The sequence below is a fragment of the Platalea leucorodia genome (assembly GCF_965183815.1).
Source record: "Platalea leucorodia genome assembly, chromosome: Z".
NCBI lineage: Eukaryota > Metazoa > Chordata > Aves > Pelecaniformes > Threskiornithidae > Platalea > Platalea leucorodia.
This window is the reverse complement of record NC_138858.1, coordinates 443,767-732,124: the sequence shown is the minus strand read 5'-3', so window position 1 is coordinate 732,124 and position 288,358 is coordinate 443,767. Positions and strand designations below refer to the sequence as shown.

The 288,358-nt window shown below is 43.1% G+C and overlaps 1 protein-coding gene across 4 annotated transcripts; it reads left to right on the top strand.

The window, feature by feature from the left end:
- Window positions 1–73,603: 73,603 nt before the first annotated feature.
- Window positions 73,604–267,273, top strand: LOC309602376 (E3 ubiquitin-protein ligase NEDD4-like; the record flags this gene model as incomplete). 4 transcript variants are annotated; one of them, XM_082335896.1, is made up of 31 exons in its annotated part: window positions 73,604–73,651; window positions 116,546–116,619; window positions 157,983–158,064; window positions 163,787–163,825; window positions 166,559–166,612; window positions 208,650–208,700; window positions 214,928–214,989; window positions 215,095–215,197; window positions 216,109–216,275; window positions 218,583–218,715; window positions 219,855–220,031; window positions 225,204–225,278; window positions 227,316–227,375; window positions 233,234–233,365; window positions 233,769–233,888; window positions 236,399–236,596; window positions 237,958–238,035; window positions 240,149–240,203; window positions 244,965–245,023; window positions 249,462–249,527; window positions 250,890–251,119; window positions 252,794–252,915; window positions 253,770–253,840; window positions 255,746–255,841; window positions 260,251–260,324; window positions 262,946–263,006; window positions 263,368–263,427; window positions 263,985–264,092; window positions 264,477–264,573; window positions 265,133–265,205; window positions 266,690–267,273. In XM_082335896.1, the coding sequence occupies 31 exons, from the start codon at window positions 73,604–73,606 to the stop codon at window positions 266,790–266,792; spliced, it is 2,928 nt and encodes a 975-aa protein (XP_082192022.1). In that variant the 3' UTR covers window positions 266,793–267,273. The 4 variants fall into 4 exon arrangements, with proteins under 4 accessions (XP_082192022.1, XP_082192023.1, XP_082192024.1 ...); XM_082335897.1 differs by lacking the exons at window positions 227,316–227,375; window positions 233,234–233,365; XM_082335895.1 differs by lacking the exons at window positions 73,604–73,651; window positions 116,546–116,619; window positions 157,983–158,064; window positions 163,787–163,825; window positions 166,559–166,612 and adding an exon at window positions 170,371–171,543.
- Between the last annotated feature and the right edge of the window lie 21,085 nt (window positions 267,274–288,358).

Here is a 288,358-nt window from a genome sequence, read left to right as displayed (position 1 = left end):
AGAACTTTTGAATTTCTGGGTCCTTTCCAGATTTTATTTGCTCTATCAGATAGTGATCATAGAATGAGAACTTTCCATCTGCGTACGTGTTCCAGCTGAAATCCACTTGCTGATAGAAAATGGAAGAGAGAGTTTGGGTTACCTCATGCGCAACTGCTTTGCGCCTACCTGCATCTCTTCATACTTTGGCAAGGGAACACTCCCTGTTCTACAGACCGTGGGGACTTCAGCGCCAGGTCGGACCGACCTACCTCTGGGTGGCTCTGAAGCTGCCCTGCTCCATCCCGGCAGTCTCCTGCAATGCAAGCACCATCAGTTAGAAGGCACAGGACAGAATAACAAAGTTTTTACAACTCATTCAGAAAGTAAAAAAATATATAGAATATCTACTGCAATAGAATAGCTCAGATTTTAAAAAAAGCAAGTTCTTTCACAGCCACAGTACCTTTGTATACTAGTGACACCAAAGCAAATACAAGAAAAAAAAACTGCAGTGGAATTGTCATAAAGCATCCATGTTGGCTTAACACAGCTTTCACGGTCAGAAATTCCTCATCTCTCTTCAGAGGTAGGATGTTTCAAAACCACATGGCATTAGCACGCTGCGTTCTTCGTTGTTTGAACCGACCAAGGAATAGTTTTGGAGCACATACGCTGCGTATTCCAAATATTGAAATCCAGACAAGATTGGAAATGGAAGTAACTAACACCGAAATTAAAAACTGCTGTTCTTATTCAATTTTCTTATTTGTTTCTAGATTAATTTTGTCCCTGAAGCATTTCTACCAAAAGTAAAACATTCTGTAACTTATTCATTTCTGACATTTCTACCGGGAAGTTTCCACTCAGGTCCATCAGTTTCCCCTTTTTAAAGGGGAAAACGGTGGGAAAACGCCAGCAATTCAATTTTACTGGAGCTTTACTCAATGCCAGGGCTAAATCGTGGAAGTTCAGTTGAAACTAAAAAGACGGGTATGCATCTGATTTCAAACAAGCATTAAAATCCCTACTCGTTCATACAGACCGGTCAGAGGCTGCCAGCTGTGCTGTACAGGGACTTGCAGGGTCTTCCCCCCGTGCTCCTGTCACAAATCAGAGCTCCTGTGCTAGCCATGGTTTTCACTACAGGACGCAGCAGCGTGGCACAGACTTACCGTATCTTTGGCCGTTGATGCAACATTTTTTAAACGTCATGATGTTCTGTGTAAGTGTTCCTGTCTTATCAGAGAAGATGTAGTGGATCTGCCCCAGCTGCTCGTTCAGCGTGGTGGTTCTGGCCTTCGCGGCCGTGTCCTTCTCGGGGTAATACATTTGCAGGTCCCAGTTTATAAAATAGCTTTGGCCCAAACGAATCACTTCGACACTAAATGAAATGAAATGAATTTTCTCACTCCCAGCTGCATTGCATATTTCAAAATAATGACATGTTATCAGATCCAGGGGACTCTGACTAGTTTTCAGGACTCAAATTGCTTACATTGCCCAGGAGCTTAAGACAAAGCAATCACATTTACCCGCGCATTACAGAGTGCCATCGCCCCTACACAAGCCACTCAAACTGATGTCGGACCACACAGCTCGGCTTCAACAACACCGCAGTATCTGGGGAAAAGCCTCTACGGCCTTATCAAGGCAAAAGTAACAACAGTGCTGCTCCCATAACAAATAGAAATCCCACTTGGGAATAGCATTTTAAATACAATTTGGAGAAGAGCGAGTAAGAGGCTGGATGACTTCAAATATGTTACAGACAGGTTTGTCAAAGGCAAAATTATTCATACTTCATGGAGCAGTAAGGCCTCTCTTTTGAGAATAAATCTGGAAAAGATGATTTTTCTATTTTAATTTTTTTTCCAAGTAGTTTTCTTCATGCACTGTCACTGCAGAATTGGACTGAGAAGTTAAATACTAGCAGGATCAAGTCTCCAATTTTGTCAGAGATCACTGCTTGGGAGAATTTTTTCCTTAGTCGAAGTATAGAGCAGATATGCTTAATACTGTAAGAAAAGCTTGATATCTGTAAATTCTGAGTCAAAGATCCTTGAGTGATGACTTTACATGAAGGCAATACAGATCACTTTCTTGTAACGTCTCAGTGAAGAGGGTGAGCGTATCCAATGTCTTTTCAGTAAGACAGAGAGTTAATATGCTTTCCCAATCCAATGTGAAGCTGCATTTGTTACCACCAATGGGAAATTAAGTCCATTAACCATTAATCTGTAAGTTAAGTAATTCAACCCTATCACCAGCTCAGCTATTAAAGGCCAAGGTATTTACCTACCTCACATAGAGGGAAATGGGAACCATGGTGTTCAGAACAATGATATATCCCCAAAAGTTAAGAAAGCCTCGATACGGAGGACTGAAGTCTTGTCCATCGTAGAGGTACCAAGAGGAGTTGCCAATCTGCTGCTCCCAGTAAGTGTGTCCAATGGCAAGGCCAGCCGACAGCAGGATGAGGACGACAAAAATCTACAGCGTACACAGAGAGGCCTGTGACACTTCAGAAACATTTCCTCGACTTAAATCCCAACGGTTCATGTTCAGAATAGAATATTATGTGTATTTGTAAGTAAGAAGAAGGGGAGCAAACCTTTCCCACAAAATGGTCTCTTCAAATAATCTGGGTTGTAAGTTTAGTCTATCCCCCAAGCATCATTTTCATGTTTTTACGTTTAATTAAGCAGGCAGCAAACAGGGTATGCGAACATGCTCGGTACAGGGGCAGAACCGCAGTGGTACTGAGTTAAGTGCCTCCGCCTGCCAACAGGCCAGCTCCGCTCTCCTCTTCCCAGGGAATCACACCCACTAGAGTGCGGGTTGCAGCACAGCGAGTGTTCCGCATACCCACACCCCACGGGTGCTGACCAAGGACAAGAACCACGGGTGTTGAACCCTTCAGGCTGAACGGACCTCTGGACCAGGGTCCTCAGGTCTCTGGCCAGCAGTTTAGTGCAGACAAACAGAATCACCTGCAACACCGGGTTTGAAGCATTTTTCTGCATCACGCCGGCTGCCCTACACCTGCAGTTTAGGGTTGCAGATTCCACCAACAGTGAGGCACTGTTTTAGATTCCCTCCTACTTCATCCCAACTCATCAGGTCAAAACAAAGTGGAAACATACTGATTACACCAGAAGAAAAAAAACAAGTTTCCTAAATTTGCATTCACTCTATTCACCTTAAAATGAACTCAAACATCTGAATTTTAAACAAAAAGGCTTACAGTATAAACCATGTAATTCATAAGGGAGTCAATTTTTGTCCTCTTAAATCTCGTCTTTCCACTATTTTTCATTATTTTTGTATCAGCACCTAAAAATAAAGAAAAAAAAAAGAAAGAAAAGATAAAATATGCAAACAAGTGCTAGTATTACTATTTTACAAAACTGGGACATAAAATACAGTTGATGTTTAAAGATGTCATTTCACTCAATAGGGCATGCTTTTAGTCGGTGAGTATTACACATGTTCAATTCATAAATACCTGCAAATATGACCAGTCCATGGCAGAAGTCTGTATTCCTGATTTTACATCCACGTAACAAAATCTTATCAGCATCCAGTGAATAACTCATTTTTCTCCAGAATAATGTTCCTGTAAACTTATCCAGTCGGTTATTAGGTTCTTCACATTCAATTAGACCTAAAAAATTTGGAGAAGAATATGTTTAATATACAACAGTTAAATAAAAATGCATTGATTTGTACCCACCATAGAAGAAGCTTTACTTCATGAGGTTGTTTTTTTGAGAAAACGAGTGCTCTGAATAAACAATATCTTTGGAATTCAGGGTGTAGAAATATTCAGTGCTGTATTGCTGATATTTTAAATATGGTATCTTAGGGTGGTATTTTGCTTTCCAGACAGAAATAGCAGAAAGAATTCATTTCTGCACCAAGACCAGTACACACAGCATTTACTGCCAAATAGGGCACTTTTTGTTCACCTTTTCTTTTAGTGTGTCTCAAGTTTTAACAAATGCCTGCCTACAAGAGCGTGTGTCTCTCTGGATCTTACACTCCAGCATGAACATAGTGTTCAGTTCATTTTGCCATTGAAGTCTTACTAGCAATGATCCCACAAGGGGAAGACAACCTTCAGGCAATATGTCGCTACAGATACACATTGCTACACTGCACAGGTACCTGAATATTACAGCTGAAAAAGTGACATTTTACGTTGACTCGTAGGACTTGCCCTATTCCCACTGCCTACTTTATGACTGGCACTTGATGCTACATATTTGCACCTCCATCCCCAAAACTGAGCTCATCCTAAAATTTTGGTTCATGCTGCAGTTACCATTATCAAATCTGTGTTTCAGAAATAATAAATAAATAAAGGTAAATGTCAGCATAACTGCCGATTGCTACAGAGGAGCACAGAATGGCAGTTTCGGGCCAAAACACTGCTGTCTCTAGCCCTGAACCCTGTCTCTCATCGAGACTGGTGGATGTGCAAGGAAGAGTAAAATTACAGGCGCAGGCCGCTGAAACGCTTTCAGTCTCACAGCAAGTTGCAGCCAACAGATCTCCTGAAGCAGAGCCAATGTCTTTGTGGGCAGGCTCTCCTTCCATATAAATTTGCTCAAGAGATATTCTTTGAAAGCACCAACTTTTTACATCCACAACATCCTTTGGCAAACTGTGAATTTTAGCTTAACTATGTACTGTGTGAAAAAGGTCTCCCTTATGTTTATTTTGAAATTGTCAGTTGCTCATTTCGCTTCGTGTTCCTTAGTTCTCATACGGGAGGAAACCAGGAACAGTCCCTACTTGCTTACTTCTCCATGTCACTCTGTTGTAAGTCTTTTTTTTTTTTTTTTTTTAAGCATTTGCCATTTTAGAATGGCTAAAAAATTCAGCTTGAAAGAAAACTCTGTGCCAGATCTCAGTAAGAGAAGGGATTCCTGCCCTTCACGTTTCCACAACATGCACAGAAAGCAGCTAGATCATAATGAAAAATATGAAAAGGACAATAGAAGATATTTTCCAGATCCAATCCCAACAGCAAACATACTTTTTTCCAAAGAAAACAGGCAGGCAAACACAAATAAAGGGCTCCATCACCTCCACTTAGTATGCCGTAGCTCATTCATGGCCAAGGTCTCATCTTCAGACAGACTGTATTTTGCTCAGCAGCACAGTTTCCTTTGTGCAACTTGCTTACGCTGCCTTGTGACAAAAGCCAGGAAGCCACTCACTCCAGAATCACAACCACCATTGGCAACGCTTCCATCCCCACCCATGTTTCATCTACTTGTACTGTAAACTGCTTGAGCAACGTTTGAATAGTTGTAAGAATATAACTGTACAAACCATTAAAGTCTGCCATCGCGCTTTCTTCTTGAAGACATCTGTGTGTTACCTCAAGTGCCATTTTGAATTTTAAGTTAGTCTCACTAAGAAGAAAGGATAAAAAGGTCAGTTTATTAAAAACACAGATATAGGAAAGGAGTTTGAACAAAACTAAACTAAGCAAATCAATATGCCGTAAGTACCAACCTCCTACTTTGAAGCAATGGCAAAGCCAGGCATTTGCACGGATATGAAGCGTTCATGAACCACGTGACTAGTTCTTACACTGGCTGCTTTTCTTCACAAGGGAAATCTTACCCCTTTACCTCTGCTCACTGTAGATAAGTGAAGCTTCCCAGAATCATTATTTTACTAATGCAATAATCAAGTTTGAAGTAATAGTTATTTGAAAGCAATATTTAATAACTGATACTGTTACAAGCTCCAATAGAGAACGAACCTTTTGCAAATAGATCCTTGTTTTGGATGATGTTGTAAGTCATCATTTTTAAGATTACTAAAGGTTGAGTGAGGAATACACTGCTCATTCAGAAAAACTGACATTTCACCTCATTAAGTGAAGTCTGTATCATTACAGACTTCTCTAAAAGAATTCAGCACTAGCTTTTCTGACAACGTGAACTAAGACAACAATGAGAAAGCAACATGACAGAGACAGTAAGATTTATGCTATCTAAGCAGTTTCTATGAAAAACTTCCACAGAAAAACATGTATTTTTGTTTTCCCACTGACAGGGACTAAGAAAAGTTTAAAATCATAGAAAAGTCCAGGTAGGAAGAGACCTCTGGTAATAAACAGTCCAACCTCCTGTTGGAAGCAGGATGTTCGATGAGGTTATCCAGGGCCCTGTCAAGCCAAGCCTTGACTGTTTCCAGTGAGAGAAATTCTACCACCTCTCTGGCAACCTATTCCAATGGTAAAAATTATCCACCACGAGAACAACTATTCTTGCATGCAGATAGAATTTCCTCTGGAGCTACTTATATCCATTGCTTCTTATCCTGTCAATGTGCATCCTTGTGAACAAGTATCTTCTCTGTAACTCTCTTTGAGACAGTGGAAGACTGATTAAATCACCCTTCTCTTCTCCAGGCTGAATAAGTCCAAGTCCTTCACCCTTTCTTCCTATGTCATGTTCTCCAACACTTCAGACATCTTTGTGGCACTCCAGCGGACCCTCACCAATTTTTAATGATCCTTGAATTGTGGGAATCAAAAACTGGACAGTTTTCTAGGTGCGACTTAACAAGTGCCAAGTAGAGTCTGAAATACACACTTCTTGCTCTTTTACCAGTAAGCCAAAATTAAATCCAAGAAATCCTTAAATAGACCCTTACCCATCTAGTTCAGCTGTCTCTACATAGCAGAGACTGTTTGGTTCTGAGCTGGATAGCAGCAAAATATCAGCCTAGAAACACAAACAAATAAGCATCAAATAAATCTAAGTCAAGATTCGTACAGAATTCTGTAGAAACATCGTATCTAAAGCACTTACAGGAACGAAAGTATTTTTCCTCAGACGAATGATATCACCAACTTTAATATCTTTCCATTTTGTGTTTTTGAACCTAAGATCAAGACAGTTTAATAATTATTACTATTTAGTCTAGAACACTATGCGCTCTATACATCTTGAAATATTGCACTTTCCTTAGTACAAAAACATTACATCTTGGTAAGGTGTGTTTTTTCTTTTCGGAAACTGCAATTTAGTTGGGAGTCTATAACTTAGAAGTCAACCTCCCTGTTCTCTTCCCTCTTCACCTACGTATGAATTTCTATCCTTCACTCCAAAGAAGCTGCTCTTAGCACAGATTTAGTGCCACCGAATTAAGTTTAAATTACTCCTTTGGGCAATTCTCTTCCATTTTAAATTAGGTTTTCACACAGACACGTGGAACAGTAGAGAACAAAAAGCTCAACTTTCCCTATCATCTATGGTTTAACATCTGTAATGAAACTTAGTAACAAGGCAACAAACATTACTTACAAAGTTAGGAAGGGAACAGTACAAACCTTCCATCCCTGATGACTTCGCATGTCCTGTTATTAACCTCGTTGTCCATCCTGTGACGAGCCTGAAAACCAGGAGTAGAGAATGTACTCCCTGCTGTGTATCACAATCAAACAAATGAACAACACTGGGTTTTTTTGCTTTTAATATTAACAAAACATGTTTCTTACAATGTCATCCACTAGGTCTTTGATTGCAGTTATTCCCAGCACCACGAGTAAGGGCACCAGTGTCGTATACCATGACAGGGTAGTTATTTGGGGAATCGACTACAAAAGACAAATAAAATCAGTTCAATACAGGATTATCAATCAAGCTCAATTCAGAGACATTTAACAGTGGTCTGACTATAACATAAGAAAGAAAACCAACACATCAGAAAGAATGTTAAGTCAGGTTGTGAAGATGAACAGAACTCTCGGGGGAGAGTTCGACCGTGCTGCCCTACCTCAGCACCGGCTTCTCTTTAACAATTGTAGTTGCTCATATTTTCTGTTGGAGCTTCTGATTCATGAGTGGAACTTAAGGGCCATCATGTTTTACAGAGCAAAACAAACATCTTTTCCCCATGAAATTCATGAACTCTGCAACTAGCTCATCCTAGCTAATACAAAGCTAGTGTAGGTTTTTCCAGATTTCTGTTAAGATGGGCTTAGTTCCTGTAGTAGTTCAGATACAGTCCCTTATGAAGTACCCTGCCATTGCCTGACAGTATAGCACTGAATTGTATCGTAAGTATTATTCAGCTCAGTAGATTAGCACCTCAAATTCCCTTCACAGTTAGTATTCTTTCTTACCTGCAAAATGAGAAGAACGAGGAAATAAAAGTTGGCTGCTCTTTTAAACTGTTCAAACAGATTCAGTGGTAAAAAAGTGATAGGGTTGTACTTGTATGTCTTAATTGCATTTCCCTGTTGAAGAAAACCAAATGTCATTCACAACAGGAGATTCTTCTTACATTACAAATGTACACTGCACATTTTTAAGTAAAGCATTTTACTAGTGAAATCTTTCTTAAGAACTTTGTTAAGAGACGTACCTTTCCTCAACAGTTTAACATGGGTCACCATCTTAATGAAAAAGGTCTGTTTCACTGACATTAACAGGCCCCAAAAAGCATCTCAGACTGAAGCTTTAGCTACACCGAGGACCACCGGGCACTGCACAGTCAGTGTGGAAAGGTTACAGCCTCTCCCCAGGTAAATGACACAGTGCACATGGCACTGCCAGATGAGCACAGAGAAAGGGAGGAAACTTCAGTGCTCTCCTCCTCCTCGCCAGTCTTCCCTGTAATGCCTTTCAACATTATTTGCTACATACATGATAGTACTATTAGGGATATCATTGGTCTCAGGCATCAAACTACAAATAATGAATCCAGATACAGAGGACTGTTAATTAGACTTACGCAGGAGGGACAATGGCAGATCCAGCAAAGGTTAACTCTCATGAGCATCAGTCCCTACCTAGTCCAAGCATGAACGATTTCCATTTGAATAGCTCCAGTTGTAGCAGTTTTACTATTAAACGTTCATACTCATGCATGAGATAATCCAAACTCCCTCAAGTCCGTAAGGCGGGTACCTCAGCAGGTACAAGGGAACCACATGAGCCAGTGCATCACAGATAAAGCTGGAGAGTCCACGTGTAACCCTGCAGCCCAAGCCTCTGTCACTCACAACCAGCACCACATACAAACACCATAGCTTTATTGCTTAGCAAAGTTAAAAGATCAGGAACGGGATGGGGGGGAATCAACCTGTTGTCTTGATAAATGAGATAAAAATGACTCCTTTATCATCATTAGGTGGATTTAGAATGATACTGTTTAAAAGATCAGACATTCCCAAATGTCTGTTTTTAAGACTGTCCCAGTCTAGGACATTGCTTAATACTACAGAGACTCCTGATACAAAAGATGACACCTGTGCGGATGTTTGCAACAGCCGTAGTTGAGCAGGTAAGAATTTGGACTGAAGACAACTGGCTTCTAATTCTCTATCTCATCTTAAACAAGTCTCTTGATACCTTCATTTTCCATTCACAAACCCAAAACCAGTTATACTTCCCCATCTTCGATGGAAATCCTAAGGAAGTGTTAATAGTGGCTTTTACACTAATCAGCAGTGGTTGGAAAGATCTTACTGAGATTAAGAAAGTATTCACCCTGACAAGTACTATTAGCATATAACTGAGATAAAGAAAACTTACTGCATATTTGCTTTTTTTGAAGCACAGAAATCTTGTTCTTTTAAACTGGGGCTGTTTGTAGAAGCGTTCATCATTTGCTTTAACTTGCCAGCTGCACTCTGGAAGAGACAAGGCAAAATGGGTCAACACCTGGTTGTTACAAACCTGAGGGAACAAATCTGCCAGTTTCAGATTTTCTCTCAAATGCCGCGTTTTAAAGGTACTTTCAATTGAAACAAGACTGGTACCTGCTTTTTACATAGTCTAAAAAAAGGTTTTCAAGAAGTTTCCAGGCTATTTGTCTTTATTAACAATTAAAATATAATCTGAGGTAGGAAGAAGTGGTGATTAACAATTTGGAAGTTCTATGAGAAACAGAAAACCTATCAGAGTAACATTTAGTCATGCTAAATTCCCTTCTTTCCCCTCTTTTGGTTTGCTTTTGTTACACCTGTGAAGCACTAAGCACCCAAAACAGGGTTTCTCAGTCTTTCTAGAAATGAAAACGTCCACTCAACTTTTCAAAACAATTATTTCATATAACCATACTGTGCAATGCTTTTCATTTACAACCATAAAAAAAGCAAAAATCTGAAGCGCTCATTTTATTTCTTCAGCCATCAATTTTGTTTGATTGCTTGAAAGCTCAGGAATATGAATTGCATTTTGCGGTAAAATTTAACAAAACTAAACAAGCCATGTCTGCAACAGTCTTCTGAAGTTCTGGACCATAAGCTGATAAAATTGCTTACAAAGCAGCTGAGCAATCTTGCCTCCTTCTGCCACCTTTGGTACTTAGCATCTAAAACCTGACTTGACGTACAGCCTCCCTAAGGAAAAAGTTTCCAGAGGACCTGCTAACAAACCATCCATCTCTACCTTAAGATCCCTATCGTTAATTTAAGTCCTACAAAGTCCATCTTTAAATGGGGTTCGCCTGGGACCTTCACAGCTTTTGGCTGACCACCAGGTACTATCAGAATGCCTCCTGCTGCCAAGTTATTTTCCATGCCCCCTCTTTCACAGGCTACCTCTTTTCCTCCAAGATCCTTCAGACCCCTTTCCTGCCCTCAAGCCTGCATCACGGATAGCCCTATTAATCCTGCTACCCACACCCACAAGTTCAGGCCCTGCCCACATCAAAGAAACTCCCCGCTGAACTCATTCAGCAAGTTTTTAAGCCATCTGACAGGAGCGCTTTGCCTGCCTGGGAAGGATGAGGCAGACGGTATTCTGAAATCCGCCTTTCCTGACTCATCGGCCAAGTATCTCACCCTTTTTTCCAACCCACAGTAATTGTCCTTAATGGGCGCTCTCTTTGGTTTCAGGGGATTCTCGTGACCTGGGCGCATCCAGCACCGCAGAGCCTGGATGGGGTGAAACTCCCGGAGGCAGAGGCGTGGGGTGGGGTGGGCACAGGCTGCCAGGACCCGCGGGAAGCAGGGAAGCAGAGCCCAGGGTGCTCCTGGGCTGCTGTAAGGGCCGCTGTAAGGTAGCCCTGTCTGATAAGGCTGACTCAGACTTATAAACTCAAATCCAGACACAAAGCCTTTTTTTTTTTCTCCCCATCCAACACATAAAGCAAGTTCTCATTTGACGTATCCAGGATCTTCACTGTGACTATACAGCTTTCATTTCCAGCATATTGGTTGCAAGCTGAGAAGATAGTAGAGACATATTTACCTTGCTGTAGCACTTGTATTTAAGATTGCATAAATGAAAACATACAGCAGATGGTGAAGATACATTGTGCCTCCCCGTCAGGGCTTACATAGAAGTGCTGTGAGTCACAGGGTTTTAGCTGCCTTACATAAAATTTACAAAAAAATTACTGGAGGACCAGGTTTTGGTTTAAAAGAAGATAAGCATTACTGAAATGCATGAATTGAGAAAGTTATTAATGCCAGGACTGAAGAAAATTGTAAACATGCCTACAAGAACATTTCTTCACCGCATTCACAAAAACACTGCAGTGTTGATAAAACCCTACCATCCCAGATGGAAAACTGGCAAATTAGGTCTTACATACAACCTGCAGGAAGGAAGCTCCCCGGAATTACTTTTAACTGCTTGAAAGTGATATTAATACCTAATATTTGGGAAGCTGCATCAGTAATTCATCATCTTTAAAGGAACATAAACGGAAAACCATCTTTGTTGAGGGGAAAAAACAAGAAGCAAAAGGAATGAAGTTTCTGTAGCACTACCTGAATATAATTAGCTACTGAACCAGTTAGCAGACTCTACAAGTTCTGCAACTTATGCCAGAAAATTATCGATTAACCAGAAAAAGCAGGCAAAGAGGATTTAAACAAGCAAACAAAAAACCCCAAAGGATCTAAAGAGGAAAAAAAAAGAAAAATCTGACAAAGTTTGTCAGCTGCTTACAAGCTCTATGATTAGAGTACTGGCCTACCAAGCCTGCATGGTAACATCTCTTAACTCCTTAAAGCTTTTGCCCTAGCTTGGAATTCAAAGGAACTCTGCCATATCCATAGCTCTAGCCCATATTTTGGATAATAATTTGGGTAATGCTAACTGTATAGACAGGAGAGACTTGTGGTTACACTGAACTAGCGGGAGCTTTGAGCCCTTTGGAGGGCAGAATCAAAGCTCATCTCCTTGCTTTCAGATTCTCTCCAATTCACCAGCATAAAGGAAAAGCCATGGTACAGTTCAGAAAAGAAATTGAAGGTACAGGAGGTCCTGTTTTAGTTTTATTTCTCCCTTTTTTCTTTTTCTTGTGCTTATACTAGGCCACAAAGCAAACCTGTGGTTGCTGGTGTACTGTGTCTATGAAACAAAATGTCTGGATAAAATAAGAGGAGGGAGCAGGGTGAGAGAGCAACAGTTATGATGAAAACTCAAGAAAATATGACGGATTATGAGAGGCTAAGAAAACTGAGTTTATTCTATAGACTATGTTACCTCAGTCATCGTAAAAAAAACCCCAAAACTAAACACGTAATAGGTGGTTGTAAAATGAAAACACGTAATAGGTGGTTATAAAATAAGAGGTGATCAACTGTTCCCTATTGCCACACAAACAGGAAGAAATCTATATATATTAAACAGGCAGTGGTTAAATAAAAAGTACTCACATTGCAACACTGAAGAAAAAGGTATTTAGGTGAGTTACAGACTTCCCTTGGACAGAGGTTAAGAACAGGTATGTCTAAAACATGCCAGAGAGGTTCCTACGCTGGCGGCAGCACACACACTGCACTTTACGGGTTTCTTTGAACTCCTACTCACCTTACCTTTCTGTGATTCTGAAACTACTGCAAATAAAGAAAATCATGAGGCTACAAAATTAGCATTGAAGCTGAAATCTCATCTGCGCAAGACTTAGAAAGCAGATATACATGCAAACCAACTGACTAAACACAGCAAATTGTCTTATGGTGGTTCAAGTTTCCAGATGATGAGTACAAGTTTCTGAAGTTCTGTTCGAGCAGTTCTCAGACCAGAGGCTACGTACATCTAGGCCCTGCCTTAATTAAGATGAGGTCATTGTGCGGATCACTAGCTTTACACAACAAGCAGTGGCACAGAACTCTGGTTGCATATTTGAATGAAGCTGATTTTCGTTCTGACATTTGTTAAACTGAACTGACATCAATTACTTCTCCCCAGATTCAGATAAGCCATTCCAAATCCTGCCTAACAAATAAGCACAACAATAAAATTGATCCATGTGTGGCTTAGCCTCTGTATTCAAGATCATTTGCTACCCAAATCAAATTTCTGTTGTAATGTTACCTTTTTTCAACGGCTCTCGGCTCTCCTTGGCATCTTTGTTGATTTGGTTTTGTCCTGGTTCGACCGCAGGCTGCCGACTGTCCAACTCGTCCTCCGTTTCATCGTCACTGTATGGCATCACCTCATCATTAGGCTGGGAATCCTCCTCAAAAGTGGTCTCCAAATCCCTTTCTGAGAACATGCTGCTAGCGCCCTGCGAGCATTTTATAAAAGTTAGGGAAAGGAGTTAACGTAGCAAGTGCTGGAAATGATGTCTCCATAATTTTACTCTGTTGATGCTGGTCACCAAAACCCACACTTGAAACCAGTTTCCCTGGAACAGCGTAGAGCACGGGCTCAGTTTTCAAGCACAGACCAAAGTCATGAGGCAGTTATTTTCACAGCAAATCCCTCATTACTGTTCTGCTATGTGTAATTACATGTGCTCACATGACAGACTAAGGAACGCCCTGTGCTCGTGACGCAGCACACCTTGAGTGGGATGTAGGAATTACGGAGCCCACAAACACCTGAATCCCAGCGGCCATTGCACCATCCCCTGTGGAGCCACAGGAGCCACAGCCCCGCTTGGCCACAGTGGGGCCAGGCATCGGGCACTGAGCACCGGGCCAGCGCGAGTCACGCCATCGAGGGCTGGCGTCACGCAGCTGCTCCTCCATCCCGGTCTGCCCAGTCTCACCCAAACCAGTCCGCACATCCTCTCCCCTCCCCGCAGGCTGAACGTCAGCATTTCTTATTGCAAGATCCCACATCTTGGTGTCCAAATACCCAAGGAAGTTCACAGCTAATTTGTGGTTCAACACACAAGACCAGTCAGTTGAAGCTGTGATGTGTGCATGCATACCTCTGTCTGAAGCTTTTCAGAGAGTGCACGTGCTCCCTAACCCTTGAGAACTATAGCACGTTATGTCCCAAATTGGGATCTCCACTTTCTGTAAAATTTATTTAAATTATAGCTGTCACTTGGGCTGTTGCAGTTGGCTGTGATCTCAGACAGCAGCAAGACACACAATAGGGGATCCCAGCCTCCTCCAGCATTTTTAGATCACTGAGACAGTTTCTACAGCTTAAGCTATCTGCTGCAACAGACAGCATCCGATTAACTGCTTGTAAACAAAATCCAGAAACCATCTACTCGTGTGTAACTCCCCTCCAACCAACACCTACAAGTAACCACCTGCACAATTCCTAGGTGGTCTTCATCTACATTTGGCCAGTTAGTCGCCTTGCTGGGTGTCCTGGCATTTTAATGACTGATGTGGCACAAGGGTTCAGGCCATTCTGACGAGCGCGTCCTGTTCATTTCTAATCATGCAATACCCAAATTTGTTGTACTGAAGCTTAAATTGCACTTGTTTCTGCAGATCAACACTTCCAAACAGGTTCTGTCCTGTCTGTGCTAGGCACCACGACGACTGTAATAAAATTAAAAACCGTGAGGAGAGGAGGGGGCTCCATCACCTCAGCCATTTCTGCCAGGGCCCCGAGGGCACCAGGAAGCCTCTCTGGCTCCGACCAGCCTCGCACCGGCCCCCCACACCCAGGGGACCAGGAGCCACACTTTGGCTCAGCCCGCAGGCCTTGTCTGAGCTGCATCGTAGGAGGGCCGGTCTCCAGCTCAGCTGTGGCCACGTCCATGCCCCCTTCAGCTCTGCCTTGACACTATGGACCTCTCTGGCCATCACTGGGCCTGATCCTAACCCATCAGCTTCCCGGCTTGACCCTGGACCTGCCTCATCACTGTGGCCTTACGGCCTGGACTCTGGTTGGACCTGGCCACCGTCTCGGGGTCTGTCCTGACTGCCTCGAGAGCCCTGGGACCCCCGTCTGCTTGCTTTCCCATGGGGAGCAGCCCTGCTCTTGCTGCTCCCTGGCAACTTCAAAATAAAACCAAGTTAAAGGATCGCTGAAGCCAAGTAACATAACGTGCACACCTGTCTGCTGACCCATCTTGCAAAAGGAGCCTGGTTTTGTGAAGGAGGGCCAGGGCCACCCTATACCCCATATGCTGTTGAAACCAGCAATCATTAGGGCTGACACCAAACCCTGTCAATATCCACGCTAGTTTCTGTTTTTGCAAAGCTGAATTGTCTCCCGTCCTTAATATCTCTTACAAGAGAGACATAAATATTACATGAACACTTAATATGGTACTCAAATGACACGACTGTTGGCCGGGAGCCCAAAGCATGCAACACTCATGAGCCGCAGCACTGCAGTGCTTGCCCAGCACACAGGCTAATGTTTCAAGATTGCCAGTTTACAAAATAAACCAAAACCACCAGGTATTATATGAACACACAGTTTGATGTAATATGAATTAATACAATTTCTCCCAAGACCCACTCAGACTGTTAGAGGCTGCTCGCTGACGCAATTAGCCAGGAATATGACAGCTAGGCTCTAACACAGTTGCGGAACGTGAAACTTTTGTGAAAAGATCACTTGTTTTCCTGAATAGCCTTGGAGTCAGGGAATTCACCTCAAGACGCAGGAGACTCAAGCTCAAACTCAGGCACCTCACTGTGGTATTTTGGTTATATCTCATCTTTTGACCTCTTTTGTTCCTTCTCAGCTACCACCCCATCCCCATAAAATCTCATATTTCACCTGATACAGAAAGGAAGAAAAGTATTAACCAGAAACCTGCACCAAAACTTTATTTCCAAAGCAACCTACTCATTAACGACGTAAGACACGGGGCCAGGACAACTTGCACAGACATCATGACAGGAACCGGTCCGTGATGCAATCCATGCAGCTTCTCGTGGCTGCACAGCCCTGGCTATACAGCTCAGCTGGCTAGACAGCCCTGGCTGAGCGCAGTGCCGCGGCTGCAGGCGGGTGGTTGCCCGACCCATGGCAGGGCGCAGGGGCCCCCAGGTTACATCAAGGTTTCATTCTATCGGCAAGCCAGGCAGACGCTGCTGAACTGGGTATCAGTCTTGCCTCTTAACAATCCTGCAAACTCTGACTGGCTGAGCAATACTTACAGCCAACACAAACACTGACTTCTTCCAATTTTTTTCTGTCCAAACAGGGATATGGACAATCCTGCCCTTAGCCCACAATGCCTTAGCTTTGCAAGCAAGCCAGGGTCAGACTCTTCAACCACATACCTACTTTGGGGTTTACAGACACTTAGGTTTTCTTTGCACTGAGTGTCTCTTCAGGAAGAAGAAATTCCTTGTTTTCAATCCCAATTTGTTTGAATGTTAGACAAAGTCCCTTTAGAGAAGGATGTAATGCCCAGTTCCTCTTTGAAATAGATATAAAATAGACATGACTGCAAGAAGCCCTGCAGTAGTCAAGGATTCTGCCCTGCTAATACCTTACATGGGGACTGCTGGAGGGGAAGACTTGAAGTTCCTTACGTGCACAGTCCTTAAAACAAAAAACACCACCAGGTCTTTGAATCGCTCTCACTCTAAGACAAACAAAATAAGCTCATGCCCCTGGCATGCAGAGATTCAGCCTTCAGTGTATTAATCTTTACTGATTAACTGATTAATGATTAATGAACTAATTAATCATGCAAAGGGTTAGATGAGATGTCAGAAAAAACACTGCATTTGTTTTGTATTATAGATGCATAGCTAAATGGAAATACCTACAATACAAACAGAAGCAGCCTGTGATGCTAGCTGGGAACACCAGTGCAATGGCTTGTTGGGGGGAAGTTCCAATTAATTGGATTCAGTTTACCTCCTCAAAGAACTAAACTGCCAACTGGAAAACCCCGCTAATAGAGGAGATCTCATTAACTGTAACCCTGCAGGCAGCACAACTCTGTCCGCTGAGCTGCTCTGCGCTGCAGGCACTATCACTTCTGCAGAAGGCAATGAAATCGCGCACACATCAGTGATTTCAGGCAGCATTTGCTAACCCTGATACCACGAAATGCAGAGGGCACCGTCTCTGCACCCAAAGACCTCATCGCTAACAACCCCAGTGGCCGGCAGAGTCTCCTGGGAAGCATCGCTGCTTGCCTGCTCTGTACGTACCCTGCCCTCGGGGACCAGCAGCGGCCGAGGGGACGGTGGTCCGACTGATGGGAGCACAGGCAGGGCTATCGGTGAGCGCGTGGCAGCGGAGGAGCCCGGGACTGGCTAGGAGACTGCAGAAAAGCACTCGCAGTCGGAAGAGAGCAGAGAGGTGTTGTGGGGCCGAGGGTGAAGGAGTCCTCCAGTGACAGGGTGACAAACTGGTTTAGAGTTAAGTTTCTTGACACCTAGTCTGCATGAAAAGGGCTAGCTGGGACGTCAAAGCGATGTCAGAAGTTCAGAGGAAGGTGGAGAGTGATCATGATGTGAAAGAGGAGATGGGAGGAACCAAAAGCAGGGAGCAGCAGGGATGCCAACTAAAACTGAGCCAGCAGGGGATGGAAAGAGAGGAGAGCGCACATCCCCCGGCACCTGGATGCAGGATGGACACAACGGAAACCAAACGTGAATTAAACGTGACAAGAAGAGAGGTGGCTGCTACTGATTTTTGCAGCAGTCACTATTTGGAGGAGAAAAAAAGCACCGCAATTAAAAAAAAAAAAAAAATCTAGAAAGGCTACACCATGCAGGAGAAACAAACTATTTATGAACAATGTTGAAATAAAATAAAAGCAATGGTCCATTCTTAACAGAATCTACTCTCAGAAGAAAGACAGACAATTTCTTATGTTTCTGTGCACTGCTTATGCTCAGACTTGAGCTGAAATAACAATCGCTTACAAATTGCTTGTAACAATCGCTTGTCTTTCAAGTAAGGCAAAAGAAGGGCTTGGTTTGCTGGAGCTGAGGGTAAAACTGTTTCAAACAAGATCCCACCTGCTTTTTCCATTTCACAATAATATAACCTGAAATGAACACTGCTTTTACAGATCGTGCATTGACTGGACTAATTAAAAAAGCTACAAATAAATAGGCTTTAGAAATTTCTCTGAAGGCATCATCTCTCACATCGAGCTTAGATTCAACTAATAATTAGTAATGTTTGAACATATGCAGTGGGAAAGAAAAATAATTAGCAAAACAAAATTCCAACACAAGAAAAGCTGCACAGTTCCTCTCAGAGACAGGATGAGCATTTCATAAAAGAAGATCTACTTGACTATGTGTAATGCAAACTACACATTTAAACCCCAAAGGATCCTGCTGCGTGGGGACTCAGCTATGCATTTTCAAGGGCAGCAAACGCCATCCCACCAGCAGTGTTACACACAAGTAACTTTCCTAAATTCTGAATTAACTTCTAATGCTGCCAAAATTTACAAAAAGAGCTTTTGGTGCCTGTGGAAACAGTTCTTGGAGGGCCTGAGATGGAACAACACAGTTGTTACACAGTGCTTGATAAAATACTCAAAGAACACCTAAAACAGCTGGTTGTATGGTCCGTATTTTCTAGTTCCTGACTTGAAGACAGGGGTTTTCACTCCATCTCAGATAAGTCAGAAAAGCAGAAACCCTTATATTAAACAAAACTTCAGTCTAGAGAAAGCTTTATAAGAAATCATGAGGTTTCCCCAACAGCCCAGTAGCCACTGGCTCTGCAACCACCCACCAGTACCAGCCAGCCCCTGGGAGCGGGCATGCCGAGCACCGACAACCTGAACTGCAGCTGCATTAACCTCGCTGGCAGCGAGACGGCCAGTGCGGCAACAAAGACCGTGTCCCTCGGCGAGGCTGGGGTCGGCTCTGAGCCCAGGCGGGCGCTGAGCAGGGCGGCCACGCTTCCTGGGCCGGTGGGAGGGGATGGTTAGCCCCCGCTTCTGGCACGGCAGGCATAAACCAGGCTAACAGTCTCCTTATCGTAGAAAATTAAGCTGATCCAACAGCAGGGTTGATGTATGGGGAGGTAAAGGAGAGGAAAATAGTACTAAACACAAGTTTAATTATACCTGCCTGAGTTTATTTACTAAAAGGGCAGAAAGCTCAGGTGCAATTCCTACAGTGCTTTGGTCACTCAGGTTTTGTGTCTGCTTATGCTTCAGGGCAAGTACCAGCTAATTGGGAATAACTTCAACCTTATAAAAAAAAAAAAAGCATTTACTGCACTTGTTTGAAGGCTGTAAACAACAACAACAAAATCTTACTCTAAATTCTTCTCTGGAGAGCCACTGCATATGTCACTGTTGCAAGAACTTGGGGTCACAAGAATAATGCCACAAATCAGACAGTCACTCAAAGTGGCCCTAAAACAAAGTTACAGATCCATCTAGAACAAGGCATATGTATAGTAAAAGAATTAAAATGCTACTGAATTTGTTATTTTTATTTATTGTGGATATAAAAACCTACAGCGTGAAGCAGAACAAGCCTAACAATTGCATACCTGTCAGTCATCAGTCCCTTCGCAACATGTGCACAGCTTACAACCTGCCGTCGTCTCCTTAGCATGCTGTTCTGCACAACAATCTCACATGTTCATGCAGTGCCTAGTACAACAATTCCTCAAACCTTGCCACGGACTGTTGTTTTAGAACATAACAACATCAATACTTTAAGCAAGAGTTATAAAACAAACTCAAACAGTACAAAAAGCAAGCTCAGAGAGACCTTTCTGAACTACTATAGGTCTCGGGAGTTAAAATAGGACAAAAAAGCTACATCAAGATGTTTCACTGATATTTAACTATGTATTAAAAAAAGTAAATAAATGAAAAGCCTGATCCTCAGATATCTGGGGTTTGTCCCGTATTTCTTCACTCTAGAAAGATTACAAGAGCTACTACATATTTAAAAAAAAAGGGGGGGGGTGGGGGGTGGGACATGGACAGGTAAATGCAAACAAGCTTCCTGCCTCCGTACGCCCCGAGCAAAGTCTTTGTTGGGCACCCGTGGAGAGGATCGCCAGAGGAAATCTAACCAGCAGCTGGCTCATCACTGCCTTGGCAGGCAGAAGGCAAATACTGAAACTTCCATAGCTGCACCAATTCTGCATTTATTGACTCGTGATCACCTGCCGAGCCATTAACAATGTAATCCAAATACAAAGCCGTCAAGCTTCACATCGTTGTGAAACAAGGAAACGCATTTTGCCAAACCAGTAGGGAAAGTCTTCTCCAATACAACAGCAAAGCCATAGTTATAAAACACAGTAACACCAATGTCCTGTTCAGTAAAATGGGAAGGTATTTCAATCTCTTTTGGGAAACTCCATCAAACAGTTTAAAGCCAGTACTCTACTTGGAGCTCCAACAAAGAGCTAGTCAAATGATACTTGTTCTCCTTGTCAGCAGTGTTGCAATAGAGTAACAGTTATAAAAAAAAAAAAAAAAAGTAATTTTGAAATTTCTCCACCCAGGTAGAACTTACATGTTCACCAATTTGCATGTTTTTAAAAGCTTTCCTATAATTATTAGATTTATTTCTTTACTATGTGTTACTGGAGAAAGAAACATTGAAGAAAAAAACCTACTCACAGGAGGACTGAATATGCACTTCCAAACCTACAGCTGGATTGCCATGTCTAACATTAATCTCTGGAGTGAGGGTTCCCCCCCAGGACTTTCTAGCAGATGCACGATTACTCCAATTACGTTTTCCCCTAAGAGACAGAAGTAATTATTCTGCCATCTTCAGCTGTACCACATTGCTCATCTTGCCAATAGCCGAGATTTTAAGCTAAAAAGGGAGCGTGAAACAAAGACAGCCTGTTAGGTGAACAGAGCGGCTGAATGGACGCTTGCAGGACTGCAATTCAAACAACCAAAAAAGAAATCAGAGCCCACAGAGTTCTTTGATGGCTCTATCAAAGCAGACACCTGCATTCAAGAGACTCAAGCCCCCACCCCAGCTTATACCCCAGTTAGGTTTAAGAATGATTTTTCATCCATGGGCAAACGTTTAAAGAACTTCTCTAACAATGTTTGAGTACTGAAGTTTGTAATTGAAAACACAGTTCACGATCCACTCTTGGGTAAGGTTGCAGTTTTGTTTCTTTTAAAATAACCTGGTCACCGATATCAAGTCCTGTGCAAGCAAAACAAAACAACCGCTTCCTAAGGATCAATTTATCCATCCTTTCTGACAATGCAGATATAAAGCAAGGTATTTAATCCACATACATAACCATTTCGTAAACCTGACTGTGGCAAAGGGACTCTGTAACACCTACGTAGTGCATCCCGAGAGACGACTGGGGTAATCCCCACTTCTTCACACCACTAACAAACCCAGCAAATTCAGCAGAACTCCAAGGAACAGAGACTGCTTCGGAAAAAGGAAGCTCTGCGTTGCACAGCAAAGCAGGAGGTACACAGAGGCGCACGTGTTCCGTCTTAAGGCGAGCATTCTCGATCTAAAAAGACAGCAGTGGGCTTCAAACAGAAGGAAAAAAATCACCTTAAAACAGAACAGAGGCAATAAACAGCACAGTTCAAAGCATATGGATGGTTCATGCAGTTGACATGCAAAGATTTTTTTTTTCCACCTGGTGGCAGCAATTCATATGGTTATTATTAGCAATTGCTATTTTTAGGGAATAAGAAGAAGATTCCCATGAGTTATAAGATGAATACATCCAATGCAGTTGCTTAAACGCAAGATGGTTTTATACCATGAAACACAGAGGAAAGAGTAGTAAACCACACCAGGAGCCCAACTTCTCACCACACAAATTCTCAGAGGGTTCTGTAAATATCAGGGAGCCGAGAAAATACTATTTGTTTTATTTGTAAAGTGAAATTCCTACAGCCACAAAAGTAGTTGCCACCCAGCTTTCCACTGGCTGGTACAAACAACAACTGAGGTAACAGCTGTAGGTGAGCATTACCGGACATCCAGAAGAACTGTTACCTTGGGACACTGCAAGGCAGTCCACCTCCCAGCCTGACAATCATCAAATTGGTAACATGGGTTCAGTTAATGCTTCCACAGTTCTTGCTCGCTATTTAATCCTCACACAGCAGCAGTCAGAACTGAAGTCCTTCGATGGCAGGATATTGCATTTCTATTCTCACTTCAGTGATCCCAGCCAAATGCTTTACTAGAGTATCGTCCTTCATTAAAAATGTATTAATCAACTACTCTACCGGTAAAAAGTTTCTACAAGGGAACAGGCAAACATAAAACTAAATTTGCTTCCAAAATATAAGAGACAGAACAGACATGAAATTTTACGGGTAACAAGTGCTTGGACAGGCAGATAGAAGTATCTTCTGAACAACTCAAATCTTCTAGCTAACCTTTATAACATTTTAAGAAAAAAAAGTAGTTACTTGAAATAGCATGAATCAGCACAAATGGGCCAAGGAAATAACCTTCATTCCAAACCCTACTAAGCTTTGGTTAGATTGCCATGCAAATTACATGCTTTAAGCTCATCAATTTATATAGCTACTTCATACATAACAGTTATATTTACTTCATTGAATGACAACTTTAAATAACTGAACACCCCCAAAATTACATCTTCAAGGGGAACAATGTCTATCAGTCATTTGTTCTGAAACACACTGACTTTTGTATGCATCCTTATGGTATGCCATGACTGTGGTAAAGCCCAGCTCTTGAAATGCCTTGGAGAAAGGCAACCTCAGGAGTTTAGATAACTACTTTAAGCCAGCTGTGACTGGAGGCATGCTCTTGCTCATCTGAGGCAGTCTCCATCAAGCACCATCAATGTAGTACATTAGAAGTGGGGGAAACTGAATCCCAAAGCTGAAGCCACAACTCCTCCAAGCCAACCAAGTACACTTTGCACTAGGCAAAAAACCATAGCTTATAATTCAGAACGTATCATAGACAGTGTGTGCCCTTTCGTATCATCCTAAGTGCTCCCAATGACTATTGGAAACGGCATGGCTTGGTGCTTGGTACAACTGACAAGCAGGCTCTGCCCAGACATTGCGGACAATTACGTTGGCTGGCAGCTGACGCAGAGGCACGCCCCAGCGCCCAGGGCTGCTTCAGGAAAACAGAACTCTGAACGCTTCCACCACGCATTGCAAATGGGTCAGCTTACAGCCAAACCGCTCCAACGGAAATACATCCGAGCTGAGGAAACAAGCAGAGGTTTGCTTGTCTGTCAGAGCTCCCACAGCTCAACAATTCCACCTACAGTAAAGACATTCTGGGGCAGGCATGCTTTTCTGAAATAAGTATGCTCAAACCACACTTGAGAGCGTAAGCTAATCAAAACCAAGGTAGTAAGGAAACAAACTCCTGACCCAACACGCCTTCTTCATTGCACTGTGACCCTGGAGAAAGTTCCCACCTTGAAACGGCCAACACATGCCTAACATGAGGTGACTCAGAATTCTCATCAAAAAAGGTTAAAATTCAAGTGATTAAAACATGGCTACAGATAACAGGCTCATGGCGAAGTAGTGCACCTACAAATCCCAGGACACGAGAACATACATCATACCTGACGAGTCCGAGATCTTCACCACACAACAGAACCACAAAAGATTCAAACAGCGCTTTCGGAGGCTCAGCCTATCACTGCAACATCAGAAATCCTTGGGGAACCTGTTTTGTAAGCAACAGGTCTCATATGAGTCAGTCTGGTTGTATTATCTATGGCTGTCCTTCACCCAGCCCCAAGTTTTATACACATTTGCATGTAGAAATACACACACACACAATTTCTAAATATAAAGTATATACATTTTGATTCACAACAGTACCTCATCTCACAGAAAACATTTATAAAAAAGGTCTTTTCAAGCAATTTGTGACCACAAATTGTGCAGAGGCTACTTACAATTTAGTCTGAATAGCAGAGGTTCATCTCACTTTCCGCAAGCATTAGCATCACAAAGTTAACATCTTGTTGTATGTATTGATTAGAAATTATGCATCTTACACAATCTGTACCATACCAGAGAATGAGCAATAACATCAGCATTAATATCCACCAGAGGAAGAAGACCTGAAGATGGTTACACTCTAGTGAATAATTGATTTTTCCTCATCTCCCCTTACCACCAATTTTGAAATTTTAGCGCCAAGATAAAGATCTGGGAATACCGCATTGCAGACAACTGATGGAGAGTTGCATGTACACAGCTATATGCTAAGGCGCCGTAAGCCCACAGTGCCTCGCTCAAAACTTGAACGTTATGTTTATCAACTCACCCATGTTTGAAGTGGGAAAAGAAAAGTGCCATAGCTGCGCAGAATAAGGACACTGGAGAAATAAAGACATAAGAAAACTTGCACTGTTATTTCCCACTATATAAACAAACTGCTTTGGCAAAACACGTGTACTAGAATAAGGCTATTCTGCCAGGAAGAAATGCCTTGGCACAGTACTGAGAGACAGCTACGGCATCTCTTTCAGCTTATACTGCAATCGGAAACACACACACCCAGCCCTGTATGATGTACCGAGGGCAACCACTCATTAAAAAAGGTGTTTCCAAAAAGGTGTTTCAGCTATACCTTTTTAACTGTGAGATCAAGGACTTAACAAACTGGACTACTTCCAGCTCCAAGAGGTTTTTTTATTGGCATCATACACAGCCAACCCTGTAATATCCACAGATCCTTCTTTTACAAGGAATCAACTCCAGTCCCTCTTCAGATGCCATAATGACCCTAATTACCTGCACCATCAGGAGGTAAACACCCGTGTAAAACCGTAACACTTTGGTACCACCAAGCTCTGTGAAATCTTACTTTCTCCAAAAGCTGTTCTTTCCAAACTTGGTTGAAAGGAAGTGACAGTTTCTCCAATGAACATAGTGAAGCCCCAGCCGAACAAGCTGAGGCACCAAAACCCTGAAACCCCCTGCAGAGAGGTGACCGGAAGGAGGGAGTACAGTTTTGTATTGTTGACAGATGTCCAAGTCCAGTCTTGGGGGGGAAGAAAGGAAAAAATCCCACAGCATCAGCAGAAGAAGATGAAAACATGGGGGACACCAGCTTCCAAATGCCTTCACTCCTAACGCTTCCCATCTCAGTTCTGCACGATCGCACCAACTGGAGAAAAGCACCTCATTTGAAAAAACAAAACAACACACCTTCCTCACAGAGGAAGCACTAGAATTAAAGTAGCGGCCATTGTGTACTCACCAATATAACTACCTATTAAAATTTTAAGAATGCTATGTATGAAAATGAATATGAAGGACACTCCAATATAAGTACATTGATCACTATGAGCCAACAGGACTCTACACAAGGATGATATTAACTAGTCACCAACAATTTAACAGAAAATAATAACAACAAAGAGAGGCCCCTAGCCTACAGTCCAAGTTGCCCGAGGCTAAGCAAGGATGGTTGAAGATGGGCCACTTGCAGAAACAAAATAATAATTTTACCCATTATCTGCATTAGGATTTTTCATTAACAGATATGCAGACTTTCCATCACTTAAAGTCCAAGCCAAGCCAAGTTATCTTTGCAGAAGATAATAAAGTTGGTAACCTTTGTTCAAGCTGTAGGTTCAAGTGTACTCTGAAGGGGTTTCAACCTGCCTTTTACAGAGATCATTGTGTTGCCTTTCAAGGTTCATGTTATAAAACAGCATATCTTTGTTTTAATAACGGAAAAAAGAATTCTTTTTGTGCACACATAAACCGTGTCATATGGCGTGGAAGATTTTTTGGAACTTGAAATAGAGTTATTTTCCTAGATACTACCCTCCCCCATCAAAACCAGCAGGTATTTTTAACTGTAAAAAATAAAGGTTACTTCCTGCTAACAAGGTTGGAGATTACACAGTAATACACCTTTTCTGTCAGCATCTAAAATTGACACTAAAGATATTTTCCTAAACTGACCTTTATCCAACGCAGTTTGTCACTGAACCAAGAGGCTGCATTACAGAGGTAGCTTGAAACGCTTGTACCGTCAGCGCACAGAGACCTCCAGCCGCGCAAGAAGAATCCTCTGTATCAGACTTTAAATTAGGCTCCATCTGTAACGAAACAATGTTAGAAAATGGTTTCTAGGCTGACTTGCACCTCACGACACTATGTGCATGCAATAACAAAAGAAAATTTCTTTTGGGCAAATAGTGAAATTAACTTGCCTTGCAAAGCTTTCTTAACAAAAAGAGACATTGCTGGTTAGTTCTCCAAACCCTTCCATACTACCTCCTCTTCCTCCTCTCAGGCAGAAAGTCACTTTGGCAAATGACCTGGTTCTTTCCTTGATTTGTCTCCTGTTTTCTCTACACTGCTTATTCTCCCCCTGCCTTTTTTTTTTCTTTTAGATGTTGCTTTTGCTTTACGTCTCCCTGTGCATAACTGTACACCATTTTGTAAACAAAAGCATCCATGAACTTCCTGAAACTGTCCATCTCTACTATCAAATTAAAAATATATTTCTAATTTATATAAGAACACGTGAGGAAAAAACACACGGCACTGAACACACCACTACGCGTTACAGAATAATTTTGTAAGCTTGCCAAAAAGCAAAGGTGCAGCAGCAGTGCTCTGTCACAGAGCACAGCACCTTCAAAGCAGGGATGAGAGCTCATGCACCGTCAGTCTCTAGGGATATAATGAGAACCATGTTCTTCACCTCTGACAAGTACAGAAACACGCAGAGGTTAAGTGATTTGCCCAAGGCCACACGCTAAGTCACAGACAAACCTAGGGTTAGGTTTCAGAAGCTCCTGGCTAATATCCTGCATTCAATTGCATCTACACAAAGCATCTCATTTAACAGAGGCCAGATAAAGGAAACAGCCAAGGCAGAACATCAAACCCCCTCATAATTAAAAGAAAATCAGTCAAACCCCTCCCCACATTTAAATGCAGGTAGCACATTACACTCAGGCCCAACATGATTACCTAGGCCATCAAAATAAAAGCCACAACAACAAAAGAGCATGGAAAATAAGTTCTAGCTAATTTAAATAGAGGGCTTCAATGCAAACCAAGCAAGTGGCTTTTTGAATTCACTATCACAAACTGCAAAACAAGGGACTAGAACATTCCCAAGTTGTCTCACAAGGGAGAATTAAATGAAGAGAACAGTTTAGAGGTTGCCAAAAGTAATTTTTATGATACCTACAAGTTATCAAAGAGACAAATACAGTTTGGGACAGATACAAAAGCAACCACACTCTAATGTGAACATCAGTAACAGCAATGCAGAAGCTGACAAGGAAAAAAAAATGACCAAATACCACTTGACACCTGAACCAGACTTTGAAGAGAAAGACGAATAAAAAAACAGAACCAAACAGAAAATTGTGAGCAAATCTGAGCCAGTAAAGACACTTATGCAGGGAGTTAAACCCAAGGACTCCAGCAGCAGTGAGGTGGGGACTGTACAAGAACCAGGTCAGCTCTAAGTCCCCCTGACTTGCCCGGGGCCCTCTTCGGCCATTTACATCCAGACCCCCCACCACACGCAAGACAAAAGACACCGCACTGTTACTCATTACCAGAAACTATTTATCGCCAGAAGCTCCCTGTACAGTATGCCTTCTTCAGTTTCAAAACGTTTCTGCTGACATTCAAGCCAGTGATGAAATCCTTCATTAGCTGCTCCATTTAACACAGTTCCATTCAGACTCTAAGAGAAGGGATGCTATTTAAGCTATAGACACAAAGAAGTAGGAAACATGACTGAGATACTGATTTTTTGGGGGGGTCAAAAAATGCTTTTCATCTCCCAAGTGAGTGACTGACCTCAGAAGTAACTTTTCCAGTATTTTCTGTTGCAGAATTACGACGATTCCTTAATACGGACACCTATTACTGCTCTAAAGGCTGTATAACACTGACTAATAAGTAGTCACCCCACAACCATGAAAGCTATTTTCCTCATTTATAGATATGCAGGGAAAAAAAAAAAAAAAAAACCACCTAGAAGCAGCGCAACTAACCCAAGGCCACAAAAGCAAGTCAATAAAACGGCGGTATCTGCCAGTGCTCAGGAAGAAAGCTAAGCTGCATTTGTTCCCCTGTGTCTTACCTCCCAGAAAATACTTATTCTTTCCTTAACCCAAAGTTTCAGACTGGGGAGACTCTGTGGTAAATTTGATGATCAACTGACGCGCATCTTTTTGGGTGGGGGAGAGAGAGAAACTGCAGTCACCGCGAGGGTTTAGATCGACACTGCCGAAACGTGCTGTCCCGTCAGGCACAGGGGTGAGAAGGGCCCCTTGGGCGTGCGGAAGGTGTCGGCAGCCCGGTTGGCACCCGCCGCAGCCCAGGCAGTAGCCACCGCAGCCCGGTTGGCACCCACCGCAGCCCAGGCGGTAGCCACCGCAGCCCCGCGAGCAAAGGCCTCACCTGGCAGAAGGGCCCTCATGCAGACTGCCTCGGCACCAGCCGCCTCACAGCCCCCTGACGAAGCCGCTCTTCTCTGAATTAATATTTAATTGCTGACATATTCACAGCGCGACTGGACCTGCCCAGCCCAAAGGGAAAAGAGCGCCCTGGGGCCCAGCCCCGCCCGAGCAACCGGCGGCTGCGGCGGGAGGCAGAGCCCCCGCCGCCTTCGCACCCCGAGCCCGCGCCCGCAGATCGAGGCGTTTCAGCTCCCAACGAAAACCCATCAGGCTTCAGATTAAGGAGGAGATCTTTTGAGAAAGGAAATCGTTTCAGGTCTGCGCTGGTGTCAGCTCTGACCTCTCCCGTGGTGGCAGGTGCGGGCGGAGGCGGCGGGGCGGCCTCTGACAGAGCTCTGCCCTGGAGCCCCCGCCCCGCCGCCCCGCGCTGCCCGGCGGGGCTGACATACCTGCCGGACGGCGGCCCGCTGGGCGCCCCAAGCCGGCGCGGCCGCTCCAGGGGCTCCCCCAGCGCCCCGGCCCCGCCTGTGCTCCCCGGCACGGCAGCGCGCCTCGCTGGACTTCGCTACCCGCGCGGAAGCGAGAGGACGCGGGGCTGCCCCGCGGGTGTGGCCGGGGACCGGCCCCGCTCCCCTGGTACCGAGGCGCCCGAGCGGCGGCAAGAGCCGCCCGCGCCGCCCCGCGGAGCCGCCGCCGCCCCTCGGGGGTGCAGCCGGCGGAGGCAGCGCCCGGCCCCCGGGAGCGGCGCGGCCCCAGCCCGCCCGCCGGCAGCACCTGTGGGCGCGGGTCCCGGCGCCGCTCGCTCGCTCGGGGCCCTCGCACGCCTCCGACGGCCCCGCTCCCGCCCGGCCTCCCCGCGGCAACCGCCGTCAGACCGGACGAACGGGTTCCCCCAGTTCGCGGGGCCGGCCCCGCCGCGCAGGAGGAGGGGAGGGGCCGCGCCGGCCCCGGACCTGTCCCTGTGCCCGTCCCCGTCCCAGCGCGGCCGCTCCCCCCGGCCGATGCCGCCCCCGCCCCGGCAGGTGAGGGCTGGGAACGCGCCGCCCGCCGTGGCGGGGCCGGGCCGTGAGCGGGCCCCGCGCCCGCCGAGGGCTGCAGACCCCCCGCCTGCGGAGAGCCCCCCGCCTTCGCGGCCTCGGGGAAGGCGGGAGGGGCGCCGTGTCCCACACAGGCGCTGAGAGCAGCGGGGTGGGCCGCAAGGGCAGAAAGGTGCATCGTGAGGGGAAAATGGTGTTAGCGGTAATCAAGGACAAACACAAACCATCACCGAAGACAAAGAGGCGTCTCCCCCCTTTGTCACGGTACGCCGTGCAGCAAGGCCGCCCCCGGCCCTGCCCGCGCCGCGCCGTCAGCCGGCGGAGGTGCTGCGGGCGCTTCGCCAGCAGCGCCCTGCCCCGGGGGAGCGCGGCACTCCAGCGCGGGGCCACTCGGGCGGTGTTGTGGGCCACCTCGCCCCGAGGGCTGGCGAGCAGCGGCTCCTGAGCGGCGGCGGGAGGAAGGGGAGGCAGCCCCAGGCCCCCGTCCCCGCCGAGGAAGGCCCGGCGCTGGTCAAGCAGAGCGCAGCTCTGTCGCTTCAGGCCTGCGCTGAGGGAGCCTGGCCCCAGCGCCGGTGGCGACTGACAGGAAAGGAGCGCCATGCCAATGGCGGCTGGGTGATGGCTGCCGCCGTCTGCTCGTCACCCCGCTGCGTGCGGGAGAAGCGGTCTGTCTGGCACAGGGACCGCATTCGGCGCGTCCCAGGGCGCTGGGCCCTCCGGGGTGCTGCGGCCTGGGGGAACAGATGCCGGGCACCAAGGAGGCACCGGGCCTCCCTCCCGGTGTTGTTTTAAGTGACAGGATTACTTTATCCCATCTTAATTAGTAGGACTGTGCAGCGCTACAGAGAAAACTTTGTAAGAGGTACAGGACTTTAACCTTTTGGCCTTGTAAAAGGTCAAAACGGACTCCTGGTTCCCAAGTCCTTTTAAGGAAGGACTGGAGAGTTGGAGGATGCTCAATCATGATATTGTTAAGACTTGAGACTGATAGTTTTGCTTATTAATTAAGTAACGAATAAAGCTGTTACGTTTAGAGTTGACAGTACTGCAATTCTGCTACATGCTGTATCTATTTGCAATCCTCTTCATTGTATTTTTCTTCTTTCAGGCTGCAGCAAAATACATATAAACATCTCAGGAGCCTTCTGGGAACTCGTCAAAGGAATGTGACAAGATCTGGCTGTAAGTTTTAATTCAGTGAGTTTTCATAAGCCTTAGTATGTGATCCTGGATGCTGCTGTACTTGGCTGCTAGTTCCCCTGACTTGAAATCTGGAGATTGAGAGTTTTTGCTAGTTTGTTTGTATCCTGGGTTTCTTGATCGGGTCACCCTGTCTCAAAGGCCTTCATGCTATTGTTTTGCTGCCGCACACACAGACAGGCACCCACCCTGTATCTGCATTCATGTGGCAGCCCTGGCAACCGTCCTGGCTGCAGCAGGTGCCCCAGAACAAACAGCACCAATGGCCTCATCCTGCTGGTGCTTTGACCTCCATGTACGCTGGTGCACACAGAATAGAGAGTCCCTCACCCAGGAGACTATTTAGAAATGGAGCTTAATGAGAATTTGATCAGGCAGTTCTTCCCCAGACCACCCAGATCCCTCCCTTCTCCACGTGTGGTTTCCCCCCCGACCATCCCACCCCGTGCTATCCCCAGAGGCTCTTCCCTGCATCCTGTAAGGTGTCTCGTGCCCCTGAGGCACTAGCCCCATCAGTCTGTATGGTGATGGTGACCTGCCGTGATGGGTGTCACCCCTGGACCTCGGGGCTGGTAGCTCTGCAGTGACAGCCCCAGCCGGGGCTGTGCAGCAGCTCTGTTTCTCTGGCTGGGTCATTTGGATGCCCCCCTGCCCCATCTCCTGTGCTCCTTTGTGTGTGGGGAGATGAGGTTTTTAGGGCATAACCTGAGTTAATTAACTCCCACCCCACAAATGTCCTGGGCATACCAAGGCCCAAGGGCAATTTTGAAACAGTGCAGAGTGCTGATAGGAGCCAAGAAATTAACGTTTGGACCAGGTATCGGGAATGGTGGTGTTAGGAAGGGCTGTTTGTGAAGCTGCTGATGGTAGCCCGTACCAGTCTTTGTCACAGGAAGAATTGTCTAGACTTTTTATTGTTTTCCAGAAATCTGTTTCCTGGAGTGCCATTATAATTTAAAAGTTTACTATATAGCCCAGCTTAGAGCAAAATGGTCACTAAATGTTCCTAAAGAATAAAGAAATATTTTTTTAATTATTATGAAATTTTTACATGCACTTTTATTCACAAATAATACAATTTATGGCAAGTGAAATGCAGATATGTGTACTGATCTGATTAAATAAAAAAAATGGAAAATATTAGCTGTCTCTTGAAGTAATGATGGGAACTGTAACATAAGCCAAATGCTCTGGTGTGTAATATGCTCCTTCTGCAATAAAGCTTTCCATTTTTCGCTCCGTGGCTGGCCACTTTAAGTTAAACGTGCTTCTATCATGTTTTCTTTCTACACCAGTACAGCTTCTTTATTTTCTTTTAAATGAAACTTTATTTATTTTTTATTTGACCTTATTTGTATAAGTGAAACCTCCAAAACTCCACTGGAAATAGTTTCAATGCATTCTGTTCTTGGTTTTGTTTTCCGACACCTCTCCTGGCAGCTCCGTTTTTAAAGCTGTGTATGCTAATGCAAATGGGGACTAATCTACCAGCATCCACAGTACTATATCTTGTTAAAGACAGCGTAAAAGCTGCTTGTTATGATATCATAATACCTGTTTGTGATGTTTGGATCCGTTCTTGTGCGTGTCTCTCTCTTCTATGCTTTGTGTTGCCACTGTTGATGTGTTCTGCGGTACCTACAGACACTGTGAGAACTCCTGGGCGGAGAACTGAGTTGTATCGCCGGGCGCTGTGACCAGATTGTTGTTTTGTCCTGCTGATGTGATGACCGGGGAGGTTTGGGTGTGTTGGCAGGCTGGGGCTGCTGCCACACAAAGTAGCTGTCTCTGCTCTCGCATCCCAGTTACACTGTACCATCTCCTTACAGTGCCTTGCTTGTCAGTGGCAAAAATCTTGTGCTGTCACAGTAAACTGCATCAAGGGGATTAATGAGGCTGAAAAAATCACTTCTGTTTTTCTGCTGGTTAAAATTTCACCAGGGCTGGTTCCCTGATCCAGGTTGTTCAGATTATCCATGAACTCAAATGTTTCCATTGTATGGAGCAGAGAGCGGTACAGTGGTGGAGGAACACAGTTGGGGAAGTTGCTCAAAATTGGAAAGACATGACATTTGGGCAGCAATACTGGTTTAAATGCACACCAAGTATGGCTTTGGGGTCTTTGCTATGTTGTCAGTTTGCATGGTTTGGGTTAATTTCTCCTCAAGAACCAGCTGCTCTATTCCAACTCCACTTCTTACCCACAGAAGCTAGTGTCAAAGCTGTGGCTAGCGCTTGCAAGAATTTCCAACGTTGTCACCCGTTTTATAACCACCTGCCTCTTGGGCTGAAACTTTCCATATTGATCAAACCTAAGTGGAATGAAAAGCTTCTTCGTCCATCAGAATATTTTAGTAATGCAAAATCCTCTTGTCTTTCAATGAGTGAGGAGGAAACCTAATTCCCTGGAAGGCATCCGGTTTGCTCCCCTTCATGCAGGCCCCCTCCTGAAGAGGACATTACCCATGTTTAAACACGGTGAGGTTCAGGTGAGTGTGTCCAGGAAATAGTTTCCGTGTGGCTGTAGTGATACCAGCATCTGATCTGTTGCACCTTTGTTACTCGAGTCATATTACAAAAACGAATGAGAAGGACCACAGTAGAATTTCTTCTATTCTTGAAATGAGAAATGTACTTTCTACCTTAACATACATTCTTCGTTTGGCATAACACTAGTCTTATCATTGAACAGGTATACAAGCGGGGGGCGGAGGGAAGAAAAAGCATGGTATCTTGCAGTTTTTTAATCAATACACCATCAAACCATCATATCTTTTGATCCCTTGCTGCAGGCTTAGCTAATAAAAGTGTGTTTGATCATTATGTATATGGGAGAACCTGGCTGAGGTTAGCACTGTATAGCTATTCATTTGGGAGTAGCTGTTGCAGAAAAAGAATCTGCCCACTTGTGGATGCTGCTCTATAATAAAAGCGATCTTTGTTTTGGACTGACAGATATGTAAGAGATTGCTTGGTTTATTTTTCAGTAGCAACAATACTCAATTTTCCTGTGCCAGAAAAAGTCTTGTTCAAATAGACTATTTTTTCCTAGACCTAAAATGCGATGCTGGATTCCAAAGTTGTGTCTTTCAGCACCTTTCTCTTTTGCTACCTGCCTCAAATTCCTCACGCAGGAATAAAACCAAAGTTAATTAAAAATCAGTAACATTTTGGCTTAACAAAGCAGCAGAGGTTTACTTATGCCTTTGACAGTTCCATTTTTGTGCAGGAAGTTAATTCATGTCCAGGGCTGAATATTTGGTTTCTACATCAGTTTCCATTAGGTAGCTGTATGCACAGCTAGGTTTGCATGACGCCCTTCCAGGAAGAAGATTATAGAGATAAAAAGGCCCCTTAACAGTGGTTAATTGCTAAGTAGCGATTAATGGCCCAATCCAAGTATTACTTTTTACACTTAACAAAGTACTGGTCCGTGCTTGAAGGAAATGCAGCAGCCGTTCTGTAAATTGTGGGCATGATGAAGGAACTTATGCTGCTGCCGCTCACCTGATCCCGCTTGGTCCCAGCAAATGTCTCTAATTCTGTTTCTGGATTTTTCTCCTATATACTTCCTTCCTCTCCCTTACTCCTCAGTCTCCTCTTTCACTCAGGCCCCTTTGCCCCAAAATAGAAACATGCTCTAGTCAAAAATACACTCATTTCTGCACCATTGCTCCTTCTCTCTTTCCCTCCCTCTACTCCTGTTTGTCCCATTCTGTCAGTGTTTGGGACTTACCACGTCAGGTATGAGATTTCCTGGGAAGCTGGGAGGACTTACGCAGAAATGGTTCTTGCCTACCCTCTCCTTGCTGCCAGTCCAGTGGAAACCCAAGTCCCGCTGCTGTGTCCACGAGTATTTCGGCACACGGTATGTCCCCGTCCCTGCTGTACTCCTGCGTCCTGATCAGCCTCCTGCTCTGCTCTCCGCTGGAGTTTTTAGGAAAGGGAGTACAGGGGACAAGGCAGCATCCTGTGGAAGGATGTAACCCCCCGTAGCAAACCGGTGCGTCCTTCGCCCTGCTGCACAAAGCCTTGCAAAAGGAGCTACTGTCGCCTGAAGAAGTTAACCTTGGCATCTGTTAGTTGCTGGTGGATGGAAAGCAAGTTTGGTTTTAATAAACATAATCACTTAGAGATAAGCAAACTGAAAACAAGCACAGCTACAGTAATGTTTTGAATATAAAGGTGCATGACCTGAGTTTGTTTGGTTTTGTTGTGTTCCTCATCACCAGAATGTTTTAGAACTTCAGGAATTAATTTATTTTTTGAGAAGTGGGAATTACAGCCACATTTCGCGCAGGGAAAAAAAAAAAGACACAAACACTGAATTTCTTTTTCTTGAAATCGTACGAGCAGTTTGTGGCTTAACTTGAAATCGCACCCAACTTTCCGAGTATTGGTCTAGTCTCTCAAAACCAAAAGCTATCTTTTATTTTGATCATCAATACAGTCCTTCTCAGAATGAGCTGTATAAAATAAGTGTATAGTATTACAATAACAGCCCTTGGTTGTCAGTTTTAGTGTTCGGGTTTTTTTAAAGCAATGAGCAGATCTTGGTTTAAGTAACTGAGCACAGTCAAAGCAGGGTTCGCTCTTGCTGATAGCTAATTGTTCAAAAACATTGATGGGCACTTGATGTGTACCTAACACTAATAGTTGTTCCTGTTTATCAAGGGTTATACATATTGGTAATGGTATGTTTAAGCAGTTCCGTAACACATATTTATTCACATTCTTATTTGGATCATTTCCTAATATGCAGAAAACAGGGCATGATGTGGCTTTTCTTTTCTTTCATGTTTTACATATAACCTCATGTTTGAAACCTGCCATTCAACTCGAAAAACTTTTTTGGGGGGGCTGAGAATGGCATTACCGTCAGGGTATTAAACAGATAACAAAGTTACGTCGTCCCGGCATGTTCTCGGTTTACTTTGACTGGGTTTTTGTTAAACAAAGACCAACTGTAAGTTTGTGAAATGACCAATTATTTCTGCGCCAGCCATCATCTTCGGAGACAGATTTCTTAGTGCAGAAGCCATCAGCTGGTAGGACTCTCTCTTGCAGCGCTCCAGGAGAGACGAGGTCCCCAAGCCTCGCAGCCGTCCCGTGGGGCCCCGAGCAGGACGGTCTCCACACCCGGCTATGGTGCCTCTGACAGCGCGGCTCAAAGCCTTTTGCATTTCCAGTTTGAGGCCTCGCTGATTCACAGGCAGTGCTATAAAAGCGATCTTTTCCCTGTTCATCTTTCCATTGGTTTCTCTACCAAATAATCCAAAGGGGGGGGGGGGGGGGGGGGAGTTCTCTATATCTTTTAGCTAATCCGGAGGCTGTAATTTAGACAGCAATTTTGAAAATTATTACTTTGAGGAAAATGTGGATGCTGGAACTTGTATTGTTTGTAAAGACAGAACATAAATAACACTGTGATAACACTGTATGCTAAAGTAGATTGTGTGTGTTCTATGTTGATAAAATTGTGTGAAAGATGCACTGGTCTGCCTGTTTTGAAAATGTATAATTATAGGATCTCTATAATTATTACAATTATACAACTTTATGTTGTAATTTCACAGGCAGCTTTGGACAGGTTGGATTTTTTTTTCCGTATTCATAAAGGTTAATCTAATCTGATTTTAAGTATTTTGATTTAAGGTATTTCTGATTTAGATGAAGATTTGGCTGTGATATTTTTTCAGAAGTACAAGTTTTTATTTGCTGCGACCATTCTTCATAAAAGCTGTGTGGAGATTTTTCTGTGTGCCACAATTACATGCAAGATGCATGTTTTTAGATCTGTTTGTTTGGGATATTTTACTCAGACCTGCTTTGGTAACTTGACTAAGAAATTTCTACTCTTAGATTATCTTTTCCGAACGGCTTACATCCAGCATGGCAGAGATCCAGGCTGAATCACTAGGCACACTTTGCAATGCCATGAGTGAGCACCAGACCCTCCAAAGTGAGGCAGTCATAAACGTAAAAAATAGAATTGTATCCATCCTGTAATAATGATAACTTTATGGCTCTAATGGTTAAGGCTATAAGGAAAAAGAAGGCTTGTACAGAGAGGTAGTATCTTCTTCTAATACCAGCTTTTGTATGTGAGGAACAGTCAGCTGCTGGGGTACATAAGCCCTTCCTCAGTTCCGAAACAAAAACAGAAGACTGCAGGCTAAGTGCAGCTTGGGGACAGTTTGTGGGGCTTAACTGAACTATGTAAATCCTAAATTAGACTGCGGGTGAGTGTTTCTTACCTGTACCTAGTCTGGGGTTTGCTGGTTCTCTTTCAGATCTGAAGACACATTTGAGAGCCCCAAAGTAGTCTGCCTACTTATACTCTGTGGGTTTTTATATAACTATTTTTCTCCTCCTTCTCACTGCATATTGCATTAGTTAATTAGAAGTGGAAGATAGGCAGTGTTTAACCATTTGTTACTTGGAGCTAAAGCTGGAATGAGGCATTTGTAATATTTATGATTTTTTTCCTCTTTCTGTTTTTTTTTCACCATTTAAATTAAAAGCTTTCAGACAAAATTGATAGATTAGAGGTCTTCCTAGGTTAAAGCCCTGTTTCAGTGTCAAAGAGGCTGAGTCCAGATCTTTTACTGCTTCAGCTTTGGAAGATTCAATATCCTAAAGTCAATATTTGAAAGTGAAGGAACCAAAAAAAATCAATAGTAGACAGAACTCTAGAGATAATTCTCAGGGCATAACAATACCCATGCCTTCATGTCTCTTCACATAGTAATGTGACTTCAGATGGAATAGTAGTCATGAGAATCAAGAAAAGGGGGGGTTTCATTTTGTGCCACAACCTTAAAAATTCTTCTAATAACAGAATAGTCTCAAGTTTTGCAAGGCGGTTTTTTGTGGGTTTTTCTTCAAAGCTTGTTACTGTAAAAATGGAAGTGGCATTAACTGGATGGGCAAAGAGACTTTTCTGCAGCAACTTATAATGCAGGGACTCGGTCATCTCGCAAACGATAGCAGCAGGTATTGCTAACCTTTGCTTGCTCACAGGTGACTTGTGTGTTTGTAACACAGGTTTCTTTGTGAAGGTCATCTCTGTGTAGATACGTTTTCCTGCCCGATGTTTTGCACTTGCTAGAGAGAGCTCTGCTTTAAATGAGGTATCCTTTCCAATTTGCTTGTTAATTAGCAGTGTTGGGGTTAGTGCAGCTCAGCAGGGAATTCCACAAAGATGAAGTGCCTGCTAAACTGCACTTAGAGCGTGCCTCATTAATCCCTGTTTTAAGGGATGTTCTCTTATATCATGCTTACACACGTAAAGAAACCCTAATGCAATTTTCGTGGCATAGTCATAGAGATGTGGAGGAAGTTTGACCCCTGCATTCTACACAAATAGAAGGATCATGCTCCATTAATAGACTGGTAGCTGTTGCTTATTTGTTATTTGAAATTAATTTTATTACCCATTTATTAATTGATTTATTAATGTATTAATTGAATGGATTAGGTGTATTTATTAATTGAAATACTCATGGGATATTTGATAACGATATCGTTTTCCCACTCTACCTGCAGGAACGGGACACCTGAAGGTGTCAATTAGATGATGTACAGATCTCTGTTTCCTTTGTGCAGACGTTGTAGTGCGGCTGTGAACCGCTTCGCAGCGGGAATCCTGCGCAGGGTGGACTCCTCCGCGGTGTGGAGTTCACGTTTTGCTCATCTGTGTTACATGCTGTAATAGGTTCGGAGATACCCAAATCCGAGGGTTTTTTCCCTGGTGAGCAGTGTTGATGGAGCTGTGCGAGACCCCGCTGCCTCCTCGGTTTTGCCTTGCTGTACCTGCGCATGCCTGAATTTCTTACTCAAGTATTTGTGTAGTTCCGCTGGCGGTGCCAGTGCGATTCCAGCTTGTACTAGTAACGTATGTGAGCATTAATAACGTGAAGACTCAGTGGTAAGAGGCTGTAGTATAAACTGTAGCAGCTTTGCAAGAGAGCTTAAAATAACAGTGGGCTCAATTTATAACTGTATCCATTACAGAGAATAAAATTAATTTCCAATGCCAACTATTCAAAAAATTTTGTTTCCTTTACATTTGCTTTTCTGACTATGATCCATCAAGTATATACACGTGGATTTTATGGGAGTTCCTGTTTCTGTAAAAAAACCCTCTTTGCAGTCAAGCAAGCTAGTGACATTTCACATGAGGAGAGCAACTTTTGTCCCAAAGTGATCTAGTTGTAAAATCAAGGCTTAACGTTTCTAACAGATACGGAAAGAACCCTTGACTCCATCTGGCTTCTAAATCTACAATGATATTGTTGGCTTTTACAGCAAATAATGTTTAATCTCGTCTCCGAAAACTATACAAAATATTTGAGATTTATTTTTATAAACCACAAATAGAAAGAATAAGTCAGTAGGTGATTTTTGCAGAGAGGAAGAAATGTATCATTCAAAACCACTTGTTTCTGTGCATTTTATGTAGTAATGCTTTTCCTAAAGTGAAGGAGGTTTTTAGGAAAAAAAAAAACAAAACAACAAGAAAAAAGAAAAGACTCAGCATATTATCCGTACATATTGATCGGCCCGAGTAGAGCATTTCCCCGCAGTGGTGCGGTGCCAGCCCTGGACAGCACAGCGCGTCGCCTTCCCTCCGGCACCGGGACCAGCGTTATTCCCCCCCGGCCAACAGATGGAGAGCCGCGCCGCCGACTTCCCCGCCGGCAGCTCCGCAGCGACATCCAAGGCCTGACGCTTCCGTTGGTTCTAGGGTTGCTGCGGCTTGCCAGGGAGCGCGTTTGCTCCAGAGGCAAGGTTACGCGGTATTTCAACAGGCCGTAAATCTGCGGCTTCCTCACCCCGCAGGTCATGCTGTCTTTCCCCCCAGTGTCTGCGAGTTCTGGCCATTTCCTTTATACTGGCAGTAGCGTTTCTGCATCCCTGCGATGCGCTGGATCCGCAAAATGACCAGGCTGAAAACGAATTTGGTCTCCCCACCCCAAGAAAAAAGCTTCATCTTCAGCTGGATCCCTTGCCTAATAGAGCTGATCGCAGGGCTGCCTGAAGGGTGGCCCCGTCGGAAAGAACTGGCAGGAATGGGCAGACACAAGAAGAGGGAAGGTGCGGGCACCCGCTTTAGCAGCAGCCTGGCTTTATGCAGAATAAAATAGATTTTTCTTGAATGAGTGGAATGACAGAGATGGTTCCCTGGAAATTTGGTCCTCTGGAACTGGATTTGCAATATGATCCTATTGTCATGTTAAGTAGCTTTGGAAAATAGTTGTTATTTGCTCAGAAGGTTTTTATGAGCTCACCTTTAAGACACTTAGAAGAAGGCAGACTTTTCAGGGGACAGGTACTGAACCACCTGGAGATTCAGTCTAAGTACAGGCTCGAGCAAAATATCTGAAACTCAAGATGGCTACCTTTGTTGCACACTTTTGAGAATCTTGACCGTGAAGTTTTAAAATAATGCTTTTAAAGCATTAGCTATATTTACTGTCACTTAAGATTAGTTCAGGAAGCAGAAGGGAATGGAAATCCTGCTCGGTTTGGACACATTTGAGACATATGTTCAGCTGTTGCAGTGCTTTGTGAGTTACTGAAGTCTGTGAAATTACAAATGATGTTGGTTTCAATGATAAATTCAGAATAGTAGAATATACTCACGCTCTCACAGAAATATTTGGAGATGAAGGACTCGTGGATAAGACCAAGGAACTGAAAAGCGAGTGCCTGTTTTCATCGTATTTCCTTTCTGAACTGGGGAACTTGCCTGTGACCACCGTTAGGATTTGACTCTGTGACAGCATGCCGGGCGAGAGGATGGTGCAAAGGGAATGGGAAGCAAAGTAGGGGCTTCTCCGTGTGCGCCAGCCAGCATTAAACCGCTCCGGAGATGGACAGGCAGACATTTGCTCCTGCACCTTGGTGGGGACCCAGTTTGGACCTTTGTGGTTTTTGTCATGCAGGTTCGTAATTCAGTCTCTAATACAGTTTTCATGGGAGGTAATTTATTTTTCTCTTTCTTGCCCCCCCCCCAAAAAAAAAAAAGAGCTGAAATGAATTAGTCGTGGAGCCATGCAAGTGTTCAGGCGCTTGGTATTTCAGTGGGAAATGGAGTTTTGCTTACAGATTGGCCAGCATTCGCCATCTGTGTAAAGCAGCGTGGGGACCATTCCGCACACGTGGTCTGCGTGGCCCCTGCCTTGTGCGAGTGCCGCTGTTTGTTTCGCTGGTTGAAAAAGGAAAAGATGTGAAGACTGTCGTCCTGTGTTACAGACTTCAAGTTTTACATTAGGCCTTAGATTTTCTTACAGAACTGGACCCTTTTGAAAACTGAAGTTTTACCATCAGAGTACACTTAGGAATTTTGCCCTTTTTTGTTTTTGTTTAACTGCAGAAGGATTTTTTCTGGTTTTTTCTGCTTGTGAGTCTGTGTTTCCGCAAATCAAAATTCAGTATTTTCTGTCACTTTTCTTTTCTGCAATCTGTATAGCAAGCTGTCTTTTGTGATCTTGATGCGTCTTTCCTGAAGGGAGCCTTATTCTTGTTTAGCTTAGGCGTAATGTATTTCATTGTTCATCTCCGAGCGATTGTTTTTGTATATTGTTGGTTTTGTGACCCGCATGGTTGGATGCACAAAACTCTGCACATTTTGGGTAATTTGCTGCTTTCATACTTTCTGAGAGGAGGTAACGTATGTTGGCTTGACTGCAGCAGCAACAAAAACCTGCTGTTATTTTATGTAGCTTACAAAGGCAATCCGGCTTGTGCTTCCCTGCAGCTACTGCTGGAGGCGCTTCTATGATCAGAAAATACTCTAACATTATTCATAGAGTCCTTTGTGCAGGGTTTACTTAGGACCATTATCCCAGATGGTATGCATTGGTTATTAGTGTACTCCTGACTTGCTGGCCTGCCAGAAAGATGGGAGAAACTAGTCTGCCAGGCAATTTTAGCAATAATTCTATGAAAATTCCCTGTAACAATGGAATCCCCCAGGAGAAAGAAAGGTATTAAAGCAATAATATTACTTACAAATTCAAAGTATTGTACAAACATTAAATAACCCTTAAAGCAATTCCAAGAGGTACCTTCTAGTAAAGTAATTTCAGTGACTTAAATGCTACTGCACACTCTGGCAGGCATTGAATAGGATTACAAAGAAGAAAGTGGAAGAATACCGCGGACAAATGGTTGTGGCTGCAGGCTATGCATCCAGATGCTTTTAATGGATTATTATGTCGTGGACTCGTGCCCTACAATTGCTCTCTTGCCACGCGGTCTGGCACGTCTGGACAAGCTGCCACAGTTTTAAGACATAAAAGTAATAATAGGCTATGTGGATTTTTTTTTTTCTTTCTGTTTCAAGAGTAGTTTGTAAGGAGGACATCCAGCACTGTGTGATAAATCATACCTTCACAGAGATTTCTAGCAAGGGCCCCCTGGACACGTAGCCCTGGGCAACAGGTAAGGAGCCACTGCCGTACGCGGGACCAGCCCGCGTTTGTGCTGCCGCAGGGCAGCACCGGGCGCTGCAGTTGGACCTGCACGGTTCCGCTCTGGACTGGGTCTGCCGTTGTCTCTAGGATTCACAGTGTTTATCCATCACGTAGCAGCATCTCTCTGTTTTACCAGAGGCATGCCATGTGAAAGTGAGTCAGTTTGTTTGTTTTTAAGGGAAGTTACTGCTTTTAGCAACCTCTCAAGAGTCATTTTATGTAACATTTTCATGAGTGGGCTTATATCAACAGCCATGGCTATATATATTTTAGAGGCATCAGAATAAAGTGGCCACATATAGTCTTTCTAAAAAACTTGTCATGGCATCCTTTTTCTTTTCCTGTCTTATAGCTTCTGTGGTACTTTTGCAGGCTGCATATCATTTTTTGTGGGTACTGAGCTTTGTGCATAACTTCAACACACGTACCTACAAGGAGAGTCAGCAGGGCAGCGGAAACTTTCCCGCTGGGTGTTTTGTGCTGTTTAGCAATTAGCCAGCGCAGCACACGCGTCCAGATGAAGAAGGATTTCAAGTAGTAATGGCAAGTTTGCATCCATTTAACCGTAGTCAAAAAATCTGTTCAGTCTTTGCTAAAATATAACAAGACGGGAAGCACTGATGTGATTGACTACACTTCGTGCACAGTGAAAATAAATTATTTTGGTCTTTTTCCTCTTTCTGTGTACCACATCTCTACAGAAAGGTGCTTTATGAAAGTTAAAATGCTGTTCCCTATAGACATGGCTTGAAGCCTGAAACTAAGGGGAAAGTATTCCATAAAAGAAATTACACAGCAGAGCTCATGTTAAGTTCCCTGAGCTGCGAGAAAGGTTGGTGTAAAAAATAACGAGGGGAGGAAGAGGTGGTACCTGCCAACCGGCTGTGCTAGTAATAGTTGGGACCTTGGGGTGCTCTACTCACCAGTGTAACTCTTAGCCCATCTTTTTAGAACTAGAAGAACTTGGACTGTAACATCTGGGCTCGTCACCATTTTCATACGGGGTGAAGGTGGTGTTGGAGCCTTTGTACACAGTGCTGCAGCGTGGCATCTTCTACAGCTGGCTCAGTTTTACGTTCTCTCTGAACAAAGCAGAGAGAATCACATGTTTAGTGCTGTAATAAATGAAAATTCATTCTTATCAGACATCTACACAGTAAAAATGTATCCCCCGTTGATTTTTTTTTTTTTTTAATAGGCATTTGGAGTAAATTCAAGACTTAATATGCAGAGAAGCATGAGCTAACTAGAAATTCATTCACTCATACTACTTTAAGCCCCCATTACTTCTTAAAATGGCTGATTTACGATGTTAGAGGTTGATAGCATTCTCTGCTAAACTGACATGATTAAACTCCCAAAGTAAGCAAAGTAGAAATGCCTAAGCACTAGATTGCTGGTAAATGTGATTTATGCTTTATGTATGGTGTTCTATAAAAATGTCAGCAATTTTAATGTAGACACATCTGCATTAAATTTTTGCAGCTTCTCCAAAAGTGCTGCTATTTGGACCAAAAAATATTCAATAATATATTTATATTACATGTGTGCACCCATGTAAACATGCATTCTCTTTTTCTCTTTGTTGATTTGCTTAGATACAGTGTCTTGGAAATAGACCCTTTTATTCCAAGTTTCACAGAAGGAAGCATGTCATTATTAGATTTGTTGAATTAGCATCTATTGACTTAGCTTGCTTCAAAGGCATATTTATTTTAATTATTTCAGCTATTGCTGCTGCTTAGCTAAACCAGATTGTCTCTGGTATACAGCCCATCAATCTGGGCTGCTTGCGGGGGGATGGTATTTAGAAGTAACATGTGTGGGTCTATCTTGAGTATACTGTGGCTTTCAAACCATAAAGATATGCCCATCAAAGCATGAAGATATGCCCATCAAAGCATAAAAATATGATTGAGGGAAATAACTTACGGAGACAGGGAGTCTGGGAGAGAGAGAGAGAAGTGGAAGAGCTGGGGAAATCTAGTGGGAAAGAGAAAAGAGGGGATGACTCAAGTGGAAAAGACAAGACAGAAGGGAGAGGAGTGGAGAAGGAGAAGGCGTTCGTTCTTACTCCGAGACCAGTGGTCTGGGGAGAAAGAGGGCCTGTGTGTTTGGGGAATGCAGACAGCGATCAGCGGTAGGACGAGGGCTAGGTGAGGATACTGGGAGTGTGGGGGGATCCAGAGGTGGTGGAGGGAATACCAGCTGCAGGCGCTTTCAGCGGGCGCAGGCCGGCAGGCGGGCGGCTGGGAGGGAGCCAGCCTGTCCCACCATCGCCGCTGCCGCCGCGGCACCTGCGCCCTCGCGGCTGCTCGGCCGCCTGCCGCAGCCCCGCTCGCCTGGCTGCGAGCAAGACCCTTCGTCCTGTTCTGCACAGATGCCCTGTAAAAAGCGGGAAGCACACAGAGCAGCTGGGGCCAGCTGGCACGTCTGGGTTTTCCTAGGAGATCTGAGATGGGTGGTATCTCTGCACCAGTGAAATGTGTGGTGTTCCTGGAGGGAGAAACCTGCCTTACCATGGCCTTGGCGGAAGATGATGTCAAGAAAACTTAATTTCATCCCAGAGTTTTTATTTATTTACAATTTTAAAGAAGGATGATGGTTTCTGGAAAATGGGGGGGGGGGGGGGGGGTGTCAGTTTGTTTGCTTTGAAGCCAGAGAGCTTTTGCTGAGGTGCTTGTAATGGGTGGGTAAAACCACAGGTTTTTTAATCTTCTAATTTAAAAAAGCCCAATAATTCTATTTAAGATAATTAAAAAAGAGTTCATATGACGGATTAGCTTTGAGACAGAAAATCATAGGTATACAATAAAGCTATGGCTGATTAAGAATCGGGCAGAACCACGCAGAAATCTATGTTGACTATGTAAAGAAAAAGATGTATAGCCATCTACAGAGTTACGCATACTTAAGTTTTTAACAACACAGAAGACTCAACACGTTAACTAATGTCTTTTTTCTCTCTATACTAATCCTCCTCTCACTCGTCAAGAAAATTAAGTGCAAAGACTTACACAAATGCCACATTATAAGACGACTTATAGAATAATTTAACAGATCTCTGGAGAATTATTCCTGGCTCTTGCTTGGGTAGGTTGAAAATTGGCTTCCTTGTAGTGTTCCACCTGTAGCCTCAGATAAAGAAAAAGTTTAGGTTCCGGTTGACACCGGCCGATTCACGCTGCCTGCAGACAGTGTTTGCCGAACAGAATCCTCCCAGGTCGTGTGTTTCTTCCCCAGAAACTGGAATTCTCAGTTAAGGCCCCACTTCCATAGCAATGCTGCCCAGCTGGTGACCCCGTCATGCTGCTGGAAAGCCTCGGAGCTGCAAGTCATTGGTAATAAACAGTAAGGAAATAATGGCATAAACATTTCATGTATATCGTACTATTTTCTGTCTTTCAGCAGCATGTAAATGGCAACCATCTTGCTCTCAGAATTACTGCAGATTACTGTCTCGGCAGAGAAGCTCTGAAGAGCCTGACTTTAGTGGATTGAGATGTCCTGTCCCCAGCTTCCCTCTGCCAGATGTTACCATCCCTGTAAGTGTCAGCAGAAAAGACTGTGTTCAGAATTTAAAAAATAGACAAACAAAAAATGTTTCTCTGGTACAGAAATGCAAACCTGCTGAACCTTAGGTGGCTTAAGACTTAGTATTTCTAATGGATTTGTAGGTCTCCCTTGCTGATGAAGATTTATCTACAGATCTTTCAGTGTCAGAGAAGGAGTTTGCTCTTCTGAGGGTTGTTTGAGTCAATAGGATATGTGGTCCCCTCCCTGAAGAGCGTGTCCTGCCATTGGCATTATCTGCTATCTGGAGGGTCTTCTGGCAAGAAGAGGTATCACTCACTGTATTCTTCTGGCTCTTCTTCCAAGCACACCAGATGGAGATGAATATAGAAACGCCAGGAGAACAGTCTCCACATGATGTTTAGCCAGTCAGGACTGGATGTCGTCCGGAAAGACCAACATCCTGAGTCATGAACTCCTTCTCAAACAGAGCTGACACCCTGTCTCTCCTGCAGCACACAGTGTTTCACCTTTGAAAATACCAGAGTTGTTTTACTCTTTGTTCGCTTGGGTTTATGGTTCTAGTGCATTAACGTTTGTACCACAGGGAGTGCTAACAAGACTCAAGAATGGGAATTGAATAGATAAGGATACACTGCTACTAATACTTTGTCTTATTTCACAAGAACTTATGCTAAGTTTGTTGCCCCAGCTGTGCTCAGCTTTTGCTTTTTCCTGTGCCCTTGGTGGTGAAAGGAAATAACGGCTTTATCTCAGCCGTGAGCAGCGGTGGAGCTCAGAACAGACACCGATACTCCAAACCCAGGCGCTGAATTGGTTCACACATAGTTTGCATTACGTCTTACCAGCGCCCTGGCTGGGATGTCTGTGGATCCCAAGTGGCTGCACAAGTAAGCTAAAGTTCAGCTCCTCCTAGCAAAGCAATAAAAGCTGGGCTAAGCTTGTTCGTCATTCTCCACAGGTTACAATTGCATAATTAAGCTTCTCGCTTATATCACTAAACTCATATAGGTGATAATTCCGTGCACTGATGAAGACCTTGTTCATCAGTGGATCCTTGTTAGTGTTCCACTGTCCTGCACAGATGTTTTGGGGTGCTGAACATGATATCTTTATGTATCCACTCACCCCTCCGCACACTTGTCCTCCCTCGCGTGCACATCTGAGCGTTCTCTGTATGTGTGGACCTTCCTAGGGAGACCAGCGTGGGTTGTGTGGAGGTAAAGCTGCAGTCTGAAAAGCAGACCTTACATTTCTGGTGAAATACACTGACTGTGAATTCTAAAGAATTTGGGGGAGAGCGCTTCCTTGTATAATCATCTTTTACTATACCTCACTATCCTGTACTTTTAATCTTATCTGTGGAGGAGAATAGGCCATTCAGATCCAGTCTGAAAATATTTACGTACAATCCTGCAAGGCTTTCAGGGTGATTCTGAGCTGCAGAAACATCTCCCCCAGTTTTCCACTGGAAATGTTACGTCCCAAGCTAGCAATGTAAATACCTAGAGCAGCATGAATAAGTAAAAATGACTGGAGATGTTTTATCTGTCAAAGATACCTTCTAGTTCTGTTTTGGTTTGTTTCTGAGCCAGTAGAAAACACTCGTAGAGGGAGCCCCAGTTACTGACCTGTGTTTGGAAGCGGAGAGCTGGGCGGCACAGTCCTTGAATGAAATACCTCTCTGCTCGGGCAGAAAGGCCTGGCTTGCCTCACAGCCGTTCCCAAATGTTTATGAAGAGAAGGACGAGGAGAGGGATTAGTCCTTGCAAGGCAAGGCGTGGTGGAGGTGATTTGGTTTAGCCAAGTGGCCTGTTTGAAATCGCCCCTGGTGAGCTGTGCTTCTTCCACCTCTGCTCTCTTTCCTGGGAGCCACATCAAAGGGGCTTGGCTTTGCAGCCCGTTCTTGTACTTGCTCAGGCACAGAACCTGTCCTTTAGCTCTGCTCCTACCCTCCCCAGCCCTTCCCGCAGTCCTTGCTGGTGTTGGGCCAGCAACATCGCCCTGCCCCTCCTTCCAGCTGCCGCTTGCGGATGCTGCGTTTCCCCAGCGCTGCTGCAGGCAGCGCTCCTTGTGCTACCACAGGTTTTCTGACTGCCAAACACTCGACTTTTGCATGACACCCTTGCAGCTACTGTATTTCTTTAAACTTATATAGCTTATTATTTTAGTAGGCTTGATTATAATCTCAGTCTTATTTTCAGGTAAAATAATGAATATGCTCCAGTAACACTGAAGGAATACTTGCTAGAAGATACTGGCATAAATTTGCAGCATTTCTACTCTTGTCTTTGCAGGATGGATAAAATGTTTCCCCTGCTGCATACACGCAGTACAGAGTCAGCAGGGACACCATCTCCAGTGAATGAGGACCGAGCAGAAGTTAGCTGAGAGGCGTACAATCTCAATCGATATGGCTAATAGCTGCTGCAGCAGATGCTGCCGCTTCCACTGCCAGCAAAAAGCTGCTGCTTTGATGTTGCACGTTGTCAGGTCAAGGATTGAGGGGCCAACACCAGAGGCTGACAGGTTAGGAAAATTAATTCCACTTTTAAAAGTCTTTCAGTCCGAGAAAGTGCTTAGTTATTAATGAGTCCTCCGTGGCTCTGCAACTCTGAAGAAGGATATTGGGAAAATATAAACATGAAGTGAAATCCTGAATTACTTTAATTTCTACACAGGCAATATTCTGAAATGAGAATTGAAATACCCACTAAAGCACCTAACAAAGGAAGTCAAATTTCTCTGTACCAAAATCTGTTTTTGTCTAAAAAATCAGTGATTTTCTTAGCAGCATAGAGGATGAGCAGCTTAGGAACGCTGGACTAGTCCCACGCTGTATTTAATACAGGATTGCATTTTGAAGTGCTCTGGTTTGCAGAGCAGTGGTGGTCTGTGAGTCCAGGGTTAGGTACAGGGAAAGAGCCCACATGAACAGGAAACATAAAAAGGGTAATTACAGATAGGAGTATTGGGTGGTTTAGGAAGAAAATTGACTTGACTGCTGTCCGTGAAGCCAAGAAGTTTAGGAGATGCTGTAAAGAAGTGTAAACTTACAGAAATAAATAGTAAGTGTAGATAAGGTTTTAAGTCAAGAGAAAACATCACAGGTTTCACATAATGTGGTTTTGGCCATTTTTTGTTTGCCAGATTAAGTGTCTTAACTCCCTGTATGGTTGATGAAGAAGGAAATGTCGATGACTGTGAGCGGTTGGGTGGATTGAACTGATTCCTCTTCAGAGCCTAAATTTGCTGTTTGTGGTGAAGAGCTTGTTTTTCAGTGGGCTGACATCCCAGCCTGGTCTTGGCCCGCCCCATCCCTGTGGCCCTGCCTGGCCATCCCGGGCCGTGTCTGTAGGCATGGCCGTCATTTCAAAAGAAAGATCATTTCTATTATTCCCTATTTTGCAGGCATGTTTAGGAGAAAGACATCCCTGCTCCGAGGTACGCAAATACCAGCCTACTGAGGAGGCAAAAACAGGTCCAGAGGAAAGTAATTCTATATTCTGCAGAGTTGATTTCAGTGAAGCGTTAGACCTGTGGGACAGTGGCAAGATCCCGAAAAACCGGACCTGCCTGGCCCGTAAGTATGACCCATGCAAACTCCTCCTTTTTCATGATGAGACTTTTCAAAATAATTTCAGTTTTTATGCTTTGCACAATATTTAATCCCACTCCTTTCCTTCATTGTATTCCGCGCGCATTTTGAACCTATGTAGCCGTACATGCATCAGCTATGTGACTCACTCTTTAAACATTACTTAACCCACAAAGATGAATATTGATTTTGCGTAACATATCTCTGGCAGAGAGTGTTATTTGCAGAAGTTTTTGTGTGAATTAGAAGAATCTGGGATACCCTTTGTAGACTTGTTTCATGCTTCAGTGTTTGACTCACGACTCTGTAATCTGGTATCATCTTCGTGGCTTTATGTACCTCTCACCCGCCTACATCTCAGATTTATTTTCCTCCTACTCACCCTTTTGCTCACTACACTCCTCCCAGTTCTCCTCTAACTAATCCCTTCATTTCATTTTCCTCTTCTCTGTTTTGTTCGTTCCTTCTTCTTCTTCGCTCATCTCTGGTGCTTGGAGTGTCTAGCAGGTAGGATGCTTGGCCGAGGGTCTGGTGTGGACTTCACAACCAAGGGTGAAGTGCCTTTCTGAGCTGCTTGAAACACACTGAGTGCTTCCATGAGTATTTTGGTATATGAATTTTCTTAACTGTTATTCCTTATCCCACGCCAGAACTCTCTTGTAATGTTAATCCTAAGTAGCAAGACTTGTAGATGGCTTTTGTCAGCCTTGTGGATATACTTACAGATCTGTGTAGGTAATAGTGGTTGTTATGACAGCTATCACCAGATATCCCCGTGATGCGTATTCCTGAAGTGCTTATTTCTCATGTGCACAGAATGCTTGGGGTTGAGGAAACCTGCTGTTATGTGAGGTTGTTTAGAGATGGTAGCTCTTGGAAAAGGAGCTGGTAAGTAATCAGTGAGGGCCATCTCCAATTAAGGCTCCTGAAGTACAGTTGCTCTCTCGGAACAAGGAACTGGTGCGATTGCCTTCTGCTTGTGGTACATAAAAAGTCTATTTAGAGTGCACCGCATCTCACGTTTCTTCTTTATTGAGAAACCAGCCTACAAACCCTGGAATTCAACTACTGAGCAAAAGTATCATACTGGCGTCAGAATACAATCCTTGTGAAAGATGAAGCTAAAGTAAAACAATTTTCAGGCAGATAGATCCAAATAAGCGATGTATCAAAACTGGTTGTACCTTATAGTCAAAATGTGGAAAAGCTGAATAAAATAACAAATCAATTGGGTTTTTAAAATGCATTCCATAATTAAATTCCAAATGTAATCTAATATTAAAAAGGGTGTGTAATCTTCTAGCAGCATGCATACTATTCGTTTAAATATGGCATCAAATGTCTTTGTGGCAGGTCTTTATAAAGGATACTAAAAAAAAGGTATTTTCAATTAATTATTAGGAGGTTCTGAATCTGTGTTTTGAAGAGAGACAGTGCTTCTCACAAATCGTCTTCACCTCCAGTGTCTGGGGAAAGACATTTTTTCATAGTAGATTTGCGCCCAGAGCAGCGTTGATGAGGCAGGGATGTTTCAGCTGTCGCTGCGCAGCGCTTGCACAGCCCCAGGGTCGCCTCTGCTCCTCACCCTGCCCCGCCAGCGAGCCGGCTGGGGGCACAAGGGGCGGGAGGGGACGCAGCCGGGACAGCTGGCCCCACTGACCGGGGGGTGTCCAGGCCGTGCGGCATCGCGGCAATAAAAGCTGGGGGAGGAAGGAGGACGGGGACGTCGGGAGCGATGGCGTTTGTCTTCCCCAGTCACCGTCGGGCGGATGGAGCCCCGCCGTCCCGGGGTGGCTGAACGCCTGCCCGCGGTGGGAAGGAGAGGAGGAATGCCTCCTTTTGCTTTGCTTGCGCACGCAGCTTGTGCTGTACCTGATAAACTGCCTTCGCATCAACCCACCCGTTGGGCACGCCTGGTTCTCCCGCGTCCCGCTGGGGGTGAGCGAGCGGCTGCGGGGGCTGCGCTGCCCACCGGGGTTAACCCACCACACACACCTCCTGCTGCAGCACATGCACAGTACTGTATGCTGGCCCAGCTCCACGTTCATTCAGCTATATTTTTGGTGTAATCTCATTAACAGGCAGACATACAGACTGCATTTATGGCTAGTATTATTGATAATCCACAAATGCATTTGCAGCTTGAGTTTAAGTGAGACAAACAGTGTGAGAAAACAGACAGAAAATATTTCAGATCTATTTTACACATCATTAATTTCATGGTATGCATCCCAGTTTCCTCAGTCTGCAAATGAACTGTTTATAAAGATAATTCTACTAACATACAGATGACTGATTAATTTTCATGCTGCAGTCACACTAATGAAAATTCTATCGAAATACTTACAAGCTTCTTTTCCATTCTAAAATATTATTGCTGCAGTATTCATTGCTATAGTAGTGCCACGTTTTAAGATTCTTTGAGAAGTTCATTTAATAAATTGTGCTATTACAATTTTCTTTGGTTGAATGCACAGAAATTCTTAAAAGCAATACGATACTAAGTGGAGCCAAACAGCTCATTAAACACTAATATCTAAATGTCTCTGCTTGAGCTGATGGGATTTATGCCATATCCTGACAATCACTCCATGGGGCTGGAGCCTAATCTTCCATCCCTTTTAGAGTGATGCTGCTGTTTTCTGTGCCTGAGGATCTTCCAGGGTCTGCAGGCTGGCTTTCTGCAGCCGGACAATAGAGAAGGCAGGTGACCTGCTCCTTACAGAACTTTGCTTTGCTATAGCTGGGAGACAAATAAACCCTTTGGCTTCACAAAAAAACCACCCAACATAAGAATAATTGTGCTTCTCTTAATGTAGCATGTTTTATTCAGGAATATGTATTTTCTGAAAGATTTTATTTGGGGACATTATCTGGAGGAAACCACAACGGGTCACTTTTTTCCACATCTTCATAGCCCTGTATTAATAAGCTTGAAACCTTGTTTAGGAGCAGGGTGTTTCCAGTAGAGCATGCCTGGCCACCGTGAGTTTGTCAGCGTTGTTGCTGCTTTTGCTGGAAGTGAGCTGAAGGATGTTGGCTTCCATGAGATTTCCTGGGTTGCTCCGAGCCGTAGCACCACTGGGAGGCAGGGCAGATAACAGCTTTGAGGGAAGAAACAACTATGAGTCCTTCGTTTAAAAAAAAGTAATCCTTTTACTGTTTTCTTGGACTTCAGTAAAATTAGTTCCTGTTTACACCAGTGTGTAATCTGAATGAAGTCCTCAGGCTTTCTCAGATCATTGCCTTCTCTGCAGGCAGCAGCTCAATGTACAAATTCAAGAACTACTCTAAGAGGTGTGTCAGTTGGTCTTAGATGGCTGAGACAGAAGACAGAAAAAAGGCTGGTTTCTCCGTGATGTAGAGAACCAAACATTAGAAACTGTAGGGAACAGTAATACAGATTTGCATTTCTATATCTGAGGCTTTTCATGTGAAGACCTCCCTGTGCCTTGGAAATGCTCCAGAGCCTCTGTTAAGATTGTCTTAATTTACATACACAAAATGAAGGCACAGAAATGGTAAAGTCATTGCTATTGTTGAGAGAGGGAGATAAACCTCTCTCTTTATGATGGGAACAAAGATAGTGGGGGTGAAATTTCTTGACATATCCCCTTGAAGTAGTTTGCATGTTATTAACTGTATGCTTGTCACATTTTAAAGGGTCTAAAAGGTCATGTTTTGGGGATCACTGCGGCTCCTCCTGAAACTTCAGGCATGGTCAAGCGGGGCTGTGACTCTGCCATGAGAATACAGAGAAGGTTGTGGAAAACATCCATTTTGACTGACCTGCCTTGAATTCTACTAGACGCAAATTCCTGAGGTCTTATGAATTTGAGGTAAGCAAACAAATTCTCATTTATAAAGATGACATTAAAAAAGTAGGGAGAGCCCTAATAATGTATCTCGTTATCAATATAAACTGGTGTACACTAGGAGGAGGGTTGGATTATCTAATTAGCCTTCCTAGCTTCAACTTTAATGATTTTCCCCGTCAATTCCTACATTTCTCACAGAAGAAGTTGCAATATATCCTGCATTTCTTAGTAGACTGCCTGCACTAACAAAGTAGGAAACAACACTTCTAATGGGTATTAATGTAATGGTCTTAAAATGGAGTGTGTGTGTCTGTGTGCACATGCATGCAAAATTTCAGCTTGGTCAGAGGCAGTCATAAACAGTTCATCAAAAGAGTGGATGGCAATGGCTGTAGTATTTCTAATTACTGGATCTAGAACAGCTACAACATAAGAAGAAAAATCAGATAAGGGTGCACAAGACTTGTAGAAAATCCCATCAGATAAATCAAGATATATATGACTCCCTGAATATTTACGTTGACCCAACCTGGACTTTTCATAGAAACAGTAGAGCTCAGTATGAGTGAGAACAAAACCGAGTACCACATGAGTGAACAATACAGTCACTAGTATTTGCAAATGATAATTGCTTTGCCCTTCAGGCAGTGATTAGATACAAATGCTTTTAGCAAGTCCCTGTTTGCCTCATGGCTGTTGACCAGGACTTCCCGTCTGTTGCCGTTCGCAGCAGTTTGGTTGCAGCTCCTCTCTGCCTTCATCATCACGATGCAGATCATGGCACTTTCTTGGCAGAGCATATGTGGATGCCCTTTATTAACATGTGGAGTGTTGAATACGCATGCACGTGCTCTGTAATTACCGAACACCGCTTTGTACCGCTTTGGATAAATGAGCTGGCATGCTGCTACAAGCCACTCCTACCATAAGCACCCTTATTCTTTAAGTGTCTGCATGCACCTGGCCCTTACAACATCTCTTCATTTCATTCACGGTGTTAGCAATAAACCTAACTACCTGGTAGTAAGGGGCAGTTCTGCTATAAAAGCTCTTAAAATCAAGAATTTCAGTGGTTGTAAAAGCCCGTTGAATTGATTTTGATCAAGAAAAAAATATCAGATTGTAAAATATATATAAATCTCCTGAGTTATGTCAATAGGATCTCACGTAACAGTACATGAGTGATTGTACTTAGCTTTCGTGTTGGTGTGGTTATAAAGTAGAATTTTTAAGCGTCCCTCTCCTCCTGATTTGCTCTTAATGTTAGTTTATTTTAACAAAATGAAAGAAGTAAGGAAGACAAACCAGATACCTATGTATGGAATGCTTGGAAGAGTCTAGGAGCCTTGGCTCCGTGCTGTAGGTTTGGTCTCCTTTGAGAAGAGTACAGCCTGGGTGCGAGGTGAGGGGCAGGGGTGTGCTGGTTGTCTCCCACTACTGTGTGATATCTTTTCACCTCAGCATAGTGGGCTTTTTTGAAATGTATGCAATAATCATTACCGATGGAGACAAGATAAAGGACTTCAGGAATAAGGCAAAAGAGCAAACGTGAAGGACTGATGTAAATAACATTGCGTGACACCTTAGTTTTGTGTTTATCACACGAGTCATTTAGAGTAGTGAAAATAAGATGCCATAAGATCTGTGTGGGATGGAGGCAAATATGCTCTAAATCGAAAGCAGGCCCTCCTAACACAGAGCAGTTGAGAGGTGTGATCTGTGAGCCCACGGCGCAACAGAGAATCGCCACCCTCTGCCTGATGCTGCAGCCAAGGCCAATCCAAAACACCCCCAAGAGTTCAAACCAAGTGCAGTTTGCACACAAAACCATAGCTGGAACCATATCGGGGAAAAGGTTACTAAAAGCAATGTATTTCTTAATAATTCAAAAGGTAAGAAATAAAAGTTACCGACTCTTAGGATAATTTGTTCATGTTCTCTCACTTGCATCCAGCTTACCTTTTACTTAAACAACAAGCAATGCCATGTGCAGAGGTGCACACTAAACTCCCGTTCTCTTTCACTCCTTTTTTGCCGTTTGTAATTCCTGTTATCTCCAATCTGAAATTTCAGTGGGACTGTTATCACACCTCTCTGCTGTTTTGAAGCGTCCCTCTCCGTGCTGACCAGTTGTCCTGGCTTGGGCTGGGATAGAGTTAATTTTTTTTTCCCTAGTAGCTGGTATAGTGCTGTGTTTTGGATTTAGTATGAGAATAATGTTGATAACACACTGATGGTTTAGTTGTTGCAAAGTAGTGCTTACACTAGTCAAGGACTTTTCAGCCTCTCATGCCCTCCCAGCGAGAAGCTGGGAGGGAGCACAGCCAGGACAGCTGGCCCCAACTGGCCCAAGGGCTATGCCATACCATATGACGTCGTGCCCAGTATAGAAACTGGGGGGAGTTGGTTGGGGGGCAGCGATCGCTGCTCAGGAACTGGCTGGGCATTGGTCGGCGGGTGGTGAGCAATTCACTGTGCATCACTTATTTTGTATATTCTATTATTATTATTATTATTATTATTATTATTATTATTATTACTATTATTATTATTTTCCCTTCCTTTTCTGTCCTGTTAAACTGTCTTTATCTCCACCCACGAATTATAATTTTTTTCCCCAATTCTCTCCCCCGTCCCACTGGGCAGGGGGGGAGTGAGCGAATGGCTGCGTGATGTTTAGCTGCCTGCCAGGGTAAACCGCAACACCAGTTGATACCACAGCCATTGCTGGAAACTGAAAAATATTGAAAGAAAGGTGGGAGATATTAGCATATGTTATATGCTGAGGATAATGATTCCTCCTACAGCAGCTTCTGTGATTTCAAAAAGTAATGCAGAACAGCATACAAAAAAAAATTAGTAAGTGCGTGACCCTTTGATACTCCTATGGCCACACACTATTCTGCGGCAAACTCACTGTGGGTGTGTGTATGCGGAGTAGTGACACCATGGGCCAAACGAGCAACTGGTGCAAACTCCCACGGCTCTGTTTGCTTCGGTGGAACTGTTACTCCTCTGCTCCGGTTGTGTGTTTGTCCTAGGCCTGGTGGATTGCAGGAAAACCCCTCTAGCACAGGCACCCCTCCTCGTTAGACAAGCCCGAGGGACCCTGGTGCACACCACAGCCTGTCCCCCAGCTCCCTGTTCTTCTGGGAAGAAAATTAACCCTATCCCAGCCGAAACCAGGACAGGTGTCAAGACAAGACCCAAGCCCACACTGTTCCTCGTGCTCAGGGCCTGCCTTAGGAAGGATACCCAAGCCTGCGGGATGACAAGTTGCTGCAGCACACATTGGCCTCATCCCTTGATCTGGGCGGTGGTAGGAGCAAAAAACATGAGTACACTTGCTGTGCAATCTAGTTACCAAAAGCTAGAAGCCAAAGAATTAATTAGCCGAGAGAAATAGCTGTCCTTCTGCTTCTAAAACCTCCCAGGAGTAGCAGAAGGACTTGTCATAACTTGGATAAACCCCTCCAAAGCTACTCTGCTGCCACTTTGCACTTAGAATGGGAGAAGCCATTCAGCACCCTACAGACACAGCAGGAGAAATTACTGTCATCTGCGACACAAACACTGATGTTAGAAACCCAAAGTACAGGGAGAGATCTCTGCCCTGAAACAAGTGATATGCATGCCTGATTTGGAATTCAAATGGGACGGGTGGGGTGGTTTTGCTGATTACTGTTTGGGGCAGAAATGATAGAGGAGAGGGGATTTAGATAGGTTGTGCTCCTTCCCAGAGCTTCCCAGCTTGAACACAGTAATGTGTGCTTCTAGAAAGCTCGAGAGTGAGGGATTTTAGACAGTGCTTGCTGAACGAGGCCTGTGAACAGGGAAGCTGTACCTGGTGCCCAACAGTACAAGACTATGCATTTCTGAAAATAAGTAAGTGAATTAGCCCATCTTGACTTCTTCTCATAAATTAAGTAACCTACAATGTAACCTTTTACCATTGGTCAAGTTCAAACAGTGCAAATTTCCTCACTGATAAGCCTGCAGAGAATGAGCAATATAGGCAATGATCAGGAAACTTCCATGAGACCTAAATGCACGCATCCCTCTTCCCATGGGCAGGGCTCCAGAACTCGAGCTGCCCCCTCTCTTCCTCCCTCCTTCCAGTTGGCCAGAGCCCAGAGCTGGTTGTGTTCAGCTGTATAAATGTTGTTTATTGTTGAATTCTTAACAGTGAAAAGCAGCTTTCACTGCAGATAACTTGTGTACGTTGTCCCGAGTGTTGCAGACCAGCTTCAGCCTGGTGGGGGGAAAGGAAGCTACTGCTCAGCTTTTCTGCATTTGCAGAGATACTGCTTAGGGACGTTAAGGCAAGCTGGAATTGCTGAAGTCTTACTGTCTCTGTTAATCAGACATGAGATGCCTAAAATTGAGTGCTGGAGGTTAGTGAACATTGAAAATATTGGCTTGGGATTTTCACTGTGGGTATGCCGGCCAAAAATATCATTGCAGTATCCTGGGCTTGAAATCCTACCCTCGGCAAACATATTTCAAGCTTATACAGAGTGTACCACCATGCCCATGTGTTAGAGTGGCGGTATGCCAGTTCTCAAGGTGGTACACCAGCTTTAATAGGATATATGTGCTAAGAAAAGACATATTTAGTAGGGCAGCCTTCCTAATGCTGTAAGTACCAAATCTTCAGCCAGAAGTCCCTTTTATAGAAAGCTGCAGGCTTGTTGACCCAGGATTGTGTTTGTCAGTGCTCTTACTCCCAAATAGCCAACCTGTAATAGGCTAGGAGGGGATCAAAGAGGTTGTGCTATAGCAAAAAAAAAAAAAAAAAAAAAAAAAAAGAGGACGGGGGGATTAAAGAGGCAGGTGGCCTACAAAATCTATTAATAACACAAGGGACAGCAGAACATGGTTGCACAAAACCATAGCCTTGAGGCACAGCCTATTAAGGCATGACAACGGCAAATAATGACTTTTGGCCAAGATTTATCACAGCAGCTGAATAACTATCTCCCAATATACAAGTTATGCATTTGCCATAAAATGCAGGAGGCCAGCAGAGTTTTTAAATAAATACTGGCTTGAGCATGGTGTATTTTCAGTCTTTAACCATGTGCTCGCCCCCAGGACTTTATCTAGATCCATACTGAACGTAATGTTTGCCATCACTTTTGACTTGGCTATTTAAATTGGCAAAAGCAGGCTTGCCATTTCTCGGTGGTTGATCCTAATGAATGGGTCACCTGCCTCCGTGCTGCACTCCGATGACAAATAAAAGGAAATTGATAAGAAAAAAGCCTGCTGTTACCATGAAACTTGAAGCTGGATTGTTAGCGGGTGCATGGCAATCATTCACAGAAATCCTGCATATTGTCTTTTAAAGGTTTTGGCCAGTGCTGTGCACCTGCCAGTGTAGGTGGGCAGAAATGATGCATATGGGCATTCACGAGCATGTCCTCTGTTCCCAAGTCCTTTCCTGCATGGGGGACAGACGCACCTTCCTGCCTGCAGCAGACCCTGGCAGAGTGGGGGGCTTATCTGGTGAGCTGCTTTTTTCACCTGTTTTCTAAATCGGGCTATGGATCCTCTGCAGCTAAAAATGTAGAAACTAGCTGTCTGGTTTAGGAGCAGAAAAGCCTTTCATGTGGAAATTCAAAAAGGGAGATAGCTGAGCTTCAGGCTCACTGCTCGAAGGGCAATAGCATCAAACAACATCTTCTGATCTTTTTTCAGTCTTATAATGCATTCAGCATGGTAACTGAGTACACAATTGATGACATTGTCCATCTTATACTTGACCTAAAAATCATACGTGATACTTTACAGAGAAATAAAAATGTTCCAGGGTCTAAAACATGAATCCTTCCATCGGCTATGTATGGACAGGATGGAGAAGAGGAGCCTCTTCTTATTTTTAAGTCAAGACCCAACCCAGCACTGCTTAGAACCAAAAATGCTGAAAAGGATTTTTTAAGGGATCACTCTAAAGGTCACACAGTGACTCAGACTGAATACCTTTTTAGATGCAGAAAGAGATCCAGAAAACTGGTAGAAAAGGTAATTAAAAAGAAGAGTCAGAAGGGCAGACTGCATGCAGGCAGGGTGGATATTATTTTAAAAAAACTGTATTAGAATTTAAGGGTATATTTCTGATTTGAAAGAACCTTTGAAAAGAGCAAAGAAGCCTGGATAAACAACAAACTTCTTTAAGTAAAAGGTTGTATCTCCCAAATTTTAGATTGTGCCCAGTTGAGGAAAGGAGAAACATAGATTTGTTGTGTTAAATATAAAATCATAATAAGACAATCAAGACCAGACTGTGAGGTATAAAGCTCATACACGTTTCTCAAACACATCAGAAAGCAAGAAACCTTGCAGCATCACTTGATGGCCGCCATGTAAGAGAGTGCCCCACGATAAGGTCCTGGCACTAAAGCTGGCTGAAGTCTTTGCCTCAGTGGTCACCGGCGGAGAGCTCAAAGAGGTGCCGACGTTGGCAGCCTCCTCCCCAGGGAGAGCTCTGCGGGAGGTGTCTCCCAGTGGCCGGTATCTGCAGAAGCAGCTCTGGAGCAACGCCATGAGAGCAGACAGCAGCGAACTGCTGGAGTCCAGTGGTTGGAGAGACTGAAGTAAGGCCTTGCTGAAGTGCCGAGTGCGATAACAAATCGCTCTTCATGGAGAGGAGTGGTGGGTGACAACGGTTTCACCAGTTTTGGAAGGGCTCCGGGGGGAACCTGGGAACCACCCTCCAACAGGTCCAACTTCGTAGACAAATCAGCAGAAATGGTAACCTCAGTAAACACATGGGCAAATACAAAATAGCAGGAAAGACTTAACAGCGTTTGAAGTGGGAATTTGCCTTCATGTGTCTGCTACATCATTCTGAAAAAGTGACCGAGCACGCGGACAGGAGCGATCTGCCTGACAGAGCTGGGCTTTATGAAAACTTTCAAGATGGTCCTAGGTGGAAAAGGAAGCTCCTTCCATGGGCCAGTAGCTGGTTATAGAATAAGCGCCAGGATGATCAGTTTTCGCAATGCAGAAAGATGACAAGCAGAGTTTCTTAGGGGTCTGTGCTGCAACCTATTATTAGGTATGCTTGTAAATAATTTGTTAAAGATCATGAAGTGAAAAGTTTTACTGGTGATTATTAAATTATTAGAGATAATTTTTAAAAAAGCCAGCTGAGAAGAGTTGCACGATCATTTCATGCTACTGAATGAGTGGGCAGTAGTACAGCAAGATGACATTTCATATGGATGAATGCAAAGTAACACAGAGAGCCAACCCCAATACAAAAATTCAGTGATATGTTCTGCCCTACTTATTCAGGTTCTTAACATTGCTGTAGGCAGGTTTATGGAAACGTCAGCTGAATACCCTGTAGTTGTCAAACACAACCAAAGCAGCCCCTCCCAAGCAGGCTGGTTCACAATAACGAGGAAGGAAATAGCAAACTGAACAGAATACACTAAAATGCTACAGTATAAATCCCTTTGTGCCCTCACCGTGGTCACATCCAGTCTTCAGCTCCCCAAATCCTAGAGACTAAAGCCTAGAAAAGGTGTAACAGGCTTAACAAAAGGTGTGACAGGGCCACAGAGATGAGCAAAGATTAAGAAAATCTTGTGTACTTGGAGGGACTGGGTGTGCCACAGGTCTACAGCCTAGAAAGGAACTGAAAGAACGGGTTATGAGCCAGTAAAAGCATAAACCTCTGGAGAAGCTAAACAGCTGATAATTATTCCCTATTAACCATAATATAAGAAACAGGAGAAATAAAATTAAGTAGTTAAAATTATAGAGAAGCCTGCAGAAGGAGGTAGTTTTTCATACAGTACATTGGAATTTGTTATTCCACGATAATCCCAAAAATTTACATAGGTTCCAAAGGGATTTTGACCAGTTCAGAGAGGAAAAACCTATCAAACTCTACAAAATACAAAGACACGGACTCTGGTTGAGGAAGCCGTTGAGCTGCCAGCTGCTGGAAGCTGGGAGGTTACGCGGTAGAAGTGTCACTGCATGCTTGCCTTGTTTGCTGCTGGCCGCCGGCAGAGACAAGACACCAAACTGGATGAGCCTGAACATTAATGCCACCAGTCTTATGGGTTAGGTGGTTTTTTTTTCCCCGCAAGGGGTGAACAGTACAGAGAGCGTGAGTGAGGCCAGCTCACAGGGAGGGCAGCGGGTAGGGCGCCGAACGGGCAGCAGCCCTGCCTGGTGGCACATGCCCTGACATTGCTCTGTAGACGCCACGGAGATTAGAGGCTATAGCCCTGAATCAGGCAGTGCTACGGTGAGTGTCCTGTATGACTCATTTGAAACAACTGTATTTCTCAGTGAATCTGTTAAATGTCTCTGTGTCGAAATCTATCATCAGATCTCATCTTTTGGTCTGTTGGATGCTCTCCCTCACCTACCACCTACCTGCAGCGGTGAGCGTCGCATGGAGATTAGACTCATACGTTGCTGAGCGAGCCTGACAGGATGTGTACATTTGAGAAATGTTACTTTTCATCACTTTTCCATAAAGGTTTCAGGTTTCTTTTTTTTTTTCCTCCCCAGGGATGTCTGCCTGGGATTATCAGTACCACAGTCATCTGAACCAAACCAAGATTTATTAAACGCAGACAGAACGTGAAATCCAAGTGAAAGAAACAGTTCGCAGAACAAATCTCATGATTATTTGCATTTCTCATAAACTAAGCAAGGTAAGACATTCTCAGCTTAATTACCAAGAGAAACGAAAAGCCTCCGTGACAGCAATACTCTGTCTCTCATCAGCTTGGGGCCTTCTGCCAGCATGACACTGCTCTCTGGGGACATGTATCCTCCATTCACCCAACCTATCAAGTTACCCCACTGACTGGAAAACTGACGTACCAGGAAAGACAGTAAACTGTAAGGATTTCCTGTATTGTCCATAAAACAGGCCACTGACTACATCAAAGACCTTTAAGAATAATTAGCAGCCACTTTTCAAAGCCTTTGTGATACCACACCTCACAGATTAGGCCATACAGTTCTATTAAGACTCTGTAAAATATCCCAAAAATGTGGTGGTTTTTTTTCCTTTCCTGTAAACTCTGAATTACTCATAGAAACACAGACCTTCTCTCAACTTCTTTCATGTTAATTTTGCTTATTGGCTCAAATTTACAAAGAAATAGAGAATTTTGAAATTTGTCATGAAGGTAAAAAACCTGCTACTTCTGAGAAATACTGTTCCAGGAAACATTAGAGACATGCATTTTCAACCCACTCCTTTGGAGATAAATGCACAGAACTATATTGCTAGCACAATAACCAAAATTAGGTTATATATTATATTCCTTGCTCTAAGAGGAAAAGACTACACATGGTAGAGTGATCCTAAGTACAAAATTGGCTTCATGGACTTCAGTATTTGTAAGTTCAGGTCGTAACTAGGAGCATGTAGAAGTACCTAAAAATCATTCTTAAAAACAAAACAAAAAAGCCTCCTTTGGTTGATGAAAATCAAGCAGATCAACTCACTTTTCCTGACTAATCCTACATTCCCTGTAAGCAAAGTAGATTGACATGAATTTTACAAAGTTTCGTTGTCCATTGAAGAAAGTAGTTAATTAGCAAGAAAAGAGACAACTTGAAAAACAAATGCTTTGTTGAAATGAGATAAAAGTGAAGGAAAAAAAAAATAAAATGTTTGATCTTAGGTGACTTATGGTAGATTTTATTAAATATTTATTTAAAAATTATATAATCTTCATAGCGGTCTCAATATGCCACAGTAGCATAAATACTAATTCAGAAGCGGAACAACTTTGTAAAGAAATGCCTGACAAAAATAATTGTCAATGCTTATACTGATTTTCTCCTGGTGGTTTCCCAAGAAAACACATTTTTCCAGTAAATCTGAATGTTCTCAGCTTTGTTTTCCTTAAATCTGTGTTTAATCCATCTTCTTGTCACCCCTGAATAAGGCACTGATTACATGACAGTTCCCTTCTCCCATTAAGAGAAAAGCCATAGGCCTGAGATGGAGGGATCCTCAAGTGCGTTAGCCAGCGCCGGGCCCGGGCAGGATTTAGCAGCGCAGCGTCAGTTGTACCTTGCAGCTAGGGGGGTCTAATGGCTTGCTGCTGCTGCTGCTGCTGTTGGTCTGCTTTCTTTCCGTATGGCATCCCCAGCCACGTGCTTCTGCTGCACCTCCCTTGTTGACACCGGCACTCATCGACATTGTGCTGGATCTTGAGTCGAGAAAGAAAATGATTTGTCTTGCTTTTGAAATTGTTTTGATTATTTTGCATTACCGCTGACATTAGGTGGGAGGTTATGAAAGCAGATCTTTATGTATAATGTATCAGCACTTTCTGCCTGTCCCTGCTTGACGTACATCCAAAATGTTCAAAACCACAGGGAAGTTACAACACAGTAAAATCCTGTCGAAGGAGGGGCAAGCATCTTGCTCATGCCTCAAGTATTATATTGTTACTGGAAACTGAATAACAATTAACCTAGCCAAAAGTCAGGTCAGACCTTTCTACCACTGGAGACAGTTAGAAAAATTCCACTGACTGCAGAGACGGTAAAGCCTAGCACAAAGGTGAGATTAATCCACCCTTTGTGTTTAGTGGATAATACTGATGAAACGGATTGACTTCAAAAGCTGTTTCATACTTTAACATTATCCGCTGATGACATACAGCTAAAGGAAATTTTAGTGTGGGATTTTTAACTGGTTGACACAAATGTTACCGTAACTAGAGGACACTCAGTCCAATCCCAACAACGGGAAGGTTTCTGTCTTTTGAGGTGTTTACCTGGGTGTTTTTACCACACTGGACCACAAACTGCTTAAAAAGGATATCTTGATATAGGCCGGGGGATTACTGTTTCATCTTCCTAAAGTAATGAAACCAGGAAAGAACAGAATTGAGAAAAAACCCTAGTAATAAAATATTAAAAGCTATTTATGTTTTATGGGAGTCTGATTCAACTTGGTTTATAACTTTGATGAGTTTTCTGTGACATTTTCAATAACACATTACAAAATACTAACATGTTTTTAAATAGTTAATCTTTTACATTCAGAACCACTTTCCTGTGTTCAGAATCATATTCAGTCCCTAGACATTTTAATAATGCTTTAAGAAAGATACACACTGAAAATATAGATGCAATGTTGTCATTCAAACATAGACCTGATAAAATATTAAAATTTCTTATGAAATTTTTCCAGAAAAAAGAGAAAAATCATCACTGTTGACAAGCATTACAGTGAGAAAAGCCTTTTTTTTGAGCAAAAGATTGTTCAGGAACAACATTAAATATTGAACTATGTTGAAGTGTGTCTGTAAACAGCCTTCTTTCGGCTCAGTATGATGTAGATTTATTTCCTCCTCTGTGGAAATAATGAAATTCTATTTTAAACTAAGGACTGAAGAGACAGTAGGATAAAATCTGTAACTTTCCATTATTACTTTCATGATTTGTTAAGCTCAGTGGGAGTAGCAATACACTGTGAATAGAACATTTTAAAAATCCCCTTTGGATTCACTAAAGTGCAATAATCATTTAAAAGACAAAGGAACTACAAAAATCAACATGCAGCTAGTACCCCATCCAATGAAACGCAGTCTTGTCTGCGTGATTTTTAACTACTGTTGTCGTACACAGCATCTAAAGACATTAAAGCCGCCGGAGAGGGAGGATGCAGTTTGCCCTATTTTCACACCAGACTATTTGCGGTTTGCATCTAACGAGGCTGGGTAGTCAATCAATCAGTTCCGCAGTTGTCGCTCAATACCTCCATCGTAACAACGCGTGCTTAAAAACAGCCCGATTGCTCATGTAATTAACGAGGTGCCTTCGCGTCGGTGACGGCACTGTCGCCTCGGCGCTCTGCGCGGGGCCGGGTCGGGGACTCGAGGGAGAGCGGGAGCGGAGCGGGCGGTGGGGCCGCGTCCCCGTGGCCCGCGGGAGAGGGAACGCTTCCCCGCTGGCGCTGGGCCTGCGATGGCCTCCGTGGGCTGGTGGCCGGCATGGTGCAGTGCGGCAGGACAGGCCGCGCGGGAAGGGTCCTCCGTGGCCGGCGGCCGGCTTTGGCCTCTGCTCTGCTGCCAAGCCGCACCCCAGTGTCGGGAGGCAAAGCAAAGGCTCAGCCGGGGCTGCCAGCCCCGAGCCTCAGTCGGGCCTGGGAGCCCGGACCCACAGCCGGGGCTGCCAGCCCTGCCTCGCCGCTGCTCCCGTCTCCCATCTCTGGGAGCCGTCGTCCGTCCTGGCTGCGCGCTCTCCCCGCGAGGCACTGACAAGTGCTGACCAACAGCTTTGGTGTCCCGTGCCGGTTCTTGATGTCCGCAGTCCCGCAGCAGCCAGATGAGACAGTAAAGACCTTTGTCGGAGAAAAGCAGTAACTATTTCCTCCAGCAGAAGCAACTGGGGACTTCTAAACCCCGGTGCCTCCGGGCAGTCAGCGCAGCTCAGCAGTTTACAGGCAGGGGAGCCGGGCCGGGGGCGTACGCGCGGTGCGCTCGCTGACTCTCTGGCTGGCGACTTTGTGCTGTCGGCTCTCGTTTCACTGCAGTTGTTTAGAAACCGTTGCCGTGAATTTACAACTCCCAGTAAACAGAATAGCACGTCATTTTGGACAGACGCTGGCAGCAGTTTATTCTCATAATGCTGTTTGGTAAGCCAGTGAAGCATCCATCTGATTTCCTAAAGAGCATTTTCTGCTTAGGTTGTGGCTCTATTAATCTGTTCAAGCCAATTCTATAAAACCCAAACCATCTGTATTTGTGAAGATCATACTGTATTTAGATTTTCTTTGTGTCTGCTGTCGGTGGATGATTAAAAGTACTGGGGATTTACAGTGTAAAGTGTATATATTGGCATGTTACAGGGACATTCTAAGTAGCGTCTCCCAGTATTTGAGTAACAGCTGGTGCAGTTAAGTCCAGCAGGAAAACAAATAACGGCTACAAATAATGGAAATAGCGAAGCTTTTGCAGTGTATAATGACTGTGAATAGTGGAAATAGCGAAGCTTTTGCAGTGTTTCAGCCTATTCACTAGGCTTTTGTTTTATTCATAATTGCTGAAGTTTTCTTGTTAATTACACAGCAACGTTTAGTTAACATTTTTGTATCAAGTATGCATGGTATTTCTAGGCAAATGATGAAGCAGTCACTAAAGGTCTGTCCCATGGTAAAAACTTTTTTCCATATGAAATGAGAATTTCCCATATTCCAACTTGCCCCTGTCACCTCTCGTCTTGTCCCTGTGGGCCTCTGAGAAGAGCCTGCTGCATCTTCTTTACACCCACTTAGTAGTGGTAGTCAGCGGTAAGATGTACCCTGTAGCGGTAGCTGTAGTCAGCGGTAAGAGGTACCCTGAGCCCTGCCCTCTCCAGGCTGAGCACACACGGCTCAGCCCCCCGTGCGCCCCAGCCCCGTATCGTCTCAGCCCCCCGTGCGCCCCAGCCCCGTATCATCTCAGCCCCCCGTGCGCCCCAGCCCCGTATCGTCTCGGCCCCCCGTGCGCCCCAGCCCCGTATCATCTCAGCCCCCCGTGCGCCCCAGCCCCGTATCGTCTCAGCCCCCCGTGCGCCCCAGCCCCGTATCATCTCAGCCCCCCGTGCGCCCCAGCCCCGTATCGTCTCGGCCCCCCGTGCGCCCCAGCCCCGTATCATCTCAGCCCCCCGTGCGCCCCAGCCCCGTTTCATCTCAGCAGCCTCGGCTGGACTTGCTTCAGTACGTCAGCTGGAGAGCCCAGCGCGGGCTGTACGCAAACACACGTCGCCTGTAAATCCAAGCCATGATGCTTGGTTTTCCTTCCACGTGTTCTTCTGAAAACGCTAAAGCGTGACGGATGGGCTGAGGCGGGGAAGATGGTGTCACACGGGTCGGGTCGTGGCTGGGCTGAGCGTAGCGGCTCCGTCCCGAGAGGAGCTGCTGTGTGACAGCCGATGCAAGGAGCCGGGCAGCCAAGAAATGCACGGAGACAAACTTGTCGGTGGTTACCGTTACCTCCCTGCTCTGTGTGAAGTAGCATGCTGCGGCGTTCGTAACTTGCCAGCACAGTGTCACGCACCCTCTGGAAGCGCGAGCCAGAGGGAACGAGCTCTGCACTCACACTGGGGTTACTTGTGCTGAGAAGGGCTTCAGGACGAGCTCTTACAGCAAAGCAGCCTCCCGAAATGTGGAAATTTCAGGAATTATTTTCCACATGACACTGATGTTGACGTTAAGGATTTGCTCAGGCGCTCACGTGTTCTCTAGGTATACTGGCAGCGCAGGACGACTGGCAGAGCTTGGAACATCTTTTTAGTTCTTTTTATGGTGTTCATTATAGTGAACCTGATCGGACTACTAATAGGGGATGTGTTGTTTTAACTTCTTTTAACATGCAATTGATACAGAATAGTTTGTGAACTATTTCCAAGTTAATGTAAAAAAATGTAGGAGTTAATCTTCGGGGCCCTGACGTAGCAAAGAAATACAGCAAGCGCTTCATCTTAAGCACACGCGTAAATCCATTTCAGTTTAGCAAAGCACGTAAGTGTTCGGCTGAACTGCGGCCAAGCAGCTTTGGCAACCGCTTCGTTCTGAGGGAAAGGTTTTCTGTCAAGTGCATTTCCGTGGTGCCTGCTAATGTGACGCAATCTAAGTGACAAGGAGTGAACGTTGTCCGGCAGGCACTGACAGAAGTAAAGGGGTTTACACTCTGCCTCTGGTTTTCTCTGCATGAACTGTTGTTCAGGTACTAGATGGGCTGCTGTTCCACTTGTTAAGAAGTTGAGTTAAAATACTCCCTACTCCATACTCAAATTTCAACACGTTGAAGGGAAATGCGTTCTTAAACTATTGCATTTAGTTTTAAGAAATTACGAAAATTGGGTCGGGTGAATCTAGGCTGCCCGTGAAGGACAGTCCCGTTCCCACCTGCAGCTGGACGCCTGTGACGTGGATGCCTTTACTGGAGCTCGTTGCCTTGGGCTTTCTTACAGTCGATAGAGAGAAAGAGGCACTTTCATGGTAACATTCATTTGACTTTTTTCAGATGTCTGCTTCAGGATGACGAGATGAATTGCATTTCAAAAGCTCCTGATTCTCTCTGTTGGGGATAAAAGGATCCCAGAGTGACAAGGTCAGATGAATTTGGTCCTTGTATCCATAAAAATGGAACTTTAGAAACAAGCAGCAGTAAAACGCAGAGCTGAAGTGATTGAAAAGTAAAATCTGCTTACTTCATTAAATCCGATACAACTATTTGAAAATTGCAGAATGTCATGAACCTCCCATAAATGTTTTCTCAGTAATAAAAAACCTAAAAGCTAAAGGAAAAAATTAATTGTAATTATTGTAATTGTAATAATTGTAATTGGAAATAATTCACTTCAAGTGCAATGGGGCTGTAAGCTTTCTCCCACTGGAGGAGTTCATAGCTCATAGACTGTGATATCAAATATCATCGATTCATTGTGGGAAAAATAGAAAAATTACCTAGGAAGGGATAAGACCAATATTGTTAGAGTACAGTATTATATTTCTATCTGAGCTAAAAAGGAAACAGAAATATATACCTGATATAAACAAATGTTGATGGTGCAATGCAGAAAAAAAGAAAAGTATATTACAAAATTTATGTTCAGAGTATACAGAAAAAAGTAATTGAAAGAGACAGGGAGCAAGTGTGTTCCTTGGTAAATGGGCACTTCGTTTCTGCTCTCATTCCTCTTAATCTGTCACACACATTCTGAGGAAGAGATTTAAAATGCCTGCTTGAGATTGGGAAGAGGTCTAGTACATCGGGATAGAGTGAGCTCCATGAGCAGGGTTTTAAGAATATATTGAACCCAAAGTGGGAAGTTTTCCTGTTTACCAGCTTATTGTCACCTTAATTTCCCCATGATATACATTGGTACCTGATAAAAACATAAAATGCTATTTACGTTTTTCGTCTGCTCCGCAGACCCTGTCTGTCGTCCAGCAGGGGACTGCTGGATTGCAAGAAAGTACCCTGCTGATTCCAGCTAGTCCAGAAGCTGATAGTTCTGATCCTTCCCACTAAAAGACATTTTTTTGTGAAATATGGTCTATCACTTGGCATTGAGAAGCAGAAAAAAAATCCCTGTTGTACTTGGAGGATGTTTGAGCATTTACACTGTAATACCAAGGGGGAAAAAAAGACACATTAACAATAACAATTTCCTGAGCAAATCTCCTCCAAAGAGAACTGATTGGAGGCTAAAAATGGGCACGTGCTCAGCTATTTTTATGACCTTTATTTGCCACGTGAAAGAATTAAAAGCCAATGGACTGTACGTCCATGCAGGAAAGCAGATAAAGTATTTTCCTTTTTCCTACAGAAAAGTACTTACTGGCATTATTCGGCTGTTTAGTCTGAGCAAAAGAATGGGCGGCAAGCACGTGCATGCATTAAAGGGCCGACATTTTTTTATTAATCCGTATAGTCAGCCCAGGGGACGTTGCTGCTGGAGGATATTGCCGAGGAAGTGGTTAGATTTAGAAAAGGATCAGTCATTTCCATGAACAGGAGTAGCGTCTGCTGTCAGCGGTGAGGTTAAAGGAATGAGGAGGGATGTCCCCCTCCGGCCCCAGGCCATAGCTCATCACCAGCTGGACTGGGAAGGAGCCCCCCCCCCCGCCGCCGTTTTGGCCCGTGCTGCACGTTCGGTTGGGGCCGCTGCTGAAGGCTCAAAAGAATCCTCAACCTCGGGCGGCTGCCGGGGCAAGGTGCCTGTTCCGGAGCAGTAACGCCTCCCCTTACCCCTTTCCGTGTGTACCTGCCCGGGAGCGCCGCGGCCTCCTCGCTCCCGAGTGCAGCCCGTCTTACACGGATGTACGAAGCTTAATCTTTCATTCAGAATTGCCATCCATAATATATATTTAATCTATTTTTTCTCTGAGAATTGTAAATAATTAATGGACCTTTGTTATATAAAGAGGCCAGTTATAAATCATCTGAGCTGCACCTAGAGATTTTTGATGTCAGCATTCTCAAATGAATTAGATCTCTCTGGGGCCATCTATTATTCCAAATACAATTCTGAGGAGGAATTATGCATGTAATATGCAGGAGGAAATAAACAAGTAATCTCCATCACGGATTTGATACTAAAGCTTTACAATCCAATAAGGTGATGTGCTAGTGGCAGAGAGTACTCATTTTCGGCTCTGTCATCAGAGATCCTTTCATTCAGCTTATGTACATACATATTTTTCCCTTGGGGAGAACCTGTTGATGGGAGTGCTATCTGATTTTACAAAAACAACAGTGTAGATGCTTTAACGTGGAAGTAAAATCCCATTGCTCTGGTTTCAGGGGCGCAGAGATGGCCTGGCAGCGCGCACGTGGCTAGAGCTCATCCTTCGCGATGGCGCGTTGCAGAAAGGATCCAGACTCAGAGATTTCCGCGATCACCAGCTTTGCAGTGTCTGGATTGCAGTCACCTCTCTCCTTTTCATTCTATGCTTCAGAAATATAAATGTTCCTTGTAGCGCACGCCAGGTTCCCAGCAGTTTCCAGTTACGGCTAATGGTCTCAGCTGCTGACACCTGAAGATACAGGCATGCAAAGAACTGAGATGAGTTTATGAAACTGACCTCAGAAGAAAATCCTTTAAGGACTCCTGAAATCATGCAGTTTGAGACATCCAGGTATCACCTGAACTTCCCAGAGCTAGCCCTTCAGATGCTTGGGACTCGGTTGACCTCTGCCTTGTGGTCAGATCCCCAGTGACGAGGCAGGGCTCGCATAACGGCACACTGGCGCAGGAGACTATTGAAGAAGTGGCCTTTTGAGAAAGCCTGAAGTGACTTGTGCTCCTGCTCAGAGCTCTGGAGCCGTAATACGAAGAGTTAAAGCAAGACAGAGGTAACTGGAGAGAAAGACCCTTGGGGAGGAAACCATCGGAGAATCCTGACGGAGAATCCTGACTTTCCGTGGCATCCAGGGGATGAAAGGTGGTGGAGCTGCTTCTGCTACGGAATCAAAGTAGGTGACTGAAAAGCATGGGAAAAAAGCTGGATCCAGATTTGAGAATGATCTGCTGAGCTCAGGGGAAAGAGTATTAAAACTGAATTTATCTTGACAGGCGAACGGCTGAACGAGCCTGGTGGCCGGGTGCTCCTTTGGACCTGGCCGTTCGAGGGGACGCCTTGACAGATCCCCCGAGGAGGGGGGACGAGCGGTTTCAGAGGACGGTGCTGGGGAAGACCCTGCCTAGACCTGCCCATGATTAACTACATCACATGTAGTTTACGACCAGGAGACGTTCATGTGAGTACAAAGGCTAATGCCTTCATAAGCTGTACTTTAACAGCTTGCCATTTTAGCTCTTGTGCACTGTTGTCTGGGCAGAGGTCAAATCCTTCCTTCCCCAGGAAAAGCTTTCATAAAGGCTGGAAAAAAGCTTTCTGGCTTACGGACTGCTTGTGGAATCTCTCCAGAAAAAGGGATCTCCTATTTCCCTTTCCCCTCGGCCCTGTGGAGCAGAAAACAGGTGTAAGATGATATCTGGACATCGAGGCTGGTATGCCTGCCAAGCAGCTAGCTGAAAGCTCCTCTACTGAGGTTTTGTTGTTAGTGGCCGATTTACCCTGTGCTGTAAAAACACAGTAAGGGGAAAATAGTTACTGGGCCATCATCACCGTTTTGTGTTCGTGGCAGGCCAGGTTCAGGGGCCGCCATCCCCCGGTTACTTGCCATATTCCTCCGACTGGACGCCCCAGTGCTTCCCTTGAGTTTGCCAAACGGGAGACACAGGTAACAGGAGAGGAGCCGAGTTTCTGTGCTGCCTCAGCTCAGAGCCCGAGGCGTTCACGTAAACGGCCGCTGGCTCCCGCTCACCGTACCGAACCAGACCGCGCACCGAACCCGGCCGCGCTCAGCCCCGCTGCGGGCTGGGGAAGCTGAAGCCAGCGAGTGCCGCTGCGCACCTCCTTCTGAAGCACCCAGGACAGCCGCCTTTTGGGGTGCGGGACAGATCTTCCCTGTGTCGTTGGCTCTACGTGGCTTTACTAATGCAGCGCGTGCGTAAAGTAAACGTAGTAGAAATCAGTTGTTGCCCTGTAAAAGCATAAATGGGTTTGATAACAGCTTTCACGTAACCTATTGCTCATTAGCCTCCGCTTAAGTGCCACCATATTGCCGAAAGCTACCAGGGAGGCGATCAAGGAGAGATGAGCGTAGGGTGGGGCGCGGGCCGGGAGGGGACCAGAGCCAACGGAGGAAGGAGCAGAAATCGAGGGAGGAAGTAATTTAGCACTGAAGCGGGGCTTGAGGAGCCTCGCTCCAACGCCCAGAATATTTTGTTTCCTTAAACATCACGACGCCAAGGGATGAGGAAGCTACGGTGAATAATCGCCGCTGCTCCCAGGCCTGCGGGCGGCTTTCGCTTCGCCCTTGCCGGTGCGCGGTGGCCGGGATCTGTCCTAGCGACCCGGCCGCACCCGCGGCCGCAGCCCCGGGGCAGCCGTGTCCCTCGCCCCGCAGCGGGGCAGGCCCGGGGCCGGCGAGCGGGGAACCGGTCGCCCCCGGGAGCGTCCGGCTCGGGTCCGGTACCGTTCGGCGCACGGCTTCGGCCCGCTCCCGCCGGCCGGCGGCAGGGCTGCTCTCCCCGCGGCGGCGCAAACGGGCGAGAGGCACCGCTCCCCGAGCGCCGGTAACGGGCTGGGATGGAGGCGGGCCCCGTCCGCGGGGACGCTCCGAGCGCGGAGCTGCCGCCTCCCCACGCCGCGGCCAGAGGCGGCCCGGCGGCCGGGCCGGGGAGCCCCGCAGCGGGGGCGGAGCACGCCGGAGCCCCGCCGGCAGCGAACCCCCGGGCAGCGTGGCCGGCGCCCTCCCCGCGCAGCTCGGCCGCCCCCGCCCCGCCCCGCCCGCGGGGGGCGGTCCCGCCCGCAGCCCCGGCGCCGCCGCTCCCGCCCGCCGGGGGGCGCCCGCTCCCGCCGCGGCGGCCGGGGCGGGGGCGGGGAGGGGCGGCGGGCGGCGCTCGGTGCCCCCCCCGCCCCGCCGCCGGCCCCCGCTTTGTGCCGCTCCCGCCCGCCCTCACCCTCCCGCGCGGCGGCCGCGGGGGCAGGGCGGCAGCAGATCGGCCCGGCCCGGCGGGGCTTCCCGCCCCCGGCAGCCGCCCCCGCCGCTGGGCCCGCCCGCCGCTCCGCCCGCCCCGCTGGGCCGCCGCCGGGGCTCCCCGCCGCGGGGAGGGCGCGTTCCTGCGGCCGCCGCGAGCCTCAGCCGCCGGCGGGCCCCAGCGCCGCCCCCGAGCGGCGGCCCCGGGCAGCACCGCCCCCGGCCCCTTCCCGCCGGCGCTCGGCTCCCGGCGGCCGCCTTCCGCCGCCCGCGGGCGAGAAGCAGCGGCGGCGGCAGCAGGAGGCGGCGGGCGCCTCAGCTGGGCCGGGCCGGCGGCGCCCCCGCGAAGCCCCCGGGCAGGGCGGGCGGGGAGCGGCGCCCAGCGGGACGCCCCGCGCAGCGGCTCCATGGCGACCGCGGCGGTGGAGCCGGTCTACGGGCTCTCCGAGGACGAGGTGGGTCGGGGCGGGGGGGCGGCCCGGGCGCCCCCGCGGGTGGGGGCCGGGGCCGGGGGCGGTGGCGTGCCCGTGTGTGCCGGGGCGCGGGGAGCCCCGCCCGCCGCGGGGGGACGGGCGCCCTTCGCCCGCCGCCCCATCGCCATTAGCCGCCGCGGCGGAGGGGGGGCTGCGGGCGGCCGGTGCCGGCGGGCAGCCCCCGCCGGCCGGGCGAAGGTCGAGGGTCGGTCCGGGAGGGCGCCCGGCGGGCCCGCCCCGCCCCGCTCCCGCGGCCGCACCGCGGGGCTCCGCGGCCCCGCCCGGCGGCAGCGGCGGGCGGGCGGGGGGAGACGTGGCGGCGGGTCCGCGGGCCGAGCGGGGCGCCCCGGCCCGGTGAGCGCCGGCCGCCGCCCCGGCAGGTGCGCCCGCCCGGCGGCCGCCCGGCCCGCCCCGCCGCCGCCCGTGAGGGGCCGGGGCGGGCGCGGCTGGAGCCCCCCGGCGCCCCGCGGCCCGGCTGCCCGGGCCCACCCCGCGCCGTGCCGCGGGAGCGGGCTGCGGGGCGGGCGGGCGGGCGCTGCCCCGCCGCACAGCGCGGCCCGGGCTGCGGCCGGGTCCCCCCCCGCCGCCCCGCGGGGCGCCTCCGCCGGGGGCTGGTGGCGAACAAAGAGCCGGGGCGGGCGACGGAGCGGCCGTAGGTGGGAGGCAGCCGCTGCCTCGCCGCCGGGCCCGGTGAGCAGGCTCTGCCCCTGTCCCCGGGAGGCGGCGGGGGAGAGGCCGCCCCGCCGGGCCCCCGGCCGCGCCGCGGCGGGAGCCGGTGTCAAACGCAGCCTGGTGCCTAATGCCGATGGAGCTCGGTGAACTCGGTAGGACCGGCGATAACTAATCACCCTATTCCGGCTTTATCAACTGCCGTCTTCTGCAGAACCGTACGCAGCGCGAACAAATCAAATATGCATAAGCAGAACAGTGCACTTTATCTTAAGTGTTAAAAATTGCAGTTAATGCCCTTTTTATTTCATTGCCTTGGTGAGGTACTCCTTTTTCTTAGCAGGCAGCGTGATAAAGCACCAGAAAAGCGACGAGCTATGTTACCGTTCTGTGATTTCAGTGTATCGGCTGTTAGTATCGCGCACATTGCTTGCCCAGGTTGTATTTTTACAAGGGTGAATAATAATAATTATAACAATATTACATCCAGTTTTATGGGACTAAACACGAAGGGCTATCTGTCAGTCTTCCCGTGGTATAGAAGAAACTGGCATAAAAAAAAATAAAATCTTCTGACCGTAGAAGCTGCCAGACGATTTTATTACCTATTATGTTTGAATGGCACCAAATCTGGATGACTGTACCGTTTAATTCCAATTGGAAAGGAGGTTCTTTGGCTGGAGTGGGTGTTGTTATGAAGGGGGGGGATGGTTAGTTCTGCTTTTGTTGATTTATAAAGCTATGAGCGCAGTCTGATTTAAAATGCTCTGTATGTGTGCGAAGGTAGGGGAGAAGAGAGCACACTGCGAGAGCCTTGGGCGCTTAAGGTAGCGAGCACAAAACCGGAGGAGGATCCTTTCGTCCCTGGGTTGTTTTCACGAGCCTTGACGCGAGGGCAGGCCTGGCTGGCAGCAGCCGAGGCCGCCGGAGTCCCCCGGGCAGCTCGCTCCGGCCGGCTCCCCTGTGCAGGAGCGCTTCTGCGCCGCCCGACCCTTCAGGTAGCCCGGGCCCGCTGCCGGGAGGTCTGCGGTGGTCCCGCCTGCTCCCGGGGTGCTGGCGGCCCTGTAGGGCTGAAGGAAGGAGCGGGCCAGCGGGGCTCGCTGTCCCAGTGCGGGCACCCCACAACACTCGTACGGTGGCGGTTACGTGCTCTCGCAGTTCTGAGTGTATTAGGAAGCGTGGTCTGCGAGGGGAAGGGAGAGCTGTGAGCCACCCTGCCGTGTCCCGAATAGGTGCCTGGGAACATAACGCTGGAGTCTGGCTGCTGCTTTTTTTGTTGTGTACTCGCCGGTATCTTTTGTCCCTGCCTCCTTCCTCGACATATGCTGGTACTTGCACGGAATGTTAAAGAGAAACGAATACACGGAGAAATCCACTGGATGGAGAAGCAGGGCTGTTGGCTGTGCTGCTCAGCACCCCGCTCTCCGCTTTGGCTCTGAGGTGGAAGGGATCTCAGGAGAGCAAGGGCAGCTGCCGTAACGGTGCTCGCATCCCCTGCTGATAACGAGGGACCTGGCCTGCTAAAGGGTGGCCATGGCAGTCCAGGTAAGAAGAGGCATCTGTCGCTCACCTCCCGAGGTAAAACCAAGCTGTTTGGAAAAGAAGGGCTTGGAAAAGCGAGCCTTTGGTCTCTGCATAGTGACCCGTGGTGGTCCCACGTCACGGATGCCGTGATGACTGCAGCTGCCCTACGCGTGAGGAGCAGCGGACCGCTTCTTTGTTTTCTGTATTGCTGTAGAGTGTGACCCTGCTGGAGACTTCACAGAACGGAGCAGTGATCATCTGAAAATATGACAGGAGACCGCAAGTGGAAATAGTGTGGAAGAAAGAGGAAAAAGGGACAGGGTGAGGAAGGGCGTGGAGGAGAACGCGGGTGGTATCACGCAGCCTGATGGGCTGTAGTTCCAATACGCCAACAGCCTAAACCGTTGTTGAGTCTGTGGTAAACGTCTGGGCAAAGGCAAGCGCTGAAGGAGGAGTATCTCCCTTGGGAAGGCAGCTGTAAGCTAGCTTCGTTAAAGGTAAACCTAAAGAGTGGTTGAGAAAGGCAGGTATGTTTGCTGTTCCATTGCATGCTGGCTTCTGCGGATAATGACGTCCCATTAGCATTGGCTTGGACTTGTCTGAAAAGCACAATCTCTTTGCTAGTCTTGAGAGGCCGACTCATGTATGCGGACATGCTTAGGCTATTAATTTTTCCTTGTTCCTACCTCAGTTTGAAGTACAGTTTGCAGTTCTGTTGTATACGGTTTTACGTAGGGTTTTAAGTAGGCCTTACGTAGAACCGCCTCTCCTGAACTACTACTGTTTGCTGATTGGAAAAAGTAATTATTTAAATAGAAGCTAGACTTGCTTAATGGCTTCCCATAAAAATAGCAGTATCTCTTACAAATAATTAAGCATAGGCTTAACTTCTAGTTGCACAGTAGATGTACATGCCGGTAGGCCTACTTCATGTCTTAAATTAAGCATATGCTTAAGCGTTTGCAGAGTTTGTGCCTACATTAATCTCTGTAAATAGCTATAATTCTAGTGGATACCTTCAATATGGACATCTGTTCTTGTTTTGTTCAAATACTCTGATAGGCGTTAAGGCACTCGGTAGTTTAGGGACTTACTGAGTCACAGATGACAAGCCAACCATTGCATTTAGCCGCTGTCAGACTATGTTTTTCTTCAAATGTTGTTTTCATAAATCTGCCTCTTTGTAAATATGAGCTATAAAAAATTTTAGATTAATCTCTTAGTTAAAATTAGCTGTAAATCAAATTCTCTTCATACGAATTTTTCACTGTGAGGGTGGCTTTAGTGCCAGCACAGGTTGCCCAGGGAGGTGGTGGAGTCCCCATCCTTGGAGCCGTTCAGAAGCCACCTGGACGTGGTCCTGGGCAACCGGCTCTGGCTGGGGCAGAGGGGGTGGGCCAGATGAGCTCCAGAGGTCCCCGCCAGCCTCAGCCAGCCTGTGATTCCGTGCAGTGATATTTACATAGGCTACTGGAAGTTCAGGTGCTCTCATGCAATCTTTAAATACAAGTACGTTGAAAAACTTAAACCCTTTAGTAGCTGAAAATGCTTGTGTCCCTACACAGAGCCCTCTCCATCTAACCGAAGCTGCGTATCCATTGCACGCGCGTGGTTTGCAAGAGGGCCGTTGGTCAAACGCTCCTGTTATTAACAGCGACGGGGTCTTCAGTGCTGGCCTCGGGAGCGGAGAGAAGGGCGGCGCAACGGGGAGCACCAGCCCAAGGGACGTAAGGGATTTCCCCCAGCTGCTAGCGTTCCTTTGCTTAGGGAGTTCTTGAACCATTGACTGACTCAGCACCATTGATTTTTGGGAATTACTGGAGTCATCTCATAACCTGAATTTACTTTTTAACTGTCTTTATTCCCCCGCCCCCCCAAGAAGAAAGGAACTAATGTGTCCCTCAGAGAAGCACACCTGTCATTCGTTTCAGTTTGGGTTTTTGGAGTCCTGGAACTGCATGTGGCCCAAACGAAGTGGAAGTTTCCACAATTCCCTTCCCCGTTCTCAGTGTGCTTGGGTGGAAGAAAAACTTGCAGCTTCTTGTCTCTCATTTGGTTGAATACATAATGTGTCTCAAGAAAAAGATCCTTGAAGAAAGAGTAGCTTTTCATATTTTAAAATAGAGGCAAAAAAGACGTTCGCGTGTGAAAACTGCTCTCTCCGGTTCCAGCATTCTTCTCGTCTCTTTAACTTCCATGACTTGTGATTGAATGAACTGAAATTACAGGCTTCCTACTGAGGTGACATTTTGTCATGCATTAGAAATTGTCAAAAAGGAGCTTATGTTCATGAACATATCCTGATGCGTGAGATGTAATTGCATATGCCTTAAAATAAATAGTTCTGGATATAGTCACTGCAGCTTAACATTTTTTTCTCACCTTAATTCTTGTGTACTCTACTGGGCAAAGCATTTTTGTGAGAAATGAATCCTGAAGGATTCCAGGACCTCGGGAGCCTCTGTGGCACTCTGCTTTTCATGAGACGTGCTTTTGGTAAATACGAGCAAAGACGGTTTTCGGGTATGATGGAAATGGTACCTGTGGATGGGATGAATTCCTGCAAAGCATAGGCTTATCTGTATTTTGTCTAACATCAGGGTAAAGAATGAAGATCAGCTTTGCCACAATGATGTTATGGTGAAGTACAGCCTGGGCCGTGAGGTGACAAGGAATATGGCTGCAATACAATGGATAAAGTGTCTCTTTGGGGCAAGCTGGTTGAAAATAAGTTAGGCTGCACGACTTGGGAAGCTGACTTGTCCGTCTTGTGTTTACATGTTCCTGATGGATTTGTTGCTCTGGAGTGATCTCCCTTGAGGGTGTCTCCTTCCCTGTACTTGAATGTCATGTAGATGAAGTTTGTGTGTTTTGGTGCCGTCCGTGAGACGGGGCTGCAGAGGCTTCAAAAGGAAGATGTTATCGCACTGCTTACCGATTAACTTGATTTATTACTGAGGAAAAAGGCTTCAATTTTTCCTCCCCCACTTGACTCAGTGACAAGCAGTGACATAGGGGAGTTCAGTGCTGGATTTCTCTACTTTGCATTTTAAGCAAACCATAAATACTTGAAATAAGCCTGATGGTGAGTTGTTGGGGGAAGCGTCTGTGCTCTAGATGGCTGTAATTAGAGTTAAGGTAACGTTTCCTGATACATTGCCTCGATGGTAAAACTGTCTCTTGCTGCTCCCCTGCTTCTGCGCTGCGGCTGCAGGGCCAGAGGTTTTGCGAGCCCAGGCCGTCCCCGCGGGGCCCCTGCCAGGACTGGCCCCTGAGAAGGGGCTCCCAAGCTGTGTCCCCTCGTCACACTGGTTCCCAGCTCGGCGACTGGAGCAGCGCTGGAGGACCGGAGCAGCGCGGGCTGGGCGTTGTGGCACTGGAAGCGTGTTGGATGAATGACCAGGGCGCTGGGCATCGCTGCGGGTGACGTACCGGAGAAGCAGCTCGTAGACGGTCGCGGGCCCTTGTCGAGCGCTGCCGAACCTCAGCTGTGGGGTGGCAGAGCAGCGAGAGGGGGCCAGCCCGCCGCCGCCTGCACCGTCCGGCTCCCCTGGCCCCCGCTCAGCCCGCTGCTCGTGTGAAGCAGGAGGCTTTTATGTAGAAAAACCGCCTTGAGTTCCTGGGAAGATACACCTTCTGTGAACAGCACCGTCAGCAGAGGCGCTTTAAACAGAGAGGTCTGTTTTTTCTGCTCTGAATACTCTGGTTATATAAAAGCATAACTCTTTCATGGGAGCGTGAGCAGGGGCCTCCCTCGGTCACAGCAGTGACGCAGTGTCTTACTAATAAGCGATTCAGGATAGTAACTTTTTTATTGACTTTTTAAATGGGAAACAAAAATCTGTATTGGTTTTATAGATTCTAAGTGCATTGGCTTCCCAGGGATAGCAGGTAAAACTTCAGATGATGATGAAAAAGTGCAGATAAGGAAGCATTTCATAAGTGAAAGGGCTTGCGTATCTACTTGTGGCATAATAACAAAATTAATAGGCTGTGGTTCTCAGTAGGTCGATAGATTTTTATAAAAGCTTACGTTTTAAACCTGCTTTTAATGAGTTATGAGCATATTTTGGCCACTATTACTAAGTGAATTCTAGTTTTAATGTAAAATTAATGTAAGGACGTTTCAGGTGGTTTGTATTCAAATGTGGGTCTGAGGGAGCGAAGAAATGTTAGTTTTATGCCTGTGCCCATTCAGAGGTGGCCCTGTCTGTCCTCCGCCCCCGCTCGCTGTCAAGCGAGGAGGAGGTTCGGGAGTCTTGTCAGCGCGGGTGAGGGATGGGGCTGCAGGTGCTTCGGCCGCTGCCTTCGTCACTGCCCGAACCCTGCTGTCGGGGAAGGGACGATAAGCATCTCCTCGGGTTTAGTATTTTAGTATGTTATGGGCTGGCCGTTGGAGGGCACTGTGTAATGGTAAATGTAAACTCCAGGTTATCATCTGTTTCTGCACAGATACCATTTTCCTGGGAAGTAAACATGGACTGTGAGCCCCACACCTGCTGAGCAAAGCCTTTCTGCTGCCACAGCAGTCTTCTCGGTCTCAGGGGCACAGCTTTTGCTGGGAGTTAACTTTAGTGAATCTCTAATAGGGTTTTTTTGTGTTCTGTTTTGAAAATGTAACCAGGCCTGATGTGAGTGCCAAATGAGCTTGCCCTTCAGAAGGGAATAAAGTGAATGGCTTAGGATGTTGTGGGAAGGAAGAGTGCACCACTGCGCCTTGTAGGGTGGAGTTGCAGCTTCAGACAATGAGAGGTTCAGTGGGTTATAATATTTATCCTTTCTAAACCAAATGCAGCTCATTGTGCAATACGGACTATCTCCACAGGTGCTGTACGATCACATCAGAGATTGTGGGACTCGGCGCTATTATCTTTATTCATGTCATACTTGTGGGTAATGTTGCATGAAGCTGAAACAAGGCATCTGCCGTGGGGGCTATGTGAAGCAGCTGTGTGCTTGTGTCGCAAGATCTGATGTAGATGCAGCCTGTTTGGCAGCTAACTGATTTCAGCTGAATCAGGCTAAATTGACAACCTCTTAGCCCCAGAGGATTATATGGGGCCAGGACCTCTTGCTTAATTAAACTCTGTGGCATGTAAACTGGGACTTTTCTGAGCGAGCTGGAAACCTCTAGGCCTTTTAATAGCAGTGAGGGATGGATTATCTAACAGCTTCAGTCAATGAAACATCGTAGATGCAATATCAATGTGCAGAAGCAGCTTGATTTTAGGTAACAGTTTTGTAAATTTTGGTGTCAGTAAACAGAAAATCTCACCAGCTTTCGTAAATTTCTCCATCTTTTGCTTTCACTGCTACTTCCTCTTAAATGTTTGTTTTAATTGTGTCGAATAAGAGAGTTTTACTGTAGCAGTAAAAGCAATGCTACGAGGCAGCTCTGTCCCCTTTTAGGAAGAAATGAAGTGTAATCCTGTAAACGCTGTTATTTTCGGTAAGCTGGGTAAGAATGCAGCGGCAGGTTGGGCGACTCCTCCGACGTGCGCACCGGGAGAAAGGAATGTGGTTTTCCAGGCTGAGCTGAGCATGCCAGCAGTGACTTGGGCTGCTGCCATTTCATTATTAAAACCTGCCAGGGGTTTTACCTTCAGCCGGGACTAGAGCCGTAGCTTTCAGAAGTACTTAACCCGCTGTCGTGTCAACTTTTTCCAGCACGGGGTTCTTAAACTGCCGAGTTCCTAATGCTGGAGCGCTCCCTTCCCCTGCTCCCTACGTCTCTTCCTCTGCCCTCCCATAAAGAAGGAAGAAAAACAAAACCTTAGGAAAGGGATTGTTTTCTGCAAAGCAGCAGCAATTAACTAGTAATTAATTTTAAAATAAGAGATGTGGTTAAATTGCACAGGCCTGGAAGCTAACTGCAGTTAAAATAGTTTTTAAAAAACCCCACCAAAACAACTCAAAGCCCCAACAAAACAAATCCAAAAACTTGATTCTTGAAATGTATTATGAAATGGCTGTCTTCCAGATGATGTCTTGACTGGGCAACAAACTCAATGTGTATTTTTGTAATTGTTCATATTTTCCTCCCTCCATTCTTTTAACCTTAGTTCCTGTGCACTGGCAGGATGTAGATATTTGTCAGAATCCTGATTTCTAGGAATTAGGAGCCTTACTTGTAATCAAAAGAAATACCTACAATTCCAAGAACACTGGCAGGATATGAGGAATAACTCCATGAATGAGCTGTGCTTTGCACTTAAGCTATCGTACCTTATTTTTGTGCCTAACTGCATGGATTGGTGGTGTTTTATTGGTGTCATGCCAACTCAAGACAGGTTTTCTCTTTTTGAATGTAGTTTGCCTGCCGGAGAAGAGCAGAATTGTTCGGAGTGGTGCACAGTCATGCCGTCCTCTCTCCTTTGGCACTTCCTAGTTTTGAATAATCCTGGCTTGAGGATGGAAGTACGTTCATGTAATCTGTGCTTTTCTGTGTTTGTTTTTAATTGAAAGCAGTTCGAAGTCTCACTCTTTTTAAGCATCTTTATGTCGATGATCACACTGCGTTCATGGCAGGATTTCGGAGAGGTGGGAGTGATGAGTAACTCTCAGTAGAAGGCATCCTGGGATGATTCCCTGTCTGGTAACTGGGGCTGGGGGGGAAATCTCTGCTTCTGGCCTCTTCCTGGCGAGACTGGGCGTGAGGTCTTGAGCGTGAGGTCTTGCTCTGTAAGCCCTGGCTGGTGTCCGCGTGCACCTGGGGTGGCCATCGCCGCTCAAAGGGTGCTTTACTCTAATGTTCCCCGTGCCTACGGGGCGGGTTTTGGTTGTGTTTAAGGTCCTTGGAGGATGAAGAAGCATTTTATCTTCCAAGAATGAAGTGATCTGGAAGATAAACTAACAGCAAGGCAGATGGTTTTTGGGATACAATGAAGGGAGGAGAGCCAAAGGAATTTTTTTGTGCTTGTGCTCTGCTTGCGGTTGTCCTCCTCTATCTATTTATCCAGTTTCTCTGATGAGAGAGAGAATAGCAGGTCTCCTTCATGCCATGGAGTAACTTACGTAAACTGTCATCAACTTTTGAAATAAGTCAACAAAGTATTTAACTTTTTAATCATTGAGAAATTACAATAGAGACATTGGTTCACATTCTCAATGCTTTATTTTTTTCTGCTGAACACCAGCCAGGCAGCTTTTCTTCCTAGCTTTTGGTGTGTCTATATGAAATCTTGCTTCATTTCTTCTGCTAAATGAAAGCAGAGACATTTCACTCAAACTTTTTTGTCTATTTGTTTGAACAAACTTAATAAGTGATCATTTATTTTCTAAAAAAAAAAAAAAAAAAAAATTCTTGGCTGACTTCTTAAGTTTTCACCACTCCTCCTTATGGCCAGCTAGCGATAAGGTATTCTGGCCAGTGTGAAATGGAAACCGTAGTCTTGCAGATCCTGATTCTGCTGTGTCAAAAAAGAAATAATAGTAATTAAAAAAAAAAAAAAAACAAAACCGAATGAAAATGAAAGACTGACTTTCTGTTATAAACAGATGGCCTCACTTTCTGGGTTTTGAATTCAGAGATACAGATATGGTGTCTGAAAGGTCCTTGAGCCTTAAGTCCCTGGAAGCTAGGAGGTAATACCATTTTGATGTTGCAGGTTTTTGCCTGTATCTTACTCTCTTTAGTGTTTGCTTTTAGTCAGGACAGGAAGCCATTTGCTGGCCCAGTTGTACCTCTGGCTGGTACGGCTACACTTGTGAGTTAAAGGATGTCTTTTTGCGTCCTCCTGGTTTTTCATATTTATTTGCGTACTTCCTTAGGTAATATAGATCTGTAGAACTTAAATCGGAAAGGGCCAGTAGGTCGTCTGGCTCTGTAACAGCCAACTTCTGCCCCTAAGGCCACAGAAGTTGCAGGCTGTTCTGGACTAGCTCCCAGACGTCAGCAGCGTTGTGGTGGGACTTGCTGGGTGAACTAGGTCCGCTCTGGAGCGAGGCGAGCGGACGGGTTCCCCGGGCGCTGCCACCCGGTCATCTGCGAGGCAGAGCCGGATCCGTTCGGCAGTTTGATGTGGGGATCGCCGGAAGGCTGCCGTCACCGCCGCCCAGCTGCTGGGAAAGCCGCGCAGCTTTGAGGTGTGCGTTGTACCTCATGCCGAGGGTTCGATGGGTGGCCTTGTAGGGTCACAGAGATCATCGCCTCGGATCTCGGCTGACGTTGTGTGTCTAGTAAATCGCGGAGCGTCGCTCGAATATGCTACTGAATTCAAAATTATCTTTAAAGCTTTTCGGTCCTCACACAGCTGTCAAATGGCAAAGTGGGAAGCTGTTAGAAAAGCTAATTCCCCATTGTGGCGAGGAATTGGTGGAGGGGAGGTGACCAGGTGGTCCCAGCATGCCAGCTCTGTGCCAAGCGGAGGAAGGTAAAGTCTCCACGGGTTCTGGTGTGCAAGTGTCAGGTTTTGCGGTGGGAAGGAGGGGGCCAGGCTGAGGTGATGGAGACAGCCCAGGCACCTGGCAATGAAGCTGAATTGGCTGCTCCTGTAAGAGGTCCTTTTGCCCAGTTTATTAAAATGAACTGAAATCTGGACTCACGGGTTCAGTGTGATGCAGTGGGCTGTATGCGGTGGCTCCCTCGTTACCCTGATTGCCTGCTGCTGGGGAGGCTGGGGCAGGTGCCGCTGGGTGTGGTGTGGCCCTCCAGCTGATGTCCATCGTGCTGGCACCTGCGACTCGTTAGGTGGGACCGGTGGCTGAGCATTAGGGCACTGCCTGCGCCCCACCTCTGTTGAGCAGAGGGAGTTGGAGCTGCTGGTGTTAGGTGATGGCTTCTTGAGCAGCTGAACGAATCTAGTGGATCTGCCCTGCTGAAAGGGAGGCCTTGCTTGCTTTTGTGCATCTCGGGACCTTCTGTGAAACAAACTGCTGATGTGCAGACAGCTGCCCATCTCTTTGCTGGGCTGTTGAATTGCAGTAGCTGCCAGAGAGGTGATGAGAGTCAGAGGTATGTGGCAGGAGCTGCCGGGGTGGTGGTGGAGGGTGCGTGCGAAGAAGGGAGGGCAGGACTGTGTGGTGGCCGTGAGCTATCAAGTTGGCTGTTTGGACCTCATGAATCTAAAGTTTTGGCTAGAATCCCAACCCTGATGAAATCTGTGGTAAGTTTGTCTAAAGACAGCTCATCTGTAGCCTTCTGGAAATGTTAAATGGACGAACTCCCTAGCAAACAAGTGGAGAAAATAAAGGTTTCTTGAGTTAGCCTGTGGTGACGTTTGTGGTGATGGGAGTGGTGAGAGGAGTACTTGGTGTGGGGACAAAACCGTATCTCTGTGCTTTCTGCTTATGTTGATTTAGCCTTGTTAACAAAGCAACAGCATTGCTGCTTTTGAAAGAGCAAGCAGCAACGTACTTGCTTAACCTCTGTTCTTAGTGAGATGATGTTACATGTATTATAAAATGTTGGCTTAGCCATTGGTTATAACTGTTGAGCCAAAAGAACTTGAAAATGCTGTTTTGGACAAGTCTTGCTGTAGTGAACTAAATGATAGCTGCAGATTGTATGGAATACATAAACGGCATATGTGCAATTTCATTTTATAGCTGTGGTAATGTTGTAATGGTTTAAAGTGTCGGTATTACTGGGCTCTCCTCCCTGGCTCTGTTTGCATGTGCCTTTTTTTCCCCCCCTCTCTTTTTTTAAAATGCAGTCTTAGTGCTAGAGTTAACGCACAAATGGATCAGCAGAACAGACACTTGAGGAGATGGTGAACTTCCCTGCACTTGCCAAGAAAGCTGATTTAGAAGGTCAGGGAGTGGCAAGTGCACCTGAGGAGGTGTGTGCCATGGTGAGGGAGCTGCTCGCTGCTTACGTTCCCTATCCTCAGGCATACCTCTTCGCTGGTGCCTGCAGCGGCATTTGGTAAACTTTGAGACACTCAAAGTATTAAGTATCTAGAAGTTTTGGGCTGGTTTTTCAATTATTTATAAGTTTCTTATTGGAATGCCAAAAATTAAGTATTGTGTTTGCATTTTTAAGTAGTACATCAGTACTATATGTTGCATTCTACTGAGTAGGGAATTTTACCATTTTTAATGGCTACAAATAGATTTAAACCAGGCACGAACAGCCTAGGCATTGGGAGGTAGAGTTATGTATCTAAACTTGTGGAAACTTCTTGAATCTCATCAAGTTACTGATGGAATAGTAGCATTTTCCTTACGGTTAGGAGCCGTTCACCAACTATGACAAAAATGGCTGCTCTTAATGTGATTTATTTTTTGTACGTCAAAGGAGCTAAATTAACATCTCGTTGCAGCTGAAGTGGGGAGGATGGATGGCTTTGCTTTCCCCTTAGCCTTCCTTAGCTCCAGCTGTGATCCCTCCCTGCCGTTGGTGCTGGCACTCTTCTGATATCAAGGTAAACTGATAACAGTTTAGCTAAAAAGGATTAAAAATAAATCACAATTTAGGGCAGATTAGCTTTATGCTGTTCCAGTGAGTTAAATTTGCCTGCTATGCAGGCATACCGTCTTGTGGTTGTCTCGGATAAGTGGTGGAGGTGTGTGGTTGGATGGGTGGGAGAAAGGCCTTTATTTTCATTCTTGCTGTCTGTTTTGGTTTGGTTCCATCTGGTCAAGTCTTGTCCCTTAATATTTTATTCCTCATTTCCAGTGTCTGTAGAAAAAAGTTAATTCCTGGAGGTCAGGTAGGAAATAACAAACACAATGCTAAAAATTCACGTGCAAGTTCAGCCCGGATTTGGGGTGAGTAATGGCTGTTCCCGCAGCCCTGGCCTGAGGAGGCACTTCTCGTTTCCGTTTCTTGTGTGAAGGAGCTTTGTGGTTTTGTTTTCCGTGACGGGCTAGGCTGGTCTCAACGGTACTGAGACACACCTGTGTCGTGACAGCGGCCTTCACGGTGACTCACCGGTACTGGCTGTTTGAGCAGAGGCTTGTTGGATAGCACCGTGAGTAGGATGAGTCTTGTTTCCTGTCTTCTCCATTGGTGGCACCTTCCTGCCTCTGAACCTCATGGTCTTACCCAGCAGGAGGGCTTGCTTCTGCTGTATTGTCGTCTCCTCGGCTAGATCTTCTGCTAGTTCTCGCCCACAGTTCTGGTACTAATCCTCTTCTAACAGTAACGGTTGGTAAGAGGCTTGTAGGAGACAAGTCCACGAGCGTTTTTGTGAAAAACTGGATATTCCTAGGGTATTAGCAGCCTGAGAGTACCACAGGTGTTTCTCCTGCCTCACAGGCTTCTTTCTGGTTGTGACCAAACCTGGCTGCTTAACCAACAGTAGTCTTTGCTGTGCTATGTCACTGTTGCTTCACTGAAGTCTTGATGAGTAAGAGTTGCAACATACGCTTTGTGCAGCAATGTTTTTTCAACTCATCAAAGAAATACGCTCTGTTAACTTCATGCGGTGCTACCTTTAGTAAGCCCGGGATGTTTTACCTGCCGTGTATCTCCGTGCCTCTGTCTCAGTTTGCAGTACCCTTCAGCACTGGGCAGAGAGGTTGAGGAGTCGCTTTTGAAGACCCAAGTGGACGGAGCCCCGAGCCAGCTGGTCTGAAGTCAGTGTTGACCGAGCAGGAGCTTTGACTAGAGATGTCCCTTCCAGTCCAAATTATTTGGTGACCCTGAAGTCTCCAGGGCTGCTGAAGTACTGTGACAGATGTATAGTTTCTCAGAGCATGTTTTTTCCACTTTTCAGAGTTTATTGTATTCTAGGCTCGTGTTGTGTCCCTCGGTTTATCCTACTGATTAGGAGGCGCGTTTGGGCTGACTAACAAATTGGTTATTTTTTTGAGTGCTTTTCTGATGGTAATAGCTGTCAAAGCCAAGTTTAAGAAGGCCTCCTCTGCCCAGTGACCATCTGCTGAAGGAATCGGTGGAGGCCTCTGGCTTGTTGGGCCTCCTTGTCTGGCTGGCTGTGCGCCTGCCCGAGCCTGCCGGTGGAGCACCAGCGGCGTCAGGGCTCCGGCAGCGCTGCGTGGGTGCTCGCCAGGGCCGCAGCAACGCCGGAGCTGGGCAGAAACAGAAGCGGGCATAACCGGGCCACCAGTAAGGCTGGGCTAAAGGTCTGAAAACCAGACATAAATCGGGGAGCCGGTAGCATTTCAAAACAGCCTTTAATAGAAATAATGGGCAGTTAACTTGAATGGATCCTTCTCTTTTTTTTAAGGTAATGTAACACTACATATTTTTTTTTTGCAATTTTTTTTTTTTACAAAGTGGGTTATCCTGATGGTGCTATCCTGTTGCCTCTTCTGTGCAGAAGGTGCCTTCTCGTTCTGTGGTCTAATTAGCATGATAAAGAAGCTCTCCCATTTTTCTCCCCTGATTTGAGGATGGGATTTCATTTGTACCTAATTCAGTTCAAGGCCCAGCTGCACCCACAAGGGTGGTGGCTGTGCTTTTCCTGAACCCCGGGAAGGGGGAGAGATGGGTGCGGCGAGGACGGTCCAGCAGACCTCCTTGTCCTGCCGGTGCTGGGCTTGCCGGATCCGGCCGGGGCTGGGGGACGAGGTTGGAGCTGTTTTCCAGGGACATCCCGCAGCTGTTGTGCCAAGTGAAGCCGCGCAGTCAGGTTTTGGTTTTGTCTTACTAGTTTCTATTGTAGTTTAAAAAAATGTTGTAAACCACGCTGTCGCTAAGTGGTTACAAGCTGGGTGCGGATTACCTACGAGATCATTTGTCACCATATGCCTGCGTGGTCTTAATGCGGGATCCTGGGAGAGCCCATTTTGGAAGCTGCCAAAGCCACGGGTGGTTCATAACTGTCAACAAGCAGCCTCAAAGTCCTCGCAGTTAAGATGGTAAATTTTGTAGCTAATGTGTTTTCAAGTCTTGTGGAGATCTTCTGGTATCCTGTGCCTACCTGTGTCACTTTTTTCCTTAGAATATTGCCCAAAATTTGGGTTGGAACTGGTGCATATTTTAAAGCATTTAAGTCATTACTTCAGTCACTGTGTTTTGATTGATATTGTTATTAAAGAAATGCCTCTGACACTTGCTTGACTTGATTTAGCAAAAACTTGTGTGGTTCTCTCATCCTGCTGACACTATGAAAATTTACCTTTAATCCATTGTGCTGCTGTCATGGAGTCTGATTTTATTTTAAGTCCGGTCAGTTCAGTTCTGAACTGCTTGTAACTGCTTTTGTTTTTCTTCATTTCACTCCAGCGAGAGACGATTAGATGTAATTCAGTGCAGGTAACCGTAACCCGCGCGAGTGCGTTCTGCGCCGCGCAGCTACCAGCGAGCTGGCTCGGCTGCTGTGCGCTGCGTGCCCCCGCTTGTCCGTGCCCTACGAGGGATGGAGTTTTTGTTTCGAATTCCTAAAACCTGCACAAGAAGCAAAGCCATTAACCTGTGCAGCAAACCCCATGTGAGAGGGAGTTTGAAGGTGAGCGGTGAAATGACTGTGGCAGCCTGTAACTGGTAAGGGACATCATTAAGCACTGTCACCACCTTTGGTTTTTTGGCAGCTTAGGCTCTACACTTCAAATGCCAGGACTGCAGCATTTGGAAAACGAAATTAGGGTCTTCAAACCGGTGTAACTCTGCAGGCTGGAACACACATGCCGATAGTGGTTGATAATGCAGGAATGCACTACAGAAGCACTGTGTGTCATTGCTGGCGTTGCTGTGGAAACCTGAATTTTAGCACCAGCTGGTTTCGGTGTGTTTTAACGCTTGGCATCCTGATGTTTATCGGAGAGGTGAGGCAGCGTTGCAGCTGACGTCCACCAGCCTGGAATCGCGCGCCAGGGCTGGTGGACGTCGGGGCTGTCGCGCCGCTGCTGCTGGATGTCTGACCCGAGGTAGCTCCTGTCAGGAGGCCAAACGGTCTTCAGATGTGTCCTGGGGCTGGCTTTGCTTTCCAAGGCGCCTTCTGCTAGCTTACCTCCCGGGGCTGTGGGGGAACCGGGGGCGGGCTGGAACCGCCGTGGGGACGTGCTGTGCCCCGAGGGCTGGGACCCTGTCCTCGCCCTGTCCCTGTGGGCGGGCCGGGGCTGCACCGGAGGGCAGAGCTGACCGGGAGCTCCTCGCCGGAGCGCCCTTCTGCGGCAACAGCCGTGGCCGCCTTTGGTAAGGACAACAGATCGTGTGTGAGAAGAACCCACTATCAGGAACGCGTGTTGTGTGGGTTTTATGTTCCCTGTCAGTGTGATCTCTGAAAATCCAGGACCTCTGTGTGGAAAAAGCCGTCCGCAGCTCTTATCTGGACTTCATGAATATTTCTTGCTCTGGCATTCGCGCAAGTCATGTGTTTGCCTAGCAACAGCTTTTTTTCATCTCGAGACCCTTTCTGTTTTTCTTCCTGCCGAATATCACGATCTCGTTTCTGCTACCTGTGAAACCAGCCGGTTGCATTCTTCTGCTCCATGTCACCGGTGTCGGTGTTAAACACTGAGCTATGAACAAAGGCTTGACGAGTAAGCGTATCTGGTCTTTGCTGTTAAGGACTGGTGCATGAGGGTGGGCGCAGTTCTTGACCTTTGGATTTACGTCCGATCTCAGGTTGCAATCCGTGCTCTTTATGTCTTCTTAGATAAAGGTAGTATTCATCGCACTTCTCGGAAGAGGTTTAAGGCCTTCTCCACTGTTAAACTGGCTGTTAATGACGTGTCAGTCCCTAGTCTTATGTAGCTCAGGCTGAAACATACTTGTCGTTTTACTGACACTACAGAGATTTTTCTTTTTGAACAAGAGCCCTGCAGTCACATGGAAAGATGGGGTTATTGGTAAGGGAAGCAGAGAATGATCTGCACTGTGTGATCACCTTAGAAAAGCTTTTCACACAGAGGTTTCCCCCCACCCACCCCCAATAGTCCATAAATGCTTTAAATACCTGGAAGGTGCATTAAAGGCAGGACGTATATGAGAGCACAGGACAGGTGGTATATTGATTTACTATCATCTTTTACAATTTTCTGACGTCACTTGTAGGTTTTAGGGAAGGGTGGATGAGGAAAGAATACTGTGGCCATATCGCTATTTGAGAGCTAAAAATGTTGTGAGGAAGGTAGTACTTTACTGCTGATGGATGCAGAAGTATTTAGATGTTCCCTTCAGAAAACAGGAGCAAATTAAATAGTAGCCTTTGCATGTCGGTGAAACAGTCTGCTGGGTTGCCCAGCACTCTTAAACAACATTAAATAAAAATTACCCTTTTGCATTCAAGCAATGACTTGGGAAAGATTCTTGTGACTTGTGAGATTCTTCCATTTATTTCAGCTGACTACAATTTAGTGGTAGTTCTTCTGGCTGTGCTGCTGCTGGGATGGAGTACGGTCTAGTTGGAAAATTACTGAGCTGAAAAGCTGCTGTGCCTCTTCCTCCGAGATGATCAACATGAAACAAGACAAAGTTGTTGCAAAAGGCTGAAGGCTTAGTGATTAATGGTAATTTCTCGCGCTCAGTACTGCCTTGGGTCTTTGGCAGCCTACCTATTGTGCTGTGACTTTCTTCTGTTTTAGTCATCTTCCCATCCCTCGGCGGTTACTTGTTACATGGGAGGAACTTGTACTTTTCCTCTAGCGCTGTTTTCTCCAGCCTGCTCATTCTGTCATTCCCTACAGCATTGCTCTGAGTTCACCAGTTTGACTAGGTATCGAAGTTTTGCCCCCCCCCCCCCCCCCCCTTTTTTTTCCCCTTGCTATGAAAATGCTTAGGAATAGAGAATAAATAGCTCTGAATGCTACCTGCTTGCTGTGGTTTAACTCCAGCCGGCAACTGAGCACCACACAGCCACTTACTCGCTCCCTCCTCTGTGGGATGGGGGAGAGAACTGGAAGAGTAAAAGCGAAAAAAAACCTCTTGGATTTAGATAAGAACAGTTTACTAATTGCTATAAAATAGTAGCAGTAATAATAATAAAAGAATATGCATAGCAAGTGATGCACGATGCAGTTGCTCACCAATGCCCAGCCAGTCCCCCAGCAGCGATCGCTGCCCCCCGGCCAGCTTTCCCCCCGTTTCGATGCTGAGCATGACATGGCGTGGCCTGGAACAGCCCTTGGGCCAGCTGGGGTCAGCTCTCCCGGCTCTGCCCGCTCCCGCCTCCTTGTGCATCTCCCGCCTTCTCAGCCGGTAGAGCATGAGAGGCCGAAAAGTCCTTGACTTAGTGTAAGCACTGCTTGGCAACAACTAAACCATCACTGTGTTATCAACATTATTCTCATACTAAATCCAAACACACACAACACCAGCTACTAGGGGAAAAAAAATTAACTGTCCCAGCCAAAGCCAGGAGACTGCTTCATAGAGCTGTTATTTGGCAGTCTGTCTCTCCAGGCCAGTGATTTTCAGATTTCCGCTGGTAACGAAGCCTCCCTTGATGAACAGGCTACGATTTGTGCCACAAGCTACTGTCTTTTCCCTGCCCAGGGCTGGGACTGTTCCCCTGATCTCTGCGCCCTGTGTTGGAAAGCAAGGCCAGGTTCAGCAGGTATTAGGTAGTCCCGGATGCCAGGCCGATTCCTTGGGTTAGGAATTACTGCTGTGGACCTGCAGACCAGCCCCAGAGAAGATGGCTCTGCTGCAGCTGTGACCTCGTCCTTCCTCCTGGTTCCCTGATGCAACGTTGGATTGAGGGTTGCACATCTTTGAACAAGTGAAGCTCACCTGTTCGCAAAACGCTTATTTTGTATTCAGCAAACCTTTCAAACCATTCTCTTCCCCTTCTCTGTACAGCGAGGATGTGTATGCTACAGCTTTCTACCAAGAAGCACAAGGATAAAGCTAGGGCAGCGTAGGGTCACGTTGACTTGATTAACCTGACTTGACCCCTTCCCTTCCCTCCGATGTCGTTCCCTACCCTGTGCCTGTAGGAGCGGCGGATCAGACGCAAGGAAGGTATTGAGAGTGCACGGCGGTGGAGGGACAGGCGCTCTTTGGGCTCGCTGTGGCTAGGCTTAATCCAATATAATACAGTTTGGTCACTCAGAGTCCACTGTGTTTGAGTCTTTTCTTCTGTTTTTGATGTGTTAAAGCTTCCTTTTTGCTTATAAATTGTTGATACCTGTGTAGGTTAGCTTAGGGGTCTGAAAGTCTATTTGATCTCTTGGAAAAAGGAGGTTGTGCTTAAGTCACTTTCATTTTAGAAGATTTGTCTTCACCAGTCTCTCTGTATTGCTTTAGCAAATTCATCTCTGGGACTCTTTCATGATTGAACACACAGGGTAAAATGCTGCATCTTTTCTTTTCTCAGTGTTCAAAGTTAATTTGTCTTTTGAAATGTCACCTGCAAAACACAACTTCAGCTAAATTTCTTCATGATGCTTTGGGGAGGATTTATGAAAAAGCCAGAAGTTTGACAAAATGTTCAGATACTTTCCTTAACTGAACTTTCTTGGCGATTGCTTGCGAGTTGTACGCGTTGTTTATTGCAGATCTTGCGTGCAGAGAGAACGTGTTTTTAAGTGAGTACTCGGCACTCACTTCTGTTCCCTGCGGAACTTGGGAGGAGAGGAGGCCCCGAAGACTTTGTAAACAGACTTCGACTTAGTAGTGTAGTTCGTGTACGCTGGACTGGTTCTCCCCGCTAAGTCCGCTGTTTGAACCTGTGAGAAGGCTCTTGCTTTGGAGACAATTGGTGTTGTCTGGGTGGCATTCAGCTGGGAATGGGAAGTGACCTGGATTGTATAGCAATTCTGGGAAGTTTGGGGGTTTTTTTCCTTTTGGCACTAAACTTTCTGCTTGCCAAATAAATCTCAGCACAGCCACCCTCATTCTTACCTTGTGTTTAGTGATTTAACACAGTCTGTCTGAAGTCTTAACAAACAAAATGGTTACCCTGGCATTGCTCGCTAGCACTGCCTGCGCATCGTTTTAGGAAATTTTTTCTTCATAGTCCTTCATGGTGGCATCTCTGAACATACTACAGCTGCGTTCCCTTGCTTATTGATGGCTTCGGTTCTAATCTAGGGCCATGGCAGTGTATTTTGGGGGGTAACTTGTGCATTTCCTAAGGTTTGGGGTTCCTTTGGGTAACAACTTAAAGCTGCTTTTAGTTAGGTTTGAACAAGTGTGGCGGGGGGAGAGAAGAGCTAAAGGAGGCAGGGTTTTATTTTGCTTGCCTCACAGCACTGCTGGTGCCTGTCAACTTCGCTTGACTTTTTTTGCTGATCGATTTAGCGGGTTTTTTTTAGTGTCCTAAGTTCCTTACCAGCAGCTGCACTTTCTGCAGCTGTTACCTGATCCTCTGGGCAGATTGTGCTATATTCAATATAAGCAGCTGTAATATGGAATTCTGTATAGGCCAAATAACATTACATTAAATGTCTAAGGCTATGTATTGTTTCGAAACTCCCAACGTACACAGAAGTGGTGGCCCGTTAAAGGAGGCAGTTCTGTGTGCAGTTGGATTTTGGTGTCTCTGCAGCAGCTCCTAGCTGTTTTTCTCCCTCCGCTTTGTGCAGCCACAGTAATAATTTAGAAGCAAAATTGGACTTTCTGTAGATTGTGATTTCTGAAAGGGGACATAACTTCATTTAAACCTTCCTGGAGGAAACTGACTTTATTCTTCAGCTTACTTCTGCAAATTTGTATTATCCCGAGAGCTTCTCAGTGCTGTACTTCATTCACCATAATATTCATTTGTTGTCTTGGAAAAAAAAATCCCATTCTTGACTGAGGTCTCTAAAAGTAAAAGACTTTATAGTGTTAGAAGCACACCCTCCACAAACAGTTCTGTGTTTTGGCTCCCTGTGCTGCTTCACTGGGGAGTTTCTGCTGTTCCAGGGAGAGATGTCTTAGGCTTCAGGACTAGGCTGAAGACTAATCTAAAACGCTTGTGTCTAAACTGATGAGCTAAGATGTTAGTAGTTATGAAAATGGCTTATATTTGTAGTCACAGGCTGCTGGGTTAGATACGGCTAAGGAAACTAATATGAAACTCCAAATCTTCGAAACTCTATACGTGTTGTGTAATTTTCGGACTGTAACCAGTTGTGGTGAAGAAATTATTGCTTCTACCTGCTTGTTCCTGACCCTGCATCGCATTGCTAACCACAGAAGATGAGGTGGAAGCTGCTCAGTTGCCTCGTAACTTGGCTAAGGAATTCTGAACTGCTGTGCCCTCTGCTCCCTTCTTTTTCTGTTTCTTCCACGAACATGCATCTGTGCTTCCCTGGGATGGGGTCCTGCTCCGAGACGCTGAATGACTGACCTTATTGCAGATCTTCTGCCATACATTGATTCTGAATGTGGCTTTTGTTCGGTGCGTTGGGCCACGTTTTGCGTCCAGAATGCCTGGCAGAACACAAAGTCCATCCTTTGTTTTCCATAACGAGTGTTGAATATTTTAATGAGCGTTTCTTAGTCTAGTCAGTGTCAAGTACGGTTCTGGGAACAAGTGACTGAGCTAACCTCTGAGCTTTGTCCAGCAACAATCCATTTATTTATAGGATTTCACAAATTCTTAAGGAGTTCCCTATGAGCAATTAATACAATTAAAAAAACAAAACCAAAGCAAACAACACACCAAACCCCCCAAAACCAAAAAAGCCCAAGCCTTCCACCCTCAATGTGTGCAGAAATTATGTAAATAAAACAAACAAAAAAGTTCCCGGTATCACTGTATTTTTTTTTCCCCTTTTTTAAAATATGGGTCTCTTTTGCAATGTGAAAAAGATGAGCATATTTCATTAATGGGAAAAAAAAAAATGCCTTGGGTATCAACGGTATTTCCATGGTGCAAATACAGGTACAAGTGTGTTCTGGCTGCCTCCGCACTGAGTGCGTTGCTCACCGGTCTGCATACTGAAAATAAGATGTGGATCGAAATGCTGCTAACCCATGCTGAAGATCGTATGGACAAATGAATGCTGACACAACTCTGCAGTTGGATAATTTAATTTAAAAAAAAACCACAGTAAACCATTTGTTAACCATTTAACATTACTTCTGCTTGGAGGAAAAATACTTGTATTTTTTACCTAATCCCGTTGATTTGCTAGTGATGAACGTGCTGTAATTGATTATTTTGACTGTGTATATTAACTCATGTGCACCTTTGGCATTTTTAAGCAGTGATTGTATGTCCTTCAATGAAAAGAAAGATAGTAACTACTTTTCTTCCTCCTGAAAAGCATCTTAAATGCATGTATGCATAGGAAATAACTTCTATAGCTAAATGACTTAAATTTAGTCTCCTGCATTGGTCATGTTCTTGTTAATACATTTTTTTTTTTTAACTACAGCGATTTTTCACAGTGCCTTAACTTTTGTCCACATCTTTGGCTGTTGATAACGTATCTGTGTGTGTCAGTGGGCGCGCTGGGAGAAGGAAACCGCCGACTTCCACCGCGGGGTGTGCTGTCCTTCCAGCCAGGAGGGTCTGTGTCTGCTCACTGCTTCATTTCCCAAATCTAATCAGTCTAAGCCTGAATTAGAAACTGCACAGTTTTCTCATTCTTTTATGAGACACCATAGTTTTCAACTGTAAGACCCTGCTTGCCCTGGAGTATACATTTAAATGACAAATACTCTTTGCAAACAAAAAAAGTCCAATCTTTGTCCAAGGGCTGCTGTGGTTTTGAGGTGAGTAGGAAAGAAAGGGCGGGAGAAAGAGGTGGACCATAGCGTGCAAGTATGTTGGAAATGGCTAGAATACAACCAGGTCACAAAAGCCTGAGCACGAGACGTCTGTGGTGAGAGTGGATCCCTTCTCCATCAGCTTGGCTCGGGCACTGGTGTGAGCGGCTGGTTTTTCCTCCCCTAATCTGGGCAGAGACTGTAACGGGAATGATTCATTCCCCAAAATGAGAAGTCCTTGGGGAGCAGAGCTTAGGGTCGGGTTTGTCTTAAGGGAAAAGAGGTACTGCTGGAGGATAGAACTTGTTTTTTGTTTTTGTTTTTTTTTTTTTTTTTTTTTTTACAAAAGAAACTTGATCAAGATGGAGAAGGAGGCCAAAGGAGCGAACTGCTGGGTTGACTGACAGCAGCACTCATTGAAATGTTAATGTCTTCAAAAGAGTTTCTTCACCAGGGAAGACTGGCAACTCGTACTGTAACATTAATTATTAACTTCAGTTGAGAGCTGGAAGATCTAATTTCATTTCTGGTTGGATAATAGGATGATTCATGCAAGAAAACAAATTGTGTCAGAAAATGGAGTCTTTCTCTGAAAACTGACATTCCTGATTTCTGCCCTGAGCTGAAGTCTACTGCCGTTGAGCTATTACAGTAGTTAAAAAAAGTAGCAACAAATAGGTGAAAAGTACAGGCTGAATCCCCTTCAGGCATCAGGCTGTCAGTGTCTCTGAAGGCTGGGGTCTGTCTTTGGCCTCTGGCTCCGTATCTCTGTGCTTCACGCTGTCTGCTGGCCCGCCCCCCGGCCCCGGCAGGCCGACCAGCATCTCGCTGCATCGCCAGGGAAACCGAGGCACGAAGTGGGAAAGCAACCCGCCGGCATCACCTGGCTGCGCAGGGGACAGAGCTGGGCTCGCAACACTGCTGTCCTGAGTCTGTCAGGCGTCCGTCTCTTGCGGGGACAGATGGATGCTGACCAGCGGTCAGACTTAGCTGAGGGGCTCTGCAGGTCGCAGTGTCGCCGTGCAGCAGCTCCTGGCTCTTCAGCAGGCCTGGCAGAGAGCAGACGCGTCTGTCCCAGTCCACCTTCCTCTCTGCTTGGGGTTGTCTCCAATCCAGTGTTGCCGATTTCCAGCGGTGAGGGCTCCACAGCCTCTGGGCCCCCTCCCAGTCCTCAGCCACCCGTGGAAAATGTGCCCTTTTATTTAGCTGGGATTCCCCTTGCTTCAAGGTGTGATGGTTACTGCTTGGCCTTTTGCTGCAGGCTCTGTGAGGAGGCGGACTGGGTTGTCCCCGGGGAGGGCTGTGAGGTGGGCAGCAGTTACAGCCCCTTTGCCTTCTCCAGGCTGAACAAACCCACCTCCCTCAGCCTCTCCTCCCGCCTTTACCTCCAGCACCCTCTGCCCCTCAGGGCAGCCTCTGACAGGAGTAAATACGCTTTTCTTTTTTCCCTGGTCTTTCTAAAACAGTAACGAAAGCAGTGGCTCACATCAAACATTCACAGGGCCATTAAGGTGGGTGACAGCTGGTTTCTGATATCCCAAAGTAATTGTAATGTAAGCAGCTCTTCCCTCTGGCAAATGGTTATCTCTGCCGCCTGTCATCGCGCTGTGCAGCGTGTCACAGACCTGTGTTGGAAAGACTGGGAGCACGTGGGAGGGCTGCATCCTTCCCCAAAGTAAGGTACCCAAGACCCTGGTGCGCCGTGCTTTATACAGACATCGGGTGTCTTCGTTACCCATCCTGACTGTTTTGCGTCGCCCGTGCAATGCATTTCCAGCCTATTTTCTAGACGGTGTAGCTGCTGTGACTTATCTTCTGCCACAGCTAACGCTCTGGTTTTCATACACCGTGTGCAGTTCCTATTTGCGTTCTAGATGGCATGTGTTCGCTGGGTGCCTTCCCAATCTCCTGTATTGCAAAACAGCCCTCTTTTTTGCAGATTTCTTCTCTTGTTACAGTTCTGGTAGTATTTTATGGTATGAATGTTTTGTTTGACTGTGTTAATCATGGGGCGCCTGCAGACTTCCTTCTCTCTCCACCCTAGAAAACAAATTGTTTCCTTTCTGTTTTGGTAAAATATACAGTAATTAAAATAATATTCTTTTAGGCAGCACACATGCATGTGTGTGTATATATATATGAAAACACAGATGTTTTGCATTCACCTGATTTAGTATAATGTTTTCATTTAGCCAGGTAAATCTGGAGAATATCTGATACGCTCCAGTTACAGAACACCAAAGAAATCGGTGAAGCTCTCCAAAATGCATGAATCCAGCTCAGATTCTGGGATTACAGCCTGTATTTCATTCTTTTTACTTTTACAGTTCATCAGGCTTGCTATGAACCAAGTTTAAAACAAGGTCTTTTTGTAGTAAATTAATACACTGAGCGCTGAAATTGTAGAATAAGGTTTAGTGCCAACAATGTTCACTAATCATTCTAAAATTGCTTTCAGATATGTGTTTTGGATTTGTTAGCACTGCATATTGCTTTTTAATGTCTTTGCTTATTTTTCCTCCACAGCTCAAACCAGGATGAATAGGAATACATCACATTATACCTAACCATTTACCATGTTGTTAGTTAAGCAGTAATCTGCTATGGTACTGTTGTTTTAGTATGCTTCAAGTTACCGCTGCTGAATGCATTGGGATGAATTACAGTAAATGGAATAATCCAGCATTAATACTTCATGATTGGGAGGCGTAATTATTGACATTACACTCATACTTGATCTCTGGTTTGAACAGAAGAGAAAAAACAAACTATTTTTAAAACACATGGAAATTTCTTTATGTTTTGCTCTTTTCCAAATTTTGTTCAGTTTTCAAGATCTTTTTCCCTCCTCTTGATGCAAAGTGTGCGTGGAATCAGTCAAGCTCATGTGTTACGTCTGCGGTATTTTACTTGTGCATCTCTACAAAATCTTTTGAAAACGAGGTTTAATTTATGCATCCCAGTGCACCAAGATAAAGTGCATCTTGCCCTCTGCTAAAGCACTGTGAGATGTTCAGAGCAACAGATCCTAAAGGTGACTAATATCTACTCACATTCTGAAAATGTGCCCGATACAATATTGTCTGAGACTGAAGTGCTGCAGTAAGAAGCTCTTTTGGAGGTATTTCAGGTTTTAAGAGTGTCACTGGCATTTTCTTGCCAGTTAGTGTAGTTTTCCTGCTATCAAGGTTTTTCCAGCAAAGCTATGTAAGGAATTCCTCATCGTGTTCCTCGCCTGCCCTGCAGGTCGTTCTCCAGGTGAAAGAGCCGGTGGTGCAACCTTGGTCTGTGGGTGTGCGCTGTGGAACGATCGCTCAAGTTATCTGGGTCAGGAATAAGCCTCCAATCACAGTTTCTGTTGGATTACGTTTTTATTGAATGTGTTATGTCATTAAACAGTGCAGCCGTGATAAAGCTGACTGTTTATTGTCCAAAATCATTAAATATCTAACAGGAATATAGATTGTGGTTACATAAAGATGCTTGTGTGATCAGTTGGCAACTAATTGGGCTACTGGAATGAGTGCAAGTAAACCTCCCCCATTTGATACGGGATCTTCTTTTGTATGTTTTGTATGCATAATCAGCCTTTCAAAAACGGGGAAAAGTTTAGTATGTATTTGTGATTTGCATGTCTTTTAAAAAAGAAAAAAACCTAAGCGGATGCCCAGCACCATACTTGTCAATGTACATTTTCTATGCATAAAACCGTAAGATAGCAGGTTTTTTAGTTATCTACAGCCACTTCCTAGGCTTTTCCCTAAGGAAGTGTGACTATTGACCTGTGGCGTGATAGCAATCAACAATGAGTTTTTAATCACAGCTGTCAATGTCCTCAGAGTTCAAAGAAAGAAGATAACAGAATTTTCATAAAACTTGCTGTAAGCAAATGATGGCTAGAATAGCCTATGTGCATAGGAAGCAGTTGCTTCGCTGAAACATAAATATCTTGACGCTTGGTCTATCAGAATACGTGTATGAAAACAGCCTCTTTGGGGAATGGAAGTGTCTCCTCCTCAGAGCGGTAAGCGGGAGGGAATCCTGGTGACTTAGCTGTTGGCTGGTTGGCAGCAGATGGGCTGGGTCCTCGCTCACGGTGCGCGGTTAACAGCCTGTCACTTGTGCTGCGTTGGGAAAGTTGTCAGCTAAGACTTGTCTTCAAGGTGTCACGTGAAATGCTAGAAGCTTTAAAGTTGCATTTTGAGGGGTGTGAAATGGCAGGGATAAAATACAGGTTGATAGTGAGCATAACGTGTGTTAAAAGGGCATCGTTTTCTTAGGATGTTTGTTGGCTTTTTCTGCTTAGCTGTTGAATAGTCCATTCTTAAGAACTTTTAAAATGAACTGTTGGCCTTTGCAGAGGCTCTTAAGGAAGATATTTGAAATACATGAATCTGAGCTTTAGTCCCACTTTTCATGAAATGTCTGGATCTTCAGCGCTGGTTATTACTCGCAAATGAGTTTCTGAGGAAACGCTCTCATACCATGGTCTGAAGGAAGGCATTTAATCCCTCTCTGCCAGGAAACGCAGGCTTCTCGCCGGCTGATACACCGCAACGCATCTGCCCGCCATTTTCAGTTCTGCGTCCGAAGGTCGCTCGGCACGAGCCCGCGTGTGATGCAGGTGCCCAAGCCTGCGTAATGTCAGGCGTGCAGCTGAGGACAGGGCTCCTCCGTTAGGTTGACGGTGTTAATTGCTGGTAGGGATGAGCAGCTGAAAAGAGCAAGGAGGTGCCATTCCGCTCAGCAGCGAGCGGATGGGGGTACCTGCTCCCCTCTTCCGTGCGTCTGGCCTCGCTTGTGCCTGCTGTTGGGCAGTGCTAAGGAGAAGACCAGGACCTTGTCCCAACAAGGTCTCTGTTTGCTGAGCGCCGCAGAAATACGGCAGCTCTGCTCGGTGTGCTTCCAGTAATGTTTTGATCCGCTTCAGCGGGCATGGGCTGGGTCTTGAGCTGTGGGTACAGCTCAAGTTCTGGTCAAATCTCTTCTGCTCCTGCAAGTGTTACAGAATACTATTAATCAAACTAATACTGCTGCTGAATTTGGGGGTGTGTGTGCATGCATTGGTTGTGTCAGGGTTGTATCACCTTCACAGAAACGTAGGTGATTTCAAGTTGTATTCTACTGAATATCTTCCTCCTCTTCAGGAAAGGAGCAAGTGATCATCAGAAAGTGGATTATTTCCTCTGTGAGGGAAGAGGATCTTGTAGAGATAGTCTTCTACTGCTGTTCCAATGTGAAAAATTATATATAAGCCTTTTCTTATGAGTTCTTTGAAATACGTGGGTCATGGTCTTCAGACTCAGTGAACGTAAACAAAAAAAACCCAAAAAACAACCACGACAACAAACCAAACCCAAAACGCTGCAAACCAAACCCAACCCAAACCCCACCTCTAAACGTCTAACAAAATTGTAACACGTTTTCATAATGATCTTCTTTTGACTGGTAAAATAACATTCCCATTTCTGAACTGTTGTTGTGTTTGTTCGTCTTGCAAACAAAGTGCCCAAGTCTTAAGTCTCAGTCAAATGCCAAAAAAATTATAATTTTGGTCATGGAAAAGAAGATATCCATGTGTAAACATAGAAGTGTGTGTAATTCCTTGGATTTTTATATATGTAATGATTTATTCCGATATGCATAGGAGACTTCCACCTCTTACAGCTGATGATTGCTGTGTACATCCATGATTGCAGGTGGCAGTCGTTGCCTGCGTGTATGCCAGTAAATTCAAGACCGTGCCATTACGCTGGGGTCCGTGGGCACGGAAGGGCCTGTGTGCCTGCTGTTCAGGTCCCGCTGGCCACGTGCAGACAGTGTTGGGCACGGTCCCCATCCCCTGCTGCCTCCCGAACCGTGCTCAGACCTCGTTTGGGAGTGTGCGAATTGCCCGAGCCAACGCTGTGCCCGGGGCCGCTCCCGCAGGGCAGCGGGGCGGCCGGCCGAGCCCCGCTGCTTGGGGACGTTTTCTGGCGCTGCTCAGTCTGCAGGTGCAGCCACGGGCGTTGTAACTTGAAGACTTAGACCTGCTGTCGGGCGGTTAGCGGATGAACTGCCTGCCCTAACCTGGAAATAGGAAGTGAGACAACAGCATTAAAATCGCACTTGTTCAAATTAATCTTAGGACCTGATGGCTTGTGATCATGCGGCGCTACTCGGGGCAGCCCCCCGGCTCTGCCCTGCTCTGCGAGTAGAGGGTTGGTAGCACTCGCTCTCTCTGGCCTTATTTAAAATGCTCCTCAGCTGCACCAGGAGTTTCTGTTGTTGCGCTACATCCCGAGACAGTCATTCCAATGTATAATAGCTAATTACAAAAGAATTGTGCTAAGATTATTTTTTTTCCCCCGGACATAAATGCAGTGATATTTGCAGAGGCTTAAACAGACCTTATTCTTACTGCATGGTTTTCCCTGGGTGGTTTGCAATAAATCTTGCCACGTTCACCAATCTGGTGAACTTCAGCGTGGTTTTGATTCTCAGAACAGTTGCGATGATATTGTGACTATTCAAATTCAGTTTAAACACTTAATAATAGAGTTCCTAGGAAGTACTTTGGACCTGGTGCTGTTCTCGGCGATGCTGAAAGCTTTTGCAAGCCACGAGGCATAGCAAAGCGCAGATACAGCTAACCAGGTAAGCATTCCTAGCAGTAGCAAGAGCTGTCCTTTTTCACAACAGCTTTCGACTGCGTGCAAATGCAAGTTGCCCTTTGTCCAGCAGGCCAGCATATATCTCCTTGGAGCCTTGCACATGTCATTGCCTACAAAGAAAACCTGAGCTTAATGTTTTCCTACGTGCCTGATTCTTAACCACGGTTGTTTTAAACCTGTTCTCCTACCTGCCCGATTCCTAACCACAATTGTTTTGAAGCTGTTTTTCTGGGAATTCTGTTTTTATCTGTTTCCAAGTCATCTCTAACATGTCATTTGCAGTATTATTATTTAAATTTGAAAACACTGCCTTCCCCTTTGTGCCCCAGTCTAATTTGCTGTTTGTCAGCAAACTTTGAGATGGAGGAAATACAAACTGGGAGGAGAGGTTGAGACACCGGAGGGTTGCGCTGCTATTCAGAGGGACCTGGAGAAGCCGGAGAAACGGGCTAACAGGAATCTCGTGAAGTTCAGCAAAGGGACATGCATGTCCTGCACCTGGGCAGGAATAACCCCAGGCTCCAGGAGAGGATGGGGCCTGACCCGCTGGAAAGCAGCTCTGTAGAGAAGGTCCTTCGGGTCCTGGCGCACAACACGTTGCCTACGAGCCAGCAACACGCCCTTGCAGCAGGGAAGGCCAGCAGCCTCCGGGGCTGCACGAGGCAGAGCATCGCCGGCAGAGGCGGTGGCGTCTTCTCCGTCCGTGGCGATGTGCAGGACGGACTGGGCACGGTCGGGGCCAGCCTGCTCCGGCTGCCCCGGCTTTGAGCAGCAGGGCGGGCCGAGATCATCTCCAGAGGTCAATCCAGCCTCGTCCCTTCTGTGATTCTGTTTGAGGTCATATGTACTGCTTACTCATGGAGGCTTTCTGATAAATGGGATTTTTATGAGGACTGGTAGTCTAAAATACAGTTACACCTGAATTTGTGTTGTATTTTGCATAGGGGAAAATGAAGAGAGTTGTATAAAGTGTAATTAATGATTTTTCACTTTAAAAAAGCTTTAACGGCCTGGTGGATTTCATCATATCAAAAAACACCACTTCAAGATGTTTAGTTTTTAAAAAAAGAAGAAATATTTAACTGTATCAGAGGTTAGCTTAGTGAAAGGCAAAAACCTAATGGTCATGCTAGAAAAGATGCTTTGAAAACAAGTCTCCTGCATCCTTCTGTGACTTCTTACTGCAGGCTCTTAATTGGGAATTTAGACCATTCTTCATTATTGGGCAAAATTGTTAGACATTCACTGGGGAATTGGATTTTTTGTGTTTCTCTTTTGACTAATAAGTCTTGAAGTACTGCTCTCTTCTGTGTGCTGGAAAGTAATAGATCTGCCTGGACGTTGACCCGAAGATAATGAATATCTGAAGTGAAACCAGCTGGCCCTGGTCGCTCTCTGGCTGGCAAAGCTTTTACAAGTGTCGGGGCCAGTGTAACGTAATCATCCTACATGTAAAAACATCATTCCTTTATTTCATGATAGTTCATACTTGAAGGGCTATTTTTGCATGCCAGAAAATCAGATATTTGTTTCAATAAAAGGTTGAGGTTTTAATGAATCAGCTGAGTTTCTGTCTCCCCTAAGGGAAGGAAAAGAAGTTACTGTCAGATTTTCCTTTATGAATTTTCTGTTTAAACTTGCAGTAAATTTTCAGTTTGGATGCAGATGATCTTCGTGCTGATCTCTGCAAGATCAGGGTTGGGTGGTTTGGTTTGGGTTGGTTTGTTTGTTTGTTTTTCTTTTAAAACTACATCTGTATAGGAGAGTCACTTTCAGGTCACAGACTTCTGCAAACGCACCAGAAACTCCTAGGCAAAGCTTTGTTTGTATTTTTAACAGCAGCATGTAACAAATGCTGCTTTTCCTGTTTTGTGGCTACCCCCGAAGATTACATACTTCTCTTGGCTTGTCCTGAGAAAAGCAGACTGAGAATTCAGAAAGAGAATTTCCCATAGCATAAATTCATGACGTATACAGATGATTCAGCAAACATACCCTGCTTTCTCATACGACGCTGTTTTTTTTCTTTCCTTTGAGATACTTGCCACAAAATGGCGCTAAATTAAGTGGATACGAGTGATCGTTGTGCTTTTTATGGCAAACTTGTTGGTATTGGAAGCTTCTCAGGGATAGTCCTTCATGTTGTGTGAGTGACGGGAGGAGGTGTTCAGAGCATAGTCTTCCTATTTAGATGGAAGAGCCAAGAAAGTGGAAATCCAAGTCATCACCGAGTCTGAGCCCAGAGTGGTGGCAAGCGAAGGGAACCAGTAAGTAGTCGCAGCCCCTGTGGTAGAGGCCATGTCTCCTCCCCAGCCACCGCTCTGAGCACTCAGGAGCTTGAAGCCGTCCAAGGGAGCGAGGCTAATGAAACCAACCTGGCTTATTTTCGTTGTCGTGGTCTCTGCTGTCAGCTGGAGGGGGGAGATGGTAACCTCTGGCAGTGTTAGAAACCAGGAAAACAGTTGTTGGGTAAGAATTTTTTTCTTCACTGGCGCAGCTAGATGTAGATGACATCTGCGCGCAGCCTGCGTGAGCCTTCTGGAGAATTCAGTGAATTAGGTTGTGCAGAAAACGACGTGTCCGTTAGATGAATTCCTTTAGTGAGTGATAGAAGTAGGTCTAAATGTTAAATAAGGAGAATAAAGTCTTGTGCAGTACAGCGAGTCCATTAATTTAAAGTTCTTTTGCGTTCTCTTAGGTATTTCTAAAGACCACAGGTGACCTGGTTCAACATGCTTGCTAAAATTGCTCAAGTATATCTAGCTGCATGGATTTTTATAAAAATAGATCGCAATTCACCTGGAACACTTTTTTTTTTAAACATGCAGTAAAAATACCTCGTTAGCAGATTTTCATGAGGTCAGCACTGTGATTTGAGCCTGTTTCTTAATAGTGTGCTTTCAGCGTTGGACTGGGAGTTTTGAGTCCTGGTTCCTAACCCTGTTGCTGATACGCGTGTATCTTTGATCTCCGTACACGGCTCCTGATGTGCGTGCGTTTAGCTTGCTCGCATCAGGTTTGCGTGCCGTTTTGTCCGCGTGCAGGAGCAGCATCGCGGTGCTGTCCCTCTAAGACAAAGCTGTGCCGTTCTGAAATTCTGCCTGGTGTTTTTCCTCCCCAGCGGTGTCCGTCTAGCCAAGGGAAACACGAATGTGGTGCCTCTTCATAGAGGTCCCAAGTCCTAGAAGTAGGACTTGAATCATGATTGTAAAACATGTAATATTTTTCTGTTGGATGAGATTAAGATTCCCACAGTTCCCCAAACTCTGCAGTTCTTTTAATGCTTACTGGCGTTTGCTTCATCTGTTGATGCGATGGTTCTGGTGTGCCTTAAGTAAGATACTCAGTAAAATGTAATTCAATAAATGTTGTAGCATTGTGGGATACTCAGAGCTTTTAAGTGTAGCCTGAGGTGGCCTGTGGCTACGCTTGAGCAACTTGGCTTCATACAGCCATCCTGTGAACTTAAACCCCTCGTCTCTTCTGCCAGCCGATCAGGCTCGCCCGCAGAAGGAGCGTGCTCCCAAAGCTGCCGCCGCCTCCTCCAGCTCCAGCGCGGGGAGCTGACGGGTACGTGCTTGTTCTGGTGCTACAGAGAGCTCGCCCCCCTCAACCTGGGGCATCGTCCTGTGAGGACGAGAAGTCGGGTTTTTGCTTAGCAGCAGAGTTCTGGTTTCCTCAGAAGTTGGGTTTGTTCTGGCTTTTGCCGCCGTGCCGTGGGGGGAGTCGTGGCCTCAGCCTAGCGACGTGCCGTGGAGCACCGCGGGTGCTGGCGCTCTGTGCCCGACTCCGTGTAGCCGAGGGTCTCTCTGATCCCAGTTACGTGGCATTCTTTCCTCCAAAAGCTAGGTTTAATTGCTCTGATTTCGAGATCTGCTTTAGACAAAATAATGTTGGTTGGTTGGTTGTTTTTTAATATGCGGCATCATGCAGCGAGGGTTGAGAATTCTGCAGGGAAGAAAAGGCAAAATCTGTTTTAGTCTCGGACTTCGTAAGGGGGAATGTGCTCAGCGCTTGAAGGGAGGAAGACCTGAGCTGGATTCCCAGCTGCTCGTGGTGAAGCTACCTGAAATGAGATTTTAATTTCTGTGCTTGAGCCGGATAGGTACGTGGTTGTAACCTAGTGACCTGTACTCTGAGTTGGTTTTCCCGGGCTGAACTTCACAGAGGGGAGCGGAGATGTGGTTCGTACCCTTGGTGCCTGTTTTTGTTTTCATTGCAGAACTGAGATTTTATCAAAGACTGTTTGCAAAATTGCCACTGACAAATATCAAGATTATTAAGATATCACAAGAATTATACTGAGACTTATCACGTACTGTTGCTACGGCCTTCAGAAAATCACTGTGATGTCCCCAGAGGCTGAGCTGTTCACTTTGGATGCCCCTCTCCTCCCCGTGTCTCCAGAAAGTCAAGCCAGCTTCGTCCTGCCCCAGCTGCCCGTGCTGTTGGGAGGTAACGAGGGTAGCGGTACTAAATATGTCGACTGACTTCCTTGCCTGGCTCATGGCCTTCATTCCAAACTGTGCTTGCTTTTGTGGTGTTTTGTTGTTTTTCCATTAAACGTACGCAGAGATTGTCATTTGAAAGCGGAGCGTTTCTGGGGCCGTGGTGTTCGGTGGCTGGAGTTTGCTGGGCGGGAGCCGCGGCGGCCTTCTGGCAGGGCCGGGGCGTTCTGGAGGGGAGACGGCGGGGCTGGGCAGCGCTGGGGCAGGGTGGGCGCTTGGTCTCACCTCGCCGCTTCCCAGGCAGGACCGGCTCGCGCCGGGCGGCCGCTCTCCCTCCCCGAGCGGCTGTGCGTCGGCAGCCCGGGAGCGTGGCTTTTCCTCGGCTGGCTCGGTGTGCCGGCGGCTGGCTCGGTGTGCCGGCGGCTGGCTTTGCCCCGGGGGTGGTGGCGGCCGGCTGTCGGATAGGGCATCCCGCTTCGGTTCTCCCTCTTGGGTGGCCCTCAGGTTGTTTGATGGTAGGCGGGTGGCTGTACGTCAGAACAGAGGGTAGTCCGATGTGGTAACGTTCAGGGTAAGGCGTTGATGTGGAGTAGCTTCCTAGAGTGCTGTTTTTTCACTCAGCGGTAACGTGGGTTGGTTTAATCCACCAACAAATCAAAGTAAGAATCAGCATGACTCTTCTGCAATCTAACTTGTCTTCTGCGTTTTCAATTGCTAAAAGATTTAGGAGCAGCCTAATGTTAGGCTTACTATAGAAAACACTTTTGCTCTTTTTTTAAGTAGATGAGAAATATTCTATTTTGTTTTGAAACTGCAAATCCTAGTTGATTTTTCACAATAATGGGGAGAATTAAAGAGCAGTTTGTTTGGGGGACTGTATGTTTTTGTTACGTCCAGCACGCCAGGGGCTCTGTGTGTGTTTTCATTCAGGATAACAAGTTCCAACAGTTAAAACATTGGGTTAAAGATTTGTTGTCTTTTCCATTCTGATGTGTTTTGCAACCAAAACAATGAGTTAAAGATCTGTTGTTTTTTTCTATTTTGTTATGTTTTGCAAACTTTCAGGTGTAATAAAAATAGAGACGAGGTGCTCAGTGGGTGAAACCGGATTCAGAGAGTCCCTGCGAGCAGGTAACTTTCCAGTGTGATCTGGTTTCTCTCCTTCCAGCCAGTGGAAATTTACCTCGCCGACGCCTATCTTGGTTTGAAATCAAAAATGTCTCTACACAGAGAAAAGAAAAAAAAAAAACAAACGCAACCCAACACTCCCCCGCCGCGGTACGTGTTAAGCTTTCTTCAGGTGAAATCCTAGATTGCTCTCCTTTCACCTTGTTGCCTTGGCGATGGACATTTATTGCCTCCGTCAGCGAAACTTCCGCGTTGGCCGTCGGAGGCTGCCAGGGCCCCCGCGAGCCGGTGCAGACGCGGCCCGCCGGTGGCGTGGGGGTCCTGCGCCCAAGCAGCCGGGCAGCGCTCGGTAAGTTCGGCTTTCGGTGCCTGCGTGAAGACCACGGCGTCACGTCTGGGCACGCCGCCGCTGCTCGGGCGACTGCCTGGCTCTGGCGTCCCTGACGCAGATGAGGCGAAGGCTGGCTGGGGGGTTGTGCGGCTCGGGAAATGTGGAAGAGAACATGTTAAATGTTTTATCTTCTCTGGTCTGCGTGGCATCTCTTCAAATACTGGTTTGCATTGATCCAAACATTGCGCCTTTCACACTTGTCTGTTCATTTAGAAAAGCCAAGCTTCTAATTTTATACCCATATCGATTGTTATTTCAGTGCTATTCTCTTAATGCATACTCTAAATGTGTCATGCGATTTTCTGTCCTATAGGAAGTTGACATCTACAGCTTTTCTTCTTACCCTGGACTGCGGATCACTGTGGATTTCTTCTTATGAGTATTTAGAACATATGGATGCGTATTCCAAAACTCGTTGGGGTTGGTTTTTATAGCGTGTCTGTTTTGCTTTAGGTGGTCTGGACTAAGCCACCCCTCCTGGGTTATTTTCTGGAGGGGCGAAGCTGCGGGGTGGCGTTCCGTCCTCGCCCGCGGGGAAGCAGCGCACGGCTCAGGGCACTGCGTTTTGCCTGCCTTCCTCCCCTGTTGTTTCCATAACTCTTCCCTAAACTTCCCAGCTCCAGGATATTTTATTAATCCAACGGCAGGAGGACTTTTTAATAAATTTTCTTTATATGAATGTTTTAATAGGTGTTAGAAATTACTTGGCTTTTCAAAGCACCTGGAGAAGATGTGTTGTTCATTTAAAAATTAATTAAAAAATGTGAATGATGCACATAAATATACATAACAAAAGTCTCCTAAATCTGTAGACACATCTGTATTGTCTTATCCGTTTTCTAAGGTGAATTGTGGTTTGTTCATTGTCAGTGAAGTCTGGTTTTTGCTGCATGTTTGGCTTTTGGTTTCCTAGCTTGGTTCCGCCTAAATCAGTTATGTCTTCTAAAATGGCAGTGTGAATTACAGATGGGAAAACAGGACCTGTATAAAGGTTATCCTTCAGTAAAGAAGAAAACTATGTAACCTCTGACATTTTTCAGGGAGGCAAGACTACATAAACTTCATGTTAATCATTGGACAAAGCAGAAGTAAGTATGAATGTGGTTAGCGGTGGAACTCAACATTAATAGCTAACCAAGCGCTTTATGGCACCCCTGCTGCCGTGGGTGAGGTAGGCGAGGGTTAGTGCAGTGAGGATGGAAAGAATATAGGCTAAATAACTTCGACAAGTGAGGCTTCACAAATGTTAGCATTTTACTGCTTAACTGCTAGCAGCCAGCCAACAACCGCCACCCTGATGTGTGTGCACAGCTTTGGATTTCTAGCAGCAGTGTTGCAAAATTTTTTAATCAAAGGACTCTGAACAACATAGCTTTAAATTCCGAGACATGTTCTGCGTTGCAGTTGAAAAAACTGATGGAGGGAGGAATGCAATTTCCGTGTCGGATCCGAGGCTGTAGCGGGGCCGGTGTCAGCGCCGCGGAGGAGCACGCCCCGTCCTCTGGAAGCAGGAGCTGCTGGCAGCTCCGCTGCAGCTCTTGGGCGGCCTAGGGAGTGGCAGCGCCTGGCGCTTTAAGGAGACCCTTCTGGGCCCAGTGTGCTACAGGCAAAGGCTTATGATGACGGAAAAACGCCTCTGGGGGGTGAGCTTAACGTCTTTTTCAAACAGCACATTTCAAAAAGAAGCTTAGGATGTGTGCTTTTTGAAATGAATGGAATTCAGCGGAATACAAAAATTGCAGAGTTAGATGTTCGTCTCGTCTAGTTTGCTGCTTGTCCGTGGTTAATACTAGTAGTTTCAGACAGCACAGGAATGGCACAAAAGGTGGATACAGTTTAATCTTGCCACCAGACGAGTATTTCTCTTTGATATATATTTTCAACTCCGAGTGGAACCAGAAGAGCGCCTTTTATATACCCACTTAGCAAGATTATGAAAAATGATTTAAAGATGGATGCAGCAGATAAGTTGCTGCTATTAAGCACTGTCAGTATCATAGCATTTAAATAATCGAAGCACCGGTTGTCTGTGATTACTAAATATAAAATGAAGAGGAAGGAATCCAGGTCAAAAGCTCCCATCCATGGTATTGGGGGAGTTGGGAGAGGAAAATGGATCTTGTTGATTTCAAATATTCCCATATTCCCTTTTGCATTCTGGTGCAGATGCTGTTGGAAAGGGTATGACCATGCAACCAGTGTAGTGGTTGGTTCCCGTTGACGTGGAGCGAAGCTGTGAAAACACGCAGAGTTGAATAAAGTGACCTTGGAACACCAAGTATTAACTCATTTTGGGTAGGTTAGGGTGGCCTAGTGGGGACTGTGGACCATGAACTGCTTCTAGAGTGCGCTTGTGGGCTGCTGCCTCTTCCTTGGAGTGTGCGGGGAATGGCAACTCGAACAGCAAGTGGCTTCTAAGTAGCCAAAGTCCTCCGGTAAGGACAGTGTTTCTGTCAGGTGCTCTCCGCTTTCCTAGCCTTGTCCTCCCTTTACCGTACCCCTCTTGCATGTTCCTACCTCCTGATCCCTGTGATGTTGCGAGAAGGAAAATTTGACCGCTAGTGGAAAGATGTGAGCGAGTGAGGGTAGGTGCTGGCCCCTGGGGTGCATGGGAGGGAGGGAGCGTCCCAGGATTGTGTCCTTCAGCCTGACCACCGTGGGAGGTGGTAAGCGATTTCTTCTTTTCACTTTGTACTGACTCGGAGGAATGTTAGATGCAGTTGCCAGAAAATGGAAGTTTGTGTTGGGAAAACTGCTCTATGAGAGTGCATTACGTGATTGATTACTCATGGAAGTCTTGCAGTCAGGATATTTAACTGCCAATAAATTGTGCTCTACTGGATTTGTGTATGTCACCTTGTTGTCTAGACAGTTTAAGGTTGTCCTTCCGCTCAGCGGCATGTCAATTGATGCGGTACCTAAAGCTATCTATCTGTAAAGAACTCGGTATTGTCATGTGGCATGTTTTAAGATATGCACACGCTAATTAAGCAAGTACCTTTAAGTCCAACAAAAAAATCATCTTGCTCTGGTCAAGGACCTCTCCACCATCCTTTTCTGCTTTGTATCTGATGCTTGAGGAAGAGTATGTACTGTGGTTCAGCGGCGGTGGTGCTGAAGCAGCCCTCGTTCCCCACTTCTGATGGCCCGTTTGGTCGGTCTCCGGCCACCGCACTGAGCGAGGGAGGGATCCCTCACTAGGGAGCTTTGCTTCTGTGGGTTGCGTGTCTGGTTCTCCGATCCAAGTCCCTGCAGATCTGGGCTTGTGAATGTCTCTCTCCTGATCAGCCTTGTTAACCTGCCCTGTGTGGTTTTGTTCATTTACACGGTTTGCAAACCGCAACTCCAACCGTGCGTCCCTTCATGTAGCCTTCAACCTCACTGCACACCCTGTCTGCAATGCATAGGATCCCGGCAAGAACCATAGCTCTGCAAGATACCGCTTCTCCTTAATCCCCCAAATTTGTTTCCTCACCCCATTCTCTACTTGTGTCTGGGGTTTTCCTACCTACTAAATACAGTCAGCTCAATCTTTGCGGGATATATCAGATTGGGTGCCGGTGAGCATTCACACAGGTACTTCTGGTGGCACTGAACTTTGCTGTGCTGGATTACTGACTCAGGTCTTAGGCTTTTGTAGACGCTGTGCAGAGCATGAGCAATGAGCCCAAGGCTTACAGGAGTTGTTAGCTTTACTGGCAAGTGCTGTTGGTCTATAGTTAGCTAATCCTGGAGTGATGGGTAAGTCTTTGGCTTTTTTTATTATTATTTAATCTGGAGGGTGTGTCCAAATGACACAGAACTCAGTGAAGGCGTTCTCCGTGCTTGTATGTAAGGACTTCCCTGTCCTGGCAATCTAGGTATTTGGAGTAAAAAAAAAAAACCAAAGGAGGCAAGTCAGCATTTTCTAAACTCAGCTCAATATTATTGAGTGTTGTAGACTGAAGCCTTGAATTTCTGGTCTTGGTGCTACATACATCACAGAATCGCGGAATTATTTAGGCTGGAAAAGACCTTTAAGGTCATAGAGTCCAGCCATAAACCTATCACTGCCAAGTCCGCCACTAAACCATGTCCCTAAGCACCACATCTACCCGGCTTTTAAATACCCCCAGGGATGGGGACTCAACCACTTCCCTGGGCAGCCTGTGCCGGGGCCTGACAGCCCTTTCGGTGAAGAAATTTTTCCTGATATCCCACCTAAACCTGCCCTGGCGCAGCTTGAGGCCATTCCCTCTCGTCCTAGTATCTGTTATCTATATCTTTGCATAGCAGTACTGGCTTTTAAGCAGCTGCCTCCATCTGCCCTTCATCTCTGGCTGTCCATTTCTTCCTCCCCTTACCTTCAGTTTTGTTGGCGTGCCGTTTGTGGCCTCCACTGGCTCAAGGTGTTGACCTAGGTTCAGAAGAACCTCGGTGGGAATGGAATAAACTGGAGGGGAGAGCTGTTTAAGTTGGCACTTTCCACTGGAAGAAATGTATTTGTAAACGTGTCCTTGATCTCAACAAGCCTAAGTGCTGCTTAACTACAGATGAGCTCAGGCTCAAAGCTGCAAAGGGCTCACTTTATTTGGGGTTTGGATCCTGGCTCTTCTCACTCGGAATTTTTCCACGTTTAGTGGTCTTGTCTTGGCTGCTCTCTGTTGTTGTGCCCTGGGTTTACAAGAAAAACAAATCAAAATCCTAATTTTCTTTTCTTGTACAGTCTTTTCAGAGAAGGGTGGGTGGAAACCTGTGTGGGGTAATGGATGCTCTGTGTTTCAAGTCTCTCGCAGTGCCTAGCCATGCAATCCTTTATCTGATTCTTTTGGTGGACAATGAGGTGAGATCACCTCTCTATTGCCGCGAAAATTTAACTCCTTTCTTTACCTAGACGCAGCATACTTGGAGATAAACGAAGAAATTGGGACAGAAGGAGCAAGCATAGGAATATGAAAACCTTTTTTTCCTGCCCTTCAGCCTTGCTGTTCCCCCCAGCTAGGGAACTGGAGATGAGAGGAACAGGAATTGGAGGTGTCAGCCTGCGCACAGGTGGGAAGCTGGGAGCTGCTGCCGGTTCCCACTGCTACCCGTGGTGATGCTTGAGCAAGCTTAATTTGGGAATCCTTCATCTCTATCGGCTGAGGGTTTGTGTAGCTGCATGAGCTAGAACATGCTTTTATTATGCTTTTCATGCATATGCGTGCACATGAATGCACCTGTGTTGTTACGCTGCTTTTGTGAATGCTTTTAGACAAAATGATACAGATAAGAAAAGTTCGGTGCATTCCAAGAGAATTATTTTACAGACAAGCTGTCTGCACAGCTACTCATATGTTTCAGAGTACTGTATATTAACTGTCATGTTCTGCAGAAAAATTTGCCATCATCCAAAATCCGCCTTGCTCCGTGTATACAGTAGCTGTTATCAAAGTAAGTATCTTACTGACTGAAGGAAAAATTTCTAGGGTAGATAGGTGGGGCCTTGTTACTAATTGAGGCAATTTAATTATTTTTTAAAATATTACATATATTTCATGCATATGAAAATTTGAACAAATATTTGCAAAAGCACTGATTCTGCTTGGTAAATGGCATATTTAGCAGAGGCCGAGAGCCTGCATGCAGTGAGGGAACAGGGTCCATCTTCTCCTGTACTTAAAGTACAAAGGGAAACTTCAAGTATGTTTTTGAGAATCTATCTATTTAGGTAGTCTGGAGCATCATCTTTTTTGTCGTGCAGAACCTAAATTATGGATCCTCCAGTAGCTGGACTTCCTCCTGCTCTGACGTTTTTTCTTGATTTTTTTTTTATTTTTTTATTTTTTTTTTTAATTCAGTTAGTACACAAAGATGATTTTAGTGCAGAAATAAGATGCCACTCTAGCAAAGTTGATGCTGGCTTTGTGGGAGGAAATCTGAGTAGCATTGATAATATAGTAACTGTCCATAATCCCTCCTTCTGTCCCTCTCTACTTAGTATTACAACTTCTTATCCTCCCGTTCTCCTTCAGTAAGGTCAGAATAGTCGGCATTTCTGACTTTTTTTTTTCCCCTATGTTGTCTTCTCTTAATGAAGGAATTTTCTTGATCGCAATTTGCAAGTTCGTTGCCTTTTATCTATTAAAACCGCTCTAGAAGACCAGGCATGTTGTATTGACATTAACAGATTGAAAAAAGTTAACATATGAAAAAAAAAATCAATATCCACTAAGATAACACCGTTCAATTGTTCTTTGTCGCGTACTGTTTGGTTCACCTCTCTGGTAAGCTTTAGGCTCTTTTGGGAAGGAATCCTGTTGTCTTAATTAGAAACTACTTTGGACAGTGCTGAGTGCTGCTGGAAGGAGTACCAACAAACATATTTTCGGAAAGGATTTAAATCCTGGGGCTGCTGCCTTAACGCAGGACAGTTCGGTGGCGGGACGCGTGTCAGGATGAAGCTCGCCCCGCAGACGGGTTCAGTGAGACGTCGTGTTTCTCTGCAGCGACCTGACTCCTTCCAGGGGAATGGTGTTAGACTGGACAGGCACGGGTTTGCTTCTGGGGTGCTTCTGACCTTCCTAACCCTCTCGAAAATCTCGGATACAGCTAACAAATCTGTGTCTCGCTTTTAGCTATCTAAAGCAAATAGAATAGGTGTAGTATGGTCGTGCCAGGATAAACCTGTGGGAAAATGTTATTGTTTTCTGAACAAGCTTCAAGGAACGGAGTCTCAAATTACCGTAATTGAATCTTGTATCTTGCCGTTCTGGAAGGCTTATCAGAGGAGAAAGAGGTATAACTGATACGGGTGACTGCAGAACCTGTTTCTGTAGGATCCTTGCCAGATTTAATTACGGTGGCCTCTTTGTGTAGCAAAAATGAGCTGGTCAAACAGAATGAAAAAAAATAAAGTAAAAAATACTGTTTATACCAGTGTTCCTCAGGAGCTTAACGTCATGAAGTGATAAACTGAGCATCAGGTTGATGTCCTACTAAGACACATCTTCAGAAATTGCCACGTGTCATTGAAAGTTGGTTTTGAGCTCTGTATATACCAAGGTGATGAGACGGGTTTAAACAACGTAATTTTCAGGATTTCTTTTTAATCTTGCACCCTTCTTTTAAACTGCAGACATCTCTCTGACCGAGAGGTATTAGCATTATTGGACAAAAATTGTTCTGAATATTTTCCTTTGTGTTTGAGGAGACAGCTTTAGAGTCTAAGCAGAATGAATTTCTGTGTAGTATGGATCATTTAGGATTTGAAGCGGCCCTGCTTGGCAAATTACCTTCTACTTTTATTACTATTATTGTTACGTTATTATCACTATGACGTTATTACTGTTATCTACTCTTATTCTGCTTTTATTTAACTCTTAACAGCCCTGACTGGAGTTGGATGCTTTTCATGTTTGGATTTGGGCTGTTCTTTAGCAGAGAAAGTGTATACCTCCTTCCAAGAGGTTTTTCTTTTCAGAATCCTACCTAGGAAAGACTCCTGCTATCTAAAGCCCGAGAATTCATTCACAGCTTAACGTCTTGCGAACTGTTGATCTTCAAAATGAATTACAGAATAAACATTAAACCCCTTTTCTTTTTTGTTAACAGGAGGAGTCTCGTATCCTCAGGGTAAAGGTGGTTTCTGGCATTGATCTAGCGAAAAAGGACATCTTCGGAGCCAGGTAGGTGCTCTGCATTGACTATTTTGTGCGTTTAAACAGAATAAACTCAGCAGAGCAAGGCGGCTTTATAATTGATTGTTCATAAATGTGATGAGAGATCCTATTACTTCATTACAACCAATGCAAATTACGGACTCTGTGTTGGCGAGAAAGCCGTTAATCACAGCGGTGGCTGTTGGTGCCCTCTCCCACCAGAGGAAGCCGTTCCCGAGTTCACCGCCTGCCTTCGCTCTGTGAGGAGCAGCTCAAACTGGGGCAGTGTTTGGCAGTACTTAAAATGACTCCCAGCTGTCTCCCCGTGTGCCCCACAGCATGCAGGAAAGACCAAAAGCCAGCAGCACCCTCTGTCTTATTTGAAGAAGCTCTGCTTTCCCTGCTGGCTCTCAGTCCCAGTCTCTCAGGTGCCAGGCACCGAGGTCTGACTCGGCAGGCAGGCTGAGAATTTCCTTGGTCTCGGACGTGTCCAGGTGCTGCTGTTGCGGTTCCTCAGGATGGCAGCTTAGAATCATAGAACATCTCAAGTTGAAAGGGGACCCATAAGGACCACTGAGTCCACCTTTTAGAGAGAAAGGCGATAAAAGCATTTTCTCCTGCTCAGCCTATGCCATGAGAAGGCTGGCAGTAAGTACTAATGCAGAAAAGAGTTCGGTGAACTGTGCTGACTTACTGCTTTTCTGTTAGGCTATGGCAAGTCCAGGTTTTAATTCCAGTTGAGCCTTGAACCACCTTGAGTTTTAAACTGGGGACTTGAGAGGGAAAAGAGAAGTTTTTGAAGTGCCTCAGGCAGTCTTCACGCGATTGCTTCCCTGTTCATGTGCGTATCACAAGATGGGATGAACAGAGCATACTTTGCACTGGTCTTTGGCCAAAATAACAATTGTCAAACAAGAGAACTGGTTTTAAATGGTCTAATGGAAAGATACAGATACAGTCACGTTGTATGTTCTCAAGTCTTTTGTTTTGAAAGAATTGGTCACAGGTGTAGGAATAGCTTTTCTCCAAGTCTAGGCTTGCTGTGCAATGACTTATAGAATCAAATCGGGTAGTAACTGGGGGAGACGCTGGTTCTGAAGCCAAAACAAATGGAAAACAATTTTTTTTTTTCCCCCCAAAGGTTAATTCAGTTTTGACATTCTTGCTATCTCAAGCCTAAGTGTGTGGAAATTTTTTACTGCAAATGCTCCCATCTACTTAGAAGTTTTATGTCAGTTTGAAATAAGTGGTATCCAATTTAGCTGTTATTGAAATGACTAATTTCTTACTGTATAAATGAGTCTCCCTATGGATTTTCCTGTATTTCTTTAATGATGCTTACAAATTGTTCATTAGCTTGCATATCTATCTTGAAACTACATGAAAGTGAAAGGAGCAATTAAAAGTTTAATCAACTTCAATTTTTTTTGTGAAACTTGCAACAAACGTTCCTTTGGTAGCTCTGTGCAGAATATGGTAAGACGAAGGTTTTTTATTTTCTTCACCCAAATTTGCTATTTCGAAGAACAGCTTTTGATGCTGACCATAAGCAACAAAAGAAGCAGCTCGTGCGTCGATGTAGTCGCACACATGGTGCTTGCTGAGGAGACCCGTTAGTACCTGTAGTACTGTTAGCAGCGTCGCTGGGTCGCCCTATAGGAGTACTGCTGCTCGCTCGCAACGTTAGCATCTACCGCACAGGCTCCTGCAGCTGGCGTCGAGATGCTGCAGTACCAAAAGAAAAGAAAGGAGGAGCAAATTCTAGAGAAGAGATGGGACTAAGGCACAGAGAAAACAAGATTTCTATTGCAAATACTAACCCTAGAATTGCTGTATTTATGTGCTAGCTTTGCTTTCTCTAGATCTCGTTTCGTTTGGCCTTTTCATACGATTACAGATTTTTGGTTTACTTGATATATTTAATTGGCTGGGTTTTGTTTCTGCATTATTTCCAGAGCTTTAAATTTTACCCCTTCTTTTGAAAAAAGCAAAGCTAGTCGTTGGAATATTGAATCTGCTCGTTAAGAGGAACTTTACATAAATATTGAAGTGCTGTGGCAAATTCACAGAGGTAATCTGAGAGAAGCAGGAATCTCTCCAGGGTTCATTTGATTTGTTAAAGGATACACTGGACACTTTACAGCTGAATCCCTGGCATTGGAGTATCTCCTTCAGCCATACTTCTCATAGAACTTTTGTAAATATTTAAGATGTCGTGTTCAAAAGAACTCCTAAAATTTGCTTAGGAATTGATAAATTGTAAAAATGCCTCTTACTGTTCAAAATGCATAAAGTTAGAACTCGGTTCAAATTTCACTTAGTTTTATTGATGTGGCCCTTAAATATTTCAGTAAATTGATCTTGTCAGTAGGATTTCCAGAGAGTTAAAACATATTCCCAACTTATGTCTTAAACTTGGTTTTAAACAGTTCTTTAGTAAAAGTTGAGACTAACAGCATCATGTATTACAAACTTTGTGAAATGTTTCTGGTGTTGTGTTGGCAAGCTTTCAGAAAGTTTTCTTTTTTGGCTAAAGTTCCAGTTTAATTTTTCTGTTTGTTTTAGGGGCCTTGCGTACCTTGCCAAGATATTAACGTGTCGTGCTGCTTGAATCTTAAGTGTGATTAAAGTTGCTCCAGGTGTTACCATTCTAACACAGCTGCCGAGAGTGCGTTGTGTAGCAACGATCCCATTAACGGCTCTGCTGAGGATCCGTAGGGATCGGGTGATTAAATTCTCATTTGGAGCGATGGAGAAGAAACATGTAACGTTTGACCTGAGCAAGGGGATAAGGAAAATTTACTGGCATTAGAACTGTACACGTAGTTTTTTACTGTGTAGTGTATGTTCGGGATCCCTAAAAACCAGCAATAATGAATCCTGTCTACGTGTATTTTCTTCTCTCGGTGTGGATGTGTGTAGACCCTGATGCTCTGTTGTTTCCCTCTCCCATGAATAGTTTCCATGAGATCAGAAATCTCTTTCAAGTTGATTTTTGTTATGGTGTAACTTCTAGCACACAGCCGCAGGCTAATATCTGATGTGAGAGTAAAGCATTTGAATCGGTAAGTGCAGCGGGCGCTGGCTGCTCGGCGCTGCGCGGTAACCGAGACGCGGCAAAGGATGGAGTACCCGAGGGGGCCGTGCTGAGGGTCGTCCTGGGCGGCGCAGCGCACCCCTGGGTCGGCAGCGCGGCCGGGGAGCGAGGGACGGCTGAACGCTGCGCTTCCGCTCCGGAGCGTCCTCTCCGCGCTTGTGACGGGAGGTGTCTCTCGCAGCAGCTGGTCTCCTCTTGAATCTTCCTGCTGCCCTCATTCCTTCTTCTTGTCTGCAGTAGCTGGAGAGCGCCTGCCCCAAAACTCCCTTTCCTGCCCCTGCCCTTGGGAGGTGACTACCCAAGGGTCCTCCCGGAGCTTCCCGCGGGACGGCGGGCAGGAGGCTGGGGTCGCGCAGGCGGCGGGGTCGGGGCTGGGTTTGCCTGGGTGCCAGCTGCAGGGCAGACGGTCTCTTCCCAGCCACCGAGGGCACGCGCGGGTGGAGCAGCAGCCCAGCGCTGCGGCCTCTCGTCGGGCGACCGTCCCTCCTGCGCCAGAGGTGCCGGGACGGCGCGGAAAGGCCGCGGGCGTGCGTCAGCAAGGACGACACGAGGGAGGCGCAGGAGCGAAGCTCTGAGGCAGCTCCGCACGATGAGTGGGCTCTGTCTTTAGAAGTGTGCGGATAAATAGGCCTTGCTTTGAAAAATAAACACTTGAGAGCAGAGGAAAATGCCTTGTGATTCATCCCGCTGTAGATTTGGACAGGGTTGACTTATGGGCTTGCGTTGTGCGTTTGCTGCTGTCACAGCAAAGAGAAGTCATCGGTCAATGCCCCCATCGGTCTGAGGATTTAACACACTCGTGGTATCCTCCATGCTATGAAACATTAGGATTTCTGCATGTCGTTCCTAACCAGCACTTCTGGAGTATGGACAAATACGTGGGTTTTTTTGTCTCTTTTCAGAAAATAAATCAAGTGTCGGGGACAAATTCCTGATCTTTGTAATGTCCTTTTTTGGAGAAAAAAGGTCAAGTGACTGCTAAATATTTTAGATAGTTACACACTTTAGAATGAGTTAATGTGAAGTCATTTGAAAACGTGTTAGAATAGCAAAGTAGCGGCCGCAGCAGCTGACGTGCCTCTTCGCGGCAGAGTCACGCAGGCCTTCATGCTGGGCCAGAACAGTAAGTTACCGTGTAACTGTGAAAGAGCAACTGCAAGGCACACATAGTGTTTTGCATCTCAGCGGGTTTTCCTCACCGTTTTTAATCAACTTTACCATTATAAGCCACTGCCTGTAGGCTTGCAGCGTCTGTAAGCCACTTCTTGCCTGATTAAATCCAAGCAAAGTCTCCTACCAGCGTAGAGCACTAGGGAAACTAGTATTTTTCTTCTGAAGACTGTAACAATAAAGAAAACCCAATGCTTTTGATTTTGCTTTTTTGAAGTTCTTTTTGGCTTATGAAATCATTTCAATAGTAACTAATGATATATGAGTTCAGAAATTTATAGAATTATGATTACAGTGACACAAAGTATACTAGAACGTAGAATGAAATAGCAGCTATGAGCAACCCAAGGTGACGGTTAAATGGGATGAATTTCATCTACATAGTTCTCGTTGAGGTGGACGTTAAGTGGCTAGTCAGTGTAGATGTAAGTGGGTTTTTTATAACCTGTTTTACATTTTGCCCTGCAAAATTACAAGTCTCTTGATATATACTGACAACTAATAGATATTGCAGACTGGGATTTTGTAAATTTAGTATTAGCTTTGCTTAACTCTGAAAGACACATTATAATCTTGTTACTCTCTCGTGCATTGGCACATATATTTACCACCTGACATATACTGTATTATATATGTTATTATTTTACACTTATTTCCTTCTGATTTCTTCTCAACGTCTTAAATGTAATGTCTTCATGAATTCAGCTAGTATTTGTGTTCTTGCATGTAATCAAGTAATGCAAATTATAATGTAATTAATCTTAGTTACGCAACATACTGAACAATTATTATTACTTACTACTATTTTGTTTTTACTCACGTATTAGGAATGATGCTATGAGTATCATCCTGGCTGAGGCTGCACTGTGCAAGTCACTGCACTCAAATGCAATTACTGCCTAGAGAACCTTGGAATGTGAAATGAAATTTCCTCTCCTGAGTATCTTTACGTGTTACTGAAATCGAAGTAGCAGTACTTCTCCAGTGACTGGGTCTGTTTCTGAGCATGGTCTGCCTCAGCGGACAAGTTTCGGTCTTTCCCTGAAGGTCTGTCCAGATGGCCTCAGAGGTCCTTTCCGACCCTGACGATTCTGTGATTCTATGACTTGGGTTTTTGATTGGTTTTTTTCTGCTTTTAAAAAATACAAATAAGTAAAAGACAGCACTTCGGAAGGTAGCGCTGGACTGGCTGTTGGGTTATTTGGCACAGTGGTGACACACTTGTTATAAATACAGTTTCTGCATATGCGCACAGATGCACTCACAAGTGATAAAGCTGAATGCATATGTACAAACGAGAAGAAAATGTCTTCTGGTTACTACTGGTTGGGTGAAATAAGACACTACGGTGTGGATATTCTTATTTAAACAGTTTGGGAAAGAAAGGATTGTGTGTATACTCTAAATGGGTATATCTGATGGAATTTCTTAGTTCCTGCTTTTGCCTTCTGAGTCATGAAGTCGGTAGAAATCGTGGCTGGCTGGAAGTTGAAAAAGGTAAAGTGCTTTTCAGTTAAAATCACGGATGTTTTTCATTAATGGGAAGCTGCACTTCTAATGACACGATAACTCATTACGGGTTGCCTCTGGGTTTATTGCTTTTACCTGCTCTTTTCTGAAAAGCCTGCAGCCTGAAAGGCGCAGCCAGGATGCCAGCCTCTTCTCTCTTCCGATTGCCTGCGCCCGAGGTCGGTGGTGTAGCGGTGGTGGTGTTAGGGCTAGGTCACGCAGGCTCCAGGCTTCTGGGGGTATTTGAAATGAGACGGCGTGCCCTGCTGAGAACAAGGCTGCTCGAAAGGTGGCCGAACTCTTTAGTTCCTCTGTGTTCCGTCGCTGTGGATCGGCAATGGAAGGAGAGCACGTATGGCTGTGAATATCCCTTGCAGATGACAAAGATGACAAATGTTTACCTTTTCGTTATTCTTTTCAGGCCACTATGACTCTTTCTAGTCCAACGCGAGTTAGGGTATATCCTGTTTTAACTAATGGAAAAATTCTGGTGTCAGCTATACCCCTGGCACCGTCCCCCCTAGCGAGCGTGCTGCCTCGGAGCTGGGTCTTCCAAACGGCCTGTTCTCCTCCTCGTGCTGATACCGCCTTTGTCGAGCACAGACAGATGGAGCGGAGTGAGTGTCTCTCAAAAATTAACCAAACGGTTTGTTAAAATGAGCCGGCTCACGATGAGCGGCCTCCGCAGCGCTTCCCGGAGCTGTCGGCGTCGGCAGGGCCGCTCCCTCTGCTGGCTCTGGCACGCGCAGCTCCGCAAGGAAGGGCTTTCCTCCATAGCTTCTGGTTCCTTCAAAACTACGTACCGTGTGTAAAAACAGACACAACTCGAGCTCTTAAAGTGTTTTTTGTGGTGGGCCCAGCAAAATGGATTTTGACATCAGCCATTAGTCAAAAACCTTACCCAGTAAAATGTCACATTAGCTAGATTCATAGAAGTAATTTCTGGAGAAATGTTTCAGTAGTGCAGAACGGCATATATGCCAGAGTGAAAGTACTGCCTGTGTCGCGGCTCAGGGAGCTCCTGGAGGTGGAGCAAAGCTGGAGAGTTCTGCACGGCAAGCCTCTCGGCCGGCCGAATGGACGAGATGGCAGTTGCTGAAGTAGGATAGAGTTCATACTGGGTTTCTTTTTCCTTTTTCTAGTTGGGAAAAAAAAAAAAGTATAGAAAACCGCTCTTCTGCTGGTTTAAGGCTTTGAGAAATGGAATATTCAAAGCAATACAAACCTTCCACTTTCTGAGTTTTGTGCGGTGCCATGGATCAGTAAGTGTTTAGTCTTGCCCAGAGAGTAGTGGCCTTGCTCTCTGCCTCTGCTTTGTGCACGCTGTCGCTATTTAATTTTCTCATTTGCCACGTGCTTGCCATGTTTAGAGGGAGGACCAGGTAATCCAAGTCGAATTTCCCTAGAAAATCTTGATGTCTTCAACAAAAATAAGAATCAAATAAGGCTTTTTATTCTTGCCAACTTGAATGGGGGCTCTAGTAGGCATTGGGATGAAACCACCGTCTTTACTTTCTTAAAAATGGTGAACGATTCAACACGTGGCTGTTAGTTGTAGTATTGCATTGGGGGGGAGCTTGCTGGCAATATATTCTAAATGACAGCTCGATTTGCAATGAAAAAATGAAAGTTTTTCTAGAATAGTAGAAATGAACGTGTTATTTACAGAGTGGGGGGAAGGGAAAGAAACCAATTGAGAGCTTCATTAAATCTAAACCAAGCTGTACTTTGGAAGGTAAAGGAGAAAAAAAAAAAACAACCCAAAAAACTTTAGAGGCTGCCAGTAAAATACTAGGTGGTGAGGATGTCCTGAAGAAAGTACCTTTGACAAGGTGGTACCTGCACTACTTCAGCTAGCACATGCAGCTTGTGCTTTACCTGTTCAGTTAGTAGGCTTAAATAAAAGCTAGAAGGCAATCAGAGCAGCCTTGGGCAAGTGTTGAAATGGACTCGCTCAGGGTTGTGTCGAAAGCAGGCGTGCGTGCCTGCCTGGAAGGGGGAGCAATGGCCAAACGCAGGCAGAGGTGGTGGGTGGTGTCTGAAAGCAGAAGTTGTCAGTGGTAGCACATCCTTGGTATACACAATTTATAACCTCGGTAACGGCGAGAGCCAGAGCGGTCTCCTTCCTTCTCGCTCCTGCTGTTCGGCAAGTCCCCTCGTAATTTCTTGCCTTGTTAACCATCTCCGGAGAGATTTGCAAGAGAGATGCTCAAATAATTGTGGTGTCAGGTAGTCCTGGGGCAGACCCTTCTCTGCTGTTCAGCAGTTTTATCAAGAGATTATCAATGGCGGTGTCAGAGAAAGGTAAAGACGCTGCCGCCTGTGTATTGGCGAGCAACGGAAAGCCCAAGTCCCCGTCTGTCTGCTCCAGCGGCTCACTTCATCCCTGCAGCGTCGTTTGATCTTACTCTGTCGCTTTACCCGCAGCTGATCGGAGGGTGCCTGGGTTTAACCCTGGCCTCACTGGCGTGACGGAGGGGGACAGCGACCCAGCAGCAGCAGGCAATGGCAGAGCGAGCCAGGAGCTCCAGGCACCTCATCTCAGACACGGGACATGTCTTGGGCTCTCCTTCAAGAAAGCATTTGAAGGGAGAGCTAAACAAAGACTTGTCCGAAATGTACGGCTAGAGGATAGTCGGGGGTGATGTTATCAGAAGAGATTAAAGCCTGCTCAGAAGAAGTACGTTGGATAAAAGATATTTTTATTCATGAAACCTTAATGTTGATTTTGCCTCATACAAGTGAGTGAAATGAAGGAGTATTAGGCTGCCAAGCGTGGGCATAAGGTGTACCAGTATATTCACTAAATTGGTGCGGTGGCCTTAGTTTTGTGCCGGGTGGGTCCCGGCAGGGTGGGTGGGCAGTGGGTGCCGTGCCCAGGGCACGCGAGGAGCCAGCCAGGCCAGCGGGGGTTCGCTTTTGGTAGCCGGCACCAGAGGGCACCAGAGAATTTCCTCAGCTGTTCCCACGAACTGGTGCTTGGATGGCTTTCGAGGAAACGAGGCTGTCATGTTTTTCACCAAAATCAGCAGGGTTTTGTGCATTTATACATATTACGTTCTTCAGGACGCGCTGGGTATGTATTTCAGTAGCTGTAAATGCAGAAATACTGCTTATTCGAGTATGTGGTCTTGCTAATGAGTAAGAGGACTTAGTAATAATTCCTGAACTTTATAATGCCGTAGTGAAAAGTAATTTTCATCAGCTAATTGCTCAGTAGAAAAGTTTCTGTGTACGGATATACACATTTAAAACGTTTCTCATTGTTTGAAAAGGAAGTGCCTGTATTCAGCCACTCAATTTTTCCACCTGCCCGCTATCCGCTATGATCTACCAGTTCCCCTGAATCTGATATCCTTAAAATAAAGAGAGGCACGTGGACAAAGTCTTCTATGGAAAACCTTTTGGTCTTAAATATTTGAGGCAGAACTTCTGTCTTTTCTTCCCCTTCTACTGATCTCATTAAGCAGAATGGATTGAAAAGATCAGCAGCTTCTACTTATTATATATTTCAATTTTTTCCTCCTAAATTTAGTAATGCCTCATATCTTATGGTTGAAAAATTGTCCGTATCTGATAATTTCCCAGGATGCATTGTGTATTTATTTCTACTTCATTGGAACTAATCAACAGTCCCAGCATAATTGTATTGTTTCTCCTCTGGTAAATGAATATAAACATTGCTACGCTGCTCAGCAGTGCGAGCCTATAACTGTGTTTTCCTCCTGTAGCTATGGAAAGCATACCACAGCCATCGGTGGTATTTTATTACAGAAGTCCAGCTGGCTTACCCATCGTTTGCAAGTGTGATGCTAGAACAGCTGTCTGTCGGACTCGGAGAAGCTTTCGTTGTGGAGATTTTCTTTTGTGTGTGAAGTATTTCTTTCTATCCTAAATTTTCAGGCCTGGGATTGCGCGCATACATTTAAGGATGTCTGGCACTTTAGATTTCAAATGGCTCTTTTTCTATTTTCAGTCTTTATTTAATGAGAATTGGTGCTTATCTTATGTCAGTGTCTCTTTCTCTTAAACCTGTGCAGGTCTCCCAGATGAGTTGAACGTGTTTGACCGCTCGTCAGCTTTTCGCTGAAGTGCCAGTGAAATGTCGCTCCTGTAAATTGGGAAAAATCTATTGCAATTTGATATTTCTTTTTCCTTTCAAAAAGGAAAATTTTCTTGTTTTTTAAGAAGTAGTAAAACCAACTTTTAATAAAGAAATTATATGAGGGCAGGCATTTAGTTTTTAAAAAAAACACTGGTCTCATAATCATATGCTACTCTGTGGGGCTGAGTAAAAGGAAGGCAGAAATTACTGCCTTAAAAGAAGAAAATATTAAAGCATCTTGGGAAGGAAAACCGTGCATCTTAGGTGGCAAAATAAAGTTGCTGCTCAGTCATTAACTTCTAAAGTTTTGCTTAAGCCTTTCCATTAAACGCTGCAGCTTAGTGAAGTCAAACGTTATTGGTAACAGCACATGTATCCTTAAGGTGCTCGGTGCCTCTCCCTGCGTGATTCAGAACTAGTAAGGTGAAATGCCACGTGAATGTGAAGGATCCACAGCTCCTGGCACCAGACGGGCTGGTAACACTGCTCGTACGGAGGTACAACCAGACCTTTAGGCCAGCAGGATGGCTGGGGACTCTCTCCTTCCATGCCGCTCCCCTTGATCCTGCTAACTGACCTCTCTGGGCGTTTAGCTCTGAAGCACGAACGACCAGCTGAGGGCTCTGTGACTTTCTATTTCCCATCCTGTCCTTCTCCCAGGTAGTCTTCCCTCCGCTTCCCTGAGGTATGAAGGAGGCCCTGAGAAATGGAGAGCTGGATGAAGTTTCATAGGAAGGCAGTGAGCAGGCCACAAGACCAGGGTCATGGCTAGGAAGCGGTATTGCTGCCAAATAACTTAGTTTTTGCAGATAGATCTACTAATTCAGTATATTCCTACCAGCTGGTGAAACACAACAATCTGTGTCTGGGCACGTCCGTTTCCTGGACTTTTCCCTTTTCCCATACTCGTTTTCCCATCCGCAGTTACAAATTCAGCCAGGTCTGTGCTGATAACATAGGAGTCCAAATGTCGGTGCAGGTCATGCCTCTCTTGTCCAAGATAGATGCCATGATCTTGGTTTGGATCTCTCGTGGATGTCTAGCCTTCAGCTCAAACTTACCTGAACCTTTTGATGTCTCCCTTGGACTCGAGCCCTGTGCCGCCTCGCGTTTCTCTGTTCACAGCAGCATCGCTGCCTGTGTTGCACGCCTGCATCGCTTGTGGCTGCGTGTCCAGTCTGTGAAGTTTGCAGATTTCTTCAGCATAAATTAATAAGTTGGAGCCCTCCTTGCCTCTCACCATCACACATCTCGGTTACTTCCACAGCCTGCTTTTCTTGCTTGGGTTGGTATACCTTGATTCGGTTGTTGCAGAGGGACCGACTTCCCTAACTTGCTGCTTTGACCCTGTCACCCTACTTTCTTTGGAACTACTGCTCTCAGTTGCCTGAGGTTGTTAGCTGCTGTCAGTGATAGCTTCGTGAGGTCTGGCTCTCTCAAAAATCCATTAAATTTTTAAACAAGGTTTTGCTTACTGCACTTCAGCTGTGTTGGTCATCATAAAGCTCTGTTTTGGTGGTGAAGCTTGCAAATGCCTAGCTAATAGCCGAAGGGACCAGTGCTGAGATACATCCCGTCGTGCTGTCTGGTGCTGTTTGTTGTCTCCTTGTATTCACCCGTCTGTTTCTGCTGTATCTCATCTCATGCTTGGGTTGTCCCCTCTTAGGGTCATGGACCATTCTTCTCTTCTGTATTTGTCCAGTACATGGGTTTTTTGCATATTTGAAGACACCACAGCGATTTTTTTGCTTTTACAGAAATTACAATTGAACCAATAATTTACATAAGTGAAGAACAAGGACAATTTTCAGGTTTGAGTGTCTCCTGGAGTGACAATAAGGTGTGGTAACTTGCCAAGAACTGTCGGAGACTGACCCGAGTGCTGGGAGCCACGGGGGGGCTGCGGCCGGCCTGAGGGAGCCCGGGGCGGTGGTTTGCGCCATGCGGGTGCCTGCCAGCACAGGCAGCGCTGGCGTGGATGTCCCCAGGAGGGGACAGCTGGGGCAGCAGCAAACCCAGATGGTGGGGAGGGTGGCGTGGGGGCCCTCGTGCCGCCCCAGACAGTACTCTCTTCCTGCAGCTTTGTCCCAACTGCTTACTTGCTTCTCTTGCAGTTGTCCAAATCTTCACCTAGCTGGTAAAAATAAATACATAAATAAAATCATAATTTATGGTTGCTCCTAATTTTCTGGAAGGTAAGACCAGTGAAATAGGGAATGCAAGTGCTGCAAACAATGCTTTTTGCCCTGAGAAAACTTGGAAGAACATTTTGCACATCTTGGTAGCACAACAGTTATTTTTTTATTGATCTAAGATGTGAGGAGATACTGACACTACATAACCATGTTCAAACTAATGAAGTTACTAGAAGGCTTTCGGATAAAACCTAGCCCTTACTGCAGCAGTTCAGTGTTGCCATTGATGTGGAGCAGCCAGGTGTGCCCATGTGTGGTCAGGACTAGCGGTAACGAGTTCAGAACAGTAATTGCTGATGAGCAACACATGTTGATGCAATTAAACAGTGATTTTAGTCACTTTGAAGAGGGCTGGCTCTTGGACATTAGGTGCAAACCCGTGGCAGTTTACACTGACTTCAGTGGCAGCTGCTGTGGTCCTGTTTCCCGCTTGCCGTGGCCTGATGGCGTGGATCTGCTTGCTTGCAGAAGGGTGAGCAGGACTGCATGTCGGTTCAGGGAGATGGTCTGGCTGAAAATGAGCACATGATGAAAGCCGCTTGGTTGCTCGTGGATGTGGCGCATCCCCTGGCTGCAGCAGGATGGACAGGAGGACCGCAGCTGCCTGATGTCGGGGACCCTCTCCGTCAGCTGTGTGCGGTGACTGGTGTAGCGATAGCTGTGGGTGCAAAGGTGAGCTGATCCCGGGGAATGGGAGCCAGCGTCTCTTGAGGTGTTTTCCTCAAATGGTCAATTCAAGACAGACTGCGATGCCACGCTGACTCGTCAGCGTGTCCCCATGCGTGCGGGTGCCCCTCAGTGCGGCAGCCGTTCCCGTCCCGTGCCCGCTCCGCGGTGGGCTCGAAGCACCTTGCCTGCGGCGAGGGGGCGAGTGCCTTCGCCCCAGCTCTGGAGTCAGGAGAGCAGGACTGGGGGCGGCCAGCCCTGGGGCATGGTTTGGCTGGAGGCTCTGACTGCAGTAAAGGCATGGGAGCCGCTGAGGTGGAGATCTGTAGAAAGCTATGGGTGGCATGAGCCATTGCAGTGTAGGCAAACGTGGAGAGAAGAAAGTAGAGAGGAAGGCAGACACTTCCAAAAATAACTGCTTTGGCACTAACGGTTTTTTCTCGACTTCTCTGGGAATAACTGGAGCAGGTATAACTTGGTGGTTAGGTTTTGTTCCTTTTTTTTTTTTGCAATTTTGCTGCTGGCCAATATAGTTTCTATTGCTGTAAGTGCTTCTGATGTGCATTAAAAGACAACAGATTCTATATGCACTTGTCATTGCCAGTGAGCTGAAGAACTGAGTTGTTTCCCTCCTCACTTCCCCCAGTGGAAATCCTGATGCAGGTTTAGTATTTGCAGAGGATAGATTTCAGTCAAGATGAGTTTGTCCAGAAAGTTTCGTGTATCCCAGTTATTCTTTGTGGATATTAAAAGCAAGATATAAATGCATCTCAGTCTGTCCTTACTTGTGAGCTCCATTTTTGAAATAATTTTAAAAATAATATCTCAAGGAGCTTCAATATAGTGGCGTGCAATTTATTGTTTCATGCCTGCCAGCACTACCTGAGAGAAGGAAAAGCATCCGCCTGGCTACCTCTGTCTGTGTTTCAGGGGGCCACAAATTGCGAATTAGCCCTCTAAATTGAATTTTTTTGATGCAAGTTTAATCAGAATGCTGTAAATACTCACTTCTCTGTTTCTGTCTCAGAAGACTCCTGGGCTGGCACCTGGGGTGTTGGGATGCACAAGCCAGCCCTTGACTTGCCCTCTGCACGGAGGGGGATTGGGGTACGCAGACAGGCAGGCGTGCTGCAGGTGGAGGTAGCTGCCCTCTTTTGCAAAGAGAAGAGCCCTGCTGAGGGACAGGTTCGCTGCTCCGGGGGCCTGGAAGGACCAGACTCGCTTCTGGGTCCACGAAGTGCTGTTCTGAATGAGTTTGTGGCTTCCCTTCGCCCAGGTAACCACGCTCCGTTTCATAACGTCGGTGGGCCTGCACGGTTGTTGCCTGCGTGACTGCGCAGCTGCCACTTCATCTTGCTTTAAAGCCTGTCTGGGTGTCCCCCGCAAGCAATCGTGTATTATTTCTCTATAAATACTGTTCTGCTGCTGGGGGAAGGAGGGCGATGTGCGCTCTCAGCCCGAAGCTTTATTTTGGACGCGCTGCCAAGAAACAGGCAGCCTTTCTGTATTCTGAGGGCTTTGCTATGGCATCATCGTGGGGTGAGTTAGGGACAGGGTGGCAGACGTCACTTGGGTTCCCTTTTTTAGTAGGCTTATTAGAACCGCAAAGAGCGTGCAAGCGCGCGCCTGCGTGTAGCCCGCGTGACTGGGTATAGCAGTCATGCCTAGGGAGGGGGTGAGGCAAAATTGTGAGAAAGATCCACTCTGTTCCCTTTTCCCTACCCTAGCTAAAGTGAAGCTGGCCTGGGTTTGATGTTGATGTTTCAACGAAGCAGCAGTTCTATGGGATTACTGTTTTCTGGGCTACAGAAAACCAAGATGCTGGTGTTCTTGTTCTGAGAAGTAAATAAAATAATGTCCCTGAACTGTTTTACGAATAGAAGGTAAATTAGAAGATGTTTCAATAATACTGATCAGGAAACATAGTGCCAAATTTTCAGCTGTGTAGCAAAAGTAAAAGACCCTGGGTGGGCGACCGAGGTTTGGCTCGCCTTTTCTATTCCTTACTCTTCCAAACAGTATGAAGAGGATTGCAATTTTGGGCTCCTTTGTAAAGAGCTTTGAAGCAGGTATATGGAAGTGCTGCTCTAGAACTATTTTGTGAATAAATGTAAGATACTGTATTTTAATTGAAAATGATTGTGAATAAATTAATGCAGAAATAGATCAATAAATAATGTAATGCAGTTAAACATAACATTTTTTTTTTAAGCCTGTGATGGTATTAAAGTGTTGTAAACTGTTGTTTACAGATTGTCAGAAGATAAAAATGTTATTCTGGTAACGTTCAATATCTTTTATCTGTACTTGTATACTTTACCATAGAAATGATCACAGACTTGATGCATTAACTTCCAGCATATCTGGATGTTAAGAATTTTATTATACTTTGAATAGTTATAGATTTCATTTAAAAGTTTGTTTCCCCTAACTTGATTGTGAAATAGAAACCCAAGACCAAGGCTGGTTTTCAGGAGCTGATTCTCGTTTGATAGTACAGGGTAATCCTATAGTAAATGGCTTCGCCATTGAATAGGGTGCCTGAGAAGAGAGGTGCAGTTTTCTTTAAATTAGAGTTTCTAACAGTGCTGTGAGATGTTTCTCAACTCTGAGGTACAAAATTGAGCTCTCTGACGTGAGAGGCCACTAAAGCTTTCTGTTCAGTCTTTTTAGAGACTCCCGAACAGCTGAGGCTGGAGGAGCCTCTGGCAGCCTCTAGTCCAGCCCCTGCTCAAGGAGCGTCAGCCAGAGGCGGTTGCGCAGGATTGCCTGCAGTTTGGGTTTGAGTATCGACACGGACCGAGACTCCACAGCCTCTGGGCGGCCTGTTCCCGTGTTTGACCACCCTCACAGTAAAAAAGAGATTTCTTGTGTTCAGATGGAATTTCACGTGTTTCAGTTTGTGCCCATTGTGTCTTGTCCTGTCTCAGGGCAACACCAAGAAGCGTCCGGCTCCCTCATCTTCGTTCCTTCCCATCAGGTATTTATACACATGGATAAGGTTCCCCTGAACCTTCTCTTCTCCAGGTGAACGCTCCCAGATCTCTCTCTGTCCGTGTACAAGAGAATTCCTTTATCATCTTTGTGGCCCTCTGTTGGACTCTCTCCAGTATGCCCGTGTCCCTCGTGTAGCGAGGAGCCCAGCACTGCACACAGTACTCTAGATGTGGCCTCACCAGTGCTGAGCAGAGAAGAAGGATCGCCTCCCTCGGCCTGCGGGCAACGCTCTGCCTACCGCAGCCCAGGATACCGTTAGCCTTCTTTGTGGCAAGGGCACGTTGCTGGCTCCTGGTCAGCTTGGTGTCCACCAGGAACCCCAGGTCCTTTTCTTCATGAGTTCATTGAGCAGATAGAGTAGTCAGAGGTATTTCTGTTGTGACTGTAAGCTTGACTGCGTTACAGCTGGCTTAGCGTGACAGGGCTTCATGCTCCTTTTTCTGCCGCGTAATTTGGATGCAATCAAAATGCTGCTCAGTCACTTATTTCTCTACCCAATGCCCATTACTAACAGAGCAAACTGTGTGAGTTTTAACATGCTGTGTTGCATATGAATGTTTTATAAGTTTATACAAATTTTATAAATATCTACAGAGAGTAGAAATAAAATGAAGAATGGAGCTTATTCAGGAGCCCTATATTTGGGAGAATAATGTTGACCTATATGACCAGAGTTGGAAAACTAACCATTTTAAAAGATCACTTATTAATTTTAGCAGTTAGTTGTATGTCCAAGGAGATGGGTAAATATTTACTGAGTGGGACACTAGACTGATGTGAAACTGTCTTGTGGGGAAATCGCTCATCTTAGCCCTGCACTTCACTGCTTCCCTGGTACCTTCTTTGCCAGAAGGAGCAGTTTGAGAAGATGGAAAGCGTGATGGTGAATCTCATCAAAACGTCATTGCAACAATGAGTAATAGCACACAAGAACAAAACTGAACTCCCCCTCTCAGCGGTTTTTGATTAGTGTTCTTGAAGCTGTTCTCTTTGGTAATTCATGTCTGCAGCCTGCCTTTGCCTTATTTGAAAGCAGCTGCCTTCTCTTTTACACATGTAGCTGCAGAGCTTTGACAGGCAACCACTAACCCCTGTACACACAAGCTTTTCTTAACTCCATCTTCATAAACACATTCTTATGACAAATAACCATCTTTGTAACTAAGAACTTAATCTTAGGTGGTGACTCATGGCAAATTTCCTATAATCTCTAAAATAGGGAAGAATTTTTCTTGGCTTGATTTGTTTTTTCCTCCTGTTCTGGCATACAAGATGTTGCTGTCAAGTGTGTTTCTGTTACTAAAGGTGTTATTCCTGTTACTAAAGGTGCCTCGCGTGTTTCAAGATTTCACTTAGTTCATCCTATAACTGCCTTCCTAATGCAGCCGTGGAGAACGGGTATTTTGAGTGCCGTTAGCGTGATACCAGCTGAAGAGGCTTGCCTTTCCTGGCATGACTTCTGCTCCCCCGGTGAAGGTGGTTGCTGCTGCGGACCTGCCAGCCAAACCGCCGGTGCGTGACGGCCGCCCGACCTGGGGGGCTGGCTTTGCTGAAGCCTGCCCGCTCCTGCCAGGGCTGCTCGGTCGGGCAGGGGCAGGGGCAGGAGGGGACCCCTACGCGGGGCAGGTGGGGAGGTGTTGGGGGGTTGCTGGTCCCAGACGGGACGGGATGGTGAGCGACTGGGGCAGGCTGTGGGTGGGATCTCTTCAGTTGTAGCTGGATGAAGACATTTGATGAAAGCCATGCCTTTTCTGAACGTCCTAAAGCATGGTCCTCTTGGCTCCTCTAATGGCACAATTTCACTTAACCCTGTAAAGTTTACATGTGGTTTTTGGATGTGATTGCGGTAAGGGTGAATACTTAGTACCTAAAATCCTGTTGTGAGATAGAGAGGAAACAGATTTTCCTGTCGGTGGCCTTGTGTCTCTAAGTGCTGTCTTCAGGAGGTGAACCCGAAGGGCCTGCTCCGGTCTCCTGTAATCCGCTGGTTCTGAGCAGGATGGTGGGGAGGGGTGAAAGCCTGCCCCCGCCCTGCAGCTCCCCGCCTGAAGTCTCTGCCCGCTCTCCCTCCGCTCACCGCGCGCCCCGGGCGTGCTGCCCCGTGCCGGTTCCTGCACCCAGCTCCTGCTGGGCCGCGTGCCGAGCCAGCTTAGTTCACTGACCCAGCAGAAAGCGGTCCGCCTTCTTTCTGGGTGGCAAATGGGGGAAAAAAACGGTTTTTATTGAGTTTAGTTGACTGAGTCAGCTCCTGATATTGTCTGACAAGCGTCAGACCTGACGCAAACTATAGTTGATATCTGTATGGCTTGGAGTACAGAAACAGCTTACATCTGCCTGCAAAAACGACATGAATATAGTCATAAATGCTGTGGAATACTAAGTACTCTTCACAAACTGGATTTTAAGCGTGTCGGGACGTTGGGTGCCCCTGTCCAGGTGCTGGTGGCGGCGCTGCGGGGAGCTCTGTGAGGGGAGCCCGGGGCTGCCCGTGCCGGACGGGGCCGGTTCCCGCCGGTTCTGGCCGGTTCCGCAGCCCCCCGCAGGGCGGAGCCGAGCCTGTCAGCGATGCCGGGCGCCTCTGGGCGACAAAAATACCGCACAGGCAAAGGAGTGAGGGAAAAAGTGAGAGAAACAGAGCTGCGAACGTCGACGTCGGAGAAGCAGCACAGAAAATTACTGTATGAGGTTTTCTTTTTTCTTTCCTTTTCCTTTTCCTTTTCCTTTTCCTTTTCCTTTTCCTTTTCCTTTTCCTTTTCCTTTTCCTTTTCCTTTTCCTTTTCCTTTTCCTTTTCCTTTTCCTTTTCCTTTTCCTTTTCCTTTCCTTTTCTTTTCCTTTTCTGTGTCTCGGGTAGCTAATTGTAAAATGCGGAGAAGTGCCAGGCCTTGGTTTCCATGGGTGTTGCGGGGGCAGGATTAATGCTTGTGAAATAGCCCAATACCCTGGAAGTCGGAGCCTGAGGAAAGTCTATGAGGAAATTAATCATTCAGTCTTCAGAACAAGGCTAAACACTGAATAAACTAAACGGGGGTGAAATACAAAACGTGGGCGCACGTTGTGTGCAAAGGTGCAGAAGTTGCAGCTGCGGGAGGGAAAAGCACGCGTGACCCTGTATCTGCAGATCCGCAGTGCCTGCGCACGAGGGTTGCGTGGGCGGTTTGGCCTTTTTTTAACTGCTCTGTGAAGGTAATAACACGGTTAATATAGTTTCTGATGCATTTTTATAATAAAAGGCAAAGAATTATGGTTAAAACAGAGGTCTGGGGAGTTCGGGTTTGGCAGCAGCGGTTGTGTGGCTGTGGTAGGAGCAGCGGCGGTCCAGGCCGTCCCTGGCAGCGCTCCTGGCCGCAGGGCCTTGCGGCGTGGCCGTCAGGTGCAGCGCAGGGGCGGCTGGAGACTGAATCAGTCACCCATTTGCGTGAGGAATTCCTCGGTTGTATCGATAGCACCAGCTACCGGGTGCCTGTACTGTGTTCAGTTCAGGCCTTGCACTGTGCTGGAAGCGCGGCTTCGTGTAGAGGATCGGTCAGCTGCCGTCTGCTGAGGCTGGAGGGAGACTGTGGAAAGCGAGGCAGGGCTGAGGTGTGGGTCTCAGGAAAGGACGATCCTGATCAAGATGTTGCTGGGCTGGGTTATACTTATTTTCACTGCCGTGGTATTCAGTGTTGTACTCTCAGTTGTTTATTAGTAACTCCTTTTTAATTAAGTAGACTTCCAGTGGCACACACAAATGTTGGTTCCTGGGAGCTTTTGGCAACTTGGGGTTCCTGGTCACTCTAGATGTAGAAAGACAGTTTAATTAAACTGCAGTCTCGGAAACTGTCTTGTGGATAGCAAATGTGAGCTGTCTTGAAACTGTAGCTATGTCTGCACCAGGAGATAAAAAAAAAATCTTCAGAGCAGGGATAAGTTCTGTTCAAAAGTATGTCTCCTGTGTTTCTGGGAGAAAGCCCTTAGGAAGGGGCTGCTTAGACAGATAGAGAAGTTCAGACTTACTTCATACAGCTGGGTAAAGAGTAACGTGGCATTTCTTAGGAGTAATAAATGAAATTTTGTTTCTGGGCAATAGCACATGATATGCATCTCCTTTTCTGGTGGGTAGAGAATTTTACATAGCTGTGTTGCCACATCCTTCAATAGTATTGGTTAAAGACTGGCTTGCCAAGGGTAGTGGCTAAGAGAGCACACTGACCCTGGAGATCACAACCTTTTCGATTTCCACGTAGGAAAGAAAATAATGAAATTGGATATTTCAGGGAGAAACGATGGCGATAGACATTTACCTCTCAGCTGGGGGGTGTGTGGAAAAAGGCTGCTTGAATAATGTTCATGTTGTCTAACAGTTGTTCTATCTACTAATGGCTTTAAAGGTTTGCGGCCCTTAATGGTGCATGTGCCATTTAGACATTTGTGTGGTGATGTGAATGGGGTTGGCCAGCGCCAGCAAGGGACGCGGCTGCATGTCATTGCCGAACCTGTGGGATGTCGTGACTGCTACTCATTGGAAACAAAAGAGGCCAGTTGCCTTCTATGAGGTGTTTGCATAACTTGCATTTTTCATTCAATTGTTGACACAGTAATCGCTGGGGAATTGAATTCATTGAACCCAACCCTTGTTGCCGAGTTCCCCTCCTGTTGTAGAGGTCAATGGTTCGAGTCTCTTAATGGCAGTGCTTTTCCACAGAACGTTCTCTCTTCTGTGCTTGGGAAAAATAGCAAGAAACTCTTCCTTCTGCTGCTTTCCTTAAAATGTAAACATAATAGAAATGTCAGTCATTTATTTTGTGAATTTTTAGTTTGTCTCCATCCGTGTCCTCTGTGGCTGTTGAAAGTCAAGATTTAAAAGATGTTGTGTGTTGTACAATGTAAATAATTAATTCTTCAGTCTTTGCTGTATTCTTCTGTCATTTGTCCTAGTGTTCAGCATGCTGACCATCCCTAACTTACTAGTAATTTGTCGCCACTGATTGTCTTGAATGTTTTATCTTCTTTCACATGCTAATGATTCAGCTTACACCATGCTCCTGTAGAATAATATTGTGTTTTGTTTAACACTGAGGAATGGTGCGTCCAGTCTGATGAACAGTTTCAGCACTGCATATCTTTTCATTGAGACTATCCTCCACAGAGGAGCATGCCGCAGAAGGAAAAGAATTGCTTTTTCTTTTGTTTTCTTAACCAAAAATCTCTTTGGTGCATCAGCTGGGAGTGGGTTGAAGGGGTGATTACTGGGTCAGGCTAAGGATAGAGGATCTGTGAGAGCGCTGTTCATTGTCGTTGTGTAAATTCACTCATGTTAAGGCTGGCTGTTCGGTGCTGGGAGTGTCCCCATGAATAAGACAGCAGGAGGATTCACCATAGTGATGGCATGATGCGGGTGACAAAGAACAGGCGTGAGTAGCTGTTCTGATACACCTGACACAGCCCCAGAGAGCTGGAGGTACTGAGGGGAGGGTGGAAGTTACTGAACAGCGTTTTAGTTCCTTTATTTTGCCTACGTCTTGCGCTTGACTCAGTTCTATACAAACTTCCCGTGGCTGGTTATGACAAGATGTCACTCTCAAGTTGGTACTGCTAACATATACATTTCTGGTTAGAAATGTACATTGAATTCTGAGACAATCAGTATGTGGGCTTTTTCCTGAAATAGCTGAAGATCCAGTCTTCAGTTAGTGGAAGGAGGGGTAACCTCACTGGCTTTAGTGATGTGTTTCCTTTCATCAACTGACACTTCCTCGGTTTATTCTGTTAATACTGAGACTAACACAATGTGAAATACAATTGCTTCTTTTGCAGAGTGTTTGCTGTTGCACTCGGCCTGATGTATGTGGTTTCAGAGAGACAAATTTAGAGACTTAGGTGTTCTAAGTTGTTGCAGTGGAAGTTAACAGTTATTTGGGATCTGCCATGTAAGTTTCTAATGATAAATTATATTAGGTGAGGGGATCTTCATTTACCTGTTTCATGTGACTGTATCATCCATAAGAATTACAGTTTGCAAAGGTAGATATTTATGTAGGAGAGACTAGCAGACCTGTCTCTGTTTGGAAGTCAGTAGAACTCATCAGTTTCTGTTGCTTTTAAGGTAGATGCTCCCGGTGGTCTCGGCTGTCCTGGAAAGCACTAGTCAGGACGTGAGCTCAAGCACGGCACGTTGCTTGTCCCTTAGGTCTGTCCCAGCAATGTGGATTATGGTAGCTCAGCTGCCGGTAAGTCTCTGGGCCTTGCGAGTACAGATGCTTGGAGGAAGCTGCCAAACGTGTCTGTCCAGTAGTAACCACATGACAGCACTTTGCACTTCGAGACATTATAGGATAGGGGGCAATCCGTATTGCTTTTACTTTAGTGGTCTGGTTACTGTTTCCCATCCCCACTAACACACAGCGCGCTTCGGGGCGTTTGCGAAAGGGCTTTCTTCAGTAGCAAACTTCGCGTTGTTTCCATCTGCGCAAAACAAAAGACTTTCTGAAAGACATAAACGAGGCTCGCCAACAGCAGCTCTGTGCTCTGCTGAAATCGGACTGGTAGAAGTAGCATCCCTGGAATAAGTGATTTCCAGTGTTATGTTTTCTTCTTTCTTGTTTCTTAGTGCTCTTTAACCTATAGTGTTGTTTCCCAGACTGTGGGGTGTATTTGGTGCTGAAAAAGAGGAGAAATCACCATGAAACCTGCTTGCTCTTGGTAAAGACTTCATATCGGAAGGGGATGAAATAGTGAGAAAAATAACCTTCCTCCCTGCCCGCGAGGGGATTATTTTCATTCCTAGTGCATGTTGCAGAACGAGGATCACTGAATATATTTAGATAAAAGATAGCTAGCTCCTTATTTTGCACTGAAAACCTCATGCTTAACAGACTGTCCTGAGTTAAATTTCCTTTTAAGTCTGACTTCAGGATTTTTTAAACTGAGGTTGTTGGAAGTCTGGCCTCCACAGTGATCTCTACCAGCTAACTCTATATTAGCAAGAAAATAATATGCTTCTCGTAAGTTTGTTTTACCTCAGTAACTAAAGATTAACATCAGACTTTGGGTTTAGAGGATTCCAAAGTTTTTGAAGTAATTAGCTGACTACTCTTATTATGCACATGACCAACTTGGTCCCTTTTGAACCTGGCTAATTCCCTAACCACAGTGAATTCCGCAGACTAATTATACGTTTCCTTTGCTTTCTGCCTTTTACTTTTGTCAAATATCATTCTGCTCCCGTGTCAGGATTCACGTGTCTGCCTGCAGCAGCTGGGGATGCAGGGGCCTCTTGTGACCTATGGCTGGTGGATGGGCTAGCAGCCTCGGCGGTGAGCCAGCCTTTCTGAGGATGACAATTTACACCTGCTAAATCAGTACTGCCAGAGTCTCGCTCATACCACTCTTTCCTTTGCTAAGAAGAAAACCTGGTGAAAATAGCTAAGAGTTGTCTTCAGTTTGGTCCTGTGAAACAGCAGACATCTGACACGAAGGGGGTGGCGGCAGCAGCAGGGACTGACCAAAGCAGCTCTGTCTGAGAGCCTCACCAGACCTGCACATCGCGTGGCGGGGACAAGCCCCATCGTCCTCTGCCTTGGCTGCTCATTCCGCCTGCCACCAACTCTTCCACCAACCAGCACAAGCATTTATGGGGCTTGCGGTGAACTGGATGAAGGACCTGGTCTGGGTTTATGACAGCCTGGACTGAAGGAAGGGAGCCTTAACCCAAGTTTAACCCAAGTTCCTTTCCCTGGCGGTTTCACCTCTGTTGTGTGAGGTACCTGTTTGGTGACGGAAGAGGGGAGAGCGCAGGGACAGGAGCAAGTGGTGGGGTGAGCCAGCTTCTAGCAGCAGCGCTCAATTAGGTCGTTCCAAGTGTCTCTGAAATTGTGGCCTCTCTTGTCTGTTTGTGTCAAGCTGGATAAGCCTGTTCCTGAACGCAGCCAGTGTAGGGGTGCTGCCTGGAATTCCTGTGCGGAACTTTCCTGTTCCAAAAGTCAGTGTCACTGATTCCCAACCCCCCCTCCCCCTCCCGCTGGATTTTAGAACTTGATATTTTGGGAGTGTGAAACAGCATAGTAAGAATTCAGATCTTGGGGCTGATGTATGCAGATTCTCTGTTAGAGCGTTCATTTATCTTTGCCTTACAATCACAAGAAATGTCATCAAGGAAAATGAAAAAATACATATGTTTACACTTACATCTTTTTTATAAGATAAAAAGCTACCTTTTTTTTTTTTTTTGAGACATGTTTAGAAAACTGAGCTTTTCTTTATGCTCTGGGAGTTTTTCAGTACAGGAAAAATGCAAAAGGAATTTGGTCTTGTTACTCTTTATTAGAAGACAATATTTTAAAGGAACAGCCTAGGAAGGTGGAGACACTGTAGGTGGAGTTTGATGTATAATTTCTAACTCCCTTTTTCACCCACAGGCATTTCTTTGCAGCTGTGTGTGATGTGAGTCATTATCTCTAGCAGCTCTTTGAATAGAGCCTTGCTAAATTTCTTGTAGTGCCAGATGAGGTGTGAGCCTTTCTTTGGCAAATAAAAAACGAGAACAGAAATGTGAGGCCTGTGAAATGGCTCTGTGATTTAGTACGGAGAGGTGAGATTTTAGGATGCTTAGACACAATGGATTGCAAGTTTGGCTTTTCAGTGAAGGATAAGGTAAGGTTTTCTTTTCTTGGCAGCAGATGTTCCTTTATTCTAGTGCGGTTAGTCACTTCATGCTTTGCTTTAGTCACAGTACATGAGACTTGTATGAAGGTGAGAGCAAAATCTGATTTCTCTTTTAGAAAAACTCAAACTGGATTTTATATGGTAGAGAGAGGCAGATGAACCCCAGAAGGCTCATGCTAAAATAAAAACCAGTGAGGAAATGCAGACGATATGCTCTGAAGCACTCCTTGTGGTCAGTTTCTGTGTATTTTCATTGTACTTCTCCCTTCTTACGGCGGCGGGAATGGGGAAATTCACCAGGAAGAATGCTTATTGACTCTAAGAGGTATTCTGCCTTATCACATTGTTTCTATTATTCTTCATAAAACTGTTAGAAGTATCTCATTATTATTCTAAGCTTATTTAATGATGCGTATTTGGGGCTTTGTTTCCATCATCTCTTTGAATCTAAAAAGCACCAAGTAAAACTGGGACTTTCAAAAATTATTGATCACTTTTTAAGATCTAGTAAATGCATGCGCACACAGAGTTGTCTCTAAGTGTGTTTAAATGATTCTGTAAAACATTTTCAAGTTCAGGGAACTTCCTCTTGCCAGGTATAATCTGTTTCAGCCCTGATGTTAATTGCTGTTCACGAGGCTGCCATAATTTTATGGAGATTCATTGAGATGAATGTTTTTGAAGATGGTATATTTTACTGATCTGAATTTGTAAATTATGTTTTTGAAAGCATATTGGCTGTAAAAGTGCATCTATCATAGTACATATAGACCACAGTCTGCAAATTTACCTGAGCGTCCTGTCGGAGTAAATGAGTTCACGGGAAGGGCTGAGCTGCCGCGGGCAGAGCTAACTCAGATGCCTTTACACATCTACTTCTGTAGCTGTAGCTAGGTGTATCTCTAGGTGCTTGTACCGAATGATGTGCATGGTCGTTTGCCCTAGGAAGTTTTATATGGCAAAGGTTTTGAAATATTTTCTCGAGAAAGCTGTTTCAGATAATACCCCCATGCCAGTTTAAAAGAGCAGGTCTGGAGGAACATGCAGCGGCCTTCAGCCACATCCTAGCGTGGCTCTTTGCCTCCCCAGCAGGCATGCCTTACAGTTCAGGAGATGCTGCTTGTAAGGCACAAATCTTGGCATGAAATGTAGCCCAGAGTTTGCTTTGTCCTGAGTAACTGGGAGGATTCTTTTGTGCATCTTAATGAATTGTACTAGTCCTGGCATATTCTAATCTTTACAATATCCTGGTGAGAGTAAATATTACCTGCTTTAAGACTTAGTAACATAAATACGTTATTAAAAAAAAAAAAGACAAGTGAGTTCTGGCAGGTTTAATTGCACTGGTGCCCCTTTCCCTGTACCTGTACATTTTACTTCTCTTGTGTTTTATCCGTCCTGCCTGGAAGGTGGCAGGCTGGTGTGCTTCTGGTGCTCCAGTTAAGCGGGGATAAGCACTGGCAAACTATGCAGAGCTTCCTCACGTTTCAGTGCAATAGTGTAAGACAGTAGCAGTTTCAAACACATTCTCCTTATTCTCCTTCCTTCAAATTTCACAGCAGGTTAAGTTAAAATACTGGAATTCTGTCTGTCCTGGTGTCTGCCTCAGTTAGTTAAGCCTGACTTGTGAAAGGCAGGGGTTGCAGTGACTGCTCCCTGCAGCAGCTGAGCGGCTGGCTTAGGGCTGCAGGCAGGTAGGGTGATGCTTGCTTCCTTCTTTCTGCAAAGTGATGTGAACGAGTCTCTTGACAAGTCTCGGAGTTCGAAACTGAACAGCAGAAACAGATCGGTCTTTTGCGTATAGATTGTTAGAACTGCGCATGAAGGAGTCGCAGCTATAGAAAGAAGAGAATATTTCAGCCGGAAGGGACCTACAACGATCGTCTGGTCCAACTGCCTGACCAAAAGTTGAAGTGTGTTATAAAGGGCATTGTCCAAATGCCTCCTAAACCCCGACAGCCATGGGGCATCGACCACCTCTCTAGGAGCCTCTTCCAGGGTCTGACCACCCTCTCAGTAAAGAAATGCTTCATGTCCAGTCTGAACCTCCCCTGGTGCAGCTTTGAGCCGTTCCCAGGCATCCCGTCCCTGGATCCCAGGGAGAAGAGCTCAGCACCTCCCTCTCCACATCCCCTCCTCAGGAAGCTGCAGAGAGCCATGAGGTCGCCCCTCAGCCTCCTTGTCTCCAAATGAGACAAGCCCAGGGTCCTTGGTGTTCCCAGTTCCATGGGAAGATGATGACCTTGAGGTCTACAAATGTACTTGACCTAAATCTGAAGTTAGTAATTCTGAGGAATGTTAAAACATTCAACTCTATATTACTCTAGAATAGAGGGAGGTATGGGCCTTAAGGGGCTCAAGAAGGATTTTATTACATCCCTGCATCACTGGACACTACAGAGAGCGCAGGTAGGTTTGATGGGGTGAGTGGGTGGGAAAAGGTGTTGGATGAAAACTGACCGATAGCCAAATCGAGGTCCGCTCGAGACTGTGGAAAGAATTGAATTTGAACGTTGCTGCAAAAAAAGTCTTCTCTGCCGTCACGTTTGAGGGCGTTAGTATTTCTCTAGAGAGAATTACATGAGCTGTTGATGAGTTCCTTTCATGTACGTGCAACAGAGGTGGGAAAGGGATGGCACAAAGGGAATGCGCCTGCATTTCTTACAGAAGCAAAATTATCATCTCGTGCAAGACTTGTTTCCTTTGAAACAATAAGGCTATTCTGAAATACGAAGTTTGCCTTCATGTGACAAGCTTGGCATGCACGCGCTTGCGTAACAAGTGATACTAAATTTTATACTTGGGGAGGCGGTTTCAGCTTTTAAAATAAAAATAGAGCAGTGTAGGGCTTAGTAGTTTCATTGTTCTTTCACGTACGCCTGTGTCCTCCACCCCCTTCTTTCGTGGCTGAAAATAAATAAATAATAACACTGGGTCTCTGGCAAAAGATGTTTTGAAACTTGCTTTCAAAGCTCTTTTAAGAATACATAGCAGATGCAATTCCAGACTCCAGTGAACAAATAGGAAACTATTCATGGGCCCTAGCTTCACCGTACTCTGAAATAACAGTTTTTAAAGGATGCTGATCTGTTTGTGGGTTTTGTTGTTGTGTTTTGGGTTTTTTTTAAATTTATTTTCAGAGTTTTTAAGTCAGTGCTTTCTGTTATCCTCCACAAGAAGAAGAACTGGAAGCTTGCCTTTTCAAGCTGAGGTTCAAATGAAAGCTGATAATTGTGTATCTACAATTGCTTGAGCTTTCAGAAAATACCAAATACTGAGAGTTGGCAAAACCATGGCAAATGGATAATTCTGAATGTCTGAGGGATTTCAGAAGGTCAGGAAAAGGATTTCTTAAGACCTCACTCCTCCCCCCCCCCCCCCCATGGCTGTTGCTCTGCCAAACTCTCTTTGCACTAACTTGTGATTATGATTAACATAACTTTTCTTATTAACATCATATTCTTAGGATTCCAGTTTATTCTCCAAAGAACTGTTATTGGCTTCAAAGTTCTGCTAATCTCTGCAGGCCCTGACATCCTCTTTAGGTTTAGGCAGATGATGTCAGGATAAGAGGAGATTATTGTTTTTAATCATTTGGGGATTTTGTAAAGTGGAATATTATAGATAGGTGTTCAAGAAATCAACTCCCATTCATCTCCAGTCATTAGTATGATAATGACTGGGCTCATTTCTCTTTACAAAAACCTGGCTTTAGAACCCTGCCTAGTCCTTTGAATGCCTAATAATACATACTGAATATATCCACTGACTTCTGATATTAGTGGGTGATGACATTGTCAAGTATAAGATACTTAAAGCATTAAAAACTGTAACCTTTCAGACTGTGAGTATAGCTGTGCCTGTCTCCTTCACTGCGTGTGTCGTGTGTGTCGTCCGTCCTGTCCCGTCCCGTCCCCCCCCCCTCGCCCCTTTTATTATGTTGTTGCACTTTATTATGAATGTGCCTGAGGTGGATTTTTCGGTGTAATTTCTGCAGCACTATCTGGAAAGAGAGAGCCCTACAGCGGGTAAAAGAAACTTCTACATACCTTATCCCCCTCCCCACTAAATCTTCATTATAAAAAGAGCTTCTCTTTCGTCAAGAAATACCTTCACAGATAAAGAGGGTATTATAACGTTACTCTTTGTTCTGCTAAATGTACGTTTATTATGCCCTGCTGTAACAGTCGGGTCGTCTCTTCAGTGGCCAGCCTCTTGGTCACGGTGACCTTGCTTGCATTGTGTGGCTTTCTCTGTCAGTCTGTCCTCTCTCTTCGTGGGAGTCCCTGGGCTTGTAATCCTATGTGAAAGATGGCCAGTGTAAAACTGGGTACAGGGCTGGCTGTAAAGAGCTGCCATCTGTACTGTCCCCAGCCTCCAGACTTATGTTTCATTTTCTGTATCCCATTTCTGTTGTTACAGTAATTCTAGTAGAAAACCTGTGTGAATTTTCACTTGGATATTAACTACATTAACAGCTTTCAACAGCTTTCTAGAGGTCCATGGTTTTGTCAATTTATCATATTGCAATTTATCATATTTCATTAAGATTGCATTTTAAGACTGCTACTGGTGTAAAAATTCATACAGATTGTCTTCTACTTGTAGTTTCCTACTTTATTATTTTGCTACATCTCTTCATTTAATCTTTTACCGTCTTCCCAAGACAAAACCAGTACTTTTTCTCAAAGGTACCTCTGCAGCGAATTTCCCAAGCAAATTGCAAAACTGTTAGTTCAAACGTGTCAGATATATGATGTCATCTACATGAACTAAAGGGCTTAATTCTGCTCACCCAGTGTCGTGTTCTTAAACTTACCTAGCATTCAGTTTTAAAACCTGCAAATCAGCAGTGATTCAAGTCAGAGACTGATGCTCACAAGGAACTGTGGAATGAGTTGCTTTATTTTCAACTTATTTTTAGAGCATAATGAAAGTATTCATACATCACTTGTAGTTGTGGTTACTAGGAGTGCCATATGGGGGTTTTCATAGTGCTTTCTTCAAGAATGAATCTGTCTGCCTTATAAAAGTCAAGAAAACAATATTTTAATCCCTTGACTCCCTTCCTTTTAATCCATCAATTTCAGGGTGAAAATATCTGGCAAATACAACTTCAGACTGATCTGAGTCTGCTTTCTGTGCTCAAAAGTTCCCTCTAACCTTAGTTGGTTTGTTGTTTTTCTGAGTACTCTCAGCAGGTGTCTCACTTATTATTGGGTCTTCTGTGGTCTGGATCATCAGGATTGCCTTTCTTCAGCACTTCTACAAATACTGCCCTTAGACAGCAATCTGGTCTTTCCTCTTGTCTTCGTGTGTATTTCTTTCTAATTTGCTGATAATTTTTCCAGTGATTTTTGAATAGATCAGATGCTATATTCTGTTCTTCTGCAAATTTTCCTCAGTTTTACTGATCTTCATGTTGTTGTCTAATGAATCTTCCATGTCAGTACCAGTTTTACCTTGCAAAGATGCCATGTAAATCTAGAATACTTGCTTCTAGATGGGACTTCAGGGTGTGATCAGCCATTGCAAAGTTCCTTCAGTGCTTCTGGTACTACTTTGACATTTAGTGTCTGTTCTCTGGGATACCTTTTCTATATCTCGTTTTGCTACTGTAGTTGTATTCTTAATCATGGATCTGCTTCTTTCGTTCTTTTCCCATTTCATTCTTTGATTTCTTCACCCGTTTGCTCAATGCTTTTACTGTGTCTGCTCTCCAAGAAGTCTCAGCTAGTCTGTCTTCTTTTACTTTGTAGCTTGTTTAGTTTTTCTTAGTAGATGGATTGATCTCAGGAACTTCTGTCGTGTTACTAACAGAGCAGATGACAGACGTGTATGGGGTGAGATTTCTTACCAATCAGCATCACTCTGCAGGTATTAACCTATGTCTCAATGTTAGGCACACATTATTTTGGCTGCGTGTATTCATGGTATTTGAGGAAACCTGTTGGTACTGCATGATGTCCAGTGTACTTGGCAGCTGTAGAGCTTAGAAACAAGAGACTGCATTTTACTTGTAATGACAGTTGGTTTGGTTTTGCTTGACACCCTGTTGAATTCCATCTAGTTGCGTACGTGACTGTGACCAAGTGCTATGAACACTGAGAAGCAGAGAGAGAAGAGGTTTGCTAGAGGTCATGCAAGATCTCTGAGGTAATGCAGGCTTGAAGTATGAGTTATAAAATCCTGTCTCAGCACCCTTGTAACTGGGCTATTACTGATAACGGTCCGTGTGGTTTTTTCCATAGCCCTGTTTTTGTTAGGCATTGGGTGCTGTAAGGTCACCGTGGGTTAAGTATCAGCTGTAACGGAGAGAGGAGCTGATCCAGAAGCCGTGGTTGTAGTGCTGGGGCACTGGGAGCTCTGTGGCAGTTGACGTGTTGGCTGCAGCGAGGAGGTGGGACAGGCCTTCTCTAAGGCTGCTGGCATGCAGTTTGCGATGGTTGGGTTGAAGGGGTTGCTCACCTCAGCTCTCTGTCCTGTCTGCCTTGCCGCAGTTGTTCCCCATGTTAGTGACAGCTGAACAGCTTGCGGTGTACCAGCTGAACTGCTGTGTTTTGCAGCCAGGTGTGCTGGGTGAACCAAACTGCTGGTTCACCTGAACATGCTAAGAAGAAAACTTCAACTGTTAGGGAGCTGAGGTGGGAGCAGCTTAACTAGCACTGCTGCAGGAGCAAGCCATGCCTTTGGAGTTACGTGTTGTGGTCACCCCACCTTAATTCCCTGCAGAAGATCTCAACAGCCTGAGCCTGGAGTTGGGGGCTGCGGTGCACGCGGGCTCCCGAAGCGGCTGGGTGACCGTGCCTGTGCGCTCATGCAGGCAGGAGCTGCTGCCAGCAGCAACGTACCCGACGGCAGTGCGGAGCAAGGTCTGTTCTTGGAAATGCCAGCGTGCACTGAGTGCACGTGGTGTGACGACGTGCACTGCTGCGCGGTGAATGCTCTGCGAATTTTGGTCGATGTTTCCTTCCTGAGGAGCAGAAGCACCTGCTTCATAAATACGGATGACCTTGGAAAAGATGTATCTGGGGGTTTATTGTACTAAGGATTCATTATGCAACAAAAGCTTGTGGTGGGTGTTTTGTGGGGTTTTTGTGTGTGGTTTTGTTTGTTTTGTTTTTCTTTCTTAAATGGAAGGCTTATTTTAATGTTTATTAAGAATTTGAGTCAGTTCTGACTTTTTCTAGACAAACATATTCTAATGCCAGGAAGAGATTTTCAGATTATTAATTATTGGCAAGGAGTAGATTTAAGATGTTCACACATCAAAATGTGGAACAGTTAAGGGTAGTGTGGAATGAATGCTTTCATCCTTTCCCTTTGTAACTGAATACAGTACGTGCATGCTGGTAATGATTTTGTTATCTAACAAATGCAGGATTATTTAGAAACTTAACAAGATAAATTGTTGAGTATTTTTTCCACAAGAATGGAAAAGTAGTGTTTGCTAAATGTTTAAAATACTGTGCATTTTTCACCTGTATTTAATTTTTAAAAATGGAATTGGGTGACTCAGGATGAAATGGCAGATTATAATATGAATTACTTTTGATAGTCTTCTCTCATTTTCTGCAAGCCTTTTGGGAGGATTAATGTTGAATCCTATAAGGTGGTCTTAGTGCCCTTGCTCTGCTAACAGAGCTCTAATTCTGCAGTTGTTTCGGACAAGTGAGGCTTTTCTTTCTGGGGACGTGCAAACCTGTATAGTTCAGCTGGAGCTGCTGAATTAGTGGCACTTAAAAATTAGATCGTTTACGTAGTTGTTGCAATCTGAGCCTGAATCTAAGTAATAAGTGTCTTAAAAGCTTTACTGTTTTATTTATAGACTTCCAAACACAAGAAGTGTATATTAGTTATATTCTAGTCACTAAGAGTTTATGTAACTGCAGTGTAAAGAATTGGCTAATTATATTTATGACTGTTGGAAACTCTGTCATGTCACTGGAGAAATTTGTTGAAGAATGATCACGGTGTTGCATGGTTGGCTTGCTGAAACATGCAGTGCAGAGGAGCCAAATGTAATCAAAAGTCTTTGGAAACTGGGGAGTGGCATCAAAACTGGAAGAAGAAGGGGGGAAAAAAGAAGGAGAGAAAAAAAAAAAGTGTTAATGTGCTGGATTATGGAATAAGTTTCAGGATGATTACTCAGACTATTCAATGATTTTTTTTTTTTTTGTCCGATTTATTCATTTCTAAAAAAACTTAGCCAATTCCTTGACCACACTTAGAAGTATTCATTTTTTTAGGTGTTTTAACTGTTTTGTATAGAATATAATCTAAATCAATGAGCCACGTACAATGTGATTTGAAACTTTACATTTGGAACAAGAAAGTTTAAACAATGGTGGTGCTGGCGGTAGCGACCAAGTATGAAGTTGTTTGGATGTGTGTTTTTAAAAACTGACGCTGGGATCAGTGAGTGCTAATATTTTTGCTTGAGTATAATCATAGGGCCATAGGAAAATTCAGTCTGGAAGGGACCTTAGGAGGTCTCTAGTCCAGCCTGGTTCTCAACGCAGGGTCGGCTGTGTGGTCACACCAGGTTGCAGCAATCCTGGATGCTTACAAAGTGTGAGTGATCACCTGTAACCTGTCCACATGCGATCCCCCCAAATTCTCATCTCTTTTTCAGTCTCTCTCTTGTGCACCCATGCAGCCCCTGTTGCTGGCAGTGTGGATTAGAAGCAGCCCTCAGCCCTTTGGAGCATGTGGATTTGGGGATCTGAATCACCTCTTGTGGAGATGTAGCTTCTGGAGCTTTACGTGCACCCGGGCTGTCCCCTATAATCTGCTCGTGGCGTGCGCACGCACACAGAGCCAGGACGGTCAGTCGGCTGTCTGGTACCCGTGGTGCCCGGTGGGGAGGATGCCCTGCCCAGCCCAGACAGAGGTGGCGATGCCAGTGGGGCAGCTTCTGGCAGTGTCAAACCAGGTTTTGGCTGCTGCTTTCTTCCCTCCTTTCTGTCTGCACTGTTTTTTTTAAAAAAAAAAAAAAAAATCATGCTTCCATTACACTTGTTTTCAAGTTGACTTCTCTTTTTTCCAAAAGTCTTTTCATAATCCACTGGTTATTATTTAATCCAGCTCATAGTCATCTGGCTCCCTAGCATTACCAGGGTTTGGTTGAATAGTACCCCCAGAGCTGCTTTGTTCTGTGACCTTGGGTTTGGAGGATCCCAGCTTTTGGGGAGGAAGGGGAGCGGAGAGGGTTATTTGTGCATGTTCATGTCTCAGATAGATGCACCATCCAGGTATACCCAGTATACCTTCCATCCAGAATTGAATGGATAAGCTGAAATCATAAAGCAAAGTAGACTATTTAATTGGGAAGAGATGTGTATACCCTGTTGGGTTTTGGTTTGACTTTGTTTTGGTTGAATCCATATATTCATTTTCAGTTTTCGGTAAACAAGCTTTGAATAATAAGCGTATTCTTTTATGGTGCTCTAGGGTGTCAAGGGCATCTACCATTCTTCCCCTTTCCACCTTCCCTGGTATTAACAGTATTTTCCACCCACAAACATTGCTTTAGTAAACCGCGTGCCCACTTCCTTCTGTGATGTGTGCGCTCGGTCGCACGTCACAGTTGTGCCTCCGTTGCCCTTCACGCTTACTGGAGCTGCAGCCAGTCTGTTCCTTGCTCGGCTGTGCCTTCCCTGACGGTCAGCACGCTGGTGCTCGTTGTAGCTTCTAGTGGGTCGCAAGCTTAAGGCTGCTATGGGTCAGTTCCGAGTCTTCGTGTAAACCTGGTCAATTATGTATGGGTATTAAGAGTCCTATGGTGAGAGTCCACGTGAGAGACAGAGTAGTCTGAATTTTGCTTGGCAGATCTGTTCTGATCGGTGCCTGGTAACAGGTACTTTCTATATAGGGTTAACCATTGCTAATGGCTTTTAAGGTGCCCTTTAAGTAAACTGCCTGAGATTAGGATTGAGGAGCTTGTTTCCACGGTACAATCTCTCCATGAGAAACGCAGGCATGCTGACTGTATGTATATATTTGGGGGCATTCTGAAGTCTTGAACTTTCATCTTAATTTCTTGTGTTTCTGTTGTTCTTTCCAGAATCCAGAAAGAACTGGTCTGGTTAGACGTGGTGGTTTGTGTTTGTTTGGTGGTGGTTTGTGTTTGTTTGGTGGTGGTTTGTGTTTGTTTGGTGGTGGTTTGTGTTTGTTTGGTTTTTGTATTTTTTAGCTAAATCAACATCAGAGAGCAGGTGTTCTTATGTTTTCACGAGGAGAGCAGTTGAATGTTTTGCTTAAATTTTAATTGCAGTTACTTTTCTAAAACAGGGGCGTGGCATTTGCAGTTACAGGCCTTTGAACATGCAGTGACTTCACTTTGTTAGAAGGCTCCTAGTCTCGGGTATGTTTTCATTATGGAGATATTTCAGTATCCTGGGTCTCCTGTGTCTCTGCCCAGAACTAAGTTTTGAATTTCATGAAGAAGTTTTGCAGGTAATGCAAGAGGATGAGCCTTCTGTTGTTGATCGCAAGTGAAGTTTAAAGGTGGCACGGCAGCAGGGTGTAAGAGGAATATCACAAAGAAACTGTAAAAACCAAACCAAACAAACGAACGAAACCCAACCTTAATTATTGTAAACTTGACCTTTTCTTTAACAACGCTTCTCATGGAAAGGTCTTTGAGCTTATGAAGTCTTTAAGTTCAAAGTGTCAGAGTATGTTCCTAGCATAAAAAAGTGACGACGTATTTCTTGTACAGTAATGCCTCTCCGGTGGCAGTTCTTTAATGGCTCCTTCTCTTCAGAAAGACTGTGCTCTTTAACACTGGCACGTGCTGGCTATGAGGTGTTCTGTTCACACACAATTTTGTAGTTTCTGGAAGTTTTGTTTAGCAGTCTTCTTGTAAGAATCAGTCAGGTGTTGTATGGGAGGGAAGTGAAATCCGTGTGGAAATGTAATTTTAGCAGTATTTTGAAGAGAGACGTGGTTAGAGAAAAGTCGCGGTAAGTATTTACCTTGATGCCATTTACCAAGTTTGTCCAGGATAAAAACTGGAAATAATGGAGAGGCTTACTCTCTGCAGATTGCTTCTGTTACCTGGAGCTGTGGGAAGTAAGTCCCGTCGTGTCCGAGTTTTCCTGTTGCCTGCGTAGCACGGGTGGGTGATGCTATGGAGATGGGAGGGCGTAGGCACCTGGCTGCAGTGCCAGCCCTGGATCCGGTGGATTTGGCATCGGCCCTGCTGGGCAGAGCCGGTTTTTGCAGAGCCACCTTGGAGCATCTGCTTTCTTCTCGGCATTTTCTTTTTCGGTGGGTTTATTAGCCGAGTCACAACCCCATTCACATGTTTGGAAATAGCTCAGTCCAGCATTGCGCCGAAACTAGTAAGTCTTCCTGAACTCTGGAGGGCTAGCTACTGCAGTAGAAAGACACCTGAGTCATCCCGTATTTTAAAAATTTTTTAAAGATCTGCTGATTTGGAAACAATTTCTTTTGCTATATTTCAACTTAATTTAGCATTAACTTCACTGAAATTAGATGTGATGGAACCCTGTCCCCACTGGAATTGGCTGAAACCTGTAAGCTATAACAAACTGTCTTGTTTTCACTAAGACCTTCCTTTGCGTTGACTAATGTAAAAACACAGCTTTCTCTGAGCAACGATGTAGCTCAAGAGGATTGACTGAAATGCTTCCTTGAGCATTTGGCTTCTGTAATATCTCTTAAACTAAGAACTAGTGTGTATGGTGCTTGAAAATAAGTTTTAGTCTGTCTTTTATCTGGGCACAGACGATACCCAGATCCATGATTTTGGAAGTATGTCTGGTTTTAGCCCTTGCCATGACTCAGTGTGATTACCGTGATACTGCATCCTAATGAAGAAAAATCAGATGATTTCCTGGAAACTTTTGCTGGGTTATCTAGAACTATATGGTGAGAGAAGCAACCTAATAGACTTCAACAATATTTGCTATTTACAGCTAATTCCAAGTGGAGAAGAAAACTGCTAGAAATTCAGTGTTCTGTTCTGTGGTATCCGATACTCACGTCCTCTTATTTTCTGATGGTGTGAACAGAAGTTGTGTGTGTGGTGATTATTCTTCAGATAACTAAATTCTTTTAGGAAACTTTGGCCTGGAAGCTACAATCTGTGAATGAGATGTTGTCTTTGCCACTGTTGCTAAATGAGTTTGGCTCTCTGATCTTTCAGTTCCTAGAGCTTCACGTGAAGTTTCACAGCTCCTTAGATCATGAGTTCAAAGCACAGAAAAAAATTACCGTCAGGTTTGTTTAGGCAGCTGCAGCTTCCAGAGTTGTGAATGAAATGCTGAATTTAGCAGGATGTAAAGCAGATAATGTGACGTAAACAACTTTTTCTGTAAGCTGTCATCAAATCACATCAGTCACAGGTTCTGGATAAGACACTGTAGTGGTAAATCTCAGGTCTTGTTTCTTCTCCTCTGTACTTGTTTCCTTATGTTCTATTTAATAGTTTTCTTTTTTTTCTTTTTAAATGGTCATTGCTATTCAAAGAGCTAAAAACAAAAAACCAAGCTGGCAGTGCGTGGCTTAAAGATGTCCTTAACAAGTGCTGTTTTCTGTTTATTTGCGATGTTTAATTTGTTGAAGGATTAAGTCAGATGGTAGACTTTAGAAAACATTAAGATGACATTGTGACTTAAAAACAAATAAATACAATTTTCTGCCCTTTCCCTTGATGCCCCTTCCTGCCTCTGCTGCCTATCCCCTCTTGCCCAGAACAGCAAACGTTAGCACATTTGCGGGCACTGAGAGGAGCCAGGGTGCTGGCTGGGCTGGAAAGTGACCCCTTCTTTCCCCGCTGCCTGTCGCGGTTAACTCGAACCCTTGCTCTGATCCGTTTCTGTGCATACCTCCATGCAGAGGGGCTCTGCCATGGCAGAAGGGGCCACACAAAGGCCGGAACAAGTGGCCAGGGTAGAGGGAGGTGCGAGGCCGCTTTACTCGGAGCAGTGTCGACTTACCTTGGTCTATAGTATCTGTCCAGCTACGTGCTCATTTTAAGTAAATGAGTGCACGTAAGTAAACAGTCTCAAATATCTGATCATTCAGATAAATTCCTGTCTCACTTTCAGGAGTGAGAACTTTGCTGGTACAGTTTAGTCTGACTCAGTCTGTCCCACTTCTAGAGCAGGCAGAGATGTCAATAGTCTGTTTAGTAAAGGCAAAATTTTCTTAGGAAAATTTGTAATAAACGTAATTATTCTCTTGTTTAAAAAAAAAAGTAAAGTATAACTAAAAAAAAAAAAAATCTGTTGCCACCTTCACAGTTCTTTGTTTTCTGTAGACAGAAGATTCATCCAGGATATTTTAAGATTAAGAAATTCTAGTATTTCTGAGGGTTCATGAAAACAGTGTTGCCCAAGTATGCATTGATAACTTAAAACCGGGAGGATGTTATTCCCACCTATTTAGCATTAAAGAGTCTTTTCTTTAAGAATCTTCCCATTTTTCAAGTGTGCATAGCTAGTAGCGTTATGTTTAGGTGCAGGTCCAACTATACCCATATGATGTTTTTGTTTCAGTTTTACATATGACTGTCAATGTCCTGTGCAGTATAAAAATAATACTTTATAGGCTTCGATTCCAGAAGTAACTAAGAGTGAGGTTTTACAATTGGCTTAAGCTAAGCTGAGTCTGTGCTTCCATTGAAGGTGAAGTCCTACCCTCCCCGTATCCCAGCTGCGCATTTGTTTTCCTCCCTATGTTCCGGGAAATTTTATATCTGAAAACGCGTACTTTGTAATTATGACTGTTATTATTTCTGTAGTGTTTTTTTCAGTCACATCAGCTGTCTGATCTGATGGACCAGCAGTGATGCAGGAATATGTGGCCAAAGGTGGAGGAGAGGATAGGCTAACTTCAGCAGCAGCATCAGACTTAGACCAGCTAAAACTAAAGGCAAAACTACATTCTTAGACATGGACTAAGTGTCTAAGCATTGAATTAAGACTGAGGGCCAGACCTGCAGAAAAGCTTGAACATGAGATCCCCAAAATAAATGCTTCTGTGGATTCAAATGTTAGCAGTCAGTCTTAGTTTCTTAATGTTGTGCAGTGTTGGGGTTAAGACTTTCATTTCACCACCCTACAAGGTCCTTAATTTTGCCTTTTATAATCCTCCTTCCATACAAATTTCTTTCTTCACGTTGCCTTATGTCAGAAAGGCTCCGTTTGATTCCTCCCCCACACTGCAATCTGCAAGCTGCAATGAATATCTGGTTCCCACCGCTTCTTGTAATAGTCTATTTTGCCAGTAAATATTAGGCAGCACAGTACATTAAGCAATTCAAAGTAGTATCAGCATTTCTTTTTAATCACAATGATGCTTTGTTTTCTTTTAAACCTTGGTACGTAATGCTGAACTTAATTGCCATTTAAGTAGATGCATTTATGTGCATCTACTGATACAATAATCAATCCAACATGATGTCTTGTTTATTCTTACTTTATTTTCACCTTACTCTGGTATTTTATTTTCCAAGTAAAGGAAGCATCTAGTTTAATGAACACTCAACTGCTGATTATTCTGTAGCAATTCTGTCACAAAATTGGTTTTTAAATTTAAAAAGCATCAGAGAAATGTATTTGAGAGTGTCTGAATCTCTGAATGAAATGGTTGGTAATCTGAATGCCTGTTGTTTATCCTTCCTTCAAGAACCCTTAGATTGGCATCCAGATGACTGTGCCGCAGTCTTGAAAAGGAAGCATTGGAGCAGTTGAGTGTCCTCGTTTTACTCTTCTGCCCCTTTCCCCTCTTCAAGCAGAGGCACTGCTCCAGTTCTACTTGCTGACATTATACCTGCATGAACTTACTCTGTTGCTGCAGGAGGTTTTTCTCCCAGTTGGGTCCTTTCAGCATAGAGTCATAGAATTGTAGAATGGTTTGGGTTGGAAGGGACCATCAAAGATCACCTAGTCAAATCCCCCTGCCGTGGGCAGGGACATCTTTCACCAGATCTGGTTGCTCAAAGCTCCATCCAACCTGGAGCATCCACAACTTCTCTGGGCAACCTGTTCCACTGTCTCACCACCGTCATCATAAAACATTTCTTCCTTATGTCCATTCTAAACCTACCCTCTTTCAGTGTAAAACTGTTGCTGCCCCTTGTCCTGTCACTACAGGCCTTGGTAAAAAGTCTCTCTCCATCTTTCTTATAAGCCCCTTTATATATTGAGAGGCTGCAAGGAGGTCTCCCTGGAGCTGGCTCTTCTCCAGGCTGAACAACCCCAACTCTCAGCCTTTCCTCATAGGAGAGGTGTTCCAGTCCTTGGATCATTTTCGTGACCATGCTAGTTTATGCCATAAAAGAAAGGTTATATTCGAGTGTATTATTTGCGAGTACTGTGGAAACCATGCTAGCATACTTAAGGTTGCTGTAGCATACAAGATTGCCTTCTTCAGATCTTATGGAGCCCTTTAACATTTAGAGCTCCCAAGAGATGCAGTATTCTTCTGCTGGTACTGGGAAGGATCTAGCAGACTGTCATCTCGTACTGGTGTCATGGAGCCTTCCTCCACATCACCCCTTACTGGTAGGTACTGTCTCCCTGCTGAAAGAAATCAGAAAGCACAGGTTTGGAGGGTAGAAACCTACAGCACAGCAATAGTGAGAAGCAGCTGGAGTTAGGGTGAAAGCAGTGACCTTCTTTAGTGGCACGTTTTATCTCTGAAAGGTATCTGACACAGAGCGCTGCATGGTCTCTGGAATCTCTCTACTTCCTTCTCCTTCTGCAAAGAGGAGGAGGGCCGGGGGGAGATCCGAGACCAGATTTGTCTATGCCGGCTGGCTCTGGCACGGTGGGCAAGACTTCCCCTAAGTGCAGATAAACTCTAATGGAAAATAGCTCTCGTGGTAGTTCTACTTACTACTCCGTAGAGCTCAAGGTAGCAGTTATAATACCCCATAGCTGCAAACTTAACGTTCACGGTGCTTCATTGACCTTGGAAATTGGATTTGAACGGAGGCTGAAGTGTTTGTGCAAACCTTTACAATAGCGTTTGATCTTCAGCGAGCTGGTCATGAGAAGGGCCTGAAAGGCTGAAGCAGGGTCAGTGTGCTGTTCAGTATGGAAGGGTAGGTGTTCAGTACGGAAGGGCAGGTGTTCAGTATGGAAGGGTATGCGGAAGGCGGGAGCATCTGCTGTATTAAGATTATCCAAGATGCAGGTGAGGGGCTGAGTGCCAGTGGCTGGAGTGGGGCTGCTGGTCACAGTCTGGGTGCCGGCTGTTGGTGGGGCAGAGTGAGTGCCTGTGTCTCTCCCAGACCTGCTGTGCGTGGCAGAGTACATGTGGCGTTCACTAGCATAGCCTAGGCGGGGGTGGGAGGCCTGGGTCCGGGCAGGGGTACTAGGTGGGGAGAGGGTCCATGACAGCATTTGCGGGGGCACCCACGAGTGTGGATTGCCTGTGGGACGAGTGTACAAGCGTCTGTTTGCAGCGAGCGCTGCAGTGGACCAGCTGGCGAGGAGGAGACCTGTGGCATGGGTAGCAGAGCTCAGGGTCTGGGCAGGGGTGTCCGTGGACAGAAAGGCCATGCTGGTATCACCGCTGATACCATGCAGCTTGGTTTTATGGGTCAATGAAATTGGAACCACTTCTTCAAGATAATTCCTGTTCCCTTTCCTGTCAACCTCCAGTGGTTAGTTACAGGGAGGCTCTTCTAAAACCCATGGCTCAGCTTTTTTCTTGACTCGTTTTACATGGACTGCCACGTGCATGCTAGTGAGCAGAAGGTGTATGCAAGCAAGTGGTTCTTGTCCATAGCAATGGGACAAAGCTGCAAGTTAAATTATGTTTAATGCTATCGTCAGTATTTAACTGAGCATATTCAAACACATTTTAAATGTTTCAGTAGCTTGTTCCAGTTACTAGGTTTCACTGAAAACACTTTCACTAAAAGTGTTTAGAACTGCTATTGTTGTCCAATTAAATGACAGATTTATACTGAAATTATATTTGTCTGTAAAACTATATTCCTGTTAAATATGACGTCTTCTTTTGCAGTGACCCGTATGTGAAACTTTCCTTGTATGTAGCAGATGAGAACAGAGAACTTGCTCTTGTGCAGACAAAAACTATTAAAAAGGTATGTATGTACTCTTTTTTTATTCCATGGCTTTGGAAATATTAAGAATACTGGAACACAATTCTATAACATAATACAACACTTATTTAAATTGTTGCATACGTGTATAGCAACTGAATAATCTATTTTTTTTTCCAAACCAAAATAAGAAAAGAAGTGCGTGCATCTTCAGTGTGCATGATCTGTTGACAGAAAAACAAAAGAGAAAAGAAATGCTAATATGTTGCATATTATTCTCTAAACCTTGGCTTATCAAATCTCATTTTATCTTTCACTGTTTCTTTTGTCAAAGCCATTTTCATTTTAATGAAAGACATTAATTATAATTTATTTGACTTTTAGCAAAAATTATCATTCTTTAATGTTCCCTTTCAAAATTTCCATTTTCAATATATTTTCCTAATATGAGAATTTAAAACAGCCAAATGATGGAAGGTATGCTGTAATAAAAGCCTGGAAATGCACTGAAAATGTTTTCATTTTTAATGAGAACCAAAATTAAATTTTCTTTGGTTTGCTAATTGCATTCCACACACGCAAAAATTCTAAGAGGGGATATTTGTCACGAGGGCCCTAAGAAAGGGGTTTTTTTAGTTTTTTAGATTTGCTGGTAGTGATGGCATAGCAGAAAAAGGTCATAACCTGTGTGAAAAGTAAAAAAAAAAATGAGTTGTCATTTTTATGAAGATATTTAGAATCAATAATGATTCAGTTGAAATCATTATTGCAAAACAGTATAGTGAGGAAAATGTTGTTATTGAAAACACAAAATCGAATGATGCTGTTCTAAAATCAGAACATCAGATGTCATGAGAAAACCGATGTGAAAACCTGGAAGCATGGAAGATTCGAGCAGAACTTTTCACAGGACCCAGGGCATGTTTGGTGTTGGAAAGCAAAAGTAATTTTTAAAAGATTTCCTGGTTAACCACTGCTGCTTGTTTCACAATAGCATTTTTATGTTCATTGACTCCTTTTAAATAAGTTCTTTATAGCCCATCTAGCTTAGTTTTATGTAAAGTTTTTAGACATTAAAACTTGTGAGAAAAATGTTAACTTTTTCAAAAAGGAGTACCTAGTTTGTTGCCATAGTAACAACATGGACTGTGGCATTTTTTGTTTCCTTAAATAGGTGCCAGATTTATCGCTAATTCCATACAAGTACGTGGGAGGTTTTCTTATGATACGCGTATCTTGTTTTCCTAGAGAGTGTGCTGCTTGTCTTGCCATTTCCTGGGACGTAGTTGCATGGAATTAAGTCCTCTTCTTGAAATCATGTGAATGGAAAATGCTTAGGCTCGATAGGTCATTTTCAGGCTATTATAAAACACCTGGCTATTAGAATTCTGGTATAATCTTAACTAACGTGCTCTTGCTGAAGTGCAAGATTGCCTTTGATTGTCATATTATGAACGGCAATGTTCATGAGAAACTATTAAATCAGTACACCTGTGTCTGTGTGCTGATAAATCTTTCTTAGAGTATAAAGGGTAGATGAAAAGAATAAAATGAGTGTAGGTGAAGGTTTATTTTCTTATTTAAAAAATAATTTGGGCCACTGTAGTAATTTTGGATCAATAGTGATATGGGCTCAGACTTTCCCAGCTACTAGATGGGCAACTCATTTCATCTGAGAGAACTCGGTGGAGGCCGGAGACACGTGAACAGTTGCACCCTACAAACAGTCTATGCATTCGCTTTCGTGGGCTTGTTTGCAAAATGTATGCTTCAGGATTCCTGAAAAATAATGGCTTACCTAAAAATAACTGTCTAGACGAGTCCGGTTCTTGTAGTGCTTGTTTATTGTCTTAAAATAGTATGGTAGCTTCTGTTAACCGCAAATGCCTGAGGATGGGAGGGAGATTTTCATCCTTCCCCTTTCACTTCAGTGAAATGGAAGAATTTCAGCGTGCGGTAGCATGAGCCTGGATGGCCTAGGTGTTGGAAGGGACCTCTGGAGATCCCAGCTGTTCGTGACTCTGTGACTGGAACTCGGGACAGCTGCGATAGCAGAGAGGATGTGAAGCAGGTGGTGAGGGTGCAAGGATCCTTTGGCTTTCGAGAGAAATCCTGGGTAGCAAGTCTGTGAAATGGGGGCAGAGGAGGTAGGAAGTGTGGCATGGATATAGCACTTCATTTTTTTTCCCCCCTTGCTTCTTAGGCAATAATGGTGATCGCATCCATTTTATTCAATTTCTGATTTTTTTAAAAAATTAATTAATTATTTTTTAAAATTATTTTTTAAAATTCTTATTAGAATGACATTGTCCTTATTTGAAAGAATGTTGCTGGTATGAAAGCATGATTACTAAAGACACGGCATATTTGGCTCCTACACATTTGAAACGTACTGGCTATAGTGCAGAAAGTTAGGAGAGGTTGAAATCAGAGCGTTCAATCGGAAAGAAGGTTGTAGCATTATTGCTGATCTGAAGCAATACTTACCAGCATCCATGTGAAAGGAGAATAAGAAAGCTTCTGAGAAGACCACCATAAATAAAAAAAATGTAGCAAAGGTGTGAAAATATTGTATCGATTGTATCAAGGAAGAGAGAAGCTCATGGCTTTAGTGCTGCCCTAGGCAGGAAGAGAAAAAGGACAGTGTCTGCACAACAACCCGGCCGTAGACAGAGGACTGAGGATGAGATGGTGATGCTCATCTTTAGCGGTGGACTTGGCAGTGGTAGGCTTATGGTTGGACTTGATGATCTTAAAGGTCTTTTCCAGCCTAAACGATTCTGTGATTGTATGATGTGTTCCTGGGATTGCATCTGTCTTTTTTCACTGTTTCTTGTAACTGTCACTTCAAGCCTGGACTTTCTCAGTCACTTCCATAATAGTACTATTAACTCATCTATTGGAAAGTTCTAGTTAGTCGTTTCTGGTTTGAATTGTTAAATTTCATCTCAAGACTTCTGCCCTCAAAACAGTATTCTTCCTCTGCAATTTGCAATCTCTGTTTATTTCGTAAATACCAAACGCCATTAGTATATCTTGATTTTGAGTTAGGCATTAACAAGAAAATATTGAGCAAACTCAGTCTCAGGAGTGATTCTGAAAGACACTGCCAATTATCTCCTTCAGCTCTGTAACGTTTCCTTTAATATGACGGCGTCTAGCCCTTCACTAGTTTCTTACTTGTCTACTCATTTTTGTCTTCCTCCATTTAATGGGTAACTTTCTGTCTGGCACTGTCTTGCAGGACGTGCCTTCGAGAAGGCAGAAGAGCCTGCCGTTTCCCCTTCTTATCCTCCTTTTACATGCCCTGTGCAGTTGTCTGATACGTATCCTACTGTGCAGCTGGACCTAGCCTTATGAAGTGTGCTTGGTTACAGCCAAAGGGATTAAAAGCAGTGTTGCCTTACTCTGAAAAAATAAAGTTATCAGAAGAAGTTCAGATTCATCTGGCATGATCTAGCTATGTTGAATTTTTGAGGCTTTTTTTTTTACCTCCCTCCACACATTTAATTATTCCAACTGTAAAATTTGATTAATGCCTTGTGTTGCCTTTTGGAGCTGTGTTTTGAATGGCCTGCTAGAAATGCTCTCTTCTGTCTGCGGTAGAAAAGGCTGCATTTGCTGTTTGCCATCTTATGATCTTGTAAGATGCTTTAGTATGATTTTTAAATTCCTGCTACTAGGCTTGTGATTTCATGTGTCAATTTGACTGCGCTGAGCTCTGAAGACTTCACTTCTACATCACTTGTGACTGCTTCTACCTTCGTACTGATCCCTCGTAGTTATTCTGCCTTTCCCATATGTAACGCTAAACATAATTTTCCCTATCTAAACAGGCTTAGTCTCCCCATTGAGCTTCATTGCTTAGTAGCATCATTTCTTTCCATGTTCTCATTTTATTTATCTGGTTGAAAAACCTTCTTTGTGTTTGTTCTAATATCCTGTGGAAGATCTAACTCAGCTTGACTCTTGGCAGTTCTTTATCTCTACTATACTTGCCCTTTTTAGGATATAGCTCATTTTGCTGATGAGTCTGTTGTTTCCCTGCTAATATCCTTTATGAAGTTATTCATGCCTTTATTTCTGGAGCCTTTCTTTACAAGTAAGTGGTTTTCTGCTTTGCTGGGATTCTAGTGGTGACTTACAAAGGTGGAAGAAATTTCTGCCGGTTACCAGGGCATTTACCAAACATTGTGCTGCCTAATACGTCAAATATTTCCTGAAATTTGTATTTGTGGTTAAGCAGCATTCAAAATTAATGGATTATTGATGGACAGTAGTGCCCTCAAATTTATTACGAGACCGTGCTTCATTTGTTGAATTACATGGAACCTCTCTTGCCAATAACAGCCGCATTTGATGAAGACAAGTACTTTAAAAGTATCTTTTTTTTTTTTCTTATTACGTAATTTTTTTTGCTGAATACATTTGTGCTCCTTAAGGCAAACAAGTTGAAAGTTTCTTTCTGCCCCCAACCCGTATCCCTGCCCTTCACCTACACTCATTTTATTCTGTTCATCTACCCTTTACAATGGTCTTCTCTTTCATGAAACGTTTTCCTGCTCTCTCATAAGATTGTTCAGGATAAACAGGTAAAAGTTTTCTGAGAGTGCAACTGTTAACCACCTGCATAGCTGTTTATGTAGGTTTAGAGTTTGATCTTTTTTTTATACTATTATTTTCTCCTCCTTTTTTCCCCTAAATTTTCTAGACCAGCGTTTTCAAATTTCAGTATTCCATTTCATTGATGATCAGTTACATATATGTTGGGTTGAGATTCAGCCCCAATTTAAAGGGGAAAGGAGGATGTACAGTTGTCAGCGTGATGTGATCGTGCCAGTGCATGGTGAGCTACAATATGACTCCTGTATTTCCATTTTGTAGAGAAATGCAGTGTAGTGTGCCCCTGTGTCCTGGACATGATAAATCTATTGTATATATATCAAGGAGTTGAGATAAACAGCCAAGATTCTCCTTCTCTGCTATAACAAAATTTTGGTGGGTGTAGAGCCAATTTTTACTGTCAGCTCTTTGGTAAATCTCTGCTATGTGAGAGAATGAGGGAATCATTTGGCATGAAAACAAAAACCGTTGGACATACCATACTTGCTTTTTAAACTTATCCAAATTTGAATTGCCCAAAATATTAATGTTTGTGGTTCTAATATCTTTTTTTAATCAATTTGATTATTTTATGCTTGAGCTCCCTTCAGATTACAATCTATATGCATATCTTATTCTGTACATTTTATTCAGGTTATTGAGACAAAATTAAAATCCTCCATAGGCTTGGGGGAGGTTAGGAAGAGTGTCATACCTGTTCAGAGGAAATAACCTTTCCTTTTGTTCCTTTTTTCTGTTTAATTTACAGTCTAAATCTGTCCTTATTTTTGTAGCCCTAAAGTTGTCCTTGTGTTTAAAAAAAATACATTTTTTTTTATATGGGTTTAAATGAATCTTGAGAATGAAACGTCCTCAGGTTCTATTTCTACAGGTTCTCAGCGATCTGCATGTTACTCATGGAATCCTATTCATACTTAACATCTATTTTAGGGTCCTCTGACTCAAATATCCTCCCATGTTTGGTTTACTCAGTAGAGAATTTCTATAATAATTCGATGGCAATTTTTTTTCATTTTTTTTATTTTTTTTTCTCCCCCCCTTTTCCCCCCCTAGAAATTTGTCACTTGCATGCACGTTTTGATGATTGCAAAATGGCAAACCTAAAGAAATTTTAGTACGTAAATATGTTTTTCTTTTACAGACACTGAATCCAAAATGGAATGAAGAATTTTATTTTAGAGTAAGTTTCCCTTTACTTGCAATCATTATTATAACACGTACAATTAATCGCATGGCATTTTGTAACGTTGGATGAAGCTTATTTTTTATGTTGTTTATACGTTTACATTAAAAATGTTTGTCCAGATGCTATTGCTCTTCTGTCTCCGTAGTGATGCAATGATCAGCAGAAATTGGCATAAGATGAATTCAAAATGGACTGTTTCACAATCTGAGATTTTATTTAGAGTAACTTTTGAGTTAATTCATCTGAAAAATAAAAAAATGTTTTTATTTGAAAAAGTATTTTTAGCCGAGCATGTTTGCTGTGGTTTTAAAATGTTAATGCAGTGGCAAATAGTCAGAGGCACTTCTAAGAGCTGTATGAAATTTATCATGGCAAAAAATAATGAAATAGAAATGTAGAGAAGGAAGATGGAAAAAGTAATTTCTCTTGGCCTTCATGTTACTTGCCAAAAAGGTCAAAATATGTTGGGGGTGGTTTTTTGTAGTTTCATTTTAATCTTTCTAGATCTTGCTTAAAAGGAAAACCAAGTTACAGCTAAAACTGAGTGATTTTTATCAGAAAAAAAAAATTAAATACTTGAAAGTGGTAAAGGAGGGGTTAAAATAGTGATTATCAAGAGCAACATAATATAAATGAGAAGGGCAATAACAACTTTGTTATTTAGTTGCTGAAAATATGTTTCCAAAGAAGAATGACTTAATTTTAGTGCAGCTGTAGCTTTCAAAAAAGACGGTTAGGTAGAATTTCAGTGGTTTTTAAAATTTAATCTTAAACAGCTGCTTGAGAAAAGATGTCATTGTAGATTGTTAAAAACGGGTATCATATGGAACGTTGTTTATAGAGTCTTAGCAAGTGACTGTCTTGCTAATAGGATTTTTTAGATAGATAGATAGTTCCCACCAATATAATTGTTAATACACAGGTTTTTGAGGTTTAAGTGGAATTTTTATTTTTAAACATGTACCAAACAGCTTTTCTAGGTTTTGCAGCTGGGTAATACATATCTAAGATCATCTTTAGCTAATGAAATATTTTGATATTTATGATGTACTCAGAGGGGAAAATAAGGACTTACACTTTTGTAGGTTATGCAGAGGCCATAGGAACTGTCTTGACACTAAATTATGACCAGACCTAAGGTTTTCTATTTTCATCGCAGTGGTTTTTGATGTTTGCACACCTCTCATTATAGAGGTGGCTCTGCCGTGGGATAACTTAAGCTACCTGCCTGTAAAAATGCAGAGGAATTTTAACCATCATGACCATGGCCCAGGAAAGGGAAGCGAAAGAAAGTTTTTGACTGCTTATCTGTCTGAAGACATTTCAGGCTCCCCCAGATTTGATCCCGACTGCATACGTGATTCAGAAATGGGTGACCTCACCTCCGTAAGCCCATCTTTATGAATATTGGTCTCATAAACATGCCGAGTTGCAAGACAGACTGTAAGGAACAAATTCATGTGTTCTGAAGTGAAATATATTTACTCAGGACTAAGCAAGCTTGTTATGTATATTTGTGCTTATAATTTTAACTGATATTATTCAAGGTAGCCTTTTTAATCATTTACTTTTCCCAGGAAAAGAGACTACACAAAACTGCTACAATTTGTGTTGCTTAAGCTACAGATACAGTTCATAGAAGCTCTGTTAAAATATCTTGAAAATCCTAAACAATAATGTCGATATATAAAGTAATGCATACCCCTTTGTGTGTCACAATTCTCTGATTTTCTTAAAACTAGGAAGTCCACCGCCACCCCCGCAGAACCATAGGTCCATTGCAAATATTATTTCTAAATTTTCTTAATTAAACAAGTTGGACATAGTAACCTGGCTTACAAAGATTTTCTGAAAAAATATATCAAGTGGATCAAATACTATAGAACTTTTTTCTTGTTTAATAGTGGCTGTTTTGTCTTCCTGCCAGAGTTCTTTGGTTTTTTCCTTTTAAATGTTGGCAGTCTTTCTGCTTAAATTTACTTCAATGTAAATAATTTTCTGGAGGTATATTTGTTGTTTTCAAGTGTTGGAGAGACTTCTGTTGGGTTTTCCACAGGCATGTGTGATAAATGGGCTAGAAACGGTGAGCGATAGACAGTCCTAAATATAGATTATTATGAAATTCTGAAAGAAATGCAGTAACACTCTTGCTCCCTGCGTCTCAGTTGAGCATTGCAGCTGCACAGCAGAAAAATCTGGGAGCCCTGATAGTCTGTCCAGCCTGGGACCTGTTCCCAAAACACAGAGCTTGTCACTTTGGCCAGGCCACCCTTCCTGAGACCACCTTGGCTTTGCTGGTGTGCTCGGGGCAGCCAGAGAGCCCCCGGCAGCCCTTCCTGGCTGCGGCGCGCGCCGGGGGTGACAGCAGAGAGAAGCAGCAGCCGTGGTTTGCCCAGGGATGTCCTCTCCAAATTGCAGCTCGAGGGTATGCAGCGGCCCTGCCGTTCCTCCTCGGAGCTTTCTGTAGTAAGAGAAATGCAGTAACTGTCTGGCATTGAACACAGTAGATGAGAGCTGTTAACGTTAAGGGCTAGGCTATTTCTAGTTGCAGTAGGGTTTAGAAACAAAGTGTTCTAGTGCTCCAGTTTAAGTAAAACTGAAGATTTACATAAAACCTGTTAGTCCTGTTCTGTTTGCCTTGGTTTAATCACTGTATGAACTAGTACCTATATATTGCTATCATCAAGGTAGTGAACCTAAAGTGACATTATTTGACTTTTCTCATAGGTAAACCCAACCAATCATCGTCTCCTGTTCGAAGTGTTTGATGAAAACAGATTGGTGAGTGCTTGTCTTGATTGCATTGTACTAGTCACAAGGCTCCGTGTAATGCGGGTGATGAAAATACAGCATATCTTAAAGGTGTATTTTTGTCTGTTGTTTGAGTCAGTGTGCTAAGAAATGCAGACAGAAGCATAAAAAGCATCTGGTTTTGGGACTAGTAGTCAGAGCATTAAACACAGAAGTAGTACCCTGCTGGGTCAAACCAAAATGGTTCTCCTTAACCCAGTATTCTGACAGTGAAAACCTCATCACATTCTTTCTTGGGCTTCTCCAGTGCAAACTGGTAAAGTGCCAACCTTTTTAGTCACTTACAAAGCAGCTGCCTCATCCTCTGATCATTTTAGTGTCTCTTTCCTGTACCGTTTAATACTTCTGCATCCTTTTTTGGGATGCGGTTACCAGAGCTGCACCTTGTACTCAAGATGTGGGTGTATGAAGGTCTAAGGTAATGGCAAAATAATGCTCTCTGTTATGTTTTCAGTTCTCTGCCTCATAATGCTCAGCATGTTGTTAGTGGTTTTAGTTTTGAACTTCATTTGTCTCATGCAGTAACTCTTCTAGAGAAGTCTTCCCACATCTTACTGCTTCTTGCTTTGTTATTATAGAATGGTTTGGGTTGGAAGGGACCTTAAAGATGGTATGGGACAGCTTCTACTAGGCCAGGTTGCTCAAAGGCCCGTCCAGCCTGGCCTGGAACACTTCCAGGGATGGCGCATCCACAGCTTCGCTGGGCAACCTGTGCCAGTGCCTCACCGCCCTCATGGTGCGTTATGGTTAAATACGATTAAGTAGAAAAGGTTTACATGCAGCCATACGTGGAATAAGTGACCCTGGCATTCTAAACATATTAGGTTAAATACGCCAATGCGATGGTATACTGGGTGAATGACTTTTTTTGGATTTTTGTCTTTTGAAAATTGTAACACCATCTCTTTGTTTACGAGATCAAGTATTATGTTTTCTTGGTTGGGTGCAGTACAATCTCTACTAAGCTTGTTTGCTTTGTGAAGATTAGGATCAGTATTGCGAAGATCCTTTTATTCCAAAAAAAAAAAAGGTACAGAAAAATCTGCCTTCAAAAAATATATTCTTTTCCTCTGTCTCCTGTTAAATGTGAAGAAAAACATACAAGCTGTAATCTTTTGGGGGAAAAAAAGGACTTACAGCCAAATGATCATAACCTCCTTTAGGAGGAAGTAAATTGGTAAATCTGTGACAGTGTGTATTGAGAGTGGGCTGACTGTGACCATATTGATTGACATATAATGATGGTAATGAGCACTTGCACTATTAAAACTGTCCTATACCTTTGGAACTTAAGGAGATCGTTGGTCAGTTCTTCCCAGCTTTAAGGTCCTCTTCCATTGCCAGCTGATGCAGACAACGCTGAAGCAGAAAGCCTGGAGCCGTAACCGTGAGGGCACAGTCTGTAAGGCCGGGCCCAGGGCTGTGCTGACATTACCGCGTGGCTCGCGTGTCTTGGGCGATGGCTGGAAGACATTCGTGTTGGCGTGGAGGACGGGGCAGAACTGGTGGAAGAGGCTTGGCTCTGGCCCGCAGAGGGCGGTGGCATGCCCGGGGACGTCCGTGCGGACAGCACAGGGTGGCGGTTCAGGGGAACACTATATGCAGTGGCAGCTGAGAAATGTCAGTTTTGGTGTACTCGTTTCAGATACATTGCTTCAGATTTTTGAGTTCCTGTATGCAGTGCTGGCCTTATACGGGCAGTTTAGGTACTCCTTTATTCTTGAACCGTTTTCTGTTCGTTCTTCCTGTGATCCTACTTCTGTGGACAGTCTGCCCTTGGGCTTGTAACCTCCTGGCAAAGGCAGCAACCTGCGTTTTAAGAGCCGTTGCTCTCCTTTCAGTAGGTCTTCTGAGCGATTGACAAAGCCAAGTACATTGGGGTTTTGAGAGTAGCAGATTTCCATCGGGTTATGTTTACAGAATGAACTGATTATTTTGGCTTTACTCTGAAATACATTTTGTCAATACTTGCATGGTTTTTCTCACAAGAACTGCTTTTCTTCTTCACGTTCCCAAATTATCAAAGCACTTTCTGTCTTTGCAGTAGCCCTTTCCTTTCTATCCACCAATCAAAATAGAGAATACATGATGTGAGCTTCATCTTCGGTGCAAAGAGAGACTGTGTCCTTGGATAATATGTTTTATCTGAAAAATGTGATAAAATAATATCGACACCTGTGCTACCACGAGGCAATCTGCAGTACTGTTGCTGTGTAGAAGCTATTCACGTTTTTCGTCTTCTTGGCACACAGTCCACTTAAAACAATAGGGGATTGTGCTGTCTGCTGGCAGTTACATCGTTTCAAGCTCCCATTTCTCTTGTGATTGGTCATTTTCTGTCTTTGAAAACAAGCTGCTTGCACACAGAGGTTTAAATGTCTGGATAGAGTATTGACCCTCCACCTACGAATTTTCAGAGCCGTTGACAAAACTTACGCTTTCAAGTTCTCCCAGGGAACAAATGTCCATGTATTGAAATGAAGCTACGCTTCTTGCTAAACAGTTTCTTTTCTAGTATGTGCTAACAAGTGCTGTTGTGAGCACACTTCAAATGTGAGTATCCTCAGACCACCGAGTTTCGGGGTTGTAATGGAGCTGATTTAGGGTGTTCGTTTTACATTCGGGTGTATCCTGTCTGCCTGTTCTTCTTCTGAGGTCTTTTGGCTCTCGGAGCGCGTAACTGTATTCCGTGCTGGCACTCACGCTCGTGGTAATATTGCTAACTTTCTCACTGGAGGCTGGCCAGCAATGGGCAGAGTTTCTGTACGGTGTTTAAGACAAATCGGTACAAAACGACATGCAACACCCGTCTCCGGTTTTCACTCGTCTTTACTGCCTGGTAAAACTGAAAAAGAAACTTTATCTCCTGCCATCTTGCACATTTCTGCTGTTTTTATTGTGTGAGAAATCTTTGCCATATGTACGATTGCTTTGTTTGTCGTAATTTTTAATTATTAAAAGGGACTGCGCAGGGTAGTGTAGGTTATGTTGCGTTCGTAGGGACAATGTAAAAGTTGTGGCTTTTTAAAGGCAAGAAGTTTGTTGCTTAATCATGTTATGAACACAGTTAAAATTGAAAGCATAACCGTGCTATATTTATTCATGTTCTGCCATGATAGCCTAATGCTGTAACACACACCAAAATGTTAAGCTTGAAATAATATTTCTCATTTGCATGTGGCGTTGACTTAAACTTTTAACACTAAATCGAAGTGGGCTTGTTGTAGTTAAATTTTTGTGTGTGTGCTTTATACAAATGCGCCTTGTGAATATGATGTGGTTTAGATTTATAGCAGTGCCGAGTGTGTTCGCTGCCTTAGTCAGCTGTGAGAGCTCTCCCGCTGGGGCCGCTCCTCTCTGATGGAAAAGGAGCAGCTGTGAAGGTGCTGTTTCAGGCTCTTGCTGGCATTAAAAAAAAAAAAAAAAAAAAAAAAGAAAAAACAAAACCCCCACCAGCTTACATTGGAGAGGGGGAACCAGGCCACGTGACTCCCACCATCCTACCCTATGTCACAGTGTGTAGGAGCGCTGATTGCTCTTACCCAATCATGCCTGGAATGCTGCTTGCCACTTGGGCTATTTCTGCTATCTGTCGCTATCAGGGCTGCAGTGCTAACAGTTTGGCAGATGGGACACTTTTTCTTGGAGTTTATGTCTTTGGTTTTTAACTTCTGGCAGTGCCTGAATTGTTGCTGTTCTCCCTCTCCTTTTCTTCTCTCTGTAAAACCATGGCCCATCGGCTGCGGTTTCATTTTGGCTCTGGGCGAAGCAACACAGCCCCCGAATCGGAGATCCTCGACCGGGAGAGAGAAGATGACTTTTTCATGGCATTCCACACTTTGCCAAGAAGAAACAGTCCTCACGCTTTCTCCCGGCACGGAGCAGATTATGGTGGTGGCGGCGATTTGCAAGAAGTGGGCTCCTTAAAGAGAAGTACATCCATGTTTATTCCCCAGCTGCTGAACAGTATTGATGTGCGTCCAACGAGAAGCTCGTCAATGCAGATCTCTCTTCAGCGCAAAGCTGCGAACGGCTGCGCGGACGAGTGTACGACCCTGGAATCTCCTGAGGAGACGCTTCCTTGCAAATTCTCAGACTTTCGGGAGCATTATGCATCCCCTGTTGAAAACCACTCTTCTTCTCCGAGCAGTCCAGAGGTGACTCCTGAAAATTCTCCACCCAGGCTGACGGAAGAGTTAGGGCAACAGATTAATGGAACTGTTTGCTGTAATCGCAGAATATTTTGTAGTATTCCTTCTAATAACCAGAGTGAGGATGCTTCAACAACCCAAGAAGATGAGACAAATGAAGCAGCTTCGGGTTTAAACATAAGCGGTGTGAGGATTCAGCATCGGGCTTCCAGTGCAGACGTGCCTCAGGTTACTCTACTGCCCTTTGGTACTGAGGCTCAAAATAATGCTCCCACCCCTGAACCCCGGCGCTGGTCTTTGCAACATGTGCCAGATATGTCAGCAAATTCAGGGAAAAAGTTCTTTGTTCTCCAGTTACAGCAACCGCAGACCAGTAGTACGGGAGCAGGAGGCGAATATAACTTTGGTTTTACTGGGACAAAAGGGGACAGATTGGTCAGGTATCCTCGGATCCGGCTAGAAAGGAGTACTTCCTACCCTGTCCAGCCGCCAGCAGAAGAAGTTAGCCCCACGGATGATGGATTGAATTCAGAACTGCACGGAAATGGCAGGAATGGGTCAGAAATGTCTAGAAGCAATTCGGTAGAGCGGATTCCTCAAGGGCAGGGATGCTTGTTTAAAATCAGACCAGATCAAAACACGAGGCAGCAGCACTTCAGAATTCTTGTCACCCGTGGTCCTGAGGAACAAAATCAGGTTGTTGGTAAAGAGGGTCGTGGCACCCCTGGTCCCACAACAGCCAGCACCGCAGTAAGTATGATGCTGAATATGCTATGCTAGTAAGTACGGGATTGCCGTACAAAGGCTTGAGGCAACAGAAGCACTTCCATTGTCAGTGCTAGAATGTTCTGCATTTCTCTGGAGCAAGCCCCGAATCATCTCTATTTCTAATCTAATGTAACTTTGCTCTCAGTTATGATTACATCCAGTGTAATATTTTGAGATCCTAATGTCACGCATGTTTCTTAATTCAGTGTTACATCAGCTGGAAAGATTTTTAAAAATTAGAACATTCAAATGACAAATTAAGTGTTCGCGTTAGTTGGCTGAGACCTTGCTGCATGAAGAATTCTTCATGCACTGTTTTTAAAAACAAACACTTTGATACTTTCTAAGTATAATGTACACACGTGCGTACTTCTACACGATTTCAAAATGTGTATTGTAACGCAATAATAGCTAAGACTATAGAAATCTTATGATAATTCCAATCAAGATATTGACTTAGCAGATAAGGTACCAAGAAGTTGGAGGGGGGAATCTTTCTTATAGTAATTTGGGGGGGGGGGGGGGGGGGGGAACACCTTCTGGAAATTAAAACCGTGTCCTGGTTTTTGTGTGCCACAAGTCCTGATCAAACAACTGTACAAGTAGCTTGGCACAACTTAGTAAACTGTCTTGTTGTTTGTATTTGCCTTGATTTTGCTTTAAGATGACAAGACTAATCTTCTGGTTTTCCTTTGTTGCAATGGGAGAGGATTGATGTTTCATGTTTTTAAGCCACTTTTTAAAAGACCAAAGTAGGAATGAAACTTAAGGGTTTAGATTAGTCATTTGCTTAAATTGCTTTACTGTGCAATTTAACACTGCCCACTTGAGTTCCTAAGCTCAGAGATGCTGTATATAGAATAGTAAGCACTCTGTCTCCAGCTGTGAAAACAGATTCACTAGAAGAGATTTTGGTCTTCCTGGCTTGTGTGTTCTCGTTCTCCTGCGCTTTCGTTCGGTGAAATGTAGCACAGAAAGACAGCTGCTCGCTGCAGCAAGGCCATATGATGACTCTGCAGCTTTCCTATGAAAAAGCTAATAGTCTCCACGTTACTCCAGTATAACCTCCTTTTAGCTCTTCAGTAGACACTGGGGGTAGAAAATCACAAAGTATCTCTAAGCTTTTATTTTAAAAAAGTAAAATTAAAAAAAAAAAAAATCCCTTGCCAGTACAGGTTTCATTTCAGTCTCTATAAGCTAGCAATTTTGTTAAGTAGTGCCTAGTACCTTTCCTGCCAGCCTGAGAACGTTTCAGCAGGAAATCTGGAATGCAGAAACTTCACGGATTTTCTTCTTCATTTGACTTTCATGTGTGCAGTACAGTACGTTAAGTGTTCTCATGCTAAAATGACGCTAAATCTCATACTGAAAATGAAAGGGGAAAAAAGTATGTCTGATTTTTCTCTTTCCTATTTATTATCCCTTGTTCCTTTCCAATAATAGCTGTTTATGGAGAACCCTCGTAACCAATTGTGTGAGTAGCTACAGTACGTCAAACCTAGTACGAAAGCGTCAGAGGTTTACAGATCTGTGCACCTTGCAGGGATGTGCCCCCGTGTCTCTGCAGTAGTGCTCGTTTTCCTAAAGGATCTACTCCCAGAGTCACTTCTTTTGATCCTCGCTGTGGTAACGATTCACATACCAAAGACATACTTCAGTGTTTCCACAGGAGAATTATGAAATTTGTTCCTATGTGCTCTTAGTTTTAGTTACCATGCGGAATCAATTTAGTCAGCCATGAAGCATGGCAGTCACAGAGGCGCTCAGTCCAAATGGTACTTGCATTCTTTAGTGAGAAAAGTTTCAAAAATAAAGAATTAATTGAAACTTAAAACTTCTTTGTGGTGGTTTCTCATATTTGTAGTAAGCCCAGAAATACTGTGGGTAGAGGTGATTGGCTAGGCAAGATGCCATAGGAAGTGTGGGGAATGAAAGCATTTTGGTGAACGTTTTGCTTTATTTTGTCTACATATAAAACATTCTTTAGCAAGGTGTCATTTTTAATCTATCCCACAGAAGTTTGTTTGGAGGACCTACGATGCTAAGTAAGGGTGTGCCTGAAATATTTGTTCTATTAAGCTGAAGGGAAAAACTGCAATGTTTTATTGTTGTTAGCATTAAAAAAAAAAAAAATTCTAGACTCTTCCAGTTAAACAAGTTTGTGTGTATTTGATTGATACAGGGCATGGGCCTGGGGCTGTAAGCAGCAGCTGCTACAGCCTTATTTATCTTGAGTGAAAACATTCAAGCGGCGTCTGCAGTCCTACTGCTACCAAGTGTTTATGACCTTTCAAATATCTTCTGTTTTAGACAGAAGTGTTTTTGGGCAAGCAGGATGTATTTCATTACAAGTCATTATAAAATATTAAGTACCGTGTGAGCTTATGTCCAATTGTGAAAAATTTTATTTGGAAGCCTTGTTACAAATTCTTTTGACTACCATGATATTTCATACGTAACGCAGTAGGCTACTGCTAAGTGTGTATGTGTACTGTGGCATATAACAAATACGCGCATTGTTTGTAATTCGGGGTCTGTGAGTGCATAGCTGTATTTGTGGGAAACACTTCAAAAATCTCATGTATTGGACAACTGTTTTAGAGACCTGACAAAGGCATCTCTGTTGTGATAAAAATACAAAGTGCCTTAACAAAACGTTGTAGTAGTAGTATTGTATTATATTTAGTTAACAAACAGAAATGGCAACTCTCGACTCTGCAAGTCTGCATTTCTCACAACTCGGCTTTTATTTTCCTTTCTTAGAATTTCTCACAACTCGGCTTTTATTTTCCTTTCTTAGAAATAATTTTAGAATAAATGTTGTTGTGGAAGTACAGAGAATCTACTTATGCTCCTAAGATATCAGCTGGGATTGGGGCATGAAAGCCAAAAAGAGCAAGCTAGGATAAACACAGTTCAGCAGTCGCGAAGGGCCAGAATTCTGCATCGCGCAGCGGCCGGCAGGCTTGCATGTGGGCACCAAAGACGCGCGCCTCGTTCGGGCTGGTGCCGTATGGCAAACCGGCAACCGGTTGCCTAAACTCTGGCTGAGACACTGTCTTGGGCAAAATTTCCATTATGGGAAAGCGGAAGCAGGGTTGGGTTAACGCGTGCAACGCACGTAATGGCTTTCACACGGACTCCGGGAGGTGGTTAAAAAGTTCATCTGCAGAATGGGGAACGCGGTGGAATTAAGGAACTAGAAGGGCTGCTCCTCGGGTGCTGCCTCCCCCGAAGGCTGCGAGGTCCGCTTCCCTGTGTCGGAGGTCACTCAGAACTTCACGCTTCTGTGGATACCCTGAATTTTGGTGGGGAAAGGGATTCCAGTTCCATTTTTTACTGGAAATGCTTTCATGGGAGACCGCTGCGTATCATTGAGGCAGTGGACTTCAGATATGTCAGTGGTTAGCTTTGTGTTTGATCAGGAATAATTTTTATCACCCAGAGCAGAGCCAACCGCTGTCGATAAAGCTGTGTAGGGGAAAGGCAGAGTTGTTTGCTAGAAGCCTTCTACAAAATTAGTAATTAGCAACTGACAATTACATGACTGCAGTGCAGATGAGGAAAAATCTTAACTCTTATTCAGAATCATACCATAATGCATTTTAAGGCATTATTATATTATGACATATAGCACGATGGGTTTTGACAGTTTATTTTTTTTAGAGGGGATGAATGCTCCTCAGTTCTTTTGTTCCACTTGCCATTCTTCTTAGTTTCGGCGATACCCCTTCGCCGTAAAAAAGCGGCTAGTAACCCCTTCTTACCCTGGTGAGTTCCCGTGATTTGGAATAGATTGCCGCGAGGGCGAAGCTTTGCAAAGAATAGACAGCAATCCGCTCAGAAAATTGCTACTACTAGGCGAGTTTAAAACCTTGACCCATCCTCTTTTATATCCCACTAGGAGAGCTATGAGTCGAATCTGTTTAATCATGTTGGGGATTATTTGTTTGTGGGTTTGACCTGAGAGAAAGCAGTGAGAGAGCTGATTGCTGTAGAGGAACTGATGGTGAAAAGTTTCTAGTGTTCAACAGTGTTACTAAAATAGTATCTCATGTTAAATCGTGTATATAAAAGATGCACATCTGTCTAGGATTAGAAATGTCTATCTAAAGAATTCAATAGACCTTCCTTACACAGTGAAACCCTACTATATTTCTACCTTAGTTGGACTGTGAATAAATATCAGATATATAGGAACTTATGTTCAGAAATGAATACAAATCCTCTATGCAGAAAAGTATATATAGCTGCCCCATCAGCTGTATATATTGCCAGCAATTTGTCAGAAAAGGGATGTGATGATGACATACTATATCATATGTTATCAAATTAAAGGGAAAAAATGCCAATTAACTTGCCTTTAGATTGGTGTTTACTATTATTCTATTTTTGGTCAAAAGCTCTTGACATTCACAGTCTATAATATGGAAATCATGGGATGATTTTTTTAATGGCTGGAGGGAAAAACAAGTGAGGGAAATACAGTTTTATTCAATTTTACACATTGGAAAAAATGTAATACATTTAAATAAAAAATAAAGACTAGTTAAGGGATGACAAACATAGTGCTTTTTTTAGCTTGAATATTTATTCTGTAGACAGTCTCACAAATTAGATAGTTTTCAATAGCAAGTGTCTGCTTTAGTGCTACTATGCTATCTTCTTTATCTTTCTATCTATCACTGCCTTATGCGTTACCACTCTGAGCATTGTGGATCACTGTTCTCTTAACGGGAGATAGTTTGCTGTGCACAGTGATATTCACGGAAGAAACATCCGAATCACCGTTAGCTAGCTCAGCCTTCACTGCAAGAAGCAAAAGAAGGTGAAATAAATTTCATTGTTTGCAGTCCTTTGAAGAGGGTGAATTTGTAGAGGAGCTTCTGTTGGCCACATCTTTAGGCCATATTTCTGAAGTATTCACTTTCCTTATCCATTTGTTTCAAATTTTTAGTCTGTCTTGGATCCAGTGGGTTGGAAGAGAAGAATTTCTGAACTAGCAATTCCCTCCTGTGACCTGACCTAGCTCTAATGAGCAAGTAGCAATTGTCTGTACTTGCCCTGTGCTAAGCCCTAATTTATAAGGGCCGTACCACGGTACGACAATTTAAAAGGGCAGTGGAGGAATAACATTGTTCTGTATTTTTACCAGCGTGATTTGCAAAATGAGAGACATATTGTGGTTAGTATGAAATTGAATTCTGGATTGAATTTTCTGGTTTTTTACTTTTGTACATAAACTGATCCATCTGATTAAAAAGAAGAAAGGGGAAAAAAAAAAAATCCTTCAATCTTCAGTGTAAACTATGGCTAAGTCTCTTTCCTGAGGTGGTACTGAGGCACCAAATGGTTTATGTGTTGCTGATCAGCACAAGAAAAAACTGATAGCCATCTTTAAAGATGAAATAAAATGAAAAGTGATTCCTCCCCCCCGCCCATTCAAATAACCATTGCAAGAGTGAGTTTGTTTCAGATTAGTCAATGCAGTCCACAGAGAGAGAGCTTAATTTCCTCTTTTGGTGTTGCTCTTCTTGCCCACTTCTGCGGGCAATGTTGTCCTTGACACAGCATTCAGCACTTCATCGGACGTCATCCATCATCTTTAACTAGCCCCCATGCCAGTACTTTTCTAGGACTTGAGGTGGTATGGAAAATGGTGGTGCTTTTGAATTTGGAAAAGAGGTTCAATTGCTTCTCTTATAATTTCTGAACCAAGTCTAAATGTCCGAGAACTGCAAAGAATAAATGGAACAAAATGGGACAAATCCTGTTCCTAAGTAACGTGTATATATAACTTTATCTGCCTGTCCTGTTTTCATGGGGGTGATGAAGTAGTAGAACCAGCAGTCACTCCATTAAGATCTAACACGCAGAGTGAAAATGCACTTGGCATTAAAGACTTTCCTTCTGTCTGTCTGTTCGTCCATCCGTGCAGGCGTAGCGGCAGTTACCTGTGCAGAAGGTTAAAATTGGCTGCGTTCACGCTTCTGGTGTCCAGTGTGTGATGCTCATAGCTGAGCCATGCTGAGCTGTTTCTGCATCTTCCATTTCAGAAGCAATGACTGGGCGCGGTACAGCATTCTAAATGGTACAAAACAAGAAAAGCCAAATTATTAACAGTTTAATTGCTAGCCTTCATTATAACAGGAGCATATTTTTGAAAACTCAGAGGTCTTCTAAAACAGGCAAAAGCTATGTGAGAAGCAAGTATTTCTTCCCACGTCTCTTCGAGGACAGCAGTATCAGCACAGCTCACCTGCGCACCGGCATTGGTAGGCAAACGGTGTGGGAAGTGTTCAAGGGCTGCTTTCTCTGCCAGTGCTACACAGGACTAATTGCTACACAACAATTTCATCTTTTATATTACACATGTCTAAGTTTGGAGACCTACTTTAGGGGCTGCTGTCTGGACTCTAATAGGAATTTCTAGCAGATAATTCATGTTGCCCTTAGCTAGATGTTTAAAATAGCTCGAATGAATAGTGCTATGAATTTCCTTCTTTCCCCTTGCTATACAAGGAGTGCAGATGACTATCTGGAAAGCCTCTGTTCTGTGCAGATAAGGACTTTGTTGACATCTGCAGGTAGAGGTGATGAATTCCATTCCTCAAGTGTTTTTAGGTTTTCTGTCAAGGCAAAATCAGTTCTCCGTCCCCCCTCTCTCCTCAACAAACCTTCCTCTAGGTTGCACTCAGAGAAAGGTATCTCCCTGACCACAGTAGACCGGGCCTAGAGATTGCCATTCTTCTCATCCTCTTCTGTTGAGGCGTTTGCCATCGCTTACAGCCCACTCCAGGCCTGTCGTTCCTGTGTAATCCCCGCACGCACCCCCGCTTTCCCCCTTCTTAATTAGCCTTCCCATCGGCTTGCACATCTGTTCTTCAAAGACCTTCCTGTCCTGGAAGGGCAGACTATCGTGTTCAGACATGGGCAGAGCAGAAGCTAGTTTTACAAGAAGGAAAGTACCAAGGAGCAGGCTGATTTTTGTTTTGGCTTTGGGTTTTTTTTTTTTTCATGTGAGTGGAGAACAAATAGCACATTGCAAGTAGTGTAAATTAGCTTGCAGAATCAAGAAATCCATATGTAATTTTTGGTCAAGTTTTCAGAGAGTCAAGAATTGGCAGTGCTGCCTTCACCCTATCCCTACACATTCTCAAAGTTCCCTGGGAAACGATTCTGGATTTTATTAGACTTCATTGTCGGGCGTTTTTCTCCCTGAAAGCTGTATCTTTTGGTATTTCTCTGTAAAGAAACAAGAATAAAACTTTGAGCAGAAGAGCTGGAAATAACATCACTTTTTTTAATAGCAGTAATAAACTATTTGCTGCTGCATGGAAAAATGGTATGCTGAGTTTCAGTGCGCAGTGATCTCTTTAAAGCTGAGTTTATAAGGCCCTCAATTTATAATGGAAATGCTGACACAGTCTTAACACTGACGGTGCCAGCCAGAGCAGCTCTGGTGTAGATCTAGCCACAGAACATTGCAGATAATAAACCAGATAGAGAGTCTTGATTGCTTTTTGTACTATCTAGCTGTTTTCCTATTTGAGAAAAGCTGTCAAGTAATGAAGAATTTAGGAATGTGCATGTTTTATGACTCTTCTGGTTCAAAAAGCTATTCTAAATCCAAATCTATCCTGTTTACTTAGTTTCCAGATTGAATTTCATTGTAAAATGTATTACTGCATACATTCATATAAAATGTGGTGCTTTTATCTCTTTTTTCATCTAACAGGATGGCATTGGTAGCTTCCAAAAGTCAGCAATTATGTACAGAAAAAGACATTAATCAAGTCAGCAGTATGACCATGCAGGTTTCTGTCTCCAAAAAGAATGAATAAATAACAAGGAAAAACCTCATCTTTGCTGTATTTAAATTCTCTGGTATTACAAACCTAGCAAAATGCTGGGCTGTGTCTTATATAGGTGGGAAAAGCTAATTCTAGCGTTAAAGGCCCAGGCATTATCATTGCCAAAATACCATTCCGGTTTCCAGGCCTGTCATGTGCTGACTCCCCAGGCCGTGGGGGCGAGGGGGGTGCAGTGTGTGGGCAGTGAAAGGCAAAAGAAAAATTTGCTTCTGATTAGATGAGTTGTGCAAATAAAGTCCATACTGCACTGCATACTGTGGTGTAAATTCAGAGGTTTTCCGTTGCTTTGGTAGAAAGCTTCATCTTCCCTTTCATCCCAGGTTGGAAAGGATAACCTCCTGGGCGACTAGCATTCCCAGGCTGTATTTTATATATTCTCTTACTCTTTTCTAGAATATCAACTTTGTTGTAAGGTGGGATTTTTATCTTCGGTAAAAGAGAGATTCAACTATAAATGTCTATGACCTGACTGGTTGCCTTTTCAGTTACTTGTTGAAGTCCTATATTCTTAATCCTACTGTGTAGAGAGTTGTTTGTTTGTTTTTAATGGCAAAGAATAATATATAATCACTGTTTATGATAAATAATGCAACAGGAGCCTACTTATTCATCTTTAATGTTAGTATTCAACAGATTGCTGGACACACAAGCATGAAACTCTGGAGTATGGTATTTGAAATGCTTTTAGTATCAAAAGCAAGCTCCTTCAAAATGAAAAAGGAAGGTATTCATCCAACAGTGAAAATCCTTTCAAGCGAGACATTAGAGGCTGATAATAATCCTTTCCTGAGAAAGTTATAGCCTAAGTTTTACAGGAAGTGAGTGTTTAAAACAGTTCATGTATTAAAAAAAAAAAAAAAAAAAACAACACAAAGTTTTTCTGCTTTTAAAATTATTTCTACTCCACATCCTGTAAATATAAACCACAGGATATCAAGATGTGGGAATAGCAATATTATTTGAGGGATTATGTTAAATTAGAATTATTTAAAATAATTTCATGTTGCTAAATAAAATTTAAAGCATTCTTATCAAAGCTAAGAATTATATCCATTACATTTGCACATGTCACCTTGGATAGTGAAAAACTACTCTAAGTTTTGTGCATTTTAGCAGTAATACATTTATCTTTTAGTATTTAGTGTTGTAAAGACTTTACATTTCAAATATGCTAACCATTTAGTTATTTGAAATCTGCTTCAAGCATGGTTTTATATTCACAGAATCATATTGCCACAAGGCATTAATTTGCTTCAAATTCCATGAAAGTGGAATGAAACTTTATTGTTGAAAAGTTGAGCAGAATCTCCTTCAACCTGCACAGAGTCTTGTGCTCTCTCCAAAGGTTTGAAAGCGGAGGCTGCTGGAGTTGCTGTATTACTAACACTTCATTATTTTTAGAAACTCTATCAGAGGGTGCTTGCCAGCACACTGAATTATTATAAACACAAGTGAGCTATACTTGTTGGGAAATGATTGTGGTATCTGTGGTGATGCAGCTTGCAGTCATGTAGCAGTGTGTTTACTCACATTCAGCTTTTCAGAATTCAGCAATCCATAATACGGGTTTCTAGCCCTACACAAATTCACGAAGGCTTTATGTACTATTTGACATTTTAAGGTATAGGATTGCAAGAGATACTCTACACGGCGTGCTAATCAAGCTACAGAGTAACTCTGAAAGATTTTATTTATTTATATAGTTTACAGTAGTTGTGACATTATCAGCTTTCCCGATTCACTTCCAGTCTCGCCAGAGTCCTTTCTGATGTCGGGAGCGCTTTGCGCTGCGGTGTGACCGGCTCCCGGCCGCGCCGCGGGGTGAGTCAGAGGAGCGGGCTTCTGTTCCTGCAGGCTGCGGGAAAACCTACCAAGCAGAAATGAGAAACGAGCTCGGCGAAAAAGAGGGGTAGGAATTGCTCCCTGTAAAGAGCTGATCATAAGCCCTGCAAACTGTTTAGTGAAGGTGGCAAACCTCTCTGTGCCTGATCTTCTGGGAGCTCCAACTCACTTGTGTTTGTCACACGTGCGTGTTGGAGATTCAGGCAGCAGTATAAGATTTTGGCTGGTTTGTATGATTGGAAAGCATGTGGCTAAATCTTGACTAATCTGAAGTTGTTAGGAGTTCTGCTGTTGACTTTAGTATGGTTGAAGCTGCACTGATGAACTTCCTTTTACTACTTACGTTCTTACGTTTAGCCAGAGTCGTTCCAAAGGCTTCAGCGTAACAGCTCTTCTGAGGGAGACGGGGGCTGCTCAGAGCTCATTTTCACCATAGGTACGGTCCACACGTAAATGTTACTCTACAACACCTATATGCTAGAGTGTGGGACGTAATCCCAAACATAATCGCAATTCCAGCCAAAGCCCTCTTCGAGGCAGAGCAGCAAACAAATAATCCTTTTAAACAGGATGAGGAGAGATGGGCAATTTGGGACAGATACAAGCTTTGCTGAGACAATACACCTTCAAAGCACAGTATTGTCTGGTTGCCACTAGGAAAGCTTGCCAGTCGGCACAGCTATGCTGCAGAATTTATTTGCTCAGTGACGAGTCTGTAGGTCTCAATTTACTATATATTGCAGACTGGTCTCTATTGACAGATAAGCATGCAGAAATTTCTGACGTCTTCAGAAGTGGTAGCAGGTCCTCTAGTCCTCAGGATTACGTCTGTCAACTTCTGTGATTATTAATCTTTCTGAATCATTGGAAGAATTTTAATTTCTCACATATTTTAGAATAACAAATTATTTTGGTCGGTTTGTATATTGGCACCATGCTGCAGATTGTCTGCTTTGTCTCCTACTCCAGATATAAAGTGTTATCCTTCAGCTCGGGGGGGACGGGGGGGCGGACGACGACCAAAACCACTCTGAGCTGTAAATTGAGCTTTCTCTGAACGTACTTCTCTGTGGCAAAGATTCACTAAAGGAATGCTCCCGAGTGAAGGAAATGTGCTGAAGACGGTCGTTCGTCTGAAAGGACAATCTGTACTCTCAATAAAAGATTGCTTCTATTTGCATAGCAACCATCAGGGAAGAAAAACTGTTTTGAAGGAGACATGCAAATCTGTCTGCATTTTCCTGGTGTTGCTCATGCTGATGCACTTTTGAAAAGGTGGACTTTGTTGGTTTTTTGACAGTGAGATATTAATGTACTTAATATTTGCTTGTTTTATTGATTTACATTCAGAAATACGTTGAACGTTTTCTCTTGATCCCAGGATGAATGGTATTATGGCATTATGATTCAGTAAGTACCTCAAAGATAGCCATTGTATTTTAAGACTTATCTTCTGATTCTGAATTTTGGAAAACAAGTCTGACGCCAGTGCTGTGATTACTTTCGTCTCTTAACGTATGTCCATTGAATAGTCAGGCTCTCTCCTTGCTTCTGATGTTGCTGCCCTTTTTGCTCTCTAATCAGTTGTGTGCAGTCACACGTACAGCACTAAAAAAGAACAAGTAAAATGAGGAATGGTAGGAATTATAATGGAAGTAGAGTTTAAAACATAGTTAATTATCGGTTTGGATGTAATCTGGGGCCTAAATACTGGGTCAATTCTGGGAATAAAAATTTCATAACAAAATAAATTATATTTCTATTTTCAAGCGCTTCCCATTTCTTTGAAGTGAGTCTGTATACTAGCAACTTCTGAAAATTTTTAGTAATACATGAAGTATGAAATGCAAAAAAAGCAGCCACAATTTGGTGCTTAAAGCCAAAACCAAAGGGGTTTTCAGAAATCAATTAGTTTGTGGTGACGTTAATTGAGGTCTATTACATGTTTTTAATTTACTGTATTAAAGTGTTTGACCTTAACTGAGCAAGTGACATATACCTTTTTTGTTCTTTGCAGATGTGGGCTTTGTGGGTAATGACAGACTAGCCGAGTGTGGGAAGACCCGAGGGTAACCGTTCAGATGCGGGAGACTGGTCTTAAGAGATGTGGTTTTGTCTGATGTCACCATATTCTAATATCTTTTTGGCCTTGCAACATCTGCCCTCATGCAAACATCTTAAGTGAAAGCAAACTTTACCTGCTTTATATTTAGTAAGAGTACCGAAAAGAAAACTGTGTCTCACTGTTGCCATTCCCACAGTAAACCTTGTGGTGGATTTATCTTAGGGAATTAGCACTGCGTCGTGCTGGTTTTGTGATATTTAGTTTTCTGTTAACTTAGGAGATATCAAACAAAGAGGGTGGAGAAGGCTTTCTGTAGAGAATTTGGTTGCTCTCCCTGTATAGACTTGTAAATACTGTGAATTAACTGCCTGACTTTGCAGAGTGTATCGGCACGTAAAAATGTAAGATATTTCAATTTTCCGTTAAATAGATGCATCTTCATCCCACAGGAGGACCTGGTATCTTTGAAATTTATCAATCTGCCTAATGTTTCCTGATACTGAAAACTGGGTGTTATTACAATACACATCTAATTTATTACTTACTTGGAGTTACGGAGTGTAATCTTACCGTAAATAGTTCCTCTATCGTGAAGCTTAGAGCATGTGGAAACAGAGGGGGCAGTTAAACTCTCTAACGGCGGGGTGTGCAACGAGGTGCGTCTCTGTTTGAGAGCCTTACGCAGCGAACAACGCCTTCCTTCCCTATAGGAGATCCCAAGGCTGTGGTACTGTTTGCAAAAGACGCTGGCTCTGGGAGCTGCATGTGACCTGTTCCCTGCGTGTGACTTCAAAATACTTGATCCCCCCCCCCCCCCCCCCCCCAATCTGTTACCAGCAGTATTTGTTACTGATTTATTTGTTCTGTGACCCACCACGCGCCGCCTGGACCTGTTCGCTAAAGAGCAGGAGCTGGGGATCTGCGAGGCGGCAGAGCAGCAGTTGCGGCCGGAGAGAAGGCGGGCTGGCGAGCTCGCGCTGCGCTGTTGGGCAGCGGTTCCGCCTAAACTGCCTCTCCCGTCCCCAAAGTGCCGAGCTGTCTGCCTGCTTTTCGGGTTTGTTGTTGTCTTGAGCAGTGAGTTCCAGCAGTGCTGGGTTGGGCAGGTGACATCAGTTGGGTTTCTTGTGTCGGATGCCAGCCAAAACAGATGCGGGAAGAGGAGGGAGAAAAGAATTCGGAGTCGTCAGTTTGCAGCGCCAGCTCCATTCTCCATGGAGCTGATGTGTGTGTTTTCCTTGTGCTGTGTTCCCTGCCCCAGCAAAGGCAGCCTCCTTCAAATGAGTTTCTGCGAGCGTGGAGTTGGAGAGAACTCCTCTTTGCCTTTTGTTATATTCCTGAATTTTACAGGGATTAGCATTTCTGACCAAACATTTGCAGCAAATATTTCTGGAGTTCTGGCCTTCCTGCTTTTTGTTACAATCAAATTTTAAATATATAACCATCAACTCATTGTGCAGAATTTCAGGCTACAAACAAAATAGATTGGTAGCTGATTTAAAAAAAAAAAGTGACACGAAACAAATTTTCAGGATTTTTTTTCCTGTATTCTTTATTTTTCACCCTGAGAGATTATCCTACCAGTTACCCTACTGTATTTTTTAACTGAATTTTAAATGAATAATTACCCCGCATAAAGACTTTGCAGTAAATATTACTGACTGATCTACATGAACTAGTAACTAGCCTTTTCTTGAAGAACTAATTAAACACAAACTCATCTTATTCTAAGTTGAATTTTCATAACTTCCTAAATTCCATCGGAAACAAGTTATATTAGAGGGAAAAAATCATTGACCAAATGAGATAGGTAAGATGGGGAGGGTTTTGGTTTCCTGTCGTAAGGTATGAGCTAGGGTAGGAAGATAGACTGTCTGGAGGGGTTGTTTTGTATCAGGTGGTGAACTCGCCAAAGGGTCCCTGCTGAGGAATAGTCTGGCAACAGCGTAAGTCATCAAACAATCCACAGTATAAACTAAGGCACTGCATTCTTCCTCTACGCAAAACATAATCCCAGTTGAAAAGGGGCTCCCGAAGAAGGTCTCGTAGGGAAGCATGGGCATGCCTGTTTCAGAGCTGGAAATGTGAAAGACCAGACTGTCCTTTCTGTTACGAACAAATGTGTTATTTCTAACCTTTAAAACGTAGCAAGCCTCAATGTTCTTTGTCTCAGCAAGAAAAAAAGCGGTTGAACATGTATTGGTGTAAATGAGCATTCATTTAAAGACATTATGAAGACTGGCTAGCTGTCTGCTATCAGCATTTCAGTGGCCTCAACATAAAGTAGTTTTCTGTTTTCTCTCCGGTCAGTGCATAGCCATGTTTCTCCTCAGTGTCCTAATAAATAACAAGTGTAATGCATTCTTCTGTCAGATAAACGTGGCATTTAGAATTCTTACAATGTATTTTGGTTTTTTTCCTTAAGATTAGGAAAATCATTAAAGCAAAAATATTACGTCAAATACTGCCAAGTGTAATGCCTTCTTGAACTAAGTGCTACTCGGATCATATGGCTGGAAGAACGTACTTAGTACCTTTGGAAAATTTCGTCTGAATAGATGTCAGCATGCTGTCTCTGATTCTGTTACTGCTATCTCGTTTCTCTGCCTCCTGATACTTTCATGACTTTTTTTTCTTTGTCACGGTTCTCTTTTGTTTAACCTCGGTCTACAATTCTTCCATCAGCCACATACCTAAAGCACTGCATCACAGTCCAAGATAAACATGTTGATGGCTCCTAATGTAAGATAACTGCATACTTGGAGAAGGTGCTTAAGGCGCCTTCTGCTCCCTTGCATCCCTGGCAAGTTGTAGGACACTCACACATCGTTCAGGAGGAAGAGAGTTTTCAAAGTACTGCAGGAGCTCTGGGGTGTAGTTTTTAAACAAAAGCCTGATCCTGCGTTTTTAGCGAGGCTGACTTCAGTTGCCGTTTCCTAGAACATTGCTACGGCACCGTCAGCGTCTCCAGGCCAAGAGAGAATCCAGCTTTGAGGTGAAGGAGCTGTAGTGCTGGTAGCCGGACATAACCGATATGCTCTCAGTGGGAATTGTAGCTTGTATAAATGTTAGTTGTTGTTTGTCTGCCCCTACAGCCAAGTATTTTATTAGGAGTTCACAAGGGGTCAGATAAACATTTAGTGGCTTTCAAAAACTGTCTCTGGTCATTTGAGTACCTTGTGTTATGTGGTCAAGTTACAGTGAATTTCAAAGCACTGTGGGGATTACTGGTCTTTCAAACTGCCTTGAACTGTTTATAGTGGCTTATGCCCAAGGGTATAGCATGTTTAAGGAGAGTATGAAATGGCAGAAATTAGTCTGTCTACTGAATGGAAAATTGGGGACTTTTATTTCGCCTTGAGTCATGTTTTGTTATATTTTACTGCTGCTTTGAAATTAGTACGGTAGTGTACATATTAAGGAAAACGAATTCGGGAATACTATTCAGTAATAAAGGAGTATTACATCAGTGTGATGATGTGTGTGCAATGGATGACTAAAAATACGATTGTTCTTCAAGAACTTCTTTTGCATGGTTGCAGTGGTTCTTTGCTGCAGAGTTCTTTGCTTGAATATTATTCTAATTTATAAGGAGAAAGCCAGTAAATTTGACCAGAAACTGTGGAAGAAGAGCTGCAGAGAGAAGAATCAATGGTTAGAAAATTTATGAAGTACACCGTTTTGCTTGCTCACACGTGCGTACACAGAATACACATACATTATGTCTTATGGAAGTGATACCCCACTAATCCCTCTGTTTCTGAGCTCTCTATTAAAACAGCAATTCCATTTTTGACCGATTTTAAGAGAAAGAAATTATGACTTCTGGATTTTTTCAGTTTTGTCCGTGTTCAGTTCCCACAGAAGTCACAGTCTTAACATTTTTCAAAGGCAGCTGTATTCCAACAGGCTCTAAACCTCTCCGTGATTCCCCTTGTCAAATCTTAGCGTATGGTCAAGACGACACAGGAAAAGACTGCTATCATACTTTTCAGCTGCCTTCTGCAAGAAGCAGCAGGAGGCAAAAGTTAACATTTTAAGAGAAGGTGATGTCCATTTTTAACTTTTTTTGCCGTCCTATTGCTGGACTTTTCAGCATGGTTGCAAGGGTTGCATACATTCTGCATCTTGAGCTCTTCCATCTTTCGGATCTCAGTTGCTGCAGTTCTCCAGGATATATTATAAGCATTGGAATAGCTTTAGAGGGAATGTAAATCCCCGTAGCACAGGAGAACATTTATGCTCTTAACAGTACTTGGCTTTTCTGAGGGTTATATTTCTTAATTGCTTTCTGCCAAGAAAGCACATATATAGAAGAATTGGTCATGACAGATGTATAGTGAAATCCAAAAGTCTGAATAAAAGGCTGAACTGCTCTGGATGAGGAAGAGAAACAGAAAAAGCAGGACATGTCTTTGAGTAAAGAAAAAGGTAGGACAAGTAGATTAGTGAAGAGGAGAAGAAATGGTAATAGAGACAATAAAAACTCTGTGTCATTGGAATGGTTCAGTGTCTGCAACACAAGGCAGTATTAATGAACAGTTGGCCAGCTAATTATCCTCTTTTTAATCTGCTTAATATTGTACGCTATCGCAGAGTTGCCCAAGCCTTTTTCTCACTTGCTTACTAGTATTAGCAGAAATAGTTCCCAGCTACAGCTGTACTTCACTTTAGAAATTCATTTGCTATAGTTTTGTGAATTACTGGTTTTTGAAGGTGAGCTATGTGAGCAGCAGTACCTCATAGCGAATAATTCTGAAAGGAAGTAAAATCTATGTTTGCTAATACACACGGAGCGAGTTTAAATAAAATAGACACTTCTGTGGGGAAGATCGTAGAATTCATGTGCTGTGAGTGCAAGGTCCTGCATTTGCGGCAGCTGACTTGAAGCACCTAGCTGACGGAGAAATGCAGTTCTGGAGGCTTTTGTCTGTTGTCATTGCAGGTGTGAGGCAGATCTAAAAATCTGTTAATCGACTGAACTGCATTTCTTCGCTGCCAGAGGGAGCTGAAGGCAGCTGCCCCTCTGTGTTGGAGGTCCAAGGTGGCTAGAAGGAAACTTGGCCTAGGTTCTCAGTCTTTTAGACCTTTGCCAGTCCACACATCTGAAAGACAAAATGCGTTTCTCTGACCCTTCGTTGGACCGCATTGGATCCCACAATGATGGGATCTGACACTTTCCCTTTAACTGTATTTCACAAGTTTTTGTGAAATGTCATAATTGTTTAGTCATTTTCTTCACACGGTCGCAAAAAAGGTTGTTGGTGTTTTCTGTGTTCCACACTGTGTTGATTTATCATCATTTTGCTATGGTATAAACTTGGAATTTCGAGGTCGTGCCCCACCTGTATTACTAGTTACATGATACAAGTCGCTGGGGCTGTAGTTGGTTGTGTGTCAGTTCACAAACACTGTGTGCTCTGGTGTGCCTCTGTGCATCCTCCCCAGGGTCTGCCCTCTCCCAGGCAAGAAGCAATGCTAAATATGAGTCTGAGCAAATGAAGAATTTTCGGGCCTCCGTGAAGGTTCCAAGCAGTAAAGTGCAGCTGTTTGTACTTCGGAGAGACACCAGCCTCTCTTCCTTGGAACAGTCCCCCTCTTGTGAACCTGGCTTCGTTTTGCTCTCTGACTTTACCAAGTTAGCCTCTCATCTAAAATTTTTCAACTTTGAATACCATTGTTTTCTAAATTCTTTACCTTTTCATACACAAAAATACAGAATTTGAATAAAGTTTACTCTGTTGGATACGAGGGATAGTGATTCCTTAGTGAAACCTTCTGTGCAGTCTCAAACATATTCACAGTATGAAAAATGCTTTTGCCTTTATTCCCCGTACCAGTGGCAATACATATTTAATTTTATAAAGACAGCAGACATACAGCTTTGAGGGCAAAAAGTATTGGGGCACTCAGTAAAAATTTTTAGAGCCATTAGAATATTAATGGAAAGAATAATAGTAGGATAATGGTAGATAGCTAAGATACCTTCCTCAATGTTTGATTCTTCATCTCTTGAAACACCCAAGATTTTCTAGCACAGTTTAGTAAACTGGTCTTGGAGAGGCCTCTAAGTCAGAGTAGTATGCTTTTGGAAATGCAGTAATTCCTCGGCTATTAGGAGATGTGCGCGTGTTTGTGTTCTATACCATTTGCCTGGAGCACTGCATGTGCTCTATGTAGTTCTGCTTCATAAAACAAAAATTTCTTTGCTGTTTTGAAGAGCAGCGTTTTCCAATCCTGACGTCAAGAGCGAATGTTACTTTCTTCCGTTATTTTCTGAGTCTGTAGCTTGGGGAAGGAAGGCTTGAGGTCTTTGAGCAGAGGGAGAGGATCACCTCCCTGGGCCCGCTGGCAGTGCTCTGCCGGAGGCAGCCCAGGAGGCTGTCGGCCGCCTCTGCCGTGAGGGCGCGCTGCTGGCCCGCGGTCAGCCTGGTGTCCGCCCGGTGTCCGCCGGGCCCCCGGGCCCTTCTCCGCAGGGCAGCTTTCCAGCTGCTCAGCCCCCAGCCTTTCCTGGGGAACGGCGTTTTTCCTCCCCGGGTCAGGAGCTGGTATGTCCCGTTGTTGAACTTCACGAGATTCCTCTGTGCCCGTTTCTCCAGCCTGTCCAGGTTCCTCTGAATGGCAGCACAACCACCTGGTCTGCCAGCCGCTCCTCCTGGTTTTGCATCATCTGTAACCTTGCTGAGGGTGCGTTCTGTCCCATCATCCGGGACGCTAATTAAGATGTCAAACACTACAGGACCCGGTATCGATGCCTAGGGTGTGCCACTATTGACTGGCCTCCAGCTGGAGGATGGCTCTGAAATCTTGGCTGCTTGCAATGCTTTCGTGTCCCAGTGACATTAAAAAGATTTGACTTGCACAAAGCGGGTTATAGCATCATGTCCTAATGCTGCTAAAATATATACATGCCTTGATTTAAAATGCAGTCATCAATTAGGTTAGGTATATATGCAAGATTGTACTTCGTGTAACTTGAAGTTACTTCATGTAATTCTGTCAAGAAAAAAGGGGGGGTCAGCAAGAGTTCCTTGGAAAGCTGTTCTTACCTGCTGCCCTTTTCATAAATGTGCCAAACCCAGCGTGAAGTAAACACGTTGAGATGGGCTTACGTTGTTACACACTTTTGCAAACTGGCTATCAAAATGCGATACCTTTACATGCAATCCGGTGATTTTGAATAGATGCACTGGTCTGGAGAAGTTTTCATAGACCTGTCATAGACCAGGTTATTGTACAGAATTGCCCCGCCAGCTTACAGTTCTTATTGTTCCTTCTGCGTTACTGGCCGCTTCTAGTGCGGAAAGATGGAGAGACATTTGTCTCATCTTTTTTCAACCATGGAAACTGAGGTTAAAAGAAAAATTACTGTTAAATGTCACTAACAGGTTAAGTGTATTCCATAACAGAGCTGTGGTTGTCCAGCTGTACTCTTGTTGGTGAATACCTCCCCTTTTGCCATGAGGAACTTATACAGGCCTTTCCATCAGGGATGGAGAAGGGTATAAACAAAACAAAAGCTGGTGGGAGTGACTTGAAATCAATACATCAATAAGGCTGTAGGAACTTACTGGTAAGGGTTCCATTTTTTGCCATGTTTTTGTCTTCCATTTTGCAATTACAGAGGAGCTTCTGTCATCAAGAACGTAAAACTCTCTCAGCGTTATGATTCCAGTAATGGCTCCTTCTGTGTGGTGATTCCCCATCCTAATTGTAATTCCCCAATTCCTAATTGTGATTCCCCATCCTAATTGTAATGAGAAGCCATAAACGCATGGCTTCGCTTGTTCATTTTAATTTGTCACTAGCATGATTTCAGCTCTTGGGATGCAAGTGAAATCAGCTCATGCGCGATATTTTGAATGTTTTGGAACTTAGTGGTGCTTACTTGATGATCACATTGTGAATCTGTAGTCCAGTTCAGTGCTGTCTTCTCACTGTGCCTTGCTGTTCTTTCTTGAAGAGTTATAATGAAACTTCGTAAGCAGATTAGCGGTGGACTTGGCAGTCCTAGGTTAACGGTTGGACTTGATGATCTTAAAGGTCTTTTCCAACCTAAACGATTCTGTGATTATTTCATTTTTGTTCTGAGATTTTTTTTGTCAATAATTCCTTCATTTCTAATTGAACAAGGGACAGAAACGGTCCAAACACATTTAATTTGTTCTGGACTTTCTACCTATTCTTTCACTTACGCACATTGCTTCTGTTCCTATTTTTCCAAACCCTCTCACAGTTCAGGCCTGTTTTAAGGATCTCTCGGGCATCAACTCCCTCCTCCTGCCAAGGCTACTCCTTTACTTATTCCCCATTTGGTCTGTTCGATATCTAAAGAAGAACGGATTCTCATCTTTGCAGAGGCTGTTGGTTATGCAGTAATACTAATAATAGCAGGTATTCACTCTTGTCGTACGTCACAGATATAGCCTTTTATAACTGTGACCCACGTTAGAGCGAGGAAATAGAAGTGTTTCCAGCACTCCTGTGTGTCATACATTTAATTATAATAGGGATCTAAATAGGAAGCCATTTTATTGTAATGAACGGAATCAATCTTTAACTTGCTGTCTTTTCCCTGGCGGCGTCCAGAGTTTTTTTGGATGTTACTCACGTTTCAGGAATGCATCAGATCTTGGCATAGGTGCCCAGTGTTTTTTAGTATGTTTAAATAAGCAGTGGCAATGCAAGAGAAATCTTTTAGAATTTAAATAATTTATGCTTATATACTGCAGCTTGCTTAATCCAGTTAGGTAAGGATCTGGTTGTTGTGGTTCTCCGTGCCTGCTAGGAAATAGACTTTTTTCACTCAGCTGTGACAATTTTGGAGTACTACTGCCTCATCTCTGAAATTGCAACTTAAACACGATGTCTTTTATTTCTAGTTTGAGTCGTGAAGGGCCTCTGTCTGCGTGTTACACGTCTTTATCTCGTCAAAGATCATCGGTCTTGAGCAAGCACGCACAAGTGCATCTAATATCCTGGGAACCAATTGTGCAGCGTCTCATTATTAACTATCCTTCGTGGATGGAAATGATACCAGAGGGTTTACAGTAATTAAGTCTTAAAGTAAAAGTCAGGACGTGATAGATCTGGTTGAACGCGAATAAATTCATTCTGGTGTGCAGCAGTATTCTAGGGGGTGTCATTAACACATACAGAGTAATACATATAAATCTGTTGGAGTCTATTAATACACCTGATGGACCCTGTTTTTTCTTTACTGTTTCCAAGTTGTTACAAAGCATTGTAAATGGACAAATTTTAAAAAGCTAGCCCGTAGTTGGAAGGCATTGTTCACATTAATGTGTCCCCACCACAGACTTGCCTTTGCGTTGAGAAAGAAAGTATTGTGGACACTGACACTGTTCTTGTATTACGTTTCCATGAACGCTATTAGAGGAACAGTAAGTATTCATTTATTTTTGTACAAATGGATAACAGGAGGTGATTGTTTAGGAAATAAAACTAGTCTTCGTATTTTGCTTTACCCTCACTTAGAGATTTGGGATAGGAAAAACCACTACCACCAGAATTTATTCTATTTTATTCCATGGTTAAATTGTATACCTTGCAGTTGAACACAAACACCGAATAACTTTATATTACTGTTAGGTAGGAAATTCTGTCCCCAAATCAAAATTTCATGTAGAGCCTCTATCAGCAGAACTATTTGTAAAAGTGAATTAAAAATAGAAAATACCAAGTCCCCCCAAAATTGTACAGTCAACAACAAAACTGAAGTTTGCAATGTAAAATATTTTTTCTAAAATATTTTGCTTTCTAGAAAGAATTACTGATTACTGATTTTTATAAAAATCTCAAATGTTTTATGTCATAAAAAGAAATAGAAAAAATAGATTAAAAATTAAAAATCCAGCATTCAGATATATTGGTTGAAAAATGGAAGATAGTGTTTACATACTCAAAGAATCTGACAGAAGCAACTCCATAAACCACCTGTGCTGTCAGGTCGGCTGTTATTAGTTAGGAAACAGGCTCATTAAAGGTACTGTTATCTCGAATGTCACGAACAACACGTTGGATCAGGCACGGAAAAAAGAAGTCAGAAATTTAGGATGAAAATAATTTTACCAAACTTCAGCTACCTAGAGATTAGGCATTTTGTGATCCTTGTGGTCAAGGATCTGGCTGTGGTCAGTAGAAAAAGGCACCCCCTCTTTGTTTTGGGCGCCTGCCTTAGCATAGGGGCGATCCCAAGCCTTTGGGATCGTAAGCTTGTTCTACAGAAACACAAAGCTTGCACTATTTATTTAGGAGTTAAATTTTCTAGTTGCATCCTTACTATACCAGGGAAGATAGTAACTCTCTTTTTTTGTTGGACATAGCCAATCTGCAACCTGCGTATGAATAATTAGCATCCCATAGCTGTGATCACCCTATGTGATACAACTAGGAGTAAAAGCCAAATGATTTGTGCATTTTATGTATCCGCTTCTGTAGCGTCGTTTTTAGTCACTCGCTGCACTCGCTGCTCTCGTGCCCTGCACTGCGCGATGGAGGGGCTGCCTCTTGCTTCTGCTTTATTCTCTCTGAGAAGAGCGTGTTCAACAGTAATGGGCAGGAAAGGGGAGCGGGTGTGTTAGCAGCGGGGATGTCAGCGAACGTGGTGGGCTGGCTGGCGTTACCAGAGGTGGTGCCTGGTCTGCCTTGTGCCACGGCGCAAAGCAATGCTTGGCGTTTCCTTCAAAGGGCAGCAAGGGGGAAGGAAAGCTTTTTTAATGCGTTTAAGAAAGATGCAGTCAAATCGTACGTCATACTGAAGGTACTACCTGAAGAAGTTTTTAGTCGGTTAAACGTTTGAGTTGTCGCTGCCTGTTTTACACTTCTGCCTTCTCTCAGTCTGGCATGAAGTCAAAGGATTGCGGGTTTGAGGCTTACAGAAAGAGAAGAGCTCAGTAGGGACTTCTTTAAGATACAAGGTGCTAATAGTAATGCTAATAGTACCTTTTTTGTGAGTTCGTATCTGACACGGCTAAGGTAGTCAGATTTGTGAAAGCTGGAGAGGATGTTAACGAGGAGCCTCTGTATTTGGAGAGGCTGGAACCAGGGTATCGCTGATTTGCTGTTGAAATAGCTCCCTGCGAAGGCAGCACTGGTAATGAGAAAAACATTTTACAGTGCAATGCCTTTCCAAATACGAAAGCAGTTAGTAAGGACTGATGTAACTGCTGCCCCATGTTAGTTGTTCTTTTAAGAACGCTAAGTTTAGATGTATGAATATTTATCTATTTTGTCAGTATTTGGAATACAATTTAAAATGCCACTTTTAAGATAAAAGTTCTATAATTCCAGTAGTAATAAACTATAATTAGTTCTAATCTAATGATTTCTAATCTGATCATTTTAGTGTTAACTATTCCTCCTCTTGCTTTTAGTTCCTGCTTTGTCGCGTCTTAAGTACAGAAATGAAGCACGAGTTCCGTATGCGAAAAGCTTAGCCTTACTTTTGTAATGATGCAATTTTAAGGAAAGCTTGGTACAGGAATAATTTTACAAGGAAGAAAGTGTTTCATTTGGTCTAAAATGCAGAATCAGGGACAGTTTTTCTTTTTTATTTTCAGCTATTTTTATCATGATTGTGGAAGGAAGGAGAGACTGCAAGTGCGGTTAGATGAATTAGAGAATCAGGCGAGTGTATGAGGTTTCCTCCTTAACTGAAACCAGAGTTTAAGGTTCTGTCGTACAAATCCAGGTGACTGTGTTGGAAATACACTGGAAAAATAACGATTTCAGGTATTGCCACAGAAGTGATCTTTGAATTCATGTCTCGTTAAATGAGATTTTTCAGTTAAACTTTTGCAACTTCTGGGGAGAGTGACTTTTTGTTTTCTTATATATTACTCTAAAGTGATAACCCTGTTTAATTTCAGCTCAGATTTTAAGGTATGACCGTTCAAAGCTTTAATTGGTTAGAACATTTTTGATTAAGAATAGATTAGTAAAAGTCTTTGTGGCCAGGTTGCATAAATTAACTGCAAAAGTACAATAAGTTGCCATTATTATCAAATGGAAAAACGGAATTTTAGTTATGCTTGGGAACTAGGCAGTACCGATCAAAATATTGTACTTAGGAGAGAGGTTACACTGGCAACTGACAGAATTCCTTTAAGTTTACATAAATGAAAAGAGTTTTGTTGCAGTTCAGTTAGTAAGAAGAGAGAAAAAAACTCTGAAAGTTGCCAATTACGAATTTAATTTTGGCATTCCTTTCATCAAATGATAAATGACTATAATAAAATTATCATTGTCGCTTTTCATGCGAATGAGATCAGGGAGCTGATATGCCTTGGGTGTAGAAAGACATCTGTGATGGCTAATTAATATTTTAAGATTATAGTCAAAAGCAATTAAAGATGAATGTGCTTTTTATCAGTTAATAAAATCATGTTTTGCTGCTAGTTTAAAAAAAAATTTAAAAATACTTAGATGAATGCAAATCCTCTTTTGTTTTTCAGGGTCCCTTTCATTTTTAAAGCCTTCAGTGAAAGTAAAGTTCAGTTTTTTCCCCATTATAAATTCCCTTATTATAAAGCTAAGGGCTCTAGGAGTTAAGAGACGAATTAAGGACACTGGAGATCCAATTGTATTTGTGGGGAGAAGGGAACATATGTGTCTTAGTTTGTCGTGGCTTCTGTTGTTTTCTTCAAACACGTTCCCCTGTTGAGGGGGACAAAATGACTGAGTTTTATTGTGTCATGGGTAAAAGCATTTTTAGTGCAACAATGGCTTCCTATGTTAGGATAATTGCTCTTAGGAAATGAATGCTGGTTTAGTTCATAAAGTAACAAACCCAGGACTTTGCTACATTGTTACTTCACCGTAATGTGTTTCCTGTTTGCTAATTAAGGGGGGAAAAGAGGTCCCTCTCAAGGTAAAATGTGTAATTTCATGTAGTTTTATCTAAAGGTAGCAGGTATGCTCTGCTGTTGGGCTGGTATTTTTCGTTTTGGTATGTGTGTTATATTTTTGTTGTGAAAATTGAGTGGTATATAAGCAAGACAGTCTTTAAAACTCTTGGAATAGTTTCCCTGGCACTTGGCAGTGATGGTACATCATATCTCAAGTGCAGAGCTTAAGTAATACGTAAGTAAAATTTGCTTAATTCTTGCTTAATTTTACACTTGTATTCTAACAATTTGGCTGCTGAATTTGCTCGGTGGTGGTAATCACCTCTTCACAGTCTCTTGTGTTTCTTTGCCAGGTTGGTTTATTTTGCCAGTTCCTCCCAGCTTAAACTGTGTCATTAGCTTTTGGCTTTCAGAAAACATCAGCTTAAAGCTTGGTTGTGTGTCCCCAAAGCCTCATGTACTTCTGCACCTTCGGGGGATGATTTACGCTGACATACTGATCGTTCTTTGCCACTAAGGCTGCCAGTGTTAAAATTGTCCCATATTGATAATAGCCCCTCAGCCTTGTTTGGTTACGGGACAGGGCACATCGCTGCCCGATGGGACTTTCTCACTCCCCTAGCGCCAGGAGCTCCTGGTGTTAGGCACGAAGGAAAGACGAGGAGCTAAACAACAGAAAATAAAGATTTGACCCATAGTCACCCACAGGACATGAGATCTGAGTTTATAATACAAAACATCTTGTATTTTTTATTATCTAGCTCTGTTTGCGGCTTGAAGGCCTTGCATTCCCATGCCTCCAGTGCAGCCCAGTCAGAGCTGATGAGTACAGTACAGAAGGGCACACACGCAGAGTTCTGCAGTCTTTTCCGTGCACTTACCTCTCCATCCCACGCGTTTGTGATGGAGCACTGCTGGGAGAGGATGATCTCAGACCGGTTCAATATCGCACACCCTTTCCCATCGCCTGACCCTGGAAGCGCGTCCATCAGATCACTGCCTGCGCAGGCACCCATGTTGTGATCCACAGCCACCAAATTATGGTCGCGTGAGTGTCCTTCACACAACCAGTCTTGGCACGTTAGCTATTGCCCACTAGTATTTCAATGATTTGAAAAGTTTGGAAATAACATAGCTTTAATTTATTTAGAATGAATTTAAATATAAGGTGGGCTCTGAACCTCATCAGAATGTTTCTGCCGTCAGCCCTGGGTAGTCCAGGCCCTAATAACTTAGGCACATAGTTGTGCACCGAAACATGGTGCGGGGCGTTTGCGGTCTAAGAGTGTGGACTTTGAGTATTTACTTTGAGCAGAAGCTGCAGGGATGAAAAAAAACCAGTAAAATTTACTATAGGGATCGTGTCAGCCAGCTCTGAAATCAAGCAATATCTGGGTTGGAATGTGGCATCTGTTTAAACAGGGCACAGAAATAGTACACAACAATTTTTAGGTCAGGAAGCTGGGAACATCATGATCAACTGAAAATGCCAAGGGAATCGTAGGTGGGTGGAGTGTTATTACCCAATCTGGTATTTGGCCAGGGAACCAAAACATCTCCGAAGACCTCTGTGGGACTGTTGATATCCACAGCTGATCGGGACTCACCTCCATGTCGCGGGGGGGTGTCACCACACAGCAATACAGAGTCTATTGTATCTTTTTTTTTCTTTTTGCATCTTCCCTGTCTCTCTGTCCGCTACTTCAGTTTCACGTACAAATGTTGATGAGACATCGCTCCAGTGGTTTGCAGGTGTTGCTGGTTCCCAGGCCAAGGCAACCAGCAGCACGTTTTGACACGACAAGAGCGTGCAGTGGGAAGCCGTCTGTGATTCCTCCCAACACGTCTGTCCTGCCCCTCCTGCTTGGGCTCCTGCCTCTGTGCTGGACCATCCATCCTCCTCAGTTATGCCAGTGAGATTATTAATAGAGTCACTTAGCGAACTAGATCAAGCAATTAATGTTCTGTTTTTAAAGCCAGCTTAATTTCTTGATCTAGTTCATGCGAGCACACTGGGAGGTGCAAGATACTACTGTGCCAGGGAGGAAACGAGCAGAAGGCATGGGATCAGGAATGACTTGATCTGCTTTTGTCGCTAAATGCTAATTGTAATGGTTGTAAATGGGAATTTCATTGCATGGATTGGAACTCTTACATCAGTCAATCCTTTATCTAAATTATTTTCTTATGTTTACTTAGTAAATGACTGGATGCAGCTGTTGATGTGCTACTTTTACAATAGCGTGCGAATGCCTGAGTTACACTGCTTCACAAGCATATGTCTGCATTGATACCATCACAACGTGTAGGTGTTCCAGGTACTACATCTCAGGTGACAGCTTGTAAACCGCTCAAAGTATCCTGGCTGTTGACTTTTCAGATTCGTGTCACTGACATGAATTCATTGACGTGGAAATAAAGTCTTAAGATCTGCAAGAGCGAGTTGTGCATTTGGCATAACTACATATTTTTCAAGTTTTGCTGCATAGCCAACATGGTTTGGTTTTTTTACTGCTGTTTGGACATTGTAAAATTTTCAGGCGCTTTCAGAAGTTCGTGCTGCACTATTTGTGATCAGCTTTAACAACATGGTATATTACTCTGTTTATAGAAACAGGAAGGTTTTCAAAAGTACAAGACCCAGGGCTATTGCGACCGTTGTCGATGATGGAAGTGCATCTTAGGGGTCAGAAGATGCAACACAGGATTTGAAGTAGGTCTTGAGTGTCTGGAGCTGGAAGCCTCTGCGTGAACCCAGGTCCTAGGAGAGAACTGCAGTTGCATGCGGGGCCTTCTTCCAATGTAACACGCCTGCAGCTGGTCAGATGTGACCATACCCTCTTACCCAAACTAACTTAATTAAAAAAGAGGATTTTTTTCCTACTTAGTAGTCACAGAATCACTGAATGGGTGAGGCTGGAAGGGACCTCTGGAGATTGTCTGGTCCAGCCCCTGCTCAAATCTGGGTCCAAAAGAGCGGGTTGCTCAGGGCCGTTTCTGGTTGGGTTTTGAGCATCTCCAATGATGGAAGATCCACAGTGTCTTTAGGCAGCCTGTTCCAGTGTTTGACCAGCCTCACAGTAAGGAAGTTTTGTCTTAAATTAAAGGGGAATTTTCTGTGTTTCAGTTTCTGCCTGTTGCTGCTTGTCCTGTCGCTGGGCACTGCCGACTCTGGCTTAATCTTCTTTACTCCCCTCAATCAGATATAGCGAAAAAGCTGAATCCCTGTTGTGAATACCAGCTGCGGCAACCAGCTGGCGACCTACAAGATCTGCCCGCTCCTCCTGCACATCCTTCACATCATTCGTGCAGCCTTGCGATGAAAGTCCTGACTGACCTGTTTTGTACCTCTGTTACTTTCTGAACTTCCGATTTCTATTTAGGCTGGAATAAAGCTAAGCGGACTTAAGCTGCCTGTAGTAGTTACTCATAGATGCTCAGCCGTTACTCAGATCTTGTCTGTCTTTGCAATGGTTACTGTAATATCCTGTTTTATAGTGAATACTATATTTAGGCATACTTAATTAAGATTAAATAATAGGTGTACATCTGAGGTAATATTTATCTTTTATTCCAGAACTGAAGTAAGCAGGTACTCCTGCAAGAACATGTCTTGTAAGAAAATATAAGGGGAGGAAGACTTTCATTGCTACGTGCTTATCTAGAGTCTCACACGTGCTGAGTAGTGTTCCAGTTTTACTTGGGATTTCCTTCTCCAAAGAGCTGCTTTATCTGTGTGACCGTTTTTCAGACAAATTAGTGTCTCTCTCATTCTTGGAAGCTCATTAGAAGCCTTCTCGAAGCGTTATCTTTCTGAATTTGAGATTATTCTGTTATTTTGTTTAAAAATTAGCTGTCAATTATTAAGGGTCCATAACAGCTCAACTGTTAACTACAGACACTTTCCCTGCTGCAAAGCAACAAACTTAAATGTTTGAAATTAAGATGAATACAATACTTTATTCATACTTTTTCCTTTTAAATGCGACTCCCATTTTGTGTCAGTACCAAGTAGAATTGAGGTGCGTGTATAACGTCCTAAGTTTCAACTAAATTTTCATGTTTTGTACCTAGATGTTGGTGGCTGCTTTCCTTTCTATACTTTTTACTAGACTAAGGGCTTTTAGGGTGGTGTAACTTTATCTCAGGCTTTTCTTACTGGCTTTGCAGCTTGGGTATATATCAAGTGGCAGACTAATTTTTACATGCATTTGCCTTGCGCGTGTCACCTTGTCACCTAAATTTCACATGCTGAACAGTTGTTTCACATTGTAAGTTGTTTGGCACAAGTTAGAATTTTAAAGTAGTTCTGTTGTTTTTAAAAGTTTTTTAAGTCACTGACTGCTAATAACAGTAATGAAGTGTTTTCTCCTGCCATTGCCTTTAATGATAGCTCTCTTAATTTTGATCTTCAATGATACCATAGGTAAAATACAGACAAACTTTACTACATAGTAAAATTATACATATGTTTACTCTGTTCTATTTTAAACTAGTATCTTTTTTCTTCCAGCAGTTACCACTAATGCTACTTGTCCTTATGCTCCTCGATTGCACATATCTCCTTTTCTGTATTACCTTTCTAAATTAAAAGGAAAATCAGGTGCCTGAACCTTGCCACTCCTGCTGCTCCCAGTGGGTGGGAGGTGGGACGGGAGGGAATAGAAGGCATCAAGGAAGAAGTGAATCATTCTTGAATTGTTGGTTTTTCTCAGCTTCTGCTACCATCTGTACTGGCCGTCTGAGATACGCACGAGGGTTGAGTAGCTGACAGCGAAATACTTTCTCCTGTTGGCTCTCGCCATGCAACTTCAGTCCTCCTTGCAATGGGGCGGCATACCTGTGTGCTGTCTTTGCGGGTTTGCAGTTGGATTTTTGAGTTTCGGGCTAGAATGGGTCGTTAATTTTTTTCTGCATGGGACTTCTGGGAACTTTGAGGGCCTGTGCTGAGTCGTTCTTGTACTGCAGTTTGGTCCTGACCATTTCAGCAGCTGCTTGACTTACTGAATTTTTGGTATCATTTTTTGAGGTGAGTGATATTCAGTGATCAGTTTAACTCGCAGACTATTATTATTATCTTATATTTTAATGTAGAATTCACTTATTTGAGTATTGAAGCAGGAATGTGTCCCTTTAATTCCCTTATGTTGGACATTGCTTAAAAGAAATTTATTGTGCTGGATGGGTTCCATGAACCTCAACAGGTTAAGCATCCTTTTTCCCATTGCAATTTGCTGGATATCTGAGGTTCTGTCTACGCTTGGGATTCGGTGATAGTGACCAGCTTTCGCTGTAGTGTCCGTGTTGATGTAACGGGTAACTCTCGCACACTCAAGAAAATTCAGTGTACAGAATACATAACGTGCCTGATGCGTTTGAGCACGCAGAAGAGAAATGAAAGGATTCTTGCATTAGTACTGCTTTTCTACAAGATCAGTGCGTACATAAACTAGGTGGTGGGACAGATTTGGGTTTCCTAAATAGGCAGGATGTATTTATGTCTCTGCCAAAGACCAGAAGTGATAACCTTTCATTTTGAGAGAGCTAGCAGGAACACAGGACGGTATTTGAAGTAATGAGATTTTACATCCTTTGTAAAACCGAATAAATATCAGATTTTAAAAATAATAATTATTTACTAACTCAAATAGTCATGAGCTTTTTTGTTACTTAAAAATGTTGTTATTCTAAAGTAGGGTTTTATCCTCCTTTAATTCCAAATTAAAAAGGATGGTGAGGAATACTTGTCAGTTTGTGATGTGGCATGCCAACTAAAAATAAAACTTTCTGGGAGTCTCTTCTTTACCAAGCAGATTGGTTCATCTTTTCACTGACTTTCTTCTCTTCAGAAGTAGATGTACTAAACCAACCAAACAAACCCTGCTGGCAAGTGGTCGTTTGGAACGGAGGATGGCGTAACTTTTTAAAATTGCTCTGGAGTGTTGAAGGCTAAATAGGACATTTTGGGATCGCTTTTGTTATGCTTTGTCTTAGGATTTGCAGCAAGACTGTTATGAAGCATCTCAGACATGCCTCTAGCCCTCCCTGCCGTGTGCTTTTCCTATCTTACCTGGCCCACACAGCAGCCGCGTTACAGGCAGCACAGAACGCATCTGCGAGAACAATGACATTTAAGCAGGGGCTGGCCCCTCCAAAAGGCAACGCGTGCGGGCGGTTTTATTGTCCCTTTGTGGTCCTTCCCAGGGCCATGCTTAGCTGTTTCCCGCACACAGACGTGACAGTCGGGCCAGCGCGCCCTCAGGGTCCGGCAGGGATCCTGCTGCCTGCAGCCGTGGGCGCGGGGAGGCCGAGCGGCTCCAGGCGCTGCCCGGGGCATCCTAGAGAGGAAGGCATATGGTGAGAGCGGCTGCTGCTGGCAACTCCAGCGGGTCGTTCAGATTTCCTCATAAACCTGAAACAACAACACTGGCAGTAAAGAGTTTGCTGGCAGCTGCAGTCTCTCTCCAGTGAACTAGCTTTTCCTTCTGTTTACTGCTTAAAAAAATGAAATAGCTGCTTGCCTTCGTAATAACAACCTACATAAAATAAAGCTTATAATGATACATCTAAGCATCACTTCCTACCCAACAGCTCTGACAAATAGTTCAGTAACTGGTGAAATCTGTCTCAAGCTGTAGGTTGATAAGCATCTGCACCCTGTGTCTTTACTGTGAAGAGTGGCTTGCGCACTGTCTTGGGAGGGGGGAAAGATCGGGCTTGAGCAGGAACTGGCAGTGTAACATGCGACTAAACAGACAAGCTTGTGGATCGGATAGCCCTTTCTATTTTAGTGAGAAGGAGGCTCTTGGAACAGACATTGTTATAATGAGAAATGTGAAAAATAAGATACTGAAAATTCAGGACATGATAGAGCAGGAAGAAGGCTCGTGTGGCTCGTGAGGTGCTTTTCTGGAAGCGGGAAACCCCAAGAAGAGAATGCCTAAATATTAGAAATGTGGAGGCCTACAAGGCAAAATTCTGTTCACAGCACAAAAATGTTCAAAAATGCTAAGTATGAATATACTAACACCCCCTAAATATTTTTTTGCATAAATGTATGTGTATAGTCAAGTGTTGCATACAGATTCAGTTTTACAGGAACCTTAGTACTGGTAAAGATGACCATACTCATGCTGGGAGTAGTGGGGGAAGTCATTTTTTTAAAGTGTCACGGCAGCTCACTGGCAGAGCCAGGCTAGAACTAAGGGTTTTCCAGTTCCACCCTACACCACAGACAAACAGATTTTGTTGGTTCAGCTGCTTTTAAGGCCAGGTTTACTCTTTACTCCTGAAAATTTGGTCTGGGTAGAAGTGAAGACTTTTAACGTCAGTCTGGAATTTGCACAGTTCTTACAGGCCAGCTTACCATTGTGGCTGTAGCCACAGCCAGGCTGCAGAGCATCTGAAAATACCGGATAAAATCAGCTATTCAGTGTAGATGCAGCAGTTCTCATGATTCCTAGATAGGTTAAAATCAGATGAATATGTGGTATACTTACAGCACGTCTACTTACAGAATAGATCAGGCTCGGTACTAGCATGTAAGTCACCTCTGTGTGTGTCTGTTGAGAAATACCCCGAGGGAACTTTGTAGGCTCGGCTTTATGCCCCCACCATCTGCACCAACCCGTAGCGGGGTTTCCTCCCCATCTCAGGCGCAGACAGAAACTGCGTCCGTGTCTGGGCCAAGTTCTCTTTCTAACCAACCTGAAAATTTTCCATGCCCATGAGTTGTGTTTTTCTTGAAGTAAAAGCTGCATGAACAGATCTAGAAATAGGTATATATTTTCTTCTGAGTAGTTGATATTTGAGTAACTGTATTGAAGCAGGAGGTGGAAGGTACTTGGTATTTGCCAGTATTAAGGCAGAAATTCTGTAAAAGCTGTGCATGCTACCAGGTTTTTCCAGTAGTTGCTAGGAAGAAGATTGATAGTCAAAATTCTGTAATGAAAAAACAGTTAGCTATTTTTACTAAAATTTGGAAAAAACACAGGCTCCTTGGTGCAGATATTCTTCTTGTGTTGTTCCATGGGCATATAGCACAGCAGTATGGGTCCATGCTTTGGGGATCACGGGACTTTATGGTATCTTTGTAGCAGAAACAGAACTCTTACGATGTTATCATATAAAATATGAATTTTAATATTAAACCTAATGCTCTGCTATGAGAAATATGTAAACTTGGCTTTGGAGCAGCAGTATGCACTTCCTGGAATTCCGTGCATAGCGTAGTTATAAATAAGCAGCAGGTTATTTGGGAATCACTAGGGCTGATATCTGGTATCATAAACAGTATCTGGGAGAAATTGTTTTCCCTGACAGACAGTTGATTTTTGAAGAATGCAATATGTTTTATTTTGAAAATTCATATCTTATTGATGAACACCAAGTATACATCAAGCACAGTGACCAGCTTGCAAAGCAAACGCATATATGCAAAGCAAACGCATATATGCTATTTAATTACTTTATACCTCATCTGTTGCCAAAATTCCATTCCTTTGGCTGTTGAATATAACATTTCCAATCCAGATCAAAATGCTAGAATTCATCACTTTTAGGTAAGATACTAAAACAATTGATAAGTGTAGGATTGTCAATATATGGCTTAAGTCTGGCTTTCAAATAAATTAAAGGGAGTTGTCTTTTATCTGTGCATGTGTCTATAGCATTGGAAACATTATGTATTTGTATACAATTCAATAGGCTCTTAAAAACCTTAGGAAAAGTATTCCCTTCGTTGTTCAAGCTCTTAAGCTACAAGAATCAGCGTTTTCTGCTTCATTGTTACATTTTATTAACTTACTGTAATCTGATGTATAACGTCATGGTTATAGGGGAATTTGGGGTGGAGTAACTGCAAGAACAAAACCACCCCATGCAGTGGCATAAATTTTAGATTTCATGTATTAATAGAACCTGGGCGTTGCGAGCGGGTGGTGGTTTCTCACCTGAGGTTTCTGTTCGACCCCTGCATGCGGGCACCCAGCAGAATGGGCCGGGGCAGCCCTGGCCCGGGGGCGCCTGGCCCACGGTGGCCCGGCGGTGCCTGGAGCCGTGGGCTCAGGGACGCGGCCTGTGTCCTCCCCGGGCAGCCGGGGTGGTTCCACTGGGGCTCAGCGGCCTGCACCGCGTGGGACCCGCGTACGCGCGCCCCGCCAGGGCCTGGTTCCGTTCCTCGCTTCTCCCCGGCTCCCACGGCACGCCGCCAGCGGTCTCCAGTGGAGGGGCTCCGGCCGATCTCCGTGGCCGCCTCCCCGTGGCGCGGGTTGCTGGCAGTTTCCTGCGGCGCGTCTGCGTTTCCCCTCTCCTCTCCTGCCCGTGCCACAGCCCGGGGCCGGGCAGACGCCGCCCAGGCTCCTTCGGCAGAGCTGTCCGCTTGGCCTCCCCGCGGCAGGGATCTCTGGTCTTGCTGCTCCGGCCCATCCCAGCCTCATCTGGTCGGTGAGAGGCGAGCAGATGCGGCCCGGGCCTCATTTTGTCTGCATGGTGCTTTTGGGCAGGTCTCCTCATGACAGCTGTCCATACAGCCACGTCACTGCGTTACCCAGCCTGTGTATTTTTGATTTATGAAAAAATATCTGCATTTCAGATAGTTTGTTTCAGGGTTGGCCACGTTTCAGGCCAAAATTATTATAAGATGAAAGGTTTCCTCAGTCGTGGGTGGATTGTGAAAGAAATAATAGGCACTCGTGGGAATTGAGAGTGTAGAGACAGCAGCGTGACATCCCTGCCGTCCCTCTTTTGATCCCTTCTGTGAGGACGCTGTGTTCGCCTCAGGAGAGCTTCCCCAGCCCTGAGGGGAGGCGTTTGGTTAACCTCCGAGAGCAGGAGATGGCTCCTCCTGCTGAGGGGCTGGAGGAGGGACCCCCGGTGCCCCCACGGGGGTCAGAAGCCGCCCAGTTCCTCAGGGGGTCTGACTGCACGAAGGGAGGGTTGGGACTGTGTTCCCACAGCCTCTCCCTTCAACCAGGAGTCGCCTGGGGGCTCCTCAGCGCTTTTGTGGAGTTTCTGGGTTGTTGGGGTGTTTGCCATGCTTTTAATAGCTGTCATCCCAGGAAGGAAGGAGTCTTAATCCAGAACAGTGAATTGCTGTTATAAATGAGCAAATGACGATCATAATCAATGAGTAGATTAGATTAGCTGCAGAGCTGACTTTCAGCACGTCCACATCACTACCGTGTAGGCAACCTCCTAGAGCTCTGAAGGGACTCGCCCTAGATATTGTCCAAAGTGGTGCTGTATGTTCAGTTAGGTTAAGCGCAAACACGTTGATGAAAATCTATCAGAAAGGTAAACTGTTTATGAGGGAGAAATGGGAATATTTATCTAGTGGCTGCGCAGCTTCTTCTGAATATCGTTGGTCCAGTCACTACTCCTCCTCTTCACAGCACCTGAGAGCGCCTGGGCCAGGCATCGCAGGCCAGTACGCTGCTGCTTGTGGTCTCGTTCTCATTAGGGACTGTATTTTGGTGGGAGCCTGTGACTTGATTCATTTTCACTGTGTGAGAACTGTCTCACGTTCCGGGGTGCTTTGTAATACCAATAAGCTACTCGGACGCATGGCGTCTTGAGGTAATGCGGCGCTAAGAGACAGAAAGGAATCTCTCCGTGCAGGGCCTGACTATGCTGTCTGCTTTCTATTGATTTTATTTCTGGGCTGCCCTCTTGTACTTAGCAGCAGGGAAGATCAACTGATCCATGTGTATGCGATTCAAACAGGGAGATGGCCTGCACTTTTGGTTTGCACAGGGATGTGTTGAAGTTGGATGGATAGTAACAGCCACATTTTAAAGAAAAATCACCCCTGAGATTTAGATTAATTGACAATAAAAGGTACCAGTGCAACTCTGCTCTTCAGGTGACACTGTTAATCATAAAAATCACTAAATGCTGAAGTGGCTTTGAGGTGTCTCTAAGTGATGAAGATAACACCTGAGCAGTGCTTTAAAGTTATAATTTATTTAAAGCAATTACAGTCCATTCAGTACAGAAATATTTTCAGCTAGAAATGTTATATCTAGTGTAATTGAATATATAGATTTAACAGACATTATTGTTTGGTGAGAAAATTGATGAGAGCTATTTCTTTCTAGGCTTTATTGAGCTGTAAAGTAAGTGATAACAGTGCACATATCCCTCTCAAAGTTTATCCTTAATTTGTCCACCTCTGCTAATATTTCATATTCCTTTTCTTCTGTCTGTCCTTGTAAGTGGATTGCTGGAAGTGCACTGAGATATCTTATGTGAATTTTCATGCTCTTTGAAGTGGTAGGTATGAATGGATGATTAGGCCGCTGCATGCAGCCCAGTCTGAGCATCCTCAAGAATCACTGAGTATTGCAAGGGTCGGATAGATCTCTGAACTTCTAGACCTTGAAGGGCTCTCTTTGTCCTTTCATCTTCATAGTTGTAAAATGGGTATGGAATATAGTTGGTGGAGTTACGAATAATGCTTCAAATACCCAGTAATAAAGGTAGAGTTAGATGGAGACGAGGTCCCACAGTCAGCTTGTCGGTGGTTGCCTTTGTGGGAGATGGTGCCTTTGGATTGTTCACTCTGAGAGAAGATGGTGATGGAACAGGCAGTGAAGAACACGCAGAAAAGTAGTGTTTATCGCTTCTATATGGACCTAACTGTGCATAAGTGAAATTGTGACGGCACTGTGCGGCCCAAACGTTGGTATAACCATATCCACATGCTTAACCTGAAGTGGTGTATGAATGGTCAAGTCTTCAAGTGGGAAATACAGGATTACTCAGAAGGCTGGTTATAAGGGTGTATAACTGTTCCTTACAAAGTAAGCATTCTGAATTAATGGAACAGCATTCTTTTAAAAAAAAAACAACAAAAAGTTCTAATAGTTCTAAAAAGTTCTGTTTGGTAAAGTGACAAAACAAATTTTTATTCTGGTGGAGAATGTTCACAATTCATGCAGTTCCATCTTCACCCTTTGGATGTTGGGTTCCCCTCCCTTCCCTGTCAGATGTGCATATGAGGTTTTCCTTGAAAAAAGAAAAAGTCACCAAGTCTTGACGTGAACTTTTTGACGACGTGGTGAACAGTAACTGCGCTCTGCTTTTTAATGCATCTGGAGACTAATTAATGGAAAGAGTAGATTATTGCTTTGTGCTTTGAATTATGCATAGGTTGTCAGAGGAAACAGAATTTCGTCAGTACTTAACGTACACGTGGTGGACTAAGGAGCCATTGTGGACTGTCACAGAAAATGCTCTGCTGAAATAGATAAATTATAACAACAGATAATGTGCAACAATAAAGGGGTAGAAGCCAGTCATTGCTAAAATAATGGTACTCAACCATCTTTATTTTTGCTTCATTGTGACCGGATTGATGTTTATAATTTTTTGCTTTGCTGATGTAAAGATGACCTTAGAGGTAAAATTACTCCTTTTTCTGCCTTTTTTCCTATTTGACAGACTAGAGACGACTTCCTGGGTCAAGTGGATGTGCCACTCAGTCACCTTCCGGTAAGCAGTGCTTTTGTCTCAGCGTGCTCTTTTTTCTTATCACCAGATGTGAAAAACTGACGTTATGTAGAATTTATTTCCATAAGTAGTCCAGTTAAATTTTCTTAAAGCAATTGTTCCCAGCACAGCACTAGAGGCTTACAAAAAACGATATGGACAACAAAGCCCAGCCGTGCACAGGAACTGGGAGAAATGGTTCCCTTTGCAGGGACAAGGAAGGCAGTTGGTCTCTGGTATCGGTTAAATTCCTCAACATCCAGGATTCACTTCTCATCCTGATTCTTTCTCTGAAATCCTTGTCTGGTCTGAGTCAGTTGATGAACGACATGTGGCCAATAGACTGGTTGTTCATCCCCTTACCGTTGGTGATTATTGTCCTATTAATCTTCTGGCTTCTGCCTTTTCATGATTTTCCCTTACAGTTGAAACAGTTCTATTCTCCCTGAGGAAACTCCATTTCCTTCAGAACTTTTGTTAAAACGTTGAAAAAAACCCATGTTTTTTGGGTCCTATTTACCTGTCTGATTTTCTGTCTAAATAATATGCTGTTAAGGTTATGGGATAGTAGTTCTGTCTGGGAAAGTGGATAGTAAGTACATTTTGATCCTACTTCAAACCTTGTGGCCACAGGCCGAAACCAGAGAAATGGCTGAACCAGCATGACAGGATCTTAAGAAGTTACAAAAATTCAGGTCTTCTGAAAACGTTATAAAGTTACCGATCTTCTTAGCGAATATTTAGTGAAATTATTGTATTTATTACTGATGGAAAGTAAAATTATCTGAAGGACTCCTAAGTAATAATGGAAGTAGTGAGATATTCATGAGTGCCATAGCACACACAACATGTGTTAGACATTGACGTTAGACATCATTGATAATAATGATGATACAAGCTGTGATATTGTCAGAGCATACATTATAGCTTTTAATATGCATACATATAACTTTTAATGTCTACACATGTATAAATAGATGTTTTCTGTAAGAGGCAAGTAGGCGCCTATTGCCCTTCCTATGTGATAGGGAAGTATGTATTTTGGATGTTTTCTCAGTTTTAAACAGCTTAAATACATTCTGTGCAAAGAAATATGAATCAAATTTAACTTGGAAAAGCTTAGAAAAGCTGATATTTGGAGGGTTCTATGTTTTAAAGAGTTAGAGTTTAAACACTTGGGTTACTGCCTGCTTTCAGTGTCATTTATTTACAGATGTTTTCTGAAACACCAAACATATCATTGTACAGGTACCTCAGTTTGTTTTATACAGATAGGTAAAGTCTTAGTTACTGAGGAAGACACCTTCACGTCTGGCATCCCCGTTACGCATAAGAGACGAGCCGTGAGATGACTGGAGCGCGTCAGCTGAGAGCTGCCGCCCCACTGCGTTGGGCCAGCGTGTGCCTGGCTGGTTGCTCTTCCTCGCGCCCTGTGAACTCTGACTAGAGAGGGAGAGCTTACGTTCACGGTAGACAGGCGTACTGTGGATGCAAATCCAGGTTTTGTAGGTACTGCCGTCGCTGTCTCCTGGGTGGCTACTTCAGTGCGCATTTCTGTAAGCAGTGGCGTCTGCTTGGGCAGGCCCCTGCCGTTTTTTCACACCCTCTCATCTCCTGCTTAATTATCCTGGGTCTAATGCTCACAACTAGGTAGTTTTGGATGGTTTATTTTTTCCACTTAGGCTGTTTCCTTGGTCCGGTTAATGAGACGGCCATGCAAACAGCTGTACTGGCTTTGGGGCAGGAGTAATCACTGGAGGGGAGACTCATTCAGCGCCCCTGCTGAAAGATACGCTCATTACTGCAATTAGCAACTTGCGTTACTGTTGGAAGTGGTGACATAGGGGTGTGTTCTGCTGGCTTGCATCAGATTTGCATGGGAAGGGGAAAAAAAACAGGTAGTACAGATAAGCTAAATTAAGCTTCATTTTAGCAGATGTGCTTCAGCAAAGGCATGGAAAATCTAAAGGCTGCAATAACTATGTGGTATTTTCATTCATTATTTTAGCTAAAATTGAATTATTTGCCAGCAGTAAGAGTTCGAATAGCAAAAAATTAACAGTAATTGGCACAGAGTTTGAATCATTTTATTGTCAGCAATCAAATATTTGAGGTGTTTGATTGGAGGGTGGTAACGTTGTCTCTATTTTTGTTTCTTAATAAATGGAGGGATTCTAAGTGTAAAGCTTGTTCTGAAATTCTGTAAAGCTCCAGTTGTCTGCTTTCCTCCTGGCAGCCAGGGTTCTGCATGGTCTTCACACAGCTAGGAAAATTCCAGCCTAAATTAAGTGGAATTTCTGTTTACTATATAATCAAGGGTGAGGTTCTCCTCCTTTAATTCTACGAGCATGGAATTGACATAGCACTGGCTGGCTGTAAATTATGATGTGAAACTCCAGCTTCAGGTTTTTATAGATTGCGCACAGAATCTGTCCACAGAAGGATGCTCGACATTCAGAGACTAGTGAATACTGTCCTAAATGTAGTCATAGTCCAATAAAGACAGTGGCAGAATTGTTACTGGCTCCCGTGCATTCAAGTTTTCACTGCCAGACTTTTTCACTGAAGAAGTCTTAAGCCAGAGGTCTGTGCCTCTGCTTTCAGTTGATGGGCCCTCATCAAATCTCTTTCTATCGGAAACTGCTGAAGGGGCTGAAGACATTGTGCTGGGTTGGAGATTCTGTAGGGATGCTGTAGTGAAAAAGACATAACTAAAAATCAAGATTTTTTGAAATTACTTTGGTGATGTTGGGTATTTCATGAGGAATTATTTTAGACAGAGCCTGCCGTCAAAGAAGGTGAAGTGATGGAGCAAAGAGGGCCCATATGGCATTCTAATTGTATGAAGCTTGCAGTTAACCTCAATTTGTGCCCGCAGCAGATAACGCCTATACATTGCATAGAACACTTACTTTACACGATGCTAGGTGTATGTCTGTAGTGCTACCATCCATCCCATGCTGCAAAAGCCTCAGTCAAAACTACTTTCAAAGATAAGTAAAAATGTTTTCTTTATTTCATGGGTAGATTTGCTTCAGTTTCAGTTTTTCAGTATTGTTTTATGGTCTTTCTTTTTTTTCACTTAGTAGACAAAAATCCGAAATGAACTTTGCAGAAAATGTTTGTGCCAAAAAAGCATTTATTTTGTCTTTTTGTATTCATATTATACTTCACCCTATGCTTCAAAGCTGAATTCAATCACTGACAAAAGAACTGAAGTTAGAAGGTCACAGGGCACAAAAAGCATGAAGCACTGCAGTTGTTCTTCATCTTCTTTGTAAATAGTAAAAAGTACACTTTCTACTTCACAAAGTTTTCTAGTAAATTCTACATATATGCATATGTATGTGTAGATTTATACAGTGATTGTTCTATGCTTGATATAAGTGTTTTCTGATATTCTGTAATGTTTGGGATCACTAACATTGTCTGGATATAATTGGTATTTTTAAAATGTTGTACATGTTAATCTTACTCACTTCCATGAACTCGGAGGGGTTTTTTTGTATCTGAATGGGTGAACATGGGAATGATGGAAGTTATTGAAAATGTTTACAGGAAAATAAGGTGTCAATTTTAGCATGACCGTTGCTCTTTGTGCCTGGATTTGACTTCTTGCTGTTGATGGATGTTACTGTAGGAAGAAGGTGGCTTTGTAATGACTTTCACAGTGATGCTTATTTAGATCTGTCTGTTATGGTTGATCTTGAGTCATAACGCTGCTGTTGTTGGCTTATAAGCTATAATAGTTGAAAAATATGATGGAACGATCAGAAGTGTATTCAGATGAAAAATGCATCGTTCCATTCTCATACGAGGTGTATTGTGTGGTATTATTTTATCCGTACTTGTGTGTGTATTTCCATTTACATGTGTCCATAGGCACAGACATTATTTAAATAGCCTGTACGTAACTATAGAAGTCCTCCAGTGTTAAGCTACAGGTGTCCTGCAAAAAATATACTATGAAATCTGAAATGATGGGGAACATATTAGTGCATGCCTATTTTATAGAATCAGGTAGTATTTTAAAGTTCCTTTTCAGTAAACATTATTTTTAGTAGTTAAACATGATCAGCAAGATTTCAGCTAGAGCTATAGACAAGTCACACGGTTTCTGTGAGCTGTTTTCAGGAATTATCAGCTTTTTGTTTTCCTTCCACATTCTGTAGGAAGAGAACAACTCTCCTCTCACTGGGGACTTAGGTAGAACATGAGTGTGCATCTCTCTCTCTAGCTCATATTTGAGTGGAATGCTAAACTTTTCCAAATTGTTTTAAAGTCTTCTACTGTCTTTACATAGAAAATCCAAGACTGTAAAATTGCCTAGTTCAGCTACTTAACTGCCATTGAAGAATAAAATCCATTATGCTAAAATGATGAAATTTTGCAGTCCAGAACTTCCCATTTCTTCTAGACTCACTAGAAAGTGAATGTGATTGCTGTGCAAAGTCCTTTCTCACTCTCTGACTTTGCAGAAAATTTCTTAAGCTCCAGAAGCCACTCTTTTCCCCAAAATTTTCCTCTGGGAAAACTCGCAATACGTACCTCAGAACGGTCATTCTTTCTATAGCAGTAACATAGCAGCGTCTCCGCAGGGGGCTTACCTACCTGCTTATGGGTGTGTTCTCATACTCTGTTACAATTAGTTACCTGTATGCATATTAAGGTGTGTGTCCTAACTTGATGCTCAGGGAAACATACTGTATATCTTTATGTTCTGATCGATACTTTCCTCATTCGTCCTTCCAGTACCTTCATAAGAGACATCATGTATTTATTAACAAATGTTTGCTTTCTCATTCTAGCTGTGCTGCCAATTTGTTTGTCAAAATCCTTGTTTTCTCTAATACTATCTAATTACTATCTACAAACCTTGGTTAAACTATACAGCTGCTTATTTTATGTACGCTACTTACAGTTGAGTACTAAAAGGCAGTACTTCTTAATGATGCATGCTTTGAAGTCCTGTTGATTTGCTTAAAATCTGCTGTCTCTCTGAAAGAACGGGAAGCCCGTCTCTCAATGCAGGAAATGCCTTGCAGGACAGGAGTTCCTTCAGTGAAAGTCTGTATGGTATTTGGTATAATACCTGAGAGAACGAGTTCGGATTGATCTTTAAATTCTTGTTTGTTGACTTTGAAATCCAACAGAGAACAAAACTTTCCATGAGTAACAGTCTGGGAGTTAGATTAGTCTGTGTTTAGAAAGGTCCAAAGAATTGGACGTGAGAAGTATTCCTATTAGTAGGGCTAGGGCTGGGAAGGGATTTATAGGTAGAGTATCATTTTTTTAGTGGATGGCAGACAGGTGCAACGTTCTGAGAAGCGCCCGCTAACTTTGTGCTCATTTTGAGAAAGTTTGGTGTTAATCTGAGGTACTAGGGCTCTAGTCTCAGTGGAGTGTGTATGATACCATGCTTACTCTTTCAGTGTAACGCAGTTCGTGCTTCTAATTTTGTCAGCCCAAATCGTACGATCAATTAGAATAAAGTACCCCAAACAGTCAACAGATTACGTATGCATACAGATTTCTGATTCTCTTATTTACCTTGTCATTTTAAAATTCCTGGATTTGTACCCATGGAGTCCCTGTTCTCACAGACATGAAGGATGTAACTTACTTGATAGGAAAGCTGAAATTCTCATGTAACAGAAAGTTTTCAAGATATAAGGCTTTATGAAACTTACAATTAAATGGAAATCAAAAGATGTAATCTGTCGAGCTGGTAATATTACTTATGCACTTCATAAAGGATTTCAAAGTCTTAATTATTTTTGGAAGTCTGGACTGGTTTGAAATAAAAAATGAAAGCCAACTGAGGATGATTTTTATCTCGTCGCTTGCTAATATGCAGAAAGAATACTGCTTCAAAATGGATGCACCCTTTTCTGACACTGCTTTTGGGTGACTGGAAGAAGTTGGAAGGGGTTTGTTTAGTTGGTCTTTTCCACCTTTTTCGGAGCTGTGAATGTGTGTATGCTTACAAAGGAGACGTGGTTCAGCCCATCACTGGTCTTTGCAGTGACATCTACTGGGCTGCTTCTGCAGCTCTGTATGAACAGCTAATGGTAACGGGAGCTGCTGCTGGTAGAGCTCTGCCTGCTCTAACCTCCTTGTTTAAACGCCTTCTCTAGCATTTCTACCCCATCTGTGATGTGAATGTTCTTTATGTGTCTCTGTACTTGTGGGCAAGCCCTTTAATTTGCCATTTTCTTAAATGCTTATAGACTGAAGACCCAACCATGGAAAGGCCATACACATTTAAGGATTTCCTTCTCAGACCAAGAAGGTGAGGGAGAGGACCTTCGTATTTAAAAACATTTCTTACTTCAAGGTTTGTTATTTAGCCACTGTTTAAGGGTTGTTGAATGAAATGTACCTCCTTGTCTTCTAGCCACAAATCTCGTGTAAAGGGTTTCTTGAGACTGAAGATGGCTTATATGCCTAAAAATGGTGGCCAGGAGGAAGAAAACAGTGATCAAAGGGATGAATCTGAGGTAAGGCTTAATGCTTGCGGAAGCATTCAAGTTATTAGAGATTCAAGTATAATTGTGGAAAAAGTAGTACCTTTGAAAGATAAAACCCTGGTAGCAGTGTTAGTAGCAGCTTACTCTCCTCCCCTCAGCTTGCCTTTTTTTCTTTTTCTTCTGTAACTTAGTGTTTTCTCAACCATTTCAAGTATTTCAAAGTATTTCGGCTGCCACAGTGAATTCTAAAGTCTGTCTTGACTCAGTTTGAGCAAGTGGAAGTTAGAAAGTCTATGCAAGTAATTTGTAAACATAATGGTGTGTATTAGGTACCTCTTCTTCAGAGGCCATTTCGGAACAGGTGTTATAACATTTTTCTTTATTTCCTTGGCAGTGTTGACTTTGCAGACAATAAAGCTCATGCAAGCACAGCAGGTTTAAAGACTTCTCAGCACTCTTATCAGCCATCATCCATTTTAAGAATTAGCTGCAATTAGAGCTGACAGAGTGAATGTCAGCCCGAGTTTGCCTTACTAATCGTGTGCAGCAGTCATCTGTAACTAGGGAACGAGGGCTCTTGTCCCAAGCCATACATCTCCGAGTTCAAAGTTAGCAGTTGGTTCTCTTTGGCTTCTTGACTGGGAATCTGCACCTGGCCATCACTAGAATGAGCAACCACCCAAATACGGTTGGGAGTCCCAGTTGTAATGGACTGATGGGATTTTAGGTTTTATATCATTGAAGCGAGGTGCACGCTGTAACCACAGAGCTTATTCTATTTCTGTATGGTTTACATTTAAGTAATTTTGAACATGCCTTTGGAAAATTTTCAGAATTTGTACCTATATGCTGATGTAAGCAACAATGAAATAACTTCTCTTGAACTTTAAAATTTTTACAATTTCTTTTTCTTTTTTTTTTTCCCTTTTTTCATTCCTAAGCACGGATGGGATGTAGTTGATTCCAATGACTCCGCATCTCAACGTCAGGAGGAGTTACCACCTCCTCCGCTGCCTCCTGGATGGGAAGAAAAGGTGGACAACCTGGGGCGGACTTACTATGTGAACCATAACAACAGGACTACTCAGTGGCATCGACCAAGTTTAATGTAAGTGGCAGTGTAGTGCAATGTTTTGTGGATGTGTGCACAATTATCAATAAGTAGTGATTTTTTCCAACAAACATAATGATTTTGAATTTACAAATTCAAGGCTAGAAAAAGTCTTAAGCAAGACTTTGATAAAGCAGTTTATAAAGGAACAGTATTCTTTTTCAGTAACAGATTAATTATGATTTTGGTGCTAACTGTGCTACATATCTGAAACTATTCATGGAAAAATTTTCACAAATGTGCTAATAAATTGAGAACAAAAACCTGGACATCTTCAGTTAAAAAGGAACCTTTTTTTTTTTTTTTTTTAAGAAAAAAAAAAAAAAAAAGAATGGGAAGAGACTTCCCCACCCCCAGCAAATCACATATACACATTGGGTATTCTGGAAAATTCTAGGAAACCTGAAGGGGTGGGAGGGAAGTCACTGCATTAACAATGTACCTTAGAATATTGGGAGACAGATAGGGAATTTTTCAGTAAGTAATTTAACAGGAATAAATTACTTTCTTCTGTAGAGACTGTTGTAAAGGTAAGGAAAAAAGTACTCAACTCTAAGTTTTAATTAAGTTAAACTGATTAACTTTGAGGAGATCCTGATTATTATTCAGTGTATAGACTCTGTACCTATGTACACTGCTTGTGGTTATGTGGAGTTGCTGTTCAAGCCTTCATTATATGTTTCTTATGATTAGATTTATAAAGCTGTGGCAAGCTTACATTTTAAAAAGTACGTATAATTGACAACGTTAAGAGGATACTGAAATCATGTATTAGGTAAACATCTTGCATTATTTTTATGTAGTGACTAATCTTCCACTATTGTTTATTACAATAGTAATGGTTATTCTTTCTTGAATATTCATAATCATAGCTAAATTGCACAAATGTCTGTTGTCCTTCCTTAAGGCACTATTCGTTCGTCTGATGCATTTCTCTTAGTTAGAACTGAATTAAATTTTGTTCTGTATCTTGAACTATTTATTATTGAACTATTTGAGCTATTTACTAAGCAATGTGCATTTTGTCAAGTAAATCTCATTAACTACCATCATTATGATTGGTAACAATCAATAAGTGTCTATAAGAAAAGCACGTTTTATAAATTATTTGATTTAGCACCTCCTTGTAATCCAATTACGCTAAATGAAGTAAAGAGTACATGGATTCAGAAATATTTGACTGGCAGATACCAAAAAGTAATCATCAGTAGAAAGCATCATCCTCAGATGGGTATATAAAATGAAGGCCTCAGGGGTTTGCTTTTAGCTAGGTATCATCACAGGTAGTTTGGAAACAAATGCATAATTACTACTGATAAACTCTGTACATGACACGAGGATTGCTGAAGAGTGAAGACTTCAGAATGATGCTGTTTAGCCTTCAAATTCTGTGAATTTATGAAACCACTAGGAGCAGGAGGTCTCATGAGGTTGAAAGTAGGATACGTAACCTCTCCCTTTGAGGCTAGTAACTCAGATACTAAGTTAGTCACCAAGGAAAAACACTGAATGCTGCACAGTCCATGTCTGCAGTAGGAAGATGAGAGTATTTCATTCTCATAGTTCTTTAAAATGTGCAATGATGAAATGATTGCACAGAGAAGTTTTTCCTGAACATAAACATCTTTCAAAGTTACAGTCCCTCATCCTGAAGGAGAGGTTCAAATACAATACTGCCTTCTAACAGCATCTGCCCATCGAGTACTGCAACAGAGCTCTGTATGTAGCTGTGCACATGGGGAAGTCCCACAAGCCAGGCAGGTCTCCATGAGGGAACTGGGGTATTTTCCGTTTCCACCACTGCTGGCATGAGCCACGCTAGTGGTTGCAGCCAGTCAAAAAGCTGTCCATACCACAGCAGCTTGGATTTGCTTTGGCTATCAAAAAAAGGAAAGCAATAGTTGACATAAAGACAGGGGCAAAGGTAAAGACATAAAGATGGGGCAAAGGTAGAATCTCAGGGTGAGGAATGATTCTGGTCATCACAGGAGAGGATGAGTAATGATAGGTTAGTATATTTGAGCGTGGACTTCCATCTCTGCTCGCCCAGCTTTGATGGATAAAGAATGTTAATTTCCATTGTTACGTGACATTTGTGAAGTGCTTCCAGTTTTATTTACTTTGGATCGAGGAATTAAACGGTCTCCTATTTATGAAGCCTGACATATGCAAAAATAACGATTTTTATAATCAAAAGCATTAATGAGGTTTTGAAAGCAATGGACAAAGTAGGTGTTTTAGTTTAACATTCATTATTTTCTTGTTCTTTCCTCCTTCCCATGCTTTCGTGTGCCCGCTATCCAGTGACGTGGGATCTGATTCAGATAACAATATCAGACAAATAAACCAAGAAGCAGCCCATAGGCGGTTCCGCTCTCGGAGACACATTAGCGAGGATTTGGAACCAGAACCTATGGAGATTGGAGACATTCCTGAGGTACGTAAAGGTCTTGGTTTTAAGAAGTTGACTAAATTTCAAGCTGATGTGTTTCTCATTTGTAAGCTAATTACTATACAACATATGTAGTGATGTTTTTACATGGTGTTTATGGAAATAGCCCAAGTAAAATACCAGTGACACAATAAAAATCCTAAACAGAGCTATACTTTCAGGGACCCGTGCATTTGTGGGCGCCTGATAATGTGTGCACAATATTAAATACTATACAAATGCTGGGAGAAACATTTATAATTCCAAGCATTGTTTTTATCTACATTGACAGAAACACTTTCAATATTCTGCTTTGAATAACAGTGAGTCGTAAAAAGAAGGGAAACATACTGGCTGGAACTGCCATGTACTTTAATTTTCTTAGTGTCTTGGTTTAGAAGAAAGAGAAGCTGTTGGGTTTTTTCCTAAAATACTTGCTTTTAGTTAGAATTCTGAGATCTTATTAATCGGGGTGAGTGTTTGTTTAATTTATAGCTAGACTAAATAAATTAAATTTGGTGGATATTTGTAGGCCTAAGTGAGAGTTTGTGCAAAGCTCGAATCCGATTGAACTTTAAGGAATATTTTATTATGTGAATCACAGACAAAATTCTTTGTGAAAGCTAGTTTAGGTTCGCTAAATGCTATTCTGAGCAACAAATAGATTTCTGAAACTATTGCTGCACTCGTCACCTGTTAATATTTGACTTGCAGATACTAATGAGTCCTTTCTATTATGCATTTTATTCTGAATTAAAATTAACAGTTGTTTCTTACAAGTTTTAGTAAGAGTGCAGAATTAGTTACATTTTGAACAAAATTTCAAATAGGATCTATTTCATGAGAGCACTTTTTTATGCATCTTTTCATCTACATCATTTTCTGTGTTGAATTGTAAAGCATTGTGTCATCATCAACGTAAAAACCGTTTTGAAGTCAACATGAGAACCATTTTTCCCTGTGAGTACTTCACACTGAGTGGAGTGTTTGTTTGTGTGTTCTAGGGATTGGTTTATTTTGTTAAATATTAAGGCTGATTATCACACCTGTGTTTGCGGCAATGAGGTGGTCACATAGAAGGCAAAGGGAAAGAAGACTTTATCTGTCTTTATGAATCCTTAACGTAGTTTCTTCTCTTTTGTTAGCCTTGGGAAACCATTTCAGAGGAGGCAAGTGCAAGTGGAGATTCCTTAAGCTTGTCATTGCCACCTCCTCCTGCATCTCCAGTATCCCGTACCAGTCCTCAGGAGCTATCTGAGGAACTGAGCAGAAGACTTCAGGTCACTCCTGATTCCAATGGGGAACAACTCAGTTCTTTGATTGTACGTGACATGCTGCTCTTGCTATATAAACCTCTGTTACTGTAATCTTCTGTTAGTTTGACCTAATCTGAATCATTTACACAGATGGGTAGTAATTGCTGGCCTCGGGAAAACCCGAGCATACCGTTAAAATTATCTTCCAAAAAATGCATCATAATTTCACCATTGAGCAAACTGCCTTGAACAAGAGAATTCCTCAGTTTAGATTTAATGTTTTCATCTGTGAGTTTAACTTCAGACTCTGCTACTGTTACACCTCTAGTGAAACAAAATATGTAATACTAGAGAGTATCGAGCTAAGAATTCCCAAAGGAAAGAGGAAAAACGGCTAACGCTCTTTCAGTCATCATCCATTTTACTACATGATAATTTTTCTGAAGTTCAGTATTTTAACTGCACATGTCTATATTAAAGCATGTGCTTTCTTATATTAGGATTTTATAAACCCCTCGTAGTTTACTGGATTAACTATTATAAAACTAACAAATTATTAGAGTTGAACGTAGGTGGTTCTGGTGAAATCCTCCATAAGTTTTTAAGTGTCTAGTCTGGAAAAAAATTGTCTCTCACCATAAGAGTTTACTTGAGGTAAAACTAAAAATTGTTCTCTATACTTGTGTTATCCAGTAGTTTGTCAGACTGATGATACCACAAAAAATAACGATAATACGCTTGCAAGTGCAGGAATGTCTTATGTCTCTCTTGATTACGAAAAACAATTGTAAGTTTTAAACAGAACATCGTGCTGCAATTTATTCTTTTTTTTAATTCTTGGTATATGCCATCAAGGTACCTTTGCAATTCAAGAGATAAGAAATTATATTTACTCTTGTTCTGATTAAATAGAATCTTGATTAGGTGCAAGTTTTTCACAAAGAGCTTATGCAATAGGTGTCTTACAATGATTTGTATGTTATCTAGAGGTTAGTTAGCAAATTACAGCTCTGATGGCTAACCACGTGCAAAAGAGTCACTTGTGCTTTTGTAGATAACTGCAGCTTTTAGTAGACCTTCACTTGGAGGGCAAGAGGTTAATCAAATAGTTTCAGTGGCAAGATTAGGGCTTACATTTTTTTACACCAAAAATAATAAATAAATGGTATAGCTGCAAAGTTATCTTAATTAAAATAATTCAATAATATATTCCTATGCAAACTAGCTCTTTTATGAGCCACTGAGTGATAACATCTTTCTTATCCGTGCAATGAAAATTACAATCAGACCACACTTGCAAAGAAAGAGATTGTCAAAGCCTTTAAAATCCCTGTTACTGTGCATTATCCAGTGTAAGAGGCTGTTGGCGCCCTGAAGGTAGCAGAAGAAACCAGACAGTGAGATTCCTCTGAGATGCCATGCTGAGGCCCCCAGAGTCTGCAAGCAGAGACTGAGTGGTCAGCAGCGTTTAGCGTGCAGCCTCAGCGTGTCCGCCAAGGCAGCTCACGTCTCCGCTGTGCCTCCCACGGCTCTGGCCCCTCTGAGGGCTCGCTGGCCTGACCCAGCACTTAAGTCTGAGCTGGTTCCATGGGAGTGAACAGTGCTTACCCTGGGCTAATCAATCCCCCAGTTTGGAGGTTGGCAAGCGCCGTACAGAGACATCCAAGAGCTTCATCTGGGTTGAGCCGGGTCGGCAGGAACAGTTTGGCCCTTCCAGCTGAGCACAAGCTACGATCCACGTGCTCAGGGGCGTCCACGTGACGGTTCCTCTTGATCCAGGTTCCCAAAGGCTTGTGAGATCAGCTTCATGACTTTGCATGGAGGAAGCTTTTCCCAAACCCACTAGCTCTGAACTGGCTTTACATAAAGCTGGCCCCCGTCTGCAGGTTGTGGGCTGAAACTAGAAGCCCTTACAGTTGCTTTTCCCCAGCAGCGTGCCTATACTGGTATATCCAGCCTGACCTTCGAGTGGTTTACACAGAGACAGCTTCAGTGTCTCTACATCCATACGTAATTAATCTACAACACAGCTGAATTGCCAACAGATAGTTGAGGAGTGATTGTGTGTGTGTTAAGGTATTTTGTCACTCTCCTCGTGTATCTGTGTAATGCCAGAAAACACTTCAGACTTGCTGGTCAATGCATTTGTCAGACCAATCCTTTCACATTAATCTTTAGCATAACATAGAAGCAAGGTGTAATTATGTCTTTTTTTCTATATTTTTTTTTAAACACTGATCTTTTAACAGAATGTGCTCTTAGGACTGATGTTTTCAAGTAAGAGTTGGGGTTTCTGATATGCCTCTCAAATAGTTTGCTTCGTGGTGTTGCTTCGTTATCTTTCAGTGGTACATAAGGGTGCCCATGTGAGTGGCTATAAATAGGCTAGGTCATCTGCTTGTTTATTAGTGCATTCGTACTCGTACCATTAATATCCAGAAAAGGGTAATGCTAGTTACTCTTCGATTAAAGATGAGGTATCAGCTATGCAAAATAATGAGTTTAAGAATTACCCAAGGCTTGTTTCTGTACATGGAACTTACAGTGTCAATCAAACCACAGAGAAAAGCTGTGTGAGAAAATGCATTTGAAGTGAAATGCTGTTTAGATGCTGATTGATTTTATTGAATACTGTACAGATACTGTATTTTATTGAATACTGGTCAGCCCTGAAGTGGTCAGGCAGTTGGACGAGATGGTCCTTGTAGGTCCCTTCCAACTGAAACACTCTATTCATGGCTTTCCTTGCTGCCAGCTCTCATGACTACAGTATCTGTCTTTTTTTTATTATTTTTTTCATTATATGGGATTTCTAATGAGTAACAAAAAATGATGGCTGATGCCATGCCTAATGTCTTCTAGATGTCTTGGTACCAGCTATGGGAATGTTTCAAATTTACTGTAATGCTGACGTGTTTGTTATGTTGGACTACACCTGGTAGACCAGGTATTAATGCTGCAGGGCAATGGTTGCTAACTGATGTCGGCAGAACATTAGTTCCTTCTTCAATACAAAGAATATGAGCATGGCACATTACTTCCTTCTGAAACATTTTTTTAATTGGGTAGCAAACGTCTTGTTATCAAGAAGTAAAAGCTGAAATTCTCTTCGGACGTCTTCCTTGTAATTTTGTGATGTGAAGAAGCCTCTGTGGCTGTGAGTCCCAAAACCAATGTCGTAGCAAGTGGAAAATGTCATTATTGATCCTTGTCACTTCCCACGTGCTGTCCCTTTATAATCTGAGCCTGTCCCTCATGGAATGGAATTCAGTCACTTGACACCACTGTGCTTTATCACCTTATTTTTGATAAATCTCACAGGTTTGTGAGGAATTACATTTTAGTATCAAGCAGACATGCTAGCATATCTGCTTTTTTTAGGGCTTTTTTGTTTCTGATTCATTGGGAAGTTCAACAACTACAAGGCAAACAAGAAAATTAAGGCTTGATTTTTTAAAAAGAAATACTGTAAATTTTTAAGTAAATAAATTTTTAAGACTTTGAGGTCTCATCCATAGTATTTGATTTTGGATTTGGTTTTTAATGCCTGATTTTTGTCAATAATGCATGCCATCTGTGAATTTCACCATGAGGTAATGAAAACCGAGGTGAAGCATTCACTGCCTGAAGAGCTGTATTACAGCTACAGTTTTTATTGCAATGTCTGTTTTACAGAGAAGTGTTATCTGCTTAATTTTTGGCTAAGAAACAATGTTCTTAGCTTAATTGTTTGGATTTTTTTCCATCCCTCTTATAATTTTTTTCTTGCTGGACAACTTGGCCTGCTTTTATGTTAAGATTTCACGTCACTTACAAAATCATGTGGGACAGAGGATTTTTAACGTAAGAGTTGCCCTTTCTATTTGACCTTTCCAAAGAAATTCAGAGCAATTCACCTGATCCTCACTGGGTTCAAACCAGAATTCCTGGAGCCAGGATTTTCACCTGGGGTAATGCTGCTGCATTCTGCCACTGGTTTTATCATCGTAGGGGGAAAAAAAAAATCACATCTTTTTTCTATCGGAATTTGTTCATGTTGACATTTCTGCTTTAGTAAAATGAATGAGCCCTTTTTTTATAATATATATGAAGGGTCACTGTCAACAGAGAAATTACATATACCACTAGCTGGTAAAATAGGAGGAGATACTAATACGGGAGATTTTATTACAGAGAGGTTTGTCCCTGTAAAACATAAGTAATCTGTCAAGTAATTGGGTATATTCTAATGTCCTTTTCTTTTGGTATTATTTCTGTTATATTTATAGGTGCCCTAATGATCATTACAATATAGCGTTCTATCTCTAGCAATTAGTTTGCTTTCATATTGAATTTCTGGATTAACTCCAGCCAGCAAACTTCTGAGCACTTCTCTGTCATTTGTTAAACAGCAAACTTTAAAGCTGCTGTTAATGTTGTTATTGAAGAATAAGCTAAGCATCATGTACTAAGATGCAGATTTGGAAATTATTAATATGCCAAGAGACGATCTCAGCAAGGCTCCCGCCGTGGCTGTAATCCCAGAGAAAGTTCTGCAGAACTTGCTGCTTTCCCAGCCACGGGCTCGGGATGTCGGAGGCACGAGAACCACGTAATCATCCCCCGCGTAGGACTGGCATCCTCTCCTGCCCCGTGCAAGTAACGAACGTAGGGGTTCACCGGGGCAGTACGCCGCGTGCAGGAATTTGTTAACTCCAGCCTGTTGGTTCTCCAAGGACCACAGTGCCAGTATGCAGCCAGAAGTTTTGCATTTTCCTTATGCTGCTTGTGCTCCCGCCACGTTCTCTAAAATGTCTTCCAAAGATACTTGAAAATAGTTTCCCAAAAGTTCCATGGCATTTTCATGTCCCGTTATGTCTTTAGTTAATCTTCCCCTTTATTGCTGATTGCACAACTGTTAATTTTCCCGCATGTTTTCCCAGATGGGATGGCCTATCCTCTTCTCCTAGATTAGGTCAATAAAGCATTGTAACTTGGATGCTAGAGATGAGTACAAGATGTGTATCCAAGTACTTTCCTTTTCTCAGTTAATCTGAAACAGTCCAGGATGGAATGCTGAGAATTTAGATTTTTCATTGCTTGCCATGTTTCTCTAGAAATATTATAACTAAAGACACTGCAACATAAATATTTTTAGGGGTTTGAATTAAATGGGAGAAGAGTAAAGTTACTGAAAAAAAAGTCCATTTTTTAAGACACCTTAACTTAAAGACGTCTGTCTTTTTTTTTTGTTTCCAGCAAAGAGATCCTTCTTCAAGATTAAGATCTTGCAGTGTAACAGATACAGTTGCTGAACAGTCTCAGTTATCCTTGGTAAGCCAAAGCTAACTTCTGTTTCTTTCTTTTTGTTTCAACATTCTCTGATACTGAATAATATCTTCTCTTAGGTCAGTTCCAGTCAGATATAGAACAGTAACCAGTGTGGGCATATGACTATCCCAAATAGTAATGGATACCAAATTAATAATCATCATGGTCAGCAACTAAACTGAGGACATTCATGAGAGAGAACGATGTTTTGAGACTGAGAGCATAGTCACACTAACTTTAGTTATCTAGCATAGAAATTTAGTTTACTAAACTGTAGATATATAGTCAGTGGAGAGAGAAAATCCTCCAAGGGGTAGGAGAGGGCAGCAGCACCATCTACAGTTGGAACTGTAGCAGCCACAGGACTCCCCTATCGGGTGTATTTTTGTGTCCTGTAAATTGATTTTACTTGGAATATATAAATCTGTATAACGTTAAAAAAGATTCGTGTTTTACGTAGTTGTAGTTAAAAGGAGCCTTTTTGTGATAGTCCTTGTACGATAGAACTGAATAGAATTGCATCTGTTGTAGTTTTTTAATCTCAGAGATTTAGCTAAGTGGCTGCTTCTGCAATTTTATTTAAGGAGATTCTTCAAACAGGAAAAGATACAAAGATTTTTTTTTTTAAAACAAGATTCTCTCTCACATCATAACCATGCACACCTTTGATCTAATTGATAGAAAGTTCTACATATTTTGTCCTACAACCCAAGTATGAGGATTGCAAATGTAGTAAGCTATAGAGAGACTACTTAAAATAGGATTGTGCAAGATAGGCTTTTGAATACGTGTTCAGATTTTCAAAATAATGTAATAATTTAATATTTTTAAAAATTATACTTTTCTTCCAGGATTTTTTTTTGCCAATTTTTAATTGGAAATATTACATATATATGTATTACATATGAATCTACAAATAGCAAATTTGTCTATCTTTTTAATGGAAATTTTGAATAAATACTGTACATCAATAAGTTTGTTATTAAAGCTGATGTCTCTCCTTTGCTTGTTCTCTCTGTCGCTCTTAGGCAGGCATTTACAATAACCATAGTGGTTTTCTCTTTGTTTAGTTTTTTCACATGTTCTGTAAGTTGTTTCGTGTGCCCACATTTGCTGCTTACAGATGCATGTAATAGCTGTTGTTCAGAGAACTGCTTCTGAAGTATTATCCCTCTTTGCTTTTCTCTTCTGGGTAAACAACGGTGTGGGTTCAGCCCGGTTACACCTTAACTGTCCTCGCTCTCTACTAGACACAGTTGTCTCCTCACGCAGTCTGTTCCAGAGGTGTTCTGCTTCTTTATTTCATATCACTTACATTCTGATTCTGGGCTTCTTATCACTTTACGGAGTCTGGGCTTCTTTAACTGATGTCGTCAGGTTGGGGTTGGTGATATATCTTTCACTTTATTGTTGTAGAACACTCATTTCATTAGCAAATGCTCAAAACAGCAGAATTGAAGGCATTGCTCTAAAACAACATTGTTACCTGATTGTAATCATATTTAATCCTTACTAAGCTAATGATAATTTATCTTCTAGCAACTAAATACATACTTTCTTTCTAAATGCAGTGCTGTTCTTGACTGTATTAATCGTTACTGAAAATTCAAAGTACCGTTTCCATCTTTTTCGCCTGACTTTTTCTGTGCACTCAGTGATGACCAGAATGTATCCGTTTTGGTTTTAAATACCATGTTTGTGGGCAGAACATGCAAAATTTGTTTGGGGAAAGAAAAAATAATAAGATCATGTTACATTTAGAGTAAATGTTCTTCTTATTATGATTAGCAATACTGAACATATAGAATTGGATACAAGAACTCTTGAAATTCCTTTGGTGGTTTTTGTATGAGATTCTGACTTGGTTATCAGTGATTGATGACTCAGTTTTTTGCTATTATCTTAAACATTATTTCCATCTAATTGCTCTCTTTTAATAAATTTGAGTGTCTGTGATTCCTTACTCCTAAAGATGTGACGGCAATCTGTGACCTTCATCACTAAATATACTTACCTGTAACATTAATTATCATTTAACAGCAGAGTGGTCCATCTAGGAGAGCTCGTTCTTCAACTGTCACAGGTGGTGAGGAACCAACGGTAATAATACTCTTTATCAAGCGCTATCTCTAAATAAAATGTGGGTAGATTTAGGTCTTGTACAACAAAGAACTTCTTTTCACAAAGCAGCAGTGTGTTGAATGAAGTACAGCCACTGAATCAATAGTTATATTTCTTTGTAGTGTTTCAAATTGTCTCAAAATTTCTCAAAACACTGCAATTTCACTCAAATACTAGCATGTTTTAATGATGTGGATATGCCACTGAGTTTTAATAGAGTCGTGCACTAAGGAAATACCTCAGGGTTCTGAAAAATGAACGATACAATACCTAATTCTTTAAAAACTGATATTGAAAGACTCGGGGATTAGAGACATCAAATCAGTATACATGTAGCTGTGTTTTTAGCTTGCTTCTGGCTTCCCTTACTCTCCATTAGACTAATTCATTTTAATTCTTAAAGTTCATCTTAATTTGAGAATTGTGGAGGTACAGTGATATATCATAGAGTTCTTAATGGTCTTATTTAGTGCCAGTTTTCATTTTCCAGTAGTTGTTCAGCAGTCCAAAGCTGAATTTTTACTTTGATCATCAAATAAAATTCTGGAACTGCTTTTCTGAAAGCATAATACAAGGAAAATGGTTTTAATTTATATTGGACTTTGTCAAAAACATCCCATACTTTTTTAACCTGATTAAACGTCAGTCTTGGAGCAAATTATTTCATAGAAATCATTTTACAGTAACTCTCATAATAGCTTTTATGAATATATGGGCTCCTAGATAATTTGTTTCAGGGAAAGAAGTATGATTTAGATGTGGTATGTTTGCTGTTTGTATGTGGTAATGTCGGATCTTAATGTGGGTGTTGATGCATCAAACATCGTCTGTGGACTGTTGTCAGGCCACTTGCTGTGGCCTTATTGACCACTGATGAATGGTTTGGAACCCATTAGAAGAGTCTTGGGAAGGGTAGCCGCCTTATCGTTGCCTGCCAGCTCTGTGAACTAGGACGAGCGGGGAAAAATAGCATAGTCTTTCCAGCACTTGACTGTTCAGGAAAGAAAGAAATCAGAGTCTCGTAGTTTGTTTCAGTGGGTATTACTTAGTTTCCTCATCTGTTTTCCTCTGTTTTCTACTTCCTATTGTAGTATGTCACCTTTCTGACCCATTCGGTGTCTCTTCTCATTTCCTTTCTTGATTATCTAGGCGGTCTCCAGTTCAGTGTGTCAAGTATCTCTTCTCTTAAAAAGCAAATATACTGATTTAAGGAGGAGTCCTGGAACAGAGGTCTTAAGAATATGAAGCAAGAATTACAGTTACTTACTTTGCTGGAGCAAAGAATGTAGAGTGTAGAAAAAGAATGTATCCTCAATTTCAGCCAGAGCTTTCAGAGGCCTAAAGAGAGTTATCAAATTCTACTGTGCAGTCTAATTCACATCTTCGATCTTTGGGTAGTAATTTTCCACTGTATACGTATTTTTAAATGGAATGATCATAAACCACAAATCACTGTTTTTAAGGACGTGGGAAGAGTGACTTTTTTGCTTGCTTTGTGGTTAGTGTGGTGAATAAAGCTAAAGACGTAGAGACAGAGGTCGCTATCCAAGTAGCCTTAGTTGTGGCTTAATACTTCCATGCTCTTAGGAGTCTGCATAGTGACTCAAAGCACGGGCAGTATATACTTTAGGAAAAGAAAATATATTTCGTAGTAAGATGTAGAATACTTGCACTGAGGAATCTGAGTAGTAAAATAAGGAAAAACAGTGGAACTCCTAGAGTTTACAATATTAATGAATGGATTGCAGGTATTGAACTGGAAAATGGAATCATACTTAGCCCTCTAAGTTTTACCAATTAATTTTGCATTCACCCTATTCATCCTATGTATGCTGTAAGTGATTACAGGTTTTTCTTATACTGTCAGCCATAATGCAGTTGCTAATGATTTTTTTTTTTTTAAATCTGGCAAAAAAATATTTCCTTTAAATTAATATAAATTCAATATAATTAAAAATCTGTGTGTGATATTTCTCACGTGACTTTAAATTTCAGTCCTTTTAAGCTTTTACTGCTCTTTATTTTACTGTTTCATGGGGAAAAAATATAGCTTTGAGTGCATCAAACTCTGAATTCATGCATCTCGCTAATCCCACTTCATTACAGTTTTGTAGTTCACCACTTCGGCATATATATTTCTTAAATAGTGCTTGCGTATATAATTTCATAGTGACTACTTGAGGTTTAAAATAAATTGAATATTAAAAGTACAGAGCCACAGGATAGAAACAAATGTTTTATCAGGCTACTTTTTAAAAATTTTTTAAAGAATGGTTTACTACAGATAGCCATGACAGGTAAGAGGAAGAACATATCCTGAATTCGCAGGAGGCCAGTCTCAGTGTTTCTTTAGATGTTCACAGCAGTAGTATGGTACGGTAGGAATAACACTTCTTCACAATGTGTTGGATTTTTAGTTTATTTACAAGGATTAGAAATTTTTATGTTAAACATACTTAGCTTTTTTTCATCAGAAGAATGGTCATCAGTGCAGTTGTCACTTTACCAGGAAGACTCCTTTCTAAAACTAGAAAGCTTAACAATTGGTTCCTAACCTGTGTGAAGGTATTTGATAATTTTCAAGGCTGATTCTTCCCTTGGTTTTATTTTAAGATCATACTAAAAAAGTTGAAAGAGTCTTCCTTAAACATCTTTAATCTCTTACTCAGGTGCACTGCTTTGTATTCCAGCGTTCATTCCAGGTGCTCGGGGAATTCAATTTGCATTCCCCCAGTGAGAATGGAAGAGCTCGGAGCCATGGATGAACGTTGGTACTTGGCAGGACTGTCTTCAGTCAGTCATCCTCACCAAAATCATTTGCCCGTAGAGCTGATCTCCTCTTGCCTGCACTGAGGCTGCTTGGCTATGAATCAGCCCTGACACAGAGGCTGTGTTTCTGATGGTCATCTCAGATGTGGGCAAAATACTCAAAAAAGCAGAGGCACCTTTGCTTATGCCAAATTGTTGATATCATTACCGTGATACGCATGTGTCTCTACCTACAGTGGTTTAACTCAGGCTCCCAAAGACTGGATGAAAGAAAACCCCGTACCTACCCCTAGTTCATTGGCTTACTCATTCTCTTGATGTGAGGCTGAGACACAGGACTCTCTTCAGAGGTTGTGCTAGTGATCAGCTCTTCCCAGCAATTCTTTTATACCTCTAATAAAAATATTGATGCTAAAATCATACTGTTACTGTGCTGTGCTGAATTTGTATTGACTTCCAAATTTGAAGTTGTCTCTCAGTAAAGTGACTCCTGTTATTAACAAAATGAGCAAAGACCGCATATGAAGTGGCAGCAAAAGATGTCGTGTACTGCACAGAAGTGAAGCCTGTATGCTGTTTCTCCTTCATCTAGCACAGCAGCACATCTTCTCCATGAGATGCCCTGAAATTGCAGCAGTGAAAATGATACACCTTCATGTTTGATGCATGCTAGCATGTTTTCTGTGAAAAGACAGAATGAATGAAAGCATGACTGTAAATCAGAATGCTTTCCATTTCGGGCTTACCACCTAAAAAAAGGTTTTTTGGTGGTGGTGTTTTGTTTTGTTTTTTAACATAAAGAATATTACTGTCTGAAATAAACACATGCCTTTGACTCCTGCGGTAGGCAATCACCTTAAATATGTAGTCCGTTGTGAAGCGAATGGATTAATGAGCACTGGAGTAATTTGACCTTTAGAGCAAAGGACAGTTCATGGTATGCACGTGTTTCTTAGCCCTCTTCCCTTGTTACATCCAGTAACTGCCTGTTGTCAGACGTTTGGTTTTACAGTCAGTCAGTCTTCAAACCATGTTTTTAAATACAGCGTCCTGCTTCTTTCAGGAAAGTTCTTATAAAACACGTCTTCTCTTTTCCAAGCAGTCTAAAAAGAGTTCATAAATTTTCTTGTAAGCAGCAAATTGCTGAGGGTGGAAGGGGCAGCAAGCAGGGCTGCTTTCTGCATCTTGGACGCTGATACAAGGCCTCTCTCTAGCTCAGATGTCAGAACCATTTCTTCCCAGTCTGAACACTGGCATTAACTTGCATCAGCTCAAGAACGTGCAGCATTACAGAAAATTTGATGTTCAGGTGCAACAAGCACAGTAAGTTTAGCAGTTCAAGTACAAGTTTTGCCTTTCTGTCTGCAGTGCAGTTCTACCTGTCAGCATTTAAACTTGAAGTTCTTTAAGGGCCAGTAGGTTCACATTTTACATCCCTAAGAAAAATGCCATGTACATTGCTACAGCCTGTTCAGGGGAAGCCATGATAAAAGCAGCCTGGTAGATGAAGGCGGTTTGGTTTGTTTTCTTGGCGCTACAAAGCTGCCTATTTCTAAAGGAGTTAATGTTATTGGTGATGAGTTAAAGCACTGCACCAACTGCTAGGACAGTGCAGTTCAAGCACTGGTTTTTACTTTGTCGTGTTTCACCATCCTTCTGCTATCAAGGCAGATATTTTGAAAGAGTGAAGCAATGTCTAGCATTGTAGACTTCTGATAATTAATGTATGAATGTGTATTTTAATGTGATTAATCTAATAATTAAACCAAATGCATATTGATCCAAAGATCTAGATGTCGATACTGAAAAGCACCTTGCACGTGCCAAGTCTTCAATGCAATTATTAATGCATGGGCTTCATTAGAGACCAGAAGCACTGTCCTGCCGACTTTAGGAGTTTGCTTCTGTCTGCTGTGAATGACAGAAATTCCTGTGTCTCTCTAGCTCTTACATCAGTTACTTGAGAGAAACACCTATCCCGAGTTTTCTGACTTTCTTGTTTGCTTCACTGCCAGCGAGGATACCCGTTCTTACTCCGTTATACAAGCAGGTGATGTGGTGAGAGGGGTCCCAAACTAGAAAGTGACTCAGCTTAATAAATGTGCGGATTTATGTAGAGGCTATGGTCTAAAAACTGTAACTCCCTGGGCACCCTCCCCTTCTAAAATACATATTCAGATGCAGACAGGATCAGTGTTAAAAATGCTCTCTGGGCTGTTTTTCTTCAAGAAGCTTTTCCGTTTGTGCTACAATGCTCCCCCCCCCCCCATGTCCCAGGAAAAAATGTCCAATTGGTTCAAGCACTGAATATTTCCCACACAGAAAGTACGCAAGACATCATCAGCAACACACAGCAATATAGTTGTTGTGTTGAATAGTGACATAACTTGTTTAATGACAATTAGTGCCTTTGGCACAGTTACCTGTATATTTTCGTTAGAACAATGTCTTTCTTGTGCAACTCCTAGTAAAAAAATCTTTTCACACCAAAGTTTGGGTTCCAATTTGGGGTGTGTCTTGTGTCTTCAGGACTCTCAACCCTAATGCAACATTTGTAACTGTAACAAAATGGTTGAACTTCAGGTTTTAAACCCACAATAGTTTCTTGCAACTGATTGAAGGCGCCCATGGTAAAGAAAAAACAGAACTTGGGAGATCTTGACTCGACTGCACAGTTACTTCAATTCTTACTTATCCATACTAATAAAAGGAAAAAACATCCACCTTTTTAAGGAAAAATCATTAAAACACAAAGTTCCTTTTTGTCATTATGTGTAATCTACAAAGTAAAAAGTTTGAGGGCGTATAAGCTTAGCTGTTTTCTGAACAAGATACCTGAATCTGTGCAAAAGTGAATCAAAAGTTCTACTGTGAGAAAAAATTATTTGACTCAAAGGTACATGAAGAAGAGCTTATATTAAATGGAATCGGAAACTGTATTTTTCTGTGTGTTAGTTGTGCTTAAGAATGTTGTAAGTTAACAAGTTCTTTTTTTTTAAACAACAGACTTATGAAATTTTGTTTTAGCTATTATAAAATAACAATACAGTAATTTCTTGCTTGAACAGCCTTCAGTGGCCTATGTACATACTACACCAGGCTTACCTTCAGGCTGGGAAGAAAGAAAGGATGCGAAGGGACGCACGTATTATGTCAATCATAACAATCGAACCACAACATGGACGCGGCCCATTATGCAGGTATGAAGATCCGCTCTAAGGCTCGATTTAGACAGCAAACACTTAGCACGTGTTGAGTATAATGTCAGTTGAAGCAGCTCTTCAGAACTCTAAAGTTTTAAAAAAACTCAGGATAGTCATAAAAAATTGCAATGATTGGGATTTTTTTGTTACCTCTTTTAACTATATTAAGGTGCAGATTAAGTTGATTGCTACAATGGAAGGAATTTACAGAGAGGTACATATGAACCACTGAAGGGAGTCAAATGCATTCTTAGGATTGAATCTGAAAGTTGTGTTGATCTATTAATAGTACGATACATTATTTGCCCTTCCAATGGAATTATATCATTTTTTAAGTGTCCTAACTGTGGATGAACTGTGTTTCTGACAACTTGCTAACTCGGTTTTCCTTCTGAAATAGCTTGCAGAAGATGGCATGGTTGGGTCAACAGCAAACAGCAGCAACCATTTAAGTGAACCCCAGATAAGGCGGCCTCGTAGCCTCAGTTCACCCACAGTAACTTTATCTGCTCCGCTCGAGGTGAGAAACGCTGTTACCAACAAAGATCACTTATGTCTGACTTCTCATGCGTTGTAACTTCTTATTTCATTTTAGTTATGCAACACAGCCCCTTTTCCCTGTTACTGGTTTTGCCATAACACATTGCTGTTTTCTTTAGCAGTTTTCTGTCCGGTTCTTTGTATTGTACAACAGTATTACTTAACTTCTGTGGTCATTGAATGATGTAATATATATGTGATTATTTAGTTTGGTCAGCTAAAATGTAATCTGCGTGCGTGTCTGGAACACACGTTGTGACTCCAAGTGCTCTTAATGTATAAAATAAGATTTTTTTTTTTTTAAGTTGAAAGATTCATTGTGATGCTGATAACCTTGAAAATAATACATGCAACTGAGTTTGGCAAATCTTTGAATTAAGATACTGATTGCGTTTTATATTCCTTGTCTTTCAAAAGGACATTTAATTTCTTTTAAGTATCTTTAAAAGTAATTCAGAATACTGTTGAATGATGTTCATTTATATGCGTATACTGCGTAAGAAATGCAATCAAAGACGATGTTTTACTTCTGAAAGTGTGATTATAACTCCTGAATCAGTTAAACATGGCTGTGTTGAGGAGAGTAAATTCTTAAGAATTTCTTCTTCAAACAAGAATTTCTTCTTCAGATGGCACCTTATTTATCCTTCCTTCTCACCGTCTCTTTCCTACTTGTGTCCCCTTTGCCCCTGCAAAAGTTTGCCAACAGTCAAGTGGAGATTGTAACATTTAGTTTATTTTATGCATCATTATTCTTTGTTCCTTATGCTGAAAAGTACTCAAACTCTTGAGCAAATTGTTAAACAAAGGTAGGATTATTGGACAGATTGTAGTGAGGTGGCTATAGTTTATATTTAAAATAAATTATCTCTACTTATAGGTAATTCAGATAAACCCTGTAACAATGAACTGCTTAAGATTGCCCTTGTCATTGTTAATTTTGAAGACGAAATTTACTGTAATTTAAATAAATTAAATTAGAAGCTTCTGAATATCCTAAACTAAAACATGAGGGGCATTCCTTTCCCTACTGACATTTCAAACAGTTGAGCTGGTGGAAGTCACTGACTAAGCGTCTGAAAGTTGAGTTTCTCGGGGCGATAAGCTAGCTTTTAAGGGCAATAACCTATTCCATAGCTACAAAACCCATTTTCTCGTCACTTCAGAATATTCAGCTAATCAGTTTGTTGGCTAGCACCCACAAGGGTGCTGAAGAGCGCAAACTTATCTTCTTATACCCCACCTCTGAACTAATTTTTTTTTCTTTAAAAAGTAGGGTGTAGACTTACTAATATTAAAATCTTAAAGGATATAACTATGAGGAAAAAAAAACAGTTCAACTTTTTAGAAGTTACCTTCTTTGTTTAAATAGTTATTTTATTGTAAAATGTTCAACTTTTTTGTGTACAAGACATATGGAAAGCTTTTATTTAATGCAAGCTCTTTTAAGTGCTGCTTTTGGACACTGTAATCTAACTGCATTTTCCATCCAAATGCAGCTCAAAACAAGCCACAAATAAGGCTAGAATAATTTTGTAAATATCCATGTTGGTGCCTCATTTTCTAATATAATACTCAAAAAATAGTAATTAAATGTAGGCTAAGTTAGAGAATTGCCAAAATAAGCATGCATAGATATACTGAACCTTAATAACTAGTAAAACAACCACAACACAAACTGTTATGTCAGCTAATGAGAACGTGTTTTTGGAAAATAACTGAAAAGTACAAATGCAAACAAGATTTAAATACAGTACTTAAGTCTTGTTTTCTGATTGTGATAGTCTGTATTTTCAAAGGTGAATAAATCTGGATCCAATTTTTCAAGCTGTTTAAGCATCTAAATGTGCAGTTTCCCAGTGACAGTAAAAAAAAAAAAAAAACAAACACATCTCATGTAACTCCTGTTTTTAACCCATAGGGATTGATCAGTGAAGCAGTTTTGTGGCTGTGATCGTTTATTTAAAAAAACAAAACAAAACAAAACCCAAACCTGTCCAAAATCTGTAATTGCAAACCTTCATTTATTTTTAGGAACTTGTTTTAAGTTCATATTTAAATGTTTCCTCTGAAGTTGTGTTTGAGAAATGCACTGAAAAGTGGATAACATTGCTTCACGTTTAGGATGCTCTCTTGTTGTAAAGTGAGATACATTGCACCATGAAGCACGAAGCAACGCTTTTATTTTTTCCTTTGTAAAATGAAATATTGACATGAACAGGGCAGCTGCAGTAAAATATATAATCAGATGTAAATACTGTGGACATTATCATTGCAGAGGGAAGTGATGAAACCCTGTGTCCATCACAGCAAAAAGCTTGGTATGTTATAAGGAGCAGACGTTAGCTAAGTTAGGAAATCAGTCCCAGCACTTAATTCTAGTATTAATTACATCTGGAATGAAAAACTGTTTGCTCTGATACCAAGTTGAACTCATTTTACAGTATTGAGTGACATCTGACAAATCTTAATACCTTTCATTTTTTTCAGGGTATCAAGGACTCCCCTGTGCGCAGAGCGGTGAAGGACACCCTCTCCAATCCACAGTCTCCACAGCCCTCACCTTACAACTCTCCTAAACCACAACACAAAGTTGCACAAAGCTTCCTTCCTCCTGGCTGGGAGATGCGAATAGCACCCAATGGCAGGCCCTTCTTCATTGATCACAACACTAAAACTACTACGTGGGTAAGACAAAGTCTAGATAATGAATTTTAAATCAGTTGCCATCTTTTAAATGTTTCTGTCTTTGTTTTCCTGCCTGTATACCCCCCAGTTCATTGTAGCATTTGCCTTGTCTTGTCAAGGGGAATTTGTCAGCCTAACTTTCCATAAAGCTGATGTAGGAATCTCACGGAACTCTCCATGCAGTAACATGCAGTAGCAGTAGACCCGAGCAGCTAATTTCGTGAAATTACTGTAGCGCTGCCATTGCTGCGCTCAGAGAAAGGAAACTTACTTGTTCATATCCTCTTAGATTTTGGTGCATTTGTACGTCATATACCATGCGAGAGTGTTTAGCATTTTGTATTTGACCTTTTTATACTTGACAAATCATTGCATACAAGTACTGTCCTTTAAATTCCCCAAATCTGAGTTTGAGAGGCCTGCAGTGCAATGGAGATTTGGATTGTTGTCTAGTTTGAGACTGTCCATAATTGTATTGTAGTTCACTGACTAGCACTGCTTTTTTATTAATATAATACATGTTCATCTTCTTCAGTTAACAGAATCCATTTTATTATTTGGTTTATGTCATGAGGATCCATTTTTCAATAATTCTGCAACTTTGGTCAACAAATTGAAAAAACAAAATTACACTAGGAAAAAATGTCAAAGATGACCCAGCATTTCACATCACCGTTGAAATACGAGTTGCACTTCGTGAAGCATCATTCAGATTCCCAGTGACCACTATTTACATGACATATTTTTAATGGTGGTTCTTAATGGTGTTCCCAGGTGCCTGTGGGTAAATTATGTGTGTGGAAATCTCAAGCATTTTTTTGTCTAGATTTGCCTTCTGTGACCAATTTTACTGGCCCCTTTTTGCCTCATTTGGATATTGATGTAATAATACCTGTGCATTAATAAAACTGTAAGAAGCTCGTTTTCGTCCTTTTCAAGCCTTTTTGTGATAGGATGGCTTATTTCCCTTATGTTTTTAAGAGCCAAAAAATGTGCATATGTATTTAAAAGCCACTTACGGGAGTGCATGCATTGCTAAGAATAGGGCTGTATTTTTTGAAGCACCTCTCTGGATGGAGCACACTTAATGAAGTCAGTCTTACAGCACCCTAACTAACTCTTAACATTTAAAAAATCATTTCAATATATGAATCCTAATCAATGATGTGACACATCCAAATACTAAATGTTCCATCATTTTCATATGTTTTGTTTTATATGTTTTATTCTCAAAAAAAAAAAAAAGAATGAAAGAATAACTGTAATGTAGGAAGATTTCTTTTCCAGATAATGCTGTGTTTGACTTAGTATGTAGACCTAACTTGATCTGTTGGATTTACAGTTCTATATTTCTGCTACAGGAGGATCCACGACTGAAATTTCCAGTGCATTTGAGATCAAAAGCATCTTTGAACCCTAATGATTTGGGCCCTCTTCCTGTAAGTGATAATGTGTATGTATTTTAATATATACCTGCTATCTTATGTGATCTGATCTATTATTGCAGTCATATATTGTATGTGGACACATACGTTGCTGTCATCGCTTTTCTGAAGATATTAAAGCGTTATTATTATTTATCATATATAGCACCAAAAAGCTTTATTGTGATCTGTGAATCAGTCAGGCTCTTTGAAGCCATCCCACAGTATTTCTGACATGATCGCATGTTTCTTTGCTTATCTAAAGCTTTGAGCTTTGAAGAAGCTTAGCTTGGTTTTATCTCTGACTATGTGCTTTTAGAGAATTGCCTGTTGCTGGAGCAGATTGTTCAAAGCGAGCTCTATTAATGTACCAGCATATATTGGCATTCAGAAAGCTAAATAAATTTTGCCTTTTCAATGAAACTTCCACATTCTGCAGAGAAAATTATCATTTTAACGTCAGAAGTTTTCTCACACTTGTAACCGAAGTATAATATTGATTTACAGCCATGTCAAATACAGAGCTTTGCTTTGTTGTTAAAAAACTGCATCCTTAATGGCAGAGGCTAGTCTATGACAGCTAGCACTTTTTCTAAAGTGCTGATTTTTACAGTGTAGTGTTAATTCAGCTCATTGCCTCATATATACTAAGCATACTTTAGAGAAATTGCCCTTGAAGCTGTACTTGCAACACTGGAAACCTTAGTGACAACGGCCACTAATTGTCACCAGCACTCTCAGTGCTTCAGCATGTGTTACGGGCAAGCTGTCTGCAAACAGTTGTGCCAGCAGAAGAAGCTATTGTCCCCTCCTACAGGACATGGCAGGTTAAATTATGTTAGTTTTAAACAGTTTGAATAAGGAGTCTTTAATCCTACCCATTTTCATTGAGCTGGGTTACAGTTTGCTTAGATGACCCACTCTGCCAGCAGACCAAAACAAGTGCTGCTTTTGGGCAAGAGCGGTGACAAATGCTGCCTTTGGTGAGGGGCGGTAACCTCCGTTACCACCTATGGTCAGACATCCTCCCCTAAAGCATCCTGACATCGCGCTGCCCTTGTCTTGCTTAGCAAAAACTTTTGCCTTCTATTTAAATCAAGCTAGGCCGTTTGTCAGGCCCAGTGCCTTGAATCACTGATCGGATCGAAAACTACGCGCGGTTACTTGTTATGGCGCGTTCCTGGTTACAAGACAGCAGTAATGCACTTTAATGCACTTCTTTAAGAAAACAGCTGTGGAAGTAGCTGTTCTTTTGCAATGCTTCAGATACCTTGAGGATGCATTCATCTTCAAGGACACATTGCTTCGGTAGGAGGCACTGCATGGGAGTAACTGAAGGGCCAATTTACAATTTGTTCCGTTAATTGCAAGAGGCAGAACATGCAGTGAAGTGAGGATAGCCTGACATATATCCCTGGAAATATATAGTTAGTAACAGACTTAAACTCAGTTAAACAATCCATTTTTGAGTGAGGTAAGAATGACTACAGAATTTAACAAGAGTTTCTCAAAAAAAGATTGAGGTGAAATAATTTCTCATCTATATTTTATAGCAATCTGAAGCTCATGTAGAGCACACAAGTGGAATGAGTGCTAGACTGGACAGCATTGCATATACTAACAGTGTGCCATTTATTCTCCTTTCTATGCCGTAATCATTTGGAAGATGAGAAAAGGGAATGGATAAAAAGGGAAGAATTGAGGACTAGGTTAGACATTCTTGTCCCACTGTAATGGGATCCTGGCTTATGTATTTACAGTAAATAACCCACATGTGTTTCAGAAGTAGAAGCAGAAACTCAACCTAAGCAATGATGGAGAATGTATTCTTTGTGATCATTTCCTCAGAGTAGGAAATGGGTATAAACCCTGATGCAAGAAGTTTCCACTTCCAAGCTTTAAAAGTATTTACTGTACTGGATACAGTTACCTGTATAAATAGCCAGTTCTTTGGATCTTCCTAGATTTTTGGCCTTGACATAACGCGTCTGTGATCATTTTGTGTTTTCTGCTTCACAAGCATCTATCAGACAATTGAAGTAGGCGTGGGTAATGTATTGCTTCATGCTGTGTGAGAGTGGTAGTATTTCACTTATTTTCTCTCTTTTTTTTTATTTCCCAATTCTAGCCTGGCTGGGAGGAAAGAATACATTTGGACGGAAGAACGTTTTATATAGACCATAGTAAGTAAGCACTCAGGTACTACAGCAAATAGACAAAGGGAGGTAATAAATATTGAAGTGAAAGCTTTATAATTTTACTCTTCATTTAGGAAGCCAGGTGTTGATATGTGGAGACATTGATACCAGAGACTTAGTGCCCTCATACGGTACTGTATATTCACTGAAAGCTTGCTTTTAATTGGCTCATCAAGCTTTGTCCCTCTCTGACTTGTGAAGCATTAACATTTCTTCTTTGTGGTTTCTTTTGTTCTTGTTGATATTTTGGATTTGTTGTTGTTGTTGTTGATGATCCCATGGCTTATTTGCACTTAATAAATTAAAATATACACTAGGAATAGAAAATAAGATGAGAAAAGATCATATAGCCACAACTCCACACATAGGCAGTGGAGAAATTAGCATTGATAAGTACTCTTTCCTCTCCTTTAAGAAGGTCTTGTGGCAGTGCTGATTCTGATCTTATTTCCTATTTATAGCATGTTAAACTGCACCCAGCCCATTAATATTATTCAGTTCTGTTAGTGAAGTTCTAGTGTAAGTGATGTTTCATTGTAGACTTGTCTGATTACAGCATCTCAGAACTACCGTGTGAGTTTTTGTTGTTGTTCGAAAATAAAGCAGCCCAGAAAGGTTGGGTTGTTTCTTCTTTTTTTTTTTTTTTTAAGACTTCAGCTGGACTTTTTAATGAGATATTTCTACTGATGGCATAATCTTCAGAAATAGATAACTCCCAAAACCATTAGAAGAGGGTACATATACTAGGCAAAACTTAAAGAATTAAAATCTTAAACTATTACACATATTTGATAGAATTACATTTTTCCTTCAGTATCAGTAACAGACTCCTGTGCTTATCTGTAGTTGTATATATGACATTATTAAATCATTACTAAAAGACTGTCTCTAAAGTAATACAAATTTTGAAGTTGTATAAATAGTTTTAAACAAAAATTAGAAATAATACACTCATCAAGCACAAGATTAACCTCTTTCAAACATCAGTACAGAATTATTATTCTTTATACCTTCTGTAATTGTATTTCCCAACAGATATCTGGAAACTTAAATATGGCAAATTATTCTAAACTGCTGCCACTGAAGAGTCACAGAATAAAACTGTCTTATTTAAAATATCTGTATAATTGTTGAGCCTCCCAACCTCCTTTAAAAAGTTTCAGTTTTTCAGTCTCCCAAATCTACTTAAGCATGTGTTAGTCTCTAAAAGTAAATGGAATGTTAAAGTTGTATGTTAATTAGAATTCCCCAAAGAATTTAGAATCGTTATAAAACTACATTTATTTGCATCTGCAATCTCTCTCTAGTCCCTCTTTTGATGTGAGGTTTTTTAGCTTTTTGTATAGCAGTTTTTACAAAAGTTCAGAGGGGTTTTTTATAATGCTGCTTGTTTCCAGCAAATATTCTTTTGGTCTCAACCTGGTGCCGCACCACTACAATCACAAGTGGACTGTAGGAGCAGGGTGGTGCCAGTGGTGTTACGGTGGGCACGTTGCAGCTCCGTTGTGGTAATGTTGTGCTCAGTATTTAGGGAATGACTGCAAACAGCACTCAGTGCTCGGGGATTTGGCTTGAGCCATCTCAACAGTAGCATTTGCTTTCACAGTGTCGATAAGGAAGTGCAACGACGTTTGACCGTCACGATAGGTTTGTGACAGAGCCTGCCGATTCTTAACTTGTTTCGTGACTGACTGGGGAGTGTACGCTGAAATCGGGCAGGGGTGCGATCAGCGGCACTCACCCTAGAGATGCAAGTCTCCGTAGTCCATTACTATGATAAACGGGCCATCATTTCAGTCATTCTCTGCTAAAGCGATCAGTTAAGATGCAACAAATGTAGTTGGTTTCATGATGAGAATACAGTATAAATGTTGAAAGTGTTAACAGATTCAGCCACTATTAATGTCCTGGTTCCCCAGATACATGTTGTAGTTCTTCTGCATAATTATCCAATACCGTCGTCCCATTTTTGAAATGTTTTTCTCATCCCTGAGAGAAACTGTAAAAAAGTCTAATGCAAGCAGCACAGAAACCTCCTCTTGCGGAGCAATACAAACTGCTATTAAGCATGCCATATAAACTAGTAAAACAAAGTACTGTTAAAATAATTCAGGTATTACTTGTAACATAGTAGCCTGAAAATATAATATTTTTAGATCTTAATTGTGAACAGTCCTAATTTCTGCAGCGGTCAATCTTTAAACAAAAAAAACAGTCTCTAGTTCTCCATGATTGGTCCTCAGCTAGCTGAGTCAACATTATTTACCCCCCATGAATTAAATAGTGTTTTCTGTTCATTGTAGCCTGCATATACTTCTGCGTTTCTATGAGCCTTATAGGAAAACAGGATCTACCTCTTGGAAGGTATCATGAAGGAAAACACAAAGGTTTTCCAGCCACGTGCACAGCAGTTACCAGTGGTTCGCTGACAGAGGGATGGAGATATTAAATGGGTTCCCCTCAAAGTCTGTCTTGGATCCACCATTTCTCAATATATTTGTTAGTGATTTGAACAATGAATTAGGGGGAATGTACTCATTAGTTCAGCAGAACCAACAGTGTAGGAGAGGTGAGAGGTGCTCACTGGAACAGGATGAGAAGTCGGAATGAGCCTGCCAAATTGCCGCTGTAGTGTGAAGTAAGACGCTCGTTAATAAGAATTGCGAAGTATTACTCAGAATGGGAATAATTAGCAGAATTTTGGTTTAAAAGAGCGTGAAAAATATCACCAACTGAACATGAGTTAACTCATCCTGTGATGCGTCAACAGGAGTGTCTTAAATGAGACCTGAAGTAATCCTGATAATCTCATCGGCACTGATAATGTCTTGGCTATGAGAATACTGTATCAAGCATGGCGTCCCAAACGTCGAGAAAAGGGTGGACCACTTGGAAGGGGACCAGAGGAGAAGGGGGATTCCTCAAAGGCCCTAGAGCCCGATTTATGAGGAAAGAGAGAGTATTGTATTTGTGTGAAAACTCAAGAGAGATGGTAGATTTTCAAAAATGTGCTGCAAAAGGAATGAATTTGTTATCCGCATCCTCTTTGGATAGGACAGAGAATCTTGAGCTACGATTCCGGGTATAGAGTGGTTCAGGTTAGACCCTTCTAATTGTTGGGGCATTTAAGCCCTGGAATAGCATTGATAATATGAAGTCCCTGTCACCGTAATACTCTGAACAAAATTTCGACAAAGATTTGTCAGTAACATCGTACACTCTTAAGTTTGTAAGGCAATAAGAAAGAACTGACAAACTTGCAGCCATTTCCAGTTCTGTTATCTTTGATTTCATAGAAAGTTGCCACTGTGATTTGCGGCTGTCAGTTGCAAGTAGGTATAAGAAATGAATTGGTATAAAACCAGTAAACTTTGTAAAAGGAAACTTGACCGAGCAGGTTGAAGCGAGATGAAGAGGGCCAGATTAGGTGTCACGCCTTTATGGCAGGCTCTGGGCTGTGGATCTCGTGCGGTTTCTGGAGCTGTCAGTCTAACGGCCTTCCTCCATGATTTCAATAAGCATTAAATAGACTTAACGTGTAAGGGGAAGTAAAATAGTATTTTAATATTAAATTAACTGAAAGATCAAATTTCTTGAAATGTGCTTGTGATATTTTTAGATGTTCTTCAACTAACATTTAATGAATGTCACCTTTCAAATCCCAATCCATTTTAAAACTAGCTTGGGATGCTCAAAACTTCCGGGTCTTTTCCAACTGTAGGAACATGGAAAGTGCTTGTGTCTTAATACAAGTGGGTTTGGTTCTTTGCTTTTACCTATAGGAGCCATCAAAACAATTTTCTTGAAACTTAGTGTGTTTATTCCCAAACCTAGCAATTACAAAACTTAAAATCTGAACTACTATCTTAATACGCAGTTCATAAATCCAAGCAGTGCATGTAACAAACAGCTGTGTTACTGTTGCCCTCTCAGCGCAGGAACTGGATGACTTAGACCTTGCCATTGCAGGTGGCTCTAGTTTGGTTTTTGGAGCATTGTCTTCTTGTTGCAACATCATCATTTTGTTGTGATTCTGTTGTGTTCAGAATCTTGTGAGGAGCAGTTGTCTGGAGACAGGGAGAGTTTCACCGTGGTCCTCTATAAGCTTTCATGTCACCCTCCTGGTGCTCTTAAAAGCTGTAGATGAAAAGAACTGGATTCTGTCGTGCCACTGCCAAAATCTCCTTTGGTCAAAACTGAGCGATCTCGTCTACCATAACTGTATAATATTGCCTCCCTTAATGGTCCTGTAACCTTTTCGTTAAATCAGTGTCTAGGACATATTTTTTTAAAGAGATGTTACGCCCTCCAAATTTAAATACACACTGTCTTTTATAAGTATTACATTTTGGCTATCTTTATGCAAAATTTCAAAAAAGTAAACTTAGTCTGTCATTTGACAGAGTTTTTGGGTTCCTTTACCTTTCAGGCATGAAGTCTGTGTGTTTCTAATCTGAGTTGAATCCAAGACCATGTTCAAAGAGAACATGTTTACTACTACAGACGTTGAAATAAAAGCAGTGTAAATACACTGGATTCTGTTGTAGTTTTGCATTTTTGAATGAGTGTTTTCAACTAAACAGTGTGACGGGGTTTTGACGTAGATGGGTGAATGCAGCCTTTTCTAACCCTGAAATACTAAGTTGTGGAAATGGTAGGGAAAACAGTTGTAGGGAGAAAAAAACAACATAAATTCACAGTGTGGTAACAGAGAAGTAATGATATAATTTCTTTTGTTATTTACAGATAATAAAATTACCCAGTGGGAAGACCCCAGACTGCAGAACCCGGCAATTACTGGTCCAGTAAGTACTGCTATGGGTTTTTTTCCATTAAATGCTGTGACTCACGTACATTTGGTATAGGCAGGAGGCATTATCGAGCAGCAGGTCATGCCTGTTCTCCAGATCAGGTCAGACTGATGAACAGAGCAGGAGGCAGGACCTCTGCCTTGCGTTGCCTTTCCCTGACAGACATGGGAGGCTTCAGTGCCAGCTTTTGTGAGTCTGCAAAGGCAGGGGGAGCTGCCATCGTGTGACAGCCTGCCAAGGTGCCCCAAAACCATTGCCTCGTCCCCGGCATTCAGATGGTTGTACCACTCCGGGGACCCTGTTCTGTTTCGCACAGGCTCAAGCGCAGTGGGGACGTCCAGGCTGCCAGCTGCCAGTGGTCCAAAGCAGTAGTGGGCTCATTGGGAATCACTGGAACATTGGGAACTCCAGTGCTGTGCACACTATTCCCAGGTCAGACAATAGGTTGGAATTTGATGGGTTTGGAGGCTTTCCTAGCAGTAGCTACCTCGCTAGGGAATTCTTCCAGTGGTACAGTATGATTCCTGCCTTGTAGCCATTAGCATGTGAAGTTGGCTTCTGCCTTGGAGTGTCTAGGAAACATTCTTCACCGGTAGATAGGACAGTAAATCGCAGAATACCCCTGTTTCAGCGGGGAGGAAGAGAAGTCTCTTCAGAAGGATAGAGACTCTTTTGTTTGGATGGTTTTAATTTTTTATATTGTTATTTCTGAGTGAAGCTCCATCCGTTCAGAAGCTGCGTAGCTAAATAGTCTGAGTGGTGTTTCATGCTCTGAAACACAGGGAATCCCAGTATTTTCATTTGTTCCATTCTCCCTCCTCCTGCAACCCAAAGCATTCTTCACTAAGTGATGATGATGAATGTGGTTTCTGAAGGAGATCCATTACTCATATGATCCCTGGCTGAAAAATTAAAAAATTAAGATTTCAGCATGGGTTTTGCTGTTGTATTTGCTGCTTATTGTGATGATGAAATTCCGGGACAAAAGTAGTAGAGTGATATCTTTAACTTACTTTTGACATCCAGAAAGACGAATCAAGGGAAAAAAATGTGATTTTAAATAAATTACATCTAAAATAATGTAAGTGTAAAATATTCTTCAGATTTTTTCTTTCTCCACATTTCCTGATACTCTAAATTACTTCGTATGGAACAAACAGTATTAAATCTTTGCATCTTATCTTTTATTCCTCCATTGTGGTAAAATAGTACATTTCTATATCAAGCTATGTGAAGAGCACATGTCCGCTCTGAATCGTAAGTCGGATCATCTTGGGAATTTTGGACCGAGTTCATTGTGCTGAATCCTAGATTGTAAGGATTTAGGGGTGTGTATAGGAGAAATGTTCGTATTTAGCCATTATCTGGGTCATTACTGACAATAGAATTTTGCTGAGCTGAGACACTGTGCTACTAATTTTTGGATTTCTGGATAATAAAAAGCTGTCTCCACTCAATGTGGGAGAGTTGTAACTATGTGGATTCACAGTGTAAGAAAGAAAAATTGGGTCTATCAGTTTTAAGAGACATAAAACTTACTGCAGATAAATGAAGAGATTTCAGAAATCATCCTTAGAAAAATTAAATACGTGCTTTTACTTTAATATCAAATTTTTAAAACATCAAATGTACGGAGTAATTCTTTGACCTTTTTGTGCTGGTTTATGCCATTTTATGGTATTCTGAACGATCAGACTTCCAACCCTAAGATGTTTCCAGGTGCCAAGAATACCTTTTTATTTTGGGTAAATCCGCAGAATTTTTAAGGGTCTCGGGACACAGCAGATTAACTACTGCATGGTGTAATTCCAATTGCTCTTGTTTGTTAATAAGATTAATAATAATCACTTGTTTGAACATAATTAGTTTTGGAGTCATTTACCCATTTATCATGTACTAAATGCTTGAGATACCAATACACAGTATGCGATACAAATTCTTAATGGTTTTTTTCCCAGAAATGTTAAGCATAAATGAGAAAGACTACCTGGGAAATTTTGTTTCGAGATAATAAGGGTCAATCATGATCCGATTAAGTAAATAACAGTTATTTGTGTGGGGTTTTTTTTTTTAAGAGAAAGCAAGATCAAATCCATTTTACAGCCATATAAGCATTAAGGATTCATCTTAATGCTTTTAATAGTATTTTTGGTGCCATGACAAAAACAAAGAGCCACTTAAATTGCATTTCACATTGCATTAAACAGTGGAAACATGTTGAAAGATTATTTAAAGACTGCAGTAAAGTCATATTATCAGCAGACTAAAATGATTGAGTGTGATTTTTTTTTTTTTTTTTAATGTTTTCATGTCTCATCGTCCATAGGAGAAAACTCACATAGAAATATTCCCACTTCCCACTCTCACCTACATCCAGTCATGAATCCACGTCAAGGACCAGCCCGTACCTTCCCTCCCTCAAAGTCCCAGTCCTCACCCAGAAACTGAACTTGAACCAGAGCTTTGCCGTTTGTGATTCGGGGAACAGAGAATGTAACTTTTGCAGTCCTGTGGAATTCAAAATCATTCTTTTGCTCCCAAGAAATCATGCTTCATTTGCTTAGCTAGCTGTTTTACCAGGTCTGCTCTTTCATCTTGAAGGAACAGTAGAGCAAGGGAAAGTAAGGATGTAGCTGGAAAATATTATGAGCAAGGCCAGGAAGCTTTTTTTTTTTTTTTTTCCCCTCCTCTCTTTTCTTCAAGGTTCTTTCCAAACCCTGATTAAATTGATGTTGTATACGGTGTCAAAAACCAGAGAATTAAAGGTTCTTAATTCTCAAAAAATGGTTTGTCAAAAAAACCACAGAGAATTAAGGATTCTTACTTAAATATATAGCAATTATTTGTTAGAGCCAGACCTGTACCTGTCATGGTATCACTTTTCCAGCCTATTCCTGTTCATCCGTTTAATTGACAACTTTGTTTTATGGGCGTTTCACCTGAAGGCTGAATGACGTAGGTTGCAGTCATAGGACTGTCAGTCAGGAACATGGATGGCTCTTCTCTGTACTCCCGCTCCATGGCTGATGCACTTCAGTGCTTTTGTGCCGGGTACAGCTTGCTGCCTTACGAGGCCTGGCCTTTGGGGGCGTTGGTATGCATTTCCTATCTGGCGCCAACGCAAAGGAGTCGGATGAAGAGAAGCAGGTAGCAGAAGAGAACACTGTCGTCTTACTGGCTACCGTGATGGTCAGCGAGTGGCGTATGGATTGCCATCAGACGTGGCAGTCTTCTAGCGTGGTGTCGAGTCCTTGCTTGCCTATACAGTGTGTTAGCAGGAAAGAGAGGCACAGAAATGTCTTTCGAAACTCTGAATGGCAGAGCTTGTGAGAACCTGTGTTGAACCTTGGTTTGTGCATGCCTGGAATCGTCCTGAGGGGCCTTTCGGGTATCTGGAAATCCAGTATATATTTCAGAGACCTGTGGCATCTGTTAAGGGGTGTTTACATATGCCAGAAACCAATTTCCAGCTCTGCTGATTAATGTAATTCTACCAACCTTCACTGTGCCTTTTTGTTTCTTTTAAACTTCTAAAATTGTTCTGTTATGCTGCTGTTACTTAAAAATGTGGTCTAGCTCACAAGCAGCTGCACTGAGTGAGTATTCAGATAAATATTACACACCGACTTGTACTTGGTTCAAATGAATGTTAATTTGATTATGAAATGCTTTTGGATTCTGGATTAAAGACATTATGAAGGTGTATATTTTCATTATAAGGAATTTACAAAATAGTTTTGATATAGTTTGATGATAGTTTGATAACTATTAAGAATTAGATTCATTCACATTGGGCTGAAAAGATAATTTCTAGGCATGGACATTCCCCTGCCTAGTTAACTCTGCTGTGTAGGTATATATTGTGTCCTGCACTTTTTAGAGGGCAAACAGTGTTTGTTGTTAATGCTGTAGCTTTACTGGAGCCCCTTTCCTTGTTCTTAGGTTCATTTTCCAAAGTCTCTTGAATTTTGTCTTTTGAGTAGCACCTAACAATGCTTAGCACTTTCAGCTGTGCAAATCCACAGTCTGTGGTAACACCGCTCATTTTCAAAACTCAGTGTCATATGGCACGCGCACTGTTTCCTCGGGAGACACGTGGATGGCAGCAATGCATTCCATATTTTTTTGTCTGTGTTAAAAATTGGGTTTGCTCTTTTCTGTTCCGAAAAGAAGAAAAAAAATGAGGGTAAGTAGTTGATCAACGGAAGAACTGGTTTGAAAGTTTTCATGCCTTTTAACTGAAATGACACACTGAGAAATGGGAAAATTCTGGCTGCTGTACTTCATGCGTGGCAGGTTTTATTCGATGACCTATGGCATACACATGGAGATAGTATGTCTTTAATTTTTTTTTTTTTTTATTAAATAATGTTGGAATATCAAACTGCTAAATAGCTGGAATAATCAATATTTATGATTCTCTCTCTGATAGGCAGTTCCATATTCCAGGGAGTTCAAACAGAAATACGACTATTTCCGGAAGAAGTTAAAGAAACCAGTGAGTAGAAACGTGCTGCTTTGTGTTGGAATCAAGTACGCTGTGTCTGGGAGAAACAACAGGCTATCCCAAGCATAGATACAGAATGGCGCTGTATCTTGCTATAACGCACTTGCCAATTTTTCTTGATTGTGCTACTCCTGAAGAGGTTAAGTAGGAACCAAAAAAGGGAAGAAAAGTTTGAATTTGATTGATTTCTCAACAAAAACATTTACAGATCTTTAAAGCTCACATTTTTCTGTTTGAATGCAAAATCAAAGTGACGAGGCAGCAAGGAAGTAGCAGTGATTCACTATTTCCCATTGCAACTGAGACTAATCGGTGTGTTCGTTTACAAGCCTGTAGGTTGAAAACAGGCTTGAGGATTGATATTTCTCCTTCGTCTTCAGCAGTGGCCTCTGAAGGGCAGAGCTGGAACAAGTTGGCAGAGCAGAGCCCACAGTTGTGCTGGATCTGGCACAAGCTTCTAGTGTTCTCGTTCTGTGAAAAAAAGTATTTTCAGTAACATCTTTAACGTAAGAGAGCCCTCAGTATTAGCTTGCATGGGATATTGACTCATAGTTAACAGTAAACAGCCTTGGCAACACCCAACTATAATTCGAGGAGCAACTTGCCAATGTCTTTGCCTGTTTATTGATAGCTCCTTGAATTTTCACCTTGAGTTTGACCAGTGCTTGCACACAATAAGCACTTTAGATGTCAGGAAAAAGCGAACTTTCTGAAACAGTTGTTTCAAGTCAATTTTATCAGGAAAACTGTACCTGGCTGTAGCAGCCCTGTTTAACTGTTGACCCAGTCTTCTTTCTACAAATTCTTAACTCGGTTCTCTTCTGTCTTTTCTGAATTCAGCTCCCTGGGCGTTAGCTCCCTCCTATTTAGACAGAACTTCTAGAACATTTTGGCAGCCTAATTCTCTTTTGTTTACATCTTTGCCGTTCAGTTCTGTGTGTATGGTACTGTAGGTGTTCTTGTTGTGAAACTGTTCTGGCCTTGACAGATACGTGAGTAAAGCGGTTGCATACATCTTGTGCATTTATTACCATTTTAAGCTAAAACGCCCTTGAAATAGTGCATAGTAATATCAATCGTTTTCTCACTTCTTTTTGGTTTGTTTGTAACTTTTCTTGTTTTCATTGTTCTGTCAAATACCATAGCAAGCTCTGAACCACTATACTGGAACTTCCCTAGTTCTCCATATGCTATCAAGCTGTAGACTTAAAGAGCACTGGAAAACAAAAATAAGGGGAAACTTTTACACATCAGATGTCTAATCTGTCATTTAGTTATTACCACGGGTCAGTAATTTGCCTGAAAACTTATTTATTAAGACTAACTATTATAATGTAATCTCCTTTCACGTAGGCTGATATACCGAACAGATTTGAGATGAAGCTACACAGAAATAATATCTTTGAGGAGTCCTACAGAAGAATCATGTCTGTGAAGAGACCTGATGTGCTAAAAGCCAGGCTCTGGATTGAATTTGAGTCAGAAAAAGGACTTGACTATGGAGGTGTGGCCAGAGAATGGTTTTTTCTCTTGTCCAAGGAGATGTTTAACCCTTATTATGGTCTCTTCGAATATTCAGCAACGTAAGTGTCCACTAAAATATTTCCATTCATAAGGGATATATATTAGATTTTGCATAAGAGGCAAAGTTATGCTAGAAAGTAGTTAGATCATCCTTCACGGTGCATCGGTATGCACTCTTATCAGTCAGATCTCTCTGTTCTGCACTATCATTTCTTACTTGCTTGTCAGAGAACCTTTCCAATTGTAGTTGAAATCTCATAAAGCATTTTCATTATTAAGACAATATTCAGTGTTGCCTTGCTTGCAGCAAAACTGCCATTTTTGAGGCTAGTAATAGTGAAAGGAGCAATGTCAGACAAAATACTTCTTACGCCCTCCCATTACCTTGTAAAACACCTGCTGTCCAGAATTACAGTGCTGCGTTATAATTAGCTCATAAAGCAGCTTCTCATTTACATTTCAGGAGTTACACAGCAGTGGCCTTACATAAGTTTGAATTTGTTTTTGTCCAATTTTAAAATCTTTGAGCAATCCATCAGTGTAAATGAGAGAGCAAGTCTCTTGCTTAAAGTACATTTGTTTTAATATGCTGTATGTAATTCCGCATTGTGTACTTGGCTACAGTGAGGATGGATTTCTTAATTGCAGACAGTAGTTTTGATGTTTTTAAGTCAATATCAAGCTCACTCCTTTCTCTAATAAGTGTTGAATAGACTGTATAATGAGAGTTTTCTCGCGTTTGTGTCTCAGAAAAGACACGTTCTGCTGTCAAAGGGAAATTTAAACAACATCGACTAGCATGGAATGCCTGTGTGTTAATAGAGTTCACTGGATAAACATTTGTTTTGAAATATTTCACTTATGGGATATAGGTCACTGTAGATATTTTAAATATGTTAGTTCATTTTAGGTTCAGAAATCTAACCAGTCTTTTTAAGAAATAAGAAAAAAAAAAAAATCTACTTAAAACCCCTGTATCTGTCTTCACAGATTAAGAATATACTGCAAATTAAACATATTGCTTTTACACTAATTTCTTATTGCGACACACACTTTCAACAAGTCTTAATGCTTTGTTACCCAGTTAAAAGATCTTAGTCCTTCGACGGCTTTTTCCCGTATCCTGGGGGTTAAGCGTGTTTCAGAGATGCTCTCTAGTGTGTGCAGTTTAAGATGCTAGTAAGAAAACATTCTTTATCCTAGGACGGTTGGACCATGGGCCTAAGCTTAATTCCTCTTCCGTACCTTCAGATATTTCAAGAACTAAAAGCAACGACTGCAAAAGAGTCCTAAAATTTAAAGCCCTGAAATTTGGCTGGAAGGAGTGAATAATCAAGCCTGGCAGAAGAGAGAACTTAGCTGAAATTCTCATTCCACTGAAGCTGATGGCAAACTGTTAGTGTTTTCAATGATGCCAGGCTTTTATCCTTTGAAGAGGTCAGCACAGCCCTCTTACGCTTGCCACAGGTGGAATCCTGTTACCCCCCAGCAGGAGGTTTAGTTACCTCGGTCAAATAATCCTTATGGTCGTAGCAAGACAGTTTTGATTAGGTCAGCCTGCCTGCAAACTGGCAGGTACTTCTCTTGAGGAACGCAGGGAGCAATTACATTATTACACTCTTGCAAAAATGAACAGAAATGGCCCTAAGCTCAAATTATTTATTAACGTATCTGAATATCTGGTTATTTAAAGACTTGGTTATTTAGATTTTTTTTTTCTTTCCCCAAAAAAGGGACAACTATACACTTCAGATTAATCCTAATTCAGGTCTTTGTAACGAAGATCATCTGTCGTATTTCACATTTATTGGTCGGGTTGCTGGTCTGGCAGTGTATCATGGGAAGCTATTGGATGGTGAGTTATTACGCTGTATGGCTCTGCTACCGTTACTGGCTTTTTATTAAATGAAATGCATCACTTCAATAATTCATATACTTTAGAGCGTAGTATTTCTGGAGGCAAAGTCTGAGAGAAATTAGTGGAACTGGAACTATTGGAAATTGCATTCCTGATGTGAATGGCAATTCAAAAATTATGGTGTCTTACTCAAGAAATACGTTTCATATAAAGTTTTGCTCCTTTCTCCACTTGTGTTAAAACTACAGAATCAGCATTGCTAAATAATCACTATCCCTAAAGGAAAATCACTAAATTTATAGCAGCCATTTCCATGCAAACCTGCAGCCAAAGCAGTTGTGTGGGTGTCAACTGCAGGATATTTTGATCTGTGAAATTATTACTGAGTGATTTCATGAGAAAATATGATTTCTGCCAAACTTTGAAATCCCACAATAAGCGAGCAAGCAAACGTTATAAACTGACTTTATTTAGCAATAGTGCAGCACATTAGAAGAGGAAGCTCACCGTCCTGTTTTTCTAGCATCTCCTTTGAGGCAAGAATGGCAATTTTAAATGGATTAGAGTACCTTGAGCTCAGTTCCCCACCTTTTGTGTCTCTCTGCCATTAACGTTATGGTGTTTAACGGAATATGGTAATTAATGGCATAATTCTTGTAATTGAAAAATTTGGCTTCTGTGCCTAAACAAAAAATGAGCCTTCTGTGTTAACTTGAGCGGTTACAACGCTGTTACTTTCAGGAGGTTTCTTCCTTGCTGGCACCCTAGGAAATACTGTCCTTGAGCGGTCATATCTTTATGTAGGGTGAAAATGCAGAACAGTGGAGGTAACACGTTTTCCTCTCTTCTAGGCTTCTTCATCAGACCTTTTTACAAGATGATGCTGGGGAAACCAATAACTCTGAAAGACATGGAGTCAGTGGTAAGATAACGTTTAAGCCGTATCAGCATTAGCAATTACGTGTTTTTTTTCCTCTGAGGAAATTAATACAAGCTAACAGTTCCGGTAAACTGCATGGTAGAAAACACAAGGTCATAGTTGCAATAACTTTAGAAAGATATGTACATACTTTTGTAATAAAACACATTTTCCCTGGTAGGACAGCTGTTTCAGTACCAGTGCACTAACAGCGGTGACAGGGACAAGGGAAGAGAGACAGGAGTAGGCCAGTAAGAAACGCAACATAAGATGTCTAATTATACCTCCAGCTTTTCCACTGGGTCAGCTTTCTCCCTGTTAGAAGGAGCACCACCACCAAGGCCTGCAGCTTTCTTATCACGCTGTGGAGCAGGGAGAGAGGGGTGCAAGGGCTCACTTCTGACCTGGGCACGCGGGAAGTTGCCCACAGTGCTGGCAGGAGAAAGGGTCGCCAAATGATAAACAGTTCTCTCCAAAATACACTTAATGAACGCAGCACAACTTACGCCCTTATATCCCTGTGGTTTTGTTCCCTGCACTTCCTCTGCTTTCACACCTTCCACATTAATTGCAATCAAGTACTTTTGTGTTTGGCACTCCCTGGGAGAAAAATGAATTGTTTTACAAGTTGGTAATCTCTAAGTTTGTATTGTAAGATGAAGGACAACAGTAAATAGGATCCCGCAGATGCCCAGTCTAGATGTGCAGTGTACCGGTATTGAAACACAGTACATTTCAGATACGTCCAATAGCTAAATACAAATGGTTTCCATTAAGTTAGCAGGATGATACTTGGTTTGTCCTTTTAACCTTTGGAGGTCTGTCCATTTTTTCCACTACTATGGACTTCGGAGAACCTTGGAGCGGTTACTTTTCCCCTTTCTAACGTCTTACTGTTACCCATTATACGGCGTAGTTTACCTGGATAAGACTGCTCCAGATTGCCTCTGTAGGGGCCGGACTTGGTTGTGAGCCTGGCCGCTCACATCCTGCACTTTCCTACGACTGTCTTCAACAGCAAAGTCAGTTGACTCACAAGCCCAGCCCAGAAGCAAAATTACAGAAGATGAGATGAGAAGATGAGCTTGAGCTCAAGTACAAGCTTAAAACGAAGCTCCTGAGACACGTATCCAGAAGGATCTTAAAAGGAAGTTCAGGCTCTTGTATTCCTACAAGTAGTTGGGAAACCTTCTCCTCTTATTCTTAGCTCTGCAATAGCTGTCCTTGGTCTTGTCAGAAGTGTACTCGGTATGAGAAGAATAAAACGCGGTTTATTCTTTTTGATGTTTTCGAGTTTTACAGACTTTTGGTTACTGACATAAAGGCTGGTTCAGCTGCTTAGTCCCTCCTCCAGCTCCCACTGTCTCATAGTCACCAAATTTTGGCAGGCCATTCTTCTCTTGAAGCATACATGAGTAAATAATGTTTTAACTTCATTTTAGGAAATTAGAGGGGTCTTTTATTCAGCAAACTTTAAGGCTTTTAGTAATAACAATGCAATGAGTTATTGTACAATATATTATCGATGTAACGAAGTGGTATATAAATTGTGTTGAAAAGCATGTACAGTTTTATCAAGACATTTTCTAATGAATTATTTCACACCGCTATATACATATTTACCAAATAGATGCGTAGAGTCAATTTATTGTGTTGCATAATAATGTAATTACAAGTCAATTAAGAAGAGTTACATGAATCTAAAAATGTAGCATCTCTAGAAAAATACATACGCATAAAGTAATCCATCTTACCCTGCTTTACAGTAGCTGGGCAAATAAATGAGTTCTCATCTTTCCAGTCCCTTTGGAGTTCTAGTTTTAGATGTTTTTATTTGTTCAATTTAAAGTTAAACTATACCTTTAATGTTCACATTTTCAAGCTTTGTTTAATTATAATCTGCTGCAGGATAGTGAATACTACAACTCTTTGAAGTGGATCCTGGAAAATGACCCGACAGAGTTGGATCTCATGTTTTGCATAGATGAGGAAAACTTCGGACAGGTACGTAAATGTTATCCCAAAAGTCCGTATTTCCATCTTCTTACTGGTTATTGCCAAAAAGGAATTAAATACTGAGCAGTATCTCATGGTTGTGCACTTGATGATCATGGGACTGATGAATGTTAATGATCAGTATAGGCAGACTGTGAATATTAACCTCTCGTTCTTCCTGGCTGTCTAAGACCGGGGATGCCGAAGAAGGAAATAATGTTCTTGTCAGGGAGCAACATGACATCTTTGTGCAAAGCAGTACCCGAGGCCGAGTAAAATACTTGCACTGAGGAGTAATAATGGTGTTACACGGTCCATCTTAGAAAGTAGTCTCGGCTTGGGACTGATTGGGGTTTTACAGGTTGAAGATGTTCTCAAAGGACAAAGTAAGCGGTAGAATGATAATCAGTGAAGTGCTTTGTTCCTAGTGTCTTTTATATAATGCAGGTAGATGAGACAACAAAAGCAAGCATGCCTGGTTTAAAAAGGTTCACAATCTGCGGATAACTTTCTCCGTTACAAATGAAAAATGTTAGATACACGTTTAACAACTGAGAAGTGAGTAGGTGGGAATGTAATCCATCAGCCGAAGTCGTAACTCATTTTATCAGTAGAAGCTGTAAGAACAGCGTATGGTACGGTTTGCCTTGGATTTATAGTCGGTCTTTACAGAGAATCCTATTAAAACAAACTTCAGAGATCTGTATCTGTTTCTGGATGGAAATAACTTGGGTGCAGATAAATGTCTTGTACATAAGTATATGTGTTAAATCTAATTTGAGGACTTAAAGGCAAACAAATCATGAGTCTACTTACATGAGCTTGGAACTTACTTGCCTGCCATGATTGTTTGTTTGTTTGTTTATTTACAAGCTGTGGAGCTGAACCATTTTGTAATGCATGCACACAAGTAATGACTAAAACATACTGATTTTGTACAATATTGGGACTTAATAATACCTACCTGTGTCTCTTAAATTAATTTGCTTATAGGCTTGTATGCCCTTTTCTAGTGTCTTCACTTCGTTTAACTCCTACACCTAGATACCGTGGCTCCGAGTGCCACTGGTACTGTGGACCACCGTGCCTTTTTTAAAAGCTGACCTCAAAATTTCAAAACATATGCACACAACGTACTGTCAAGAACATTCTGATCCACTTCTCAGTGCTTATTACTTTTTTCCTGAAGCAACATAAGTTTATCGGTTACGTGGAAAATTAGGAAGAACATTAAAGCCACAGGATGAAAGGTTTTTGTAATACACGGGGTTGTTTGTTGGGAATTCTCATTGTCTGCTGTTCTGTAACGATTTAACTTTGAATTATTGATAGCCTTTCACTGCCAGCTTTCACTTCTGCTGGCAGAAGCTTGTTCTCTGACTCAAAGCATAAATCAACTTACTTGGAGATACTTTCTGCTTGTCTCCTAACTCTTTAATACCTCAAATAGCTAATTCTGGCATTGTTAGCAAGATGGATTTTTGTTTAATTCACAATAGCTGCATCTGATTCCAGAAGGGATTAATCTTTAGATGCCGTTCTTCAGCAGCTCAGCACTGTATAGGCACGAAGCAGATCACTGCTAAAGTGCAGCACATCGTTTTAAAAAGTTGCAGACTGTCCGCAAGTGTTCGTGCTCTCGGGGAAACTTTACAAACTGGTGTTAAAAACAGCTGCAGCTTGAGGCTCACTGGTTCATTTCTTGGTTTACCTTTTTATTAAACCTCTCCTGTGTTGTTTCTGTATATCACGGGTGCAAAGTAATTAATGGCATTTATGACTTCCTTTCTCTTGAACATAACATTTTACCATGCTCTTACAATATACGTGGGGTTGTTTGGGAAGTTCCCTTGATATCATTGTTAGAGTACATGAGGCGGGCTTTGTCCTCTTTAGAGAAGTATATTGCGGGTGGGTGGAATAAAGGCATCAAAAGCATCTGTCTTACTGTTCTCGACATTTCTACTCACCTTCTTACCCCCAGAGTTTTCCTTCATAATATGGCGGGTATTTACAGGCTTTGGAGATTCACGTCTTTGTTGATGCAGAAATCCAGAGGATGCTGCCGCAGCCGTGCAGGTGTTCCCTGATGACGCCTTAGCTCAAGTTGGAGGCACCCGTCATGAGTAACCGACTTCATGTGCTCATTCAGTGCCCAGTTTATTAACAGAAATAACAGTTCTTGTTCTAATTGCTGTAACGTAAATTCCAGGTGTTGAGCTGATATCACAGTCCTCCTGTGTCTCAGAAGGCAAAGGCGGTTTTGGCTAGCTCTGCAGCAGTAGCGATGAATGCATTTGAAGTTTTCTTGGCTAACTTCTGTTTCAACTTACATATAAGCCCACCGAGTTACAGACAAATGCCAGTAGTGGTAGATATAATAATACTGTTTCCATCATACTGCTGGTGAGATGCAAAATTGGCAGGACAGATTTTATCGAAGAAAAGCCTGAATAAGCTCAGCAGCGCAAGGGCAGGATATGCTGTAGTGAGGAGGAATTTATCTAGCGCGTGATTGAAACATCAGTCCAAACGCCTATAGGATGCTTTCCGGCAATGCAGCAGCTCTGGCAAATACTGACTACGCTGGCTTTCCTGCACGTACCGCTGGCCATTGCCAGCGCTGTGGGGACTACTGGAAGTCGAGGGACCCTGACGGCACTCGTTTTGCCTCATCCACTGCTGAACTGCTGAAAAGTGCCCTTGGGAACCTGAGGAGGAGATGATCCTGCTTCCACAAGGACGTGGTGTATGTAAGAGGGATGTATTTGCATTGCTGTAAGCTCCTGTGTTTGTTTATACTTCATCTATCACCAAAACCTTTTCTGGAGTTGGAGAAAAACAAAGAAACCTCTAATAAATCTTATCTTCTTGTTACCCTTCCTTACTTAATAACCAAAAATATGGTTCCGGTAGTTCTCACAAGTCAGTAAGAAATACAAAGTAGATATTCTCAACATGGAAAGGATGGAGAACTGTCTTCAAAAAGCAGAGAAATAAAGGGTCTGTACTTCTCCTAAGTTCCTAATGGCTCTGGAATACTGTTTCTCATTTCCTAAAAGCAAGGTGTCTTCTGGTGGGCAGGAGAGACAAGCACCAAGCAGCCTTCTGTTTGTGCCAGGCTGTCTGGGATCTTCGTAACTTCATCCCGTTCAGCTTTGACAGTATGGCAGGCCTTTTCCTTACCGGTTCTGGACTGTCTTCCCTGGTCTTCATGGAACGAATAAGCTACTGTTTCAGAGCTGTGTAGGTTCCCTATTAGTTACTTTTCCTTATTAGTATAGTCATCTTCTTTTTTCCTATACAGTAATAGGTATGTTTATTCAAATACAACTATTGTATTGTTTTTCTCCTTCTTGAAGCATTCAGTGTTAATCCAGTCCTGAAAAGAGCTTTCCAGCCTCCTCCGTTCACAGCTCCGTTTATTAGCTAATGAATTTACTGTCTCACTGTTACTCTCAACCACAACATCTGATTTAATTATTGAAGATTAGTAACAGCTTTAAAAATAGGCTTGGTTGAATGTGGGTGCACAGAGTCGGGCCTTGGTTGCTTCCACTGGAGCCGTGGTTTTGAAGCGATGGCCCAGGTTGGCTGGAACAGAGCGAGGATGTACAAGCAGCAAAATACTTGACTTTCCTTCTCTCCTACGCAAGCACGCGCGCTTTACAAGACTTTAATCGAGTCGTGTGCCTATGCTGTGGGTAAACACCAGCATCTGCAGTCAGAAAAATGCTTCTTCCTAGCCGCAGCTGCGGAGCGTATGGTTTGTAACAGTTTTGTGTGGGCACTCTCTGATAAAACCTACCAGCTTCTAGCTTTCCTGGTACCTACCCAGCACTAATTCTGTGAACTCCTACGGGGAAATCACTTTCTTCAGAAATATATACATTATTTGGACTTGCTGTAGTTTCTTGTGAACTGTAATGAATTTGGTTTTTTCAGCCTTATGCTCCACAGTGACACCATCCTTAGCAAGTTTGTGTTCAACCATTTCATAATCTATTTTTCTACTTTACTTTTCTGGCCTTTTTCATGAAACAGTTTCTGGGTGGAGTTTAAGTAATCATTTTCTTCCAAGCATTTTGAAAAATCAGAAGGCATTTTTCTGCCCTTATTAAAATGGAATTTATGTTGTCTCTACCCAAATGGACCTGCTGTTCAGGACTAAGTTTGCTTTTGAATGGTTTGTTCCGTTGCTAATGACAAGAATTCATTCTTAGAAGTGATCACATAATAATTTGTTCCTTGTGATGCCACCTTTAAATGTGGAATGTTTTGATCTCTCATTAGCTATTACGCCATAATAATTTTCTGATGCTACTTGTAAAATGCTGCTCAAGGAGAGCGGATTTAGTGAGAAATGTGTCCTGAAATAATGCCATGTTGTGTTTTGTTTTTTTTCTTTTCAAATGCAGACATATCAAGTTGACCTGAAGCCCAATGGGTCAGAAATCATGGTAACAAATGAAAACAAAAGGGAATATATTGAGTACGTATACATTTACGGAATTTATCCTGAGTGTAAGAAAGCACGGTTACACTTGTCTTAGAATTTACCCTACTGCAGTTACCGTATTTTGTACTACACTAGCTCATCAGAGATCCTTTTAAAAGAAAATCTTCCTGTTAACATAGATTGTTTATACCCTAATCCTTAGAAAGCTTGAATTTTAACCTTTACTGTTCTATGAGTTGCACTAATCAGGGGCTCCGTCATGTAATAGGAAACTATTTTCTTGATGGGTAGGCGTGAGGAACGTTGAAGAAGGGATGGGGTCGCTCTGAGTGACAGACGTCTGCATCTAAATTACTCGATGAAAAGAGCTGGCACCTCCTGGGTGCGGTACTTGCCACGTTAAAGTAGACCTTTGAATTTTGCCCAGTTCCGTGCCTGCTTCTGGCTGTTGCCGGCGTGCCTGGGGTAACTAGCTCTGCTTTGTGGGTCCCCAGAGCGGGGGTGAATTTCCACCCTGGGGTTTTCGGCGTTTCCTGATGAACTGCTGGGTCGCAGAATGCAAATCAGGAACGAGTGCCGATCTGAGTGCTAAACCGGGTCTAGAAAAAAGAATGACAATAGGATGTCTGTATAATTTATCAAGTTTGTATTTGCTTGCCATTGTGGTCTTCATTCGAGGAGGAACTCGGGACCTCTGTAAATGTTTAAGCATTCCTCTGAGAGGAGAACTTTGCACTTGTTCGGTAATCTCACTTGCAAGGTTGTGTTCAATGATTTGGTGTAATGGGGGAACAATAAGAAATTTCTGCTTTTATGATTTTTTTTGTTACTTTGTGTTTACTGTATTTGCACTGTCAGCTCTTGAATTTTTCAGGTATATCCTTTTTTTCAGCTTTCAGATGCAAAATATTAGACATCGTAAACTTTTTTTATCTCCATCACCTCAATACAGTGCAGAAACAAAAAGCTCTTTGAAAAAGTGCGGTCCAAAATTCAGAACCGAGTCAGGTTTACATCTCGGTAATTCTTTCATGGCTCGTCACAGTATTTTTATGACTTGAGAGCACACAAGTATTGACTCTAATTTGGAAATGGTTAATGCAGCTTAAAATTTGTCAAATATTTTTTCCCAGAATTCCATGATGATAGAACTGTTCTAGTTGTCATGGGAAAAAAACCAAAACCAAAGCACCCCCCACACAACCCAACAACAACAAAAACAACAACAGAAAACCCCACCAAACTGCAGGTGTAGTCACAAATGTAATTATTTTTTTTTTGCTTCTGTGGCTTCACACAGCATCCAAATGATGCATTCTCACGGAAATGTAGTGCTTATGGATATCACGTAGGTGACGAAGCATCGATGTCTGATAGAAAATCTGGTGCTTTGTTTGCGTTATTGTATTATGTGACGTTTATTGCAGAAATGAAGGAAAACGGATAAACTGACTAAATAGCTGCTAATTAAAATCAATGTCATTTCTTTAAGCATTATGAGAAAATCACGCTAGGAATTTTCTAGTAACCTTGAAACGAACAGTATCCGGTGCTGCAATGCCTTCTCTGAAAATTCCCTTTACATAGCATTGGCCAATAAAGAACAAGAATAGAGTAACTTAAATTAACTGCTTGGGCTTCCTGAAATCCCCACGCAGGGAACGTGCTTCCCCAGAGCGTGGCTCCAAGCACCTGGGTCCCAGCGAGCCCCAGCTGCTCTCCCGCGTGGCCGCGGCCCTTGGCCGCCGCCGCCGCTAGCTACGCGCCAGACCCGCGCTGGCAGCGTGGCCGTCAAAAACCGGCCACAGCTGAACGGGCTGTTGGCCTTTAATTTTAAGCTTCCTCTGTTTCTCTGCCCACCAGAATGTAAAATAATAAATTCAACTGTACTTGCTGGCGTTCTTAATTAGCGCCTCTTCAGAGGGGAGAAAACCTTACAGTTGCTGTATTCATGCAAATTAGGAAGGAAACGTGCTCCAGTAGGAAAGGAACTGGATTTCGAAAGCATTATTCTAGAACCTGCGAGGTGTTTATGCTGTAGGGGGTAACACTGAAATACAAGCCTGTTCCTTTGCTATTGCAGGTTTTATTCATCCCTATTTATTTATAGGCAGGCTGTTACATGTAATTACATCTGTCCTCACATTTTGTAGACTTCGTTGGGAATTTTATTCATCCAGAGCCTAGGTGCCAGCCTCATTTAGAAAGCAAGCAAGCATAGGAAAGAATTTGCAGGCTGTTTCAATCCACAGGCGAGCCTTTTTGCCGTGTCCACCCTTGCCTGCCTCGGCACAAAGCGGATACTGTCATGTTGTCTGGTAGCGTTTCGCTAAAAATGCGTGGTGACGTAGGAAAGTCATCGCTGTAAAACATGGAAGTGCCTGCGTAGAGCTTGCGCTGCGTGCTGAGGTGAAAATACCCATACTGTGGCTTGTTCCTAGTCACTGATCTTTTTCAGCGTTTCGGTCAGTCACAGGAGATAAATCTGAACAATTAATAGGAAAGTTGCTCGGTTTCCTTAACATCAGAGTGTGGTTGGGAGATGGCTGAGGTTGTAAAGGAGAAACGGAAACTATTAAGGTTGCTAAAATCTATAAACTTAGTTTGCAGTTCTCTAATGAGTGTGCTTACATGTTTTTGTTTATCTGCTCTAGCCTGGTCATCCAGTGGAGGTTTGTAAACAGAGTTCAAAAGCAAATGAACGCTTTTTTGGAGGTAAGGTTCTTTAGCTGCCTTTGTCCCCCCCAGATTTTTTGTTTTTTTAATGCAGACTTCTTACATCAGTGCGTTAAGGGAGTGGGGAGCTTTGCATAACTATCCAAGCTCCGGAATGCTTATGTTTTATGATTTCACAGTTTTACCGTGTATAACAATATATCATCTTTCCTCTATGAGAATGTGGTCTCCTTAAATTATTTGAGCTTGAAATAATTTTGTGATTAATTTTTTAAATTAGGGACTCATACTTCAGCAACTGTGTATTTCATTTTCTAAACCCTCCCTCGTCCTCTGTCATTTACTTAGGTTCTTAATTTTACGTGGCAGGAGAACCTTAACTTTGTTTGCTTTCTTTTAGGGCTTCACAGAACTTCTTCCTATTGATCTGATTAAAATCTTTGATGAAAATGAACTCGAGGTGAGTTTGTTTAATTGACATCCAGAGACAGCAGGGCAGTAATGCTCATCACGAAAAGATGCGTTATGTTCTAGGCTCATCATTCATCGCTTACTCATCGTAAGTGAATTTGCAGACAGAGATGCTTTGCTTCCAGTGGGAAGTGAGATTTTTCTCCCTAATTAATAAATCTATTGATCACAGAAAAGCACACAAAATTGTAATTATTCAGTGAGGTGGTTGGGTATGTGCGTATAAAAGGATGTAAGTAGCTTACTGAATGGATGCCATTATGCCGATACCGGTCATGTTTTGAGCAAAACACTATAAAAGATGCTGTCACACGAAGCATACACGTCATGGTGTACAGTGTTGCTCCGGTAAAATGAAATATTCCGTGAGAATTCTCCTGAGGAGAAGCCCAACTCTCCTTTAGGTTTGCATTTATCTTTGCACTGCTTAGCTGTTTAAAAGGTCAGACAACAGGGGGAAGTGCAACCCTGTTTTTCTGATAAAGCGTGCAGCGTAACACAATGCCGTCTTGAACTGACGCCGTAACAATTTACCTCCATGTGTAGTTACTGATGTGTGGCCTCGGCGACGTTGATGTTAATGACTGGAGACAACATACAATCTACAAAAACGGTTACTGCCCAAATCATCCCGTTATCCAGTGGTTCTGGAAGGTAATATTGTTTACCGCATTTGGCTTCTCCGGCTGTTGCTGAAAGTGAAAGTTCCTGTAGTGTTTTGCTGAGGCTGTTACGAAATCTTTTTTCTTTTTTTTCTTTTTTTTTTTTAATGCGTTGGAAACGAGAGCTGTGGTACTCGTTAGGGACTGGAAGGCAGGAAGTCTGCATCTTCGGTTTTATCTAAAGTGTCTTGCAGTAGTTGTGAAGTAAAATACTTTAATGAAATGAAACCGGGTATGGGACCTGTACCACATCGTGCAGAGTTATACCTCTGTTACAGTCTAATACAGAGAATTTACTCAGGTTTTGATTGGGTTTGTAACAAGGATGCCTGCAGCTGTGGAAGTGCAGACGGTGACTGTGTGTGTCTGTCCGTAGGCCGTTTTACTGATGGATGCCGAAAAGCGGATTCGACTACTGCAGTTTGTTACTGGGACGTCACGCGTGCCTATGAACGGATTTGCTGAACTTTACGGTGAGCTCCCTTTCGCCTGCCCGCAGGTCGCGCGAACCCGGGCACGGCTGACATTTAGACATAGCCAACCTTTGAGGCCCACGTAAGAATTCTCCTTCGGGGTGCCAAGAGCACGGGAGAATTTGGGGGCACGCTGAGAAGGAGCAACGTTCTGTGCACTGTGGGCGTTCCGTAGACGCTCTCCTCGCTCCCACGGAAAACATTTTGGCTGTCAACAGGAATAATATTCACGTCATATGGCGAAGAGGAGAGTGCGTGTTTAACGAAGCACTTCAATTTTTCTGTGTTAATGTCTGAGCTTACTTCTTTTGCATTATACATAGCCTATGCAAAGATCGCTAGATAAACTTAACAAGGTGACTGGGTTTGGAAATAAATAACCACATTCCTACTTCCTTTAATGTAGTTTTAATTAAGAGAGTTTGTAACCGGGTATTTTGTACCAGTTGAAAAACCTAGTACACAAACTGATGCAAACATTTAATTTTTAAAATAATATTTAGGTAGTCTCTGTAGTGTCCAGCAATTCATATTTCACATGATTTTCTTTTTCTACCAGGTTCAAATGGTCCTCAGCTGTTTACAATAGAGCAATGGGGAAGTCCTGATAAACTGCCCAGAGCTCACACATGGTAAGTCGTAAAAGCATAGCATTATATGGCTTTTCTGTATCGTTATCCTGCCAAGAAAGGGGGAAAGAATTCCGGGAGGCAGCCATGCCGTTGCTGCTTCCAGTGTCTAAGCAGCGCTGGGTTTGCCTTCTCACGGGCGTGACAGGCTGCGTTAAGAGTAAGTAGGTGTAGGTGTTCTGCAGTAAATGCAGGTAAAGGAATCCAAACTCTTTCCATCGTAACCTTTCTGATAGAAACAGCACAAGGAATTGCATCTTAACGCTTCAGTAATGTTTCTGTGAATGTTAAAACATCGGCTCTGTTCTTCTCTGTTCTGTCAGTCTGAAGGCTTTGAAAAACACAGGCTGGGCTGTCCCAGGGAGGCGGTTAAAGGGGTGGCAGGAGTTTAGCAGGGCACACTGGAAGGAAAAGCAGGGCCTCAGCTTGTAAGGCTAATACTACTCGTTGCCTTCTTTTGTACGTCTTAGAAATTTGTCACCTCTTCCTCTTTCCTTCTGGAAAACTAAGAAACTGAAGGATATCTGTGAGTTGGCAAAGCAAGAAACCGTTTGTACAAGTAGGGGTTGATGCCTTTTTTTCCTTGGTGCTGTGATTGTACTTCAGGTATCACCTCGCTGCAGGCAGCTTTTTCTCTCGCCATCGTTTTCCTTTTCTCGTTTTCCATGCTACATAAAGGCCATAAATTGTTGGACAGTTCACTAAAAATCTAAGGTCATAGTCCAGCTGATTTAATTTAATCCTAATTTATAGAATTTGCAAATGTTGAAAGCATTCAGTACAAGTCTTTGTCTTGCTCTGTTGCATATCAATAATATGGCTGGTTTTAAGGTAACTTAAATTGTGCTGTATAGGAGAACTAATTTTTAGAACATTGGTACAGAATGGTGATCTTTGCATAAAAATAATCATTCCATAGAAAGAAAGTTTTATTTAAAAAAACCCACAGCAACAACAAAACCCCAAACACCTTCCAAAATCGACCCATCCTCTTCACATTTCAATTATCTGTTAGATTTTACAGGACCTTTTCAAGACCTTCCTTTGGACATTTATTCTTCTTCTTTCTCCCCCGGGGGCAGAGAGTCTGTCCTCTAAGTTCAGAACACCTTTGCTGAGCCATAGAGAACCAGCGTTTTGACAAAGATGAAATGTTTTCAGTCAGCTAAATAAGGGGGGGGTTCTGTTGGTTTTGTCCTTTCCTCAGTGGTTTTTAACAAATTCCCGCTTTCAGCGCTGAAAAGGAGGCGCACGCAGTTGTTCCTGAGCGCTCGCGTGGGGGCCGGCAGGGGTGGTGGCAGAAGCGCCCTGCAGGGAACACAAGCGCTCGTTGGGTTTGCAAAGGACGCTGTGGAGGTTGCCTCCATTTGGACGATGAGATACAGCCTCTGTTAAGGCCCCCAAATTATTTAACATTTTCTGTTTCTTTAAAAGTATGTGTGCTTTTCAACGGATTAGTAAATGATTCTTTTCCTTCTAACTTTCAGCTTTAATCGCCTAGACTTACCTCTTTATGAATCTTTTGAAGATTTGCGAGAGAAGCTACTTATGGCAGTTGAAAACGCTCAAGGATTTGAAGGAGTGGATTAAAACGCCGACCTTTCCCCCTTCCGAGCAAGTTCTGCTGGCACTTTTGCATCCGCCTGGTGGACGTGAGTGCCCGTGGCAGAACAGTTGCACAGCGCTGGTTCATGGAGCAAACCCTTTGGCAGCGCAGTTGCCCGAACCCAGAAGCCTGAACTGCAACCTGTGGGTGGCTTTCCCGACGTTTCCACAGCAGATTGCCAACTGCTTCACGTGAACTCTGATCACATTTCAGCAGGACTTACTCTATTTATGTTGTGCCTCTGTAGGCAAAGCCCTTAATAAATATTTTACATAATTTCTAATGACAATGAATGGAATTAATCATTTTACAGGTATAGTATTACAACTCATGTTTACTTCTTAATTGATTTAGACATTTTCCGATTTTATTTCATTACAATTAAATATCATCTACTTGGAAAAATGAGCATTTTTCTTAATTTCATACCAGACTTGATGCCAGTGTCATTTTTTCAAAGCACATTTTGAGCCTTGTGTTCCCAAACCATTAAGAAAGTAGGAGAAAGCTGCGTTGGAAATTGTCTCTACGTGGGCTATGTACCCAGAGCAACTCTTTTCATTGAGCACATAAATATTTTTCCGTATCCAGAAGTATGGACTGGATGTTGCGTTTTTGTATAAATATTAGAATAGTTACAAGTCAAGGGAGAATCGTAACATAGCATGCCAAATCTCATGTTCAATACAGAAATTGCCTCGTTATTGGTAATATTTACATGTACTATAAAGCATTCTGGGGTAGGGTTGGCATTAATCATTTTAGGAAAATATGCTTAACCCTGTCATTATCTTTGTATAGTGATTCTTTTATTATCCTTTCCTCGTTACCGTTTGCAACGGAGGCATTTGAATGAAACCTGGCACTGTGTGATTTGGCACTATGGAAAACAGGTCTGTTGTGTCTCCTCTTTGTACGCGTTTGCTACCGATAGCTAAATAACAACGGGGGTTCTGGTTGTTTCTAACTGCACCGACTCTAAAGGCACTTTATGTAACACATGGAAGTCATATCTGTTTTTATCATAAACATTAATGTGATTATATTCCTTCTCACTGCACATGTCTCTCTGGTGCAATATCTATCACTTGTGAATTTGGCTGCTGCTGCTGTATAAAAGAAAAAAAACAAACAGATGTAGAGCTGAGCCTGCAGACACGTTCCTCAGCAATTGTTTTTGTGATTTATTTTTTACTTAATCACAAAGATTTATTTAATATACACTGCTATCTAATCAATTTTGTTACCTATGACATGTTGCATGCTTAAACTATAATGTCTGAGTTGCATCTCTTTTGTGATGGATTAAAAGTGAGAGATTTGTATTTGATCCACTGAAGTTAAATGGTTACGCTACTCCTGGAGCAGGTTTGAGGGTATGGCTTCAGCCATTTAGTGTTCGGTTTTGCCCACATACTTACCTCTAGACAGGCTTTTTCCCCCCGAGAACCCGTTTAATGCTTAGGAAGCAAGATGACGCCGCATGCCAAAACAAAATGTCACCTCATTGCCACCAGCTTTTTTAGCCCTGCCCCAGCACCCGCTGGCGAGCGCGATCTGCAGCTGAGAATGAACAGCCGTGCTGCGGAAGCTTTGATACAGTAACGCTTCTCCTGAAGAGGCTACTGGAAAGAAGCTTTAATGCTGATAACATTCAGCAAACGGTTGCGTGCTAGCAAAAAGTTAGGAGGGTTATTCTGTTATTTGAACACAGGTCAAGATTCATTTCCTATTAAGTGAGTTTCCTGACATTCCTTTCTGACCTTTTACTTGTGATGAGTGAGCTTGAACATGAGAAAGGTACTGCATCCGAGTAGACAGAGAACCAGCGTACCGGTCGTTCAGCTGTGGGAAGGAGCGTGGGGAAGGTGGAGAGAAGGAGGTGAAGCCGCTGACCTTCGGTATGTGAGGCCCAGCCGGCTGTGACGTGGCCGCCCTTGAGGGAAGTGGTGTACTCCAAAATGTGTTTTCGTTCTGTCTTACCCTGGAGGATTTCTGGTGTGTTGGGAGGTGCCGTTCATGTCCAGTGCCAGGTATCGGAACCTTAAGAACTCCTGAGGCTTTTTTGGTTGTGAAACCCAAATGTAATCTCATGTATAGATGGAGGCTGTGGCTGAGGTAGAACCTAAAGTCAGGTTGTGTTTAAGAATCTGCCATTTCTCTTGCTGTCATCTTGGTTTGGTCCCTTCCCTCAACTTCTGAAACAGGTTTACCAATACTTAACCTACAGCAAAGCCCTGCCAGCTCTCTAGAATTACACAGTGACAGCTGACAAGAAGAGAAATTTTTGTTGTTTGGATTTTTTTTAAGAAACATGGAATAACTTAGTTTAACATCTTTTCAGATCCACTCCTACTCAGATCCGCTCACCTCACAAGCTGACAGACACTCCAAAAGCAGTCACTAGGTATTAAAATAGCGAGGTAAATTCCACCGTATGAATTGTAATTAATGTGCGTTAAACTGTTGTCGTTTACTTTAGAGAAGGGGGTTTCATTTTTAGGAAACGGTTTAATATTAAAAGCAAGCCCTCGCCTCCCTCAAGGTGTGCTGTTACCGTGGCAGCTTTGAGCGCAGCACAGGAACAAGACCTGACCTAACTCGGGCGGTACTGACAGCTTGTACAGCTCATGCTGACATTTGTGCTATTTTGGCTTCCTTGCAATTAATGCAAATAGCCGAATAAATGCTATTTGTGCTGCTTGTGCCCTAGACGCTGCAACCGCAGCGCTCACCTGCACTGCAACCCTGCAGAGCCCGCAGAGCGCCACGCGCAGCTATCCGAGTTAGCTGTTGTTTCGGAACCGGTCTGTTCAGTGCTCGATGACAGAATTATGCCCAACATCGCAGTGAGCCAGCTCGCTCGCATTGTTACCGGAGCAAGCTACGCGATTAGCACGCAGCCCTGTGGTTTGCCTTACAGGCGCGCTGCAGCTCCCTGCGCTCTGCAAGCGTCCGTTTCTCGTTGGGGCCCATGAGCGAGCCAGACCCCGGGCGGGGTGAGCTGAGGGAATCGCTCGGCCCGGTCCCTTCGTCACATAAAGCTTTTCTTACGGTATCGGAAACCTTCCTGTCAGCTAGAACCGTCGGGCTGTTACTGACGGGCTGGGCATCCTGGTAGTTGCACAGATGGAAGCCCTAAACAATGTACTATACCCACACAACTCAGATTTTGTTATTGGTGGCCATATTGATGGCTAAACCCTTGGGCAGATACGCCCCTCTCTCTCATCAGCCAAAAAGTTAAGAACTTTGTGCTATGACAAAACCCGGGAAGTTACCTTCAGTTTTGCATCAAACTACGTGAGGCCGAGCAAGCGGCTTTAGCTGGGCCGAGGAGAGGGGCCTTCTTCTGCAGGGCTCTTTTACCATAACGCTGTAATGCTGGTGCTGAGATCCTAAGCTGGAGTCCAGGCTTTCCATCTAGGAGTCCTTCTGGAGCTCCTGAAGCTACATTTGAAGGAACCTGTCTAGGAAAAAAGGTAGCTAGATGTCATTTACTTAAAACACCTAAAACACAAAGCAACTTGCGCTCCCGTGGGACTTGCACCATGGTATTGTGCCTGTCTGAACACAGTACGCTCCTCTATACTGAGAGTTTAGCCCGTTCACCACAAAATGGCCCAACAGTGTTTTAAAAGGTTCGATTTGGCTTTTTTTTTGTTAATAAAATGGTAATCATAAAGGTGGTACCTAAACCATTGTTTGCTTTTAAGAAGCCTTAAGGCAAATAATTCATAAAAGTTTTAGTCACAGTACAGAATAACGGGATCTGCAGCCGTCACCTGCTGGTGACATTAAGGCTTAGAGATCTGCGCCCTGCCGGGGTGTAGCTAACGTACACCACACCGATCACGTTAACTCCCGCTTGCATGCCTGTCTGCTGGAAACTGCTGCTTTTTAGCTTTCAGTCCAAAAGTACCAAAAAAAAAAACCAAACCCCCCTCTGTTACCACACGATTGATCTCCGTCTCTCATGCTGACCGCTCCCTCAGCGAATTCCGAGTGGGAGCGGGCAAACGCGCAGCGGCGGCCGCGGTAGGTACTGCGGTTGGGTGCTCGGCCCCGCCAGGCTGGCGCTGCTGCCTGCAGCGGTCGGCGGCAAGCTGTTCCCGGTGCTTTGGGTGAAGCATTTTACATGGCGCTAAAGGGCCAGGAATTGTGACAACGAGGGAGCCAGGGAGGGGAAGCTGGATAGGTCGACTGCACTTCTAAGAGCTAAAAATAAGTGCTCATACCCATGTGATTGCAAGGGCTAATTAGCAGTATGTATAGCAGAAAAGAAAGTAAAGTAGGTTAACAGGTTGGACATCTTAAAACATACACTGATTGTCTTACCTATCTTTTTAAGAAAAACTTTTCTTTTTGTATGTAAAACTACAACAACAAAGAAAAACCCTGCAGCCTTCACCGTTCTGTTTGGATGTTGCACTAAGTAGTAATGCATATTTGAAATGCACAGGAAACTTCTAAAACTGGAATCTAACCATATTAATGTCACATACCCCTCCGCTCCGTCACCGTGCGCCCAGCACCCCCATCCGTGCAAGCCACGGTCAGGCAGCTGTCTGTCGCTGCGCACCTCCGACCATTGCTTGTCCACGTTCATCCTCCACTTCTTAGGTGTTGGGGTTTTGTCCCTTTTCTATATTATTTTCACACAGGCCTTGCTTCCCCCCCCAGTTTTTGTTAATTCATAGCTGTAAAAACATACACGTGTGCATCCACATACAACGGTACGTGGTGCAGTTTTGTACTTCGCTCCGCTCAGCTGCCTCCGCCGCAGATTTGCCGCACCCCTGCGGGAGCAGTAGGTTATGATGCTCAAAACCCAAACGGGAAACTCCAGAAAACAATGTTGCCGTGTTCTGTGTTTGTGAACATAAATTTAAAATCAAATTTAAAACTGAGATTATTAATATTTTCAAACACACAAAAAAGTGTCAAACATTCCAGATTAAGTTCACACTGTAATATTTTTTTAAATCACGAATACTAGAAGGCTATTCAAAATTATGCTAAACTACCTTAAAATTTATTTTAAAAGTACTACTTTTAAATAATGCTCATTTTCACAATTAATTCAGCTTTAAACTGTGGTTGGATTTGATACACTGTGGGGAAAGGATTTGTTTATGGACAAAAGTCATTTTTTCCACTTGTTTTCTGAGGAGCAGTGAAAGAAATTGTAGTTTGTTCTCCTGACAGCAGAAGCTCAATGTGACAAAATGAAGTTGTTGTAACGAAATGATGCAACTTTATTAAATATTTAATAAAGAATTATGGAAGCTACAGCATTTTATACTTCAAATATATTTTTGTCTAACTGAAGCTTTGTTTTGTTTTGTTAAAAAAATAAAACGTTGCCTGAAGGTCACAACCTGCAGGAAGGCTTTCCCAACCTGGGCCGTGGCTGGGGGAGCCGACGTGCAGGCACGTCTGTACCCGATGGATTGATTTGTAAGCGATAAGCACAGCGTCCACCTATTTCGGCTTCTGTAAAAGTGGTTCCCCAACTCCCCCCCCATGATCATCACTGCATTCCTGACACGGTGCCGTGTATAACCTGATTTTCAGCTGAGTACGCGCGCGTTCCCGAGAACAGCTTACAGTGGGTACCGGTCACTGGTGCACAGCCACCTTCGGAAGGCACGAGTCAAGGCAACTTTTCTCTACAAGGATTTGAACAATTAATATAAGGTTAGCGACTACGCAGCGTTCTCTAAAGATGTGTCATTCGATAAAATACCGGTAAGAAGCTGGGAGAGATGCAATTTTTGCATCATCTGTCATCTCCTCTTCCATCCTCATCTCCAGTACAGAAGTGCGGTACCCCATCAGGCTTCCACAAGTCCTGTTCTTGGATTACGCAGTCCCGCAGTGACCATACAAAGCGGCACACTTACAAACCTCTCCTGTTTAAGCCATAACCAACATAAGTGCGAATGTTCTATCATTTGATGTTTGCTGCAGCAAATTCTGCAGCCCGCAATAACACGTGTACTGCAAACAGAATACCCTGCTCGCAACAAACTCGACACAGTTCAGTTTAACAATGCAAGTCTACGCACGGGTAAATTTGCTTTGATTTTCAGTGTTACAATTCCGATGTACTGCTAAGAACAACTTCTTATTAACAGCAATGGGACTAATGTTGCCTTTTCTGTTAATCAGTGTGAATGCCTAACTTAAAAACCACAAAAACGAGAAACCAACAAAAAACACCCAGACCTAACAAAAAACCACAAAACCAAACAAAAAACCCCCACAAAACCCAGAAACCAACAACAAAAAACACACAGACCTAACAAAAAACAAAACAAAAAAAAAGCACCACCCACCACAAGTCATGTTTCTGACTTAACAGCTCGCTTTAGGAACCCAGTACGTTCCTCCTCAGCCAACATCAGTGCTTAAGAGAGCTGCAGATGGACTAAATGGTCTGTTAGTCTTACTAGAGAATCAGTACGTAACAAATGGTCTCCTGGCTTTGAGCTTCACATGAAGCACAGCCTACATGCAACACGGATCGGACTTGCACCAATGCACCTCAAGGCTCACGTAGCGTACCCCTGCAGCTACCTTCAGCTGCGATTTGTTGAAGAAAATGAAAAACAGCACACCACCACCACACTCCCCCCCCCATCCACTCAAGCAAGTGTCCGGGAGTCCCAGATCTGGAAGAGGAACACGGGCGGCCAAGGCAAAAAGAAATCTCTCCCTACGAGCCAGAAGCACCACCGGCCACCAGAAATACTCTGCAACTTAGCAATAGATGCGAATACCTGTTACGAATCAAGTTACTAGGAGCTCACTGATGCTGCCGCATGACTCCTTAAATACCCCAAACCCCAGGTGACTCAGCCTATCAAGCTTTGCAACCGAGCTGGTTTTGTGCACGCGCGTGACGCGGTGGTACATCATCCCAACTTGCAACTGCAGCGTCATTTACTCTGCTTTATTAATGAATGCACCAATCTCTTTACTGTTGAGCTGTATCAACACCACAGAGCAGCAACTCATTTACTTTGTATAAGCTTTATTTGTGCCTATCTGCATTTTCCTCCCTTGGGCACTGGTTTCTGAAAGGGCTGCCCATCTCCTCCCCTTTCTTCCAGCCACCACCTCTTCCTAAGCCAGAGCAGCCAGGCGACACGTTTCACGTCAATGCCATCAGCCGGTATCACAGCCTCCCCCGTGCCGGAACCACCTCGGCTGAACCGGTAACGCGCTCCTTTACAGGAGCGAGCATCCTTGTGCTGTAAAGTGACAAACTCTGTGTAATGCCGAAACATAAAATTAACCAGCACTCTTTACAACAAAAGTTTAAAAACAAACAAAACCCACCTCGACATACATCTCTACCAGTGATACCTACATGGGTATTAATGTTTTGGTGTAGTTACATCCCATAGGTTTCAAAAAAAAAAAAAAAAAAAAGAAAAGAAAACACACACACACACACCCACACCCACACCCACACACCACAAAAAACCCCACACAACCAAACCACACCAAACGCAGCAATTCCATTTATGTTTCTAATTGGAAATGAAAAATGAGTTTTGGCAAGGTAGCGTTAAAGTTGTTAAAGAACGTCTGTACAAATCCTTATGACCTGCTGTTCGTACATGGCTAGTAAGGTTTTGTTGCCCTTGAGAAAGAAGCAAACAAACAAACCAAGCCCCCACGTCGATCTATTCAAATCCCAGATCAATGCCTGCGCACCACCACCGCCTGCAGCCGCCGCAGGAGACGCCGCGGTACCTGCATCAGCCGGGAACACCTTCGCATCTCCAGCCCTGGAACTCGGTTGCTTCCTGCCCTGACATTTCCTGCTCCTGACGAGGGAAAAATCCTACACTACCCAAATTAATTCCCTGTCTTTAAGCTTGCTGTCATTAATAAAAACATCCATACCAGATCAAATTAAAAGTCCAGCTGGACAGGTATCCGATTTGCAGATTCTGCCAGAACAGCTTCAGAATAGGGCAAATAGTAGTGCTTCCAGCAAATGCACTTTCGCACGAGTGACGTGCAGCTCAGGGACCTACTGCGGCGGTGATGGCTTCTTTTTCTTTGCACATAAATAGACCTTTTTTCTTTTTTTAATAAATAGTTTCTGGTGTCATGGGAAATTCTAGCATTTACTGCTTGAGCAGTGTGAAGGAGTATCTCCCTTTGTTTTGAACCTGACGCCTCTTATCTTTTATCTATCCTTGTCTTCCTTGGGCACCTCTGCCCTGCTCGCTCTCCCTGTGTACGTAGCCCAGGGGTCTCCTTTCCCTCGCTTGCCACGGCTTCCAATCCGGAAGGCTGCCAGGGCAACCCTTCCCACGAGCTCGTGCGGATGTCACGCAGGCTCTTACACTCCCCCGCGCCTCACGCGACGTCTCTCAAATGAGGGCTGAGTACGGGCCCGTGGGAAGCAAGCCTGACGCAAACGGCCCCGGGAGCACTAGTCCCAGCAGCAGTTCGGGACCCCGCCAAGGGGAGATAAAAGCGACAAGCAGCACAGCCATGGCACTGGCAACACCCTGAGCAGCGAGTCCATCAGCTCCGCAGGCTGGCAAAGAACTTGTGGTAACGTTTAGAATCGCCTACTGCAATTCTGCTGCAAAACGACTTCTGGGGCGTAGCTAGAGAAAACAGGGCACACGAGTGCCAAAGACAGCATCAGGCACCCGCTGCCACTCTTTGTGCATTAACTCTTGGCACCTTGCGCTACACAGGCCTTGCAACTAGTATATGCTAATGCCCAGAAGCTCCGGATGCATATTAGGACGTTAATTAGGTAGGGATAATGCAGTAGAGCAATTGTGCACGTGAGAACTACAGCCATTGTTGAAGACTCAGTTATATTTAACGGGTATTTGGTCATCGAAAACCTACTGGCAATCACAAAAGGTGGAAATGCCTTTAAAACATCTGGCCCATACCCTCTTCGCAAAGCCAACCTCTTCTCTGCTTCAGCAATTTTCAGTGTTTTAAATCCAGCTGAATGACAAGCTGGATTTCACGCTTTTCTTTCATTCCAAGGTTGACTCTACATAAACCCCACTATCATTTACATTCCTACGTAATACTATCACGAGAAAGGCACCCAGGGTTTGCTATAGCAACCCAACAGGAACCGCTCCCGTTTCAAACATTTCCATTACAAGGATCCCAAAGATAAATAACCGCTTGATGACTGCCATTGATTATTTTCCCCAGCTTTTGATTGAAAGCCTTGTTCAAATTCAATTTATTCTTGCTCAAATGCATCTGCTATTTTCATCTGACTTGTTTTCTGCCACTTGCTGGGGGTGTTTCATTAGCTTGACAGATTAGACTCAAGTTTAAAGTGCAATACATTATAAACTTAAGATATATTAATTACAAATATACAAATCTATTATCTTTTAACCCGTCATATCTCAACCTGGTATTAATACAAGTTTTTGACTTTCCATTTCAGTGCATTTTCCTCTCTTTGATAATTCCCTATCAATAGTGTATACCAATGCAACCACTTTAAAGTTATATGCCTGTAGCATGCTTTTTCAAATTCAAATATTATCAAATTTTTAAGTGTTCTAATAATTTGCCACAATGTTTTTGCTAATAACCTCGAAGCTGGCTGAAACACCCACCATACCAGATCCACCGGGGTAGGCGGGTATCTAGCTCTCTCTGAGATCTGGTAGTTGCCGACACCTGCGCAGGAGACCAACACATGGTGGGTTTGCAGGTCTGAACGTTCAGGAAGCTGAAGACTTTGTGAAGGAATTATTGGACGCTGTGTGGTGGCTGTTCAGTCAATTGCCACTGACTTTGCCGAAGCCAAGGAAGCCTGTTTTCCAAGTTAGGTCCCAGAAAGAAGACTCTGGGAATATAAAATAGGGAATGATACATATTCACAGGGAGAGCAATCAGGTTAACCATGCAAGTTTAAATCTAATTTTTGCCTAGCTTTTAGATGCTCAGACCTGATAAAACTGAAATTATCCTTTGGTCAAAGGAGGGGATTCTCCCCCTCTACTCTGCGCTTCCAAGACCCCACCTGGAGCACTGTGTCCAGCTCTGGGGTCCCCGGCCCAAGAAAGACATGGACCTGTTAGAGCAGGTCCAGAGGAGGCCACAAAAACGATCCAAGGACTGGAATACCTCTCCTAAGAGGAAAGGCTGAGAGTTGGGGTTGTTCAGCCTGGAGAAGAGCCAGCTCCAGGGAGACCTCCTTGCAGCCTCTCAATATATAAAGGGGCTTATAAGAAAGATGGAGAGAGACTTTTTACCAAGGCCTGTAGTGACAGGACAAGGGACAACAGATTTAAACCAAGAGAGGGCAGGCTTAGATTGGACATAAGGAAGAAATGTTTTACGATGAGGGTGGTGAGGCACTGGCACAGGTTGCCCAGAGAAGCTGGGGATGCCCCATCCCTGGAAGTGTTCAAGGCCAGGCTGGATGGGGCTTTGAGCAACCTGACCTAGTGAAAGATGTCCCTGCCCACGGGAGGGGGCTTGGACTGGGTGATCTTTGAAGGTCCCTTCCAACCCCAACCACCCTGTGAGTCTGTGGCTCTATGACTTGAATACAGTGAGCTCGATCTTGTGGAGTGCTAAATGCACTCGCTCTCAGCTAACAAATTTAGCTGTAACGCACTTTTACACAGCAAAGTGAGCAATAACCACTGCCTCGAACTGGTGCGAGTAATTCAAGTACCAAAGTCAGAGTAATATGTGCAAAGATATGAACATAACATTTGTACTCTGGTCTCCAGTTTTTTTATTATCTAGTCTTGCCAGCTTAAGCTAGCACAGATGCAATTGCACAAGTCATAAACACAACTTCATTTTTGCTGCCTTTGTGCAGAAACAGGTGGGACAAACCTGGGGCTTCTGCTTGTTCTGCTAATTTGTACTAATTACTTGCTCCATTCTGTCACTGTTTCAGCTTCACTATGTACTGCTGTGTTTGTGGACATACACACATCTCTATGCCATAGAGGTCTCCTGTATGGGCTTCAGAGCTTTCCTCCAAATTGTGGTAAACCCAATTTTCATTCTACAGACCTCTATCGCTACTGGATTAGCTAGAGGACACGACCTCCCTGTGAAATCAGTTTTTAAACAAAAGGTAAACTTTGAACCTTGGACTGAAGTTAAAGAATAACAGAGACGGACACTGGATCAATACTCGGCAAATACTAATCGCATGCAGTGGACAGACACTTCTCTGCCATACCTCTAAGTATTTCGGTATGCTGATGCAGAACATATTTTTAGTTTTAAGGGTTCCTTTACACAGAACAAAAACAAAGAGAGACTTTGAAGCAGCTAGAGGTTACTGTTTTGTGCAAGTCCAGGAATCTCCTTCCTCTGCAGTCCATCTAGAGGTCAGGGAATTGAGGGCTACTTGTTCTCACAACTGACAACATTTTCCCTACCATCCCAGTAGTTTCCTTTGCTCCAGTGCTTTACTTCTGTGGACGACAGCTTTTTAAGAAAATTGTCAGGTTTTAAGCAGTTCTGCTTCCTAATCAAACATGCAGATGGTTCACTGTCTCTGAATATTTAATCATAACGTAAGTAGAAATTGTGATTACATGTTGTTATTTCAATGGCTTGTTACAACATGCACATCTTGGACTCAATATTTCCCCATTGTGCCCCTAGGTTTAAAAAAAAAAAAAAAAAGAAAGAAAAAAATAGGAGCATGCAGTCCAAATTATAAAAGGGGGAAAAAAAGAATTTATAAAGGACTTTGTTATGTGATAGCGAGGCAGGAGACATCTCCCTGTTGCTCCTTTCTGCCTTTTATTTGTAACAACAGTATGAACCCTAATACAAGAGTTTGCAGATCATCCAATGCTCCGGGAGAATTAACCCCCAAGGCAGAAAGGCAGGTAGCGTTACAGTGCACGGAAGCAGCCCAAGACAAACCAGAGCGTCCCTCAGAAACCGAGATCTGACAAATGCTCTCCTGGCCTGCCCGTGGGCAGCGGCACTGTACCAGAAGAATACAAACCAGAACAGTTTAAGTGCAGGTGCAAAGGCTCTGTGCTCATCTGCTGTTAAGAAATACAGCTGGGCAGCATACAGACTCAGAGAAGAACCAGGAAGAACTCCAGTAAGATTAGAAGATGCAACTATCTTTAGATTTTTTGAACTCTGAATTCTCAGAATAATGGAGAAGCTGACGTACCATTTGCTAAGAAAACCTTTTATGGTGAACTGTCACCAGCGTTGTACTTCCTTCAGTGGCTTTTAGAAGACAGAGAAATTAATCGGGACTTAAACGTAGAGACAAACACTAAAGAAAGTCAGCATCAGTTCTTCCAAACCAGAAGTTTGGACCCAAATTTTAGTCTCCCACAACGTGGATTCCTGGAAGCAAGATTTTGCGTCATCTCTGACTTAGAGGAAAAACAAATGAAAAAATACCCCTGCTTCCCAAGGAGACCCCTTCTCCTTGGAATTTTTAACAGTTGCTTTTATGTCTAGCCCCTCAGGTCTTGAATGCAGGAGCCAGAAAACTCAGATCAGATCCAGATCCCAAGTCTCTGATGTGTTTACAGAGCACATCAAATCCCTGAAACATGGTTTGGTGATACATACCCAATATATAGTGATAATTTTACCATAAACAATTATAGATTTGTGAAGTATACCTTCATCATCTCAATTTCTGCTTATTCCTACTATGAAGTTATTTGTTCCATAGCAAGCACAGTCTTCTAACAGCATCAGTACAAGTAGCTCAGTAATTTTTTTTCTTTCTGGTGATAAAAGCATAATTTTTCACCCCCTGTAGTTGCATGGAGCAGTAAACAGAGAGTCAGGCTTGGCTTTGAGCAGTACTGATGGGAACATTCCTTCTAACTTCATTGCACAGATCCAATTTTTTTTTTTTAACATTGCCTTACACAGCTTTCACTTGGCTCTACAAGAAAAGAAAGGGATGAAGAAACCGTGCTACATCCACTCCTAAGCTTCTTTTAGCTCTTGTTCACAAAGTCCGAACATATTGCATCCCTTACTCTTACTCCTTTGTTCACAGGACAAATAACTATCAAAACCGAGCCTATCACTAATTTCTAAACTCACAGAAAAAAAGAATGGACGGAAGCAATTCAAAGCACTTTGGAGGGCAGTTATATTCACCACAGTTTAGGAAGTAACAGTTTCTTACATCTTGTACTGAATGACAGTTCAATCTACAGCAGCTTCTATGGAAATATTTCTGGTATGGACCCATGCATCTTTTGCCCAGAAAAAGAAGCCAGGCAACATAAGACAGTATTGGGGTGTGGGAAATGAAGGACGAACTGGTCAGACCGCTAGTGTAAGTAGCGGTGCACACCGAGCTGCTAGGGACACAACTTACGAGGGAAGCAAACACAACCTTGAGGGCAGTCAGAGGTCTTTCTACACCTACTGCATGCCCAAATCAGCGTTACCTAAGAAAATTCAGAACATTTTAAAACTTAACAATATCTAACAACACAGAATACCCGTGTGAGTGGCATTTAACAGAGAGAACTGAGACTCATTTGACTGTCACAGCAACTTTAAGTCAATCTGCAGAAAGAACTGTCATCAGGTTTTCCTGTTGGACAGTTACTAACAAAAAAAAAAAAGCGCCTTTTTTTCTTGCCATTTTTCCTTTTTGCTCTAAGGCTGATGTGTGTATACATACACATATATATCCATACCACCTTTTATCTGTGCCACTGACATCTGTTTAAATAGCTTTGTTTGAGCACATCTGTCCATATCCTGAAGGACAGGAGTCCAACGACCAAACAGTCAGTTCATCTGGTCATCTACCGAGTCGCTTGTTTGCTCTTGGCTATCAGTTTCTACTGGCAGACCAAAAGAGGGGGCGGGAGGGTACCAACACCCAAAAAACTCAAGCCAGGGATTCAGCAAAACCTTTGACGTTGTGAAATGTGAATTATATCCTAAAAATACATTGCAAAGCCCACTATAGATCCTTGAGAAATTCCTACAGACAAACTGACAACTACTGCCTCCATTTTGTTTCCTCTCCTATAGCTTGATATTTGGTTATATGCAAACTTCCCCTTTTACCTCCTGTCAGCTTCAGTACTTTAAGAATTTGTTAGATTTCTTGCAAATACAAAAAGCCCCATATCAAGCAGATTTCCCTTCTCTGAAGGCCATGGCATTCTTCAGATTTGGGATGCGTGATTTTTTCCATACAAAAGCATTCCAACTTTTTCCCAGTATTGTACTTCCCCCCCCCCCAACTTCTATACTTTATTATAGTCTGTCAGACATGACATAAGCTAGGAACATACATTCATTCATGAGGTATAGCTAACAAGATTAATGAAGTCTTTAAATATGAAGCGTCACACCACCAGTTTTAACAGGCCAATCGAATAAACTTGTTAAAATGGTCATGTGTGGAACACAAGGTCCTCTGGACTGAAAAATTTGTCCTTAAAATAGGTGAATTAAAGAAACAGAGAGAGAATGTTGATTTCTATTAAAAATTACAGACTTAATCCAATACCCATCACTTCCAATTTGGATCCCTTCAATAAGTGCTGGATCGGACAACTCAAATAAGCAATACATAGTACCCTTCACTGGTCTGCGCCCAGTTTCCCCCTGTTCTCCTCATGCTCCCAACCATCCTATCCAAAAGCTGGATTAAAAAAAAAAAAAAAAAAACAAACCAAAACCCCCAAAACATCATGCAAATAAAAGTATAAAAATTTTAAATAACACTTAAAAAGCAACATTTTTCATTTTAATTCAAACTGCAACATTCATGCCAGCTCTCAAGAACTAAATAAAAATGCAGTTACAAATCAAATAGAAACTTTTTTTAGGTTTGAAATTTCCACTTGAGTTGAAATATTTTGTCCAATGATGCGTTTCAGGAAAATTTTATTTGAAGAAAACCTCACTCTGGGGCAGAGGTGATTCAGTCAGTTCTTGCGAACCTGTGGTTGACACTGCCTGACTTAGAGATAACTGCATCTCACGCTGCTTCTCACATATAAAGAATTTTGCAGAAAAGCATAAAAATGAATAATTTTAATTCATACTATAACTGTCTGTTGCAGTAGTACATACTGGGTGAAATCCAGGCCCTATGGAAGTCATCAGGAATTCTTCCGCCAGCGGCGCTGCCATGGGGTTTTCCCCAGAATATTCACCAATTTCCGTCACAACCAAGGCCACAACAACCAGTTACAATTCCCTTCACGCGCCACGCGCTCAGCCGTGGCGCAGCCAGGTCCTGACCAGGCGCCCCTGCCCGGTCCCTCGGCCCTGGCGCTCCCTCGTTACGTTTCCTGCGCACCCCTGCAGTACCCAGTGCTCTGCTAAATCCATTACTCCCAAAGAATCACAAAAACCGCAGCAGTGCAGGTGGGTTTGACAAAAAGGCCTGGAGAGCCCAAGACATCCCCTCCCAGGCTTGGAATTTTACAAATAACAAATCATGCAAGTTTGAAAGTCCTTGCAGTGTGTCCTGGAAAGGAGACATGCTGTCCTCTGGACTGTTTTGCTGTTGTGGGCATGTAACAGAGTCTGAGACAGATCTGAGAAAAGTTATGAGAGTAGAATTTCCCCCCTTCTTAATGTCTTTTAAGACTTTAACTGTAAAAATACAAATAACTCACTTCTCAGTCAATATTCTTCAGATTTTGAAATAAGCCTCAAAGTGACTTCAGAAAATAGAGTGTGTGATACCCTAATTTTTACCTCTGATCTTCCTTTTAATCAGTTTTTCCTAACAATTATGCTATTTGACATTTCCTCTTTATGGCCCCTAGAAAGCAGTATCACTACCCATGTTGTGGTGGTGGTAAGGAACCTCCTAAACAGCAGGCTTAGGAAGTAAAATCAAGGAAAAACCAATGCTGAATGTTGTTTCAACTGTTTCTCACCCGCTGCTGCTTTGATGACATGATCTTGCTCCTTGTAAACCTTCCCAAGCCCAGGTATAAACTCTTCCTCTTCTCAAAGCCTCTGTGGCCTCGCCTCACGCTAGCTATCCACTCTCATTCAACACTGAAATGTCAGCTCTGCCTACCATTTGGACAAGGAACCATCACCTGCTAGTTCAATTTTTAATGAAGTGCTTTCATTCACACCTGATAAAACAGATACTTGGTTTTTACTGATGCATTAGCAGCCTTCAAAATCCTCTGTATTGTCTCTTTCTTCATGAAGCTACAAAAAGAAACAAATGACCCACCCAGAAGAAAAAAAAATGAACAAAACCAAAAAAACCAAACCACAACACACCACGGCAGGTAGGCTGCTAGTGTATTTAAAAGAATGCAAATTCTCATTGTTTCCTTTTGCTTCTTCATCAAGTTCTCATTCATCTTTTACTAACTGTAAAAACCTTACGGAAGAAACCATCATTTTCACTGCATGCACTTCAGACATTCTGGTTTTGTTCAATCAGCAGACAGAAGAACGCATTGGCCAGCGTTACCCACCCACAAAACTGATAATCTTGTGAAACAAAGCATGCAATTCCTGGTCACCCAGGCCTTTTAGCCACTGTCCGTTACTTCTTGCAGACTTCCAGAACCGAGGTGTCTGCAGCTGCTACGTTCTGTAGAAAGTGTCCCTTGATTTGAGTAGGTTGCTCTTTGACAACGCAACGCACCTAAAATGGTTTGACATATGAAAGTTGAAAAGAAAGAACTGATGTTCTATGTGTAGGTCCAAAACCAGGCAACTGCGTTATCAGTTTCCTAGGGAATATTTCAGGTCAAAGAGCAGTTGTCTTATCTGATGTTGTTTTGTTCGGTATCTGGTAGTTACACAGCTGATCTACAGGATCACATCTGTTCAAGCCGGGAACACGTTGCCCAGAGAGGCTGCGCAGTCTCCATCTGGGGCGGATTTCAAGATCCAACTAGATAAAGCCCTGACCAGCTTAGTCTGACCCTAGAGCTAACTGTTTTGAGCAGGAGGTTGGACTAGAGACTTCCTGACAGCCCTTCCAACCTGAATTATCCCAAGATCATATGATCTTACCGTGCGGCTAATGCTCAGTAGTCCTACCAGCTGACAGAGTGCTGCTATTTTCTCATGGCTTCAATAGGAAGAAACCAGACATGGTTAGAAGAGAGATAACTAATCCTGCTTGGATTTTTCAGTGCCATTCTGGGCATAGCTTGTTTTTGCAAGATCACATTATCACACAAATTCAACATAGACCATCCCATTTTTTCTTACTTCCACTTAATGCATATTACAATATAGAACCAAGGTAGCTTGTGCACACACCTCTTAGAAAAGACTATTTCAGCTGGAAGGGACCTACAACGATCGTCTAGTCCAACTGCCTGACCAAAAGTTGAAGTGTGTTATAAAGGGCATTGCCCAAATGCCTCCTAAACCCCGACAGCCATGGGGCATCGACCACCTCTCTAGGAAGCCTCTTCCAGGGTCTGACCACCCTCTCAGTAAAGAAGTGCTTCATGTCCAGTCTGAACCTCCCCTGGTGCAGCTTTGAGCCGTTCCCAGGCATCCCGTCCCTGGATCCCAGGGAGAAGAGCTCAGCACCTCCCTCTCCACATCCCCTCCTCAGGAAGCTGCAGAGAGCCATGAGGTCGCCCCTCAGGCTCCTCTTCTCCAAGAGAGACAAGCCCAGGGTCCCCAGCTGCTCCCCAGAGGACATGCCTTCCAGCCCTGTCACCAGCTTTGTTGCCCTCCTCTGGAGGCATTTGAGGACCTTCACATCCTTCTCAAATGGTGGGGCCCAGCACTGCACACAGTACTCCGGGTGAGGCTGCACCAACGCTGAATACAGCGGGACAATCCCCTCTCTTGGCCGGCTGGCCATGCTGTGTTTGATGCACCCCAGGATGCGGTTTGCCCCCTTGGTGCCAGGGCACGGCTGCTGGCTCTTATTGAGCCTGCTGCTGACCAGCACCCCCATATCCCTTTCTGCAGGGCTGCTCTCCAGCCACTCCTCTCCCAATTTATACTTGTGCCTGGCGTTACTCCGTCCTAGGTGCAGTATCCAGCACTTGGACTTGTTCAGTTTCTTGTTGATGATTGCCCAATGCTCCAATCTATCCAGATCCCTCTGCAAGGCCTCTTGTCCCTTGACAGAGTCAACAGCACCTCCCAGTTCCATATCATCAGCAAACTTGCTAATGGTGCATTCAACTCCTGCATCCAGATCATTGATAAAAATGTTGAACAGCACTGGCCCCAGGATTGAGCCCTGAGGAACACCGCTGGCAAACCACAGCTCTGTAATCTTCCTGCAGAGCCTGACCTAGCTTCCAGAGATCATCCAAGAGGAGTTCCCTGTTCAGCCAAGCTGGTCATCTGCCCCACTTGCTTGACTTTTGACACAATGGGATTGCCTGCTGCTGTGCAAGGTTCTTAAAAAAAAAAAAAAGAAAAACCACACAATACAAAACCAACCACATCAAACCAAAACAAAAAAAAACACAAAAAGGTAGTTCTTAAAAACTGACCAACAGTTATGGACCCCTAAGCCCTCAGAAGCAGTTTCTCAGGGACATTGCTAACTAGCTCCCTGGGTAGCTTAAAGTTTGCTCTCTTGAAATCCAGAGTAACATCTCTGCTGACCTTTTTTCTTATTACACCAAAAGTTTTAAACTCTACCATTTCATGATCACTGTGGCCAAGACAGCCACCTACCATCACACCTCTCACAAGGCCTCCTCTACTCACAAGTAAGTCTAGGAGGGAATCATTCCTAGTTGGCTCACTGAGTGCTTGTGACGAGAAATTGTCTTCAACAAACTTCAGGAATTACCCAGACTTGCTTGCCACAGCAGTACGGTACTTGTGTCTGGTTGAGTTCCTCACCAACCCTAAACTAAAATGGGACTTTGTGTTCCACTAGCATTTAGGAATTGTGAAACAAGCTGAATCTTGCTACACGAACCACTTAGTTTCATGAATCGCCCCAGAGTGTTTGTTCATTTACCTGAAGTTAAAACAGAGCACTGGCTTACTGCTTACAGAGGGCTGATAAGAATCATTAATATTTAACATTCTCAAGTTCACATATGTGAAATAGCTCCAACAAGCTATCCATGAGAACATGGTACCTTAATTCAGCAGTCACACTGAAAACACATGTGCATTTTCCCCACCAGAAGGCATATTTCACAACATTAAAATGTACATTCCTCTCCGCACCAGCGACCAGGCAGTATTAGAGCACACCTCAGTTTAGCACATCGTCAGTCTGCTCAGAGAGTCTGAGTATCGCAGCTGCAATCTCTTATCCCAGAGGCACCAAAGAGCCGCACTGTGCCGGTAGCACCTCGCCGCCTCTAACAGAGGAACAGGCCCCTCGTGACCTAACCTGTTGACAGGTCTGGAAACGGCAGTGAATTTTTCTAGAGAACAGACCTTGCCAAATGCCACCCTGAGGAATGAAGCCCTATCGCAAGGGTAAACAAGAGTCCAGACCGACAAGTCCTAGAGAAACAATACCCACAGTAATAATCAAATCTAAGAGAAGGTTGCGCTTGATAAGTTTCAGACTGAGTAATCTTTAACAAAGCCAAACTGCATGGAAAGGGACCCCCGAGCAGCACACGCAGTCTGTGGCTTTGGCACAGCAGACACAAATGCCACCTTTGTACAGTGCCATTCCTACCACGCAGTGTTAAAGGCAGCCGCGTAACGTAGACAGTAGGATACCGTTCTAATGTAAGCTGGAAAAGCATCAGCTAATATCTGGAGGAAATAACCCGCTTTCCACTGGGGATAAAGATTAAGATTTGTATACGTGGTGTTTTGTTTTTTTCCAGTCATAATAAACTTCCTCAGAAGAAAAACAAGTTTTCAGGAGTATTCTAGGAAGAGCAGGTGAGTTCTAAATTTCATTTCATACAGAATTTATCCTGCAAGCATAAAATTTTAAAAAAAATTTTTTTTTTTAACTTGGTAAGCAGAGCAAATAATCTCTGAAACCCTGAATAAGCCTTGAAAGTGAATAATGTTGAAATGACTGCAAATTGCATAGTTTAAGAGTCTTCACTTGGACATGAAAATCACTAATTTTTACTTGATCTTTGTATGAACTGAAGCTTATCTTCTATTCAATAAAAACAAAAAATTAATTCACTGAGATTACTAAAACAAGAATTGCATGTGTTGAATTGATTTCCAATACAACAGAAAAATAATGAGAGGTTGGAAATTGTTGTTTCATTTTAGTGCCAGTAGAAAGTTTTAGCTTCTAAAATTTAAAACAAACAAACAAAAAACAACCAGAAAATTCAGGCTTCTTCAGCTGAAGACAAGTCCTCTGAGACTAAACATGTATTTTAAAAGCTTCGTGTGACAGAAAGTTGTAGCTTATATGTGTTTAGTGTTCCAAGAAACAACAGGAAGATGATATCAGTGATTCAGCAAAAGAGGGGTGTCGTATTGGATTATGGGGACTATATGGTGGCTATGAAATATAATCCCTACAGAGACTATAATAGACTAATACAACAGATACCTCAGTCCAATAAAAATTAGTGAAACATCTCAGCAGTATCCCCAAATAAAAATGTTTTCAAGACACATATATTTAAATAGGAATTTGCTGCAAACTAAACAGAATTTTCCCCCCTCCTCCCCCACTTTGTTTTTTTCCCCTTTAAAAGAAAAGCTCATCCCTTTCACAAGTGGATCATCATTTCTCCATTTAAAAAAAAAAAAAAACCAAAAAAAACACCCACACAACTTAGTTTGACCAGCAAACTAGTTCCTCTTTCACTAATACCAATACAATGAGATATTAAAAGTGAAACACAGAAAAAAGGAAGTCTTAAATTCATCTCTCTTTTAACTGTATTCTGAGCACAACATTGTATAAGCTGGAAAACTAGTGAGGTCGTGGCAATGGATTTAAAGCTCTGGTGATGTGAATTGGTATGTGATCACATAGGCAGCTAATTCCTATTATTTGCATCCAATTACTAATAACTTAAAAAAAAGCTGGGTGTTTTTCTTAAAGAGCTCATGCATTCAATCACTTATCTCCCCTCCCCACACAACGAGAAACTCTTCCCTTTTACACTGAGCTCAAGCTCCTTCCTTTGAAAACAAGCCCACATTTCCACAGTCACATATCAATGGTGTATTATAAAGAAAACGCACAAGGAACAACCATGTTATTGAATGTTTTTGTTTTCATGGCAGATATTCCATGGTGAGCTAGAGGACAGGATGTTCTTTATTCTGAAACACCAGCAAAAGCATGCCCTGACGCTTTGTTGAGAATACTCAAAAAAAATTCAGAATTCCAGAGTTGTAGGGCACTACACCAAAAAAGCATTTACATATGCTACCAGCCATTGCCTACCGGACAGGGTAACAAGCCCATGAGGTTAACCACACCGTTAACACTCCCTGCTAGACAAGTCTCACCATCCAGAGAGCAGCATGACGTACCTCAGGACTCCCAGCGGGCCCTGCCAGGAATCTGCTCTGCCTCAGGGAGCGTGATGCTCAGCCACCTGGTGCACCCTTAAATACTGGTCTTCAAAACACTGTATGGGCTGTGATGGCTCCTCAG